This window comes from Eretmochelys imbricata, chromosome 4 (genome assembly GCF_965152235.1).
Source record: "Eretmochelys imbricata isolate rEreImb1 chromosome 4, rEreImb1.hap1, whole genome shotgun sequence".
Classification (NCBI taxonomy): domain Eukaryota; kingdom Metazoa; phylum Chordata; order Testudines; family Cheloniidae; genus Eretmochelys; species Eretmochelys imbricata.
In genome coordinates, this window is record NC_135575.1 from 20401863 (window position 1) to 20653076 (window position 251214).

The 251214-nt window shown below is 41.9% G+C and overlaps 5 protein-coding genes and 3 long non-coding RNA genes across 28 annotated transcripts; 3 read left to right on the plus strand and 5 right to left on the minus strand.

Annotated features, from left to right (window-relative positions):
* Nucleotides 1-14124: 14124 nt before the first annotated feature.
* SEC31A (SEC31 homolog A, COPII component) lies at nt 14125-83864 on the minus strand. Of its 9 annotated transcripts, none has more exons than XM_077814951.1 (29): nt 83607-83864; nt 76894-76973; nt 76232-76355; nt 72517-72715; nt 71104-71199; nt 68824-68964; nt 66490-66632; nt 65320-65419; nt 62876-63037; nt 62543-62695; nt 60048-60275; nt 59301-59375; nt 55221-55271; nt 52752-52829; nt 51409-51475; nt 50151-50329; nt 46862-46988; nt 43838-43983; nt 41404-41577; nt 40344-40517; nt 36704-36796; nt 35871-36003; nt 34032-34370; nt 29363-29401; nt 27415-27470; nt 24404-24676; nt 22627-22746; nt 15847-15918; nt 14125-14737 (listed from the first exon to the last, which is right to left on the minus strand). In XM_077814951.1, exons 2-29 carry the CDS (start codon nt 76970-76972, stop codon nt 14558-14560), a joined length of 3801 nt encoding a protein of 1266 aa, XP_077671077.1. In that variant the 5' UTR covers nt 76973; nt 83607-83864; the 3' UTR covers nt 14125-14557. The 9 variants fall into 9 exon arrangements, with proteins under 9 accessions (XP_077671077.1, XP_077671076.1, XP_077671079.1 ...); XM_077814950.1 differs by having other exon boundaries at nt 76894-76976; XM_077814953.1 differs by lacking the exon at nt 29363-29401 and having other exon boundaries at nt 34077-34370; nt 76894-76976.
* Nucleotides 83865-84596: 732 nt separating this feature from the next.
* LOC144263891 (uncharacterized) lies at nt 84597-88362 on the minus strand. Its single transcript, XR_013345866.1, has 4 exons — nt 87891-88362; nt 86600-86671; nt 85526-85592; nt 84597-84887 (listed from the first exon to the last, which is right to left on the minus strand). It is a non-coding gene; the product is annotated as an uncharacterized LOC144263891 (long non-coding RNA).
* Nucleotides 88363-88673: 311 nt separating this feature from the next.
* THAP9 (THAP domain containing 9) lies at nt 88674-116367 on the plus strand. 5 transcript variants are annotated; one of them, XR_013345867.1, is made up of 7 exons: nt 88674-88889; nt 91660-91855; nt 95379-95685; nt 96761-96911; nt 98323-103308; nt 103986-104062; nt 105743-105762. XR_013345867.1 is itself a non-coding variant. In XM_077814962.1 (6 exons), the coding sequence occupies exons 1-6, from the start codon at nt 88810-88812 to the stop codon at nt 116212-116214; spliced, it is 942 nt and encodes a 313-aa protein (XP_077671088.1). In that variant the 5' UTR covers nt 88674-88809; the 3' UTR covers nt 116215-116367. The 5 variants fall into 5 exon arrangements, 4 of the variants coding, with proteins under 4 accessions (XP_077671088.1, XP_077671089.1, XP_077671085.1 ...); XM_077814962.1 differs by lacking the exons at nt 103986-104062; nt 105743-105762 and adding an exon at nt 116123-116367 and having other exon boundaries at nt 98323-98438; XM_077814963.1 differs by lacking the exon at nt 103986-104062 and having other exon boundaries at nt 98323-98438; nt 105743-106687.
* On the minus strand, nt 107066-165769 carry LIN54 (lin-54 DREAM MuvB core complex component). 4 transcript variants are annotated; one of them, XM_077814966.1, is made up of 14 exons: nt 165487-165769; nt 140987-141717; nt 133209-133329; nt 128522-128667; nt 128242-128397; nt 119903-120119; nt 118157-118230; nt 117107-117304; nt 115588-115679; nt 114154-114225; nt 111737-111839; nt 111314-111451; nt 110917-111119; nt 107066-109695 (listed from the first exon to the last, which is right to left on the minus strand). In XM_077814966.1, exons 2-14 carry the CDS (start codon nt 141674-141676, stop codon nt 109494-109496), a joined length of 2412 nt encoding a protein of 803 aa, XP_077671092.1. In that variant the 5' UTR covers nt 141677-141717; nt 165487-165769; the 3' UTR covers nt 107066-109493. The 4 variants fall into 4 exon arrangements, with proteins under 4 accessions (XP_077671092.1, XP_077671091.1, XP_077671090.1 ...); XM_077814965.1 differs by lacking the exon at nt 165487-165769 and adding an exon at nt 142205-143666; XM_077814964.1 differs by lacking the exon at nt 165487-165769 and having other exon boundaries at nt 140987-142185.
* An 8956-nt stretch (nt 165770-174725) lies between these two features.
* Nucleotides 174726-186369, plus strand: COPS4 (COP9 signalosome subunit 4). Its single transcript, XM_077814968.1, has 10 exons — nt 174726-174885; nt 176664-176743; nt 178337-178488; nt 179808-179911; nt 180339-180492; nt 182159-182309; nt 183035-183205; nt 184654-184769; nt 185245-185329; nt 185869-186369. The coding sequence occupies exons 1-10, from the start codon at nt 174812-174814 to the stop codon at nt 186000-186002; spliced, it is 1221 nt and encodes a 406-aa protein (XP_077671094.1). The 5' UTR covers nt 174726-174811; the 3' UTR covers nt 186003-186369.
* Nucleotides 186370-186763: 394 nt separating this feature from the next.
* On the minus strand, nt 186764-211927 carry PLAC8 (placenta associated 8). Of its 5 annotated transcripts, none has more exons than XM_077814971.1 (6): nt 211840-211927; nt 199145-199349; nt 191726-191870; nt 190342-190466; nt 188029-188137; nt 186764-186922 (listed from the first exon to the last, which is right to left on the minus strand). In XM_077814971.1, the coding sequence occupies exons 3-5, from the start codon at nt 191832-191834 to the stop codon at nt 188033-188035; spliced, it is 339 nt and encodes a 112-aa protein (XP_077671097.1). In that variant the 5' UTR covers nt 191835-191870; nt 199145-199349; nt 211840-211927; the 3' UTR covers nt 186764-186922; nt 188029-188032. The 5 variants fall into 5 exon arrangements, with proteins under 5 accessions (XP_077671097.1, XP_077671096.1, XP_077671099.1 ...); XM_077814970.1 differs by lacking the exon at nt 211840-211927 and adding an exon at nt 208965-209055; XM_077814973.1 differs by lacking the exon at nt 211840-211927 and adding an exon at nt 208515-208532.
* A 153-nt stretch (nt 211928-212080) lies between these two features.
* Nucleotides 212081-228478, plus strand: LOC144263898 (uncharacterized). 2 transcript variants are annotated; one of them, XR_013345871.1, is made up of 2 exons: nt 212081-212162; nt 223280-228478. It is a non-coding gene; the product is annotated as an uncharacterized LOC144263898 (long non-coding RNA). The 2 variants fall into 2 exon arrangements; XR_013345872.1 differs by lacking the exon at nt 212081-212162 and adding an exon at nt 215857-217648.
* Nucleotides 221851-228183, minus strand: LOC144263897 (uncharacterized). The gene is made up of 3 exons (XR_013345870.1): nt 228122-228183; nt 224052-224176; nt 221851-221865 (listed from the first exon to the last, which is right to left on the minus strand). It is a non-coding gene; the product is annotated as an uncharacterized LOC144263897 (long non-coding RNA).
* Nucleotides 228479-251214: the final 22736 nt, after the last annotated feature.

The window sequence follows — 251214 nt, forward strand, 5'->3', positions numbered from 1 at the left end:
TGTCAAAGGACATATAATTTAACATCAGTTGAAAATCCCTGCTCTAAACAGGACTGAGGGCCCAATCTGGCTCCCACTGGAAAATCAGGTCCCTTAATGATAATTACTGCACATGGTAACACAGGGAGAGGGCAGTTTTTCAGTGGATTGAACTGTTGAGTGATCTATTTGCAGCCTTGCTGCTTGCTATGAATGTACAATAACCAGACGGTTAACAATGTTACAGGCAATCTGCTGATAAACGGGCCTCCACCTTTACCCTTGGTGTAAGCTCACTGTAAAAACGGTGGGAAAGTGGCTATAAGTTTGTGAGGTGTCACGATAAGCTATAACAATGCACACTGATGGGAAAAGGAGCCACAGCTGGTGTTAAGATCATGCCTGGTAAACAAGAGACGCGTGGGACCAGAAATCAGTGAACCAAAATTGGTGGTGAAAATTAGGTCTAATTGATGAACCGAATAATGAGGGAATCCACAGCTCCCCTTTGGGGTCCTCATAAAGAGACTTGAAGGGAAAGCTGGCTACCCCAATGCTAGCTGACTGACTGAAAGACGACAGAAGGGGAAGGAGTGAGCTTCACCATCATGGCTGCCACCCCCACTGTCTCCTGGGTCCCCAGCTCCCCTTCATCTTAATCTTGAGAGATGTTCTGGTCGGGCCAGATGACATCACCATCTCCACTAGCTCCAACTAAATCCCAAATACTACCTGGGATGTGAAACTGTGTTGTCCCCCCTACCCAACCCATGTGCCCTTTTCCTTCCTACCTTATTACTTTTCTTTCTTAGCCCTCTCCTTTTTCCTCCTGTCTAATAAGAGCCTGGCTTGGCCAGCCAAGACTGTATATGTAGCATCGCTATTGTAAGTGGTGACCAGAGAGGCAGCTAAATGCAATGCCCTAAACAGCCCACTGCTGGTATGAGTTTGTCAGGTCTCAGAGGTGCTGATCAGACCTTGTGCTGGGTCTGTGCTTTTTCAGCAGTAAGAATCAAAACTGGAGACAGAAGCTGCATTTTCTGTCTTTCCTGTTCTCTTTTTTCCCCACTTTGGTGTGTGTTTGTCTTCTAGGAAATAGCATCAGCAGTAACAAGAGCAGCTCTAGCCTCTCCCCGCTAACTTCTTCTCTTTTCCCCAAAAGGACAGTATGTACCATCTCTAATACCCTCTCAGAGGAGTTTCCTGCAAAAAACTCTCTCCAGCTAAATGGAAAGGGAACAAAGAATGTTGTTCAAAAGAAAAGCCTTATTTAATAGTGTGCATTTCAAATGCATTCAAATTGGCTTCTGTTTTCTTCGGCTATCTTTAATAAAAGGTTAAAGGAATTTTTAGTGGTGTCTTAGTGATGGTACCAAGCAAGCTGAGGTCTCTGTATACCAAACCCTGAACCTTGTTTAATGTCACAGGGTCATGCTAATACCTTTGACCTTTTGGCCCCATATATTCCATATAACAGCAACCAGTGATGACAGTTTCCTTTTTTTTAGTGGAGGGGGGAAGGTGTCTGTGCAAAATGTCTCCACATCGGTTTTATTGTCAGTGGGTGGAAAGTGAAATCCCTTGTTGGGAAATCCCAGTGTATGCCATCAAGTGCTGGGGCAAAGAGATGCCCCCACAGGTGGGTTTGACTGCAGCTAAAAGGAGTGAACCACAGTTGGTGGACATAAGTGTCGCTGCATTGAGGCTGCACCAGTCGCACCAGCTGATGCCCATGGCCATCTTTTCTGGGTGGGTCCTGCTCCAAAGTGCAGTGACCTACAGCAGATTTAAGTTGTTGTCCCACTCCTTCCAAAAATCCCCTCGTCTACAAGGATTGGGCTCTACGCTTCATAATTATTCACAGCTCTGCAGAGAGGCAAAACCAGACCTAGGTCTCTGTGTTGGATCATATTAAAGAAGTTCTGTATTAAAATCACAAATGAGTTTGATTCCCCATAGTTTAAATTCCAGGGTATTACTAATTAAGAGGTCTCTTGGTTTTTGGTACTGTTTCTCTCCCTCTGTGTGTGAAACTTGCAAGCTGCTAATTGCGTTAGTACATTCTAAGACAGAGTCTGTTCTCAAAGCAATTCTTTGTAATAACAACTCACACAGAGAGAGACTCAAAGCAATACTCTGTAACAACAGAAACAGCACCCAGAGACTCCCTGCCCTTTTGTTGTATTCATCTCGCTTTGTTAACAATTGTGATTAAAATAGAGATAGAGGATGTATGTGGATGGATGCTTGGTGTGGATAATAACTGAATGATCAGGGAGGTGCCAGCCTAAGAATCCAGTGTCCATCGGCTGAAGGCGGCGTCAAGTGGAAATAACCAGAGGACCCCCGGAGGGCAGACTGGAATCCACCCAACAGCCTCAAGAATGGGAGAACCAAAGAACAAGATAACATCTGGCAGCACGGAGCTGTCAGGAATGTGCCATCTGCTGATTGATTCAGCAACAGCATGATGAAGCAATTCCCATAGACTGGCATAGGAAGAAATTCCTATAAAAATGGACTCTAGAAACTGAGAACTTTGGGGTCTGATTCTGCAAACCAACTTCCAGGAGCATCAGACAAGGCCCTGCTCCCTCCTCATGTCCAGGCCACCTGGCCAGTGGCTTGGCATGAGCAACTCTAAGGCTGGTAACTATGATAGCAACCTTGCAGAATCTCTCTCTTTTTTTTTTTTTTTTTTTTTGTGTGTGTGTGTAAATATGAGATTGAATGGAATGTTATAGCTATAACTAACTGCTTACTATGATTCTTTCTGTATTCACAATAAATGTAGTATTTTGCCTTTTCCCCTTTAATAAGATTGTGCTGGTTTTTATTTTATTGGTATAACATCTGCACAGGGGTGAATTCCACCTGAAGGGCCCAAATCCTGCAGTCTTTGCTCAGGGCCATTATGCCACCTACTTCCATGGATAAGCCAGCAGGAGCAGACCAGAGGGGTAGGGAAACTCAGTGAGGTTGAGGTTATGGGCAATCCTGTAAATCGTCCCCTTGAAAGGCTTGAGGAGGGCGGGAGCGGGGTGTCCAAACGTTCTAGATCACATAGTTCTGCTGCAGTAATTGATAAGAACTATCCTGCATGGACAGCTGACCCTCCTTGTGGTCCGACTGGCTGGGTCCCCCAGCTCCAAGCTGTCATAACTCCACCCATCTGGCTTTCACCAAAGAAATCAGGCAGTTGAGTAGGGGAGGGTGCCATGAAGAGAGACCTCTTCCCTGCTCCTCCCCCAGTCACACCCCATAGGCCCTACTCAGCCACTCCCAAGGAGTACAAGGGTGGGAAGGGTGGACTAGATCTACTAGGCTTTTCCATCTCTAGCTGCTAGAAGCCTGGCTCCTCCTGCCTTAGCCCTTCTTTAGAAAGAGTGCGTACTGCACCCATTGGTGTCAGTCTCCTTAAACTTCTTTTCCTTGGTTGCCCAGGTAATTAGGATTCTTCAAGATCCTTTGGGGGGGATGTGCATCAAAAAGGGGGGTAGCTAAATCTGAGATGTAACCATAGATATTAAGGTCAGAAAGGACCATTATGATCATCTAGTCTGACCTCCTGCACAATGCAGGCCACAGAATCTCACCCATCCACTCCTGCAATAAACCTCTCACCTATGTCTGAGCTATTGAAGTCCTCAAATCATGGTTTAAAGACTTCAAGGTGCAGAGAATCCTCCAGCAAGTGACCCGTGCCCCATGCTACAGAGGAAGGCGAAAAAACCCCCAGGGCTTCTTCCAATCTGCCCTGCAGGAAAATTCCTTCCCAATCCCAAATATGACGATCAGCTGAACCCTGAGCATGTGGGCAAGATTCTTTTAACTAGTTGTCGAGAGGGAGTGTGATTTGCTTCTGGATTTCACGTTGTGCAGTAGGGATTTCTGTTTATAGGTCCCAGTTTAGCTATGTGCATGCCTCTCTTTGAGGACATCCCATTGATATGTACATATAGCCCAAATTAAGACTTGAATAAGACTTGATTTTTTTTCTCCACATTAGAGAAAATCCTCTTACGTGATTGGCTGATTTGAGGATAAGCAACACCCCTATTAGACTGTGCTCCTGTTCCATTCCTCTTCTTAGTTCTGAAAAGGGCCATGATTCAGCAAGGTATTTAAGTACCTGCCTAACTTTAAGTATGTGATTAGTCCAATTGACTTCAGCTCAGAGTCAACTACCTAAAAGAGAATTTCCTCTAGATATGGACAGAAATCAAATCTTAATGTGGATTATATCTATAAAAGCTGTGTCCCTTTCCCCTCCCAAGGGGGGGAATCTAGCAACTCCTTTTGTTAGCACCAGCCCCTAATGGTGCCCGAAAAATGCCAAGAATCTTCTCAATTCTTAGTGTCTGAGCTAGGCTTTCACTAAAGCACTTTATTAAGGCTGCTGAAGTTCTGTAAGTATCTTTGTTCTGTAAGCCAACTCCCGCCACCAAAAGTGCCTCTTGAGCATAGGCAGCAGCAGCAGACATTCTGGAATCAGCTAGTAGCATTTACTCTCCTGAAGATAACAAAGAAGCCACCGCTGTAAAAAGAGCACGAAAGGGTACGGCAGCATTCTCCAGTTTTTCCCCTCCCCAAAGCATTATTATTTCACTTCTCACATGTGCATGCATCTAATCTTCCATCCATTTCTTTGCAACTCGGCCTTGGCCTCTTGTCTCTCGCTGCAACTGTAGCCTCATTTTTGTGCACCGCAACACTTGGTGCGGGCTGCTGTTTAAAAGGCCGAACCCTGTGGTGTTCTCGATCCCAGAGCAAGATTTGTTAATACAGAGTTCACCAGTGTCCAGAGGATGACCCAGATTCACAGAGAACCGGGGAGGGGGGGTGGGGGGAGTAGGGTACTGTTAACTCGTGCATGGCTTCATACGCTGCTGGTACAGAGCAAGGGAAGACAGAAAGCCCTGACTCCTGACCAATTTATGGCATTCTGTAGCTATTTAAAAATCAAATGTCAAGATCAAGTAAAATATTTGCCTGCAACTCATTCCTTACATTCTTGAATGGTTCCCTCAATACAAATGAAAAATGTTCTCTGAGTGTGTTTGCAGCACACATTGTCTTCAGTTAATTGTTTTGAGGGGTCACTGGAATTAGTAATTTAACTTGGATTGATGGGTTATTATATTTATTCCTTCAGGGGCTCAAATATTTAGGATGTTCAAGGTCAGCCTTTAGGCTAAGTACAAGTGTACATACATAGTGTCAGTTTAATAGCAGAGACATGCTTTCTGTTTGGGTTGTACCACATCCTCAGAGGGGGACAGACTCAGTGATTTAATGAGTCTCTTCCACCTCTAAGTCCTTTGATCTGAGGCTCCACACTGGTGCACTAACACAGTAATAGTGACATGGCTGCAACCCTCTAATGTAGGTACACTCCACACACAGTGGAGTATAACGTCATCTGGTAAATTACAGAGTGAACTGCACTAGTGGAAGGTAATTTTGTGCTGATGCAGGGTAGGGTGACCAGACAGCAAATGTGAAAAATCGGGAAAAGAGGTGGTGGGGGGGGGGGGTAACAGGAGCCTACATAAGAAAAAGACCTAGAAATCAGAACTGTCCCTATAAAATCAGGACAGCGGGTCACCCTAATGCAGGGCCTCTACAACGGGGGTTTGTGCCCTGGTGACTGCACTGATGCAGTTACATTACTACAAATGTCCTTAACGCAGACAGGATCTTCTAAAAATCAACTAGGTAAGCTTTTCAGCCATCAGTAACATATGGAGGCCAGGGGTGTATCTTAATGAAAAGATCTACAGCAAAACCATTCATACAGACCTCAGTTTAGCAAGGTACTCAAGCACACGCCTAACTTTCAGCACATGACTTCAGATGGATGTCAAGTAGTCCTACTGACGTCCATCTGCTTAAGCAGATTAAAGTATATTTCTGTAGCGCGACCTACAACACTAACTCTTTAAATGCCTTCCAGCACAAAATCATATCACACATGCAAAGGGGAAATTTGGAAAGATCACCCAGCAATTTTATTCATTAAAAACGGCAATCCAGCTATCAGGCCCTCACCTCCTTGTTTGTTTGTTCTCTATTCTGTCCTCTGATTTGTTCTTCCTTATACCGCAAGGTCTTTGGAGCAGGAATTTTTACTAGTTTGTTACATTTTAGCCACTATATAAGCACCACATACATCAACTAAACATACAGGAGGACTCTGCTTGTAACAAATGCTATATTGTGATTTTGACGCATTCTTTAATCTTTAGTGGCTTTAAAACTCACTGGGCTGAAGGGGCGGGGGCCGACCTTCTGAGGATGACCACAAACTCTGAGTTTGCTTTTCTCCCAGTAAAACCTCCTAAATCGGTTAGTGCAGGAGTGAAATTGAAAGAGTGATGTCATGGCTTAGTGGCCCACAAACAGCAAGAGGGATCAGTGCCTGCTTTCAGCTGTGGAGTTCTGTGGTGGCCCGAGTGGGGGTGGGCGGGCTTGTGTCATGGGAGCACAAAGACCAGGGGTGAAATACTGGCCTCAGTGAAGTCAAGGGGCCCAGGATTCCAATCCCAGCATTTTGTCTGATTTGTTGAGGGCCGGATTCCAATACTCTGATTCTTGTTGAAGGGTACCGTAGCTCCTTAAGAGCTCCCATCGAAATAATGCAGTTAGGAGCTTCACAACACCAATAAAGGGGTCAGAATCTTTTCCACAATATCCATGGCTGTTATCTACAGCAGTATATTTTTGGGGAAAATGCAAGGGAAAGGTTTAATCTCTTAAAAAAAAATAATAATCACTCTAAATCATACCAACTGGATTTACACCAGGGGCACAGCTGGCTCTGGGCCACTGGGCTATCGGTGCCTCATTTGTAGCATCACATGCAGAAGAGGGGGAGTTCAAGACTCTGCCTCCAACACCAAAGCAATGTTTGAAGAGCACCTCTCTGTGGCCAATAGCATGCAAAGGATCATGACTAGCCTGGAGGGGAAATTCAAAGACCTGATCATGCAAACATATGAACAGAGACCTACCTTAACAAACACCCTGGAAATGATCTTTTTAAAAGTGAAGAGAAGGCAACAAATGTAAAAAAACAACAAACAAAACAGTAACCCATTGAAGTCTGACATCACAATTAGAAACCGGAGACATGATGCTCTACCTGGTGTGATGGCTAGAAAAGAGTTGCCAAATCTGATCGATTTAATGGTGACGCTCTTAGTGACTGCACGGAATTGGGACATAAGTGGATTCAATTTTTGCAGAGGAAAGCTATAGCATTCTTCCTGCAAACGAGGATAAGGAGGGATGCCAATGGGGGAAAAAAAATAATTGCAGCATTTCCTGGTCTCCAGAGCCAAGGAGCATCCTGAAAGAAAACTGAGAAGAGATTTGAAGTGCAAAGGTTTTCTCAGACAGTTACACGGTCAGACAGAGCCAGGGTATGAGCCCATCGCCTCAGGAATGATCTCATGACACCTCTGCTATCTCTAGCCTAGACTGTTTTAAGAGTTTAGTTCTAAACAAAACCAAAAACATTCAAACCTTTTAAAATTACCTTTTGGTTCAGAGGACAAAGACATTCCAATGGAAATGGGAAACGAACCATAACCAACTGGTGGGAGGGGGAGACAAGATTAATAAAAAAATCCCTTTGTGATCCCTGATCCGGCTTCAGAAACAGAGTCAGAAGATTGGTGCTATTTAAAAAATGAGTAAGGGTTAACTCAGCTCCTGTTAGACTGCCTCACTTCACTGTTGTGGCCATACTCTGTCACAGAGCATAGTTTCCAGTTTGTTTACTTTTTCAATCCAGTTCAACATGTTCACGCAAGACTACAAATATGTATGGAGTACAAATCACTTCTGCTATGCTGTGTTCAACATTATTTTCTTGTTAGTTAATATCTTTTATTAATGTATAGATCCGCCTCTTATGCCCTGATTTAGCAAGGAATTTAAGCATGCGTCTAACATTTAGCATGCAAATAAAAGGCCTTGATCCAGCAAAGCATTTAAGCATTTGATGAACGGTTAGCACATAAGTAGTTCTAGCAGCTTCGATGGAACCACTCACATGCTTAAAGTTAGGTATGTGCTTATGTGCCTTGCTGAACTGGGGTTTATCTTAGGATGCATTGACCTGTTAACAACCCAGTTAGGAGATGGATTTTGATGCAGGGCACAGAGCATTCACTTTGGGCCAAATTCCGCCATCAGCTATTCACTATCAATTCCCACTGGACTTCCTTGAGGATTGTATGTGTATATCTGATGGCAGAGAGTGGCCCATTGTGCTTCAGTATGTCTTTTACATGCAGGTTAAACAATTACAGAACATATATATGTGGTGAGGGTGACCTGTAAGTTGCCATGGATACTATTTTTGCACTATGCTATTGTTTTTGAAGGTGGAAAGTTAAAACCCAGTAAGCAACCGAATTTAAAGTAAAACTTAGGGGGCTATTCCTCGTGTTTATGTCCACAGCACTTATGCAAGGGCTTGAGTCTCACTGACATCAATGCTTAACTGTAAGCATATGCTTAAGTTCTTTCCTACTCAGCAAGTCATTTAAGCATGGTCATAAGTTCCACTGATAAACTGCCAAAGTGCCTTGCTGAATAGGAATGGAATTAAGCATGTACATGCAGTTAAGCACAAGTTTACATGTTTGGTTTAATCAGGAACTATAGGATAACACAGCCCTCTTTACCATCTGACCAACAAAAAATGTATTTGTGAACTAACTGCATTGATAGAAGAAGAAACAATATTCACTGAGTCTGTCCAGTCATCAAACATGTCATTAGATTACGTGTTCTCCATCGAAGCAAATGGGAACATTAGAGGCCGTGTGAAACATGAGCACTTCCATCTTGCTGAAAGAAGGGATGCAACAACATGGATCACGAGTGTGCGAATGAGTACCCACATTGTCAATTGCTCATGATCAACCTGATTACATGCACTATAAACAAAGCCACAAAAGAGAGAAAATGAGACCAAAAGGCACTGGGGTTTTCCAGGCCTGCTCCCATTCAAGTCAGTGGGAGTTTTGCTAGAATTGGGCCCCCGGTTTGTAACTATGCTCAAATCAAAAGCAAATGCAAGTTGGTTTCTCTCTCGGAGCAGAGCAGTAGGGCATGATCTAATTAAGAATGCACCTTGATTGCTCATTCCTACCTGCCCTGTATAATACAATGCCCCTTTGGAATAGCGATGCAAGCTTCGTATACCCCACAATGAATAGCATTGTTCTGGTGAAGCACAAAGTCTCTTCCCAGCTGAATGAACTGGGCTGAGGAATATAAAAAAAGCAACCTCCCCCAAAACAACTCAGTGTGAGGTGGGTAAACACTTTGTTTTTAATGTTCAAATGTTAGCTCAACAGAGCTTGAAAAGAGCAATTTTATGAGGTGTACTGGGGCAAAGCACATTTGCTTAGTGTGCTAATTAATTACCAACTAGAGCTCCGGAGGTAACTGAATCAGCAGAGAGTATATAATTAAACCCAGGTCTTTTATAGATGTATTTTAAATGTTCTTCTAGAATTCTCTCTCTGGAAAAATGCAAAGGAGAAGCAAGTGCATGTTAAAGGGAATGCAGGAAGGTTACAATATCCAGCCATCATGAAATCTCAGCACAGAGCTGTAAAAAATGTTACAAAGAGAATTATATTGATTTTTCTTTTCTTTTTTTAAATGTATCAGTTGTGATCCTAGCAAGTGATCTTAAAATATTGTTCAAAGACCTATGAACTCACTGAGTGACAGAGAAGGGAACGGAGACAACCAAAGGCCCTGATCCAGCAAAGCACTTAAGCATGTGATTAACTTTAATCACGTGAATAGTCCCCTTTACTTCAAATGTGTCAATGGAACCATTTATGTGCTTTCAAGTTAAGCACATGCTCAAGTGTTCTACTGGATTGGGGCCTAAATTCCCTTTGATGCACTGCATATTCTGTATAAAATTACTTTAAAATAAAAAATTAAAAAAAAATATTTTCCTTTGTTGGAAGATTACTGAAGTAGCCATGAGTTGTGTGCATTATAGCTCAGGCTGAGGATTGCTTCCATTCTGACTCCTCTGTTTCTATTGCTAACATTCTCAAGCAAATAAGTTTGGGATTGAAATTTGCTCAGAAAAGTATTTTTTTGTTTGCTTGTGAAAAGTCTGAGAGGAATTGATTTAGAGATTTTTGAATTATGGTTGCATGAAAAAAAGTCTCTGTTCTGATCAGTAATTCTGTTCAGAGATAACAGAATGAATAGGAAAACAAACGGCTTGTTTTGTAGCTTTCATGAAGATCTAACAAAATTAGTAAGTGGGAAATTTTGTGCATGAACATTGGAGTTGTGCTCTCTGGTTCTCTTAATAACCTGGTCTTGGGGTATCTCAAAGATAAGAATGGCAGAGTTAAAAAGACACCCTGTCAAATACCTAATGCTCAGAGATATCACAAGCTCTAATGGCAACTTTTATTTAACTTTTAAAAACAACATAAATGTTGTATTAGATAACACGCGCAAACATAGCTCCTGGCAGACTGGATCAGGTCAGCGGTTGATCTGGCCAGTATCCTGTCTTTGACAGTGGTCAGAACCAATGCTTCAGAGAACGGTGCAAGAAACATTGCAATAGACAGCTGCGGGATAACTAGTTCACAGTTTGTTCCTAACTCAAATAGTCAGAGAATGGCTTATGCCCTGAAGATTGAGGGTTTATACCCCGATCAAAACTCTCTTTTTTAAAACGTTTACTATTCCAAAACTGGATAGTCTTGTTATCCATATAAATGTCCAATTTTTTTTTTTTAAAAAACATCAAAAATCTGATAAACTTTTGGCATTAATGATATATTGTGGTAATGAGTTGCACAGGGTAATTGAAAGAGAAATTAGAAAAAACTAAAAGAGCATAGAGCCTTAAAACTACCTAAAAAGAGACTGGATGCACAAACCTGGGTGAGCTGAGTTAAGGTTGGAAGCTCAATCTTCATGTTGTGCGCTTACATACAGAATGTTACAGGTTAAAACTGTGCTTTGTATCATTATTTGTGAAAATAACTCAACATATAATGACAGGTTTCAGAGTAGCAGCCGTGTTAGTCTGTATTCGCAAAAAGAAAGGGAGTACTTGTGGCACCTTAGAGACTGAGAAATTTCTTTGAGCATAAGCTCAAATAAGCTGTAGCTCACGAAAGCTTATGCTCAGATAAATTTGTTAGTCTCTAAGGTGTCACAAGTACTCCTTTTCTTTTTACAACATATAATGAAAACCGACTTCACTTTAGTCCAATTCTAGGGCTTAGTACTGCCCACAAAGCCTAGTCCATCCTGAAAGCTTGTCTCTTTCACCAACACAAATGGTCCAATAAAAGATTACCTCACCCACCTTGTCTCTCTAATATCGTGGGACTGACAATGGCTACAACAACACTGCATAGTCCTGCACCAGTAAAGTTTTGTCACTGATTTCAGTGGAACCAGAATCTCACTGCTATGGAGGGAAAGCAAGAGAGATGCAGTAATCATCCTGTTTTAGCATTTAGGCTTGAATGCGATCTGCCCTTGCCTACCCTTTCTCTCTCTCTAATCGATGCTTAATGTGGTTTTGAATTGCTAATCCACATTAGATGTCTTTTCTGCAGAGTCATCCAGGACCAACATATGGTTGAGGAACAGGGAGCGGGGAAATAACTGATGTAGGAGGAACAGTTTCCCTGCTAAATTGTAAGCACAGTGCCAACCAGACTAATCAAATGGAATCATCTTACCGCTTGGGTCACCTGAGGCTCAAAGCACCTCAGGGGAGTTGAGGCTTGCTAGACACACAGTTTTAGAAGACAAATGCAGGCAAAAATCCAAGGACTTAAGCAACCATCCAACTACTAGGAGCCCCTGAGCGGAGGAGGCAAGAATCTGACTGTTCCACATTCTAGAACAGGATCAGGAGAACACCACCCCCATTTGATGGGAAAACATTAAGGATTAAATGGTTCCTCTCCCCTTTTTTCCTCCCAGGGGTCCAGTTTAGAATCTGTTCTTCTGACAGTAGGACCATTGTTACTAAGTAGCATGTAACAAAACCCACATTCCCAGTATGTATGTCAGGGAGCTCTGTTATCCCAAAAGTACTGAATTAAATATCTTATATAAACAGTCGACAGGACGGAAAAGCCATTGTGATTAAAAGATAACCCAAAACATTCCTTTGTAGGCCAGTCTTAGGAAATTCCCCAGGTAAAACACGGTAAACCTATGACAAGGATTTACAAGCAAGAAAGGTTTTTTGCTGAAGTATCCGTTATTTCTATAGTACTGTCAATAGACTCCACCTTACCTCCCGTCTGTTGCAAGGTGGTACTAGAAAATTCTATTAAAACTGCACATGCCAGTGAACTTTTCCCTCCCTATATATATGTAGATTTTGCACTGGCTAGAGAACGCTCTCTTTTCCAGGACAGGCTCCTCTTCTTACAGGACACATCCAGCTATCATAGGACAAGACTCCTCGTGCCAAAGTTTAAACGTTTTATTATTTTTCCCCACAACCTCTGGGATTTATTCTGATCTGACCAGGCTGATGTAAATCAGAAGTAACTCCAGTGATATAAATGGGGTTCCAGTGAAATCTGGTTTCAGTGAGAAACAGGCAGCGCTTCATTGGCTTCCTTACACGAAAATGACCCTTTGCGTTTTTAAACACCAGAGAGCGGTTTACTTGCTGGACATTCTTTGAAGATGGAAGCAGAAGGTGACTGATGAACTATCACCAAGTTGTTCCCAAACTGTTCTCATTGATAAAGTAGCAGATTTTTCCCATTAAATACATTTCTGTTCTATTTTTAGAAAGCTTGGGTCTCCAGCTTGGAGGACTGCTTAAGTAGAGGCAGGCTACTGACAAAGCCAGAATAGCCGTGCTGGTGATATGGTGACAGGCTAGCCGTGTAGTTTCACAATACCCACAACCGCAACTACAGCCTATGAAACAGAGCCTGTAACATGGGCTAGCCAGACTGGATCTGTGAGACTGTTCCCCACAAGAGGAAATGCCACATGATGCTGAACTGGGACACATCTAATCAGTCCATTTTCAGAGCTGATGGGAAATACTTACTCGACCATATGGTCCAAGAATCCATGGATGGATGACTGACCAGCTTATTTTTCTCCCGGAGACAAGAAAAAGGATTCCTGAGCCTCATCACTCGGTTCTGGCAGTGCTGCCATATTTCATCTGTCTGCCACTATTCAGCCAATACAATAGCCCACTACAGAAGAATAGGAGGAGGATTATGTAGGTGCCTAATTATGGATTTAGGAACCTCACTTTTGTTGTCTATATTTAAAAGTCTCAGCATCTGATGGAGTGAAACAGTTCTCTACTGCAGCTCCTCAAGAGCAGTTTTGACAGCTTCTATGGGTCTACAGTCTCACAAACACAGGCTGTTGCGGGCATTACCTTTTAATGAGAGAGTCCAGTAATGATGGAATTGTCCTTACCACACTTATTTGCCACTCATGACACGTTTTTCAAATTTTAAAAACTCAAGTACCATTTTAAACAAAGCCAAAAATGGCATCAGTAAAGAACAAACACGCAAGAAACTTACCTGACTTGGTATGGGGCCAGTGGCATGGCAGCGGTCATGTCACAGCATAGTGCACGTCAGAGCACTGCAGACGTGAAAATGGCCACCTATAACTTCTAACATCAGGGGAATGCAAGAAAAGGTTTGCCTTTGTTTATGTGCTGAATGCCCACCTCTCTCTATTAGTTGCCTTAGCAACTTGTAATGATTTCAGATCTTTCAATGCTCTGCTAAGCCCTTCCTTGACATGTGAACACCCTGATGTAAACTTGGAATAGAATTGTCTTAATCCCTCTGTACCAGGACTTCCATAATGCACTCAACACTGAGAAAACATGTCTACGTCTCCCCAAAGTGATGGATAGCTCTCCCCCTGGCTCCAGGTTCAAATCTCAAAGCTTCATGTCATACAGACATGTTTTAATAAATTAACCTTTATTGAAAAGATCACATCAACCTTTATTTTTCTTATTTGCCCCAGTGCAAAATTAAGCTATTTAACATCGAATTGGAATAAACTGAATTGAAGGTAGCTTTAAAAAATGAATGACAAAATACACTTAAAAAGAGGATCAGACACTTTAATCTGGTGGATATGGAGGAATGGCAGGGGAGGTGGAAAGAATGTGTTATAAGGTCTGTCTGATACACAACCTACCAACAGCTTTTACCACACATTTCTGGATTAAAAACCACTGTTTAGTAGTACAACATGCACTTAAAATTGACACTACGAGGTGTAATCCATTAAATATACTGTCTGTAGACAGGAATCATTAGGGATGATAAAAGATTAAAATAAAAAAGCACCCGGGCTCAAATGCCATTCTAAAATGACGCAGATCTGCAGGGATAGTGTCGTGCCATTGATCAGAGATCTACTGCAACATGCTATAAGGTCTGGTATTTGGTCCCCTTCTTGCACATGTTTTGCAGAAATGTACTACTTTGAAAAAGTGACATCACAAGCTCTGCATAGGCGAGGGAGGGGGGTAACATCAGACCCCCAGCTTATTGGCTTGGGTGAGGACGACTTTCAGCACTGGCATGAAGGCAGATGTCTCGCTGAAGTTGCTGGTGCTGACTATGTGGGTGTGGATGTTCAGTCCCTCTGTGTAGTTACGCGTTTCGATGCTCTTCGCAATGCTGTGCAAGCCGTTGATGATTGCTGGGGAGAGCTGAAATGAAGCCGAGGACACAGAAGGAAGTTCAGCAGAAGGAAAAACATCCAGTACGCCAAAGTCAGAAGACTGAATAGCCAAGGTCAAGCATCAAACCACAGTGCTGCTGTGGAACCTGGGTCATCCCTTGGAAAAGGTGCGGCAAAGAACTAAAGCATTTTGGACCTAAAATAAAGCCTAATGAACTCAATGGCCGTCTTCTCATTGACCTCAGCTGACTTTGGTCAAGCCCTTTTACACCAGTGTCTGCTGTTCAGAGTGGAAGAATATTAACTGAATCATCAAAATACCAGAATAAGAAAAAATGCCTACAGAGCTCTTCTGGAATGGGGCAGAGGCTCAAGGCAAACTTGTATTCTGGGACATACAGCCAATTCCACAGATGGCTTTACACCACTATTACACCAGCATCTCCCTGAGTTCAGAGCACCTGTGTTAGTGATGACTACGAACAAGACACATTAATGGCTTTATTGTTATTTATTTACGTACGTTAAGGTTTGTCTCCTCTTCTGGAAGCATCCCACGAGCAAGTGTCAACAACAAAAAGATTTATCACGAAAGAAAGAGGGTCTTATGGTTATGCCACTGGGGCTAGTGCTCAGCAGAACTGAGTTCGGTAGTTGGCCAAGCCACAAAACTTCCTGTGTGACCTTGGACCACTCACTCAGTCTCCATGTGCCTTAGCTCCCCATCTGTAGACTGGGATGATACTTCCTCTGTCTGATTTATCTATGTAGACGGTAAGCTCTTTGGACCAGGGACTCCTACTATTGTGTGCTTTTAGCACAGTGGGACCCTGATCTCAGTCAGGGCCTCGAGGCACTACCATAATACAAATGCCATAACTCCACCACATGCATGAAAAGTCTGCACACACTCACAGTGCCAATCATTCTAGGTAATGATTAATATGTGATAATTAAACCTATATCAATGCCATCTTTTCAAGAAAGTCTTAGAAATGCCTACAGCATAAGAACGACCTCTGCATTAGTATTCTACTGAAACGCTGTGCATCTAACCAATGATATAATATATATGAATGCAACATCATATGGAAAAAATATTCAAAGACAAAGTAATAAAAGAACAAAACTACTTACTGTCTGTTCCCTAAGTTTGTCATACAGAAACTCCAGGCGTTTGTTGGCATCATCTAACTTCCTCTTGGTTTGCTGAAGGGGAAAAAAAAGGAAGTGGAGCAGTACTAAGAACACAGTTCTGATTTTATAGTGAGAATATAATTTAGTCACAAGGGGAACTGTATAGCGAATGAACAGCAGCAACTAAGATTCCCTGATTAGCATTGTTTTCAGTAAGACTTTAAGCTTAGAATAAGGAAAAGTTATTTACTTTTCCCATAATGTAAGAACTAGGGGTCACCAAATGAAATTAATGGGCAGCAGGTTTAAAACAAATAAAAGGACGTTCTTCTTCACTCAGCACACAGTCAACCTGTGGAACTCCTTGCCTGAGGAGGTTGTGAAGGTTAGGACTATAACAGGGTTTAAAAGAGAACTGGATAAATTCATGGAGGTTAAGTCTATTAATGGCTATTAGCCAGGATGGGTAAGAAATGGTGTCCCTAGCCTCTGTTTATCAGAGGGTGGAGATGGATGGCAGGAGAGAGATCCCTTGATCATTACCTGTTAGGTTCACTCCCTCTGGGGCACCTGGCATTGGCCACTGTCGGTAGACAGGATACTGGGCTGGATGGCCCTTTGGTCTGACCCAGTATGGCCATTCTTATGTTCTGTTCTTAAGCTGTTTGCTCAGTACCTTTTGCCATTGATTGTACTACGAAAGACGAAGACTAGGTGATAGTAGAACGTAGCCAATCCCCACACCTAAGGTTCTGCCTACCTACTGTACTGCAGTAGTACAGCACATGTGTAGTTTGTGAAACATCCTCAATGTTTTGGGATTTTAAAAAGTGACATACAAATATATAGTATAAATTTTCTTTTGCAGCTAACTGGGAAAACATGATTTCTGTTAAGTAAAAATAACGCTAAGATCAAAATATCCAGCCCAAGGAATAATTTTGTCCTGAGAGTTCAAGGACTGACAGTAATAAAAGACAAAAAACAAGAAATGACATTCACTCATTTAAAACTTATTCTGACTGTATTTTAATGGCAAGGCTATTAAGAGTAAAAATAGGAACATGTGTAAACAAATTCTTATTGCAAGCAGGAAAAAACAAACAAACCCCAAGCTACAAAACATCTTTTGTGCCCATTGAGAGTTCTAATTTTGCAAAGACAGAAATTTATGGGTGCAGTGTGATCTTTTCTGCCACAAAAATGATGACATTTTTCTTAGAATAGCAAGTTTTCACCTAAGATAGATTCACGATTCCTGCCCAGGGTGTGGGGTGGAATTTCACTATGTTCCACCAAAAGTGGCACATTCATTAGTGAGATGGTGAATTTTCATCCCACATCATGTTTGTGAACAGCTGTGAATATGAAGTTTTGCACATGACTAGTCAAAGTAAAAACTGAGAGTCCTCCAGCTATAAATAGCACAGCACACATGCCGCTGCTAGTGAAACATGAATGAGGAGAGGCCAGAAGCATTGGAGACACCCTAGTTTGGTGAAGATCTTGGGATTCCTTCTTCCAATGCAGTCTCAGGACCTTCTAGAATCAATAACTTCATTTACCAGAAAGCATTTCACTGAGTTATTGTATTCAGTAAAGCACTAACAGAGAGAGAGAGAGAATTAAAAGTTATATGGCTGTATTTCAATAGAGATTTGAAGTGTGATGGATGGTTCAGATAAAGCAAGGTTATTTCAGATGGCAAAAGCTTCAAGGAGAATGTCATTACACAAGCACATTATAGAGCTAGCGTGGCATAACCCTGCGTGGTATCCAGGGATTTAAAGACAAAAATGATTTCCCAAAATGACATGACAGGGTGAGAAAAGAGCCTCTTAGCGTGACCTCCCACATATAAGATTTTGTACCATTTGCCTCAAATCACTTGACAGCCTGGGTACTATCCTCTTTTTACAGATGGAGGAATTGACGCATAGAAGGATTAAGTGATGAGAATAACACCTGTGTTCAGCAAATGGCACAAAGTCACAACACAAGTCGGCAGCAGAGCTGCAAATAGTTCTACTGACTCCCAGTTCCCTGTTTTAACCACTAGACAACATTGTCTTTCATACCAAGTCCTGTATTTGTACATAGCCTGGTAGAGACTGCCCATGTGCTAATGATATCTATTCCTCAAATATACGGAAGGACTCATGACAGCTTTTCCAGCTACTGTGTCCAGGGAATGTTTGCTCTGCCCAAGAAAATCTGAGAGATTTTTAAAGAATTAAACAAACGACTGGGCTGATGCCCCAGAAAAAGTGACCTTTTCATATGCAGAAAACAAGAAAAAGTGAAGTGGTGTCAGAACATGAACTGAATTTTCTTCAGGCCATTCTTATGTTTGCTGCCCAGAACGGAGAAAGTAGAATTATGGGAGCAAAAGGCCAGACTTCTTTATTGTATCTGACTTTTGCTCCCATCCCACTGTAGAGAAAAGCATTGGGCAATCAACTGCTACTGAATAGTCACAGGTAGTATTCTGAAAACTATCAAAAGGAAAATGAAGGGACTCTTTCCCACCTCCCATGAAGACAACCTGTACAGATCTACCAGGAAATGGTTGGGATGAGAAACAAGAGGAGGAGGAAACAGACTATGATACAAGTTGGTATCAAACCAAAACTACATCTCCAGTTTAAATTTTAGATAGCGGTTCAGTAAATATGACACAAAGCCAATTGGTGAACAGTCCACTGAATGCTTACTACAAAGCCATTATTGTATTCCAGCACCAACATGTCAATTTATATTAATAATGGAAACCTGTGTCTCTGTCACTGGTTAAACATATTCAGCATACAGGAGGCCAATAGCCACTAATCTTCCTTTCATAACCTACTTACTGTTGGCACAAGCTGAGGAGTAAATATGATTCTTTACAGCTGCAGTGTTATTGACTCAACACAAATCTCTCTCTCGGAGTCTCACCGCTATTTCCATTGCTTACTTAGAAATGTTTGTTTTCTTTGGAATTGGAGTGACAACTCAGGAAATGCACTAAAGCTGTTAAAAAGATCATGGACTGGCACTTGCAGTAAATGAGCCAGGCACAGCTGTTGTACTTTACCGTAATAAACCACAGTAAAATGTTTCTGCAAAAGTAGTAGGGCTCTAGTCTAGTCTCTGTACGTTGCCACTAGAGGGCAGCATGATTAAACACTTGAGCAGATCTGAAATTCCATCCTTTAGAGCAGGGGTTCTCCAACTATTTTTGCTGGGCCTCCCTTTGAAAGTATTTCAGGCTGTGATGACCCCCCCTTCCTCCCCCATACCATGCCATGCCACCCTTACTTTGGCGCAGCGCTGCCTTCAGAGCTGGGCGCCCAGTCAGCAGCCACCGCTGTCCAACCGCCCAGCTCTGACAGTAGTGCAGAAGTAAAGGTGGCAATATATCGACCCCCCTACAATAGGCTTACAACCCCCTTTTGAATCAGGACTCCCAGTTTGAGAAACATTGCTTTAGACCGCAGTGGTCACATGGTATGGGAGGACATTGGCACAACCATCTATTACTACAGAGACAAGAGACACTGAATAAACCCAATGATTAAATACTGGTTAGCTAACCACTTAATACTTTTCCCCCTCTCCCCTTCTTCTGAAGCCTGTTTGTTATCATGACACACACGTCACCTTGTGACATAGAGGCCCATTGATACCAATAGGTAAAGGGTTCTCTGAGCTGGGTCAGGAACTCCTAACAGGCCTGACAAACTCACTACACCTAACACATTGCTGCTGTATAGAATACCATGTGAGATCTTAAATGAAAGCCAGGATGATGCTGGCCAAGAATACCATTGTGAAGTGTGTGTACTCATTATATTTAAGAAGTTATGTCAATATACTGAAAATATGTCCTTACAAGTTTGTGTCCAGATGTTAGTCCCCAGCAAAGGTGAAAAACTGGTTTAGCCAGACAAGGGATGTATATTTGCATGACTGCTTAGGTTCATATATAGATTAAGCATGGTAAGCCAAACACAATGGGAGCTACACTTGGATTTCAAGTCAACATATGGATGTGAAATAAACAGACCTGCGGGAAGACACCTTGGAGCCAGCTCCCCAAGAAGGAAATCTCAGGGGTCTCCCCATCTTTGGGGACAAAATAATGAGTTTTGGGAAATATAAGGAAAAAACTAAAAGACTTTCTGTCATCTATTGACTGAGGAAACTGCTTAAAGGGCAGGAGGTATTCATGAAAACCAGTATCTGAGCTATGACTAAAACAGCTCTGTTAAAGACTGAATCCTTAGGAGAGAACAGATTCTTTCAAATAGGAAAAGGTGACCATCCATAAGTATAGACCTGGGATTGCATTTTATTTTTTCTTTTATTTGAAATCTATTCTTCTTCTTATCCTTGCTCGCTAGGTCTTAAAATCTTAACCTTCATTTAGAGGTCATAGAATCATAAAATATCAGGGTTGGAAGAAACCTCAGGAGGTCATCTAGTCCAACCCCCTGCTCAAAAGCAGGACCCATCCCCAATTAAATCATCCCAGCCAGGGCTTTGTCAAGCCTGACCTTAAAAACTTCTAAGGAAGGAGATTCCACCACCTCCCTAGCCAGCGCATTCCAGTGTTTCACCACCCTCCTAGTGAAAAAGTTTTTCCTAATATCCAACCTAAACCTCCCCCACTGCAACTTGAGACCATTACTCCTTGTCCTGTCCTCTTCTACCACTGAGAATAGTCTAGAACCATCCTCTCTGGAACCACCTCTCAGGTAGTTGAAAGCAGCTATCAAATCCCCCCTCATTCTTCTCTTCCAGAGACTAAACAATCCCAGTTCCCTCAGCCTCTCCTCATAACTCATGTGTTCCAGACCCCTAATCATTTTTGTTGCCCTTCGCTGGACTCTTTCCAATTTATCCACATCCTTCTTGTGGTGTGGGACCCAAAACTGGACACAGTACTCCAGATGAGGCCTCACCAATGTCGAATAGAGGGGAACGATCACGTCCCTCGATCTGCTCGCTATGCCCCTACTTATACATCCCAAAATGCCATTGGCCTTCTTGGCAACAAGGGCACACTGCTGACTCATATCCAGCTTCTCGTCCACTGTCACCCCTAGGTCCTTTTCCGCAGAACTGCTGCCTAGCCATTCGGTCCCTAGTCTGTAGCTGTGCATTGGGTTCTTCCGTCCTAAGTGCAGGACCCTGCACTTATCCTTATTGAACCTCATCAGATTTCTTTTGGCCCAATCCTCCAATTTGTCTAGGTCCCTCTGTATCCTATCCCTGCCCTCCAGCGTATCTACCACTCCTCCCAGTTTAGTATCATCCGCAAATTTGCTGAGAGTGCAATCCACACCATCCTCCAGATCATTTATGAAGATATTGAACAAAACCGGCCCCAGGACCGACCCCTGGGGCACTCCACTTGACACCGGCTGTCAACTAGACATGGAGCCATTGATCACTACCTGTTGAGCCCGACAATCTAGCCAACTTTCTACCCACCTTATAGTGCATTCATCCAGCCCGTACTTCTTTAACTTGCTGACAAGAATACTGTGGGAGACAGTGTCAGGTTCGCATTTGTTTTCACTATAAAGAGATTGCCGTGCTGCGTTGTTATAAAGGATCTGATCCTGAGTTGTTCTAGTCAAGCTGTGCGTACTCTGTGCCTTCAGGGACAGCTTAGCTTGTAATTCCTGTGCGGGCCCAGTGACAAGGGCTAGATATTACGGAGGGGGATGCTGTTAGATGGGGCTCAGGGTGTGATTGTGACTAACCCGCATAGAGGGGGTGGGGTTGTGGACACCTGGAAGTCAGTGCTTGTCTGGGGCCACAGGCTGTTGGTTTCAGGGAGCTGATCTACAGCAGGCATCAGGCAAAGCTGCTTCATGCTATGGGCAGGTGGTGATGAGGCACCTCACACCCTGAATACCCCTGGGGAGTGTCATACACTTATCAAAAATGGAGGCTTAATATGATCCTTCTGCCCGTCTCTCAGCTCGGATGCACAATAGCCTCAGCGAATACCCACCTCGGCATATGAGGTTTCTTGCTCCAGTTAAAGGAATGGGCTAAACAGACAATGGCATGCCAAATCAGATTAGCGTAGCTCCTACCTTAAGGGGGCGGGTTTAGTATGAAGAGAGGCAGAGGAATCCTTTTCTCCTAAACAGAAATAGAGCGGGGATCCCATTGCTCTCCACCCCCACAACCCAGACCAGAGCTCCAGTTCTTCCAGCCAGAAGGGAGCTCAACGATGCCACTAGTACCATGGAAGGAATTTGCCCTTGTGGACAGAAGGAATTCCTTCCTGCCTTTCTCCCAGAAGCAGTGCTCTATCTAGGCCTACTTATCCAGCGACAAGGTGACCCAGACCTGGAGCCATGTTTCCCATGTGGTGGGGCAGATCGTTAGCACTAGGTCACAGAGCTAGTAAAGATTTGAGGTGGAATCCTGCTCCTGCTGAGGTCAATGGGAGTTTTGCCATTAACATCAACGCGGCCAGGATTTCATCACCCTTGATTCTTTGTTTCCCATTTGAAATGCCTGTGGTGCTTTGCTGTGCTGCTGCTGAGCGGCTGCCACGTTCCGTCCCCAGCGTGGCTGCCTCTCCATGGTGCGCGTGGGTCTCTGTCTACAGTCTGTGTCTGCTTTATGTCTGTAAAGTGCCGAGGGATCCCTTGGGCCAGAAAGAGTTAAAACGAATGAGAGACTTATCACTGGTTAATGCAGCCACCACGGAGTACATCGAATTAAAATTATAGAGTGCTGCTCCACTAATGGATCACCAATGCAAAGACCTACTGGATCTGTGGCAGACGACAGGCATCTCTGGATCAGAGCTTCAAATGTGGTCTTCAGAATAAGGTGCTCATCAGGAATAGGCTTCTTTGTAATCTTCTCTGCTGGCAATGACTGCACATGCTAAAGAAGAGAAGATGGGGTGTTAAAGTCACTTTGGAAACTCCTCGGGAATTGTAGGTACTCTATCGTTGTTTCTTAAACTCATCACAAGTTACTAACAATCTGAGCACGCTCACTCGCTCCTCCCTTCCATGCCTGCGGAGCTGAGATCACTGAAGAGGCAACATTAGCAGTGTCTCAGTTGGGGAGTGCATCTGATGTCTCTTCTTCAGCAGCAGCTGTGAAAAGCAGGGTAGTCGCAGGGAGAAGCTAATCAGTCGATTAGCCTGACTGCCTGGCTCAGGGTAGTAGCAAGTGCAAAGCAGCAGCAACTAGGTGTTTATGGTTATAAAGTGACAACCTTGAATGAAGATGGCGGATACAAACCCCATGATGCTCTTTCAGCTGTGTAAGATCCTGCTACTCATAGTGAGATGAACACCTCCTGGCATTAGTCTTGTTCCGGTTTGGGGAAAGGGGACGAATGCTCTGAGGTTGGAGTTGGTCAATATAAACAAAGGATGGGTGGAAGAAGGACACAGGACGTGCCTGTAATAACTGATTTATAATTTATGTCCAACTGGTTGCTATTGCATTGTTTGTCATGATTACCAGGGGTTAATTCCAGCAGGAGTTCCTGGCATCTCTGCAGGAAAGGGGATGATGGCTTCAGGTTGCCCCATTCACAGATACCAAATGAGACAGGCATCACTACCTATGACCAGGTTGAGATCAACCGTCAGGAGGGGACCCAGTATGGGAGGTACTAATCTGTAAGCCAATGAAGAGGTCGTCAGGCAGGAAGCTGGAAACAAAGAACCTTCGGACTGACAAACAGAGATTCTAAAGCACGGGGAGGAAGACACAGGGATCATGGGAAGCAAAGTGAACCCCAGCCCCCAGAAGTGGGGGTGCCTGGGAGAATCTAGGTCAGACAGATATGCCTGCAGATTTGTTGTGTTAACCCTCCCGTTCCCTTGTTATGCTTGGCCGTACTATTAAAGTTACACAATACTTTGGTTTGTCAAAGCTGTACTGGGTCTCTATATTCACACTGGTCACAGCTGTGAAAGAAAGGCTGCTGGCAGCCAAATTTAGTCAGGCCTGCTCAGCCATCACGGTTGGTGCACAGGAGGCCGCAGCCCACCCTCTTGTCTAAGAGTGGGAGAATCATGAGATTCCACCCTGGAGACCTAAAGCCTTGAGGCCTAAAGTCTGAAGGGGTTGCATTCAGAGAGACCACTGAAGGGGGCAGAGGTGCAGATAGCCTTGAACCGTGAGACGGTTTAGTCGATTTTGCCTTCTCTCTCAGCCTCTCTCTGGATTTGTCTACATGAGAAAGATGTACTGGTTCAACTTAAATTGGCTTTTATACCCATTTAAACCGTGCAAACCCCCATGTGGACATTCTTACTTCAGCTTAAGAGGGGCTTATTTCAGTTTAACAGAAACTAATTCCCAATCGACTTATGCTAAACCAAAACAAGAGTGTACACACAGCCTTTTGAATCAGTTTAGTTAAACCGGTGCAACTTTCTTGTGTCGTTGAAGCCTAAGATGAACAGAGAAAGTTCTCATTCTGTGTCTGTTCCGTGCCTAGCACAATGAGTCCCCAATCCTGGATGGGGGGGTTAAGCGCTACCGGAATACAAAACAACATCAACTTAATTGCCATTACCTGTATGGTGTTGCCAATTGGAGCTCCTGGTGCCCCCTCTGTACTAGTTTTTGAGACAGCCGGAGGCACGACTGCCTGCCCCAGAGGCTGCTGAATAGGCTGGAAAGGGTTTTGTAAAATGGGCTGCCCTGATGGAAGATGCGAGGGCTGAAACGCAGCCTGGGCTGCCGGTGGCAGTGAAGCGGGCGGCTGCTGCATCTGGGATTGTGGATCCAGCAGAGGGTTCATTATTGGGGATGTGATGGGAACAGGAGGCATGAAGTGATCAGGTGTCTAAAGAAAATCAAACAAGAAGTTTACCATGCCTTCTCTGCTCATTATTTCCACAAAAAGGGCTGTATTGTACTAACCCTGTCTTTCAAACATGATGTACCTGTAATACAGAAATGTAGGAAACAATCCCTTTCTCCCATCTCCTTATACATTCTCACTTATGACATAAATTGACATAAGTTGTACAAGTGACAGATAACAAGTACATAAAAGGTTTCAGAGTAACAGCCGTGTTAGTCTATATTCGCAAAAAGAAAAGGAGTACTTGTGGCACCTTAGAGACTAACCAATTTATTTGAGCATAAGCTTTCGTGAACTACAGCTCACTTCATTGGATGCATACTGTGGAAAGTGTAGAAAATCTACTACACTAGATCTTCTACTACTGCTAGATCTTCTACACTTTCCACAGTATGCATCCGATGAGGTGAGCTGTAGCTCACGAAAGCTTATGCTCAAATAAATTGGTTAGTCTCTAAGGTGCCACAAGTACTCCTTTTCTTTTTGCAAGTACATAAAAGGTCTCTGTTCCAAAAATCTTACAATCTAAAACCCCAATCCAGCGAACACATACACACATACTTAACTTCAAGCCAAAGGGCTCATCACCAACTGGAAAAGCATGTGATTAAGTGCGTACAGGATTGGGATCTACAGGCAGTAGTGGGTACCACATAGTAGAAGACACTCTAGAACTCACAGAGTGGCATACAGTCATTACAACGTGGCGTTTTACTTTCAAGAAAACGAAAGTGTAAGTGAGAATGAATCTCAGTTAATAGCAGAAAATTAACTCCCAAATATCCAGATTATTTAATGATAGCATTACTCAGATGGGAAATAGTCTATGAATACTTCATTTCTTATTGTTTTTTAATCTGTGTTTATATTTTAAGATCTTATTTGCAAGAACAGTTTTTTATTCTCATCTGTAAAGCGCCTACCCCATAGCTGGCACTATCCGAACAATACATCTTTCAAATGAGAGTCAAGCCTCTGGTAAACAGATTGCTATTAAGCCCAATTATTAATGCAGTTCAGAACTAGTGCCTAAATGTTTGTATGTACATACGCACAAAAGGCCACAAACGTGAGAGAGAGAGTTTGGGAGAGGAAAGAACAGATGACTAAATGGGATGCTGGCTTCTGTTACAACTACAATAACGTGAAAAACAAACCACAGTTAGACTTTCCACACTTTTTAAGGGTATTAAAGGAAACAACAAGAAAGTCCAAGATGCTAAGTGTAGTTCTGGTTTAATGAAACTGTAATTATGGCTGGTTGCTTGTCATGGCAAAAGACATGTTTTGGTCACAGCAAAAAAAAAGCAAAAGTCACAGTTTTAGCTATAAAAAAGAAAATCATGGCCCTCACTGTTTTAATTAATAAATATTAAGTCATTAGTCATGGGAAATTATAAAAAAGGCTTGTTTGGGGGGAAAATGCAAAATATCCTTTATTTTATGATAAAAATTGTTTTAAAACCATTTAACAATATTTAAGTAATAGTTTAAAAACCATTAAGAAACGCATACTCTATTATACTGAAAATACACAGGAAATAAATCAGTGCGTAAATATTCATAATGGAAGCTTGGCTGGTACCAATTCGGGCAGGGTGACAAAGATCATGACTTTTTATTGAAATAACTCCCAAATCCTAAAGATCAGGTTGTGTAACAGAAGCCAGGGCTATGACCAAAACATTCCACAACAACAAATCCAATTAAAAAGACAGCATTTTCTAACCAATTTTTTTATTAATTTATCATCAGGGCGTTATCCAGACTGGTATGCTTCCTCCTCCTCTTTGAGAGTATTAACCCGCTCTAAAAGGTACCCCAGACTGACAGCTTTGGACACCAAAGCCCTGACTTTGTCATGTACAGGAACAGTGCAAGCTTCCTCAACTCCATCCTGCCAATGATGTTTGATAATCCTGACCTGCACAGACAAACTCCAGGGATTACTAGTTACTGTAGTTTTGTCTCCATGTACATTCACAACCTTATTCTGTGTGCTCAGACTGCCATGAAGAACTGGACAGATCACCACTATCTGATTTCATGTGGGCCACTACGACAGAATTTTGATCACTGCAAAATGTTCCACAATGAACCCAGAGGCTAGAATTAAAAGGCTCATTCTACCCTAATAAAAGTGTCCTGAGCTCCTCACTCCTGCCGTCTATGCTGGTCATGCTGCATTTTCCCACCCAGACTCTTTGATAAAGGTGAAGTTTTATATCATGGTCTCTCATCGTGACACTTGTCATACCATTAGTAAATACCAGGGGCCAGATCCTCAACTTGTGGACATTGTTGTAGCTAAAGAGAAGGTCAATGGAGCTATGACAACATACGCCAGCTCAGAGTCTGGCCCTAGGGAAAACATTCACAATTCACCTGCTTTTTTGCAAATAACAATGGTCCGTAGTACTTTTATCCCAAACTGTGACCACCGATTATTAACAACAATTTTCCCAAGAACTCAGCCTCCTTTGGATGCATATTTCAGGGTGTTTACGAATGTATTTCAGGAGATAATATATGCTGAAAATTTACGTCTTCCTTCCCTTTAAACACAACTTTTATTCACAATGCTATTAAATTGCTGTTTGATGATAACACTTCATTTTTTTCTTCTTCCAGCAATGGTTTTCATAACATTTAGTTAAGATACTGCTTTTTAAAATGCATCGTATGCAGTTTAGTGGGATACCAATCTCATACAATACCTTCTTCTTTGTAATTCTGTTCAAAGCAGGAGGATCATTCCAACCATTTTGAGGTCCTATAACAAAAAAAGGCAACATTAATCATTTGTTAGAATCCTAAAAGTTGGGGAATAGACCTATTTGCCACACTACACCTCCAAATTACTGCTCTAGCAACATCCAAAACTCTTAAGCAAGGCTGGCTCTGTGCCATAGTTGTAAAACTGGTGGTTATGTGACCTGATAACCAAAGTCTTGGTTCTCAGATCTGCTACTGCACCACTAATATTCATGATGGTAGAATAACACATCCCTTGTGCTAAGCAGCAAGCCCTGCAGTTCTTTACACTGAAAGCCCGTTCGCTGTATCTGCCTGAGAGAGGTTACTTTCTTTACAGCTAAGTTAGAATTTGACCTAGTCATCTTGAGCTTCCCCTCCTGTACATAATATAAATCACCTGAATGCATTAAATTAAATTCCTCGTAGACAACATAAAAAGCAAACTACCAACCATCCCAAGAGAGCAACGTTGCACTGCCAAACCTTCTGAATTTTGGCAATGTTGCAGGCAGAAACACAGTTAGGACCACACAGCCAAAGTATGTTAACATAGTCTCTGAGTTATCTATGAAGGTTTCACTATATCTGTTTGTAACAAAGCAAATTAGACCATTTGCCGGGTAATTCTGTTTGCACAACTATGTTAACATTATGATAAAAGTTAATCAACAGTGGGCACCTCAGAGCAGTTTGGAAAAAAGCAGTTCATGGGCACTGAATTCTGCTTAAGACATTTTCTGAGAGTTGCTCCTCTGCTTTTTTGTGACGGATGTTTACACAGTAACAAGATGTGTTCTCCAACAACAACAGAAGGAAAACAGAGAGGATACTCCAAGTGAAGAATAAACATCAGTAGGACTCTTAAAATCCTAGGTCACATTCATCCGTGTGCTCAGTCTAGAGATACAAGGCAGTCATAAACCAGGTTTACCCAGCCAGTTAAATAACATTTGTGGTCGTGTTGGGTCACAAAAGCAGAGTAAAGCTGCCTGAGCAGACTGGTGATTCTGGCCCCTTGCATTCAGGCCAATGTCGTAGTAACGAGGAAAGAGAAATACAGAATATAGGTTATCTGAGCAGAACTGTTTCTAATAATTTTTTCAGTGGTTTTCATGACAAATCAGCTCATTAAAAGAAAGCGTTTTCTGTGTACTTGCAAAATTTGCAGTATAAAGCTTAGATTAGTGAATTAAAAATTGTTCCAGTATTTCATTATGCACATTTAATAGGGGCCACTGTATTAAAACTCAACATTAATGCTGCTTAAACTGGGGTAATGAGGATTTATTGTTCAAAGCCACAAAAAGCCAAAAGAAAAAAATTCAATGGACTTTTTCACCACAGTGTTTTTGTCTTCGTAAACTATGAATTCATGTTCACACAGTGGACTGTGTTACTTCAGTACAGACTTAGCTGGACTCTAAATTTAACAAGCACTTGAGAGTTTTGTTAAACAAGTTCCATACCCAGCATGCCTGTAATACCTTAAAGGGGCCTATTAAACAATTACTTAAAAACCTTCTTGTTAACCAAAACTCAGTCATATCCCCTGACCAAAGAGAACATCAGGTATCATGTCCCCTACTTAGCTGGCACATCAGTTTTCGTAAGATTTCAGATATGGAGAGCCTGGCTTTTGCAGCACAGACTATGACATCAATTTGTTTTAGCATTACTAATACTGGTAATAATTTTATAGAATTCAGTTAAAATGCATCAACTCATTTCTGTGGTTAAAAATTCCAGTTCTGGTATTATTTATGTTCATTAGGATATTATAAAATTTGATTCAATTAAAATTATATTGACAAAGAGCGTTGAATTTAGTGTACTATGAGGGTCACATGCATTCCATTAATTTCATATGGTGGCTTAATTGATTTCCATGTTATACTGTAGCTAGTTCACCTTGCAGGGTAGAGGCCTGGTCTTGAGAAGACTGATTTTCTGTAGATAAAATGCAAAAATAACTAAGGCATTTTAAAAAAGTAAACATAGCCTAACCTGTAATTATTTTTCTCATTAGCTATTTCATTTCAGTAAGTGTGCAAAGCTTGAATTTTCATCACCTGACAAAAATATCTAATAGAATTAAATAGCCAGTTTAATGACAACATTAATTAGTGCTATATGCTGCCCCATCAACCCTGCAGAATGACTTTCCTCTGCCCTCCCAAAACATGAGTGACTCCTTTCCCATTTAGGATGTCATCATTTCAAGTGGCTCCTAATAACTGTTGCAGAATCCTGACTTACTTTTGTTATCAGGCCAACTGAACCAAGAGACTACTCATCAGAGACAAAATTCCCTCATCACAATGGCTTCCACTCAGGAAAGCATTTAAGTATCTGCTCAAAGGGCTAGACTTCAGTAGGACTTCAGCACATGCTTAAGTGCTTTTCTGAATCAAGACCTGTATGATTATTTTGTATTTATACTGCGTGTCAATATCACATTTGTTATGATAGGAGCGTCCCACAGAAATATAAAGCAAGTTCCCTGCCCTAACTGAGCTGACAATCCAAATAACATGACACAGCAAGATATTTTACATCACCTACAAGGAAAAAGGGGAGCACTAGACAGCTATTCTACAGTATATTTAAGATTTGTTAGGCACCCTCTGTCATTAACCCTGGTTTTTAGAGATATAATCCTTGCACAAACGTCTCACTGGACTGAGACGTGCAATATCATAACCCCAAAAAAGAAGGAATACTGTGCAACACTAAAAATCACTTCATGCTTAAGATGGATGCCACAGATAGGTTCCTTAAACATCTGCTGTTGTGAAAGTCCAGATGGTTTAAAATGACATTTGAAAGCACTTACTTTCTAATATGATCTTATTGATATTGCTTAGCCTACCAATTTTTACATTTTTCCGTAAAAAAACTAATGGAAAAAACTGCACATGGAGTTCTAGCTTTTCTACCTGCATCTTCAAATGTCGCTGGCTTACTGCATATATCCTTTAATCTTAAAGCATGAGATTTTTATTTTTATTTATTTATTTTGAATGAATAAAGTTTAAAAAGAAAAACAACCCACATCAAAATGATATTAAGATCCTGGATTTTACAACATATGAAAGCACAGAAATTCAAAGTCAAGGATCAAACCTCCATTACTAGGCATAACCATCCTGTTTGCTTAAATTAATACACTTTGGTAGACACTAAACATCATGGCTTGAATAGAGACACTGGATTTATGGTTTATTACAACAATCTATACTCCTCTAACAACCCCCCACCCAGCTGCTCCCTGCCCCCACTTCCTTTCCTCCCTATGACTGGAGGGGTGTTAACGGGCCACTTCACCTTGAATGGTCCCTTGAAATGTGCGTTAACTACTTATGCTAAACGATCTGTTCCACCTTGTATTTCGCTGTGACTCCGATAAAGGGCAGGTCTACATACGCACAACATGCTGCATCGGCGCAGCTGCGCTGCTAAAGTAAAGATGCTCCTACGCCAACTGGAGAGCTTTTCAACGCAGCACTATACACGGGGGGCGGGGCAGATGAGGTCGGTATCACTATGTCGCTTAGGGTTGTGGATATTTCAGATGCCTAAGCGACGTACTGATATAGGTCTGTAGTGCAGACTTGAAGAAGAGCTCTATGTAAACTTGTCTCTCTCACCAACAGAATTTGGCCTCATAAAAGATATTACCCCATCCACCTCGTCTCTCTGTTTGCACCTAGACATTTGGAGGTATAGCTATGACCTTCACGTTGGCTTTATGTTTTCATATACTTAATATAATGGTGACATACTGAGAGGCCTTTTTCACTATGCCATGCAGCTTCTGTGAATAATGTTGGTTGCTAAGGCACGGTAAGTACAGTCTATTTATCAAGACTACTCTGAGGGGATGGAGTTTGAACAGACTATAGATTGTACTTTCAGCATTAAAAGAGTTTTAAAAAGCAACTTTTCCCTCTCTGGTTGGTACAGTTTTCTGAGAGAAATGATCTAACAACCTGAGCAGAACAGTCTGTTGAAGGTTCCCTGAAACATCTTTTTTACAAAGTTCCCTCAATTGCAGCAATGTGGTTCCCACTCAGCAGCCCATCCCTGTGCAATAGAGCAATTCAGCACTTAAGACACAATGGGACTAAGCACGTGACTAAAGTTAAGAATGTGCTCAAATGCTCTGGTGAATAGGGATGGACTTAAACACACACTTAAAGGCTTTGGGGCACTGGGGCCTCAGTGCTGAAATCCGCTAATAATCAATTAAAAGAATTTTCAACACCCAAGTTTAAAAGTTTTAAACTTTACACCAGATCTCCCCCCTTACTAGCTACTGGGACAAATTCAGCCGATATTGCTAATGTTGACAGAACTTGATAAAAACAAGTATAGGTCACCTTTGAGCAAAAAGTGGAAACTGAAAGTGACCCATTTTACAGTGCTTGTTATTAAGGCTGGAAGCTTCTACAGTGCATAAGTGAGAGCTGTACCCTACTTTGAAAGAGCCACATGGACTATATTGCTTAAACTTTTAACACAAGAAACTTAACAGGTGACAGATCTCTCAACTGCATTCTAGTGACCCATATATAATAGTAAAATGGATTAGAGAGAAAACTGTTAAAGCGGTTTCCTGCTACTTGCATTTTTCGGAAGGTACAGGAGCAATGCTGTCTGCATTACAGTGTGCTGCTTTGCTTCTGCAAGGCTAGGAAACTTGGAAGCAACTCCCGCTCCACCCGGTACACTAATACCTCCTCCTTGTGGTGTACACCATCCTCACACAAAGATGGGGAAGGATATCCAACTGCCTCATCAAGAAAAGGAAAGGAGAAGGTATTCTGTCCGTTTGTAGAACATATGGGATATTAACAGTCTCAACAGGATGCACCCTTTGGGAAGACACATCCCTACAATGTTAAACAATGCTGCCCAGGCTGACAGGCCCCCAAAACTGACTCCACTCTTCACTGGACAGAGTGGACATTTTTCTCCTAACATGTGTGCGTTAATGTAATACTCGTGAAAGGACCTGGAGCCACAGCCCGGGAGACAGCAGTCCTGTTTATCCAGAGAACAGGCACAGTCAGGGTAGGGGCAGAACCAGCTTCAGATAAATGCAAGTAACACCCATGTGCCCCGAGCCACCCTTTCGAGCTCCTCCTGGTCAAGGGTGCCTCATTCCTGACCCAGCTTGACTGCTCAGAGGACAGATCAGCTTCCACGTCCATTCAAACCATAACATCTCTGATGAGATGGACAATAATGTGGCCAATTAGTACCAAGTGGATCTGAGCTTTTTGTGTTGGGGACACTTGTCCATTGGAATGGACCAAGACCAAATACACTTCATATCGATCAACAAACAGCGTCAGCCTTTCAGTTGCTACCAACTTGGGCTGGATTCCAGCAGGCAACCTAGAGGCTCTATAGCGCATTAACAATGCTCTGAGCAAACCATTTCCCCACCAGAAAAGACATTTAAAAGAAAGTCCAATGGTTTGGTCTCAGAGCCCATTAACAGGACACTGTCCCTTTAAACAACAGACTCCTTGCCCAAACACAGCCCTGTTTTCCATCTGCTGCATTACTCCCTTATCCCCTTTGCGTTAACAGGGTAGAACTAAAACAATGTTTAAATCAGAATTCCTCACACTCATGTATACATCAGGACCAGAAATGCTGTTTAAAAGTTATCTGAGGAACAAGTGACATTAATAAAGAGATAGGTCGAGCATCATGCAGGTCACTAAAGCAGCTCAAACTGTAAACAACAGTAAAGGATGCTTGAGTCCCTCTGTTTCTCACCACGCTGGCAGACTCTGTTATCATGCACACTCAAACATGCTCTTGAGTTCTAGCAACAGACACATGCTTTTTTTGTTTGTTTGTTTATCTTATAGAAAAAACATGCCATTGAAGTGTTTCTAAATAATTTGTGGTTCTCTTTCAGGGCATTCATAAGCACAGTAATCCCATCACAGCTGATGATTAGAAAAACAGAGCTAATGACTGCATCTCCGTGAGGCTATTCAGTAGAAAGGGCTTCTTATATTAAATCTGATCCAACACTGGGCTTGACCTTCCTTTCATTTATAGATGTGTGTGACTTGGGGATGAAACTACTGAGAAGTTATGCTAGCAAAAATGGTGCGAGTAAGAAGAAAACCAAGCTCACTGCATCCATGATATTTGCTCATTTTTAGGTACTGGTTCACCAACCACGTAGCAATTTTGGCTCTGTCCACACGATAGTTAAAATTGTGCCAGCATCAATTGCATAGGAATACTGTTCTAACATGGCTCCTCTGACTAGGGCAGACAGAGATTCTTTTTCTGTAGCACAGTGTGACTCTCAGAAGATCTCTGCACACATTGATCAGGGAATCAGAGCTATTATGCTAGCACTGTTTCAGCTGTAGTGGACAAGGCCTTACAGCTGCACTATGCACAGAAAGGATAATGCCATTTTTAGAAACACTGTGCATTAACCCTAAAATGCAGCCAAATTTTATGTTATTAATAATTCACCAGAACACACAAACTACAACAACAAAACCTCACATAAGCAAAATAACTCCTTTCAAGCGCAGACCTGTTCTTTGGGATGCAGGAAGCTCATTGGTTGCAGGCAGAGTACCTGTTGGTCCAGTAGACAGTGCATAAGCCACAGAAGTTGCTGGAGCTCCTGGTCTGCCATGCTGGAAGGATGCACCAGAAGGAGGAGTGGGGAAAGAAGAGCCAGGATTCAAGCTTGCTGGAGAGGGTTGAGGTTGTCCTGGGTATAACTGAGAGGGCACGGAATGGGGAGAAGCAGGAGGCATATAGGGAGGGTTAGCATAGGAGGTTGAAGCAGGAGGAGCAATAGGTTGTTGAGGCTGATAGAATGCTGGTCCCCCCGTTCCAAAAGAATACTGCTGTGTTGGCTGATAAGCTACATAGGGGGAGAAAAGGGAGAGGTTTTATTAGTAACATTATTAGAATAGGAGAAAGCTACTATCCTCTCCAGTTTTTATGCCCCATTCCCTCTTCCTAGCTACCAAGAATCACAACTTTCCTCCTGATTTCAGTTGAGCAGAACACTTACATTTTAGACTAGTTTGATGGCTTAATAAATATAAAAACGCCCTGTCACGTAGGACACCTAACTTGAATAGCAAGCTCAGGCCTCAGATGTTGTGGGCCTTTCTCCAAAAGCCAGCTACAGGGGAGAGTCTTGCTGCTGGTAGGTAATAAGCTAGTATCCTGCTCGTGCAGGTTAAAGGTGCCAGCTTGTCCCTCTCTGTAGTGGAGGGTCAAATTTCACATCAGCTTCCCTTAGTGGCAATGCTCACCTCCGCCCTTCCCAACCCACTTGAAACGGCTTCCTGGCTAGCCAGTTCCCACTCCCACAATGTGGTGCTTGGACTCAGAGGGCCATGTCACCTCACCCTGTTGCTGGAGCCTGGGAGGCAATGGGAATTATGTCCTTTTTCACAAAGACCTTGATTATCAGCAGCTCTCTGCTTCTCTCCCAAAACTCATAAGTGTCAGGCCATTACACAACCGATACACTCAAAATTAACAGGTGAGGAAAATTAACAGGTGGTAGAAAGACTGGGAGCCTTCTACTTCTGTGGGAGCCTTCTAGATTCGGAAAGTTAGGAGCAACATCATCCACACGATACCCGTCAGGCAGGAAAGTAGGGTCCCCACTTGACAGACAGGGAAACCCATACAGAGGAGATAAATGACATGTTCGCAGTCACAGTTAGTAGCAGAACCAAGGCCAGGACTCAGGTCTCCTCACTGCAAGGCCCCGATCTCATCACTAGATGACACAACTCAAACACTGTGCCTGGTTTAATCTTGGTGTTTGTCAATTCTCCTCTGCTGCCATAAGATCCTTTCTCCATATTCTCTCTCACTCCCCGCCTTGTTACTCTTCCACATCCCGTGTTTCTTTTGTTATTGTTTGTTTTAAACAGGCTACTGCAGTTTTCCCTTCCTCATTTATCTCCCATCTTTGTCCTTATCTATGGTCTCTTCCCTGTCCCCTTTATCTCTCTCTCTCTCACTTCGAGCCAACTCTGCAATAACTGAATTAGGTTAAGTTCCTTCTCAACAAGCAGGCATGCTGCTTGAGAAATACCTGGCTCTGGAGTACTCGTAGGGATCTTTGGCCCTCTGAGCTTTTAGGAAGGGCCAGTCTAGGCCTCAAACTAAGATTTGTTGGTAGCCACCTGCTTAACTATAATTTAGCTGTTCAATAGGCAGTGCCACATCATCACTGACAAAATACCCCTCGGTATGGCAAGTGACCGGGAATAAGTAGCAGGAGCTTTCCATGGATTGTTCTCTCACCCAAAGAGTGGGACTGGTTTCCCCATTGCTCTGAACCTCCCGAACAAACTCACTCATGCGAATGTTGTGTAAATAAGTCATTGCTACTTACTCTGTGGGTACGTCTGTCGTGTCCCCACCTGCGAATACACGTTGTAGCCGGGAGAGGCAGCCTGATGTGGCAACACATTCGGATGAGCAGCCCCTGGTGGCATAATAAAACCTGGGGGTGGAGGATTGTCTCCCTGGGACACAAGAATGCATTAAAGAGAAAGGAGATTAGATTTAATCAGTGCTGCTAACAGGTTGCCAGAGGAGGAGTTGAATGGGATTTCACAATTTCATATTTAAAGGCCTCAAATTGACATCAACAGAAAATAGCCATCACCACTGGCATAACTGTGCTGATCATTCCACCACCTCCATGAGCCAGGCTTCTTGAACAATATAAAGGTGAACCACAACCAAAGTGATGCACTATCCTTTAAACAGGAAATGAAGAAGCAGACATCTTTAGAACACAAACCCTTCGATTTGATGATGTGTAACAAGTCACAAAAACCTGACATCTTGATATTTCAACCAAGACATTTTTTAAAGGTTAAACCTGTTATTTCCAACATTAGGGGGAAAAGAGAGAGAGAGAGAGAGAGAGAGACTATTCTTGCAACACTTGCATGATTCCACTGCCAAAAGGAAGCTGTGAAAGTTCTCACTTGAACACAATTTTTTATTAAATACCAGCTAATGCTTTTTCAAGGCTAGCCGTCTGGGTAATATCTGGAAACGTAACAAGAGCTGCATGGAAACAAAAAGTCAGATTGACCTCAGCACCTGTTGCTGTCTCCCAAATGCACCGGAATGCATTAAGCACACAAACTGTATTCGGGGGTATTTATTTAAAGGGAGCACGATCCGCTCAAAGAGGAATAATGAATGTTATACCTGTGTGTCAGAGGGAGAGGCTGCAGAAGGATGGCTGGGAAGGGCAGTAGGAGTTTTGTTACTCCAGGTAGTGACAGTAGGGGCAATTCTAACCTGAATTGAACAAAGAAATACCAATCACGGAAAATAAAATGAAAAAAAATAAAAATAAAAATAAAAACACCCTAACGGGTATCACATTACCAGATGCAATGCAGCTTATAGGAACTCTGTGAACACACAAAATCAGGCATCCCAGTAGTTCAAAACAGCCATGAAATCAAGATAATAAAATAAAAATAAAGACACAGCCTAAATCATTGCACATTCAAAAGCAAACAGAGAAGACAAGAGGTGAAGAGTTTTGGTATCTAAAGGGAACCACAGCAGGAAGATGGAGCACAGAGAAGGTTCTAGCAGTTAGAAAGCAGACTGGTGTTTGAACAGCATTATACATGCCCCTAAAGCCAGGTCTGTCAGAGTGTCATAATTACAAAGCCTCCTTTTGTCACACTTTCGTAACTGCTGCAAAAATCCACCCCATGCTCAGGGCTCACACCAAGCAGCGCTTAAACAATAGCCTGTAAGTTACAAGGCTTCAATTAAATGGAGGTTGACTGCCTTCATGTAAGTGGGGTTTCCTTAATTTGGGTTCACAAGATCCTCTGAGGTGTCTTGTTAAAAAAACAGAATTTGAAATCCGGCTGTCGCACATGCACAATAAGCTTCTTCCCCAGTGTTAGTCTCTTCCCACAACTGGGTCCTCAGAGCTCCCACGGGACACCAGATATCTCCTATGCCCATGTTTTCCATACTTTCCCAAGCCCTTAGTCTGACATTGTAATCACTGTCTTCCTCACCAAGGGTGAATGAGCGGGACTCAGTTGGCTCATCTATACCACATCTTTAACTGGTGAGAGAGGGTGCTGTTGAGCAATGGGAAATACTGCCGTACACTGAATTCACAGTGCCTGCGTTGCATGTCAGAGGAAGGAGACGGGAGGGGAGCCTTAAATCTAGGGCTTTGCATAGTTAGAGTAAAAGCAACAACATGAAGTTACCACCTGGCTCAGGAATGACTTTAATACACCTATTTCTAATAACAGCAGTGGTTTGTTTAGTCTGGAGAAGAGAAGACTGAGAGGGGACAGTTTTCAAGTACATAATAGGTTGTTACAAGGAGGAGGGAGAAAAATTGTTCTTCTTAACCTCTGAGGAGAGGACAAGAAACAATGGGCTTAAATTGCAGCAAGGACGGTTTAGGTTGGACATTAGGAAAAACTTCCTAACTGTCAGAGTGGTTAAGCACTGGAATAAATTGCCTAGGGAGGTTGTGGAATCTCCAACATTGGGGATTTTAAGAGCAGGTTGAACAAACACCTGTCAGGGATGGTCTAGATAATACTTAGTCCTGCCTTGAATGCAGGGGACTGGACTAGATGACCTCTCGAGGTCCCTTCCAGTTCTATGATTCTATGTATTTTTTTATATAATGAGCCATTACAACAACAAATATGAACATTTTAATAAGTTCCTAAATATGAATGTGCATGATCTGATCAATAACCAGTTTGCAATTTTAAAAAGTTAATTAGATGCTTTTTGCCTACTGAAAAAAAGAGTATTACAATGCAACACAGACGGAGGCCCATAATTAAGCACATGCTTAAAGTTAATCACATGCTTAAGTGCTGGCCTGAACAGGAATGATGGACTTACACGTGTGTTCAAGTGCTCTCCCAAGTTGGAGCCAATGGCAATGAAACTAAAAGTGAAGGCTCAAATACTACATTTTACTTTGCTCTGTCCAATCTACACAATGTTGCATGTCTATCTGTAATACCCCGTTAATATCAAATCCCTGCAGTACCTAAATGCGGAATTGTGTTTTTAACACAAGAAAGCAAGTCAAAAATTTCTTTGCACAGTTCACTTGGAATGTACTTGTTGGTTTGTGTTTAAACCAACAACAAGTTTTGTTGTTGTTTTTTAGTAACAGTTCTCCCATCCCCTTCCTAGCATTTAACACTCTAATGGGTAGAAAACGTGAAACTTCAGTTTGAAGCATTACCAAGACCATCTCATATCTAGGAAAGCTAACATTTTCCATAACAGAATATGAAGGTTATTGCAACTACAATTCATTGGTTACAGGAAAGGAAGGAAGGTAAGAGAGACACAGAAAGGAAAAGCTGGCTTAATTATTTTTAATAATGTATCTGAAAACAGATCAAGCACAGTGATGTTTGCATCAATCTAATGAAGTCTTTTGATCACTCTGAAAGTTACCTTTTGTAAATTCTACATCCAGGAAATCACCTGGGGTTAAGTCTGCAGTAAGGCATTCAAAGCCACTGATATACAAAGGAAGACAACAATGCCAAACACCCCTGACCCTTCAGCCTTTCCTCTTCCTTCCGCCCTCAAAAAAAGCAAATAATTTCATTTCCCTGATGCGATGTGATGCAGCATAAACCCCTCCGCAGCCAGAATCCAAAAAAGCTGGGAAGATGCAACTACTTGATTTACTTGACGCATCAGATGCCTCAAGGCCGGGAAGTGCGAGCATTTCAGTAAATCCACATCTTCAGGGCCCAGGGTGTGACGGGAAACCAAAAGTGCAGACCTAGTTTCCCGTTTCCATTTTCTTCATTTAAAAACAGTTCCCATAACACTAATACACGCTTTCCGTTCTCAAGGAATTGGCTGAAAGCAGCTGGTGGCACAAAAGCCAGCCAATCAATAATGGCTTGCTAAGGGATTGGCGATCACACTTTAACTAGGAGAACAGCTGAGATGGCGTGTCTCACACCAACCCATGGCAGTAATGGCAAACCTGTTTCCCCCCCTTCTGCCATGTAGTCTGATTTGGTGCAGCCTTGAGTCCAATCTAGCACAAAGGTCCCCACCTCCTTTATATCTCATTTGCCTTCCCACCCAACAACTTCCTCCTCTACCCCAGACTCACTCACTCATTCTTTCAGCACACCTCACACTTTGGTTTTCCAGGCCTCTCTCACAGCACCTCATCCCTGCCCAGGGTGCGGATGCTCTCCTTACACAGCTCCTACTCCACCTGCCTGTTCCCCACACCACGGGGAAGAGATTTTAAGCATGAGGCTTTACTGGCCACCCAATCCTCTGGCACAGTCTTCTGTAATGTCCGTCATTTGACTCACAGCACGGGCCAGCAGAATCGGCATCACCTGCCGTGAGTTTGCTACTGCAGCTGTACAGCAATTTCTCTGGCCGATTACAGAGCAACGGGCTACAGAGTGAAAAGCCAGCCTGTCCTTAGCTAAAGAGATGGTAACTGCATGACAGGACTGCATCCCAAAGGCTGCATGTCGCAGGGGAAAACAAAAATAAAAATATCCCCGAAGATGTAGTGATTTGCACTGAAATACATTTTAAATTAAGGAAAAAAGTATCTCCAAACCCAGGCTGCTTGATCAGACATATGAGAGGTGTGTCCAAAAGCAGAGTAAAGGAGGCATCTACGCAGATGGCAAGAAAGCACAAAGGAATTGCTGTCCAAAGGGCTTTTAGGCACATCACACACGCTTCGGATTCATTGAAGGAAACAAAGTGCACAAGCCATCATCTTCAAACCCCACGCAGTGGGAGCACTGCTTCAGCTTGACTGCTGTAAGTCACTTACCTGCTGATAATACTGCTGGGCTGGGCCTTGGGGCATCTGCATTTGTCCAGCCACAGGTCCAGCTCTTCCCTTGGGCATGGGTTCTCTCTCATACGGGGACTTTGGTGCCTCCTGTCCCACTGGAAGTTCTCCCTGGGCTCTGCAAAGTCTGTCCCGCAACAGCACGATCTTTGGCTACAAATAGTAAAGCAAAGCAAACACGTAATTACACCAGGTGGAATCTCTGGCATCAAATCAACAGATGGATGGCCACTTACTGATCAAACTTCAAACGACTGTTCGAAAGAGGATGGGATATTCCACTGAACAGTATTCTGGTTGGCTGAAGCAAATCTGTTAGTCAGCCAAAAAATAGGCATTCCAGCTGGATCCGGTGCAGGTGACTCTACTGGAAGTGTGGGTTGAATCCCAAGTTTGGTACTCTCATTCCCAGGCCGGCAATGGTGGGAATGCCACAGAAATGCGGAGAGAGGGGAAAAGTGGGGCATGAGGGGTGACTGCAGCTACGACCACTGGTGACTGGCTCTGGAGGGCTCTTCTCTAATCCTCACTGGCCAGGAGAATGGCACGCCATGAGCCAAAAAGGGAGAAGAATGAAATGCAATTCTCACAGCTCAGAGAAATAAAAAGAACTTCAATACATATACAGGAATTAACTGATAGTCCAGTAGCCACCCTGGAAAACCTGTGGAATTCACACTAAATGGTCATCAGGAGAGGAATTAAACCATTCATTGTTAGAGAGCAAGCATTGTCACTTGGGGTCCACAAAGCAAAGTCTTGGCTTCACCTTGATTTATTTTCCAAAACACCCTGCAACTTTTGAGGCACCAGGACACGATTATACTGAGACCATGTTCCATTCCAGTGACTTTTCCCACCTACGCACAATAATAATCCCTGTCAATGCAGCTCTAAGTGGGAAGAAGAACTCCAAACCACATTGGAACATGACTTCAAGTGACAGTTTTGTACATGATGTGTGCCACGCATATTAATTAATTATCAATTAAAGCTTGTTCATCTAGAAGGGGGCAGAAGGAAAGTGAAGGCCACTTACCTGGTTGGTGTCCGCAGGAAGGAAAGCCAATGCAGTAGCAATGCTGCCCTGGGCAGCCAACAGATTAGCATACTGACTCATCTTCTCAGCCAGAAGAGCCCCGACAGCATCGGCGTCCATAGATCGTGTAAACTGCACAGCCTTACGCAGGATTACTACTTTCTCAATGAGGTCCTGGAGGATTATGACAGAGGGAAAAACAACAAGTTCACGGGATCAAGTGAGAGAAAATGGCCACTAACTATAGCATGTCAGTAATAAACTCGAGACCAACCTGGCATACTACACAGGTCTCATTACATTATTTTAAGCAGAGTGAAAATAAAGATTTTCCCAACGATTATTAGCTCGTGTTCTGTGTAACATTCAGAGCAAGATAACAGAACAGTAATCAGTGACCATCAATTTCAGTGCATTTTAAAACGTACTGACATTAAATAAACCAGCAGTAATCTGGTTACTCCATAAAGGAAAGCTTTTAAAAATTCTTATTTTATGAGATCTAAGGTACCTGTAGATTATCAGCAGCCATTTTTTTATTTTCATTAGTCAACAAAAAATGTTATTTACTGCCGTTACAAAAATTTCCTAAAAACATAAAGTAGAGATGGGAAAGACCTCTTAGGTCATCTAATCCATCTTCTCGCAAATGCAGGATTGTTCCCTAATGTACCATTAATAGTGTTTTGGCAACTCTAGTTTTAATCATCTTAAGCAAAGAGGATTCCACCACTCCCTCTGGGAGACTATTCCACAGTCTCATCGTTCTTACTGACAAGAAACTGTTCTTGATATTCATCATAAATTTTCCATTTCTTGATTCCATTCCATGACTCCTAGTTAAACCCACGTACCATTCAAAATCATTCTCCTCATCGCTTGCACCACCCTTTAACAACTATGCCTCTGTACATGCAGCCCAAAACTGCATTGGTCCTTTTTTTCAAAAATGTTAACTACCAAACAGCACTGCATGTTCAATGAAACGTCTATCAACCCTTGCTCTCTGTCTGAAACCTATTCCCCAGTTTCCTCCTTCCCATTGAACAGCTGTGCTTTGGATTATTTTTCCCCCAGATGTACTCATTAGTATTTTTTTTCCCAGTTGCATCTCACCTAGGGTGACCAGATGTCTTGATTTTATAGGGACAGTCCCGATATTCAGGGCTTTGTCTTATATAGGTGCCTATTGCGCCGCTCCCCCCCCGGGCCCCATTCCAATTTTTCATACTTACTATCTGATCACCCTAATCTCACCGTGTTATTTTCTGTTCACATTTCTTATCTTTCTCTTATTCCTCCATCCTCACTCGTGTTTGCAATAGCTCCCAGTTTAGTATAATTTGTTAATTTCATTCATGTGCAGTTTACCCCCTCTTCTAGACCATGAATGAAGATACAGTATTTAAAAAATCCAGACCCACACATGAATCGCAACAGTACACCACTAGTATTGTGTGTTTATTGGACTGTTCTCTAGTTCACTCTTGTTTTTTTCCAAGTAAGTGAATATCTTAATCAATCAACAAGCTTTTTTTCCACCCAGGATTAAAATAACAGTTTCTGGGATTTCCAGCTCTCCCATACCACAGTTCGCTGAGGCCTAATATTAGCTCATTTGTGTTTTTTATAGTCTGAGCTGGTGAAGCAAAACAATCAAAATGCAAATTCAAATCTAAGATATTTTTGTAAAAAAGAAATCTTGTTCAGAAGACTTAGAAGTAACTCTAGTTATTTGAAATTTAACTACAAATGCATGATAACATAAAATACAGTTCTAAAATATTTCTGTTTTCTTCAGCCTACTGCAAATATTGACCTATGGCACTGTGTGGCAGTATTACTTCTAAAATTGAAGTCCAAAGCAATTTCATAGGATGGCATCATAAAAAGAAAATATGCAAGAATTCCCTTATAGCAGGGAAATAGATATTGACTTTGCCTTAAAAGGAGCACAACACATAAATGTAAGTCCAAAAAATAAATATATCCATGTCCACCTTCAAAAACACCTGTGACTAACTATTCTGGATTTTACTTTTAGGTACTTAGTCCCCAAAGTTTCTAAACCATCTATTCCAAAAGCAAATTTCAAAAGAAATCAAGGTCTCTAATGAACTTAAATGATCTATCAACTCTTGCAAAGAAAGTATATATATTCAGAAATGCAACAGCCTTATTTTTACAAGCTGAGATAAACGTTGAACATGTTTTGCAATATAGTGTCAGCACAGGCCATTTATAACTAATCGTATTTTACTCATTAAAGTAACACATCACTTTCATGCTGAAGGATATGCAAGTATCAGAGGGTCCGTCAAAATCCTGCATAAAAATAAACTTATTTAAAAGCCAAACCCACATACTTACCAAAAGTACCACACCAAATTATTACAGCATGTCACTCAACACCTTTTTTCACAAAGACACTAACCTGAAGGGACAAGGGGCTGTTTCCATCCTGAGCTTTAGTCCAACACGCAACTAATTTCTCTACATTCCCAGCACAAATATAACACAGACAAGCCTGTGTCTGCAGGAGGTTGTCCCCTTCGTTTTCAAGTCTATTGCCCAACAGATCTAAGAATTATGAATAAAAAGCATTTGAGTCATCTCAAAAAATACTTGATAATTAAAACAAAGTACCACTCAGTATGCTTGGACTAGCTCTGGGTAAGATGAAAATTGTTGTGATACTCAAATATATGCCAAAACTCTAAATCTAGCAAAACGTAGAAGAGAAACATTAAAATTGTCATTGTTTTGTGCATTTGCACTCGGTCATTTAGGGTGCTCTTGAAAATGTTACCCATCTTGCACAGAGGGAAGGCAGGCATTGTGACACATTCCTGATGCTGCTTGCCCAATGTGGCTCAGTGTTTATCTGAAAAGTCATAGGAACCCAAAATGTGGGAACCCTCTTCCCTGACACTCATGCTGAAAATAGACTAATTGTGCAACATGTTCATGTGTCCAAAGGGGACAAATGAGGGGCGCTAGTCTGAGCTTGTCTTTCATTTTGGTGTTTTATTTGCACGTGCCTGGCAATCTGATTTGCTAGAACAATATATTTTGGCTTGCATCAATGGCAGTATCCATCATGTGAGTAATGCTAACAAAATTTAGAACATAAGGCTGGTGTAACCATGGCTAGCCATTGGTTTATTATGCTAATAAGGCGAGGTGAGACAGTGTGGTGTGCAGGAGCGAACACATGGTGTGGGTGGCTGAATTTCCTCCACATTCATCCCGGATTTCCTACTGACTTGCTGTGTGGCTTTTGTTGAGTCTCAAGGACCTGTTTCTTCATCCACTGACTTCAATAGAAGCAAGAGCAGGCCTTTAACTCCTCTCTGCCTCAGTGTGGGCATCTGTGGAAAGGAGACAGCACTTCCCTCCTCCTACTGCGGTGGGAGAATTAATTTTTACAAGGTGCTTTAACAACTTAAAGTGCTAACATGGTTGTACATAAGAACAGCTACACTCAGTCAGACCAATGGTCCATCAAGCCAGTATCCTGTCTTCTGACACTGGCCAATGCTACATTTTTCAAAGGGAATGAACAGAATGGGGCAATTATCAAGTGATCAATCTTGTCATCCAGGCCCAGCATCTGGCAGTCAGAGGTTTAGGGACACCCAGAGCATGGGGTTGCATCCTTGACCATCTTGGCTAATAGCCATTGATGGACCTGTCCTCCAGGAACTTATCTAATGCTTTTTTGAATCCTGTTATAGTTTTGGCCTTCACAACATCCCCTGGCACCGAGTTCCACAGGCTGACTGTGTGTTGTGTGAAGGTGTACTTCCTTTTGTGTGTTTTAAACCTGCTGCCTATTAATTTCATTGGATGACCCCGGCTCTTCTGTTATGTGAAGGGGTAAATAACACTTCCATTACCCCCTTTTGTCATCTCTTTTCCAAGATGAACAGTCCCAGATTTTTTAATCTCTCCTCATATGGAAGCTGTTCCATACCCCTAATCATATTTGTTGCCCTTCCCTGTACCTTTTCCAATGCTAATGTATCTTTTCTGAGATGGGGCAACCTGAACTGCATACAGTATTCAAGATGTGGGGGCACTCCATGGATTTATATAGAGGCGATATAATATTTTCTGTCTTATTATGTAACCCTTTCCTAATGGTTCCTTACACTGTTAGATTTTTTTGACTGCTGCTGCACATTGAGCAGATATTTTCAGAGAACCGTTTTCATGACGACTCCAAGAACACTTTCTTGAGTAGTAACAGCTAATACAGACCTTAACATTCTGTATGTACAGTAGGGATTACATTTTCCAAAGTGCATTACTTTGCATTTATCAACATTGAAATTCATCTGCCATTTTGTTGCCCAGTCACTCAGTTTTGAGATCCCTTTGTAATTCTTCACAGGCAGCTTTGGACTTAACTATCTTGAGTAATGTTGTATCATCTGCAAACTTTGCCACCTCAGTGTTTATCCCTTTTTCCAGATCATTTATGAATATGTTGAACTGCACTGGTATAGATCCTTGGGGGACCCTTTTATTTACCTGTCCATTGTGAAAACTGACCATTTATTCCTACCCTTTGTTTCCTCTTTTAACCAGTTACTAATCCATAAGAGGACCTTTCCGCTTGTCCCATGACTGCTTACTATGCTTAAGAGCCTTTGGTGAGGGACCCTGTCAAAGACTTTCTGAAAGCCCAACTACACAATGTACACTGGATCACCCTTGTCTATATGTTTGTGGATGCCCTCAAAGAATTCTAATAGATGTGCAAAGCATGATTTCCCTTTACAAAAGCCATGTTGCCTCTTCCCTAACATATCACGTTAATCTATCTGTCTGACAATTCTGCCTCATCTAGTCATGTATTTGAAACATTTTAATTGGCATCCCGTAAGCAAAGAATATTATATACTGTTTTCTTAGCAGACGCAGCTCTCATATTAATGGCCAGCACTGCTGGCTTATAGGAAAAGATAACAGTGGTTGTGCTTTGCTTTGGCCATGAAGAGGCATACCTGTTCTTTCCTTGTAGAAACACCTTTGAATTGTACAATGATTTAGGAATGGATCACCTTTAGGAGTTATGTTTCTTTTATTCCAAAAAATTAAAACAATGAATTTACTGCCTTATGAAAAAAAGAGTTGGACTGGCATCCCTGGAGACTGAAGAGCCGTCTGCTCACAGAACAGATGCAACAGGGGGAGCTGCATGTTGGACCAGGAACAGGGACAGATTTGGTTGGGTGGGAGATGAAAGATAATCAAATGCTGATTTCAAGTTGATTGTATTCCTTTAAAATTCCAGTGAGTTCCCATAATCCAAAATAAAGGAATTATCCAATAAAGGAACTAATCATGAATAAATTAATTCATATGAAGGAAAATAACTTTGGAGTATTTAAAAGCATAGTTTCACTTAAGTTGAGTAAAATAAATTACATCCATTCTTAAATTTTCTTACCACAGAGAGCTGCAAATTCATCTGGCCTAGCATAAGTCAACACAGCAGCCAGCGCCTCTCTCCAGTTTTGCAAATCACATGACTGAACTATCTCCTTCCAGTTCTTTGTCACAACGGCAGTGATGAGCTGGAAGGAAAGAGAAGGACCAAATGACGTCTTTGTAGAATTCCCATTCCTGACCCCATATCATTTACATCTATGCTGTGTGCCCAACCCCAGCGTATCTGGGACAGATATGTCACCATGACTCTACTCATCTGAAAGATTATGTGAATTCACATTTAGATGGGATCCAGTGAAACTTAGAAACCAGGGCAAAGGCAACACAGCACAGCAAGTATCCTTTTTATAAAATTCACACCACATGATGTGCTGATCAGGGTGCAGATGTCCCAGGGGGAAAAAGAGGGTCTGAACCACAAAGAATAAACAATGGAATCAACTGATTATATCCAATATTATACTATAAACATGTATTGAATAAGGTATTTTCTGAAATTTGGTGACACAGTGCTGATTAGCGTTATTGAGTGAGGTATGGGTAGCGTGTAAAGTGTTACATATGTGTGCTGGAAATATGCTCCTAAAATGTGTTCAGACTAAGCAATCTGAGTAGAGCAGATGAACAGGTCTGTCCTAGACCCACGAATGTGGATTCACCAGCCTGCCAGGGTCAAGCAAAGTACAACAGAAGGTACATTTGTATCTAAGGGAAATAAAGTGACCAAACTAATTAAAAAAGCAAATTGACCAGAGGGTGAAAGAAAGGGCTTGGTGTCTGCAGCCTGAAGAACAAACAGCAGGGGAGAGGAACTTCCTATGCACTTACTTTTCAAAGAATACATTTCTGGGGGTTATTGTCTATAACAAGAAAGGGAGAGAACCCCGAAGGGGCCCATCACTGAGAGGACATAGGTACAGCATGCTTTGAGCCTGTAAAAGTTGGATTCCCTAGTCTGAAAGGCTAGGAATGCTGGTAATTTGATGTACATACAAAGAACTTACGCAAAGAAAGATTAAGTTTTAGTCACTTTTATTTTATAGCAGGTTTTCTTTTGTTTTATTTGTAACCATACCTGTCTCCTTCTCTTGCTTAGTATCACTTCAATTTCTATTCTTTGTTCATAAACTTATTCTTGTTTTATTACAAAACCATCTCAGTGCTGTTGTATGGAAGTGTGAGTCTTAGCTAACCTAACATGCTGGTGTATGTATGGTCTCTCTGGAGGCAGGGAACTTAATTTCTGTGAGTGTCCAGTGAGAGGGACTGGCCTGTGCAGGGAGACATCTCTGGGGAACTTGAGAGCTGGGGTTCACTGATTGTCACCTACAAGGCAAGGTTTAGGCTGGTGGAGTCCTGAAGCATTTGCTGGCAAGGCAAACAGGCTGGTGTGTCACGGAGCTGACACATAGCTTATCAGCAGCAATGCTCTCACTCTTACTAAGGCAGAGTGGGAACATGGTGGCTCACTGCTTTGGGTGTCCTGAGCACGATGTCACACGGGTACAGTAATCAGCAAATCAGGGACCCGCAGAAGCTTTTAAAAATTATTTTACAGTACAAGGTTATCTTTGTTTGGTTAAGAATTTAGTTATAAAACTTCTGCACAACACAGGGCAAAGTGAGGGGCGTCACTGATTTTGTTCCTAAACTGCATGCCGACCAAACCTTTTAATTCCGTTTTATTAAACTCTACACCCCTGGCAGCCTACTTCACTGCAGTTAAAAAAGAATGCCCTACGCAGAGGCAACCCAGACTTGCATCAACAATACTCTGTCCACTAACTAAACAACCCTGCCCTTTGTCCTGTGAGCCAACCTGCCAGGATATTGATAGTATTCAGTTTTCCTTTCCCTGCCTCCACTCTGCCCTCCAGTTACTCATCCACTTTAGACAGAATACTGATTTACTCCACAGCTGTGTTGATATTTAGTGAACAAAGGCCTTGTAAGTAACACAGTCAGGCATCAAACAAACAGTTTGCATGACTTTAGAAGAAAACAAAGGCAAGTAACTAAAAAAAATAAAATTTGTGCAATGACAAATGTATCACTCATTTGCTAACACAACACATAGGTAAGGGATTGGTGTTCCACAGAACTGCCTCTCTCCAAAGGATGGATTGCCAAAAGAAGTATTTGAAATACCTGTACTTCTGTTCTTTAAACCTACTAAAAATATCTAGAAAAGGTCTCAGAGAGGTGGACAGATTTTCCCTCTTTACTCTTGCCCCAGACAAAAGAAATTAGAACTGCCCTTGCCCCAATCATATCATAGGGAATGGTCAGTAAAGACTCGCTTAGAGACCATGTGTTAGTGCTGATCATGCTTTGCAGCCTTAAGCCCTGAGCCAGAAAAATACTTGAGCAATCTGCTCAACTTTAAGCACAGGAGCAGTCCCATTTGAAGCCACTGCTCCCCGTTAAGCATGTGATTAAGTGCTTTGCTAATTCAGGACCTTAGCATGGGGATAAAAACCTGCTATTTTCAATGTCGCCTCCTCCTACTGCACCGTTAAATGCCGTTCCATGACAAAGGAACAGTGAGAAGCAAAAACTGAAATACGCGGTCAGTTTCAAAACGCCAACTTTGGTAACAGAATGTCTTGATGGCTGCTCCTCTTGCATGCACCTTCTGCTGACGCTCTGACGTAAGAGACCGGCAGGGGGCAAAGAACTGAAGGAGCATTGCCAACAAGGCAGAAGCTGAAGAGCAGATATAACCAGATGTCCATATCACACTGTCTCATAGATGTCATGTGATTAGATTAGTCCTGCTATTCTTAGATAACCTTTGTACACAATAGAGCAAAACATCAGCAAAAATGTCTCCTCCAACTGACTGGACAGAAAGTAACATAATAAGTGCTGCAGCTGGAGTAAGTACAGTACTTGCTAAAGATACCAGATAAGACACTGCACATACACTAAACACTGAGTTTTTAGATACTAGATATTTATCCTTGCTCATCAGCGAGGATGCTTTTTACTCAATGTGATCAACAAATGTTAGAAGGATGGGGAGAGAGAGTAGAAATAAGAGTAAAAGCTGCTCTTCATCCCAGCTGATAAGCCTGTTCTCTGCTTAACAATATACAAAACAGAAAAACACCCTTTCACTCACAGATCCAATGAATGAATTTACCCTACCTTCAATTCTCCTAGAAACAAATGTACAAAGATAGCAAGGAAAGTCGTACGTCACCAGAACATAAACAGTTTCAGGAGTCTGCTGAAAGCCTATACACACAAATTTTGTTTTAGTTTTCAGTTGAAAAGCTACATACCCTGGTAATTTTGCTCTGCATCTTAACAAAGTACTTTTTCTGCGTCCTCAACAGCAGCTCTTGTCCACCTGCTATGGCCAATATGATGGCATCAGCCATGCGATTATCATGTAAGCAGAGATCAACCGCACTTTCAAAGTTACCAGTCAGCAAAGCCTGGGTAATCAAACCATCAACATCTGCAACAGGAAGAATAATTTAGTTTTGAAACAATTTTACTGCTTCAAAATAAAATAGGCATTAAACATACAGTTATATAGGTGAGTCAAGTAGCAGTTTCTCTCACTCCATGATGCTGGGCTGTTTTCTTCTTAAAGACCTTGATTCAGGAAAAAATTAAGCACATATTTAAGTTCATTGCTATTCAAGACAACACTTTCGTATGTGCTTAAGTGCTGCCCTCAATAGGATGGATTTCCTGAATCAAGGCCAAAGAGCCTGTAGCATTATCACCTTGTACTATGATCCCAAGAAATCTCAAATCCACTTCGTCAGGCCAAACAAGAACTTGGATAAGAGATCTCCAAGAATTACGTACTTTAGTGTCATAGGAAGTACTGCTGGTATTTCACTAGGCAGTGCTCTTTCTTCTGAGTCAGTACTGAAACTATGACCCAATGTATTTTGTCGGGGATGAACATAAGAATGGCCATACTGGGTCAGACCAAAGGTCCATCCAGCCCCGTATCCTGTCTGCCGACAGTGGCCAATGCCAGGTGCCCCAGAGGGATGCTTGAAGTGTTATCTTGTGGATGAGATATACAAGGAAGGCCTTGAACTTCAGTGGTCGCTAAAGATCCCCAGGGAATGTTGGTAAGAATGAAGTGTTAACACCCATGTCCCGACCAAATCTGAACTCTGGTAACAATAGGCTGTCTACTAAACCCTTCCTCTAGTTTCAGTGTCAACTGGTACAGGATCCTTCCTAACAGTCTGTCCTAAACTGTTGTGTAGAGTTGCTATATGCAGTTAAAAAGGTGTCAAACTACCCAGAGATGGATGCATTGTAGTGATGGGGAAAGCAATCCCTGTGTAATTCCTTACTTTTCCTAACACAGGTGTTGTAGTACTTTGAGACTGTTGGGTGAAAGCTAATATAGAAGTGAAAATAATTGAAATGCGAGTAAATAACAGACTCTCTGACATTCCCTAGGCAGAAGGCTCCATATAAAGAGAATTTAGGTAATACTACAGTTGTGATAGCTCAATAAGTAAAAATATTTGCAAGTACCATGAAATCAATATAAACAGGTTTTACCTCCACTGACAGAGATGTTAAATGTTTCTTTTCCAGGTGTCAGATCTTCAGTCTCCTCTTTTGTTCTCTATTAGAGAGGAAAAGTGCAGTTTTTCAGCCTATGCAAAGATATGGCTAAATAAATCCATGTTTGAAGACATACACCTTATATTGGAGGGCATGGTATGCTTTCTTACTGCCATTCCCCAAGAGGCTACTAACTTAGAATTAAAGAGCATTGTTATGCTCTGTGTTTCTACACAATGCCATTAACTTCTCCTGGCACCTGCACAAAGCAAATCTCTGGGCACTGTGGAAAAGCCCTGAGTGTACCTAGTGATCTACCTAACAATGTAAATGCACAAACACCACTGCTGACAGATCACTGGTGAGCATTATTAAAACTAGATGCAATTAGGGGAAAAACACTTCAAAAACGTCAGGGTTCACCTCACTGGGAAGAGGCTCATTTAAGTACATTGGCAAGTATTTAGACATTGCGAGCAATTACAAGCCTTGGGATTTCCATGCATGAATGCACAGAATAATAATAATAAAAAAAACCTCCAGAAACTTTCGGTAATCAATCCTCACAGTCCCACTGTGAGGACTGCAGATGATAACATCCTCATTTTACAGAGAGGGAAACCAAAAAGTTACGTCACCTGCTCAAGGTGTCAGGGTGAGTCAATGTCCAAGCATCTAATTGCTCCAGCATGATGCATCAGGTTGGTATGTACTGCTTTTTAAATAAGCATATATTTTTTCCCCACAAAAAGGTTGCTCTGTATGTTAATGCTATCTAGCTAACATTTAACTTTACTGCACAGAGATCTGGTGCATGATCCTGCAAAGTCCTGGGCACCCTGGCTCAATCCTGCAAAGCATTTAAACACATACTTGCTCTGGGCATTGAAATGAGACCACTCACATGCTGAAAATTAAGCACATGCTTAAAAATGCTATACTGGATAAGGGCCAGAGCATTCAGCAGCCTCTACAACAGAACCCTTTATGATCTTTCACTTAAAAAAAAACCCTCAAGTATCTCAAATCCAATGTGAAAATCTATGCACGACGTGTTAATTTTTTAATTTAAAATAAAATTCATATAGAAATGTGTACTACCCAGTGTGAGTCTCCTTCGAACATGAGTTCTCAACCTTTTCATTGTGTGGACCAAACCTGAGCAGAGAAACTGTTGAATGACTACCTCCCCTCTCATTTGCCATTGTGCAAATATGCACAGGTACAATACACACACAAAGAGAACATTAGAAAGACACCAGAAAGGAAATGAGCTGTTAAGGCAGTGGGTAAGTGTGTGATAACCTAACATAGTTAATACAGAAGCCAACGCTTACCTTTCCCAAGAACGGCTCTTCAGTAGTGTGGCTATCTTCTTCATCACTTTGTACTGATTGGTCAGATTCTTTAAGAGCCTTTTGCAGAGAATGGAAGATGACATGTGGAAAAAGTTAGCAGGACGGGGAGGGGGTGAGAGAGAGAGAGAGAGAGAGAGAGAGAGAGACACTCAGCTGTGAAGAACACAGATTAAAAGGAACACGATACACAATATACAAAGCGAGTCTGCCAAGAGCAGAACTCCTTTTGCAGAAATGTAAATGTCTTCACTTCCTCGGTTTTCCCCACTAACTAGAGCCACACTTAGGCCACATCCACACTACAACAGCACAGCTACAGCGCTGCAGATTCGCCACAGTAGCTGCTGTAGGGTAGATGCTTCCTACGCCGACAGAAGGGTTTTTTCCACTGATGCAGACAATCCACCTCTCTGAGAGATGGTAGCTATGCTGATGGAAGAATTCCTTCATTTACAGTGGGGGTTAGGTCGACCTAACTACTTTGCACAGGGCACAGAGTTCTTCATAGCCCTGAGCAATGCAGCTAGGTCAATATAATTTGTAGGTGTAGACCAGGCCACAGGTTTCAAATTAGCCATCTGAACACATGTAGCCACTTTTTTTTAATTTGACACTAATTGATGGTAGCCAAAAGAGCACGTGCACTATGATGAAACGAAGAGCATTTGTAACAGACTCTGACAAAGGAGAGAGTGTGAGGGAGAGAATGTAGGGCGAGAGTATATTTCACTATCACTTTAGACCATTAAAAGAAAAAAAATATGCATATTCAATGCAAGCCATTCTTACAAGAAAGCTGTGGGAATCTCAGATTCAGTCCCACATGCTGAAAATTAAACCATTAGGCCAAATCCTTCTCTGTAATGCAGACAGGTATGCTAGGGGAGAAGTACGGCAAGGCGCTGCAGGGGAAGCCCTAATCAGCTCCTGCCACCCCAGCCCCAGTCAGGGGGAGTGGGTTGGGGCTGGGCCACTACTTAGGACTGTCCTGGAAGCTGGCCACACCTGCCAGCCTCATTAACAGGGGCTAAAAGCTTGAGAGGAAGTGAGTTGGGGGGGACGGTGGTGGAGACCAGGCGGGGAGAGTATGCACAGAAGGAGCCAGGAGCCTGTTGGGACTGAGGCCTGTGCTAAGCCAAACCTGTAAATGCTCTGTAAATAATTGGAGCTGGTTGGGGGGGACCGGACACAGGAATAAAGAGCACAGGTGTTGCACCAGCTTGAAGTGGTCCTGACTCATTGGGGAGCGGGGCCAGGAGGCTGACCCCAGCAGGGCACGGTGAGCACCACGTTACAAGAAGGGCCTAGCTTCCAGACCGACTGGTGCACCATATTCACTCTGGGAAGAGTAGGCAGCCCCCTCAATCCGTATCCAGCAATGTACAGCACACACTAGCCAGGGCCACAAACTGCTCCTCTTGACAGGAGCAAAGCATGCTGCCTGGCAGTGTATTCTCTACCTTCTCCCACCCCTACAATCCTGGACCTGGACAGCCTCTAGATTATTGTTGTGGTGAGAGCTCCCTTCCCCAGCTTCCTCATTCCATATGATAAGGGCAGGATTCTCCCTACTGTCTGTCTCCAGAGTGATGAGCACTTAAATGTCACAGATTATATTTCTCCCTGGAACTACCATTAGTGTGAATTACTACTTTAATTAGATTTAACCAGAGGTCACAGCACTTTGTTTTAGCAATTGTTTAAGGGAAGGTAGAAATTGCAATATAAGTAGTGATTGCCTACAAAAACATGACTTGCTGAGAATGTGGGGCTGCAGAGAGAAAGAGAGAAGAGGAGCTGTTTATTTCTGGGCTAGCTAAGAAGGTTATTTACTCTGTGCTTTCCAAGCCATTGTGGTTCTCCTCAGACCAGAGGAGGGAGAGGACATCACAAATATTGAAAAAGATTTCTTTTTAAATCCATTTTTTATTTTAAAATGATAAAAAACCAGGGTGGCTCTTCCCCCAACACGTTGCAATTCTTTTTGTTAATGATCCAGAGGCTGCAGAGATTGCCTGACAACAGGAAGGATATGGCACCTTTCTACACCCATAGACAACATAAACATTGTAATGGACACTACAAAAGGATTAAAAAAGCAACCAATATGGAGGAACAAAGAAACCCTACAAGACAAGTGTCAAGATTAATTTCTCTCCCTGTAGACAGAGATCCTAAAACAAACACACCATTAACTGCTAACTGGGTGATGAGAAATAAACTAACTAATGATATTCACACAATTCTAGAGCCAGAGATTTCAGGGATTTTTTTTCATATGAACTTTCGTATTTTATGTGGAAATTGTAAATTTGCAACATTCTCATAATCTGAGTCATTCATATGTTCTGGTACAACTACTGAGTTAAAAGAGAAATTATTCTTACCTGGCACATTTTTGTTATATTAATATGGCAAAAAAGATTTTTGTTGTTTTTGTTTGCTTACCTCCTCTAGTTTGCCATCTACAAGACTCTCTTTATTCAGAGCTGAAGTAATCTACAAAATAAATAAGATTTATAAGAGAAGTGGTTTTCTCTCTTACTTTAGGGTATGTAGCAAATGTTAACATCTAGCAGGTCACCATAAGTTGGAGATGAAGAGAAGGCCCTGATTGCATGAGAGTTGAAACCATGCTAGAATGTTGCCCTGATCATTGTGAAGAGGAATTTACTTTGAGACCCATGCTAACCAAACCGTGATGGAACTGACCACTTCTAAAGGTTAAAATCTTCTTGGATTTTAGCTTTCTGGGGGCAGAGACTGCGTCTTCCGTTGTGTTGCACAATAGGGCCCCAATCCTGATGGGGCTTCTGAGTTCTAGTGTAGTAATAAAATAATAATGTTATAACACAGCTCTCAGGGGGAAAAATATCCCTGTCTATAGTGATTAGGGAAACTGGGTTTTGTTAGGATTGTTTCAACCACAGCAGGACAATGTGTCAGGGTAGGATTTTCAAACAGGCGGAAGAGTTCAGACACCTACCTCTCATTGACTTTCAATGTGAAGTGGGTGTCTAACTCCTTTAGGTCCCTTTGAAAATCCCAACCTAATGTATACATAAAGAGTTAAAATACAGACTGGAAAAGCATTAGTCTAGCAGCTGGACAGGATGACTTTTCTAATACCACTAATCTCATCTGATTACTTCTAGTTCTACAGGTTGAATAGTATCCCTAAAGGCTGTTCTAGTCTGTAAATTTAGCTTAATGCACAGGGTTTTTTCTAGACTCTCATTTTTATTTACTTTACTGTAAATACAGCAATGAAAAGTGATATTCCAGAAGTTCCCTTGTGTTGGCCAGAGTGCCAGACCAAAAAATAATAAAATAAATCCGCATGCTACTAGAAGCTTATTTTGGCAAACTGACACCAATTGCTCTTTTTATATTAGGGATAAGGTAAGGAACCTAAAAATGTTAAAGAATAAATTGAGATTCACTGTTTTTTGTTGTCAAGATGTCATTAACTCTAAAATTAGTCAGTCACTCTGTATTTTTTCAACTCAATAGATAACACGGATTCAGTTTAAAGTGCAATTCTTTGCTGAAAACTAGCTATTTTTCAGACATACTTAAGTTTGGAGGTGCTACAGATTACAAAAATGAGTAAAGTGTTTGAACCAATTTAGTCAAAATTAAAGGAAAACAAACTAGAGATTTCCTAATAGATGCAACACTGTTCTACTGAAAAAGGTGAAAAACACAGCACTGCAAGATAAAGTAGATGGCTTGAAAAGTAAGCTCAGAAAAGTTCGACCAGAACACCCGGTCAAAAAGGGATCCTGGTGGCTCCGGTCAGGACAGCTGCCCGGGCCGTTGACTGTCCAGTTGGTGGTGCCAGGGCCGGCAGGCTCCCTGCTAGCCTCTGCGCTTCGTGGTTTCCGGGAAAAAGCTGGCATGTCCCCCTTCCGGCTCCTACACGCAGGTGCAGCCAGGGGGCTCCACATGCTAACCTTGCACTCCAACCCCCTGCCCCAGCCCAGAACCTCGTCCCGCACCATGAACCCCTCATTTCTGGCCCCACCCCAGAACCTGCACCCCCCAGCCCAGAGCCCGTACCTCCTCTCACACCCCAACCTCCTGCCTCTGCCCGGAGCTCCCTCCTATACTCCGAATCCCTCGGCTCCACCCCTCAGCCAGGAGCCCGCTCCTGCACCACAAACCCCTCATCACCGGCCCCACCCCAGAGCTCGCACCCCCAGCCAGAGCCCTCACCCCCTCCCACACCCCAGCCCCCTGAGCCAGCCTGGTGAAAATGAGCGACTGAGGGAGGGTGGGGAGAGCAAGCAACAGAGGGAGGGGAGGATGGAGTGAGCAAGGCCTCGGAGAAGGGGCTGGACAAGTGTGTTCAGTTTTGTGCAAGCAGAAAGTTGGCAGCCCTAACGTCAGATTTCAAGGATTCGTGTAAGCAGAGACACAGAAAATACTATGAAGATGCAGAGCATTGACACAGAAAACTCATTTTCTATTTCAAAGCACATCAATTCACCTAAAAGATCAATCAAGTCCCATACCACCACACTTACATACACCACTAAATTCCTTACCATTAACACTTATAGACATTTTTGAACTGTCACCTAATCAAAGTACAGGTCTGAGGGTCTGAAGCGTCTTGCTGTCTTCTTGATAACAGGCACCAGACACCAATTTTAAACACAAGAATGAAAAACTGTGGGTCTGTAGACTTACCCCTGTATCCTATTTAGGCGACGGTTGTTTCTGGAGACCAGATTTAACTCTGTCACTCCAAGATAAGGATGTTTTTCTTGGTTAGAAAGAGGTGAACCGTACCCAAACAGTGCAAATTGCTAGTTCAAGAGGTGGAGAAAACATCTATCTTTCTGAATGTAAATGGCTTCGATTGATGGCAGGGGGGTTATTTTTTGGGGGGGGGAGGGGAAAAAGGGGGGTTTCTGTTTCCTAAAAATTATTACCACCCAGATCCAAAAAAAGGATTAATCTTCGTATTTTATGCTAATCTAACACTGAAAAGAGGGTTCGGTTTTTTTAACTATGTACTATACATGTGTAATTGCATTGAATTGCATCTCCACATACATGAGTAATTCCTATTAACAAGGAAAAAATGATGTTCGGATTTTCAAAGCAGTCTAGAGGATAAGACACACATTTATTAAACTGAATAGATGTATCTAAATCCTCCCAACCGCTTTTAAATATTTAACCTGAGTGTCTACAACAAGAGGAGAATCTATACCTTAAAAAATATTGCTACTGCCCTAGAAAGCTCCAGACAGAAATTTCTCCATGGTCTCGTCAGGTGTTTTGTATCTAGACAAAAATTTCACAGATGCTGTGGTTTTTCTGGACCTTCTTGAACAATGAGCACACTGCTGGTGCTTAAATAATAAGTCTTCAAGTTAGCGGTATTTAAATAGCCTGAGGGTACTGTTCATAGCAGTGGTCACCGACCGATCGATCGATCGATCGTAAGCTCCGGTGGTGCAGTGTGGTTGCCGCTAAGGCAGGCTCCCCGCCGACTCTGGCCCCACCCCGCTCCCGGAAGTGGCCAGCGCGGCCCTGGAGAGGTGGGACAGGTGTCTCTCTCTGCGCACTGCTCCTGCCTGCAAACACCACTCCTGCAGCTCCCATTGGCCAGGAGTGCTGTGGGGGCAGAGCTTGCAGAGAGGGGCAGTGTGCAGAGCCACGTGCCCCCTCCACAGGGACCGCAGGGGCGTGTAGGCCTCTTCCGAGAGCACTGTGGGGCCAGGGTAGGCAGGGAGCCTGCCTTAGCCTCACTGCACCGGTTGCTGACTGGGAGCCACCAGAGGTAAGTGCTGCCCGGCAGGAGGCCACACCCAGCCCCCTCCTGGAGCCAGCGCCCCATACCCCCTCCTGCACCCCAAACCCCTGCCCCACCCCGACCTCCTTCCCAGAGCCAGCACCCTATACCTCCTCCTGCACCCAAACTCCCTCCTAGAGCTTGCATCCCCACCCCCTCCTGCACCCCAACCCCCTGCCCCAGGCTCAGCCCAGAGCCCCCTCCCACACTGCGAACCCCTCAGCCCCAGCCCAAAGCCTGCACCCCCTCCTGAACCCCAACCCCCTCCCCCAGCCTGGTGAAAGTGTGTGAGGGTGGGGGAGAGTGAGGGACGGGGGGGAGGGGGGGGGATGGAGTGAGTGGGGCAGGGCCACGGGGAAGAGGCGGTTAGGTCCTGGATTGCCCTTAGATTCAAAAAGTGATCTTGGGCATAAAAAGGTTGGAGACCACTAGTTTATAGGATAGTAATTGAATTATAGTAGTTAACATAGGATAATAACTGCATCCTGGGATAATACAGCTTTAACTGAGTTATCAGGAAGCATCCTCAAGATACTATTACTCAGAAAAATGTTCTGTCCTCTCACATGCTCTGTTTTGATACTGCCATTCCAACTCTCCATCTATATGCCAAATAATATAAGCTCCTCAAACTTCTGATCCTGTCTCTAATATTTTATATTTCCATATATTCCTCAGTATAAATACTTAATAAATACACAACTTTCAAACAGATTTACCTTTTGCCCTAGGTCTTCCTTCCTGTACCCCAAAAGTTCAAGGTATTTGCCACGAGAATCTTCTTCAAAATTCACCTTAAAAAAAAACAACAACTCATAGTCAAAAGAAGCATGTTTTGAATCCTAATTTCATTTTCCCCATTGTAATTTCAACTGACATGCGTAATCATTTATTGGGAATCATTGATTAAGCAAAATGTGTTAAAAAGGGAGAACTTAATTGTGGACTCCGAGGACCTGGGCCTCTGAGTATAGCTATGTCTAGTAACTGGACCTCTTGAATTTCCATTTAGTTCTTATTCTGAAAATACAAAATGTCATAACTAATAACAGAAAGCATATTATATTTTACCTTACCAAATACTAAAACTGAAATCTCTCAATACCTGAGCTAGTATAAAGATGTACCAAAACTAGGCCAAATGGTTAAATTGTGTCAAACCTTCCCCAGAATCTGTAGCTCTTTGCTTCTGCTAGAACAGCTTTAAGAGCAGACACTAAAGCACACCTATTTCAAAGATTCCTTGTCCTGCCATCAGTAATCTCTTTTGATCAAGTATATGGATTATTTGATACCATTTTCAGAATCTAATCTCATTCTACTGTACAAACTAGAAATTGCCTCATTATCTTTACACAGTGTCTTCTGTTTAAAATGTTTTACTATGCACTGAGAACCACTTTTAGTATTGGTTTTTAGAGGCTAGGGAATCCTTTAATAATTCAGAAACATCTGAAAAACATTACCTTTAAGAAAGACCACACATTTTTCTCAAAATCAGTCTGGGCAGCTTCTATTTTTTTCTGACAGTAGTTGAAGAAGCCTTCGGACTGCACAGCTTCTTGCAGCTGATCCGAACGGTTCAGAAACTCTTTCTCGGTGACAACTTGACTCACATACACGTGGTGCTGCTGCTGCTCAGCTCCTTGTTGATGAGACTTTATATTCTCAAATGTAACTAGCTTCCCTCCAAACTGTAATTTAATAAATAATGTACCAAATATTACATATATAACGTATTTATACAATGCACACACATTTATACACACACACACTTTATATATTACTTACACACTCATTTTCTCTCTTGATTCATTCTAATGCCCCAATCCTGCAAACACTTACACACGTGAGTAGTCCCACTGAACGCACTGAGACTACACACAAGAGTAAAGTTACTCATTTGCATAAACGTTTGTAGGATCACAGCCTCAGACTGAAAGCTCCCAGGAACACGGACAGTGTATTTGTACATCTCGCACAATGGGGCTCTAATCCTGATTGGGGCTTCTGGTGCTCCTACAACAGGGCTGGACAAACTTTTGGCCCAAGAGCCACATCTGGGCATGGAAATTGTATGGCGGGCCATGAATGCTCACAGAATTGGAGACTCAGGTAAGGGAGGGCGGGGGAGGGCTCCAGCTGGGGGTGTGGGCTCTGGGGTGGGACTGGGAATGAGGGGTTCAGGGTGCAGAGGGTGCTCTGGGCTGGGACTGAGGGCAGGAGGGGGATCAGGGCTGGGGCATGGGAGAAGGGCAGGGGTGCAGGCTCCGTGTGGCGCTTACCTCAAGCGGCTCCCAGAAGCAGTGGCATGTCCCCCCATCCAGCTCCTACACGGAGGCACGGCCAGGCAGCTCTGCGTGCTGCCCTGTCCACAGGTGCTGCCCCTGCAGCTCCCACTGGCGGCAGTTCCCGGCCAATGGGAGCTGCGGGGGCGGCGCGCGGAGCCCCCTGGCTGCCCCTACGCATAGGAGCCAGAGGAGGGACATGCCGCTGCTTCCAGGAGCCAAGCGGAGCGGGGCAAGCCCTGTACCCTACTCCCCGGTGGGAGCTCGAGGGCCGGATTAAAATGTCTGGAGGGCCAGATGTGACCCACCGGGCCGCAGTTTGCCCACCCCACTCCTTTGCTACAATATAATTGTTAAATAATTAAATTATGCATACACATATGGCATGGTAAGTGCTGCCTGAAAATATGCCTAAAAATGTGCAACTCTACCTTAGACAGCACACAACTGGCAGATTAGAGCGACAGAAATAAAAGTGGCCAAGAAAAAACCAAGATTTGGATAATAGGGAAAGAAGAAAAAAAGAAGTTAACCAATTTGGCTCTAAATGAAGCCAGTATAATATAAAACAAAAAACCCACACAAATCCAAATTTCTCAGTTAGCTAATAGAGAACTAGGATGAGATAATGGGAATCAACATCCCAAAGTACAGTTAGAAGTATATATGAATTGTTTCTAAAACAACATGAATTATACCCTACTGGAGATGTCACTTTAACTTATGAATCAGATAACACTACGCTGAGACTAGATCAGTATTTTGGCACAGATATCTATTCTGAGTCAGGGTTCACTGAGAGAACAAAAACCTGGCATATTCTAGTTCTCAGTTTAAAACCCTGTAACTTAGAAGTAAGTGAACAATGTACTTATAGAACAGATGGCTCTGCTCTCAAAGTACAGTGGAACCTTGCTAAATCTCACTTGGTTAACCTGTGACTTCGATAATCCTTAAAAAAAAAAAAAAAATCAATAAAACTTGGCATTCTCACCCTGCTTCTCAGCAAAGACTTAACAGCAGAGAGGTCTCATACACTTCAAAGGTGTTACTAAACACAGAGTGTATTTACTATGAAGGTTTCAGAGTAACAGCCGTGTTAGTCTGTATTCGCAAAAAGAAAAGGAGTACTTGTGGCACCTTAGAGACTAACCAATTTATTTGAGCATAAGCTTTCGTGAGCTACAGCTCACTTCATTGGATGCATACCGTGGAAAGTGTAGAAGATCTTCTACACTTTCCACGGTATGCATCCGATGAAGTGAGCTGTACACTTTCCACAGTATGCATCCAATGAAGTGAGCTGTAGCTCACAAAAGCTTATACTCAAATAAATTGGTTAGTCTCTAAGGTGCCAGAAGTACTCCTTTTCTTTTTACTATGAAGTGTAGTTCATAATTGAAAACTAAAGTAGACATAGCAAACTATATTAACAAAGTGTATGGTGATGCAGCACCTATAAAAATTATTCTGGAACATATTTATTCGCTTGGTTGCCAACTGCAAAACGCAGTACCCCACAGTGGACCTTCCAGTGACTATTGCAAATGAGTGAAGCTCTGTTGTAATGCAATATGGAACCCCTTCTACACTGCTTGCAGAGAATATATCAGAAATGTTATCGCAAAGTCAATTTTGCCCACTCAGTAGCCTACAAAGGGCCTCTCACTTACTGAAAACGATGCACCTACAGGCCGACGGACCCATTTGGGTGGCTTCTTTAATGGTAGAACAGTGCTCTGAGGAGTCGTCTGCTGTGGAAGCTGCAACGGAGGAAGGGGCTGTCCCGTGCCAAATGGATCAAGATTCCCAAAGGAGGATGAGAGCTTTAAAGAGAAAGAAACTGATTGCACATTTCCTGCAGTGTTCAATGTAAGATACATATTTGTACATGATCATTATTCAACAGTCTAGCATACTACTTCGACTGCCAATGCTTCCGCCATTTTCAAATTTTGTCACATGGAACTAAGTATTTTCCTCTCTAACTTCACATTTTTCAATACCTTGTCTACCTGTTTCTGCCTCAAACCATCTGTGCTCCCTCCCATGATGGAGTAAATGCTGATCCGTCCATCAAAAGAAGCAGCTGAAAGGAGAGCAGGGTTTCTGGGACACCACTGAACGTCAAAGCACCACTGGGTATTTGTGGGAAGCTCATACAACACCTGTGCCAAAACAGAGTTTGATGAAATAGTATTAACATAACAAACGACACTATAGACGCTAATGTGTCACTAAAGATCCTGTGTCCATACGATGGGCAACTACACTCTGAAACAGGATTACGGTGTCCTGTTTTAAAATCATCTCCATGGGACGAGAGAAAGGAGGGGCTAAAAACTGTGGCTAAAGGCTTTCAAGAGAAAAATGATGGTTTTGTGGTTAAGATGCTGGAATGCAACTCAGGAGATCTGGTTTCTGTGCCCACCTCTGCCACAGACATCCTGTGCAACCCTGGGCTAGTCACTTAGGGTAAATTTTTCAGAAAACCCTAAGGGATTTAGGAGCCTAAATCCCACTGGAAATTATGCTAAGTTTCTCAGCTGAGAACCCTTGGCTTCCCACTTTGATTCAACAGAACCATGGTCTGCTGCCGATCAGGGCACAGCAGAAGGCTGGTTGCTTTGGCATGAGGGCATGATTGGAAGAATGAGGTATAGCTGAACCTTCAGAGAAGCCTGTTTACTTATGCTGACTTTCACCATTGTTTTGTGCAGTTTTGGGTCTTTTTGCATTATGGCAACATCCACAGGAAGGTGTTAGGGCACATTTCAAACAGCTAAAGAAAATGTATTCATATTTTAAAACTATGTTTCCATGACTCAATGAGTTTCTCTTGTGTCATATAGGAACTATGGGAGCCCTCTGGTGGGCAAAAACCTACCACTTTACTTCCCATAGATTTTAATCAAAGATTCAAGTCTACTGAATAAAGAATCCCCACCCTTTTAAAAAGTTGTTCAGTTAAAAACCTGGAAGGACTGTAATTATTAAAGCTTCTATTAATTTTCCATCAATACAATCAGACATTAATTCTTACCACTTCTACAGCAAATACAAAATAGCGTCTGGTTGAAAATGCCTTGTAGCTTAAAAAAAAAAAAAGTGGGGGGAGGGGGAGACATATAAATTCCCATCCAACAAAGCAGTGAAACATACCTAACTTCAGTGGGACTACGCACCTGCTTAACTTTAAACATGTGATTAAGTGCTTTGCCAAATCAGAGCCATAAAGATGTAGGAACAAAAACATCTGTATTAGAGTAGGGTACTGCCATTTAAATGGTGGAGTAAGAAATGACACAATCAATTCTAATTTGATTTCTCCCCCAAATCAGAGTTCTCATGTGTAACTCTGAAGGGATGAAATCAAGTCAAAAACCCATAGCCAGGAAGCCTCAACACCTTCAAAAACGCCTTCCTTGGAGTAGGGGCAAAGAAAGCAGGACCTCTCAAATACCCTACTCTGTGGGGGCCAAAGGAGGTAGTGAGCAGGTGTGTGGTCTACAAAGGCTTTCACATGTGCAAGGGAAAGGGTTCAGGGTTCCCACATGCAGGGGTGAAAGTAGGTCGGTACAGCGTACCAGTAAGAAGTGGCTGCCTTACCGGCTCGTACACAGCTGACGTTAAAGTGCTGCCACGGCAGTGCTTTAACGTCGCTGCCCCTTTTGCGCCCCCCCAGGGCCGCTGATGGGGTGGGGGAGGGCAGCTGCCCCGGAGCCCAGCGATTTAAAAGGGGCCAGGGCTCCTGGCCGCTACCGCAGCAGCGCCCAGAGCCCTGGGCCCTTTAAATTGCTGCCACAGCCCAGTGCAGCATTGGCTGACGCCCAGCCCCGCCCCTTCCACCCAAGACTGGCCCCCGTACCGGTAAGTATTTTATCTCACTTCCACCCCTGCCCATATGTATCACCGAACTCCAGATTTTTGACTCATGATTTCTTTGGGTTGCAAAGAACAGCAGGTGTGTCAAAAAACACACCTCAAGGAAACCATGGACAAAAAACCAAGAGCCCATAGACAGGTACACTTCACAAAGCTACTTTTAGCAGAGGCAGACGAAATGAATAAAACTGAACTGACAGTGTCCCTTCAGTGAACCCTAAGAGTGAGCAGGTGACAAGTCTTGTCCTGTCCTGGTTTATAATATATATGACTGACAGTAGCAGCTAACACTCGCAGGTTTTAAAGAGGTCACCTTTGTATAAGACTGACCCAATTTTTCTCAGTTGGGTTGCGTGTACAAAATGTTTGGGATCAGAGAACATAGTTTTGGTATGAAGGGGAAAATTGTAAAACAAATATTAACGACTCTTAAAAAAATATTTTGCTCACATCACTGTGTCATCTATGTACAAAGTTGGTATGTTCTCCACGACTCTCCACAACAAATGTAATGCAAAGAATCTTTCTCTGTTTATGACCTTTAAAAATGGGTTGCATACAATACCTCCCCTGTATTAGGGTTAGAGCAGAGAATCTTAGCATCCTTTCCACAGCTGAGTAACAGCTCAGGATCTGCCATACTCCAAGCAATGGTCAAAATACCCCTGTGTGAAAAGCCACAGTAAGAAAATATTAATATAAATGCATGATGATTAACGGGGCACCCTCATTAGCACGCATCTAGATTACCTGGCCACTTCATCATTAAATGCCAAGTCCCTCGCCACCCCCATTATGTTGAGAGAATAGAGAAGGTGCTGCCAACATTTGTTTTATTGAAATAGATTTTTTCCACTTTCTGCACAAGGAGTCATGACAGTGTAGCCACAGACTTAGGGCACAATCCAGCAAAGTACCTGAAAGCCAAATACTATATCCATTGATAAAAAACATGGATATCAAAAGGTAGATTGGGGAATAAAATATCGCACTAATACCTGACTCGGAAAATTGCAGGATAAGAACTGTGAATAATACTTGTGGCAATCTTCTTTTTATTACTAAAGGGTTAACATTAGCAGAGTCAACATCGGCATTTTCAGGGAGTGCTTGCAACACAGTGTTTTGCTGCCCTCCATCCTCAGACGCAGTAAACTCCTGTCCATCATTTTCACACCACTGTACACCAGGTCAGCCAAAAGGTTTTAGGGGAGAGTTAGTGAAAGGATTCATTAGAATGCACCCCAAATTTACGCAACTCGTTTTGGATTAGAAAGCATGTATTAGTGTTTGTATGGGTGGGGGATCTTTAGATTCCCCAACCCCTCCGGCAGAAGTAGAGCCCAGCTGCTTCTTCCTTTGCACCCTTGCAATCGGTTTACATATGTTTAAGTTTTTGAGACTTTCTTCTCAAAGGAAACAGCTAGAAACGTACTGTACTTTACAAAAAAAAAAATAAAGCTAGAAACCTTCTTCACAGTTCTAGCTCCTTAAAACCAGTGTGGCCCACTGGCACAGGTTTGCTGGGCACAAAGGCTAGCCGTATCACTAAAAGTCTAGATTAAGCATTACAGTAGCTGCTAAAGCACCTGCCTTGGAGCTTAAAATTGAGATGGCATTTATACCAACTGATAGAGGGTAAAAATACAGTAATGTGTACAAACCAAGATTAGAATGAGGAAATGGCTAAACAATAAAGAAAAGTCAAGATTTACAGACGAGCCGCCGTAAATACCTTGTATGGTTTTCCAAAACACGAAGAGGAGAAGAAGCAAATCTAAGATCCCACATCTGAATTACAGGCAACCTGTCATCTTCTGAAGCCAGGACCATCTGTGTAGCCACATCAGGGTGCCATGCCAAGTCTGAGCAGTGCATCTGATAGATAAAGTAGTGTTAGACCACAAGATAATTAAGCAGAGCTATAAAAAAAAGGAACCCTCCAAAACAGAAGCACGGAGAATGCTGGCTTGAGTGTGGCCCTGTTTATTCCCATTTCGTGACTGTATTCTTCCGTAACTAGACCAGTGGCTCTCAACCTTTCCAGACAACTGTTCCCCTTTCAGGAGTCTGATTTGTCTTGCGTACCCCAAGCTTCACCTCACTTAAAAACTACTTGCTTACAAAATCAGACACAAAAATACAAAAGTATCACAGTGCACTATTACTGAAAAATTACTGACGTTCTCATTTTACCATATAACTATAAAATAAATCAATTGAAATATAAATATTGTACTTATATGTCAGTGTATCGTATATAGAGCAGTATAAACAAGTCATTGTCTATACGAAATTTTTGTTTGTACTGACTTCATTAGAGGTTTTTATGTAGACTGTTGTAAAACTAGGCAAATATCTAGACGAGTTGATGTACCCCTTAGAAGACCTCTGCGTACCCTCACGGGCACACATACTCCTGGTTAGGAATCACTGAACTAGACTATAGGCCAGGTTACACCATGATTAGATCCAAATTCTCTCCTCTATTTCAAAGCAAAGAACTGACAAATGGAATAAGCTCCCAGTCCAGCTCCCAGAACATTGATTTAATAACATCTGGAATGCTACTTGAATTTAGTGTTTCAAAGGCTATATCAAAAGGACACTCATGTGGTTTATGTCCAAAACATGTGTTTTAATACAACAAATACAGAAAAACCTTTACATAAATATTTTAATGAAATTTAGAATATATAGATTTTAATTAAAACCACTTGTTAGCATGCAACTAGTCCCTTGCAAACACTACAGCATTGTGCTGGAACTCAAAGGTGAAACAAGCTATGCTGAGAAACTGGCAAAATGCAGATTGTGAAAAGTAAATCAGATTAAGACTGGAAGTTTAAGTTATTATTAGTAACTCAAATAAGCAAGAATTTGTTTGTTAGGTATATTTTTAAACTGTTAGTTCCTCTTAGAGGTTTTAGACGCTTTAAATCATTTAACAATATAAATATTTGCAATCATTGATTAATAATTTCCTTTAATAAACTTGTTCATAAATGTAAGATGCCTAACTATAAACATGAATCTTTAACCAGATACCGCAACTGTGAACCGTATGACCGAAGAAGAGCCCTGTGGAGCTAGAAAGCTTGTCTCTCTCGCCAACAGGAATTGGTCCAATAGAAGATATTACCTCATCCCTCACCCCCTTGTTTTTCTTGTATCCTGGAACGAACATGGCGACAACCATGCTGCAAACAACCAGGGGGTGGTCAGCCTTATGTGGAATATTCACTTGTGCTACTGAGACACAGCCCGTGCATCAGGGTGAGCCCTGGAAGGAATTCTGCTTCAGGGAGCTCTCCATGGGACAAAGAGGATGTTCCCATTTCTACATCCCCAATATCATGCGCCTTCCACAGCAAGGCAGCCTGCTCTTCTGTCCAGTGCACCGGGGATGTGGGTCATTGCCCCTGACACCTCTGGAGTGTCTTGCCACGGAGCAGTCCGAGCACCTGTGCCTGGCTGCTGTACAGAAGAGTAAGGGAGCTGGAGTTCTTTGCACCCTCCATCTGAGCTGTAAGGCACAAGGTCAACCTCCAGGAGTAGCTTCACTGTGGAAGTAAAACTATTTAAACCTACTGGTAAATGCATCAGCTGCTTTATTCCCTCTCAGACACACACTGTTCCAGATGACAGGACTTCAGCCTATTTTAATAAAATCTTCCCACTGCAGCCATGAATGGGTCAATACTGAATTTATCAGCATCGTGTGCATCACTTACCCAGTGTGACTTCTCACTGCTGAGTAATACATAATGTCCCCTTCTCTTGCCTGAACCCTAAACTTCCTACCAAAATCCTTCCCTGCCAATATTAATTGAATCATTTGCAAAAATTAATTATTTAAAGTAATAATCCACCTTTGGCATATAATTATAGCCCTTTAAAAAATTAACAGATTCTACAGCAGGTAGTATAAAATGGGGACATGTTCCTGTGTCACTTAAGAGTCTAATGAGAATTTGTGCAGTCACTTGTCTTACTATGGTAAAAATACGTCTAATAGTTAATCATGATTATTAATACAGGCTCTTGATAGTTTAACATAATAAATTACCCGGTTGCTGTGGTCACTGACTTTGATGATAGGTTCATTCTTCCTCAGATCCCACACGGTAGCACGACCACTAGGACTGGCAGATGCCAAGATGTGCTGGACTTGCCTGTTCCATGCAATGCAGCTGATGTCTTCTGGAGGCTATTGAAAACAAAACACGTCCCAACATTATCTTTTTTTCCAACAGAGAACTCAATTTTTATTTTATTAGATAAGTTGGCTAAAACTACGAGTTTTCAAAGCTAATCTTCATAGCCCATGTGTTTGTTTTATCTTCCTGAATAAATAAAATTGACACGAGGAAATTTTATAACCCATGCATTTAAATATACAGTAGCTTTGTCTATGGGCTGGCTATCTGCACCCCTCCTTCCTTTCTGCCTGTGATAAATTTGATGCATTAGCCAGCTATGGAGGAATACAGAGCAAGTCTGTTGTCTCCAAGAGCTTAATAGTGACCCGTAAAAAAGTATTTAAAAATTGGACTCGTGCCCTTGATTGGTCTTTTGTGACGTATAGAAAAATGAAAGGTGGAGTTTTTTGTTTTTGTTTGGAGTGTTAATTCTTTTCTGCTTATTTTTTTTAACTTTATTAGGATTGTTAAGTCTGGTCTTCCCTGATTATGTTAGAAGATTTCTTGGGTGTCTCAGAGCATGTGCATTACAAGCTCTCACACCTTAATTCAAAGGGCACGGATCTTTAACATGTCTCCAAAATGTTCATTAGTCATTGGACTAATTTGATAACAAAAAACAAGCTAAAACCAGGGTGTTTTAAAACAGCCTGACCACAGATTGCAACTCAACTTTCATTCTCTCAATAACTATTATGTAATAACTTCACTAGGTCTCCAGTCACCATAAAGTCTTTCGTGGTAAATAAAACCTGCTTTTCTACTAACAACTATGTAAACTCACACAGAGAAAAATAAACCTTAAAATACACAACACCACAAGCACCTTTCAGGCCTTCTTTATACAACACAGAGAAGGGGAAAAAAGGACAGAAGACTAACATTTTCTTCTTTTCTCCAGGTCTTCTCTAAACAAAACACATGCTAAATAGCAGTGCTTAGATATTAAGATGATACATTCCATATGAATATCTACAACTGTCACACCTATCGCCTAATAAACTACCATCTATTAATAGCCAGGTTTAAGACCTTATTTTTTAATCTGCATCTTTCACAGCAGCATAAAGATCCTTCAGACTTAAACACACAAAAGAACATGCCAAAGTAGAATACAAAAAACAGCCTCCATGGAGCTGTGACGGATGTTTAAAGCACGCTGAAAAAACTAGAGAGACTTGGCTTTCTAACACCCATTGGTGAACTGAAATGCAACTCCGTCCATGAAAGTTAGGGACAGGTCAAAAATGACCCATCAGATTTAACTTGCTGCAAAATCTTACCTCATGAAAAGATGAGTCATTACTGGCTAATTCCACAGCTAACTCAAACTTTCATGCCTTTTCTTGTTAAAACTGCCTCTAATGTCAACCCTTTGATCTGTTTGGGAGAGGTCTCTGCAACTATTATGGTAGAAAATCTCACTTAGGAACCAAACAAAATACAGTACAAGGAATGCACAACAATAGGATTTTGCTCACTCAGACCTGAAAGTGTGACAACTGATAAGTTGTTCTGCTGACACAAGAGTTAAGTGTTGTAACCTCACTGGCAGGTTTGGGTGTGCAAAAGAATTCAGAACTGGACACAAACTGCATGTAAGCACTACAGTCACAATTAACATCATTATAAATAGAGTCATTGTTGGTTACTTGGAATGCAATTTAAGTCTCCAGTAAATTCAGAGTCAATTTTCACAAAACTGGTGTTCATTACAACCTGCCTGTAGTGCTTCATAAAGGTTGAAGCCATTAATGAATCATATTCAAAACAAAACAAAGAAATCTCCACTTTTAGCCTTAACAGTCAATAAATTTACAATCAGAAAAACAAACATCCACTGGGGGTTATTTTATTGTTCAGGAGCAAAATATATACAATATACGTAATATAATAACATACTTGTACGATTCTTATCCCCAATAGAAATCTACATAATTAGTTTAAGGAATGTATCTCACAGTAGCAGATGTTTATCCAGGGCTTAACTACATTCAAAGTAATATTTGTAATATATAAATTAAGTTTTTGAAAACAGAGATTGGTGCTTAGAACTGCTTCAATACTGTATGAGATTTCAAATAAATTAAATAATCTGCATATTTTTCAGCATTCTTCAAATCAGTTTACAAACATAACTCCAGTACCTGGGTCTTAGCTCCTGGTGTCATTGGCGTGGCAAAGTTGTTCAAGTCCCAGATATAGATTTCAGACTCATTAGCACCTGATGCTACAAGGTTTGTCTGTAATAGAAAGATGCCAATGGGCATTGAGAGTATTTCTGGCATCAGCCTTCACCTTCCCAAACGCTGTGGGCCCAATCCATGGAGCTGTGCCAACTGACATTAGCTCAGAATGTAGCCCTTGTCACAACAAGAGCACTTTAGAGAAGGTACATGAATCCTTAAGATTTCTAATACTATTTATTAGCCAAGACTCCCTATACTCTGCAGCAAGCTGGACCTAAATTCCCAGGGCAGTGTTCTTGGTTTCTGCAGTACTCTTACGCAGAAAATGGACTCACAAAGAATGGGGTTGCACAAAATGACTCCATTGTACTAATGCCCCAAACCTGTAAACAATTAAGCTTGTGCTTAACTCTATTTGTGTTACTAATCCCACTGACTTCAATGGGATCCCAAATGTGAGTGAAGATAAATGCATGAGTAAGCATTCACAGGATCAAGGCCTATAAGAACATTTCCTAGATTAAAAGAAGCATTTGAAACAGTTTTACAGGTGGAAGAGGAATGCCAAGATAATAACAATGGGATCTGAGGAGAATGAACTTGAGGGAAAATAACTATTATATCAATGCATTTTGCTCACACCCTAATGCTGGTTGCAAAACAGGTTCCAACTTCATAATAAACAAGAACAGAAACAATGCAATTTAAACACAGTTCACTGAACTAATTACTGCCTTAGTAAAAACATGTGCCAAAAGAAAAAATGCTACTTAGTAAATCGAAACAAACTGAATTCTCACAGAACAGTCATGGATGAGAAAAGATGCTGTATCTTGAGAGGTAAATCCTCCTTAGTAATGGAATTAAATTAGCTCTGTGATTAAGTCTTTATTACTTTTAAGAATTGTGTCAAGCCAATGAGTTTCAGGCCCCAACATTTTATCTTTATTTTGGAACAACATACAAAAATGGAAGGGTTACAAAACCTAAAAACTAGTATTTAGTAGTTGTTTTTTAAATTTCAGTGAAAACAGTTTTGGGGAGGAATTTCAAAACATCTGTCTGCAACCATGAAAACCCTGAGTAATGCATGAGAACTGAAAAGTGAAACTGACTAGAAAGAAAATGAAAAAATTGTATTTCAATGTCTAAACAGAAAAATACACAAAATAAATAGCCTAAATGGTGAAAAACAAATCAGATTTTTAAGATTATTTCCAGTCAAATCATGATTAGTATCAAAGATTGTTTTCTTTTTTTAAATATGCAAAAATATCTATACAACTTTCCCGCAAAAATCACAAGAGAAGAGCATTTCCTATAGTATTTTACTAATCCATGACAGTGTATATTGAACAAAAAAAATCTAACCTGGAAAATATTCACGTCCAAAGCTCTTACTGGCCCAGTGTGCTTGTCTTTCTGTGCAATTATAACTTCACTCTCTCCAGCAATAATTTTAGATGGATCATACAGAATAATATTTCCATTTTCACCACCTGCAATTAGAACTCCAGAAAGACTGCCATCTGAAGCCATTTTATGAGGTCCCCATATCAATTTATGGTACCTACAAGATAAAAAATAAAGAATTTAAGAAGATCCACTGCCGTATCATTATAAGTGCCAGAACATGATCATGTTTTCCCTGATAAAAAACACAAACATTTTATGGGAGGAAGTGCAGGCTGGTCGTAAGATCAAAAGCATGATGAGACTGAGAACTGCTAGCTTCTATTCCTAGCTCTTCCATTCTGCCAAAAATGTGACAGTGGACAGGTCACAACCTATATATGCCTCAGTTCAAGGCTCTAAAGTCAGAATACTTACTTACCTCACAGGGTTTTTTGAGATGATGTTTGCAAAGGACTGTGAGATGATCCCTGATTGAGAATTATAAGCATAGCCAACTACAAGCAATCACATAAATCTCTGATATTGATGAACAGCTGCTTATGCAAGAGGCAAACAGAGAGTGAATGAGAACGGTCTCCTTGACATAAGCCCTATTCCTCAACTGCACTCTTGCAATTAAAATGATTTTTGTACTTCATGCTTATCAAGTGGCAACACTTTTACACAAACAAGAAAGTGTGTTGCCTGGAGTGTAGTATGTTTTATTTAATGTTAAATGAGAGCTTAGAGTATATTTTTAGACTTGAAATATACCCAAGCTAGTACACTGAATCCGTAAGTATCCAGATTTCCTTTTTTTAAACAAAGTTGTTTTATAATAAAACAATATTCCTGTATGTTCAGCCATGCAAAGAGTACATTTCTTCCACATAACCACACACACCCTCTTGTGGCATTGCTCTTACAAAGTGGCCTTAATGCATTTGGAAAGCAAACTAATAAGTTTCTACAAAAAACAAAACAAACCCAAGGGCTTTTAGATAGGGCTTTTTTTTAAAAAGATAGGGCTTTTTTTTAAAATTACATCAGCTCTAACAATGCCACCATTAGTCAGTATTATATGCTGAATGCTCCAAGGAGCAAGAAGAGTATATGCAGCACAACTTACTTAAATTTTATCTCTCTAACCTGGTGTTGAGCAGTTCCCAGTTATTATCTATATTAGGATAGCAGCCCAGGTCCCTAATCAGATTCAGGGCCCCATCTTGTTAGATACTGTACAAGGAAGACATAGTTCCTGTTCTGTACAGATTGCAATTTAATCAATGTATAATTTCTAAAAGTTCAGGCAGTTGTTTTTGGTGTAAATCTTTGGAAGACAGTTTTAGACTTGTACATCATTATTTAAAAATGGACTGTGGAGAATGAAATGGAATTAACTTCCATCTACATAATAAGGTGGTGTAAAACATGATCATCATCCCTCAATGGATTTAGATTTTTATATATCTCAGTGTATCCGAGCTACAATACACTATATTTCTGTCATACATATCTTTGATAAAAATACACTAATGCTGACACTACAGCTTATTAATTGATGAACAGTTAATCTGTAAGTGTTGCACACACATCCACTGAGAGTACTATGGGTCAATGGACGGACTAATGTTTGTGCTGACATTGTATCTGGTATGAAAGATTAATGGATCTAATCCAGGTCAATGGAAAGTTTTCAGATCCGTCTCTACCTCCAAGAAGAGCACCTCTCGCTTTCATTGACATTGTTATGGCCAATTTACAATGAACAGAAGGCACTACAATGCTACTGCAAGTGTCACTAAGATGTCAATAGGATGGCTTTTGGGATTTTTAATGCTAATTATATAAGTTATAGCTAAACATACAGCATGAAGTTAGAAGTAATATGGGTCTAAATGAAGCAAAACAATCAGGAACGTTTCTTCCCAATAGCCAGGCGTAAATACTGAACTACATACAGAATGCAAAAATAAAACACACAGGTACATGAAATGAGTCCCCCGCAATACCGAAACACAATAGGATGACACAACATGTGGAAGCTGTAACTGCCCTTTCCTATTTTTAAGAGCACAGTTAACACTTTCCCTCTGCTCTCTGGAAATTCCTCAGGGCTCTGACTGTTATCTTCCTTCACAACAAAACAAATCATGTCAAACCAAACTAATATCCTTCTTTGACAAGGTAACAAGCCTTGAGGATTGGGGGAAGAAGTAGATGTGATATAACTCAACTTTAGTGAGGCTTTTGATACTGTCTCACATGACCTCATAAACAAACTAGAAAATACAGCCTAGATGAACCTGCTATAAAGTGGGTGTGCAACTGGCTGGAAAACGGTACTCAGAGAGTAGTTATCAGTGGTTCACAATCAAGCTGGAAGAGTATATTGCATGGGGCCCTGCAAGGATGAGTCCCAGGTGTAGTCCTATTTAATATCTTTATAAATGATTTAGATAATGGCATACAGAGTACACTAAAGATCATGCAAATCTTGGATTGGACTATTTAGTCACGTTGCAAACCACCTACATCATAGGCTGCAATTCGCACTGTCTCTCGCAGACGAAAGGATGCCAACAAAAGAGAGCACACTTATAAATTTTGTGGATGATACAAAGCTAGGAGGGGTTGCAAGCACTCTAGAGGACAGGATTAGAATTCACAATGATCTTGACAAACCGGAAAAATGGTCTGAATTACACAGGATGAAATTCAATAAGGACAAATGCAAAGTATTACACGTAGGAAGGAATGATCAACTGCACAAATGAAAAATGGGCAATGACTGCCTAGGAAGGAGAACTGCAGAAAAGGATTGCGGATTACAATCTAAGCATGAGTCAACAATGTAATACTGTTGCAAAAGAAGTAATCATCCTTCTAGGATGTATTAGCAGGAATACTATAAGCAAGACATGAGAAGTAATTCTTCCACTCTACTCAGAACTGATAAGGCCTCAACAGGAGTACTATGTCCAGTTCTGGGTGCCACGCTTTGGGAAACGTGAACAAATTGGAGACAGTCCAGAGAAGATCAACAAAAAAAGGTCTAGAAAACATGACCTATGGAGGAAAGATGGAAAAAAAACTGGGTTTCTTGAGTCTGAAGAAGAGAAAGCTGAGGGGAGACTTGATAACAATCTTCAAATATGTAAAAAGTTGTTATGAAGAGGAGGGTGATAAATTGTTCTCCTTAACCATTGAGGACAGGAAAAGAAGTAATGGACTAAAATTGCAGCAAGGAAGATTTAAGGTAGACATTAGAAAATAAACTTTCTAACTATAAGGGTAGTTAAGCACCAGAACAAATTACTGAAAGAGACTGTGGGGTTTTTAAGAACAGGTTAGACAAACACCTGTCAGGGATGGTCTAGATAATACCATGAGTACAGGAGACTGGGCTAGATGACCTATCAAGTTCCTTTCCAGTCCCACATTTCTATGATTCTGTCACCCAGCGGATACAAGCCGAAGATGTCTGTGACAGAACAGGAACTGAAACCAGGTCTCCAGTGTCCAAGTCTACAACTTTAACCACAAGCCCATCCTTCTTACCTTTCCTAATAACACTGACACAGAGCTAAAGCTTCATACACTGTCCTTTCAGCCCATATCATGGACTGAAGTTGCCACCAAAAATGCATTTTTATAAAGCAGACCATAAATTTGGAACCCCAATTCATACCTGTGCGAGGAGGAGAAAGTTGCACAGGATTTCATATCCAACGAAGGATCAGACAAGTCCAGTTCAAATATTTCCAGAGAAGCATTGGTACTGAAAGTTGCATCCAACTGTTGAGCCGATGTACCTACACAGAAACACACTATGGTATCAGAATGACATAACACAAAGTACGGAATTTCAAATTATGAAAGCATCAAATCATACAAAGGAAATAAAATCTTCAGTGTTTCAGAGGTACACTGAACACTCCCCTGCTGCTGTGTGAAAATCCCACACAAACAACAGAGGAAACTCAGAAAGGCAATAGTTTTGGCAGCCAAAACTACTGAGAAACTGTAAGCCATTGGTAAAGACTGGGTCATGTAATCCGATGATTTAGGAGAGAGAAGCCTTGAAATTAAGTTACCACTGCTGCCGTACATTTAGGGCAAACATGCACGTTTACAAGGTATATGTAGGCTGGGGTTTTGATTTCTAGGGAAAGATACTCCAGAGGTTGAAAAGTGATTTCAAGTGGGCACTGCACTGCATTCTCAATTACTATTTCAGCCTTCAGGACATTAATTTTCTATTATAAAGTATAAGTACAGTGAGTATATTATAATCTACGCCATATGCATAGAAAGCCCTATGGGTAGGGACCATACTCTTCAACAAGTTACCTGTAGCCAGGTAAATGGGATGTTGTTGGGCAGGACTCCATGCCTGCATAGCAGTACGATCAATCTCCTTTAACTTCATCCTGCTAAAAGAAGATAACTTTTGTAATACAGAAAATCTGGAGGAAATGGCACCAGTACAACAGAACGGAAATGGGCTGTACATGGAACTGTGGGTATGATGTGGCGTTTGTAGGGAACAGGGAAATGGTGAAATATTATTGAAGTTTACAGGAAATTAATACTTGCTAAATATGTTGAATGCATCTCAATAAACCTGGGAAACATAGCAACTGCTGTGAGATTCTGTTCTTAGACCAAATGCCTTTGCTAATAAGAGTTTACATGATATACCTGGTTATCTTGCAGCAGCGATTACATTTAAATTAAAATACAGTCCATGTTTCTAAATGCCCAAACTGACATTCATAAACGGTCATCAGAGCTGAAACTCCTGAAATTTACCACAAAGTCACTACTGAAAACCACCACACTGGTTTCTAAAATCATGTCAAAGAATTTCCTAATCCAGTTCCTTAGTGATATTTTAGGGACATAGTTAACTTGCATTCTAGCAACCTCAAGAAATTAACATAGTTTCAGGTGCAATACCTGTCCTTGAAGTGTTACTTCTAGCAATAGTTAGTACAAAAAAATTTAAAAGTATCCCTTTAGGTATGTTCCTCTTCCTATGCAGGCTGAGGAAGCATGTATATATAAAAAGATAAGTAATGCGAAATACTCATTTCAGACATCAAGTTTTTCAGTCACTATCTTCTACCCTATCACCCATGAAAAGGTTATATGGTCCTCATAATAATGACATTCTGAAGTGCCAAGAATTTTCTCATAATTGTGGCTTCCAGTTAACGGTTGGAAAGGAAGTGAAAGTTTAAGTGAAAGCCTGAAATGCTCAACAACTTTGAATCACACTATCCTCACAAGTGGATTTATGTAGCTTTTGTGCATGAACAAAAAGTTGTGTGAAGAAGTGCAAAGGTTAATTATTATTATTAGCATGTGATGCAAGATAATTCAGAAAAAAAAAAGCAACTGATAAACTGGTCTTCCAGCTAAAGGTCTGCTGAAAAACACTCAATTTTTTCATCAAATGCCTCCTAAACAGAGCCCAGCACATAATAATCTAAAAGACTTTGCAACACACAGACATTTTAAACAAAATATAATAATTCAGGCTTGCAAAAATGTACTTACTCAAGGCAGGGATGGCATGGTAATTACCAGAGCTGGTTGTTACCAAGTAAAATCATGTTTTTTACAAACCCAGGTAAAACTAGTAAGTCCCATTTTAAGGCATTTTCTATTTTAAAAATTGTTTCATTCATCCACATCGCACTGTACTAGTTTAAGTTACATATTCAAACTGTGGTTACATAAGGCAGTAGCTACACAGATTAATTTAGGATTGTACAAATAAAAAGTAAAACTGCATTGGGGTGTAATAATAATAATATAGTCATCATGATGCTGAACATGGGAATGTCTATATATTTGGGTTTGTATTTTCTCAAGTAAGTTTTATATGTCATATTTCAATATTATATAAACAAAACTCAAAACCATTTGATTATATAAAAACAACAATAATGCACAGTTGCATTAAGCAATCAGAAGCTTGAAGAGTTGCAGACTACCAGTTGTGCTATTACTACAACAGCTAAAACAACTACCTTAATCTATTTGGCCGACAACATTCTGTAGCAGAAGACCAACTTTGATGTAGTGGATAGACTGCGCCTATTCCTCAGTTTTGAATGGATGTAACCAAAGTTTGAAAAGATTTGTCTTATGCTTGCTGAAGTTGCTGGACATTGAAGCAATTTTTTTCCCCACTTTCCTGGTTTAAACCATATTTAGCAGCACTCCCTCCTAAACTAGTTTTTCCTGGAAAACTGCCAACCCTGACCAAAGGTGTATAAAGTATAACTTTTTGCAATAGCTGGACTGGTGAGTTTTGCAAGGCTGCAATGGTAATTTGAAAATTACTTCCAACAGAAAAAAAAGAGTTTGTTCAACCGTTGTAAAATGCTTATAATAATTAAGCTAATGTTACACTGACCCAAAAATATATTTTAAAATTGCAGGGCAAATTAACATTAAGGCACAACATATCTTGTCCTCTGATTTTTATTTAATGAGGAACATTTTCTTAAAGAAAGGAGTAGTGGGAACACACACAATGTAAATGTCTTTATCAGCCACACTTACTCTATGATAATGGGAAGGTTTCAATTAATTCTTTCCTGTACTTGATTTCAATCCTGACACTACAGAATTTCATTCTGACAACAGATACCTAGATAATTATACTATGAACAGGGACCATCAAATTTATGGTCCATTTCAGTCAATTTCAGTCATAGGATTTTAAAAATCGCAAATTTCATGTTTTCAGCTATTTAAATCTGAAATTTCACTGTGTTGTAATTGTAGGGGTCCTGACCCAAAAAGGAGTTGTGTGGGGATTGCAAGGTTATTGAAGCGGGGGTTACGATACTGCTTCCCTTACTTCTGCGCTGCTGGCTGGTGGCGATTGCGCTGCCTTCAAACCTGGGCAGCTGGAGAGTGGCAGCAGCTGTCTGAGAGCCCAGCTCTGAAGGCAGAGCCACTGCCAGCAGCAGCAAGGATAGCATGGTGTGGTATTGCCATCCTTACTTCTGCACTGCTGCTGCTGACAGGGTGCTGACTTCAGAGCTGGGTGCCCGGCCAACAGCCACCCCTCTCCAGCCACCCAGCTCTGAAGGCAGCACAGAAGCAAGGGTGACAATACTGCAACCCCCCCTAAAATAACCTTGTGACCCCTCTGCAGCTCCCTTTTGGGTCAGGACCCCCAATGTGAGAAGGGTTGGTCTCGCCCCATGTAATCTGTATAGTATATGGTAAATGCACACAAAAGACCAGGTTTCATGGTCCGTGATGCGTTTTTCATGGCCGTGAATTTGGTAGAGCCCTAAGTATGAACCCTTCATCTTACATCAAACATGCACATCATAATCAATATCAGGAGTTCTCAGACTGTTGATATAGAAAGGTCTTTTCAACAGAGCTCTTGATAATTTAACAAGCAACACAGTTTTTCTCACTCATCTGAATTTGGTATCCTTTAGGGAAATATTTAACAAAGTTAGTTTGTAGCTGACCTCAAAAATAATTTTAAAAATTAGATCTCTTTATATAACTGGATTTAAAACCATTCTAGTAGGGCACCTGATGCTGAAAGTACCATGTGTATCCTCGTTCTATTTTTAAAACTAAAAAGTAGTCTCAAACAGTTTACAGGTCATGCCACGTGAATCTGGAGTTAGCCGTGTGCTTGAAAACCTCGAGAACTGACCTTGTACAGTCATCCTGAACACAAGGAATACCTGTGCCAAAAATGCTTTTCCCAAACTTGAATGAGGTTTAGTTGGGAGTCTGGCTCTGAGCCAAGCAGGCGTGTGCTCCACTGGGCTGAAGAAGTCTGTTGTGTGGAAAGATCCTGACTGGACTTCAAACACTTAAGTAAAAAAGGACAAGACTGCACAATCTCTTGCTGAAACTGCTCAAGGAAAAGGTGATTACTGGGTGTCCACATCAAGTGTGCAGACACCTATGATACACCTGGGGAATCAGAGATGCATATTACTGTGTCCAGTTCAGTTTTAGATAAGGATCCTCTTGCATTTGCTCATAACAAGGCTTGCTTTTCCAGAGTTTTTTTGGGATATTAAAAGTGATTTCCTTCTATGATTGATGTACACACAAATCCTACTCTCGTTTTCACATAGCCTATACTTTTACTGTTAAAAAAAGCAATACATGCAGGGTACTTGGCTGCCCACTCTCTGCCAGGACCAACTGGGACCCCTCCCTCATAGGAGAGATCGCTGCCAGGTGGACACTGAGTGACGTATTTAATGACATTCATGAACCAAACACCCTTTTAAAAGAGAACATAACAAAAGAGGGCTCCCCTCCTCTTTATAACATAACAGTAAATTTCATCAATTCTTTAGTACCACAAGATTGGTTGGATGTCAGTCTAAGGCAGAGGTTCTCAAACTGTGCTCCATGGACCACCAGTGGTCCACGAGCTCCATTCAGGTGGTCCGTGGATAGTTCCCTCTAAGGTGCACGCCTGGGCGGCCGCACACAAGAGAATGAAGGGCCACTCACGTAATGAAGGGCCACCCACCCATGCAGGCGTGGCTCCACTTATTTGGTGGCTGGACGCTGGAGAAGATGCACATGTAAGGTGAGGAGGTGGCCTTGGGGGAAATAAGGGGTTGGTGGGAGGGGGGCAATGGGATGAGAAGAGGGGGGTGAGGTGAATTTGAGATGTGCAGGGCTGCAGCGGCCAGAGAAAGAGGTGACTTTCCCCAGCTCCAGGGCTGCGGCTGCCGGGGAGAGATGGCCCTCCTTCGCAGTCCCAGGTCAGGGGCTGCTGCAGCAGGGGAGAGAGGGCACATCCGTAGCACTAGAAAGGTAAAACTACTGATATTAAAATATGAGTTGCGTGCTTTTATTTGTAGAACAAAAAAAATGTTAATTATTATTAAAGTTTTTTTATAAAGCACTTTTATCCAAGGGGCTTTACAATAGTTAGCTAATGGTACAAACAACATTTGGAAAGATCATTAAGTGGTCCACCAAGACTCTCAGCAATTTTCAAGTGGTCTGCAAAAAAAAAAGTTTGAGAACCACTGGTCTAAAGAATACATCTGTTTGACAGTATCTGTTTTACACCATAGTAATGACATAGGTTCACTTTGAGTCACAAGGGTATTGGCAAAGGAAAATTTGTATATTGAAAGTCTTGCTGTTGCCATGTTGGCACTACAGCCCCTTCTATACTGTCCAGGAAAAACACATTATCGCACTTTTCTAGTGAACTACTCATAAATATAGTTCATTAGAGAAGTTCTAGCATGTGGCCTGATATCCTGAGTGATTCAGCACCTTTCAGGTTCATGATTTTTCCAGATATTTTCTTATACTTTTTACTTATAGCAGGGTAATGTCAGTATATTACAGTACAGAAAGGCTATAAAAGATGCATATATTTTACAAATAAAAATAAAAGCTATTATCTCACTAACAATACTAAATTCACTGACTAAAAGAGTGGAGAAACATATTTTCTTAATGCACATTTATAATTACAAGTATTTTTACAGTAACCATTAAGAACATCTGGGAGCTGCAAATCAAAGAGTCAGGATTGTATTTGGGCTAGTCACTGAAAATATTCCCAAAACTATTTTCCCATTCAGATAAGTTTTGCTACAAAACAGCTGTATGTCCCTGTAATTGTGGTAGGGTCATATTTACATACCTACTAGCTTGGATAATACAAGCAAGATTAAAATCTCAAAATGGTTATTAATATGTGATCCTCAGAGCAATTGTGCAATCTTTCTTCTTTGTCTTTCTAGAATCCCTTTTCCTTAACAGCTTTAAGGCTCCATCTACACTATGGTTTCCCTTGCGGTTGGATAATGTGTTTACAGATGGCTTATACAGAAGGTTTTTGCAAACATAATTGCAAGAGGTGTAGATGGAGCATAACATTTTTTTTAAATTAAGGTTAGGTTATAAACCCTAGAAGTACCAAATCCATATTACGAGTGTCTTGGAATAAATTCTGAGACAGAGATTAGCAAAATATATTAAAGAACCTCAGAGACTACTATGACTAAGGTATGTCTAGTTTCAGAGTAACAGCCATGTTAGTCTGTATTCGCAAAAATACAGTACTTGTGGCACCTTAGAGACTAACCAATTTATTTGAGCATAAGCTTTCGTGAGCTACAGCTCACTTCATCGGATGCATACTGTGAAAAATGTAGAAGGCTTTTATGCACACAAAGCATGAAAAAAATACCTCCCCCCACCCCACTCTCCTGCTGGTAATAGCTTATCTAAAGTGATCACTCTCCTTACAATGTGTATGATAATTAAGTTGGGGGTGAGGAAACCTGGATTTGTGCTGGAAATGGCCCAACTTGATTATCATACACATTGTAAGGAGAGTGATCACTTTAGATAAGCTATTGCCAGCAGGAGAGTGGGGTGGGGGGAGGTATTTTTTTCATGCTTTGTGTGTATAAAAGACCTTCTACACTTTCCACAGTATGCATCCGATGAAGTGAGCTGTAGCTCACGAAAGCTTGTGCTCAAATAAATTGATTAGTCTCTAAGGTGCCACAAGCTATGTCTAGTCACTCTTCCAACACCACTGGAGTCCACAGGACTCCACCACTGCTCCGGGGTAGAGAGGCTGGGGGGAGAGTTTGTCACTTGTCAGCTGACAGCAAGGCAGCTTTCTGCAGTGCTTAATTTGCAACGGAAGAGGAGCCAGGACACGAGCAATTTTTCTACTTTAATAGCTGACAAGGCAAGCCCAGCAGTGCCGGAGCTATTAAGTGCCAAGCCCAGGGGTGCCGGGGCTGAGCCCTGGCACAAATTAAGCACTGGCTTTTAGGGACTGGCCCAGTAGCAGAGAAAACGCCCGATCCCAGTCCCAGAGCAACACAACTCGAAGCAAGGGCCGGGCCCCACCAGCGAGCTGCAAGCCCCGGGGGAGCGAAGCTGCCCTGCCCAGCGCCCGAGGAGCTGGGGGGCCCTTTGGACCCCGGGCCCCAGCCGGCGGCCCCAGAGCGGGGCGACCCGGAGCGCCCGGCGGCCCGCGCGCCCGGCGGCCCGCGCGCCCTCACCTGGCGGGGCCGGGCTCTCTGCTGCGCCCCACGGCCGCCGCGGCCTCCCGCTGCCGCGCCTCAGCTGCCTGCCCCCGGCCGCAGGCTCCTCCGCGTTCCGCTTCAACGTGGCAGCCGGAGCGCCGCCCTCGTCAGCCCGGCTTCCGGCACCGAGACCCCGCCCGGCCGGCCGGCGCCTTCCGGGCCGCGCAGCTCCACGCCGGAGCCGGGAGAGGGGCCCAGTGCGTGTCCGTTGGGGCGGCACCGGGCCGCTGCAGTTCTACAACCCCGGCCACGGCAGCCCGGCTCGTTTCAATAGAGCGGTGACGTTAGAGCCGCTGGATGGCTGCCCTCCCCCCCCCGGTACAGGGTTGCGTATCAGCATTGCCCTGACCAAGAGGTGCTGCCACAGCCCCTGGCGTGAACTGGTTTCCGTCATATACAAGGAATAGGGTTTGGTTCAATGGCTCTCGGGCCCCCCCCCCAGTACAGATTGTTCTAGGCCCCCAGTCTCTGAGAAGCTTTGTCCCTTCTCCTTCCCTCACACAAGGTAAGGCTCCACCATACTGGCCACTTACAAGTCTGCAGCCTCACTTTTGTTTCTGATCTATGACCAGATTCCACCGCCAAAATGTTCTGCTACTCAGTACAAGACACTAGCATTGAAGGCAAAAGGTAAGTTACAGGCAACTGGCCCCCTTCACTGTAGTTTGCCTCCCCAAAGAAGGGTGGCCCAGGGGCCAGACAAGCCCCAGCAAGGGCAAGGCATTTTGATCACCTTTACTGGGGTGAATGACTGGGATTTGCCATTTTCATGGAAAGGTCACATTTCTTTCTCCATGTTGAGTACTATATGTGACCACTACTAGTATAATTCCCCAGGTGAAAACAGGGATGATTTCCTAACTAATAGTAGTGTTATGAAGCTTACAGCTCATTCATGTTTGAGGCACTTATTCTACAGCAGTGAGTACCAGAGAATTGATAGAAATAAAGCCAAGACACCACATATTTAAACCAAGGGCAGCATATCATGTTTATTATCAATACAAATGAAGAGGATTTTTATAACAGCCTCCAAAAGCAACCTCCCAAGATTCACAGGTTGTAGTTGAAACAAATGCTTTGAGACCGATTTCTTGCCTTCACCACTACTTTTTCCACTATAAAAAGCATTACATCAGCAACTAAATTACTTTAATCCCCTCAATGAAAAAGAGGAAGCAAATTGAACAATTTTCAAGCATCTTCGTTGAAGATGAAAAGAAATTCAGATGGAACATAGGAACTCTTCACAATTACCTGAAAAGTAAAAAAGCGTATTAGATCTTTGACAATATAGATACATGCCTAATTTAGTGCAGATTAACATCTACTTCTCAACATTCTTAGGAGTCCTTCGCTCAGTAAGCCCACAACTTCAGTAAATGTTCCTAAATTCCCCAGACCTGAAGAACAGCTCTGTGTAAGCTTGTCTCTTTCCCCAACAGTAATTGGTTGAATAAAAATTACCTCACCCATCTTGTCTACCAAGCTCAGTAACAATTCAGTAAAGCCCACCATCTATTACAACCACAATTAGGATGTCCTCCCAGTAGTGTTTAAACAATTTTTTGTATTTTTAGAAACAGACTCATGCAATTTTTATAGGTTTATTTTAGAGAGCATGCTCATTACTGCCTGGTTCAGTTTATTTTAAATTATCCCCTTGTCATCTCCAACACCTGAAGTCTGAATATACAAAATAAACACCTAACAAACATGATGGGTCTAACAAAAATAAAAAATTCAGAATCAGAAACAAGGTCAGATCCAAATTAGTTGCACTGAGGTACTGTAGTACATGCTAATATGCTGCAATACTGAGATACTTACAATACCAGGCATAAACTGAATCAGCAGACAAAGAAATTAACAAAAAAGTGTTAATGCTTACTCACATGTCAACAAGTGCAGTCAGAACAGTCTTAGTTCACCTTTCATAAGTCAAGAGTAATAATTTAATGGCTGGGGAGGGAAAGGACAAGTTCTTTTGTTATATATGCAAACCAAATGAATTCCAGAAGTGTATTATGTTTTTCTTAAATCTGCAAACTGAACTGACTCTCAATGGTTTTAAATCTAGTTTTGAATTTTTTACCCTGTGTCCTCATCCAGTCAAACACTAATCACAGTGAGTCATGATGTGAACAGCAGTGAAAAGTTTTAATCATTGGACACTAGGCAAAACAAATTAACACAATAAATTAAAAATAACTAACCATGTTCCTCTTGCAAATCTTTAAGCCTAGCTTACTATACGTGATTTGCCATTTCCCAATCAAGGTCTAAAGTTGATAAAAAATATACTTTTTTAAAGAAAAAACCAGGCTCATTATTCTCTAACCACATTTAAAATTTGGGAGGCTTTCTAAATCTATTATTTGGAGGCTTTTATTTCAATAGTTTTAAAACATTCCATTTTCACCTTTTATTCTCTTTTTTGCCCCCCAGCAGAACATGCTGAACCATGAACTAACTTTATCTGCTCAGGACAGGAAACGGGCCAGCAGTGGACATAGGCCAAGGAGGAAGATACTTTTGGGGTAGGGCACAAGGGATTCTACCACTGCAACTACTGTTATGGCGCAAAAGGAATCAAAAGATCAAAGGCCCTTTTTTCTTTGATGTTTGGTACTTGATCTATACTTAAGTTATTTTGGCAGTTGTGTCAGTCAGGGTGTGAGAAAAACCAAAACCACATCAGAGAAGAGGACTACTTACACCTAAAAATCAGTAAGTTACAGCTTCTTGCAATTCACTGCTAAGTTGCCAAACCTTCTCTTCTACAAGAAGTTTAGACTTTTATGGGAAGTGATGCCCATTCCTCAAGGATGTAGGTAAAATAAAATATTTAGTTCTCATTTTTAAATATTCATTCTTAAATTATTGTTGGATTCACCAATAGTCCTTCAAATTGGAAGTTTAATTACGGAATTCAGCTATAGTTCAAAATCACTTAATGAAACCCTCACCTGAACAATAGCTAAGCAATATGAACTTCCAGATTCCAAGCATGCCTGGCAGATCTTGTCAGTAGAACAATCCTTAAAGGAATAAGAACATACATTTAAACAGTGATTTTTCTTCCCAAAATTACAGCAGTGCAAAAAGTATCAAACATTAGCAGCAACAGTTATTTGCATTAGTAATATTTATTGGCTTTACACAGCCTTCCACTTAAATTATGTCAGCACATTATGTTGGTTTTTAAACCACATATCCTCATCCAAACAGATACTAATCACAGCACATCATGATGTGAACAGCAGTGAAAAGGTTTTAATCATTGGACATGTGTCAAGTAAATATTAAGTGAAAAGTAGCTCTTAGCCACACCTTGAACCAACACTTCACTTGGCTCTAAAAAGTAGTAGATGGCTGTCACGCGACAAAGGTTTCACTATCTGATAACTAGTTGATGGCTTAGGTCCATTTTCTAATGGGCAGTTATATACATTAAAAACCAGCACAATAAAACATTGGGTATTCTTCTAGTGTCAAGTGTGGGCAACAAGTTAATGCTCAGAGCAACTCAGTTACACTTGCACCCACAAAGGTTCCTCCAGTCAAGGCTAAGGCATGCCAATGGTGGAGTGAATCTTGCACCACTATTGTCTGCAAGGTATCTGTTCTGTGGAACTTCAAGTTGGATTAGTTCATTCACAGTTCAGTACTGAGAGCCATCAATATGGCAAGTTCTTGCTGATCTTCCATCTCTCTCCTCCTTTCATCCCCTCATACTACAGGTAGATCAATCAACGGCTACTTTAGCTTTAGAATAGGTGTCAAGGTTCCCTATTTATCACTAGAGAGTGTCTTAAATTCCCAAAAGTTTTACATTTTTATACCAGAGCATGTCAGTAATTCTGAACATGCCCTCACACCAACATTAATCCTTACGTGAGATCTGTAAAACAGCAGTGCTCACTAGCCCAACTGGCTAGTAGAGCTACAGTGAACGTATCTGGTACAGCACAGGAGAAGTTAGCCATCCATGGATTTGTTCCCGTAAAGCCCTTAAGGGTTAGTCTAATTTTGGCTGGTGCACTAATCAAGATACGTAGGGCCTCTTCCCCATAAAGTAGGCAACCTAAGAGCCTCATGCTGAAGTGCTCAGAGGCTGCCGTGCAAGGCTTGAGAGGGAAGGCGTGTCTGCAGACACAAGTACTCCTTTTCTTTTTGCAGACACAACGTGAGCCACCAGGCTCTCTGTCGAACCCAGACAAGTCAAGGCACAAGGACTAACCACGACTCAGAACTTACCCCGGGCCTGGGGGACGGGGTCTCGGCTCAGCGCTCGCAAGCCCCGGCTACACAGCACGCGAACCCAGACTCAGGTTCGAGCCGCAGGCCCCTGCCGTCCACACAGGAATGAGCCTGGCCGGGCCCGGCTCGCGAAGCCCGCCGGGGGGGGCTGGTGTTTGCCCCCCACACGCCGGCCCCCGCTCCGAGGCGCAGCCGCCGGAGGGAAGCGGCACATTTCCAACAGCTCGGCCCCCAGGCAGAGTCCGGCCCCGCCTCGGCCCCAGGCGGCGGGCGCAGAGACGCCACGTGGCGCCCCGCCTGCCTCAGGGCCGCCCCGCCTGGGGCCCACGGTGCTGGCTGGGGCCTGGTCAGCGTCCCCGCGGGCAGCTCCTTCCCCATCGGGAAGCCTAGTCCCCTGCTCCGCGCCAGCGCCGCACGCCCCACGGCAGCTAGAGACGGAAAGGAACGAGCGTGTGACCAGCAACCCGGATGCAGCCGCCCCCAGACAGAGAGCGCCGCTTCCATTGGCTCCAAGTACGCTGGGTTTGATTGGCTGCCTCCTCCTGTGCCGTTTCTGATTAGTTCAACTCTCCTTCCTCTTCCTTCCCTAGTTCCGGCTTCCGCTTTGCCATGCGGGGCGGTGTTGTAGCGAGTCCCCGGCGCCGAGGAGGTGTGGTCACAGGAACGTGGGGAGGACAGCGACCAATGAAAGGCTCTCTTCCGCAGCTCCGGGGCTAGCGAACGAAAAAAAAAAAAAAAAAAAGCGAGAACCAATCGGAAAAGGCAGAGGAGAGGCGCTCACCAATCTGAAGGCGCGTTCCATCAACGCTGGCCGGGACGGGAGCGTGGGGGCTCCTGACTTGGCTGCGCGCGATAGCGGGACGTGGCCGAGGGCGCGCGAGAGCGGGGCGGCCGGGTGCCGTGCGGCGCGCGGACCATGACCCGCAGCTGCTCCGCTCTGGGCTGCACCACGCGGGACACCGGGCTGAGCCGGAAGCGGGGCATCTCCTTCCACCAGTGAGTGGGGCGGGGGCCCCCTCAGCCGCGATGGGTAGCGCTGAGAGGGGACACCGAGGGCCTCCCCTCAGCCCCGCGCGGACGAGTCAGACCGCCACGCGTGGGCCTCACCAGGGCCGTTCCCGCGCGGTCAGATTCACGAGCCACCTCCGCCCTCACCCAAATCATGAGTAGCTTAAACATCGAGAGACGGGGGAGGGGCGCCTTCCTCCGCAGCCGCCTTAGGTGGATACCTGGAAGGTATTTTTATAATGGAAAAAGGCGAGATTTTTCTCCTCATCCCTAGACTCCAGGAGCTGGGACTTGAAAACACCAACCACGACTAGCGTTGGCGGGAGGCGACTTGCCCGCGGGCAGTATTTTGAGAACCATGGAGGTGGGAGGGAAGGCTAGAGCCTTAGGATGTGGTCTGAGCCCTGCTGGCATAGAGTGGGGGGATGTGGCCGCTCACCCACACCTGAGTTTTAAAGAGTTAAACAGCCTTGGGATCTACACCTTCCCCACAGAAATCCCTGTAAATCATTGTGACCTCACAATCGCCTTTCCCTATGTTTTTCTCTCCCCTGCGGCAAAGTGAAAGATCCCCCCCCCCCCAATATCACAGCAAATAACAATAAGCATAAATGCTGAAATTGGCTCTTAGAGCTGCCAAAAGAATTATAAAACATTCTTGTCTCTTTGGTATATTAAAAAGAAAAATTGTATCTGCTCAATCAGTGGTTGAAAAACAGGGTGATGGTGGGGAGGATATATGTTCATAAAGATTTTGCCCTGTTTTTCAAATTTTGCCATTTTAACCATTTCAGCAAGCTCTACTGACATTCGGTGTTGGAAGAGACAAAAACATTATTCTTTCTTTTATCGTAATCTTAGAGGGTACATGTATCTATAGAAGATCAAGTATTTTCAGACAGATTTTGTTTTTTAAAATTGTGAGTTGCCTTTTCAATTTTAAACTGAGATTTTATAATTTAACCCAGACGGTTGAGTAATGTTTCAGGCCCCCACAGCGGTCTCTAAAACCTCAGAACTTTCAACTACAGTTACCCACGGACACAGGATTTACCTATGAAAATTATTATGCTGAAGAGAATTAAAGGGAAATAGAGAGTCCTAGCAGGACCTGATCCTGAAAATATTGTAGCTTTGCTCAAGTGAGTAGTCCCATTTCAGTGGGACTATCATACTTAAACTTACACATGCTTAAGCATTTGCAGAATTGGAGCCATAGATCCTGAACTACTGATCCCCACAATTATCTGCCCTTACTTAAAATGAGGGCAGGATAAATCCATTATTCTTCTGAGTTTAAATAAAATTGAAATTAATTTTTATTTCAGATGTTGTGGGTGGGAGACAGGAGAGCACATGGGTCTGCTGAGAAAAAGATCTCAGGCTTTTCACTTCTTCATCATAGGCCAGTATGATTTTGAGGCCTTGATCTCACACGTTAACATTGCATTATTGTTTTTCTTATCTCGGATGCAAAAAAATTAAAGTCCCAGTTTACTAACTGTTTAGTGTCACTTACTAATCATGGGTAACAGTATACATTCACCCAGATTCTTCCCCACTTACATGCACTGAGTTGTATCTTATTCTATGAATAAATTGACCCTTACTTACATACACGTGTATGTCCATTCTGCTCCTTTAATTCCCATTGACTGCAGTGGTGCAGGATCAAACCCTGTTAGTGTGCACTTTTACACCAAAGCTTGATCCTGCAGCTACTCTATGGATGAAACCCTCATTAACTTCAGCGAGCAAGGACTCAGAGATTTTTTTTTTTTTTACATTCCCAATTGTATTTGCAAATGGTCATAGCTTTGTGAGCTTAAAAATAAAGTAATTCACCTGTAATTTGAGTTCTCTGTGGATATTGACTATGTCGATTCACATCCCAAAAATAAGGAATGTAATATTTTTCAAATCTAGCAATCGTACTTAATTCAGGACTCTTTCCATGCTTGATCCCTAACCCTGCAATTAGACGTGTGCAGGTGGACCATTCCCAAGTCTGCTTGCACCTGGCTGTAGGGAGTCCTAAATCTGAACTTCCAAAATTCAGCTTTTATGATTTATCTCCATGGGAAAAAGCACTGTTGTATTACCCCAGAACAAAGTTTTCCCAAATTTCATCCCTCTTGTTTTCCTCCACCCTTCCACCCCCACCCCCCAAAAAATTGCATTTAGGCAGTACCAAGTATATGGTCATTTCAGCCCCAATGCTGAATTTTTCAGAAAGTGAAAGTGTGTAGGTGAAAAATAGCCTCTTTTATAACTGCTATATTTTGAAAGGGTAGCATGTATGTTTGAAAGAGACCCAGTCAAAACAGACAGAGGTCAAGGTGGATAGACCAGAGAAGGGAAGATGTCTTGCAGGCCTCCTCCATGTATGGATCTCCATTTGAAGCCCTAATATTTCAGGGTAGATTAACAGTGCATTTGCAGAGTACATGCTAGGGCATCCCACAGAGTGAGATTCAGCAATTAAGCAATCCTAACTGCACAGGATTAGGTGCCTGATCTCAGAAGTGTTCTGAAGTGCTCCTTAATCAATTTAACTAGGGAATTTGTAACTGTAAAATTGTAACTTTTCAAAACGAAAGTCTTTGAATATTAAGGACACTTTTTCTGCTTTTTTACACCCTTTGTAAGTTTGGAATAGTACCATTGCCTTCAATGGAATTACTCAAGATTTACAGCAGTTTAACTGAGTAGAATTTCACTTTGACTGTATTATGAGAGAGCTCTGCTCACATTTCAGGTTTCCTATTGATGACATACAGCGTACAAAATGGATCCATGCTGTTAATCGAGCAGACCCCAAAAGCAAAAAGGTTTGGATTCCAGGACCTGGTGCCATATTGTGTTCCAGACATTTTGCAGAAGTGGACTTTGAATCATATGGCATGAGAAGAAAACTAAGGAAAGGAGCTGTACCTTCTGTTTTTCTATACAAGGTAGTTAAAAAGAACTTCAAATGCAATTACCATTTTTAATAGATTGGAAACACATTAGAAACCTTAAAGACAAATTCTAAAATTACTTGAAAAATAGAAGTTGCAACTTATGTTGTAAGGCTACAGCAACACAAGTTGAAACGTCTTAGTTTATTTTATGCTGTGTCATAAATACACTGAAAGGGGGATGGGGGAAGGAAAACTTTCTTTATAAAAGCCATTTTGAATAATTTTAAATACATTGCTGGCATTAGTGCTCTTTCAGTTTAAACTTGAATAACCCTCATCCTGCTAACAGCTCTTTTGAAACTACTGTTGCTTAGAAAGAACCTTGTCTTTTTCCGGTAAACTAACTAAATTTAAGACAATTTTATTCTGATCTATCAAATCTAGGTAACTTGATTCCTGCCATGCCCATGAAAAGTACAGTAAAAACATACAACCCTCTTGTTACTGTATATGTATATTTTTTCTCATTTATATTTAAATATTTATTCTGGTAGGCTTTCATGCCTATTGGGGTGGTCATTGTTTGAAGGATGAGGCTATAACCATGCTCAGGGGAAGGGTGATCTTTTGGCTAAAGCACAGATATTCATGAATGAAATCTCACAACGCCCCTGTATTTGGAAAGCGCTTTGAAATCCCCAGATTGAAGGCATATTATGTATATGCAAAGTGTGGTATAACAGTCTAATATCTATTTAATCGATTGTGGTAATAATATCTCTCTGCACTTAACTTGAAGCCTTTTATAACAAGCATTTCTGATCATTAATGATAGGCAGAATCTGACAGTTGAAATTTTGAATTGCATTGCACCATACCTGTTTCCTTTTCCATCACACCAGCAGTCTCTATATTTTATAGGCTTGTTACACCTTTGTTTTTCCTACATTGCAGCTATCTTCCCAAATTTTAGATCACGTCCTCTATTTTCTGAATTCTTCCCTGGTATGACTCGTGTATCTCTGCCAATTTTATTTATCCCTTTCAGAATTTGAAAAGCCTCTCTTTTATAGTATTAACAAAACTGGCTCTCTTACTCTTTCCTTGTAATTTAGTTCAATGTTTTTCAGACAAACTGAGTCCCAACTCACCAGTGGATCAGAGGAAGTTTCTAGATGGGTTGCAGGTCCCTAGGCAAACATACACTTCTTCCAGGGTGGAGCAGAAGGAAGGCCATGAGGGAAAGGGATTTGGAGAGCAAACCTGCCCTGCACTCACCCCACATCAGCAGCTCCTGTCCTGCAGAGCTGGTCCCAGATCCCTGTTCTGGGCATTGCAACCTGGCACATGCGGTCACAGTGCAACTTATGTTTGGTCTGGGCGCTCCTCCATCATAAGGGAGGGGTGGCTGGGCCAAATTTGAATGAGTGGCATTGTGGCCTGGCACATGGGATCGCAACACTGGGTCAAACCTGTGTAGCATTGTGATCCCATGTGCCACGTTGCAACGCCTGGACTGGGGAGCCGGGTTGTCATAAATATAAAGGGAAGGGTAAACACTTTTAAAATCCCTCCTGGCCAAAGGAAAAACCCTTTCACTGGTAAAGGGTTAAGAAGCTAGGATAACCTTGCTGGCACCTGACCAAAATGACCAATGAGGAGACAAGATACTTTCAAAGCTGGAGGGGGGAGAAACAAAGGTTCTCTCTCTCTCTCTGATGCTTTTGCCGGGAACAGAAAAGGAATGGAGTCTTAGAACTTAGTAAGTAATCTAGTTAGATATGCGTTAGATTCTGTTTTGTTTAAATGGCTGATAAAATAAGCTGTGCTGAATGGAACGTATATTCCTGTTTTTGTGCCTTTTTGTAACTTCAGGTTTTGCCTAGACAGATTCTCTATGTTTTCTGATAGTGATTGTCAGCCTACAGAAAAATCCTTAAAAAAAAAAACTTAACACCTTTGTCTCCAGGCAAATAGACAGAAAACCCCTCTAGTTGCTCTTAGTTAAAAAAAAAAAAAAAGAAAAAAAAAAAAACACTTCTTCAGGTCTGTGAAGACTTGTGAATTTCCCTGCAGGAGGTTATCTACCCTGCCTTTAGGTAGAGAAAACTCCAGCTCACAAAAGACAATCCCTTTTGCCTCTGCTCTGGCCCCCAAGCAGAGACAAAAAAACCCTCTAACTGCTTTCAGCTGAAAACCTGCTTTCCAGCAGCCCAACGGGAAAAAAAAATTTCCTTTTTAAAATCTGTGCTTCTTGTTCAAAAAAATCTCAAATTGATCTCAAAATGATTTCAAGTTAATCCCACGGCTCCCACCATGTCAAGGTTCCTTCCCCACTCTGAACTCTAGGGTACAGATGTTGGGACCTGCATGAAAACCCCCTAAGCTTATTTTTACCAGCTTAGGTTAAAACTTCCCCAAGGTACTAACTATTTTACCTTTTTCCCTTGGACTTTATTGCTGCCACCACCAAGCGTCTAACAAATATATAACAGGGAAAGATTCCGCTTGGAAACGTCTTTCCCCCCAAAATCCTCCTCATACCCTACACCCCCTTTCCTGGGGAAGGCTTGATAAAAATCCTCACCAATTTGCACTGGTGAACACAGACCCAACCCTTGGATCTTAAGAACAAGGAAAAAGAAATCAGGTCCTCAAAAGAAGAATTTTAATTGAAGAAAAAGTAAAAGAATCACCTCTGTAAAATCAGGATGGTACATACTTTACAGGGTAATCAGATTCAAAACATAGAGAATCTGTCTAGGCAAAAACTTAAGTTACAAAAAGGCACAAAAACAGGAATATACATTCCATTCAGTACAGCTTATTTTATCAACCGTTTAAAGAAAACAGAATCTAACGCATATCTAGCTAGATTACTTACTAAGTTCTAAGACTCCATTCCTTTTCTGTTCCCGGCAAAAGCATCACAGAGAGAGAGAGAACCTTTGTGTCTCTCCCCCTCCAGCTTTGAAAGTATCTTGTCTCCTCATTGGTCATTTTGGTCAGGTGCCAGTGAGGTTATCCTAGCTTCTTAACCCTTTACCGGTGAAAGGGTTTTTCCTTTGGCCAGGAGGGATTTTAAAGGTGTTTACCCTTCCCTTTATATTTAGGACACGCGTACAGTACAGGGGCTGCCACTACAGCGTAAATGTGGGGCAGGCTCGCTCTCTAACCACCACCCCTGCGTCCTGGGGCCTCCCCTTTGTATCCAGACAGGATCAGGGTTGACGTTCAAGGTGGAGGGTGCATGTATCCAACGATGGGTCACAGGTGGTCCCCTTAGTAAGAGTCTGGGAACCACTGATTTGATTGTTGAGATCTGATGGCATCTTTTTTGTCCTGTGTAGTTTCTTGAGACAATAATATCTTTATGCCAGAAAAACTTGTGTGGTACCCAGCATTCAATTATGAGGGGTGAAAGTCCAAAAAAGACCTTACTTAGAAATATCAACACTTCCTATTTTTCAGTTAATACAACCAAGAATCTGTCTTGCATTGTTTCACTACAGCTGTGCACTTAGTTCTAGAATTTTCCCCCATAATAAGCCCCATATTCTTTTCTGTATTGTAGGATGCTCTGAGTACATATCTTAGAAATAGAAGATCCCAGAAAGCATTAAAGCAGCCACTCTCACGTAATTCTTCTGATGAGGAGGTCATTACTGCGGATCACAACTATAGCTTAAAGAATCCTGCAACAGCTGCTGAGCAACAGACAGAAATGAAAGAAATAGTACAGTTGCCTAAAAAGAAACTTGTTGCAGCACGAAGGGGTCTCTCTTACCGAGAACGAAATGTCTTTAGCGTAATCAATGAGCTTGTAAAGAAGAAGCTACTCTCTGAAGAAGCTATGAGCCTGCTGCAGGCCCAGTTTTCAGGTATTAAGGGCCTTGGTTAGACAGTAAACTCTTCAGTGCAGAAACTGTACATTTGTTTTTCCAGTGCCTACTTCACTGGGGCCTGGATTTCAGTTGGGGCCTCTAGGCACTAATGTAATATAAAAATAAGAACCACAACCGAAGGCTTTTTCGTGAAGATACTGTATCTCAAATCGGTTACTAAAAGTTATACAATATGGGCCTGTCCTCCAAGGTATTTAAGTCCCTCAACTTGTACTGAGATGAAGATGAGTTGAGGGGTGGCCACCCCTCGTATCTGGGCCCTAGAACAGTGTGTGTGATGTGAGATACTAGGCTTTATTGAATAAACATTCAGCTTAAAGAGATTCAAGCTTGAATCTAAATTCTGTTTAAGTAAGGGAACCTTATATTCCTCTCTCACTTAGAAAGTGTTTAGAAAATTGGCTCTGTTCATTTTGATAATATGGGAGAAAAATCATTTAAATTGCTTTAATCCTAACTGAGTCATGAATAGTAATACCTAGCACTTATATAGTACTTTTCATCTGTAGATCTCAAAGCAACTTTTCCCAGCTAATTCAGGAACAGCACTGACCCTCTCTGAATGGAGCCACATTTTATCCTTCTCCATTAGAAGGATGTTGGCTGTGATGTGGGTCCTGAAAGGCAGTGAAGTGTTAAGGTATGAGGAAAATGGGGATATCTGGGTTGTTGTTAATGTTAAATATTAAGTGCCATCCCTGTCTAGAAGGCAAACAAGTCGGGATAAGACAGAATCCACTGCAACACCCAGAGGAAGAGGCTAGCATAAGTGAGAGAGTTCTGGCAGGGGCATGGAGGATTTCATTCTCTTTCTGTAGGGGAGGGAACTCAGCAATCAGGTCTGAATTTTGTTTTACTGCAACAAGAATACTTGAGAGATGGCACTTGGGCATTAGGCTTGTGCCTTGTCAAACACAACATGCTTTTTTTTTTCTTTTTTTTTTTTTGCTGTGTATCTCGTGCCCTGCCATGTAGAGGTACTTTTCATCTGAATTAAATGATCAAGCTGTTCACGCTTCTTACCAAAGCTGATCTATATTTTTAAAAACAGATTTGCAGTGGGAACCATACAGCTGGAGACAGCTGACTGAGTGCTCCACAGAAATGAGGCAGTTTGCCTGTACTCTCCACCTCTATAGTAGTAAAGGCTATGATTATGTAAGAAAGAATTGCCCCCTGCCTCATCCTTCCAGCCTGACAAAGTGAGTATTTATTCTCGTTATCTCAAGTTATATTTCCAGGTTGTCCTATAATAAGTAAGAGATGGAGTGTTCAGAGTAGAGATTTCATAAAAAACAATTCAACATGACACCTATGCTATTGTCTTACATTTTTATTATTTATAACAAAGAAGCTAAACAGAATAGGCTGCAATTGTTACAGGAATATTAACTCATGTCAGAGAATGTTGGTGGGGTGGGGTGGCGGGGCAGGGTGAGGCTGTGCAAAACAGTTGCACCATCATAAAGTAACACATCCAAAGATTAAATTTACAGTAGCAGAGGTAGTCAGAAGCACGCTGCATTCTTCCAAGTGACTGACCAGTGGGGAAAGACAGACATCAAGTGCTTGACTTTGATATCTGTATTCATTTCGGCCTATAATAAAAAGGGGGAACAAATACTGAAATGCAATGACTACTTTCATTACTATTATTTACATAGTACCATGGGTATACATGGTACTTTGCAAACACAAAGCATGACCATGTCTCTGACATGAGGAGTTTACAATCTAAGATCCATTGACTTCAGTGAGAGGATGACTGGGCCAAATACTAGATAGAGAAACTATAAAGATCAGTCCTGGGAGAGGGAGCAGACTGCACTAGAAGAGATCAGTGCCCACATTTAGAGTGCTGTGTGCAGCACTGATCACGCAGAAGATATTGAAGAGTTAGATGAGGTTCAGAGAAGGGACATGAGAATGATTACTGGCATGGGAAAAAACAACCAACTACTTTCCTGTAAGGAGAAATTGAAAAAGTTGGGATTGTTCTCCTTAGAAGGGAGAATAATAAGAGGGGACATGCTTAAAAGCATATAAAATTATAAATGTTATAGAGGAAGTAGATTAGATGTGTCATGCAACACAAAAGCAAGGGGACACACAGTACAAATTCAAAACTTATAGAAGGAAATACATTTTGTGTACAAATAGATTGTAGAACTCTTTGAGAATTTAGTAAGATTCAAAGAGCTATTGACAGGTCTGATTCAGTATAGCAATTCCTATGTTATGACGGAAGGCCAAGCAAATGTACTAAGTGTGAAGGGGAAATAAGGCAGGAGCTGTTCCAAGCATACAGGACAGCATGAAAAAACATATATATATGAAAGTAATTAGAGGCAATAGAGGAGACATTGGAGAGAATGCCAGAGAATCAGGCAAATGGAGGAGAGGATGAAAGTTGAACTGTAGGAAAGTACTGGTATGTTTCAGGTTGCAAAGTGTGTCATCCAGGTAAGCCTTATTACTTTATAAATGGATGCTATGTATATTAATTTGCATTAAAAATCTGTCAGCACTTTACTAAGTCCTAAAGTCTGTTAATAGTTTCTTTTTTCCCCCTTAGATTATAGCTCCTAATTATTTCTATCTTCTGTCTTCCAGTTGGTTGTCTAATGATGAAGGTAGTCCAGGCTTCAGCAACAGGATTTTCTTTCACCTTCAGCAGAGAGTAGAGCAAGGAGAACAGGCATACCAGTACTGCTCACTGATGATCGAAGGTATGGCTCTCAAGAAACAGCTGGAGTGGGACCCTGTGACTCGACGTCTGATTGGGTTTGTAGACGTAGGTGCAGGAGCACTTGATGCTGATGAAGCGCCACTGGCCTCAGAAGCTGTAGTCCTAATGGCAGTAGGTGTTCTTGGTCACTGGAGAGCTCCCTTGGGTTATTTCTTTGTAAATGGAACCACTGGCCATTTACTAGCTCAACTGCTTTATCAGACCATCAGCAAGCTGACCAGCATAGGTGTCAGAGTTCTCTCTGTGACGTCTGCGGCCACTGCTCACGGTGTTGAGCTGGCAAAGGCGTTGGGCATACGTATTGATGCCAACAACATGCAGTGCACTTTTCAGCATCCTCACAGTGCCACTCATCAGATCACATACTTCTTTGATGCTTGCCATATGCTCCAGTTAATAAGAAACGTGTTTCAGTGCTTTCATAGGATACAGTTCATTAATGAAACAGCACATTGGCAACACATAGTGGACCTAGTGACTCTGCAGGAGAAGGAATTACTGTATATTAGTGACCGATTGTCAGGAAGACCCAGAAATAGTGAAAGCTGTCACTTGAGGGTGAACTACGTAGCACAGCTGTTCAGTGAGAGTGTCACTGGCACGCTGGAATGTCTCCAGTTGTTGGGCCTGCCTTCTTTTCAGAACTGCAGTGGGACCATCAAATTTGTGCGCTTGATGAGCTATCTGTTTGACGTTTTTCATGGAAGAAGCTGTTATGGAACGGGATTAAAAGGGCCTTTGTCCTCTGAAAATTATGTCAAGATACATCGCCTCTTAACTGAGGCTAAAAGTGTCTTTGTTGCGTTAACTGACACTTCGGGGAGACACTTTCTGAAAGGTAAACATAAATTAGGATTTCTAGGGTTTTTGCTTAATGCCGAGAGCTTAAAATGGCTTTATACAAACTATGTCTTTCCAAAGAGCATGCCCTTCCGCTACCTCCTGACTTACACATTCAGCCTAGATCATCTGGAATTATTTCTCAGCACCCTCAGACAAGCATGTGCTAGTTGCGATAACCCTACCTGCATGATGTTCCAGACTGCTTATTCTAAACTCCTGACCAAGTATAATTTGGCACCAGGATTACATCAAAATCTTCTTTTAGGTGACATGAACACCTTAGATGTATCTATTGTTCGTAGGACAGATTTGGCCCTTGATACCATTCATTCTCAGTACGATCGGGGTTGTGGGGCAATTCCATCAATGGACTACATTTACTATACTGGCCATATTTCATTTAACTGTACACTGAGTGATGCATTGACAGATCTGTCACTATATGCAGAAAGCATCACCTATACAGCTGGCTGTGTTGCTGAGAAGTTAGCAGCTGCCATAAGATGTGAAGCCTGTGTCACTTCTCTCTTTGTGTCAGATGAAAAAATCCTAAAATGTGGTTCACTGTTGTGCATTAAAAAGATTGGGAGCTGGAGTTTGGCATCAGAGAGCGTGCGTCAGATTGTGAGCATTTCTGAGCAAATCCTAAAAACGCATGCAAGAGTGAAAGACTATAACCTAAGCCTCAAGCAACAGGATATGTATTTAGAACAGAAAATTTTATATGAGTTATCTGAACGGAGTCACCTTTTCTCGGAGTTAAACAATCACCTATTTGAAGGGGAGTTGTGTGTCACCAATCACTACACAATATTGTTAAGGAACATAGTGCAATGTTACTTAAATGTCAGAGCTGAACATGCAAAAGAATGGGGTTTGGAATACTGTTCTGGAAGGCATGGATCGAAGAAGTTGACTAGGAAACATCCATTTTCATCATCATTAAAGACTTATAAATCTATCCAAATCTTTCCTGTGCCATAATTTCTTACTAATTTGTTAAATGATCTCCCCTTGAGTAATGTTTAGATAAGGTCTGATCTATGCAACACAAGTGTCGGAGAACAGGGATGGTGTATTTCAGTTGATCTCTTGGCAATACTGCGTCCAGCGGTGGCTAATAAAGGGGAGTCCTAGGAGGATTAACTGTACTAGGTTCTAGTCATGCCTGGGGTTAGAAGTGGAAAATGAGTTTGATCTCATCCTAAATTCTCATTTATGCAGATTGCACGACCACAACCTATTTTAGAACAACTATGTCTATGAAAGGACTAGATTACGGGAGCTGCTGGAAATCCACATTGAGGTTCATTGGCAGTTATGTGGGGAAGCTTGCTGAATACCTACCTATGCTATGCCTGGCTCTGGGTAGGGCTGTTAGCCCCTGACTATGATGAATACAAAGTTTCCTCATACATGTTTAGAAAAGGGGCTGGGGGGAAAGAACTGATGGAGTACTATAGCAGCAGATAACTCCATAGAGCTGTAGAAAAAAAATTAAGCAGCAAAACAGCTTACACAAAGCTATTAAAAAAAAAAAGATTTGTACTAGAAACAACATGTTTTACTTGTACTTACTGATTATGTAATCACTCTGCCTTTCACCCTTTAATTCCACTGGCAGCGTATTAGAAAAATAAAGGATTCCAAACTGCTTCCTTTAAGTGCTTAAATCTGAACATGTATTAGGATAACTTGAAGTGACGAAAGGACCTTGATTTTGGTTACCCCAATGGGAAAAAAGTCAGTCAGGTAAGAAATAAAACTGATGGAATAGGGTCAGGTGCAGGGGATCTGTCATAGAATGGAATAGATAGAAAAAACAAGACTTGTCATGCATTTCTCTATGCAGGATTCTACAAAATACTATATACAGGGTGGGCCAGATAATCCTTGAAAATATTTAGGAAGTAATTTAATATCTGCAGATGTGCTTGTCAGTGTAGGAGGTATCCTGCCTTGGGGAGCTTGCAATCTAAAGACAGAATAACTCAGGACCCAGTAGGAGACTTAGTGCAAAGTGTTGGTGAGAAACTTTTGGTTTGCTTGTTTCCTCCTCTTAATAAAATGTGGGGAAGACAGTCAAAAATGTGTATTTGACTGACAAAGATTAGTGTTTGCAGAGCTCATCAGAGAAGTGAAGGCCCGACCTATTGTTGTTGACCATGCAGAAGGGAGGGAGAAAGAAATGAAAGTGGGTGGAAGGCTAGTATTGGTGGGTTAAGAGAGTGAGGAAGGGTAAAATGAGATCCAGGCTCATACAAGGCCTCAAGGGCAAGGAAGAGATTAACATTTGATTAGGTGGGTAAGGTGGAAAAGTCCATTTGAAAGAAGCTATACATAGCAGCCCTGGGACTTGGGGGGAAACCGAAGACTCAAGATTTGACATAACTGCAGTGTGTCGTGTAATAGCCTCCTGCTGCGAATCAGACATATGTTCTTCAGGTTGTGTGTATATTATATTAATATTGTTAACAAATACACAAAATAATAAAAGTGCAGGTTACTGTTTCTCTTTTCTTAACTTTGTTATTAATTCCTCTTTCCAGTAGCTTTCTGTATCTAGCTGTTTGACTCCCTCCATTCTGTACTGTTTTGTACTAAACAACAGTTTAAAATTCATCTGCTTATTTCCATCTACTGGGTTCTCATTTCTTCAGTATAATTTTGTTTTTTCCCTTTAAGGTTACAATTCCCCACAAAGAGGAAATTAAGTAATTTGCATTTTAATGGGCCCAATCCTGTGAGATACAGGATACTTTGTAGTCCAGTTTACTTCAGTAGTTTAGGGTGCTCAAGACTTTCCAGGAACAACCCCCACTTAATAGCATTGTAGGCTTGTGGTCCTAATCACTAGCTGGGGACAAATAGTCATGCGAAGCTTAGTTCCTGTCCATTTCTGCAGGGCTCGTTTATTTCTTTGTGAAGATAATAAACAAGGTGTAAAAGTAACACAAACACCCATTTGGGGAAGGGTAGTTACTGAGCAGGCCCTTCCCCCCATTCGGGGGGTGGGGGTGGTGAATCCACAAGGCCTGCCTACAGCTTCCTGCTCTAGGTATAAGAGTGTGTGCTCCCTAATTTCCCCCACCCTTCCATGGAGCTGGGTCCTCCTTTCTGTTGTTCAGATGAGAACATGGGCCATTCATGAAGTACTGCTCAGCTCCATCAGCTGATTCCCACCACCTGCCTGATGGGCTTCTCTCTGGAGCAGGCAGCTTTGCTTGAGCCATTAAAGAGGTCATCTTCTGTCCTCATTTTAATGAGGATTCCTCCCTCTCACATACCATGTCCTGTACCAACCTGTGGTTGTGGACAACCCAAGACAACAGCTGAAGCCTGAATTACTCCTGTAACAGATGGTGCTGTATTTGTAGCTGCTGATGTTGTTGCTATGGTAGGATCTGCTGCAGCTGCTGTTGCTCTCCCATCCACTTCATGAGAGTTTCAAAATCATGCTTCTCTCTGAGCAATGGCAAGCTATGCCTGCATTGTTCACTACATATAGGCTGGTGGTCCTGATCATCAGCTGAGGACAAATGGCCACACCCAGCTTTCCTCAGGGCTGTGCTTATTCTTCTTACAAAAAAAGAAAGAAAAATGTGCAAAAGTAACACAGACAACCATCTGGTGAAGGGTTCAGACTGGGGGCCTCTGGTAGCTACCAAACAGGCCCTGCCTACAGTCAGCTGCTCTGATTACAGAAGAATGGGGAAACCAAAGGAAGAGAGTGCCCTTTCTCAGGGAGCTGGGCCCCGCCTTTATATTGCTCAGCTGACAGCATGGGTCAATCGAGGTACTGTTCAGCTGCAGCCACTGATTCCCAACACCTGCCTGCTGGGCTTCTCTCTGGAGTAGGATCAGCTGCTCCTTGTCCCTGCCTACTCCAGTCACTAAAAGGGCAGATGGCCCTGTTATGAGCATCATGAGAGAAAACAATGGAATTCCTGTTGACTGGATGATGGAAACAGAAAACTCGAGAACTTTGTATGTTCACTAAGAAATGGGTAAGGCCTTCAAACATCATGGTGATGGGTGGTGTATGAACAGAAAGATTTCAGCTGAGGACCTCAAAATGCTTTACAAACTTTAATTATCCCTCCCAATAGCTTTGTGAAGTGAGGAAGACACAGTGATTATTTTACTCACCTCTGACATGAAAAGCTAGGGATGAACATAACTATTTAGCAGCACGTGGTAATGTGACTTACACAATAAGTTAGGGCTGGAGGTGAAGAATTCACTTCCCCTTTTAGTACTCATGAGTACCCAAACAATCCCAAAAAGTGTTGGAGAAGTCTAGATATGTAAAATACACTTACCCCAGCTAGAAGTTAGTCAGACACCAGTAAAGTGTCTCCTCTGTCTTGCCTAAAGATTCCCCTAGGTGTCTTTAATGATTGCGAGCAGGTATGACCTCCATTTTACACGTCATCCAAAATAGAGCATGGCCACTCACACAGTCGCCTTAAACTGTCCTGGGGCACTGATTTCAAGACCGAGTCTAAGAAAGAGAAACATCTACTGAATCACCAGTGTAGATTCCTGTTATAACTAAGTGTTTTTCGGAGGTTTACCCAGACAAACCAATGTAGTTTGTGAGATATGACAGGGTGACACTACAAGGCAGTGTGATTGCAGGCCAATTATTAAGTAAGGCCTGAATTAAAGTTTTGTTTTCCAGAACTCTAAAGGAAGGTGTCCAGAGTTATGTAGCTGTGACTTTACGCATGTTATTGAAAACAATAAGTTGACCTTGAGGTATAGCAATACGTTTTCCAATTCAATTTCTCCTTGCTTTATTTTAGCTGATTGTACGTTTCCTAATTCTAATGTCTTTTTTTGAGATAGAGTGACCAGAATTGCACAGTGTTCAAGGTGTGGGCATTCCATGGATTTATATAGTGGCATTATATTTTCTGTCCTATTATTTATTCCTTTCCTAATGGTTCTGATATTTTACAGAATATTTTACAGAAGGGCAACAAAAATGATTAGGGATATGGAACAGCTTCCACATGAGGAAAGATAAAAAAGACTGGGGCTTGTCAGCTTGGAAGAAGAGATGACTGAAGAGGGATATGATAGAGGTCTATACAATCATGAATGTTGTGAAGAACATGAATTAGGAAGTGTTATTTACCCCTTTTACATAATACATGAACCAGGGGATAACTAATTAAATGAATAGGCAGCAGGTTTACAAAAAACCAAAAGGAAGTACTTCTTCACACAACGCACAGTCAATCTGAACCTCATTGCCAGAGGAGGTTCAAAGGCTAAAAGCATAACTGGGTTCAAAGAAGAATTGGGTAAGTTCATGGAGGTTAGGTCTCTCATAAATATAAAGGGAAGGCTAACCACCTTTAAATCCCTCCTGGCCAGAGGAAAAACCCTTTCACCTGTAAAGGGTTAAAAAGCTAAGATAACCTCGCTGGCACCTGACCAAAATGACCAATGAGGAGACAAGATACTTTCAAAGCGGGGGGGGGGGGACGACAAAGGGTTTTCTCTCTCTGTCTGTCGCCTTTGCTGGGACCAGAGCAGGAATGCAGGTCAGAACTCCTGTAAAGGATTAATAAGCAATCTAGTTAGATATGCGTTAGATTCTGTTTTGTATAAATGGCTGATAAAATAAGTTGTGCTGAATGGAATGTATATTCCTGTTTTTGTGTCTTTTTGTAACTTCATGTTTTGCTAGAGGGATTCTCTATGTTTTGAATCTGATTACCCTGTAAGGTATTTCCCATCCTGATTTTACAGCGGTGATTCTTTTACTTCAATTAAAATTCTTCTTTTAAGAACCTGACTGCTTTTTCCTTGTTCTTAAGATCCAAGGGTTTGGGTCTGTGTTCACCTATACAAATTGGTGAGGATTTTTATCAAGCCTTCCCCAGAAAAGGGGGTGTAGGGCTTGGGGGGATTTTGGGGGGAAAGATGTTTCCAAGTGGGCTCTTTCCTGGTTATATTTTGTTAGACGCTTGGTGGCAGCAATAAAGTCCAGGGACAAAAGGTAAAATAGTTAGTACCTTGGGGAAGTTTTAACCTAAGCTGGTAAAAATAAGCTTAGGGGGTTTTTCATGCAGGTCCCCACATCTGTGGCCTAGAGTTCAGAGTGGGGAAGAAACCTTGACAAGGTCCATCAATGGCTATTAGCCAAGATGATCAGGGATGAAACCCTATGCTCTGGGTGCCCCTAAACCTCTGACTGCTAGGCACTAGGACTGGAAGACAGGTTGTGGAGCACTCCATAAATTGCCCTGTTCTGTTCATTCCCTTTGAAACATCTGGCATTGACCACTGTCAGAAGACAGGATACTGAGCTAGAGGGACCATGGCCATTCTTGTGTTCTTACCAAGTGTTATGTATGAGTGGCAGAGCTGTAGCCTAAAAATCATTGTGTATAAAACAGTTTTATAATGTACATTCTTCTACCTTAGAACAAAGAAATATCCTGTGCAGTTTAACAGCTAAGTTGAGGACAGTCTCCCTTGGATGACGTGAACAGTGCTATGGAAATTTACAAATATTTACACTGCTGAGGATACACAACTTTTCGAGACCATCAGTGAATTTTCTTGCCTTTCCAAGACTCAATACTAGATGGCAGTGCTGATGCACTTAAAACGCTGCAGGTCCCTTGAAGTACACCAGATGATGCTCCAAAAGGCCCTTTTAGCTTCCTTTGCTGGAAGGGCAAGTGGTTCTGTTGCTGCTTCTGCTGAGTGGCATAGACAGAGCACCATTGTGTTGAACTGCTTGTTAAACTCTGGTGGTCATATGGCCCTATTAAATGATCCATGCAACAGGACACTGTCTCCTCACAACTATCGCATCAGACTAATTTATCCAGCAATACAGTTCACAAAGGAGCCCATTTATTCTACAGTCGTTTTTACAAAAGTGAAGAACACCACTCATTGGCTCTGATTTCACGCCAAGAGGCAGAGTGGTTGCCTGGACTTTCCTGACTCCTCATTCAGTTACTTTGTTGCAGTGAAGCTGCCCTTGCATATGGTGCTTTATATAAAACAGTAATGCCCTGTTTAACTGCAGTTTAGTCACTTATTTTGCAAAGCAGGACGATGGTGTGTAACATGTTAACATTAATCTGTTTGCCAAAACACCTTACTACATTCAGGAGCGCAAAGAATCATTCAGCCCATTTTCTAAGGCAGGGTGCAACTCTGCTAAACAGTGATTATTCCTATGCATGACAAGGACATGGTTAGTCTTTTGTTGCAAATTTTTGCCCTTCTAATGAAGTGTTTGAGTGAGTATTTAATACCTAGAGCTCTCTTTATTAAGCAGTGGCAGAACAGAACAGTGGGATCCTGACGGGGCATGATGGTCCATTCATATGGATCTGTTTGTTGAATCAAGTACTATGTTCACTCTCCACAGGGATAGAACCTGGATTTGCTCATGCAGGAGAGTTAACTAAATACAAAAATAACACTTTGGGCCCAATTACCTGGTAGTGCATGTATCTATTTTGGCCCCATTTCAGAGTACTTAAGCACATACTTAAGTCCATCCTTACTCAGAAAAGCATACAAGCACATACATGCTTTTAGAATGTGCTCTAGTCCTATTGAAGTCAATGGGATTTAATCCCATGCTTAATGACAAGGAAGTGCTTTGCTGATTTGGGGCCTTAGTGAATGCAACTTTAGTGACAACCTGGCCCCTAATTAATAAATCAGGTACTTTAATAAAACAGTTAATGTTCTTGCCAGCTCTAAAGGAACAGAGTGCAAAAATTATGTTTACAGAATAGTATAAATGTTTATTTTTCTTTGTGATTTAGCCGACTTTTTACAGTATAGAAAAGTGTATTTTTTGAATTGGTCTAGTAAATATAAATTTAATCTTTCTACTTTCAGGTGTAAACAGAACTAGAAAATGAACCTTTGTCCCCACCCCAGATCTGTTTAAAATAACTGGATGAACTTGACTGTAAATCTTGTTCAGCAGTTCGTGGCAAATGGCTAAGGAAGTACAAAAATGATGTAGTACATACTAAGCGGGGGCGTTTGGAAACAAGCTCAATGTTTCAGAAAGCTTGTTCAAAACAAGTAGAACTAAGAGTATTTGATTGCACCTTCAAAATCTTTACAAGCAATGCCATCATACATAATCTACAAGTGTAATCCAAAATTTCACAAACATTTTCTCCACATTGTATATAAATACACATCACAAAAGGTGCAATTTGGAATAGGACATCGAATATATACAAAATTAACATGGATTTAGTTCTAGACAAAAGAAGGTGTATTGCAATCTGTTTGAAAAATAACTTGATTAGATATTACTTTATCCACTTACACTAATTTACATTTATACAAATCTTACTGGACATACTATATTGAGTTACTAAAAGTAAGATGAATGGCTGAACTATCTACATTTAAAGTTATCGCACTGATATTTTAGAAATCCAGATCCTAATTATTAAAAAAACCCAACTTTTTCATGAATAGTAGATTCCCTTTTCGCAGGTGTGTGTATGTGTATTTGCTACATATACACAAATATTGTTAAAGAATATATACACACAGTTCCACATGGAGAGAATGTAAAATCCCTTTTGGAAAATAAAAGTATCAATCTTGTTCTGATAATTACAGAGAGAATTAAGATACCTAACTAAACAAATGCCTGTGAATTTAAACATGGTTATTTCCTTTCATTAAATTTAGAGCTACTTAACCAGGTTTAACAGTTTATAAACGTGCTACACTACCAAAAATGTGATTTGGGACTGTTTGTAGTAAATACTAGAAAAAGTTCCCATCCTTAAGTGTCTTCTATGCACAACTGTATTTGACCTGATTTGATTCTTTCCCTGTTCCCCACACACAAAAAGATCAGATGCATCTATTTTTGACGGTGACCTTGAGTCCGTACCAGTGTACTTGCATGTCGTGGCTCAAACTGCAATCCTAAATAACACTATTAAAAAAATAAGCCAAATGAGTCTCCAGGATTAGAGAAGGGATATCAAAAAGGTCCACAGCTGTACGCAGAGTCTGATCTTTACACATGTTCTCTGATTAACTTGGATGCAGCTAATTTGAAATCCATCCCACATGAAAACTGTGCTAACAGGAAAACACAAGGGCTGGTTCCCTCACACCCAGTAATCTCAGTTTGTGTGTAAATGTACATAACAAATATCTCATTTTCTGCCAGTTTAAGGGCTCTATCCTATGAGGTGCTAAGGACTGCAAACCCTCTCTGGCTTCATTGAGAAGCTTGGATGCTCAGGACCTTGCAGGATTGAGCCCTAGATGCACAACAGCATCTCGCTGCTTGATGTTTATCTAATGATAAAAGTTGGATGGACAAATTGCTTTTACAGCATTGCTTTTAATTCTTTCTGAATGTATAGCCCATCGTCTGTCCTTCAACTTCCATTTTAGATTATTCAGCAAGCCAGTAATGAAATCTGTCATCATTTAAAAAAAAATTTAAATACTTTCCATTTTAAAAGTTGTGCCCTGAGGCCCAGATTCATCAAGCTTTTTAAGAACATACACAATGCTAACCATGTAAGCTGTCCAAAAAACTCAACTGCCCACATGTTTAACATTTGTGTTTAAGGACCTTGCTGAATCGGGTCTTTAACACTGATCCATTGCCTTCCAGGGTTGTAGAGTGATGTTCTAATTTGGTAGGTTGTCAGTATTGTGAAGATGCTCATTTCTATATATTTCCTTTCAGAATTAATTCCTCCACAGATATACTGTTTTCTTGGGCTACTGCCAAAAAAATTTTCTGCCAGTGTCTGATTCTTCCATATGAACAAAGTGATTCAACTCTATACATTGTAAATAATATATATTATAATAATAATTTATAAAGGCTCTCTGGACAATTTTCTTAGAGAAAGAGGGAAGGAAGAAAACATCTAACTCTTACCAAACCCAAGAAAGTTAAAAGCTGTACAACAGGAAGAAAAATTCACCTTTAGGCATCGTCATAAGTAGAAGAGAATTTAGCTAAAATTTAAAAGAATCTACTCCTAATTATAAAAGATTTTCTTGTTTCAACATTATGCAAGTCAATTTAAAACAAGCACCAAATTAACAATAAAATAGTATTAAATCCTCTGCTGTGAACCAAAGTGTCCCTGTGCCTTAAGTTTCATGTTCAGTCCAATTTACCACGGCTCCTATGCAAGAGTCAGCAGTTCATGGCACAGGGGTCACTTTTGGACTTTCCTGCCGAGTTAATGACTCTCATCAAACAACGTCCAAATTCCTCCAGGATCATGCGCTCCGCCGCTGCTTTTGACTTGCCCATCTTTTCAGCTTGCTCGGCCTGCGCAAGCAGGCACTCACAGGTCGCATCAGCCACCTCCTTGGTTACAAAGGTAAATGGCAATCTGAAATGGAAATAAAAACCTTAACTGTTGTCATCAGTAAGCTACACCACATGCACGATCTTCAAAACTCTCTCTGAAGCACTGAAAAGTCAGAAGCTGAAGGAAGCCCTCTAGACAGTCCCTATAGCAATACCTATATATACTTGGACATGTTGTCAAACAAGGAAAATGTTGCTTACCTCTCCATTTTCCCTGTACTATGGTCCATGAATCCAATTATTTAACTTTAGGATTATGCCCTTTCAAACAGAGGTAGAGCGCATTCGAAGTTTTAAATCAGGCTGATGTGACCAGAATGAATCTGCTCCACAGTTTCTGGGGTACATCTGAGGTTGCCCCAACCTGAAAATACTGAACAAGCCCTACAGCTAAGCAGGAAGATCACTCCTCAGAGGCAACGCTGACAGTTTTGTTGCTGCTTCCATCTCTGTACATTTTGAGACAGACTGCAGAATGCCATGAAGACCGATAGAGAACGCATAATTTTCCATATAATTTTTAGCTCTAGGAAAACTGCGAATTTACGGATTTAACATTAGGATTTTACCTGTATTGATGCTAAAAACTGAATTAAGAGAATGTTAAAGTTACATGGTTAGAGACACAGAAGTGTGGCAAATTCAAGTTTACACATGTAAATTTAACTCTGTCTCCTTCTCTGTATACATTTTGGTGCAGGTTTTTCATTACTGTTTCTCAAATGCTACAATGTAACACAAATCAGTTTTTCTGTACCACAGATACACGTATATATAGTCTCTTGTAATTGTTTTTTTAAATTTTATTTTACTTGCACTCATTTCAATGTCATAATGATCCAGTGTATCTTGACTGACAAACTTGTTATATAAATTCTCTTCTCTGTAAGGGACGTACACAACAGCACTTAGATGCATTCGGGGATGAGACAATTAACTATGAAATTAGCTCAACTGCAAATTTAGACGTCTTAAATATTCCAGAAAGGTTTCACTATTATTGAAGACAGAGAGTAATATGCATTTGTACAGCACCTCGCTCAAAAGAGCCCCAAGTATGATTGAAGGCTCTGAGTGCTATGGTAATACAAATATTAAATAACATTAGCCAACAAAACCTAAAGAATGAATACAAATGTCAAAGACTGAAGTAATCTTAGCTTGCGAAAATCCACCCTAGTAGAGTAGCAAGATATAAACCAGTGTTAAAGCCAAGTCAAGAAAATGGAATGTGTTCACTTACTTCCCCCCTCCACTAGTCAGTGCTGGGGTTGGCCTAGTTAACAGGTCTGAGATTTGGGAGGATAACTTTGTCTTTGCAGCTGTCTGTTGCTGGACTCTTACTTCTGCTGCATCTGCTAAGTGCATCAGAGTCTTTCGTTCTGGGCTTTCTTCAAAGTTTTTACAGCCAACACATTTACATATTGAGGAACACATGATTTTTGCCTAAAAAGGACAAAAGAAAGCATGATTGGCCTAAAATATTATTTTGTTCTCCATTGCTGGCTCATACACTTAGTATGCACTGGAGAAATTACAAATAGTTAAAAGTTTTCATTACAGACAGTGCAATGGGCAAGAGTGACATTTAGAAAGGAGAAAAGCCGATGTATTTCTTTAAGGCAAGAAACCCATCTTACCTCATAGCATTCACAATAGTTTTTGAGACAGCCTGATCGTTTGCAGTTGCAGCCTTTGCTGTGCCGCCGGTCTGATTCCCCTTCCTTTCCTTTCCCTATTTTGGGCTTGAAGGCTTCAGGGTTTCTATCAAGGCAGGCCTATCAATGCAGATCCAAAAGGTGTGTCACAGTTCATGGAGGAAGCAAGATCTAGAGCACCAGTGCAGTAAGCACAAACCCAAGACTGTGCTGGAGTAAGTAAGTCACATTCTCCTCCCAACCCAACAGGAAAAGGCGGCCTACTTTCATCCCAGCTATAGAGATGTAAAACAAGAAGCAAACTGTCCAGTTTCAATAGCAGCGTTGCGTACATTGAAATAGATAGAAAAGCATGTCACAATGTGTTTTGCAAACCTTAAAGGAGAGAAACAAAAAACCCCTTACCTTTATTGCTTTTTGCCTATCATTTTCATGGTCCAGGTTGTTATAGCAATTGGTACAGTTGCAGTTATTGCAGAATTCACCATTTGCAAAACAATCACAATACCTGAAATAGGAGATGCAGAAGGGATTTACAAACATGGTATGCAGGCATCACACTAGCTGTGGTAGTAGCCACAGTAAACATTTCTATTACAGTAACTCCTAAAAGCCCCAGTTGGGATTGGGACCCCATTGGGCCAACTACTGTATAGACATGAATGAGACCATTTCTGGCCCGGAGGACATACAGCATCAGACCCCAAACTAAGGTAAGTGAGGGGGGTATAATCTACAAGTAACATGGCCAAGGATCAGCACTGCTTTGGTAGTGGCAAGTTTTGTTGTTTTTGCTGGTTAATTTTTTTATTGGGGTAGGGTGAGAAATGGCAGGGATGGAGGCTGGAGTAAGAGTCAGGGAGTAGGAAAAGGAAGGAAGGGGGCAGTCACAGCTCATCAGCTGACTCGTCATGAGCAATAGGCAGGGTATTGCAGCTTTGCAGCAGAGGTGAGTCTAAATAGATTTGAAGGAATATGGCTGTATGCATTATATCAGGGATTTTTCCTACGCATTGGGGTGGGAGGAAGAAATCACAAAGGTGCTTAAGGGAGGAGCTGATTGGATAGCTGTGTATCTTAGGTACTTCTGTGACCTCCGTTACTGTAGTGTCTCAGTACCTCACAAACTTTACAGCATCTCTGTGAGGTAGGGAAGTGCTATATTCCCCCCATCTTTAAAATGGGGATGTGACGCCCAGAGAGAGTAAGGGTCAGCTTATTCACTGATAAATAAATTGAAACCTATGGGAATTAGGTGCCTAACCTGCCTCACAGGTGTACTGTTAGGACTACTCATGTGCAAACGGGAAAGTTTCCCTGGTGCAAATGGCAGCTTGGCCAGCTTACATTAGTGGATGACACCACACTGCACTGTCTGGGCACGGATGGCTGCACCTTGAGCAAATCATGCGGTGGACTAGACCTGAGTTAATTTCTGTACAGTGTTATATAAATGCAAAGTATAGCAGCATCTTTTCTCCCCTTTAGATTTCACAGAACATTTTGGAATCAGAAAGCTGATATCCAGGAGGAAACCTCATGTCTAGCACACATTTGGCTCTCTATAAATAACAATCATGCAGGCTGTGAGATATCTGAAGGAAAACTAAACATACATGATTAGTTCTGTTCTAGTGTGATGAAAAATTTCTAAGCTCAGAAGTATGTTCACGCCCACATTATGAACATGACATGCATTACATTGAAAATAACCTAAAATTGGCAGGTGCCAGACAGATTTCCTAATTTGGACTCAGATGGCTGTTATATCAGCTTCTCTAACAGTAGCACAATCACTCTGAATGCCCTCTTCGTCATCCAAGGATTAGGGAGCCGCAAAGTAATTTCAGTACCTCATCTTGATGTTGTACTATGTGGGAAAGTGTGGCATCATCCCAACTGAACGTTATCACATAATTACACCAGATACTGATGCAGGCATTGGAATGGAATGGCAGGAGATGGGACACTAGATGAGGAGGGCTCTGAGTTACCACAGTGAATTCTTTCCCAGGTGTCTAGCTGGTGGGCCTTGCCCACATGCTCAGGGTCTAACTGATTACCATATTTGGGGTCATAAAGGAATTTGGCAGAGGCCCTGGGGGTTTTCACCTTTCTTTGCAGAATGGGGCATGGGTCACTTGTGGGTTTAAACTAGTGTAAATGGTGAATTCTCTGCAACTTGAAGTCTTTGAACTAGGGTTTGAGGACTTCAGTAAATCAGCCAGAGGTTAGGAGTCCATTACAGGAGTGGGTAGGTGAGGTTCTGTGGCCCGCAATATACAGGAGCTCAGACTAGATGATCACAATGGTCCCTTCTGACTTTAAAGTCTATGAGACATCACACAGAATGTAAGGAGCCTCAAAGTTTCCATTGGTAAGTTTCTTTTTTCACTAAATGACATTTTAAGGCTTTGTCTACCAGACTATTGTACTTAGTCTCCCACGGATGCAACTTCAGTGGTGGTAGCAACAGTGGAAGCCTTCATGCAGACAGGGTTCAGGTGACCACTGGTACCTCTGTCATCCAGTTGAAATGCCAATGGGCAATCTACCCCAGCATTCCCATAATACTATCACCAGTGAAACCACAAGATTCAGAAACTTAGAAAATTGCTAGGATAGACAGCCTAAAGTTTGTCTCATTAAGTATCATATGCACTTATGGCAGGATGATTTGTGAATGAATTGAGAGCCTTACATTGGAATCCTTTTTATATACAGAACTCACACTTTAGAGTTACTTTAATATTTCTATTTAATTTTGGCAATATACTAAAATATTTGTTAAAGAGAAAATACTTAAAACCAAATACACTTACAATTTCAAACACAGCGATTTTGTACAATTGCATGGCTTCCTGGGGCGGTTTGCAGGTTCGGATGGCATAATTCTGAAAAAGAACCATTTTATTATTGGCTTCTCTCTTTTTTTAAGTTCAGAATGTTGATCCACTGAAATCCCATAAGCCAAACTAGACGTTTCTCCTACAATGTGAGCTTTAAAATATCTATGTCACTGATTACAAAATACAATTAGTAGGTAAAAAATCAAGGAAGAGGTAGGCGATCTGCATGCTATGCTTAAAGAAGAGAAAGAAAGGAGACAAGCTAGGAGGGGACCACATGAGAAGAAAGTGCAACTGAGCGTGCTGCAGCCATTACCCTGAATGAAGACCACTCTACACTCGGAGCAGGGTTTTGTGACGCTGTTGTGAATCTAACCAAATCCAGTACCATAGAGGAGAAATAAATGCAGACTATGTCTCTCCCTTCATCCGAGTTATGTGTGAATTAAAAATGATAATGAAATGACAAAGTGACTGTCCTAGGAAAGCAGACAGAGACCTGAGCAAAGGGCAAACAGCGTATGAACCCTGACATTTAGTTTAACATAAAGAGTATTCTGTGTCAGAGATCAGCCTTAACAACCACTGAAAGCTAGGATTTTTCAGTGATCATATCTGGCCAGCTATATTCTGACCATATGTGGTGACCTTCTGATCCTGACATACCCTCAGAAGCTGAAGACAAAGCCATTTATTGGAGGGGGAGGTGTCAGGCAGGGGTTCAGGATTAGCTCAGACAACATTTGTTTGTTTGTTTTGTATTTTTTAAATCACAGCAAACCCTTTTAATCGTAAGACTTCCAGAAAAAGGCAGGCTCAGCAGAACAGGGTAGAATTTCTAAGCCGGCGTGGGAGGAGGGGGAGGCATATCGATTTGAAGTTTCCTCTTGCAATGTGTTACCTTGGAACTAAGCCAAGATTTAAAAAAAAAAAAAAAAAAAAGCCTGAAGTTAGATTCCCAAATTCATATTCAGGCATCTGCATAAATGGCTGGGTTTTCACAAGTGCTCAGCCCTCAGCTGCTCCAATCAACTTCCAGGGAAAGTCCATGACCAGGGCTCCTATGTGCTACTGCAATACATATAATAAATAACCATGGGCCAGCTCTCTGTTCAAACTCCTACTATGGGATTTGGAAAAAAAAAAACCCAAGATTTGACTTTGACCAAGTTTAGTGATGGTAAAAGGTGCTGGATTGACAGCCAGAGAAAAAACAGATGTTCTTTATTTAGCCACAGAACAAGAATAGCACAGACAGCAGCCTTCCCACCCCACCCCACCCCACCTTGCTAATTTTTCCTAAAAAACTCTTCAAACAAGGATAGTCTGTCCCAATTAAATACATCACCTACCATATTTTGGGAAGATGTTGTGGCAAGCTTTTAAAACTATTTTCAAAATACTCACCCATTGAATGGTAGCCTTGCTTGGGTCTGGATATTAGATGTCCCAGTAAAACCAGTGTTGCTTGCTATAGATACGTATGATGACTGCTGTAGCTAACAAAACACAAAGTATAAATGTATAAAATTGTAGAAGCTACAGAACATACAACGGGCTTTGAAGTACACAGTTTTTAGTAAGCATTTCTGAAACTGCTACATGCATCATGTACTCTCCTAATCCATGTTTATGAATGCTTTCAAAGTTTCACAAACTCACAAGACCTAAGCAGTTTAAGGGGTACTCTGTATTCAGCAGAAATGTCCTGGTCTATTTTACATTATGTTTTTGTCCATTTTATCTGCAAACCTTTGCATTGCATTATTTTTAAGCTACTAACGTTATGTAATAACTTTCAGGCAGATGGATGCTAAAATGCTTTACCAATAGCTTGTATATCAGCTATCTATCTACAGGAATGCCTGCACCCACCAGGTGAAAGCTTGGAGTTACAAATGGTTCTCACCCCTTTAATCAGATCTCTTTTCTTTCTTTACAGAGTGGACCTTGGTGCCTGATCACTGCACCTGTGCTACAAGGGATGAATCAGAGCAGTCACACAAGTCACTGAAGCGACCTGAAAGGTCATAATCCATTCGGAATCAACTTGAACAAAAATAAGAAACCACGGCTGATTTGCACTCCCTTTGACTGTGGTACTGTTAAGCATTTACCTGCATACTTTCTTGTTTCATGCCACTATGAGTTTGGTGCAAGAAATATGAGTAGCAAGACCTAGGCACCCAGGACCTTCTCCTAAGAAGCACACACTACAGGAGCATTCCTCACACATCACAATCCCCTGCAGGTGGCTCATCTTTGTATTTTTTTTACTCATTGCTTTCTCAGGGTACATTTATTTTTTCTGCACTGGGCCAGATTTTCAAGAGAGCTCAGCCTCTAACCGCTCCATTTTAGGCATCTAGACGAAGTGGCCACATTTTTCCAAGTGCTCGGCAACCAACAGTTCCCCTTCTGAGAACAATATGAGCTATTTGGATGCTGAGCACTTCTGAAAATCTGGCCACTTCACTCAGATGCCAGAAAATAGGAGGAGCTCTTTTAAAAATCTGGCCCCAAATGTGAGTGCTGGACACTTCAGAAAATCTGGCCTATTGTCTTTCTTCCATTGCTTCTTTGTACCAACAATAAATATCTTGTACCGTCATTTCCCTCCTGCCATTCATGTAATACTGTGTTGTACCAGATCTTTTTTACCTACATAAAGCAGGCCACTCCAGGAAGAACTGTACAACAAGGTCTCTACCAATTATACACAGCATGCCAACAAAAATCCCAGTACACCTTAAAATCATGGATTTAATTCCCGTTCTTGTTCATTCTGATTCTTGACTATGTTTTGGCAACGGACAAGCCGAAGCCCTACGCTGAAGGAAGGGATCAAGAACATTAACACCAATGTAGGATGCCTTCTACAATTACTTCTGTAATTTCATCACTTTGCCCCGTGCAAACACCGTACCTGAGTGACGTATTGAGCTGGAAGAACTGCATAGCCTACGTTTCCTGTGCCGGGGGCTGGTGCCAGCACTGTGCCCGGCGGGAGGCTAGTGAGGTTGGGCTGTATCTGTGGCAATGGAGTAGCTGGCATAATAAGTCTCTGTTGTGGCTGACTAGTAGTAACTAGCTGTGAAGTTGGGTTGATTGGTTTGGGCACCACCTGGAAAGAGAAGAAATCTTTACGACATTGTCAACATACCTTTCTTTCAGAGTAGCAGCCGCGTTAGTCTGTAGGCACAAAAAGAAAAGGAGTACTTGTGGCGCCTTAGAGACTAACCAGTTTATTTGAGCATGAGCTTTCGTGAGCTACAGCTTACTTCATCGGATGCATACTGTGGAAACTGCAGAAGACATTATATACACACAGAGACCATGAAACAATACCTCCTCCCACCCCACTCTCCTGCTGGTAATAGCTTATCTGAAGTGATCACTCTCCTTACAATGTGTATGATAATCAAGTTGGGCCATTTGCAGCACAAATCCAGGTTTTCTCACCCTCCTCCCCCCCGCCCCCACACACAAACTCACTCTCCTGCTGGTAATAGCCCATCCAAAGTGACTGCTATTACCAGCAGGAGAGTGAGTTTGTGTGTGTGGGGCGGGGGGGGGGGGGGGAGGAGGGTGAGAAAACCTGGATTTGTGCTGGAAATGGCCCAAATTGATGATCACTTTAGATAAGCTATTACCAGCAGGAGAGTGGGGTGGGAGGAGGTATTGTTTCATGGTCTCTGTGTATATAATGTCTTCTGCAGTGTCCACAGTATGCATCCAATGAAGTGAGCTGAAGCTCACGAAAGCTCATGCTCAAATAAATTGGTTAGTCTCTAAGGTGCAACAAGTATTCCATACCTTTCTTTATCCGCTGCAGAAAACTACACTGTACATTTTAAAAAAGATAAGAATCGTGCAGAACAATTTAAATCATAATATTTTACCTCCAGAGTCAGAATTTTGACATCTGTTTGCCAGCTGAAATGAGACTACAATATGGATTTCATGTTGAACTCACCTGTTTGACAGTCTGAGCTGGTACTATTGGGACAGACATCCGCACTGGAGTTGCATTCACCACCACTGGCTTAGCTGGTTAAAAGAAACAATATCACATGTCACACTATATGTACATATTTATAAAGAGTCTCTAGAATTTAATCCTGAAGCAATTTATCACTTTCACATACATAGAATAAACACTTATTTTTGTGTGTAAGATGGTGGGGTTTATTGCCTTTTTTAAATGTATTTTGGTTATGCTTGTGACATTTTATTTGGGTTCCATCCTGTTTATTTTAGTTTTATTTACTGTTCTATGTGTTTTTACATTTTAACTTGTGCACTGAGAGTGGACTTAATTTATAAAGTGATTATTTTATTACAATTTTTTCCAGAAGCTCTTTGAAAATAGAGCTAAACCTGTTATTTGCAGGAAACATAGTACTGCAAGCAATTGCCAGCTGATTCTCTAGATCTCTCTCATTTAGGCCCCAGTCAAGTACTGACACACATGAGAAGCACCGATGAATGATGGTTACTCAAGCGCATAAAGAGAAATGTGTGTTTGGCAGGATCAGGTCCTGGGAGAATACTGGTAGGTCAAAAAAACCTAAGTTTTTTTTAAAACCAGTGTTATTGTAAGGAACAAGGGAATTTTAAAACTGGTTTAACTCTTCACTATTTATGCTGGTTGTCCAAGTGGAAAGAAAGAAATGCAAAAACTAACTGAAAACAGACTAGTCAGTTTCACTCTAATCTATTTCACTTTCAATTTACCATAGTATTAGCACTAGGCTGCAATGTCTGCACTAAAACATTACAGGATTTTATTTTCTATTGGAATTTATACAATACATGGGAACAGTCCCATGGGACCAATTCAAAATAAACGTCTGGCAACTGTTCAAAACAACTGTCTTAAAGTTTGGTCAAAGTTTGTTTTCAACAAAACCTAAATTTAGGGTCAAATTGGATCTTACATTTTCCCCTTAAACAAGACTCTCTATGCAGCCTTTTCTCCCCTAATTTTGCTCACCAACTCATTCCCCTGGCCCCTTCAATTTATGCCAACACAATGTATTTACTAAATATTCAGTACTGCCACCTAGCAAACTGCACACATTTAAGATCAACAGTTCTTATCAGTCTGTGTGCAGAGCTCCTCTTGGCATTAGTGGCAGTGGTTTGTAAATATGCGCAGGGGAGAACAGGCATGAAATCTTCTGTTTGCTACTGTCCATTCCATCACCACCATCAGAAAATGCATGGTAAAAACAAGGGGTACTTTGCAGTTCTAATCACTGTCTATCAAAGGATCTCAACAGGCCGGGCAAACATTAATTAATCCTCACAACATCCCAGTGTGGCATGTATGGTACTGCCCAGATTTCACATTTGGGCATACTGAGGCAGGGACAGGGTATCAGACTTGCAACAATCCCCCAACAAGCAGATGAGTGGCTGACATTCTTCCCTGGGAACAACAGCATATCAGGCACCCCAGGAGCCAGTCTCTAGGGAATGAGGAGTTCAACATCAGAGCACTTCCAAATGCATCCTGGAGTTGGTAATGGGATACAGAGCCTTTCAAAGCCAGGTGCCTGGTACAAAACTAGCACGTCTGGCCAGGGCCACAGATTTATATCATTGACAGTTATTTACCCTTTGTGTGTGTGTGTGTGTGTGGGGGGGGGTTATATTTGTTAGTGCTTAATAAACTAAATTAGACAAATAAAATAGGGTATGAATTGACACCACTGACCTTGCTGAAGAGGCTGTGTGTTGGTACTAGGATTCTGACTGGCTGACTGGGTTGAACTGTTGGCTGTTGTGGCCGTAACAAGTCTGACATAATGGAATTTGCTTCCAGGTACCTGAATCTGCTGAACATTGGGGGCCGTTGCCAAGGGAATTATGGTCTTAAATTGAGATGTACTCACTCCTCCCACAGTGAAGGTCTGTACTGCTGACTTCACAGCCTGTTAAACAACACAGGCAGCACAAAGTTACTTGACAGTGGTACAGAGGTGTCACCATTTCTATCCCTATATTTGCTCGTGAACAATTCATTAACCTGCCCAGTAGCTCTGTGAAGCATGTCACTATTATCAACTAAAACCTGAGGCACAGCAAGGTTAAGTCCCCAGGCCACAGAGGGAGCCGGAAGCAGGGCCAAGGGAGCTCGATCCCATTCTCAAGCCATTATACCAGACTCCCAAATAACCAGAATCATTTATATAAGCAAAACCAACTGTCCCTCAGTCAAGAGCCAATGTCAAATAAACAAAGACTCTACAGCAGACAGTTTGAGAAAGAGCTTTCCCCAAATTACTGTGAATAAAAACAAAATCAATTTTATGATTTTTCAGTCCGTGTGGAAGTGGATGTCCCACACTCGCACTGTCACTCCACCACTCAGCTCTGCATATGTAGAGCATCCCCTTCCACAGCTCAGTACAGGAAGCCTACATGTCACCCTGCAGCCTCCAAATGGAAATGGAACTGAGGCTGTGAACCTTGAGGCTTTGAAGCAGTGGGCAATTGTGTGTGGGCTGGCTAAGGACAAAAAGGAAGTAAAGGGAAGTACTGAGAACATGGTAAACAAGTTTAAATCCATGAAATCACTAGCAGAAGCCAGAGCAAAAAACATTTTAAAAAGGGGAGAGGAAGCAGGAAAGGAATTTGGTAGGCAGCATGCACGTGAAATTGCAGTCAAGGACAGCAGTACATTTAGAACATGTGAGACTTCATTATTTCAGGCTTTTCCCAATCTACACACTGAGTAGAGAGCATGTGTTTATTTTAAATATACATATTTGCTGCTCACCTGACTTCCTCAATCACTGCTTACAACTTTTCCATCCTCCCCATCTCTCAAACTCCAAACCTTGACTCCCTTATTTTCCTCCTCTCCTCGCATCCAGGCTCTTACAAAACTTGTTCCTTCTTCCTCCATAATATTTCTAAAATCTGCTTTTTCTCTTCAGTCCCACTGCCAAAATTTTGATTCATGCCATGAAACTGTCTTGTCTAGATGGGCTATTTCCATTTCTTTTCCAGCCTTGCTGCCTACTCCCTCCTCATCTTCCAACTTTCAGCAGCTACAGTTCTGAGCAGAAGCGAAGTCCAGATCTACTTATATTTCACTGAAAGCATAAACCCACTCGGTACATTTTATAAGAAAGTTGTTTCTTGGGGTATTTTTAAAATCTTTTTGTGCTGTAACCTTAATTATCAAGAGCAATGCAGAGTAAACATCATCTGTAATCATAGCTATAGCTAAGGTGTTGTTTCCATAGACAGACCAATGTGGGCAGAGAATTTCCTCTCTTCCTTTCAGAGAGGACCAGTGTCAGAGAACGACTTTGCTACTATATGAAATGTAATGTGTGTTCTTTAAAAGGACGTGATCCAAATCTCATGGAAGACAGTGGAAACCTTTCATTGTTTCCATGAACTTTGGATCAGACCCTGAATGTTATGACATTCAGGTGACTTAATTATGGTCCATTGATTGCTTGTATCCAAGCAATAACCAACAGTTCATTAAACAAAGGTTTAAAAAGGGAGCAGGATTTGATCTGAGAATGAGATCTAGGGTGTATTTAAGCCCTTAAACAACAATTCATATTATCAAATATACACATAATGGAGTGAGAAAACAGTCAAGACCAGGCTGAGTCACTGGTATTGTACAGTTTCTCAGGGAGCCCAGAACTATGGGTGACCTTGTTACCCCTCTGCCTTAGCAAAAGAGACTTGTTGGAACTAAACAAACAGACAGGGAGATAGGTTTCAGAGTGGTAGCCGTGTTAGTCTGTATCAGCAAAAACAACGAGGAGTCCTTGTGGCACCTTAGAGACTAACAAATGTATTTGGACATAAGCTTCTGTGGGCTAGAACCCATGACCAAACAGTCTCCTCCAAAGCGCTGCCAACTTTTACTATGACTATGATCGATCTATCAGGGATCAATTTATCACGTCTTGTCTAGACACGATAAATCGATCCCCAAATCGACACCTGTACTCCACCTCGGCAGAAGGAGTAAATGGAGTCAACAGGGGAGTCGCCACGGTCGACTCGCCGCCGTGAAGACGGCCAGGTAAGTGGAACTAAGATACTTCGACTAAGTTGCGTATCTTAGTTCGAACCCACCCACCCCCAGTGTAGCACAGGCCTAAGTCTAGCTGGTGACACTTTATGCACCCTAGTCGCCAAACCTCCTGAAAGAGCATTTCTCTGCAATATCCAGCCCGTCACTGGATGCTCACAGAAATTACCAAGTAGCTCACCGGAGAATTCACGCTTTAGTATTACAACACTGAGAAGAACTTACAAGTAAAACCAAGAATAAAGTTTATTGACAAAGAACAGAGAATTAAGTGATATTAAGCAAAGCTAATAGAAACAGATGTGGTTACAAATAAAACAAAAAATATAACACGCTTCTACAAGAAGAGAACTTAACTTTAGTAAGTTAATCTTACCGAAAACAGTCTCTCACCTAAAACTTTTCCTGGAGTGCTTGCTAGTATTCAGTTATACCAGGAGCCAGATTTTCAAGAGTCACCTACACCCTACAAGAGGTTTCCTCAGAATAAGGATAAACATAATGTCTTTTGCCACTCTTCTTACAAGCCAGTTCACCTTTGAAATGTATCCTTTGAAGCATAACTCCTGACAAAGTCTCTCTCCCACACTGTTTGTTCTTTGGGGTGTAGATGTCAAGCTGTCTATGTTGATCTTCAGTTAATTTGCTTTTCCTATTGCCTCAGTATGCAAATATAATCCCCACTGTCTTTGGCTAAACCTGCTTAATTTACATCAGAGACAGGGGGAGATAAATATCTTCCCCTCCTGGCTGGAAGAAAACCCGTTTTTTTCTTTGGTTACAGACTTAACTTAAAGCATAATATCAGGAAATATCCATAATTTCTCCTATAGTGTTAATACATACATTTCACTTCTAATACATTGGTCATGAATATCATTGTTTTCATATGATACCTTACATAACATTCTTTATAGATAAATGCCATGACAGTAAATGCTTTAGGTGCAGTGTGTTTTCAGGTCTGATAGGAGTTGCTGTTACATGACAATGAACCCTTTGCCAATTGACGGTAAGAGCCCCTCACTGTCTCAAGTGTATTCAGCACATAAGCTTACATATAAGGTGGAAAGCTCGTCTCCCTCACTAACAGAAGCTGGTCCAATAAAAGATATTATGTGATCCACCTTGAATCTCTTATATCCTGGGACCCACACAGCTACAACAACACTGCATGCAGCATGTTTCTGGACAGTTACAAGACACCTTGGAAAGGGATGATAGGTAGATGGCTGAATAAAGTGTGATTTCACGTCATGTTAATTGCAACAAAATTAACAGACTATAAACAAATAAAATTAACAAACCTATTACTGTTGTGAAAGGAATCTGAGTAAGGATGAGAGACTTGCCATGCTTATACCTGTTTCCATCACCTCACACTGACTCAGACATTCCAAGCTTCAAAGTGACACACAGACAGAGCGACAATCTTGGAATTTTATTGTACAGGTACCTCATTCACAGAAAGTCATTAGCGTTCAACTGTCACTCCAAAATAACATTCAATGTAGTTAATGATATGATCTTTAATAAAGTCAAGCCATTTTGTTTCCATAAGCACACAACTACAGAAGATCCATACTCTGAGGTCAGGCAATTAGAACATATGGCCATACACTAGTCCTTTTTAATAAGTAGCCCATAAACTTTGCTAGGCTGAAATACAGTGAAGGATTGCTCATGTGGGATGATCCTAAGCAGACAATTTTCTGCAAGTCAGCAACAAAGTTTACCGCTAAATGAATAACGTAACTGAGCAGAGGTGGAAGTCATCAGGTTCAGCATATATTGCCGTTTCGTATTTTAGCAACACAGACTTATTGGCAAATTTAAATACCAACAAGAAAAGGCTATTTTCAGAGTAAAGAGAAGCAAAAATGAAGACTCAGTTCTTACATACAAGGAGACCCCTTTGGAAATCTAACTGTGCTGCTTCGCTTAATGTGAAACCCATTTATTTTGCTTTAGAGCTAACCAAAAATGTTCCACTACGTGCCTAGAAGTCACATTTTTACATTGCACAGATGCATGGCTATTTTCAGAAGGGGCTGGTTTTCCTGCAATAAGAAGGTTTTTTCCGGCGATAAAAGACTAAGTTAATATTTTGACTCCTGATGAGACCCGAAGGAAGTTCCCTTCCTAGAAAGAGCCAGCATAACATCCAATATACCTAATATCACACTTCATAAGTTTTGCTGGGAATTGTGACCCACCAGACAATGCCAGAACATGCACCCTGTGGCAAAACCACAACAATCCCTCCAACATAAAAAAGCCCACGCCTACACTATACAATCAACATATAGTGTGAAACAAAGTCTTTGGAGGACAGTCTATAAACGGATGTCTTAGTCTGACACAAAAACCACAGTCCTTCCTGAAGAGAATATAGAAAAAGCACCAACGAGTCCTTGAAGAGAAAGATTTGAGCCCTTAGCTCATGCTTCAGTAACAGCTTTATTAGGCATGGTATTTGGAAGAAGCATGTAACCATAGCTATTTGTGAATATTTTGGTTCATCTTGGGCAAAGCAATCATTGCCACACTAGGTTTTCCTCTGATGAACTGTGCTATTGGAATATATAGCCACTAGGCTGCGCTGAAGAGGCTGTCTTTCTTAACCTGTTTGCAGTGTTGTTGTGGCCGTGTTGGTCCCAGAATATTAGAGAGACTAGATGGGTGAGGGAATATCTTTTACTGGACCAATTTCTGTTGACGAGAGAGACAAGCTTTCAAGCTACACAGAGTTCTTATTGGAAAAGGTACTCAATGTGTCACAACTAAATACAAGGTGGAACAGTTTGTTTAGCATAAGTAATTAACAGGGGAGCATGGATCAGCATCCATGTTGTGCTCCAAGTCAGTACCTGGTCTGGGTCTGGGCAGCTAATGATCCAACCAGCAGACCAAATTCAGTGATGAATCCTGGTCATGTGCCAGAGGAGGCACATTGCACATACTCTAAGAAGAAGTAGTTAACATATTTTAAGGGAGCATTCAAAGTGAAGTGGCCAGTTAACACCTCTGCAGTCACAGGATGGAAAAGCAGGGGTCAGTGGCTTACAGATTTACAATGATTTGTAACCCCCTAAACCACCTTTTTTGTCCTATGACTGCAGAGATGTTTATGGGCCACTTCACCTTGAATGGTTTCAGAGTAACAGCCGTGTTAGTCTGTATTCGCAAAAAGAAAAGGAGTACTTGTGGCACCTTAGAGACTAACCAATTTATTTGAGCATGAGCTTTCGTGAGCTACAGCTCACTTCATCAGATGCATACCGTGGAAACCACGGTATGCATCTGATGAAGTGAGCTGTAGCTCACGAAAGCTCATGCTCAAATAAATTGGTTAGTCTCTAAGGTGCCACAAGTACTCCTTTTCTTTTCACCTTGAATGACCTCTTAGAATGTGTTAATGACTTAAACAATTTGTTTCATCTTGTATTTAGCTGTGACAGTCTAAGTACCTTGCCCCGACCTGAAGAAGAGTTTGTGTAGCTCAAAAGCTTGTCTCTCTCACCAGCAGAACCTGGTCCAATAAAAGACTTTCTCATCCACCTTGTCTTTCTTAACCTGGTCAGACACACTGGCCACTCTTGGTAGTGAGATAACCTTGAGAGAGAACTGGTTCACCAAAAGAAACAATTTTTTTTAAGCTGAGCTAGAATGTTTATTGGGGTTGTGTTGTCCCATCTTCCTGTTTATCTTCAGCACTGCATGGTGCTTCGTACTATAAGGATAATTATGGAGTGTCTGAGATGAAATTTAAAAGGGAAAAAATGAAAGGAAGAGGAAACCACCTAACAGAGGTGTTAGTCATGTCTCGTTATACCACACTACAAGTCAACAGCCAGCTCTAAAGATAGACAATTGAGCCACCCAGTGTTCGTTCCAGACGTCCAGAAGTATAAAGTCTCTATTATGCATCAGCAAAAACAACGAGGAGTCCTTGTGGCACCTTAGAGACGAATACATTTATTTGGGCATAAGCTTTTGTGGCCTAAAACCCACCTCTTCATTTGCTGATACAGACTAACATGGCTACCACTCGGAAACCTATTATGCATCAGAAGCTTGTATTATCTCTAGCTTTTGGAGCAATCAGACAAAGAGATGCTGTTTGGAAATCCCTTATTACCATATATAGTACAACAGACTATCATCTGGCAAATGTATAGCAGTTTGGGGAGATACTCGATTCTTTTCTACAGCATACTCTGCAAGCACAAACTGTGGACAGCTTTCTCCATTTTCAGCTCTGATTCCTTTTGTGAGTGAAATATTTGTTCATCCTAAAAAGGGCATGGGACTGGATGCTGGATGAAGCAAAAAAGATTAAGAGTTTGATTTCACTAGATGTTAGATTCCAGTTCTGGTTTTAAATCAGCTTTTGCACTAGTTTCATGAGTGCCTTTGAGATCAAGGCTCCATGTCCATTGTTCCTAGGTACTCGAGGATTACAATATGTGTGGAACATAATATGCCAAAACGAGAGACCTGCTATATTTTGACCAAGTGTTCTCAGTGAAAACAGAGTAGCAGCCTTAACTCTTTCCTTACTTGTGTGTGTTTGTCCCTTATTACTTACACAAATTGATCAAGGTATTCTGCTGCTAAAATTCAATTTACTCAACCACAATCCAGGCTTCTTTCCAGTCCTTAATAAAATAAGATGCAAACCAGATAATAACATCTGCCTAATAAAGCTCAAGTAGCACAGAGAGTAACAAATATCTACAGAGATAAATAAGTGAGTTTTGGCAGAAGTGCTGTGTACTGAAGCTATAGGCTCCTGCAATACACAGCCTAAAACTTGGTATGAGTTTTAATCCTCACTATAGGCCCAATTCTGCAGGCTCTTTGGGCGCAGAACTCCCATTGATTTCTACGGGAGTTCATGCGTGAAGCAGCTGTACAATCAGGACTTGTAGTGGGGCAACTTGATAGTGTGTTAATACCAAGTAAAATAAAAGAAAAATTAAACAAGAAGATATGCAATAGGCACTGAATCAGTTTGCAAAGTTATGAGGGAAAACCTCCATTCCCCAAAAGGATCAAACGGGCTCACTCTGCATCTTCTTCAGCTGATTTTCAGCTGATTTTGAACACATTACTCCTTTTCCACTCACAACAAAATGTGGAAGAAGTGTCGGGTTTTCAAAAACAGCCTTTGCTAACACATTGTATTCAACAGCCTGAAAATCCTGAGTTCACTGTCACTGGTTTGGCCTGCTCCAAGACTTCTGTACTTGTGGAAGACACCACAGTTTGAAAGAAGAAACAATTCTGTATAAAGAAATGGAACAGCCTTACAGATTAGGGCTTGATTTGTGGAAAGCAGAGTGCCCACCATCTCCCAGGAGGTTTGCAAAACCTCTGAGATTCAAGCCCTACATTCTGAACTCTTCCTTAAACCCAAGCATCTAGTGAAGGTGCCACGTAAGTGCCTCCAGACGGAAAATGATTTGCAGCACCTCCTAGTAACTGCCGTTCTTACTTTTATTTAGCCATATTTCAGTTTCTATCATTTTGATGAGACAAAATAATGCCACATTTGTGCAGTTCTAAGAGGCAGGAAAATAGCCTAAAGCAAATGTAATGCAGTCAAACCAAAAAGAGAGAGAGGCTTTCTACAGCTAATCAGTAAAACAAGTTTAAAGTCCTATTTACATATTTATAGATTTAGCTTCTGTTCTTCTCCTATTTAAAAAGCAGCTGATGGACCATTCAATTCCCCAGCTTTGATAAGTCACTGTCTAACTGCCTGGCTTCCCTCTGCATGCTTAGTGATCTCAGATTTAATAGCATTCATTCTGGCTCTTGGGTAGTAAGACTGCTCGCTCCACAGGTGATGCTTCTGGTGTCTGGCAGTCCCCATAAACAAGAACACCCTGTGACAGCTGAGTGCTCTCAGACAGAGAGTGGAAATTGCAGCTGACTCATGGAAGATAAAACTGTACAGTACAAGGAAAGCCAATATATACCTGAGCAGTCGTATGGTTGACTATGGCCTTGCCAGGGGAAGAGGGTGCTGACTGCTGCACTGTGAGGATCTGCTGTCCTAAAGCTACATTCAGAGGAACACCCACCGTCTTCTGAGGGGAGTTCGGAGGCTGCGAGGCCACCGACACCACTGTCAACTGCCGAGCAAAATGAAGAAGCTGATTAAATTCATTCTGCAGTAAACAATTGCACACTACCAGAGCTTCTTCAGTGCACTGCATACATACACACCACACTTACGCAAAAGGCAAGGTGTTTTACCTTATTAGGGGACTTCAGCGGGGAGATAGCTATTTTATTAGGTGTCTGTTGCGTTGTAGAACTTAAAGAAGGCCCAATAACTCCACTCTCAGAGATGGTTATGGTCTTTGGTGGCGTTCCCGGAGTAGTCTGTGAAAGAACCCTACCTGTAAACAAGAGGCACAAGGTCACCCTAATTACTTGCATGTTTGTTTGTGACAGCCTCACAAGCAAAAGGTTTCTTTCCATATCATGGATGCTAACAGAATGCCGATGCACCTTGACACCACCTCAAAGGGAAAGTTACCTTGATATCATTGGAGCGACACTATATTATTTAGACCATGTTTAACAGGGAGTGACACCAATATTATTTAGATTATGTTTAATGGGCAAGGAAATAGTCAGAGGAAAACCACCTTAAAAGCAAGCACATTGCTTTTGGGAGTTTTCCAAATAAACCTCATGTCTAAATATACCTTGAAAAGTTAAATTTACATTGACATCTTCAATATGTTTCACTGATGATTCCTTACTCCCAGAGCTGAGTTTTAGCTCAATCTTCTCTGCACTACTCTGACATCATGGTGCCCTACACAAAAAGCTAGTTCTGGCAAGAGACTTACTATCACCCTGCCCCAGCCTTCTTGATAAATGCCTGCTGCGCAAACACCCAGAGACTTTCCCATTTTTCAGGAAGACCAGCATACTCAGAAGATGCTTCTGCGTATTCAGTACAACCCACTGAAAGATTAAAAAGCCAATCAGCAAAAATGAGCTACTTTAGGACGGTGAGGGGAGGTTTTGTTAGTTTATCTGTAGACATTAGTTGTAAGTTTGTTCCTTCAGGATTTGTTTCTTGTATTTTATGTATCACTGAGCAATGTAAATGTGCTATCCCCAGATCAAAGTGCAACCCGAATAAACATCTGTTCCTAGATGACAGGCAATGGTAACAAGCTTAAACAAGTGGCACCAAAATCTCATTGCTATTTCTATTAGAAAACATGGAGGGTCATAAACCCTTCCACATACAGCTCGATGCTGGCAAGTGCACTGCTGATTTAGCCCCGCTGCCCTATCAACAGGACACAAAGGATGCAACAGAGCAGAAGTGGTGGAAAGCAGGAGGTGACGCTCATATGGGACTGACTTTATATTGGTAAGAAATATTTCGTAAAATAGGGATACAAGTATCCAACCTCATTGTTAATTCTAGTGGGATTTTTTTCATTTGCATTCACTTTAGGAGGGATATAATTAAGGAGTTTAGGTCCCAAAACTGGCAGTCTGTATGAGGTCATAATCCATTTTTCTTAGATTGCTTTTAGAAAAAAAGAAAATCCAAAGTTAATAGGCCTGTTTTGACAGCTCCACAGAAAAAGTATGAGCTCCTCTGCAGGCTCTACAGCAGGACTGTGATCAAGGTCTCCCAAAGGGAGGCACCAGACTAGCTCAGGGGGTGCATAAGAACTGTGGGAGGGTGGGAAAAAAACCACACCACTCTAGATCTACACACACCTCTGTGCTTGTGATAGCTGGCTCCTTAAAAGCCTTCTCACCCTGCTCCTGCAGCAGCCCCTGGGAACAGGTCATGTGTACAAGGAGCAGCTCACGAGCCCAACCTTCTCTTCTCCTAGCAGGCAGCCCAGGCTGACACAGCGACCACTGGGCGCCCACACTGAGTAGCTTAGGGCTACTGTGGTCCAATCTCACTTCCAATGAAGTCAATGGAAACACACCCATTAATTTCAATAGGAGTTAGATCCAGCCCGGGGGCAGTGGGGGGAAATTGGTGAGAGACAGAACAAAAACTGAAATAAAACAAAATAATTAAAATGGAAATAAAAAGGCGAAACGGTGGCAATTGGAGTCAGAATGCAGAGCAAGAAACGATGACACTGGGAAAATTGGTGGGACACCAGTCCACCAGCCTATTGCAAATGGATGCTCCAACGGGAATGGGAACTACTGAGATCAACTTCTCCCCTGTGCTCACATCTTCCATGTACAATAGCATCAAATATTAAAAAGCCAAGTTACTTTCCCCTGCATTTTTGGTCAAGATGAAAGTATTTGCTCTACAGGCAAGGGACAAAGACAAGAGAAAGAATTAAACAGTAAGATGACAGACACGTCAACAGAGTTCCACAACCCCCTTGAAACAACATTATCCTAGTGAAAAATCCCCTCCCCCAGGAGGATATACACAAGACTAAAACATGATATAAGTTTAGTAAAAATGTACAATAAAAATACAACTTCATTGTTACTAATAGCCCTTAAAGAAACATGATGTTCTTACAAACATGATATAAAAACCTCACCTTCAATACTTGTCAATGTTTTCAGTTTGTTTTTCTGAAGACAGCAGCTTTCCCCTTCTCTGTCTATCCCCTGAGCATCACTCTTGTTTTTCCTTCCTTCCTAATTGGAAGGCTCACTGTTTACATTTACTTAAAACTTTAGGAAGCTAAAAGCTAGAAGTTGTAAGATCCTCCCAGTCAGCTTAAAAAATATCAGCAAGCACACGTGCCACACCCTCTCTGTGAGTGAAGGCCAAAGACTCTCTCAGCTGACAAAGCTTGGTGAACACATCTTTAAAAACACTTTTCCCCTTTTCAGAGCAGGAGTTCCACCTATCAGTGATGCTTTTCTTGCATGGACTGGGAGAAAGAAGTTCTGATTCTAGCACATTGGTTTAAAAGAAAAATGAAGTTGAAATACAAATCTTTTCAAAAAAACTAAATTAATTGTCAATTTTGTGTTTCTGTTCCAATACTGCAGTGGAAACAGACTTAGCAGAAATTATAAAATGGCATGTTCTTACATGTAAATTTCTTGCTATGGTCCTGGTCTTAGCTAATTTCCACTCTTTCATATATTATTAGTGAAAATTTAATATGGTTTTGTGCAAGGGTTTTTTTTTTTTTTTGGGGGGGGGGGGTAAGTTGTATAAATACAATTAATAAACTTCCCATCTAGAAGTTTAAGACCAAATTTTCAGAGAGCAGCGAAAGGAAAGCAGAAGCTACTTTCTTTCAGAAAAACATGGAAACTGGGAAAAGACAGAAATACTACTTAAACTGAAAATCAGGTGCAGGAGTAAGGAACAGAAAGCAAAGCCAGATAAGAAAAAGATTGTAATTCATATCACATGCAGCTTATATGGATAAAAAGTTAAAAGGAACCTTGCAGAGATAGTTGTGTCTTTTCATGGGCCACTCAAGGCCTCAATCCTGCAAAGATTTATGCATAAAGTTCAGTATGTAATCAGACTTCACAGGACTGGGGCCTACGTGGCTCTCTCAGAAGTTGAAGAACCACCTATTTCCAAGCTCTACAGACTCCTTATCTTTCATATTTGTTTTAAGAGATAATTTACAGCATCTCCTAGATCTTATTTTTATATTTATGTTGGCAATACTCAACACTGAATGTATACATTGTCTCAGTGGTTCTCAAGCTTTTTTCATTTGCAGGACCCTAGAAGATTTCAAATGGCTTTGCGGACCCCTTTGGAAATCTACTGTCTGTATTATATATAGCTGAATTCTGTTCAGTCAGTTTTCAGACTAAGTCTTTCACGGACCCCTTAGATGTGGTCTGGAGACCACAGGCTGAGAACCACTGGTCTAGAAGAGCTGAAAGTACAAAATGGAGAGGGCAAAACCAAGCTGATTATTTCCCAAAGTAGAAAATCATTTCTCATCATGTTTGTTTATATTTATAGACATTTCTATGAAAGTAAGCACCTATACATGGACACACCATGCAATTTCATTAAAGGGGCACTGTAAGCTTTAAAGTCACATTTCTGTCCGAAAATATTGTCTGCAACAAGTAATATTTACAATTACAATAAATGAAAAAGATTAGAGGAAAAAATAATTTACTTTCTTTTTTCAGTTCATTCACTTTACACATATGCTAGCACTTTCTGCATACTGAATCTGTCAGTCCATTCTGTCTGAGAGGACTTTTTCCACAGAGCATCAGGGAAAAGAAAAGCATCTTAAGAAAAAACAGAAGGTGAACTTGTACAAACATAAAAACTGGCAGGGGTACTCCAGGACAGGTGCAAAGACTTTAAGCTATTTTTTAAACTCTAAGACTTCAAGTTGATTGTGTCCCTGCAACTGCTACACAGCATAGGATTTAAAAATAAGGAAGTGTGACCCAACACACCGGCTGATGAACTACATCAGTATACATTTATTGACCTAATTCATTCCCACTGTCTCAGAGACCTCATTCCAGGCTTTAGCCAAAAAAGCCAATGTTATTAATAAGATGCAATTTCCTTCTTACACACGATTGTGTGTTTAACATAATTTCAAAGTACTTAGAGTCTTGGATAGCTTTTTTTGAATCGCATAAAAATAAATACTGTATTATCGATATCTGATCTGTTTAGTTTTTATTAGCAATTTTAAAGCTTATTAGCATGCAGATACTTTCACAGCTAGCAATCTGAATGACTGAGGTCTGATATAAAAAACAAAAACGTGCAGTTGTGGTATACCATCTTAAGCAGCTACATATTAGCTATAAGTTCTTTTAAACTCGTAAATTCTGAAATGCGATGCACTTCACGTAGCATCAAAAGCTACAGTAAATGAACAGCACGATTTGTATTCAGTATTGCCATTTCATTCCACAGCCCTTGAAAAACAGTACAGCAAAACAAGTCATAAAGAAGTACAACCTGCAATGACTGGCGACACTTGAGTTGTCTGTCCTGTAACCGCTTTGCTATTAATTGGTTTTGCAAAAATCAGCTTGGTGATTACTGGACCAGAAGTTGGTGTTCGGGTCTTCTTAGCAATCTGAAAGAGGGACATAGAGAGAGAGAGAAAAGAATTTTAAAATAACCTCATACTGTTGGGATTTGAAATACAATTTTGCAAGGTTCCTAATAAAGGGGAGGGGACAACACTCATATAGTTGAGCAGAAGTGATTCATCCATAATATTCTGCTGTTGTTTCCCTCCCATTCCAACCCCAATTTTTCCCTAGGGAGAGAATTAGGTTGTCATTAGTGCCATTTGGTCAGCCAGAGAAGTAAACAAAGGTGCAGCATAGCAAAACTATTTCTTTTCCAGATAGAGTAAATCTCTTCCAAAATATGTCTGGTCATAAAAGACCCTCGGGCAGAAGTCCTAAAATTGTTTCCACGCTCACCCAGAGTTTTATTTAAGAAGTTGAAGCATATTTGCGGATACGGAAGTGAGATTTTTAAAAAGTTATAACATTTCAAACAAGGTATTTATTCCTAGTCTGAGTCACTGAAGGAAACTGTGTTTTGGAAGTGTTGGTCCATGTATCCCAACCTGGCAGCACACTTCTACCGCACAGCTGGTGATAGAGAAACCATGTTCAGCATCTGTTGTAAGAAAACGCTATCAATCCCTGGGAACTTTTGACACTTACTTTTAAATAGCTGCAAATTTCTGGACACAGAAACAAAGGGTACTTTTTTCCTGCAGCGAACCTTCCATACCTGTGAAGACTGATTCAAGTCTTCGAAAATATGGCTTGATAAGAGACAGGTAATTTTAGTTGGTTGAGGGAGCTCAGGTCCAACCTAAGATTTATAAACAAGCCTTTCATCTCCCCATCCAATTTATGGAAATCAAAACCTGACCTCCTCAATAGAGCACTAGGTTGTGTTAGTGATCAAATCTGATACCGGTATCCAGCGGGCAAAGAGTTGTGGGTTACTGATTTAGAATTATCTTTTTCCAGTAACTAGGATATATTTTAATTTGTTGGCCACAAAAGCTCCCTGCAGCTGTCTGTTACCAGTCAGCAGGTATAAATTGAGGCCCACGGCCTCAGTATGCTAGATATGGAAGTAGGGATGGCTCTACCTTTAGCTTCTGGGCATTGTGTGGGGGCAAGGGTCAGAAGGGCCTATACTCTAAATGAATAGAAGGGGAATTGTCGGGGGGATATGAGGACCCTTTGGAGGAAGAATGGGCTGGTTGCTGGTCCCCAAATACCAACAGGCAGATTGGGTGATAGTGGGAGAGCAGACCACATCTCTGTCCAGTTGTCCCTTAAGTTACAAGGTCATGGTCTAGTTCCTCCTTAGCCTCCCGCCACCGCCCCCCTCCTCCATTTCTGCCAGTGGGATAAAAGAAGCCTACAATCTCACCTTGGGATGAGAAAACATACAAACAGGATGTTCAAAGCCCCTTGGATCTTTCAGCCCACCCCCAAATAGTCATGCAGTGGAAAGAGGCAATGAAGCTGGAGTGTGTCAGTGGTGAAACACCTTGCGGTAAGAATGCCATTTCCATCTTTAAGAATATCCCCTCCTAATTATGTGTTTTTGGAAGTGAGCCAACTTGACTGGAGAAAAATTTTGGCTCACCTACTGTGGCACTCTGACCAAAAGTCAGCCCTGACAATGACCAGTGTGGTAGATTAGAAGTTTATTTTTCCCACTCAGCACCACCAGATTTACACCAGTGTAATTCCAATGACTTGAACAGAGTTGTCACGCCATAAAACTGACAGCAGAGTAGAGAATCAGGCCCTAAACTTGGGATCAAAACCATAATTACATTTCACTCTAGAGTAACCTATGGAGAATAAAATCTGTGAACAATGCAAGAATTTGGATTTGTAACTTATGATTTTATATAGCCACAGTAAAGAGGCTGTTCAGAGGAAGTTATTGCCAAGTGGGCTAGTTTCTGTGATCTCCTATAGAAAACCCTAGTTATATTAATCACTGACTAAAAGCATTCATGATGTTTTGTTTTTAAGAAATGCTGCAGTTTTAAAATTGATCTGCCATCAGCACACCATCAGCTCAGAGACCTTCAAATAAGAACTGGCAGTTGGGTCATTTCAGATCACAGCAGTGTACTCTGTGATACGAGTTATATAGCCAGCACCACTGGAGGAGTCAGGGCTCACATCTAGTGATGGCTGTGGGAGGCATTAGGCCTGTAACTGCCTGGAGGATCATCCTAGCACGTTGGCTGCCGTCCTTTTCAAGGCATTAAGTGTTACCATCTTAACAATGAAACCTCCCTAGTAAAACAAACCATGCCTCTGTCCTCCCTCAGCTGTACTCAGCCAACAGCAGCAAACATAAGATGGATTTAAAATCAGACACAGCTAGAAAACAGATCTAATTTAACAGAAACCATGCACTCCTCTGCACTGCAGTGCAAATTATTCCAGAGAGAAAAGCTCTACCTTATACAGTCTGTGAATCAAGTCCAGCTGTGGCCTGGAGATTTATTCTCCTCATATACTGTACATACTACTCTATGCCTCGGCACTGATTTTCTCTTCAGTTTCAGAAAGTACAGAACCAAAAGATCAAAATATCTTTTAAAAATGTGGAAAGAAAATATAATAGAGTATGCATCTAAAGCCTTAAAATGGGGCAAAATTTACTATTAGCCCAAATGAAAGTTTGTTAGAACATAAGGAGACAGAAATTAGAAAACAGAAGTTTGAGAGAAAAAAATATTATTCGTACATTATATTTAATTGTTTGGAAAGAGCAGATCTCATCTACATTGCGGCGTATAATTGTGTAGCATGTAGGTTTAATGAAAGTTAAGAGTTAGCTCTAATAATAGATACTACCATGATGGGCAGATGTTTAAAATCCGAAAATACATTTGTTTTAAAGAGATATTTTTCAGTAAAATTGCTTGAACAATTTAAAAAAGTATCATAAATGCACACACACCTGTAACAATAAATATCCATCTACTAATAAACCCCCTGAAATTATCTCTGCCCTGTCAGAAATCAGTCTCACCTGCTCTGGACTATTACTGTAATTCAGTCACTGTTACTCTCTGAAGCGACAAGTGATGTCAAAAAGTCAAGCTAGATCAGCATACAATCCACATCTAGCAGGCACACCTTTGTTTGAGATGACATTCGGTATTACTAATGAATAACGATTAACCTTGTTTTAAAGCCCTGCCATATATCAGGCTGCTGCTCACGTGAAATATTTTAGGAACACTCAAACTAGAGTTTTGGTTGTTGTTGTTTTTTGCGAAGTAAGAGGTTACAAACCTGGGTGGTGAGGAGATCAGGTCAGGAGATCAGGAGAGGGGGGAACAGGAGGGGATAACTGCTGCAGAAACAGATTGCAACTAATTCTATTTATTTGTGTCTAACAAGAATGTCAATTTTACTCAGCAGCTGCCCAGAGCTCCCAGGTTCTGCAGCTCTAGAGCAGCCCTGCCATGCGGACTTCCCTGGACCAGGAATGAAAGAGCTTCCAGACTCCTGGGACAGTGGGCATCCCAAATACCCAGCTGGCCCAGCAGTCTGGAAGTCCTGGGGTCCCCAGTCTGGGGCAGCCGCGTGGGGGGCTGCCCTGGAGCTGCAGATCCTGGAACTCGGGAGCCCATTCCAGAGCTTCCATACTCCCTGAGGCGGAGCTGGGAATTGAACCCTGGTCAGAGCTGAGGCTTCCAGGGCCTCCAGCTCCACAGCAGGCAGGGAACCAGGCAGGTTTCTGACAGAACCCTGCCTCTGATTCAGCTAAAGTTAATCAAACCCAACCTGCTTTCGCAAGAAATTTCAAGTTTGATGAACTAGTATTTTCCGGTGAAGTTTCTGACCAGCCCTACTAGTTTCTTTGAATTGGAGTGTGAAGAATCTTCCCCGCAAGCAGCTCTCCCCGAAGGAAATGTAATGTTGCAATTTCACAAGAGAAATGCACACAGCCCTCCGCTCCTGAGAGAATACAAACAGGCTGCTTTGCAAGTGTCTTTATTTATAGTAAGGGTAAAATTCTGCCCTGGGATGTGCACTCACAGCTCAGTGGGAACAGCATGCATGTATCTAAAGGCAGATTTTGCCCTTATCTGTTAGATTAGAATATGCTTATACAAGAATATGCTCGATGATTCTGACCTATACATGCAAATACAACTAACCTATACACAGTATTCTCTCATATCAAATCTGGAGGCGTCAGAGAGCAAAGGTGAAGAGAGGTACCACAGCCATTTTTCAGGAAAGATGATTGAGCTTGAAGAAACAGGTTCAGGGAGCAGGGTTTGGAACAGGGACGGGGAGGAGAGAATGGTGGTTTTTAATTTGAAGAGCAGATACCCTTGAGGTGGCTTAAAAGATTTGCTTTGCCAAAATAGCCCTGGCACAGGAGCCTGAAATTTCTATTGCAATCTACTGGCTCTGCCAGTTATCATAGCAAGACAAATTCATTTAGGCTAACTTAGCAATTGGAGTGGAGATCGGTCTGGGCATAAGATTAGAAAGAGGCATAAGTAAGGCCAGATCTGCACTCAAAACTTTTGCTAGTATAGTAATGGGGGCTGGGGTGTGATTTTTTTATTATATTTTTATGCTGGCAAAAGCCCTGGTATAGATGCATTTACCAAAAGAGTCCTTTTGCTCGTACAGTTTATTTCAGCTAGAGAACTGGTATAAGTTAGATCATCAAAAGCTCTCTTTTGCCAGTATAAGTTGCTTCTACACTAGGAAGATTTGCTGGTATAGCTATACCAGCAAACCTTTCCTCACATAGTCGAGGCCCAAGTTTATAAGGCATTTTACTCTCAGTAGTATTGCAGATTCAATATAGCACTAAGAGAGGGACCTGGATTCTATAGAATGTTTTATTAAATTCCAATTAGTTTTGCCTTTTCCAAAGTAATGGGATTGTACCAGTTACTTAAGGTCCAAACTGGAAGACAATGGGGCTGTACTGGTGTAACTGAAGGTCTAACACAAGGGTGGGCAAACTTTTTGGCCCAAGGGCCACATCGGGGTGCAAAACTGGAGGACCGGGTAGGGAAGGCTGTACCTCCCCAAACAGCCTGGCCCCTGCCCCCTATCCGCTCCCTTCCACTTCCCGCCCCTGACTGCCCCCCCCCGCCCTCTATCTACACCCCCGCCCCCTGACAGGCCCCCCAGGACCCCACCCCCTATCCAACCCCCCCGCTCCCTGTCCCCAGATTGCCCCTACTCCCCCATCCACATCCCGTCCCCCTGACAGGCCCCCCGGGACTCCCACACCCTATCCAACCCCCCATGTTCCCCATCCCCTGACCCCCCCCCCAGAACTCTGCCCCACCCTGCTTCCTGTCCCCCGACTGCCCCCCGGAACTCCCTGCCCCTTATCCAACCCCCCCACTCCCCACCCCCTTGCCATGCTGCTCAGAGCAGCAGGAGCTCGCAGCCCCACCACCCGGACGGAGCCAGCTGCCTGTGCGGCTGTGTGGCTGCGGGGAACGGGGGACAGCAGGGGAGGGTCCGGGGGCTAGCCTCCCTGGCTGGGAGCTAAAGGGCCAGGCAGGACGGTCCCGTAGGCTGGATGTGGCCCGCGGAACGTAGTTTGCCCACCTCTGGTCTAACATGACCTGCAAAACTTTTAATACTGATGATGATGTATGCTAAGAACACAGTTAGATTCTCAGATCCTAGGCTAATTTTAATCAATTCACTTTTCAGAGTCAAACAGCATTTTAAATAAATAAATAAGATAAATTATGAGCTCTTCACAAAGCCTTCCATTGGAGGATCTCAAATGGTTTTACAAATCAATTAATTAAGCCTCACAAAATCCTTGAGGTAGGGGAGTAGCATCACCATTTAACACATGGGGGAACTGAGAAGTTAATCAGAGCCAGAAAGAGAACCTGGATCTCCTGACTCCCTCTGTCACCATTAATCTCCTAGATCAGGATTATCAAACTTTGTAAGTGTGGACAAGATCTTAATAGTGAGATTATCTTTCCCGCACAGAACACCTTCCCTCACATTCATGATCTCGTGGATCATGGATTTCTCTCCCATTTGCAAAGACATAACATCCCTGTGATACCTACAGGAATTTCTTACAAGGAAAAAGCAGTATTAGGGAAGTGGTTTGTTGTCTTTGTTGCAATAAGTGCTTTGTTGTTTTTAAAACAGTTAGTCACACTGCTGACTCTTGGTCTGCATTTTTTTCTCCCCAATCCCATCCATTCCCCTCCTCTATATCCCTTGCTTTCCTGTGCTTCCTTGTTTGCCACCTGGTCCTCTTCTCCTCCAGAATGCTTCCCCTATCACTGGTTCGCCTTTGACACTACTACATAAACTTCTCTGAAGAACCAGCTGAACAAAAGACCCAGCATCACATGATCAGCCCTTTTCATTGAGAAACTGATACAGTAGACCACAGTGCCCACACTAAGCAATAATCTACCCTTATGGATCTCTTACATATTAAACATGCCTGCAGATGGCATAGCTTTATGGGTGTGTGTGTTTTTTTAATCAAAAACATTAATTGTAGCTTTTGAAAAGCCAAATGCAAACAGTTTCATCTGTTTTATAAAAGAAACCAAAGGGGAAGAGCAAGTTTGTTTTGTAGAGCAGTGATTCTTAAAGCCTTGCAATCGGACATAAATCAATTAATCAGGAAAACCTTCAGGATTCCTTAAGGCAAGAAAATAGCGGAGGACAATCGGGAAGAATCACAGCCTTTCATGTCTCAGATGCCATGGGCAAGAGGAAAATCATAAATGCTACAACCTGAGAGTGCAACATAACTTATGCATTTTTTCCTTTAGCTTTTTTTTAAACTGCCAGCATCAGCCCTACAACTCAAGCCAAATGGCAGGAATTGATCCATTTTTAAATGTTCCTGTGCCGAGTCAGGAGTCACAGCCTCTTTTAAAGACATTCTGCCAACCTTAACATTAACAATGGAAGTAAAAAAGAAATCAGTAGGGAACAGTCAAACATTAAAAATCAACATTAGTCAGGAATTTGATCTTCAGCTTTGATGTGGCTACAAGCACTGAGCAATATGAGAAAAGACTGCACTGGAAAATAACACCGAGATTGAATGGTGCTTTAAAATACATAGTCTCAAATGTTCTGCATGCTATAGTTTGGGTTTGCTTCCTGTGAAATATCCATTTGGGATTTTAGCGCTCTATTTTGTTTGCTTATGGCTCCATCATTTCACAAGCACAGCAAGTATTCTGATTTTTATATAGACTGTTAGTTTTAGTCTCCCATCCCCAGCTAACGTTTGTGGGAAGATCTTTTTTCCAGATTCAGCCTGGGTGTGCTTTAGAAATTTAAACAGCAATCAGGAAGAAAGAAAAGAAATAAACTTAATATCCATGCAGAGTTCACTCTTCCTAAAGGTATATGGGATTAACTGAATCACACTCAGTGAAGAATTCTCTCCACTGCAATAAATTCTGATGGCACAGACACATACTCTGCGATAAACCTTAATCTCCCAAAAGGTAGTTGGATGTAAAGAATTTATAATTTAAATACATTCAGCTATGACTGGATACACTAGAAGAAATATTCTATATATACTCACAGTGAATTCTGAGGGTTGCGTGTGCACACACATGCAAACACATTTCTATCAACAAAAACGAACCTTCCATATGGGAACAGTTTTCGTTTTAAAACAAAAAAGGTTTATTTTTAAAAAAGTTTCATTAATACAACCCCTTTTACCTGTACTGTTTTTAACTGCTGGGTCTGTAATACAGAAGACTGGGCTGCAGTATTGATCAGCTGACTTCCTGGCGTCAAAGAGGAGACTCCAACGACAGGCTTCATCTCTGGCCTCCCTCCAATAGTAACTACTTTGATCTGCTGGGCTGGTACCTTGGAGTCTCCTGCCTGAGCCTGAATTGTGGCCTTCTGAGTCTGGGGTAGCTGGTTGTGGGGTAGCGCTAAGACAATTGGCTGGCCAGACTTTCCCAAAGTTGTCACAATTAGCTTTTGCCCTTCTTGTTTAATAGTTTGATTGCCAAGTTTAAGATCAGTGGCCTTGTTCAGAATAATCTGATTGGCTGAGATCGTGACAGGAGTCTGAGCACCAAGTTTACGGAGGCCACTTTGCAAGGCAGGTTTTACTGTTGCATTAGTGTCAGTTTTTGTAATTGTGGTATTCACTGTAACTTGACTTGAGTGATTGCTGGGCACGGTAGCTGGTTCTGTGGTGGCTGTGGTTGTAGTTGCAGAGTCACTGGCTGAGCTTATGTTCACTATTTCTTCCAGTTCGGTTTCCATAGGAATAGCCTCTCCCATAGGCGATGCCACAATAACAGCCTCAATGCTATCATCTTCCATCAGAGTTATGCCCGTGTCCATTATCTCCTCAGGGAGTAAGCTGTTCACCTCTGGTGATACCACCTCCATTGCAGATGTTCCGGCAGTAAGGCAACGACCCGGCACTGCAACTGTATTAAAAAAAAAAAGTAATAAAAGGTCAATTAGTAGGTCATAAATTATTAATCTCCATGACAACATACATTTCTGCAAAGCTTCAGGAATAGTATTACCACAGAGGAAAACATAAGTGCACAAATACTGGAGGTGGAGGAATTTTAGTGGAACTATATTTTCTTGTGAAATTTATCCTTGATTCTTTAATACATTTACTTGAATTTCCTTTTAATCCTAATTTAGATCAGACCTCCTCCAGCAGCATTGCAATACACCCACATCTCCTTGGGCCAGAGAAAGCCAGGGATTAAAATGTAAGAGTTCATGAATGGTTTTAGTGGTCACACATGCCAACATTCATTACCAAGCTGTCATTCCATGGAGTTGTCTGAAGTGGTGAATGTGCTAATAATTAGTTCACTTGTTTACGAGTATTAATTTCAGTGATCTCAGCAACAGCACATGGGAAAGCAGAGCTATTTTAGTGACAAACTTAGTTACCTATTGAACTTGATCACCAACCCATTTGAGAACCAAGCCAATAGTGCTGCTTTTCAAAGCCATGGATGATTTCATGCTTCGGTTGTCCCACGGGGTGGGGGTGGGAGGGAAAGCACAGCTCACTTGTTCTATACTTATTAGAAAAGAAAGAGCCTCAAATTGTGACTGTAATATAAAACATCCAGTGAATAAATGAACTAATCTGCAGGACACAGCAGGGTGGGCTGAATTGATTAGAAAAAAGCTAGCTTAAAAACAGAATTAGCAGTGGGTTCTATACATGGGAGTCTCAACTTGAAAAACCTTGAAGAGGGGAAAATGAAAATGGCTGAATCTCCTGTAAATATGATACGGAAGCATGAATATTGGACTTCCCATTAAAAAGGTAACATTTTATCAGTCAACAATGATCAGCATTTTAAAATACTTCCTTCACCATTTGCCTCCTTCCATTAGCTTATTTCTTTCACCTTGTAGTGGGTGGGCACACTATGTACCCTCTTATCGTTTACAACATTCACCCTGAACCTCAGGGTGTAGCAACCGTAACACCTTGCCCTCGCAAACCTGCGTTTGCACGTTGTAGAGCAAAGTTCAGTGGTGCCGTTTTTACAGCACAGCCATTCATAATTAATGGATTACTGTTGTGGATAGTTTAAAATGCATGGATTAAATGCTGAGGTTGCATTTATTGATAACAATGCCATAGTGTGTCTGAATTTGCACCATTTATGATCAACAACCACACTGACCATAGAACAGCTGTAGAGTATTCACCCAGGAAGTACAGAAGATAGGGGAAAACTGCAGTATGTTATATAATTGATATCCTGACAGGCTGATGATGAAAGCAATTACTGTAACAGGGTCAGAGGTTCCCACTAGTTTCCGTTTATTTTTGTTCATTAGAATATTGTAAGAAAACTATACAAGAAAAAGATGATTAACAAAACATTTTTATGGTGCAGTTCGGAACTTACATGTCATTAACAAAGAGTTTTGCACCAAATACACTTGAAGCATTGAGAATCTTGGGGCAGGTTTACACTACAGATTTACAGTGACTCAGCTGCACAGGTGCAGCTGCGCTGCTGTAGTGCTTCTGGTGAAGACACTCTAAACCGACAGGAGAGAGCTCTCCTGTCAGCTTAATAATTCCACCTCCGTGAGAGGTGGTAGCTATGATGGTGGGAGAAGCTCTCCCGCCGACATAGCACTGTATACACCGGCGCCTAGGTCTGTATAATTACGTCATTCAGGGGTGTGAATAATCCACACCCCTGAGCGATGTAGTTATATTGCAGTAATTTTGTAGTGTAGACCAGAGTTTGGTATTAATGACTTGAGCCAAGTTTTTTTTCCTATAATAAATATGATGGGAAATTTGGGATATTTTCATCACAATACTTAGCATTAGAAATTTATTCACAAGGCACAATGGTCACAAGAGAACGTCACTCATTTTGGGGATTATGTTGAAAGATTGATATATACATTTATGTAGCTACTTTTAGGTTTATAAAAACTAGCTGCATGTCTGAAATTAACCAACTACCTTTGGATTGATGTGAGGAAAATTATTTACTGGTGAAAATTGCATTAATAAATTAGTTTGAAATTACTTTGGTAAAGTCAAAGGAAATGGGGAAAGATCATAGATGTAATTAACTTTGGTATTTTAAAAATTTTGATTTTTTTTTTCGTTTAACTTGTGCAGTTTGTTAGAAATTCATCATATATAGAGTAGTGAATGAGGATCAGGATTTAAATTTACTGAGAGGTTTTTATAGCCACATGTAAATACAAGAAGCCAGGCCATCTCCTTGTTTTCTGCATATAAGCAAGGCTCACGGCATTTATCCTTTTTCTCCTATTCCCCTCTCTCTCTTTCTCTTAAAAAGTCATTACAGCCAAACATGGCAAGTTTGGGTACCTCCAAATATGGAAGTATATTTTATTGTATTAGGGTAGCACCTAGGGGCCCTAGTCCTGGACCAGGCCCCCATTGTGCTGGCGCTGTGGCTATAAAAACCTCTCAGTAAATTTAAATCCTGATCCTCATTCACTACTCTATATATGATGAATTTCTAACAAACTGATATAGCATTACTATAATTTGGTATATACTAACATTTTCACTGGTAAAAATGCAAACCAATAAAGGTAGACAGGATTCTTTTGATGAAAATTACAGGATCAACAGAATAAGCTAATTACCTCTGTAGCACAAGTTAAATGAAAAAAAAAAATCAAAATTTTTAAAATACCAAAGTTAATTATATCTATGATCCTTCCCCATTTCCTTTGACTTTGCCAAAGTAATTTCAAACTAATTTATTAATGGGTTTCAGAGTAACAGCCGTGTTAGTCTGTATTCGCAAAAAGAAAAGGAGTACTTGTGGCACCTTAGAGACTAACCAATTTATTTGAGCATGCTCAAATAAATTGGTTAGTCTCTAAGGTGCCACAAGTACTCCTTTTCTTTTTGTTAATTTATTAATGCAATTTTCACAAGTAAATAATTTTCCTCACATCAATCCAAAGGCAGTTGGTTAATTTCAGATGTGCAGCTAGTTTTTATAAACCTAAAAGTAGCTACATAAATGTATATATCAATCTTTCAACATAATCCCCAAAATGAGTGACATTCTCTTGTGACCAGCAGAGCCATTGCCTTGTGCCAAATAAAATGTAACAGCTTTGCCAGATACAACAGCTGGTAGACCCTTAATGCTGAAAAAAAAAAAAACCCCTACTTCAACGCAGTGTGCAAATCCTACAGAAGCACTATTTAGAACGGTCTGGGCTGAGGGAATAATGTCAGCATATTGAGCAAAGTACCAAGAAGCCCTTACAGAAGTAAGGGTTTCAGAATCCAAGCCCAAAACCAAGAAAATCTCAGCAAGACCTTTCCCTAACTAGGATATAACACTACCACAACCCCTCAAGAGTAAAAAACAAACCCAGGTGCATTGGGGCCACATCTGCTACTCATGTTCAGAGCAATACGATTCTAGGTTTTACACTAGCCATAAGCAGTGGGACAATACAATACAAGGTTAATTAGAAAAATAATCTTCTTTCAGGATGAGAAGAAAAGGTCATTAAAATCTTTCAGCTCCCAAGAGACAGAAATAGAAAATGAACTGCTCAGAAGTTCTACAACAACTCAAACATGCAGAGATCTCTGTATGTTGTTTGTGCCCTGTAAATCCAAGTCTTCCATAGCTCAATGAAGTTAATGGGAGACTTTCTGTTAACTTCAGTGGATTTAAGATGGTCTCTATTAAATTGGAAAGGAGGAGGACTATCCATGATTTCCTTCTTAGCATTTTGTTTTTTGGATTGATAGTGGACAACCTCATAGATATTGTTGTTCCCTGAAAGCCATTAAATAGCCTTTAAATAAGTCTCTGGAAAATATGTGTGTCCACTATCAATGAAAGAAATAGAGCAGTATGGAGAACTCCCCTTACAGAGAGATAATGGAAGCATGTCATCCTTTTTTGTAAATGAAAAAACAGAAGAAAAATTAAAAATACTAAAATTTCAGCAGTCTGAAAAGCCCTACCAATTATAGGCTGTGGTCCGGTTTGGGGGTTGTTTGATTTTTTTATTTTTGTAAAATTGTGCGCAATCATTTAGAGCAAACAAAAAAAGTATGTAGAACTGTAATATGGTTAGAAGCATAAAACATGTTTCTTGGTAAATAATTAGCTGAGATAACAAAACTGCAGTTAATGAATTTCTGAGAACTGAAGAGAGGCTGTAGCTCCAAAATCAGTGTTGGTGAGGTAAAACGGGAGGGAGAGGGTGAGAGGAAAAAAAAAAGGCTCCTCCATGAGTTATGGTCTGCAGGACTCTTTTTTTAAGCTACTAATTTGGGCAGTGTGTGGTACTTAAATATTGAACCGATTGTTGCTGAATAAAATCTTCTGCGGAAGCATAGACAGAGCGCTATGGTAGGTTATCTTCTTTACCAAAATAGTAAACCCATACACAAATGTAAAAATAATAAGATCCATGCAGGAAACAATAATAGCATTTACAAACTTATGTCCTGCTTTTGTTTTGAACAATATACCAACAAAAGACATAAAACAAACAAACAAAAAAAAAACCACACAAAACAAAAACGGGATTTCTTGGAGTACAATTCAAATTCTAGTCAACAGCCATCAAGGTTATAGTGGTACATCTAGAAAGGGTACGAAAGAGAAAGCAGCCTAAATTCCTAACTTGGACCTGCAAAGGAAAAAAAAGTGGAATATTATTTTTTGTTTCCTTGTTATGTATAACAGAGGTCCTAATGGAAATGATTTTCATGTGTTTAAGATTTTTTATATTAGAAATTCAGGTCTTGTATACCCAGGAAGAGTTAATAGGTGAATTGAAAACTACTAAAGTTATGACATTAGAGATACCAAGGACGTAGACTGTTTAAAACTCGATTTCTCTTAACAACTTTCTAACAAGCGATAGAAAGAAAAATCTCTCTTTGTTAAGGATACAACATATTAATCCCTTCAATTAAGGGCTGCGGAAGCTCTGACTCCACTTGAGTCAATCAAGGAATTTGTCATCAAAAACAGAGAAGACAATTTACTTGGCATTCCTGATATTTTTAAGGAAAACAAGGAGACTATACAGCAAGGTAAGGTAAGAACAAGCCTTGTTTTCAAGCCAAAAAAAAAAAAAAAAAAATGAATAAGGATGTTCAGACTCTTCTTTTACAAACCACAAAGGAACAAGTAAAAACACAAATCCTTTTTCCCCTTCACAGGGGAAAAGAAGAGGGGATTAAGGGACAATAGACCAGTGGAATTAATTGTAACAAACAAATTAAAAACATACCTGCAAGGCAGCTGGATTTTATGACCGATTCTGTTGAACGTATAATGCAAGAACAGAAAGGAACCCATTCAGATGTCACACTTTACCAAAGTTATTAAGATGGTATCACTGCTACAAGAGCCAAGTATCAAAGTTTTAGATTCTAAAATAATAATTAGGATTACAGTAAACTTCACTAAGACAAAATTTCTCAACACAAACTATATAAAAATTGCATTTATACAAAGTACTGGGAAGCACCAATAAATGAACCCAAGATACTATACTATTACACAGTTCCTGCACTGACTTAAGGATCAAAAATTCCACCTCCATTTTTTTTTTATAATTCTTGAAACTATATCAACAGTAAACAATTAGGCCCAAGACGAAAGCAATAGTCAAACTAAAGCAGCGTCTGGCCAATGACTACACAGTTGAAACTACAGCCTACTGTTTCCTCGAGGCATGGCTTGAAACCAGAGATTTTGAATATTACAATAAGCTGCATTCAAACTGAAAAATACTTCCCCAAAATCTACTCATCAGTAGCAAGTGCGAACCATCGCCTGGCAAGTATGGCTAAGGCATCAATTTCTCCCTTAATGTAAAGTTTAATTTAAAAAATGAAGTTTTTAGCCCTTCCAAGCCAGCTCCAGGGCATCTATTGCAGCTTTGTGCTTTGCAAGGCAGTAACTGAGTGAGATTAAGAAGAACTGGGAAGATTAAGAATCAGCTGCTGTGACTGAGAACCCTATGGGGCAGCAGTGACACCGTCAAGAATGATACCAATTCCTTAGTGTTGCTACTGCTGACTGGGAAAGCTCTGAGCGACGAATCCCTCCAACTCTACCCCCGTAGCACCACAGAGAAGGCTCTGTGGAAGCACGGGCCCCCTCTAAGCACAGGGGGTACTGGAGACATAGCCCTACCCTTTAGAGTAGTTACTGGGAGGGGGAAAGGGAGTTTCTTCTCCCTTCCTGTATCTAGAATGGGTGGAGCTACCTGCTAGTCAGAAACTAAAGGCAGTGGACCGGAGAAGGAGTCAGAGACAAGACCCTTGTAGAAATCTGACTACCCTCTCCCCCTGCAGCAGTTGGGAGTGGCAAAAAAGGCCAAGCACTTTGACAGGATTCAGCCAATCGATGTTTTGTAAACTGTTCATGTCCTGCTCATGACATACAACATTACAATAAGGGGACACAGCACATCTAGAACCTTGATAAAATAAAAAAAGATCAACAGGAGTGACACAAGCATGAATTCTCATCAGCCTTCCTTCCATAGCATATATCTGATTAAAGTAGGTCTATATGGAATATTCCATAGCTGATGTACCGTTCATCAAGTTCTAGATGTGCTGTGTCCCCTTCCTGTCACGTTCTAAAACAGACACAAGCTGTTCCTGCTTTGTTCTTTTCTTTCCACTCAACTCTTCATTTTTGGGAAAGGACAGCAGTAATACATTGTACAACTGTCAGCAGTCCTATGAAATGCCCAACACTTCCAGGCTACTGAACAGGTTTCTACAAAGCAGCACTCTAAAATGCATGGTTATTTAAAAGATTATAAAACATAGATTACAGGGTTAGACACTGTAACCCACATAAAAGAAAAATCTCATAATTCCCCAAGTGTGACCTCAAATAGTAAAGAACATTTGGAGGGGGCGTAACCTATGCATGGCATGGATGCAAAATATAAAGATGTATTAAATAACATTTCAAAAGAAAAACTTTGAGTTATGGGGATCTAGAGAACTAAGTTGACTCATTAGATCACCTGACCTTTTCAACAGAAAACAAAGCCCCACGGTTGTTACCTAATTCTTCTGTACTGAATGTGCATAATGAGGAGAGATGTGATTGATATATGACATAACAGCTGTGATTCTTCAAAAAAAAAAAAAAAAAAGGAGAGTACTTGGGGCACCTTAGGGACTAACAAATTTATTTGAGCATAAGCTTTCGTGAGCTACAGCTCACTTCGAAGGTGCCACAAGTACTCCTTTTCTTTTTGCGGATACAGACTAACACGGCTGCTACTCTGAAACCTGTGATTCTTCTGCATTTCAAGTCATAGCTACATTTCATCATCCTGACTTTCAAGAGTGCATATATATTTTTGTTGTAGCACCCGCCAAACTTCTCAGAGCTGACTAAATTGTTATTTATGCCTACTTTCAGCAGGAGTGCATCTGGTTCTGCTAAAAGACAGACATGGAATGAGAGAACCAATGGGAAACTCCCCTTGCTGAGTACCAGTGACTGCCCTTTAATAATACTTAACACTAAGGCTGTGTCTACACAACAGACTTTACAGCAGCACAGCTGTACTGCTTCAGCTGCGCTGCTGTCAGGTCTCCCATATAGCTGCACTAAGCTGGCGGGAGAGAGCACTCGTACCGGCATAATTAAACCACCCCCAACAAGCAGCGGTAGCTATGTCTCCTGCCTACATAGCACTGTCCAAACCAGCACTTCTGTCGGTGAAACTTGTGTCAGTCAGGGGTGCGTTTTTTTCACACTCCTGACCGACAAAAGTTTTACCAACAAAAGTGCTAGTTTAGACATAGCCATAGTTAGGGCTAAGATTTTGTCACAGATATTTTTAGTAAAAGTCACAGACAGGTCATGGGCAATAAAGAAAAATTCACGGAAGCCCGTGACTTATTCGTGACTATTACTAAAAATATGCATGATAAAGTGGGGAGCTGCAAGCTCCCCACACCACCCGGGGGGGGTTGGCTCAGAGCTCCAGGGCAACCCCCCTGCTCGTGGTGGTTCGGAGCTCCGGGGCACCCCGGCCACCGGCTCAGAGCTCCTGGGCACCCCGGCTACCTGTCACGGGTGGCGGGGAACCCTACAGCTCCCAGGCACTGGAGGCTCAAGTCACAGAGGCCATGACCTTAGTGACAAAATCATAGCCCTAGCCATATAATTACTGTTTGAAGATAGGTTTCAGAGTAGCAGCTGTGTTAGTCTGTATCCGAAAAAAGAAAAGGAGTACTTGTGGCACCTTAGAGACTAACAAATTTATTTGAGCATAAGCTTTCATGAGCTACAGCTCACTTCATCGGATGCATGCAGTGAAAAATACAGTAGGGTGATTTTATATACACAGAGAACACAAAACAATGGGTGTTACCATACACACTGTAAAGAGAGTGATCATGTAAGGTGTGCTATTACCAGCAGGAGAGAAAAAAATCACTTTTGTAGAGATAATTATGGTGGTCCATTTCCAGCAGTTGACAAGAACGTGTGAGGAACAGTGGGGGGTGGGGGGGTTTTGAATAGTTTTACTTTGTGTAATGAATATAGCTTTACAGATATAAAGTGTTGTTTACCTAGCTGGTTAATCAACATTTCATAGATCTGAAGAAGAAAAATGCCGCTCACATACATGGCTTTTGGCTGATGAATGGCATGTCCTGATTAGGAAGGCAGCAACAAGTTGTCAGTGGGCAACTTGACAAATAAGGTAACGCTGGGGTTACCAAGAAAACAGAGTTACAAATTAGCTTAAATACCCATGTTTCTTTTGTTCTCTCCCTCCCCCTTTTAATTAAAAGAAACGGTTTTAGGCTGCACGATTAAGTTAACATGTAAACCTTATAAACATTTGCCATTTATTACACAAATATTAAATATTACATTCTTCAGAAAGGAATTGGATGCATGCACCATTCACTCCAATAGAATATTTTAAGAATAGTTAGAAGGTTGGATTTTAAATTGGAAACCATATTCTAATTTCACAACAGGCTCTTGTGTAAAAGTCAAAGACTAACAGCTTTTCCTTTACCCTTCTTTTGGTTACATGACAGCTTTTGTCAATTTAATGCCATGCAGTTTCACAGAAACTGAAAAGAAGAACCAGAGATGATGGGCAATATGAATAAACACATGTTGAAAATGTCCATATAGTCAGCCTTATGCTTCTCTACACTCAAATCATCCAATCAAATACCCATTGGACTTCAAAAAAGGACTCTCACCTTAAATTTGACCCAACATTCACCATTTTTTAAATTGTGAGAACCAACAGAAATTGTTCCACAACTAAAATAACTGTGAAAACAGCTTTGAAATACACAAACATTCCCCTGCAGTGTTTGATACCCAAACATTACATCACTAAGAACCTGAAAGTAAAAACATATAGTCGTGAATCCATCTTCATTGATTTTCATTATCCAAAATGAGATAACCATAAAAAGTAAATGTAGAACACAACTGGGGTAAAGTAGATTTAAAAATTATTTAATCTTTAATTACCTCAAGGGTAACCAAGGCAAAGAAGTGTATTTGTAATATGATGCTTAAGTTTACACAGTGTCCCTTTAGTGCCAAGCCATGGAAGATTTCAGAATGGAGGACAATATCACATTAAACACACACACTTTGGAACAAGAAATACTTAAACTGTCATTCTGGGCCTGATACAGAGTGGCAGGGAGCACACACAATTCACACTGATTTTAGATGGGAGTTGCTAGACTCAGCACCTCTCAAGATCAGGCCCTCTGCCAGTAATTTCAGCAGGAGTGCATCTAAGCATTATTGTTACTGTACAAAGGTCCATTGCAATAAACAGAATACTTAAGCTACAAATTTTACTGGGACTTTATATAGCATGTTGTGTAATAATTACATCGTATGTTACTGGTGTATCTTAAGAGCACTGCTCCATAAGCAGTTAAACGACATTTTATACTTTACTTTGTAGAGTCTCACCGCAGGGAACAGAATACTTACAACACAGATTTCAATGGGGCACTGTGTTGCCAAAAACAGATAATATTGTATGGAAAAGTACCTCCTAGTAAGAAGATAATTTCCGATGTATCTTATGCAACATATTATTATTCCTTCATTAGCTGAATCCTGGTCTTAAAACCAGAGGAAACGAAACAAAAATAATGGCAACACATTCACATTTGGGGGAGGAAATCTCCAAAAGGCATAAATGGCAATTACGTACCGTAAAGGCTGTCACTTGAATTTAACTAATTTATTATATCTAGGAAACTCAGGGTCCTATCCTACTATTCCCAGATCCTCAACAGAGCTCAGGACAAACAGAAGAATCTCAGTACAACACAGGTGAGATGAAGATAAAAAACTTAGTAATTGCAGTAATTTGCAAATAAAAAGGCTCTTTTAGCTGAGGATTGCAAAATGCTCTACCAAATATGACAACATCCACAGGAGTAATGTAAATATTATACCCATTTTACAGATGGATTAAACTGACGCATGAAAAAGCTAGATAAGATGCCTACAATCACATTGCGAATCATGTGCAAAGCCAGAAGGCCTGACTCCCAAGCCCCTTCTCTAGTCACTAGGAAGAGTTGTCTCCCCTTTATCGTTCATGATGAAATAAAAACAAACTAATATGACCCACAAAGACATTAAACAGTTGGTGCCTAAATAACCTGATGACAGGAATATTACAAATACCTAAAGGATTATATTTAAGTTCCCTAACAGGTGCTTGACAAGAGTAGCAGAATCTTCCTTTAACAACCATAGGAGTATTTTTAATACACAGTACAAGGTGCCCCAAAAATTCAGTGCACTAAATAACAGCAGGTATAGGTTTAAAAACAAAATACAAGTAAGATGCCTGCCCATCTCCACATTATGTATGAAATTCATATCAGATCACATGTGAAGGCAAACAGATTATAAGAAAATAAGCGACTAATTACACTTCATTAGCAACCCACTGGCCTCATTGATTTAGATAATGTAATTTTTAAATTAACTTGATTTTAATTAGGAGTCTTCTGATCTTTTATTTTTGTCTGTAACATGTATGCATGTAAACACACACACACACACACACACGCACTTCAAGCACAACAGTATTCCAAATCTAAGAATTTTATTTCTGGGATTTTTGAATAGTGTGGAGGTCAAATTTAAGCATTTATTTAAAAAAAGTCAAGGAGCCTTCATATGTCAGAAATGGAACACCAAATACTATTTTTTTAAAAAGAATTCTCTAAGGTCAATCATACATCAGTTATCTTTCTATCATTAGCAACAAACTGCTAAGCATTTTGAAAATTCGCTTTTATCACCAAAAGAGGTGCTACTTCCATAAAGAGACAGATAATGATTACTGGATTCATAACTACTTATTGCACTGCACATCGCTCTTCTTGTTATTATGCAACTGCAAGTGGTAACACTGAAAATATGTAAAATAAGGTAAGATAACACAGGTGAGATGAAGAAAAGAACTTAATAATTGCAGCTATGTCTTCCCTTTATAATATTGTAAGACAAATGTATTAGAAGGCTCACAAGAAATTTTAATTGCTTTATTTCTTCTGGTGAAATATTTACAGCTTATGATTTTCAGCATCAGGCAAACAGCAGATATAATTTCTTAATTCCAGGAAATTTGAACCTGACTTTCAATTTCATAAGGTCCACTCCTCCTCCTTCTCCCTAGTCCTCTTGTGAAATGGACCAATACAGAAACAAAGGGACCTAAAGCTCAGGGCTACAAAGTTTTGAAGCTGCTGTAAAAATGACTTTTGTTTCCTTTTCTTTTTGGGAAACAAAAAACGAATGCAACATTTTCTAATGGTTAGACCAGGGAGCTGGGAATCAGGAGACTTGAGCTTTGTTTCCACCCAGGACTGATTCACTGTGTAACCTTGGACAAGTCACTTAGAAGGACATTGTGGGGTCCAATTTACCCTCAAATACAGGTTTTATAAAGGTGAAGACCAACAGCAAATTTTTATTCCGATGGAATTGTTTAAACAAAATACCCTTTGCAGAGCTTGTAACCCAATCCTTTGCTCTTGAATTAAAACCTAAAAGTGATGCTGACTGGAAACAAGACCAATACTGGTATGGGAGACCTGTTTATTTCCAGTGACCATACTCAGAACCAAATTATCTACGCTGTTAGATTTTTTTTTTAAATTCTCACTTCATTCTGTAAGAAGTCGTACGTCCATACTTGATACTGTCCCTTTAGATCTCTCTGTGATTCAGTTTCCTTATCTAAGATACTAGGGAAAAGTGAGCCACCTATGCAAAATGCTTTGAGATTCTCAGGACGCTGCCCTTTGCTTTTTCATCTCATTTCCATAAATTAATTTTCTAGATTTATGAGATCTGTATAGGCATTACCACAATCCAACACTTCACATGCCCAGCAGCACATTAGTAGAGTGGATGATGGCTTCTGACATGCCATTTAATACCTATTAATGTTTTACTTGTGGATTTAAAGCTAGCCTGAATTTGCAGAACAATTGCATAACCAAAAATAAAGAATTATAGTTTTGATGGACACTGATCACAGAAACTTTCTTATGGATGGACAAAGTTGTCTCTGATTGTTTTTAAATGTTATGTTTGGACCAGAACACATGGACAGATAAGCTTGCTTTGGTGGACGGTTTGCTTGTAACTGTGTTGAATGGGACAAATAAATACTGGATTTAGTACATCTTATTGTTGATTGGTTGTTGTGTGTGTGTGATAGCTTATTGACAGAACTCCTTGGTTTTAATGTCAATTATTACTAGCCCAAACTTGAGCAACTGTGACTGTTACACACCATAGCATTTTTGTCTCAGAATAAATTTTGGATGACAATGCAGGACAAAGTTGTCCGTGTGGAATACAATAGAGAGAATTCACTCTGCTCAGAGATGAAACTCTGATTATAACTGCTGTCTTTTCTAGCAGGTGGAATAAAGAGCACACTTCCAAAGGCTCAAATGGTGAGTCCACCAAACATGTCAGCACAGGGTTAAGATCTCTGACTAGAGGGGAACTGTTCACTACACCTTTCAGGAATGTTTTGATAGTGAGAGGGCTGAATGCAGAAGAACTGTCCACTGGCAGATGATACGCTGAGATGGCAGACACCTACCTTTATAAAAGACAAGGATAGGCTGAGAGATTTTATGTAGAATAGGTAGCCCAAAACAGTTTACATACACACAGAATGTGGAAATGGATTATCTACTATCCCAAGTAAAAACATTTCCACTAAAAACTCCCCTTGCACAGAGCATATGATGACAGAATTATTCCATGTCTTGTTATGCAAGCTGTGGCACAGTGCAATTCCAAACTGAAATGCAAGACAAGACTGAGTTCTTGAGACAGCAGGGCCACCGATTGTCTGGCCCACGCTGGAAGAAACTCTCTGCGCCATGGTCTAGTCTGGTTTGTTTATTTATTTATTTATTTTTAAATTGCTAACAGAATCAAATAAAACACTGATTTTCTCAGTTGAACAGAAATGCATTTGTGATCCAAGTTTGTCCTCACATGTTCTGGAACAGAACTGATGACAATTAAAATTGCTGTCTGCCATGAAGAGGTCTAGGAAAGGACAGCTCCACTACCTGAACAGCAGCTCCCCCGCTGTTTCAAGTTCTACTCAGATCATTCCTGCAGCCTGTGACTTAAGCCACTTACTAACACCAATAAAGTTTCAACAGGGAAAGGCTCACTTCTCAGAGTGGAAATTCTTACTGCTGATGAGGCCTTAGGTGCTACAGACAGGGCCCTCAATCTGTTTGACACCAATTTTTTCAGCGGGGGTCATCCCGTCTTCCCTGGCTTTGAAGGCAAAGCCAGCCCTGCTTTGTTCCTTCACAAGGGAAGCCAAGAGTTCCTTCCTTATTTGTGATCTATGCCCTCCTTCATCAGACATCCTGGTGAGGAAGGCATAGACCACGGGTCGGCAAACTTTCAGAAGTGGTGTGCCAAGTCTTCATTTATTCACTCTAATTTAAGGTTTCACGTGCCAGTAATACATTTTAATGTTTTTAGAAGGTCTCTTTCTATAAGTCTATAATATATAACTAAATTATTGTTGTACGTAAAGTAAATAAAGCTTTTAAAATGTTTAAGAAGCTTCATTTAAAATTAAATTAAAATGCAGAGCTCCCCGGACCGGTGGCCAGGACCCGGGCAGTGTGAGTGCCACTGAAAATCAGCTCGCGTGCTGCCTTTGGCACGCATGCCATAGGATGGCTACCCCTGGCATAGACCCTCTGTTGCCTATTGGTGGCAGGTGGCCAAGTGTAAAGGCACCACACAACAAAGGTGGAGGGGGGCAGGAGCACACTGCTTAAATGCATGCTTCTTATCCATTCTTCTTCAATCTTTGGAGGTCCGATCACCCATGACCAAAAAGGATGAAGGAACTTTGTCCAGACAAAGCCTAACTGCAATGGCACAAACTACCTAACGGTTTCTTACTACCTATGATACAATTTGAAAGGTGGAGTTCTTTGCCAAAAGTCCCCTAAAATACCTACAGGCACATAACTACCTGAAGAGAGCTAGGAAATGAGGTGGCTGGGGTCACACTGCACTTTTATAACCCCTGCATTGAACATTCAATGCAGCTGTCCCAATAGGCACTGCTTTCCAGAAAGTTTCCAAAGCTCAGCAATACAACCTTCAAGAGGGAATACGCAGAAGTATTACGCTCAAATAAATCTGTTTGTCTCTAAGGTGCCACAAGTACTCCTTTTCTTTTTGCGGATACAGACTAACACGGCTGCTACTCTGAAACCTGTTCCTTAAAGCAGTAGTCCTTTTAATGAATATTCTGTGTGTTGTATCGACACAAACCATTTTTCAGTAAAAATCTAGTAAATCAAAAGATGAACTTGTAACCTTGTCCTGGCCAATAGAAATAAGTGAAAAATGTAATGCCACAAAAAGTCTGCAGATTTTTTATATGTATTATCCTCATTGTTACACTTTCAGAGAAACAGATTAAAAGAAAAACATGACAGTAAAAAAAAAGTGATCATGTACAACAAATGAGAAAGGATAATTTTATTTCCACAAACCACCAACCAAATAAAAATATGAGACACTTTGTTACAAGTAGAAAAATGTTTGTATTGCCCTAAAGCAGGGGGTCTCAACCTTTTCTTTCTAAGGCCCCACCCAACAGGCTATAAAAATTCTATGGCCCACCTGTGCTACAACTGTTTTTCTGCATATGAAAGCTAGGGCCAGCATTAGGGGGTAGCAAGCAGGGTAACTGCCCAGGGCCCCATGCCACAAGGGACCCAGTGAAGCTAAGTTGCTCAGGCTTCAGCTTCAGCCCCAGGTGGCAGGGTTGGAGGCGGCAGGGCTTCAGCTTTCTGCCCTGGACCCCAGTGAGTCTATTGCTGGCCCTGCTTGGCAGACCTCCTGAAACCCCCAGAACCCCTGGCTGAGAACTGCTGTCCTAGAGGACTTTGTTCTTCACTGTGACATGAGAGAAATCATTAAGATCTATCAAATACCAATGCCAAAGCAGGCTATTTCAGGACAAAAAAAATCCCTGCCCCCTATCCTATCCAGTTGCAATACATAGTGAGCAAGGCACCAGTTTTTTTCCTTTAATTATTCCCAAGAACTACTAAACAGAAACTAAACAGATATTTTGCCAAAAGACACCCTTGCATTCTCAGACATATGTTAAACAAATGTGACCAGACAAGAATCAGAAAATTCAAAGTTATGGTTCTCTCAAGGCAACTACAACTCATCTCCCTCTCTATTATCTATTATTCTGTACTTCTCTATGTTATTAAATGTATGCCTTTATGTGTAACAAAACTCATATTCAAGTAAGGTACTGCATCTGTACAAGATGGGCAAGGTAGGCAACAGTGGGAGTCATGACAATTTCATTAGTTTTGTGCATTTAAATTATCAACTATAAAATGTCATCAATATAAGTCTCATATACTTAATTTCTAAAGATGAGAAAACTAGTAAGTCATGTCAGCATTAGTTAGGTTCATTACAGGGGGGTCAGGTGGTTCTCTTCTTCAAAAGCATGGCTTGAAAAATCAGTTTGCCCTCATACCAGTAGGAATCTTTCCCTAATCAGCTATTTCTGCAGAATTAAAGATTTCATTTAAAAAAAATTAGAGAGACACCAACTTAAAATCTTATATCTGAAAATATTTTTATCTACTACTGTTACAAGTAACACCTCTAATTACTGTAAGTGAAAGATTACATAAAAAAGTTTTTTTCAACTTGCTTACCTTGTGCATTTGACCACTTTGGCATGCTTTGTGTGTGATCAGTTTCACTACCTCCCTTGTATAATCAGTTACCCTCTTTGTGCAAGTCTTTCACACAAATGGGAAAGAAAGTGTTTTATAGTAAAATCTGATATTAAAACCATGGAGACTGGCAGTAAGAATTTAGGGAGTAGGTACGATATTGAAACTACTATAAACTCTTTTTAAAAACTGACTAGATGTCAAGCAGACCATGATTGGGTGAATCTCCATCACTTGCTAGAGGAGGAGGAGGAGGTGACTGTGGTGGGGGAACCCAATTAGCAACAGGATCCATATCTATTAGGTGAATGCTTTATTGCCTCCTGGCCAAAACTAGATATGAGCTGTTAGTCAGCTGGACCTTATAAGCAGACTTTGGGAATGATTGCAGAAAAGGCAGCACACTCTTCCAGGAAAGAACCCATTGGACCAAAATAGTTTCCTGGGGTGTGAACCCTAAGGCAAGGCCTAGAAAGAGCATAAGAGAGGCCTATGGAAAGCTGCTGGAGTTCCCAGGAAGAAGAGGCAGTAGGGGAAACCCTGCTAAACAAGAAACAACTGAGGAGGAACTCTGCATGAATGGGTTAGGCACCTGTAGGAGGGCAGCCCAAGGCAGGGCCAGTAAGAGTACTTCAGTAGAGTCTGAGTGGGTGGACGACTCACTAGTTTAGAGGTTTATTTGGATTTTCTGTAGACTTTTTTTGGTCATCCCAGAAGAGATTTAGAACTTTTATGTGACTTGCCCAGAAGGCCAAGCCACAGAAGACCTTGGGAGTCAAGGATGTGCAAAGACACATGGCCTGCAGAGAGTGTTGGAGAAAAAGCTATGGTAACAACACCCTGACTCAAGGGGGTGCATATGTGGTGAGTATGCCATATAACGCAGATGTATCCCTTTACGTTACTAGCAACGCTGGTCTTAAAACTACATTACCTTTGCATTAGAAAGTTAACCTGTATTTGGGTCAGGAAGGACTTTACCCCTGGGGTTAGACTGTCAGAGATCCTGTGGATTTTTTGCCTTACTCTGCAGCCTGGGGTATAGGTCACTTGCAGGTTTAAACTAGTGCAAATGGTGGAGTCTCTGTAACTTTAAGTCTCTTTAAACCATGATCTGAGGACTTCAATAACTCAGCCAGAGGTCAGGAATCTATTACATAGTGGGTGGGTGAGGCTCTGTGGCCTGCAATGGACAGGTCAGATTAGATCAGCAGTTCTCAAACTGTGGGTCACAACCCCATTTTAATGGGATTGTCAGGGCTGGCTAAGACTTGCTGGGGCTCAGGGCCAAAGCCCAAGGGATTGAGCCCAGGCCGTTGGGGCTCAGGCCTTCTGGCTGGGGCAGAAGTCCTTTGGCTTCAGCTTTGACCCCTTTCCCCACGACGAGCAGTGGAGCTCAGACTTTGCGTTCCCCACCCTGGGCGGTAGGACTGGGGTGGGCTCAGGCTTTGGTCTCCCCCTTCTGGGGTCAATAGTAATTTTTGCTGTCAGAAGGGGGATGTGGTGGAATCAAGTTTGAGACCCCTTGGACTAGATCATGATGGTCCCTTCTGATCTTAAAGGGTATGAGTCTATGCAGACAGACTTAATCTGTTGCTGTCGATAGCTTTAATAAGCAGCACTGTTGGATTAACAAGATTCTAGTCATTTTCACTGCTGCTATTCAGAATGCTATGCACAGCAGTGCAAACAAGAATTACATCAGTTTTACTCTGCTGATTTGGAAAACTATGAACAGAGGCAGATAAGTTTGTCACAAGAGAGGACAACCCAAAAAACTGTTAGTGGAGATCATTTTTTCTCACTTCCCTCAGGAGCTTTTGAGCAGAGGAAAGCAGCAACAAGATGTTCCTCTATGTAGGTACTCATATGGTGCCCAGCCCTGTAGAATCTGAGCTCTTCAAATATCAAACGTATCCTCCCTGAGAAGTAGGAGAGTAATATCCCATTTATTGCAGAAGAGGGAGTAGACACACATGACTAAGTGACTAGCCTGGGTTTACACATCATATCTGAAGGCAGAGCAATAAACTGAACATTTTCCTCCTGAGTCCCTTAGCCATAAGCTCATCTTTCCAGCTAGAGGGAAGGAGGAGTATCATAAGTCATCAACCATTCAGTAGTTGAAACAGAAGATGGAGCATCTAATCAGGATCTAGGCTCATTTCCATGGAAGAATTCCCAGGACCTTCTATTCCCAGCTTTATCTATCCCTGGCTATCAAGAGGAGGTGAAATATTAAAGCTCTGCTGTGAAGCATCAAGTGTTGACGCTATTAGTAGTTTGATCTGATATGGCAAACATGTTCCATGCACTAATAGGGTATTTAAGTATCTAACATCTGCCAAACAAAACAACTTAAGAGTACTGGAGTATTTGATTCTTGCATTCTAACAATCTATGTGCTCACACAACCTTAATAAGCAATGTATAAATACCCAGAAAAATTGTTCGTACGTACAAAGAGTATTTGTGAATGTGCTAGTATATTAAATTTAGCAGAAAAAAGGACTCAGCAGGTCAGTGCCCTGTGTACATTACCTATAAGCATCACAAAGGCCATCAGACTCATAGGGCACCTCTTTGTCTGGTTATTAATCTAGACAAAACTAAGTGCAGGGCCATTACCATAGGCCAGCTCTAATACCATCTTAAATCCAGGAGAGGGAAAGTCTCTAACATGAAGAGTTAGGCCATGTACTTATGTTGCTTGTGGAGGGTGTGGGGGGAACCACCCCTCTGAGCAATTGTCAGGGTTCCTTCCCCACTCTGAACTCTAGGGTACAGATGTGGGGACCTGCATGAAAGACCCCCAAGCTTATTCTTACCAGCTTAGGTTAAAACTTCCCCAAGGTACAAACTTTGCCTTGGCCTTGAACCCTATGCTACCACCACCAAGCGTTTTAAACAAAACAGGGAAAGAGACCACTTGCAGACGTCTTTCCCCAAAATATCCCCTTTCCTGGGGAAGGCTTGATGATGATCCTCACCAATTTGTACAGGTAAACACGGACCCAAACCCTTGGATCTTAAGAACAATGAAAAATCAATCAGGTTCTTAAAAGAAGAATTTTAATTAAAGAAAAGGTAAAAGAATCACCTTTTAAAATCAGAATGGTAAATACTTTACAGGGTATTCCGATTCAAAATACGGAGGATGCCCCTCTGGGCAAAACCTTAAAGTTACAGAAAACAGGAATAAATCTCCTTCTTAATACAGGGAAAATTCACATAAAACAAAAGATAAACTAATCCGCCTTGCCTCGCTTACCTATACTGGTTGCAATATTGGAGACTTGGATTAGGGTGGGTTGGAGAAGATGGATTTCTGTCTGGCCTCTCTCAGTCCCAAGAGAACAAACACCGTAACCAAAGAGCACAAACAAAGGCCTTTCCCCCTCCAAGATTTGAAAGTATCTTGTTCCCTTATTGGTCCTTTGGGTCAGGTGCCAGCCAGGTTAGCTGAGCTTCTTAACCCTTTACAGGTAACAGGATGTTGCCTCTGGCCAGGAGGGATTTTACAGCACTGTATACAGAAAGGTGGTTACCCTTCCCTTTATATTTATGACAGTAATGTAAATTTAGCTAGCAAAGTGGTAGTGTGCACACTGCTATGTTGGCAGGAGAGCTTCTGCCATGTGTGGAGGTGGTTTTATTATGTCAACGGGAGAGCTCTTTCCTGTTGGCATAGAGGGGCTACACGAGCGACCTTACAGCAGTATAGCTGTGCCGCTGTTAGCTTGCTAGTGTAGATGTGGCTTTGAAGTGATAGGGGAAGAAGCACCAAACCTCTAGCAGCTTTTCTCCTCCTCCTCTTGTGGCATTCCACTAATCTTTCATGTTTTACATTCTCTGTATGGAGCAATAGTTTCTGAAACCTAAAGTTCAGAATACCTACAGTACAATCAGTTTCAACTCCCTTCAAAGAGTTAATAAGGACAAACCCTTCTAAATAATACTATGCTGTTGCACCATGAGTGGGGAGGAGGGATGATACTTAAGTTTGAAGAAGGCTCAGAATTCAAAACAAGTCTAATTGGTCCCTTTTAACCAGTTGACCCTGCATTTCAGTGTACTGCATTCCAGATACACCTACGCGTGTGCAGATCTATCTAGAGTTCCATCTTTCAGTGGGTTTAAAAAAAACATGGTATATCCATGAACTGAGTGTGTCATGAGATTTTAGAATAAAGTACTTAACATTTCTAAACCAATGTCTCTTCAAACATGAGAGCAAACAGTTCTTTCATCCTCCCACTGGGTAGCCTTGCAAAATATGAGGGAAACTGCGGCATGGGCAAGATTCATACAAATAACAGACAATGCCCACTCTGTCACAACATGTTCCTCCCAAGGTCTGTGAGAGTGAGGGGCTGTTCTTCAGGATAGGTTGTAGATCCTTGATGATGTGCTGAAGAGGTTTTAGTTGGGGGCTGTAGGTGACTGCTAGTGGCATTCTGTTACTTTCTTTGTTGGGCCTGTCCTGTAGAAGGTGACTTCTGGGTACCCTTCTGGCTCTGTTAATCTGTTTCTTCACCACCCAAATGCAAAAAAAAAAAAAAAAAAAGCCTTTGAACCCAGGAAGGAGCACTTGGGAATTCCTTCCTGTGAGGTACCCTCAAGCCCTTTCACCCCCCTCTTGGGAAGAGCTGAGAAAGAAAATAAGAAAATTAGCTCTGGCCACCAGCTAATTAATCCTAACTGCATATAAAATGATGAGTCTAAGTGAGCTGTAGCTCATGAAAGCTTATGCTCAAATAAACTTGTTAGTCTCTAAGGTGCCACAAATACTCCTTTTCTTTTTGCGAATACAGACTAACACGGCTGCTACTCTGAAACCTGTAAATTAACTGTTGCCACTCAAGAAAGAGATCTTGGAGTCACTGTGGATAGTTCTCTGAAAACATCCACTTAATGTGCAACGACAGTCAAAAAAGCGAACTGAATGTTAGGAACCATTAGGAAAGGAATAAACAGAAAATATAACGCCACTATATAAATCTATGGTACGTACACACCTTGAATACTGTGCACAGTTCTGGTCGCCCCATCTCAAAAAAGATATATTAGAACTGGAAAAAGTACAGAGAAGGGCAACAAAAATGCTTAGGGGTATGGAACAGCTTCCATACAAGGAGAGATTAAAAAGACAGGGACTGTTTTGACTAAGGGGAGGATGTGATAGAGGTCTATAAAATCATGAATAGTGTGGAGAAAGTGAATAGGGAAGTGTTATTTACCCCTTCACATAACGTAACAAGGGGTCATCCAATAAAATTAATAAGCAGCAGGTTTGAAACAAACAGAAGGAAGTACTTCACACAATGCACGGTCAACCCATGGAACTCCTTGCTGGGGATGTTGTGAAGGCCAAAAGTATAAGTAGGCTCAAAAAAGAATGAGATAAGATCATGGAGAGTAGGTCCATCACTGGCTATTAGCCAAGCTAGTCAGAGACTCAACTAAACTTCTGGCCACCAGAATCTGGAACTGGATGACAGGGGATGGATCACAAGGGGGGAGGGATAGCTCAGGGGTTTGAGCATTGGCCTGCTAAACCCAGGGTTGTGAGTTCAATCCTTGAGGGGGGCATTTAGGGATCTGGGGCAAAAATTGGGGATTGGTCCTGCTTTGAGCAGGGGGTTGGACTAGATGATCTTCTGAGGTCGCTTCCAATCCTGATATTCTATGTCAAAGGCCCTTGGCCTCACTGAGAACAAAGTTCACAACAAGTACAGTAGAACCTCAGTTCTGAACTGACTGGTCAACCACACACCTCATTTGGAACTGGAAGTATGCAATCAGGCAGCAAGGACAAAAAGAAAGAGCTACTGTACAGTACTGTTAAATGTAAACTACTAAAATAAAAGGAAAGTTTTTTAAAAAATTGACAAAGTAAGGAAACTTCTCTGGTGGTTGTTTCATTTAAATTAAGATGGTTAAAACCAGCAATTTTCTTCAGCTTAGTAAAGTTTCAAAGCTGTATTAAATCAATGTTCAGTTGTAAACTTTTGAAAGAACAACCCTAGTATTTTGTTCGGAGTTTCGAACATTTCAGAGCAACAAACAACCTTCGTTCCTGAGCCCAAGGTTCTATTGTATGATATTTTTAAAAAATAGGATGAATTCTATTTAAATAATGCACAAAATTTTAAGCCCAAATTTTTTTTCAGAAAGTTATAGAAACAGGTAATGAAAGAGGTCTAAGGGCCTGGCTGAACTATCAAATATACTCTGTGTACTCTTATAACAAAACTCCAAACATTTTATACTACCCAGGTAGGACTGTACTCTGGGGCGTGCCCCTCATAAATTCTGAGCAATGGGAATCGTGTTCAGTACCTCTCAGGATCTCTGCTAGAGCTTGGAAGGGTGGCTCTAACCCAGCTAGGTACCACCTACAGAAGCAAAACCAAACAATGCTACAACATGATTCCTAACTCTAAATATGGCAAAGTGAACAGATCTTGAACAAAAATGCCATATGCTATCTGTATGCAGTGGGGTAGCTGTACTGGTCCTGTGATATTAGAGACAAAAAATATTATCTCACCCACCTTGTCTGTGAGTGTCTCTCTTTGCTATCTCTACAATATGGATGATATATTTTGATGTTGACCAGGAATTTCTATTGAACCTCAGCATAAACCTGTGGTGACTAAACACCAGATTATAACCCTGACAGTTACTTTGTATCATTAACCTCATTCACAACTTTAATAGATGTTATTCTTTCAGAACAGTGGTGTATCAACAAAACCACTTGTTTTTTTAAAAAACAAACAGTGAGAAATACTGATACAAACAGTATGGTGCCATAATACTATCTCACTGGCCTTTTACACCTGGTAAAGGGGATGCACATTGTGAGCAGGTGCTTGACTAGGGCTTTAAAGATCAACTGCACTATATAAATAGTATTTGATGATCACAGCAATCCAGGAGCAGCCAGACTTTATAAAAGGATTTCAGTCTTTATCACAGTCCACCCACGATGAATATCAGTGACACCCCCTTCAGAGAAAGCAATTGCTTATTATTTTTAAAGCCCTAATATCCCCACAAGTACTTTAATATACACCTCCATCCTTTATTTTTTTATATATATATATATATATATATATATAAATAAAAAAAGCTGGCACAATGAGTCATATTGCTTTCCCCACTGCTTTCTCCCTGCACGAGGCACCCTGTTGTCTCAAGGCAGGTTGTAGGGGATGACACACCGAGTCATTTGTTGGAACCCCCTTAGATACCACTGCCCAGGTCAAGCAGAAGCTCAGTCCTTGGGAGGTGGGTTAGGCCTTAGCAGCAGCTCCCAGTTCTCTCCCCCCTGCACCGCCCGAGCAGGAGTCCCTGCTCTCATTACCTTTCCGGCCAGGCCAGCCCCGTCCCCAGGGCACAAGCCCCAGCCGCTGCGTGGCGGGGGGGGGGGGGCGTCTCACCGCTCAGGCGAAGCGGCAGCAGGAAGCCAAGCTCCGGCTGGGCAGGGAGGGGTTCGGCGGCTAGTCCCGGAGCACGAGGGGCCGAGGGCGGCCGGCCGGCCTCTGGCAGCGGCAGGCGGAGGAGGGGGGAAGCCGCTGGGGCTGTTTTGCTGCCGAGGCTGGTATGTCAGCGGCCGGGATTGGATTTCGAAAGATCCGCCATTTTCACCTCGTCATCACCATCGCATCCCAGCTCGGCACCAAGCGCGGCCCCCGCCCCCGGGCCCGGCCGGGCCCGCCCCCCCCCCCCCCGGGGAGCCCCGCCCCCCGCCGTTATGCCCCGCGCCGGGCCGGGGAGCGCGGGGGGTCGCGACAGCCCGGCAGCAGGGGCCAGGACAGGGCGAGGGCGTGGGGGGTGGCAGCGCTCCTCCCACCCCATCCCCCTAGCCCCCCACCAGCCCTCCCCCCTCCTCCCAGGGAGAAAGGGGCGGAGAGTTGCTCGTGAGTGACACGGAAGTGAGTGACAGACACCAAATGGGGGAAGGGGAAGAGGTAGGAGTTTTAGAAATACAAGTTATTACAGGGATGCGACGCCTGTAACTAGCACAAGGGCAAGAACACAAGCCGCTGTACATGCTGACCGTGAGACAGCTGCATGCCTTGCTGCGTGAGTTCCTGAACAACACGCCTCACCCTGAATCTCTCCTAGCACCTGTGAATCAGAGAACCAACCTGGTGTCACCTTGGCCAACACGCATAGCTCATGACAAAAATAAAAAGATGGCAGAAAAATAGCACAGCTCAGGCAAAGATTTTGACACTTAGGGAAAGGGGAAATATTTTACTGCAGGTTACATTTGTTGGAGTTGTTTTCATTTTGAAAACTTCACAGCTGATTAAATTAAGATCCCTCCCCAAAAGTTAAAATTCTAGATGATTGTATGGAAGTACAAAGTAACAGAAAGTGACCCATTCTGAGAGTAGACTACTGTACCATGGTATCCAACTATCTGTTTTGTTTTTTCCATTCAACACTTCTAAAACATCAGGGCCATTTTATAAAATGTATCAGGAAATATCAGTCTTGTGAAAAAACATGCCTACAAAATATTATTTTAATAGGCGTATGTTTTTAGTTAGAGCACAACAAGAAGTATGAATAAAAAAAATAAATTACTCTCAGGCCAAGAATTCTAGGACTGCCCCTATTTCAGACAAGAAGTGACCAACATACAAGATCCTTCAAAGTCATAGAGTTTAAGCCCAGAGGGAACCATCAGATCACCTATTCTGACCTCCAGTATATCATAGGCTGCCCACACACTAAACCGAACAACCCAAATTAGACTAAAATATTACAGCGTACAAGAAACTAAGGGTTGGTCTGCAGTACAGTTAGGTCAACATAAGGCAGTTTACATCAACCTAACTTTGTAAGTGTCTACACTAGAACGTTGCTACTGCGAATGTATGTCACCCATTACACCGAACTATTAACTTCACCTCCATGAGCCGCGTAGAGCTTAGATCGATGCAGTTAGGGCAACACGATGTCTGCACAGACATTACATTACTGACATTGCCTGTTGGCTCTCCGCCCGGGTGGGGGCTCTAGGCCACAAAGTTATCATCAAGGATCTACAACCTATCCTGAAGGACAACCCATCACTCTCACAGATCTTGGGAGACAGGCCAGTCCTTGCTTACAGACAGCCCCCCATCCTGAAACAAATACTCACCACCAACCACACAACAGAACCACTAATCCAGGAACCTGTCCTTGCAACAAAGCCCGTTGCCAACTGTGTCCACAGATCTATTCAGGGAACACCATCATCAGGCCTAATCACATCAGCCACACTACCAGAGGCTCGTTCACCTGCACATCTACCACTGTGATACATGCCATCATGTGCCAGCAATGCCCCTCTGCCATGTACATTGGTCAAACTGGACAGTCTCTACGTAAAAGAATAAATGGACACAAAAAAACTTCAAAAACAGACTCCAACGAGAGACTGCTGAATTTGGAATTAATTTGCAAACTGGATACAATTAACTTAGGCTTGAATAGAGAGTGGGAGTGGATGGGTCATTACACAAAGTAAAACTATTTCCCCATGTTTATTTCCCCCAGCCCACCCCCCACTGTTCCTCAGATGTTCTTGTCAATGGCTGGAAATGGCCCACCTTGATTATCACTACAAAAGGTCCTGTTCCCCCCCCCCCCCACCGCACCCCCTGCTCTCCTGCTGGTAATAGCTCCTCTTAAGTGGTAACACCCATTGTTTCATGTTCTCTCTATATATAAATCTCCCCCACTGTATTTTCCACTGAATGCATCCAATGATGTGCACTGTAGCTCACGAAAGCTTATGCTCAAATAAATTTGTTTGTCTCTAAGGTGCCACAAGTACTCCTTTTCTTTTTGCAAATACAGACTAACACGGCTGCTACTCTGAAACCTAAAGTTATCAGTGGAAGCCTCCTGGTGAGGATGCACACCACTGACAGAGGGGGCATATAATGGACATGAACCATCACAGTAATTACTGCGATTGCTGTATTTTGACCTAACTTAGGTTGACTTTTTTTTGTAGTGTAGACAAGTCCTACACGTATGTAACACAGGCACAGGATAAGAGGGACTGAGGTGCGCCAATGCTCAAGGCACCTACAATAGCAGGGAACTGATTAAGTGAGATATACCCAGATAATTTGGATCAAGTGACCTGTACCCATACTGCAGCAGAAGGTGAAAAACCTGCAAGGTCACTGGCAATCTGACTTGGGAAAATTCCTTCCCAACCCAACATATGGTAGACACGGAACATGAGAAGTGACACAAGTACTGTTGCATCTGATTCCAACTGGTTTATATTTTCTTCTTTTTGAGAAGTGGGGAGGAATGTGCCAGCAGCTATAAAACTGGCACAGAACTCCTAGACAAAGTTACAACTCAAAGGAAAACTAAACAGCCAAATTATCAATACCTCAGAAATTAAGGCAAATATAATGGTACTATGGAGCAGAATACTCAACCCCAAGGCAGGAATGCTCAGCAATACTTAGAAGCTATTCCCCCCGCAAAGGGTCCCCAAACCATGCAAAAGTGAGGCTACAAAGGTGAAGGAATATTATCAGGGCTTCAACACTGAGTGAGCAGAGAACCTCCTCTCCTCTTTGAATAGGAGGGTGTTGTCAGGTACACCAGTTTCAGGCAAGTCACTGCATTTACCTATTTAATTTCCAGTTATAAATTTGACCTAATTTCAGCCATTATCTAAAAAATGTCTATAGATTCATCTTCCCATACTGTTGCCATTGTTTTTACTATTCTCAAATTAGAAAAACACTACCATAATAAAGAAGGAGCTGACAATTTGAGATGTGGCATACCATTCTGCACTTCAGAGATGCATATCTAAAATGAACTTTTGCAATGATTCATTATTTATTTCTACTCTACACTGCCCCATGTATAAACATCCTTATTTATACATTGTGGTATGCAGGGGAAGTGAAAATCCCATGTACATTTATGGATTTGATTGTTTGTTTTTTTTAAGAAGAGAGAGATTGATGTAATAAAGCCCCAAACTGTTAGTCCTGTTTTTCTCTCCTTTTGATCTTTGCTCAAAAAAACCCCATCTCACAGTGAATCTCAGTTCTTTTGAACTCTTGAATTCCTTAAAATTGTCTATGGTTAACAGAGCGACATAAAGAAAGCTACTAGTTATTCTACAAGTTACTATAAAATGCCAACATATTTGTCATAACAATTAAACAGTCACACATGTCAAATGATTTTATTTTTCACTTTCAGCACCTGCGGTGTCTCTGGAAACTGTTTATTTACAGTAACAAACGGACAACGAGTAACTAAACCCACACCACGGCACATGCCCCAGTCAGTGGTCACCGTGGCGGGCGCCAACCCGCTGCCGGGGCACAGCTCCGGCCCAGCAGCCTCCCCTGCCAGCGCAGGGGTCAGAGGCCGGCAGCCTCTCCGGGTCGTTGCGCCCCGATCCCAGCACTGAAGCCGCCCATCCAGCCCCCTGCTGCCCACGCAGGGCCGGGGGAAGAGCGGGGGGGATGCACCAGCCCCTGCCCGCCGGAGGTGCCGGGCCCGACGCGCTGAGTGCGCAGGCCGGCCAGGAGAGGCAACGCGGGGCTGCGCCGCGGCTCTGGCCGGGCCTGTGCCGCCCGCCCGGTGTGGCGGGCCGCTGACAGGGGGCGGCCCGCACAGCGCTGCCGTCCGGGGAGAGGCGCCCAGGCGGCGACAGCGGGGATCGCCCAGCGGCGCTGCGGGCGGCGGCGAGCGCCCCCCGCCCCGGCCTGTCCCTGTTGCCAAGGCGCGGGCGAGCCCCCCGCCCGGCGCCCCGCGGGGTGGGTGGCCTGGGCGGCGCTACGGAGGGCGACACGCTGGGCTCCCCCTGGCACCCCCTCCCCCTCCGGCTGGTGCGCCCTCCCTTCCTCCCCACCCCGCAGGGGCCCCCCCCGCGCTCACACTCACCGGGCTCGCGCTCCCCCCTCCCCCGGGCTCGCGCCGCGGCTGCTCCCTCCTCCCCCCCTGGGCTCGCGCTCCGCTCTCAGCAGCGGCAGCACCAGGGACAGGTTCCGTGTTTGTTCAAAATCACGCGCCCATCGCCATTCCACCGCCACATCCCATAATAATGCGCAGCGACACCCTGGCAACCGACTTCGCGTCACCAAGCAAGCGCGCGAGCGCAACTCCTCCTCCTCCTCCCCCTTGTATGCCCGGCGCTTCCTTCCTTCCTGCCTGCCGCGGCGCAAGGCGCTTCCGGATGCGTGACCGCATCGCGTCGGCTCGTGACCACATCACGTGCCGCTGCACCCCAAGGCCGGGCTAGCGACCGCGCTGCGTGGGAGGGGAAGCCGGGGGCAGGCCAGGGCCGGGCTGGGAGACTTAGGGCGGAGTTTGGCTGCCAGGTGTGCATGGCGCCGCTACGTGTGCACTGGGTTGCTACCCGCGGGGAGAGCCCTGGCAGTGGCGATGCCTTGTACTGCCTTCACACCAGTCACCTCCGCTCCTAGCACGCTCTGCTGTACGGCTGCCGTCGCTGCTGCCACAGCTAGGCAGAGGAACTGTTTAAGTCAAAACATGGTTAAAAAAAAAGATGGTAGTTCCGCAGTCTGGTTCTGCATCTATAAAATGGGATAACAGCCTTGTAAGCACTGGGTGAGCCTCTTTCGGTGAAGGGTGTTATGCAAGTGCGAGGTACTGAGGTGCTATGCCGTTTTTTCATGGGCCTACACGCTCTTGCAAAGGAAATGTACTTATTTTGTTCAGCTTCTGTATCATAGGTACTCTCCACTTATTTGTAGGGTATGGGCAAACAAGGGAATTTCCCTCTCCACTCTAAACATTGAATAACTTATAAGGCAGTGAATGCATTTTTCTCACCTCCTCTGTTTACTTCTATGTCGTTTGCATGGTGATTTGCTAAATATGCTACAGCACAATTTACCTTCATTGGCACCCTGACAGCAGGATTGTCTGGCTATGTAGACTCCCTCCTCAGGCCCCACGCTACCAGCACTCCCAGCTACCTGCGAGACACCACTGACTTCCTGAGGAAACTTCAATCCATCGGTGATCTTCCTGATAACACCATCCTGGCCACTGTGGATGTAGAAGCCCTCTACACCAACATTCCACAGAAAGATGCCAACATTTTTATGGCTGACTTAGAACAACGCTTCCTCAGCTCTCGTCCCCTAAAGCCCCTACTCTACTTGCGCTATATTGACGACATCTTCATCATCTGGACCCATGGAAAAGAAGCCCTTGAGGAATTCCACCATGATTTCAACAACTTCCATCCCACCATCAACCTCAGCCTGGTCCAGTCCACACAAGAGATCCACTTCCTGGACACTACAGTGCTAATAAACAATGGTCACATAAACACCACCCTATACTGGAAACCTACTGACCGCTATTCCTACCTACATGCCTCCAGCTTTCACCCTGACCACACCACACGATCCATCGTCTACAGCCAAGCTTTGCGATACAACCGCATTTGCTCCAACCCCTCAGACAGAGACAAACACCTACAAGATCTCTGTCAAGCTTTCTTACAACTACAATACCCACCTGCGGAAGTGAAGAAACAGATCGATAGAGCCAGAAGAGTTCCCAGAAGTTACCTACTACAGGACAGGCCTAACAAAGAAAATAACAGAACGCCACTAGCCGTCACCTTCAGCCCCCAACTAAAACCCCTCCAACGCATTATTAAGGATCTACAACCTATCCTAAAGGATGACCCAACACTCTCACAAATCTTGGGAGACAGGCCAGTCCTTGCCTACAGACAGCCCCCCAACCTGAAGCAAATACTCACCAACAACCACATACCACACAACAGAACCACTAACCCAGGAACTTATCCTTGCAACAAAGCCCGTTGCCAACTGTGCCCACATATCTATTCAGGGGACACCATCACAGGGCCTAATAACATCAGCCACACTATCAGAGGCTCGTTCACCTGCACATCCACCAATGTGATATATGCCATCATGTGCCAGCAATGCCCCTCTGCCATTTACATTGGTCAAACTGGACAGTCTCTACGTAAAAGAATAAATGGACACAAATCAGATGTCAAGAATTATAACATTCATAAACCAGTCGGAGAACACTTCAATCTCTCTGGTCACGCAATCACAGACATGAAGGTCTCTATCTTAAAACAAAAAAACTTCAAATCCAGACTCCAGCAAGAAACTGCTGAATTGGAATTCATTTGCAAATTGGATACTATTAATTTAGGCTTAAATAGAGACTGGGAGTGGCTAAGTCATTATGCAAGGTAGCCTATTTCCCCTTGTTTTTTCCTACCCCACCCCCTGCCCCCAGACGTTCTGGTTAAACTTGGATTTAAACTTGGAGAGTGGTCACTTTGGATGAGCTGTTACCAGCAGGATAGTGAGTTTGTGTGTGTGTTTTTTGGAGGGGGGTGAGGGGGTGAGAGAACCTGGATTTGTGCAGGAAATGGCCCACCTTGATTATCATGCACATTGTGTAGAGAGTTGTCACTTTGGATGGGCTATTACCAGCAGGAGAGTGAGTTTGTGTGTGGGGGGGTGGAGGGTGAGAAAACCTGGATTTGTGCTGGAAATGGCCCAACCTGATGATCACTTTAGATAAGCTATTACCAGCAGGACAGTGGGGTGGGAGGAGGTATTGTTTTATGATCTCTGTATGTATATAAAGTCTGCTGCAGTTTCCACGGTATGCATCCGATGAAGTGAGCTTGTAGCTCACGAAAGCTCATGCTCAAATAAATTGGTTAGTCTCTAAGGTGCCACAAGTACTCCTTTTCTTTTTGCGAATACAGACTAACACGGCTGTTACTCTGAAGCTTTGAGACTAATGGCTTTCCACCTCCACACCCTAGAAATTTCCACAGTAAAGCACAAGAGTGAGAAAATTGGAGTTAATTCAGAAGACTTGAACCAGGAGCAATACTTTCTCTTGCCCATTTGATCTGCATTTAACTGACAAAAGAGACCATGAAAACCATATGTACATACACACAAAGGGGAAAATGTGAAATGGCTGCTGTAGAGCATTCTTCACTGTACACCATACAAAATAAACATTAAAGTTTACGGGGGAAAGTATGATATTTTAGAAATAGCATATGACCATGTCATTAATTATTGTAGTGGAGAGAGTGAAATGGTTAAGGTTGCTTGTGCAACTTTGACATTTCCTAAGTTTTAAGTGTGTAACTGTACAAATTTAAAATGTAGTGAAATCCTAGCTGAAATGATATAACCTAATTGATATATTGTTTTTGTCTCCATTAAAACATTTCTCTGCAGTGTTTGTCACCCAAGTGTTAGTAAATGAGTAAAAATATAAACTTCTCAGTCTATTTTCTTGATCCCAGTGAAGCCCAATCCTGAAAACAACTGCCTTTGGGCAGCCCTTGGCCTACGTGTTGTCACCCATTTAAATAAATGGAGCACCCAGCACTCTACTTCTATTAAAATAAATGGAGAGGTGGGGGCTCAGCTCTTCTGACGTTGGACCTCAATTACACATTGGTAAAATAGGGAAAGTATGATTATTAGTCTCCTTTTCCATTTATCATAAACTCTATACAAAAAAAATTAGAAAAGGAAAATAAATACTGCAATGTCTGAAATCTTCTGATAATAACATCTGTATGATAGACATGCTTAGACTAGCATGAAACAGAGCTGACCAGCAAAACAGTTTGGAAGGAAACAGAGCTATAACATCAAGGAGTCCAGTGGCACCTTAAAGACTAACAGATTTATTTGGAAAAAGAAAAGGCGTACTTGTGGCACCTTAGAGACTAACCAATTTATTTGAGCATGAGCTTTCACGAGCTACAGCTCACTTCATCGGATGTATACCGTGGAAACTGCAGCAGACATTATATACACACAGAGATCATGAAACAATACCTCCTCCCACCCCACTGTCCTGCTGGTAATAGCTTATCTAAAGTGATCATCAAGTTGGGCCATTTCCAGCACAAATCCAGGTTTTCTCACCCTCACACTTTTTTCGTGTTTTTTTACCCACAGAAGTTTATGCCCAAATAAATCTGTTAGTCTTTAAGGTGCCACCAGAGTCCTTGCTGTTTGTGTGGATACAGACTAACACGGCTACCCCGATACTTGAGAGCTATAACATGTTCCACTAATCAGGCCCTGGCCCTGAGTCCTTCCTTTACTGACAGAGCGACACCATGGGAAGGAGACAACTCACCCCTTCCCCCCTCTGGTCCATATGAGTGCATTAGACAGGAGACCCTGCTTTTCCAGGCCCAGCAGCTGAACCAGGGCGTGCAACTCTTGGACTGACCCCCTCCCGCCAAGTGGGGTGGGGCCGGGAGGAAGAAATAGCTCAGAGCCAGTAGTCCTGGACCCGGAGAGGGAGAAGGGGGCTGAGGGTCCCCTCCCAAGTAGAGGCTCTGCTGCCTCCTCTCGCGTAGTCCCCCGCTCCGGGTCAGTGTGAGAACCCGACTCCAGCCTCCTCGGCACGCCGCGCGCTTGGCATCCCGCGTCCCGGAGAGGCTGCACCTGGCTGGCAGCAGGCGGCGCTCTGCAGAGGGGAAGAGGATCATGTGACCCTTCTCGCAGGGACAGGGGCCACTCTAGCCATCGCTCCTCTATGATACAAAGGGACGAGGCGGGTTCCCTCTCGTCGGTAGCTGGAGGACCGCGTCCCCTCCTTGTCTGTCGGTGCGGGGGAAGATGGCGGCCGCGGTGAGGCAGGAGCTGGCCCAGCTAATGAATTCCAGCGGCTCCCACAAGGACCTGGCGGGGAAGTGAGTGACGGCCGAGCGGCCCGGGGCTGCGGCCAAATCGCCGAGGGGCGGCGGGAGGGAAGAGGGGCTGGGGCTGAGCAGGGCAGGAGAGGGAGTGGGGTTGTGAGGAGAGGGGATCGGGAGAGGGACTGTGGGGAAGGGACATCGGGACTGGGGCGGGCGGCTGTGGGGAGAGGGGATCGGGAGAGGGGAGGAGCGAGAGAGGATGGAGAGGGGATCGGGGGGGCTGTGGGGAGAGGGGCTGGGGAGAGGGGATCAGGGGGGGAGAGGGGCTGGGGAGAGGGGATCGGGGGGGAAGAGGGGCTGGGGAGAGGGGATCGGGGGGGCTGTGGGGAGAGGGGCTGGGGAGAGGGGATCGGGGGGGCTGTGGGGAGAGGGGCTGGGGAGAGGGACGGAGCGAGAGGGGATCAGGGGGGCTGTGGGGAGAGGGGATCAGGAGAGGGGCACGGAGTAGAGGAGGCTGCACTGACATCTGAGGTGGGAGGGGAAGGAGGTATAACAGGTGCTTAAGGACAAGAAAGAGTGTATTGCTTCCCCCTTTAGCGGGGATCCCTGTACCTTACAGACTGGAGAAGCCCCTGATCTACCTTGTGCATTTTTGGCCACACTTTGTGCACAGTCAGTTTCACCCCTGCTCAGTCACTCACTTTCCATGTTGTTCATCTGGGTCTAAAGTTACAGTAACGTGAATATTAAACCACGATAATCTGTAAGGAGGATTAAGGGGCAGGTAAGAACCTGGAAATACTTTTATCTCCCTTTGTAAAATGGACAAAAAAGGTGCTGCCAAGACTTCCTGGGTCAGTGCAGACAAGATCTCTGCTCTGTGTTAAAGATCTTTTAAATGTTAGAGCTTTGGGCTCATTCAAATTTCAAGCACTGTATGTGAGACTGGTTTGGTGTTTCAGGCAACTAAATTCCTGATCTGTCATTGATTTTTGAATTTGACTTGGAAAACATTTGATTTGACTGTGCAGAAACTTTATTTAGTAAAAATATGTGATTTTAAACTACTGCTACGTGAGTGACAGTGCAAAGTGAAAACTGATAGTGAGACTAGGCAAAAATATTCTAGTGCTAAATATTCTAGTACAGTTTATTTTTGGTTGCTGACATGTCAAATCATTAATCCCATAAGTTTAAATCAATCTCTCTCATAATTTAGTTCCCACAATATCTGTTCTTCCCAACTGTATCTAAACTGTATGGGTTTGTGTTGATTTACATTGTCAAATTAGCTAATTTCAGGAAACTGTTTAAAAAAAAAGTTTTCTGATAGTCTTAGACTTTAAATTCAAAAGGAACAATATGATCATCTAGTCTGACCTGAATAACATAGGCCATCGAATTTCACTACGTAATTCCTGTGTGACGCTCATAGCTTTCTGTTGAACTAGACCATATGTATCAAAAAGGCATCCAATCTTGATTTAAGAATTTCCTTATGACAATACTAAGGCAATAGGCCTGTTTATCAGATTTAAGGAGAGGTGCTCTAACATGTACACAACTAAATATATTATAGTATGTAAATATAAATCTTGGAGAATTTAGCCCGGGGTTTTCAAAAGAACCAGGCGCTGAACTCCCACTAAATTTCACTGGGCTTTGGGCACCTATCCTTTAGGCTCTCTTGAAAACCCCAGCCTAAAGAAATATAGCAACTTTAATAGAGAGTATAAAAAACAATCTAAACTACAAAGTAAGGACCAAAATAGACTGAACAAATGAAAGGATATTAATTGTGGTGATCTTTTTGGTTTTAAATCTATGGACAGATATCGTCAGATACTGGAAAAAGCAATTCAGCTGTCAGGGGTGGAACAACTAGAAGCCTTGAAAGCTTTTGTAGAAGCAAGTAAGTAGGTGTGGAATAGTACTTGTTTTGTTTATGCATTTTTGACTGAAGACCTGTTGGATTACACATTCAGATAAATATAACTTAGGCTATGTGAATGTTTGATGCTCTGTGCATATTCAGTCTTGCATCCGAGTCTGCTTGGAGCACCAATCAATACATTAAAACATTATTAGAAAACAGACTTTAAAATGATTGATTGTAACCTTGTTTTGTAAACTAGATTTCTCCCCCGCCCCCTAGCAAACCTGTCAGTGGTACAGCTCTTGAATACACTCATGGACGCTACATAAAAACCTAAAATAGCCGATCTTTGCTGAGGACTAAAGTGATGATTAGTTCCCCCCCCAAAAAAATTAAGCTTTTAAGTTAATGTAAAAAGTATCAGAAAAAAAATGCTCAAGACCTTTATTTTGTCATATTTGGATATCTTAGAACTGTCAAATAATTTTACTAAAATTTCCCCTTATCAATTGTCCAGACTAAGAACAGGCATGATAAAATTTAGCGTGCAGTCTTAATTTGTCCAAGATGTTATAAACTAAGGCTACGTTTTAGTCACAGGTATTTTTAGTAAAAGTCACAGACAGGACATGGGCAGTAAACAAAAATTCACGGCCTGTGACCTGTCTGTGACTTTTACTAAAAATAACTGTGACTAAAACTTGGCGGGGGGGGGGATGCCTGGGGGCCCCGCAGGTGCTGGGGGGGGGGGCAGCGCAGGAGGCGGCATGCAGCCCAGGACTCCCACTGTTGCTGGGGGGGGTGGGGGGGCAGGTTGGCAGGGCCAGTAGGCTCCCTACCTGGCTCCGCACCTCCCCGCCCCCCAGCAGCAGCAGCGTTTTGGGTGTGGGAGGGGGTTGGGGCACGGGACAGGGTGAGGTGGGCGGTGCTTACCTGGGGGGCTCCCCAGAAGTGGCGACATCCCCCCTTGCTCAGCTGCTGGGCGGAGGCGGACCTGCGAAGCCAGCGCTCTGGGCGGAGGCAGCGCACGGAGCTGCCTGGCCATGCCTCCACCTAGGAGCTGAGCGAGGGGGATGTCATCACTTCCGGGGAGCCCCCCCAAGGTAAGCGCTGCCCAGAGCCCACCTCACCCCATCTGGTGCCCCAACCCCCTGCCCCCTCCCACACCCAAACTGCTGTTTGGGGAGGCGGTGGCCCAAGCCTGCCCCAGCAGCGGCCGGTGGGACTGGCACAGAGGCTACCTGAACTGCCCCTGAGCCAGGCACACCAGCCACTACATAAGTCATGGAGGTCACAGAATCCATGACCAACTCGCAGCCTTAGTTATAACGTACACACCTGAAAATAGCAGTTTAGAATGAAAGTTCTTTCTAAACCATAGGAAGACATCATGTGTTACTTAGCCTTTGTCATACCTGAGAACTGTTCTGAGCTATGCAGCAAACAGTGTAGGTTTCTTAGAGAGTAGAATCTAGTTTTCTTAAAATTAAGATTGTTGTTAATGACTTAAAAACCAGGAATAATCAAAATTAGCATTAAAGCTGCTGATTAACTATGGATTGGTGATATCGAAAGCATTGACCTATATTCCTTCTCTTATTTCCTCCTCCTCTTGTGTCTTTGAACTAGTGGTAAATGAGAACGTCAGTCTAGTGATCTCACGTCAATTGCTGACAGATTTCTGTACGCATCTCCCAAATCTTCCCGATAGCACGGCCAAAGAAATCTATCACTTTACCTTGGAAAAGATACAGCCTAGAGTCATTTCATTTGAAGAACAGGTAAGAGAGAATTGAGTGGGTGAGATTCTGTGTCCTGCAATATGCGGGAGGTCAGATTAAATTATCATAATGATCCCTTCTGGTCTTAAAGTCAATAAGATTAATGACGATCATATTTATCTTAAAAAGCTCAAAACAGAGTTTTGAATCCTAAATATTATATTTTCATGTTTTTCAGTAAAAAATGGACACTCATACTCATGATCCAATTTTACATTCTTGTGTACCCAAAACTCCTGTTGAATTCAATGAAGATTTTGGGTGTGCAAAGAATTCCATGTTTGTCCCTTAATCAGGATGTTAAGTAGTTCCTGCACTACTAAAAATGGCTTCCCAGAGCAAGACAATAATCTGGCTATTGGAGAAACCACTGAGATGCAACTTGGAACTCATTGTGCTGCATTTTAGAACAGTAACACAGTGGGCAGGGTATGCGAGGGAAGAGAATTTTTTTTTTAAGTTCGTTTTATTAAAAAATGTTCTCTAAATAAGTTAAGAACTCAAAATTTGTTTATTGGGGAAAATGTTTCCTTGAAATACCAGCTCATCAGGCAGCTAAAGAGTTTAGTTCAATATGTGTCGTCAAGCCTGCTCATTTCTTTCTTTCTAGATACCTTGCAGTATTAGCTGGTAGTATTTGTGTATCGGGAAAAGAAGTTTTTTTTTAAATATTATAAAATCTAATATTTGAATTGGAAAACCAGACAATCACTTGCTTTGCTTTACATTTCCATCTGTTTCCATTTTATTATTTTAATCAGCTTTCATCTCAATGCTTATCAAAACAAGCTTACCCATGTTACAATGGTTGTACATGGATTAAGCCTATCACACCAAGCAAATGGATCAATTAATTGTCACAATTCCTCTGTGAGGCCTTGATCCCACATTGTAAATCTCAAGATTGGGAATGAAGTTATACGAGTGCATTCCTACCTCATGGGGGTGATGTGAAGGTTCATTTTTTAGGCCCAGACCTTCAGAAATGGCTAGTAATTTTGGGCGCCTCAATTTTGGAGGGAGTAACTTAGCACCTGTAAAAGGGTATGATTATTCAGAGGATGGATTCTTAGCCCTTTCCAAAAATCAGTCCCTTTTCAGTGCCTCAATTTGGGAATGCCAAAATTGAAGCACTCAAAACCATTAGTCATTTTTTAAAACTTTGGTCTATGTTTGATAAAGATTTTTAGGTGGAAGGAGTATGCTGTATCATGTGTCCGGTAGCTGGAAAAATACTGTTGATAAATGAGAAGAAGCAGATGGTATGATTGCTAATGGAATATGGATCAGTTTTATAATATGCTTTTGTTTTTTTCCAGGTTGCTTCTATAAGGCAGCATCTTGCATCAATTTATGAGAAAGAAGAAGACTGGAGAAATGCAGCACAAGTGTTGGTGGGGATTCCCTTGGAAACAGGACAAAAGTAAACACTGTGGTTAGACACAATTTTGTCCTGCTGAGTATCCTTCTGTGTTTTTTAAATGCTTCCCTAGAGTAAAGTGTGTCTGGTTTTTCTCCACTTATTTCCCTGAATCTTCAGTAGTGTGGCATGGTGACAATTGTGTAGGTAAATTCAGAATCATCTCCACAGTATCAAAATACTGCTTGGCTCTCAAAGCGCTGACATATATGGAATACCTAGTCATTAGCATCCTTCAAGCAAATGTGATTAATAAAGCTTCACTTCAAAAAACACACAACCCCTTTTCCCTGTTCATCCCTTTCCGCCTCCATGTACACATAAGGAGTTGCTATAGGCTTTGCCCAGATTGATGTCCTCTTGTGATTGCAAGGTTGAAATGCTCACACAACTGGATTTCTACATTATATATGTTTCTGCTCCTTCACAGACAATACAATGTGGATTATAAATTGGAGACTTACCTGAAAATTGCCAGACTGTACCTGGAAGATGATGACCCAGTTCAGGCGGAGGCTTATATTAACCGAGCTTCGCTGCTTCAGAATGAATCAACCAATGAACAGCTACAGATCCATTATAAGGTGGTATAACTTATTTTAGTTTTTCCTTCTAAGAGGGAAAGAATACCACATTGAATTATAGTAGGGTTTTTTGTGGTTTGGTGTTGTTTTTTTTTTTTTGTAGCTTTACATAAGCCTTTGATAAATAGATTTAGGATAGATTGATAAAAAGATTTTTCAAAATGGACTTGTCTCATTGAAAGTCAATGGGAGCCTAAGCTCCTACATGTCTAAGTCACTTTAGATTTCTAAGTTACATAACATTTCCAAAACTGCTTATCCCTAGCTTACATCTGAAGAATCAAGATAACAGAAAGGACGAAGAATAACTCGCTTGAATAAGCATCAGGAAAAAATAAATTCACCATAATCACTGACACCAAACAACAAGGAATAAAATGAATTATTTTAAAAAAATCATATACTCCTAGAGCAATTTGTCCTCTAGCAAATGTTAGTCTCCTAAATATTACTCCACTGTGGGGTAAAAGCATTGGGGTCAGACTGACCGTATCAAATAGGTGCAGAAAAGCATAGAGTTCTAGAGCATTAAACAACCGGAGCATTACAAGTACAATTTTTTTTAATATGCTAGGCTTGAACTACACAGTCAGCTATGAAATTACAGAGTGAGTATAAGCATTATAAGAGAAATTGGAGGAGAGGGAAGACTGAAAAGCAAAGAAATGCTAAACTCTGAAGAAGAGACACCAAGGAAAAATTAGTTTCTGTACAGCTCTTTGAATTATATAGTGCATCCTGTAAGTGCAAAGTGTACAAAGGGAGACTTGGGTTATGAAACACGTGTACTACATTTTATGTACTACTGTTTTATATTCCTCTTCATTCTTAATAGTTGGGCACTAGCACAATGCTGCAATGTTTGAGATCCAAACACTGAAGGGAAATGTTTCTCTCTTTGTAAACTGATCCCAGGCACAAAGAAGCTTTATATAAAAATATTTAATAGGTTTTGCAAAACCTATTGCTTGAGTTTATACTGTCTAACAGTTTAAATTAATGAACTGACAGTATTCACATATTAGCTGCTGGTACTCTTTTGGATGAAATATAAAACCAGGGTCCTGACCACTTGTGACGCATTAAAGGTACATGATACTTAACAGAGTTAGTGTTGTTATTCTGATGTCCTGGACAAATTACAAGCTGGATAATTACTTGGATCTGTCTAAATCTCTGATGCATCTTTTATTGGATATATATTAATCTTCACTTCCTGTCTGTACTGTTGTGTGATATTGTATTGCCCTGTAACAATTGAAATTTTGTTTTAGAATTAGCTGCACCTCTACTGTGAGGCAGGTATTAGTATATATAATTCCATATTTGTTTAAATTGGTAAAGCACTGTGGAATCCTATGATATGAACATTTATGTAAATAATTATGCTCAGTAATAACTCATGAATTTCACATTCAGATTAAGATTCTGCAGTTTCTGTAGAAATCTCACAACAGTCTTTGGAGGACGGATTGCCAGAATATCAAGTCTCTAACTGCAGACTTTATTTAAGCTCTTGCAGAACTTTCCCGAGATGATGGTGTTTTTCTCAGCAGGCTTAAGTGATGCTTATGGAGCCATGCTCTCACTTTGTAATACAGTATCTCCACTGTACAGTCACTTTCCTATTTAGCTTTTTTCTTACTGAAACATATTCTCTTTTCAGGTGTGCTACGCTCGTGTTCTTGATTACAGAAGGAAGTTCATTGAAGCTGCCCAAAGGTACAATGAGCTCTCTTACAAGAGCATAGTCCATGAAAGTGAGAGACTAGAGGCATTGAAGCATGCTTTGCATTGTACTATCCTAGCATCAGCAGGTAAAATGAATGTCACAGATTTCTGTGTATTTCTGGCCTTTTATATTCCATATAAAAAAAGGATTGTTAATCTTTAGTTGATCTCAGCATAACCTTTTGTATAGCTCTCATCATTGTAAGATGTAGTAGCGAGGAATCTAGAAGTATGAAAACAGGTAAGAAGTTGAGGGTTTGATAGCAGGCCAATAACTAGGAGTTTTGAGTATCTTTCTCTCTGCATGCCTAAGTTACAATAATCTTACTTGGATGCACAAAAGAACGAGTAAGTGGGAAAAGCTTAGGCTGTTTTAAAAAAAACACTTTGGAAAAGGTTGCAGTAGGTATTATTATCTAAGGAAATTTTTTCAGTCACTGATCATAAAGTATACCTGGAGACAAACTAAGGGGGAAATGCAGGAAGGATTTTTCAGAAATGAGCCAATGGTTCCTTTTTCTAAGGCCTTTATTTAAAGTAGGCATGTATTCTCCATGAGCAGACCTACCCATCCTTTAATTGCAATGAAATACTAGATGTCTAGACACCATGAGGATGGGCACAGTAGAGGCCTTGACAGTTTTCTATTATAGATATTTTCTATATGATACACTCCTACCCTTGGAAATGGTATAGGAGTGAACATGACAGCTTCAAAGCATTGTTCTCTCATGAGCACTGTTTTAGTAAAGTGATATTTACAGAATTTATTAAGGAGGTCATTTTGTGGGATTCTTGTTATTTCTCCTAGGACAGCAGCGCTCTCGCATGTTAGCCACTCTTTTCAAGGATGAAAGGTGTCAGCAGCTTGCAGCCTACGGGATCTTGGAGAAAATGTATCTAGACAGGATTATCCGAGGGAATCAGCTGCAAGAGTTTGCTGCCATGCTCATGCCACATCAGAAGGCAACGACAGCTGATGGTACAGACTTCTTTAAAGCACAGTAATACTTATCCAGTATAGATTTGCCTAGTATATGCATAGAAATGTATATATACTCCAAGTGGCTGCCTTTAGAACTCTACCCTCCTTAATGTATTTTAGTGCTCAGTCTTAGATTCAATTTCTGTCTCTGTTTTAACCAGTTGATCTCTTAAAAGAGCTTTGTAGAATCCAGCTTCTCCATCCATCATTAGATTATACACCTCAGTAAATTTCTATTTTAATCTTTTTTCTAAAGAATATAAAACTCATTTTTCTAATCTTGCTTCATTTTCTGAGACCTTCTCCTCTCAGCTTTTCCAGTTTTTCAGTATATTTGTAAAATGATGCCCATCATTTTTTTACAGTATGATCTATTTTCTACAGACTTATACAAATCTCTTGTTTTGTGAGTTTGATAGGTCTCAGTGTTTGTTTTCCTAGCTGCTGCCAGATAACATGGATCTAAAAACTAAAAATCATCAGCCACTTACCTCCCAAACCGTTCTCTGATCAGTGCTGTGCAGCTTTTGGTAACACAGTTCAGGCTAGAATTTACTAAATGATGTTACATAAACTAAATGACATCAGTGGAGCCTTAAATTCAAATTAGTGTGTTCTCTAGATTAGAGTGGTTAAGTGCAAAGTCCATGAAGAGTATGAAACACTTCATGTGCCAGGCAGGCCTTACCTTTATGGACACCTCTTGCTCTACAGCAAGAGAGAAATACTTTGAAAAAAATCAAACTGAAAAAAAGTTAGAAAATGTTTCTCTTACCAGAGCTGTATGCATCTTTTGAACCCAAAACTCCTTTTTGGCTACATTCTATGCTTATGCTGTCTGGTCCAAAACTGAAAAACATCCTGTTAATTAATATGTCCGTTTAACTGTTGCAGTCTCTCCCTCTCTGGATCATAGCTAATTCTGTCACCTATTTGTATTGTGGTAGAGTAAGATCAGGTGCTAGGTACTGCACAAACAGGAAGAGGCAGTCCCTACCCTAAAGAGTTAAAATGTGGAGACAAAAGGCAGAAGAAAGGAGAGCAGCAGTATCCCCGTTTCTCAGATGGGGAGAACTGAGGCACAGATTAACTCATTTTTAAGGTCATACATGAAACCTGTATCAGAGTCAGAAAATGAACACAGAGCTCCAGAGTCCTAGTCCAATACCTTAACCACAATTCTACCTCCACTTGAATGTCCTAGAACTGAGCAAGAGAGACTAAAGCCATTCTTCTAAGTTGCTTTCTTTGAACAGATATGTAAACGGTTAGGGTCTTACTACTCATTTACTTTTGTATGGAGTAATAGTGCTGTAAGGAAACCAGATATGTTTCAATGCTCTGTACATATAAATTTTTACCAAAGTATTTTTCTTACTCACAGTGCAAGAAAAAGTCCCTTGAAAATTCTTAACAATGATGTGTCATTTTATTCCATCTCTAAGGGTCCAGTATCTTAGACAGAGCTGTTATTGAACACAACTTATTATCTGCAAGCAAACTATATAACAATATTACCTTTGAAGAACTTGGAGCACTATTAGAGATCCCTGCAGCCAAGGTATCTTCTTTGTTTCCTGTGTGATAATTTTTGAATACAAGAAATGAATTCCATTGGCAAAGTGATATTAACAAGTACTTTTGGTTATAACTTTAAGAAGTTCAGCTTTTCAAGTTTCAGTGCTTAAGTACTCTGCACTGCCTCTAGTCTTTCAATCACAGGGCCAACATGTTCAGAATGCAAAACATTTTACCCATTTTGAGGAATGGGGAGAGAGGGAGAGTACTTAATTTCGCTCAGCAGCAACAAGAAGAAGTGGATTAAGCAGTAGCATTGATTGGTGCCAAAGGGAGTCCACCAGTTCTCTTTGGGCCAGAGGTTGGGCGGCAATAATGCGTAGTCTTAAACAATAAAGTAGAGGGGGATGATGTGTAAAGGTCAGGCATTATTTTGCAGCTTCATAAATATGTTGGAAACAAAATGAATATCATTCTCAGATCTCTCTCTCTCTCTCTCTCTAATTCCTATTTTGCAGGCAGAAAAGATAGCTTCTCAGATGATAACTGAGGGTCGCATGAATGGATTTATCGATCAGATTGATGGAATAGTTCATTTTGAAAGTAAGGGTTTCCTTCTTTTTCATGGTGCAATTCAAAATACATTGGTTGAGCTGTTCTCTACAACATGAGGAAGTTATATTTTTTTAAATGAGGATCTACTACAAGCAAGTGTGCTCGGACTTGCTATTGCCAGCAGATGGCAGTGTCTGTATTGTAGGTAGCAGTTCAGCTATGTCTGCTTGTTACTTACAAAGTCATATTTTACTCTTTTTTTCTAATATTTAAGAGAATGTGTGATTGACTCTATATAAAAGCTATATCAGACTGCAAAATTTAGTCTTGTAAATACATGGTGAGTAGGAAATTCTCCACTTTTACTTTGTGGTGCAATACCTAATTATGTAACGTACAACTCCCAATCATTTAATCTTTTAAATTTAGAAATAACTATACTGTAGACGTGGTAAATAGACGACAATACTTTTTTTTGTCACATCATTAAGTGAAATAACAATAAAAATGCTTTTAGTCAAAGTACAGCAGAATTGCAAAGAATCAGTCTGTTTTTGCAAATTATTATTTTATTTTATTTTTTTTAGCGCGTGAAGCTCTGCCAACATGGGACAAACAGATTCAGTCACTATGTTTCCAAGTTAACAACCTTCTGGAGAAGATTAGTCAGACAGTACCGGAATGGACAGCACAAGCAATGGAAGCTCAGATGGCTCAGTAAACCTACACTTAGTCTTTTGACTATAATTAATCTCCTTCTGTGCTGTACAGATGAAATCTACTAGGACTATGAAATGACCACCTGAAAATTGTAGTAGTATACAGTCTTATATAAAACTCCTGACATTTTGTCAGAATATGCAACATGGTATCACTGCATGAGAAATATGCTTTGCTGTTTTGAAAGTTGTGGTTTAAAAGTACAGAAAGAAGTAAAATCTTAAGATAGATTTGTACTGCACATACTGTTTACTAAATTGTGGACTCATCACTTTCCATTGCTGGTTGTGAAAATGTAAGTGCCATGTTCCTGTGAATTATGGTTATTCCAATAAAGGGAGGAATGAGCCCCTTAGATTCCATTAGAACCCATTAGCCTATCCTGTGATGCCTGTGTTTTAACAATCACTTGTATTTCACTCACTAGCAGTTTGAGTATGAAAATGCAACATCATTGTAACCTTCCAAGTTTCCTGTATTGGATTTGCAATTTAGATATCTACTACATCCAGGAAAAGAAACACCCTTCTCTTACAATTCAGAGAGCAGGAAAATAAGTTAACAATCAGAGTTTATTCTCTCTTATGTTCTGGCAGGATGGAAGCAGAACCCGTGAAATGATCATACCAAGGACAAACTAGCATGAGCTAGTTATTGGGAACAGGAGAATACTCTTTCCAAGACAGCTTAGTACATACAATAAAACTTAACTTTCGCAACTGCTTCTCCACACACATGCACAATAAGAGAGACAAAGACAAATTTGAGGTTGTTACTTTACTTTATTTCAGATAAGTAGTGCTTTCCAACAATCAAATTAAAATGCATACAGCACTTTCTTGAACAGTAAGTACAGCAGGAAATGAGAAGACTCTTGCTTATGGAAATTATAGGACTCACAACCAATGAATACAGGAACATCTAAAATAGGGGAGAAAAGAGTTACATTCATGGCTGAGATTAATAATACCATTAGTTTTGTTAATACACTACCTTGAAATTTACTTACGCAATATAAGACTCATTATTGCTTATATATAGTGCATAGCTGTGTATTTTAATTAATCTGCCTCAAATCAAGGAACATGGAGTGGTATGAGGACAGGATTTGACTCTGAGTATTAATGGAAAAAAGATTTAGGTCAGCACGGGGTGCTTTTGAAAATGCCACCCAGGAACTACACTTTCTCCATAATCGACACTATTTAGCTTTGTGCAAACACAAGAATCGCAATCATGTAAAGTTCTGCTACATGGTAATATCCCACAAAGATACATCAAAAGCCTAATCCTGAACAAGTCAGTAAAGTCCTAGCAAACAAATCCCTTTTACAGCTGTGAGACTACACAGTGAAGATGAAGGAATGGCTATTCACCCCCACCTATTGCAATGCAAGGGCACTGCTAAAGCAGGTCTAGCTGCCTAATTCTTGGAAGGGAAACTAGCTTCCTGCCACAGTCCACTCAACGGTTGAGCCATGTTGGTCCCCTGTAGCACACACCCCCCTCTTCCGATTTGTGTTTGACATATTCTGTTTGTTTTGCGTTCCTGTGTGGAATTCCACTACACGATTGCAAGTGCCACCTAGTGTGGAATGCCTGCCACCTGTGGCGTACTAACAAGGCTCTACCCCAGTACTAGATGGTTCTTGCTGCCTGTGGTCTTGCATTCCCAGCCAGGCACTTTGCCCATTGTAAATGATTATACATTTCCTTTTAAATTGGCTTGGTAACTCTCACTCCACTTCTTACTGTGGCTCCTCTTAATACAGAGTCAAGTAAAAGGCTTATATGCTGCTTAGATAAAGCCATATTATAGATGGCCAGCTGGGGCCCAAGAAGACTTCATTTAGATACAGAAAGGGTGGGTAGAGCAGGACTCCGCTCTATATTGGATAGAAATCTGTTCACTGATTGCATATCATTTTGGTTCTACACTAACTTTTCCGTCACCACTACCATTTGTCCTAGAACTAATTGAAACATTGCATCAGAGAAGCCTCTTGATTTATCAAACACTTACAAACCTTACTAGAATATCCCCATTTCCTTCCTTCTGTTAATATCTCTCTTTATTTGACAAAGAGCACACACAGGACACCACAGGATAGTGCAGAAATCAGAGCAGATGGATCCCTGTTGAAACAGAAAAAATAATAAAGGCTGTAACTTTAAGAAGTACATCTAACTTTTTGTTGACTTACACACATTGGACTTAAAGTCAGACTAGCATATGGGCTTTCTGTGCTGCCTTTGAGTGGGATGACAGGGCCATTATGGGGAAAATACATTTTAAACATCCTTTCCTTTTCTTGTTACTAAAGTACTATTTGGCCTAAATTCATAGAAACTAGAAGATACCAAACCCTACTTTGTTATCCATAGCCCTGCTTTTTACTGCAGTGAGCAAAAAAAAAGAAAAATGTTCCCAGTTGCCTTCTGTAGGAGGCAGAGAGACTGGGTGCTGGTAGCTCTTAAAAGGGCTGCTTTAGGCACCAAAGAAGTTAATTAGGAAGCAGAGTTATCTAATGGGTGGGGTTTACCCAATAACAACCAGGCTTTAGCAGATGGAAACCAGACTGAGATTAGACTGGAAGCTCCGCTAGATCAAGTCAGCCCACCTCCCTACCTGTGCAGGATTGTTCCTTATAGAGTAACCTCTGGGATTCTGGCCAGTTTCCATTTTTAAATGTTTCCAGTAGTGGGATTTTTCAACCGGTAAACTGGGAGTCTGGTGTCCAGTTGATTTGCATTTAGGGCTGGGATGTATTGTCTGATATTCAGCCAAACTCTTCCTTTTCTTAACTTCATCCTTTTGCTAGTCCTCGCGCCACTCCTTAACACACTGCTATATTCCTTTCAGATCTTTGCAGTTTTAGCCCCCACTATTATTAACTGTCAAAAACTATACATATTTAGCTCTGAATTTTCCTTAACGGTCAATGCCTCCATGCTCCAAATTTCCTTCCAATTCCTTCCAAATTTCCTTCCTACCTGCATCCTGCATTGAAGATCCAGCAGGGAAAAATATGTTCTAGATAGAGAAACTTTTGCCTTCCTGCTCTGACATAGCTCCAAATTTTTAAAAGATCTTAGCTCCTATATTTTGGCTCCAAAGTGAAGCGGCCAGATTTTGAAGATACTGTTGAGCCCTTTAGAAAATCTGGACAATTCATTTAAGCGCCTAAATAGAAGCTGAGGTTTGTTTGTTTTTTTAATTAGCTTATAATATTTCTTCATAGCTCTCCTAAACCTCCTTGGCTTTGTGTTATTACTGCTCTATTGAATGTGTAATCATACGTGTAATTTCGTGACCAGTATCACCCTGAAGCATTTCAGTGACATGCCTGTCCATGTCTTTCCACCCACAGAACATGTACACATTTGCAATTTTTTCCCCCCTGGGGACATTAGGCTGAATCTCGTTTTATAATTTCATGGCTATAGTTCTAACCTTCCTCAGTCCCTTCATATTATTCCTCTCTTGTGTTTGTAACACATCCCAATTCAGTGTGATCTATTCATTTAACTTTCATATGTTATCTAATCTTGTTTTTTCATTTCTTAGGCTTTTCTGTTATTTGTGCTTTGGCACAGAAGGAGTTAACTCCAGAAACTACAATATTGTAGCTTGAAAAAACACATACACAACCGCCTTGTTGATTGAACCACACATTTAGAATTCTGTCTACATTCTGCAACACCTTTTCAGCTCATCAGGAGAACCCTTGGTGAAGAGATTCATGCTGAGGGAGTAAGAGCCAAGATTTAGATCAGTAGTTTGGTCTAAATGGCGGTTGATTATCAGGTTAGTATTATGTACAATGTCTGCATTAGAAATTATCCAATATACATTTAATTTAGATGGATATTTAAATGTAACCAATGCCTCATCAGAGGGGGTTCTCTATCTCAGGTACGTAGCAAATCTCTGCTTTAAAGGGGCATCAATTAATAACGGATAATTGCACTTCTACTTTTCATGAAATTATCTCAAAGTGCTTTACAACAGTACCAAAGGAATGATCTATTTTACAGATGGGGAGAACAAAGGAAGAAGAGCTAAGGGACTTGTGCAAGGTTACACAGTGAGTCGGTGGCAGTTGCAAGTAGAACCGAAGTCTTCAAATGACCAATCCTCCGCTAATTTCTAGACCACAGTGCCCTCAAATCATAAGGGAAGACTCCTAGCAGCCGTGTTCAGATGGGGAGGAATCACACTGGGTGGAAGCTGGCTAATGAAAATGTAGCCAACTGATCTGCTTAGATCAATGACATGTTGCTTTAAGGGCTGTTCTTTGAGCATGAGCAAAACAAAATATTATTGAATAGTAACTAACAGGGATTCCGTATCTTATCCGGTAGAGAGTCCTCATGGCAACGCTTCCGCCACAACAGCAGCATTCATTCATGTCACTTGCTACTTGACATCCAAGACAATAGAAGCAGAATGCTCCACATAGGCCTGGATAAAGACAAACAAATGAGGCTCACTCAATGTTCTCCCCTTCATTCATGCAGACAGTTAATTTTCACCACCACTTTTAGGAGAGATGTAGAAATCGCTACAAAATCGGAAGGAGAAAGTTAGGGATGTGCCAATGGGCCAGAGCTAGTGCAAAGGAGGCCAAGATCTTTGAAAGACTTTTGAAGGAATAGTGATGTCATATGAATGGCAGCTTGCCCCCCATAATGACTTAAGGCCATTTCTTCACTGCCAAAAATAGTGTGTGTTTACAGTGGGATAACACACATGTTTCAGCTGTCTCAGTGGAGGCGAGGTATTATAGTTTTTACCATGATGTAACTAAGCGAGGTGAACCACAGGTGCGGGAGATAGGGTCGCACTTGCATAGCTACATTGCTAAAAGCTATATGAGCACTTTGCCTCCAGCAAGATAGCTAACCCATGTTAGTTATTCTGCTGTAAACACACTCCTTTTTTGGTCTGTGACCACGTATTAGAGCAGATGCTTACAAGTTCACTGACCGGTACATGAACTTGGCAAAGTTGTTGCTAGTGCACTAGGCGCTAGATATTTACATAAATATATTCCAGCTACTACAGATACATCCCAATCGAGTACAAGATAATGAATAGGGATGTTTTGCCCAAGATATCAGGAACAAGGGGAAGTAACAAACAGAGGTCATGAAACACGTAGGCTGGAATGTAAGTTGTTTATCCCAGTTGTTTGTCTCAGTCTATAAATGGCAGGGGACGGCAGAAATTCCCACTGCTGACTGAGCTGCTCCTTGCCACTGGGCACTTGTGTTAATGTATCTGTAGCTCCTATGGGATGCTAGTATTGTGACCAGACGGCAATAAACCTGGCCGAGTGCCTTTGTCCCCAAACCAAGCCCGTGGTCTTTCTTTTTGAGTAACATCGCGGCCTGCTGAATTAGCAGGCTGCACTGCGAGTATGGCTCTCCCAGGACAGAAGCACTGAGCAACCTTACCCAGGCACTGACATTCCAGCCTTCTACACTTAGCAACACCTTGCTTTGTGTGTGAGTGGGTGATGTAGCCACCTAGTCACTGGCTCTCAGAGTGGATATGGGAAATCCAACTACAAGCCACTCCTATAAATAAATATAAAACAGACAAATTGGATTCTCCCAATTTAAAGTCAAACCCACTAAAAGACTGAAGATATAATATTAAGCCAAACATCAAGACACCTCAAACCCAAACAAAAATACAATATTTGACTATCCACTTACAGACTCCACAGTCACTGCAGCAATCCATCAACCCGGTCTGCCAGACATTACTTTGTGCAGTAGCCACAGAAAACTGGGGCTGTACAAAGATGACAGGTTGAGAATTCATTTTTAGTTTCACAAGATGAGTTCAGAAGTTTAATTTCTGAAAGGAAAACAATAAAAGGAATGGTTTGAAATAGTCTGTTAGGGACTAGCTGTGTCACAAATAGTCAGGGTGTCTAATGTCATTGTGGTGATGTAATTAGAGGAATGTTACCCATATCTCTTTGTGAAATGGCATGTTTCTCACTTCATTGGAAGCAATGCTATCCACTGGATAACTGGCCAAATTGTTGTCGACAGAGATAGACCACGAATTAATTTGGCCCAGTTTCTTCTGTCCAGATTATGAATAGGTGTACATTTTCATCCACAAAGCCCATCTCTCCCTAACATCACATTGGGGCATAGTTCATTCCTGATTCAAAGGAAAGGGTGCCACTAACTAATGGCCAACGTATCTTCCAGCAACACCTAACGGTTCCCTGGTCATCACCCATGTGAGTCCTGGCCTACTCTGGTCATCCGTTCCGTGTGATCCGAGACCATCACAACACAAATACTATGGAGGTTATTGCAGAAATGGAACTCTCGCTCTTCCTGCTGTTCGCAAAGAGGCAGATTAGCTCCAAGAACCAGGATTTTCCTGCTGCAGCCAACAAAATTCTGAGATGTCATTTACTCAGGCAAACTTCTTTTGAGTTCAGTGGTGGTCTGACTAAAATCAGGAATTACTCTGGCACCAACAAACAGCTTTCAGACATTTTGAAACAACAGCGTACATTAGTACATATTGAAAATATAGCTGTCAAAGGCACCCATCAACTTAAAAAAAAATCACTGAAGTCTGAAAATGTTTCAGCTACTATTGTTATATGTAACATCTAAGATGATTATCAGTGAAAGATTAAAGAAAACATTTTTCTGATTTCTCAATTTGTTTACTTTGTACATTTAACTGCAGCCAGTTTTACTGTTTCCCCTGTACAATCACTCACTCACTTTCCCTTGTTATTTTCTGAATTTTTCACTCCGCAACAGGGGAGAGAAGCACATAAGAATGGATATATGGGGTCAGACCAAAGGTCTGTCTAGCCCAGTATTCTGTCCTCCAACAGTGGCCAATGCCAGGCGCCCCAGAAGGAATGAACAGAACAGGTAATCATCACGTGGTCCTTCTCCTGTTGCCCATTCCCAGCTTCTGGCAAACAGAGGCTAGGGACACCATTCCTGCCCATCCTGGCTAATAGCCATGAATTTATCTAGTTCTTTTTTTTAACTCTGTTAGTCTTGGTCTTCACAACATCCTCTGGCAAAGAATTCTACAGGTTGACTGTGCGTTGCGGTGAAGAAATGCTTCCTTTTGTTAGTTTTAAAACTGCTGCCTATTAATTTCATTTGGTGACCCCCGAGTTCTTGTGCTATGAGAAGGCGTAAGTAACACTTCCTTATTTACTTTCTCCACACCAGTCATGATTTTATAGACCTCCATCATATCCCCCCTTAGTCATCTCCTTTCCAAGCTGAAAAGTCCCAGTCTTATTAATCTCTCTTCATATGGAAGCTATTCCATACCCCTAATAATTTTTGTTGCCCTTTTCTGAACCTGTTCCAATTCCAATATATCTTTTTTGAGACAGGGTGATCACATCTGCTCACAGAATTCCAGTGTAGATGTACCCTGAGGATCCTGGTACTGATGTGATACAAATATATTAAATAACAACAGGATTGGGATGAAGGTACATTTATATTATTCTGTTTTCATTTTTTCCTTGTTCCACATGTGGCAGCACTCTTAGTTCTCCAAAGACAGGACTTTGCCCTTACTTGCACAACTGTAATTTGCTTGGCAACACCCCTTGCCCCTTGGTAACATGATTCCTGGTGTTTGAACCTACATCAGCATCTGGTGTCCTATGCACTAGGTGAAATTTCCTTCAGTAAAGGGCTATCTTATTTCCATAATGTTTTATTAGAGAAGTATCTTAATTATACCACAATAAAAGATGTGATATGAGAACAGGGCGATAAATTGTGTTCAAGATCCATTTTCGGTAAGCAGCAGATATATGACTGTGAAACCCTCATTTAGCCAATCATCTTTTTATATGTTGTATGATTCACAGGTATTGGGGACATTGAAATGTCAACAGAAACTCATTACTGATTGCCTCACTAATCTGCAACTGCTAACAGTTAAAAGCAAGCCTGTGTGTGTCTTGTTTCTAAAATAAATAGTTATCAAGCTGTAAAAATAAAACCTCACTTTCTTCCTGATAATTGAATAATAGGTCTTTGAAGAACAAAGGGCCTCCAGTCTGACTATGATTTTAATAACATTGCTTCCTTCTTGCAGATCAGAAACATGACAGACCACTTCCAGTGAAAACACTGTGGGCAAAATTCTGACCTATTGTTCACATATTAACTGGTGTTAACGTGACTGCATGGGTAGAAAATAATAAAAGTATCAAACACACACCATAAACATAAAATCAGGCCTTCATTATGCTGACTCTTACAAGATGCGTATACTGCCCCATATACAGTTTCCATGTCACTTAAGCTACAGGTCCATTCACATGCCTTCTCCTCTCTTCACTAAGAGGTATTGCAAAGTTGGCACTCTGCCATTACTGGTACTTTACACATCTCGGTGACCGAACAAGATTGCGGGTGAAGAGATCATTGCATCTTTCAAGAGGGCAGAAAATAGGTGAAGGAGGATAGAGCATGCTGAAAACAGCAAGCGACATATGGCTTCTCTTAAAACATGGATAATAATATCAAAGCACATAGGATAGAAAGAACCTTGAATCTTTCTGAAAAATGTTTCACAACCCCAATACCATTAGTAAGATGTATTTTGTCTCCATTGGTCATTTTGAAATATAGGTAGTCAAATTTAAACTGTAGCAAAGTTCATTTTTCCGTAAAATCAGCCTCCAACTGTCTGAGAAATATCGACTTTGATGCATTCATACAGTCTGAACGGTGGCAGGCAAAAAAACAAACAAAAATGACTTTCTGCTACCCACCCTGGGTGCATAATTTTGTCAAATACCTGTTATTAGGATTTACAGCATATTTCATTTTGCCTTAATTGGTTTGTTGAGCAGAAAACAAAACATTCTCATTTTTTACTAACTTCCCTTCCCAGAAATAGCCATCTAAGTAGCTGATAGCTCTTGAAAGTTTTAATATACTGAGCTTTGCCAAACTCAAAGAAATATGCACATACCAGTTGCAGAGCAGTCTTGAAGAGAGAAAGCGTTCCCTTTTCCTGGTTGAACTTCAGCCAAGTCACTTGTATATATTCCATGCGCTACACAAATTGGCAATCTAAACTGATCATGCGGCTTTCCAAGACTGCCGTCATTGGCTACTTGTAATCAAGCAATTTGAGTACAGGATATCTTTTACCATATTTTTAAAGAACTGTCAGCTGTTTTTCCATCATAAAATGATGTACATTAAATACGAAATAAATCTGTTATGCAACACCAAGGATGAAATTTTAATCTTAAAAAATTAAAAGGCATAGTTGAAGTGGAAGAGGGGCCGATGTAAGAGGAAATTTGTTGAAAATGGGGGAGGTCTGTGGCTCAGGAGTACTTTAGGTATATGGGTGATGGGCCACTGTTTTCCGCAGTTTGTCAGGTCTGTCATCTATTGCCTTGTATTATTGACCACCGTAAAGTATCTATGGTTACAGCGTGTGTAAAAGTGTTATACAAGGAGAGGAAAATTAATTCTTCAGGGCCCCATCCATGTGATGGTAAAAGAAAGAAACAAACAAACAATGTGGTTGTTGCTTTGCAGGTACCGCTACAGAACATCACCAAGTATGTAATCCTCCTAATGCTTCTGTTAATGTTAGTTATTTACTCTTTCTGAGGCCCTCCTGAAAAATTATTAGAAAGTTAGGCAAACCAATGGGGGGAAATAACGCTTCATAAAACTGTGGAGGGTTTGTTTGACAAACTCTCGGCCATGCGAAAGCATGAGAGCTCACAAAGAACGGACACAAAGCTGTTTCACTAAAATTAAGATTTATCAGTTGTCAAAGTTTTCACTAAAATTCAGCCCAGCTCTCTTATTTCTATGCCCTGTTTTTTCACATTAAACGTTGAAAAGTTTATGACAGTTTATTTTTTAAAACCTTGTTTGATGTTGTCATAAATATAAAGGGAAGGGTAAATCCCTTTGAAATCCCTCCTGGCCAGGGGAAAGCTCCTCTCACCTGTAAAGGGTTAAGAAGCTAAAGGTAACCTCGCTGGCACCTGACCAAAATGACCAATGAGGAGATAAGATACTTTCAAAAGCTGGGAGGAGGGAGAGAAACAAAGGGTCTGTGGGTCTGTCTATATGCTGTGGTTTTTCTGCCGGGGATAGACCAGGAATGGAGTCTTAGAACTTTTAGTAAGTAATCTAGCTAGGTATGTGTTAGATTATGATTTCTTTAAATGGCTGAGAAAAGAATTGTGCTGAATAGAATAACTATTTCTGTCTGTGTATCATTTTTGTAACTTAAGGTTTTGCCTAGAGGGGTTCTCTATGTTTTTGAATCTAATTACCCTGTAAGATATCTACCATCCTGATTTTACAGGGGGGATTTCTTTATTTCTATTTACTTCTATTTTCATTAAAAGTCTTCTTGTAAAAAACTGAATGCTTTTTCATTGTTCTCAGATCCAAGGGTTTGGGTCTGTGGTCACCTATGCAAATTGGTGAGGCTTTTTATCCAACATTTCCCAGGAAAGGGGGGGTGCAAGTGTTGGGAGGATTGTTCATTGTTCTTAAGATCCAAGGGTCTGGGTCTGTAGTCACCTAGGCAAATTGGTGAGGCTTTTTACCAAACCTTGTCCAGGAAGTGGGGTGCAAGGTTTTGGGAAGTATTTTGGGGGGAAAGACGCGTCCAAACAGCTCTTCCCCAGTAACCAGTATTAGTTTGGTGGTGGTAGCGGCCAATCCAAGGACGACGGGTGGAATATTTTGTACCTTGGGGAAGTTTTGACCTAAGCTGGTAAAGATAAGCTTAGGAGGTTTTTCATGCAGGTCCCCACATCTGTACCCTAGAGTTCAGAGTGGGGGAGGAACCTTGACAGATGTCCTTTCTTATGTCACTGGATCTTTGATTAAAAGTGGTCTGTTCATCAGTAGGATGTGGAGAAGATGGCAGTTTTAGAAAAACAACTCAGGAAAAGAGGGGAGGGGTATATGGAGTGGATGTAAGAGTTCATCCCTCTTCAGATAACAGTGCTGGGCCCAACAGCTTCGCTCTCTACATGAAGCTACAAAACTATGGCTTCTCTGTTAAATTTTTTTTTTTTTGTAAAATGTCTCTGTAAATGAGGGGTTTTATATTGCACTCTCGTATCTGAAACGTTCTTTAAAATCTTCAGATGATGAGCCTACTACACAGTTTTGGCCTATCTTTGTAAATTGCATTTAGAGAAGTTTTTCTTGATTCGTGTTTTTTGCATGCTGGGCGATTTATTTAGACAAAGCTCTAAAAATAAGCTAACCTTTTTTCTTTTCTTTTTTTTTAAAGTTGGGATAACAATAGCTCTTTGAAACATTGTCCAGCAATTTTTATTCACAAGACCTCTTTGGTTAAGACAATATTAAAAATTTTTGGGGGGTGGGGGGGGTGTTAGATGTTACAGTTTTAAAGGCACTATACACTGTAAAGTTTTATATAAACTGCAGAAAAATTAATTCTCTGGGACCTCTTCAATTGGATGATAAATAAAATGGAAAAAATAATTATTTTGCAGACCACTCTATAAACTATTGCTACAAATGTAAGGATGTTGATGCATTTTGATTCTCACATGACATTTTTAGCCATTGAAAAAAATGTCTGGGCTTGCAGTTTTGGACTGGAGTAGCTATATAATGCTGTCATTGGCTTGCACCTTACCATTCTTGTAGGTTTCGTGTTTAATTACTGCTGTTCTTTTAGGGGCCAACTTATGCCTTAGGTTACTACGAAACAACAGTTGTTGCTTTTGACGTACTTCTCTAAAATACCACTAAGCATATAAAGAGAAGCATTTTTGTTGTATTACAAGGTTTTTCATCTTAGTCAGAAATGACCCATCTCACCATTTGGCTCTGGTATGTATGCTAAATCCTCCTGATGCCTTTGTAGGTGTTACTTACTTACGATTTCTGACACCTCACCCCTCTGAGAAACTGAGTAGACAGTTGGAAAAACAAAGGGGCATCAGAGGAATATGTTGCCTCAGGTTTGGGAGAGCTGTCTGTTTACCCATGCTAAACAGACAACTACCAAAGATTCCTCTCAAATCCAGACCAAATCTCTAATCTGCATTGTCTTGTTTTTTCATGTTTCAGAGTAGCAGCTGTGTTAATCTGTATTCGCAAAAATGAATCCGATGAAGTGAGCTGTAGCTCACGAAAGCTTATGCTCAAATAAATTGGTTCGTCTCTAAGGTGCCACAAGTACTCCTTTTCTTTTTGTTTTTTCATGTTTCCTTTAAAAGTTACTCTGGGTTACTCTGTGTGGATTTGTGTGTGTAAATGTGTTGGATTATTTTTAATTTCTTTTTTCTATTCATTCAATGGGCAAAAAATAGTTGTTAATGCAAAATATTTACCACTAAAGCACATTAGATATATTGAGTCTTAAGAACATTTTGTTTGTATCTACTGCCTCCCAAATACTAAAAATACAGGTTCCCTTACTACTTCATTGCTGTTTTAATTTTATTTGTTAAAGCCAAGTTTAATAATTTTAATAAATTACATTCCATCTATACCTTAAATGCTGAAACCTTACAGTTTTACTTGAACAAAAAGGACATTGTTTGTTGAAACAGATGTAAAATGTTAAAGATTCTTTTATATAGAATGTTTTAAACTAGGCTTGCATTTTGTCTCCTGCTTGTGTGTATTATCCATTACCCCATTAGATTTCCTTTAGGTTAGGCTGTGTGTGCACGCATTTGTGTTTTACATAATTTAATACTGAAAAACAGATATGAATGTGTTTGTGTGGGTGATTTATCTACAAAATAATATAAAACTAGTCTGAATGTATGTTCTGGATGGTTTGTCTTTTAAACAGTATACAATTTGGTTTGAATGTATGCTTAATTGTTCTGGGAAGGAGGAGAAGGAAGGGGATGGATACATATGTACGTAATACGTGTGTGACTGTGTGTGTATATGAGAGAGCTCTTGCAAGTCTTGCATGCACAGCCTTGCTATGTGTCCTTTAGAACAGAATTAATACCTTTTTCTGTATTTTATACAAATTATTTATCTGTGTTACCTAGTGTCATAACTGACATAGCTACCCTGAAGAGTTCAGGAAACAAACCAACAAAAACAACAGTTACTTACCTCTCCAGTAACTGCTGTTCTTCAGGATGTATTGTGGACACATATATTCCACTGCAGGTGTCTATGCGCCCAGTGCACTTGAGTAGGAGAATTTTGACAGGGCGGGGCATGCACCTGCCATGTCTTTGTCCTTGTAGCTGAGGGCATAAAGGGCAGGGCTGCTCCGACTCCCTCTCATTTCCTTTGCACCAGGAAGATGACGACACTTCCAAAGTAGAGAAGAAAGCGAGGTCATAGGAATGTTTATGTACACAACATCTCAAAATACAACAGTTACTGTAAAGGCAATTAACCATTTTTTCTCCTACTAGTGATTGTGCAAATATACATTTTACTGTAGGCGGCTCACTAGTGGATTTCTTGCAGGAGGTGGGAACAGGGAATGAAGTACAGACTTGCTGAAGTCCACATTGGCTGGTTGTAGTGGTCCCTCACTCTCGAGTAGGGAGGGAAGCCACTCTGCCTCACTACTGGCAGACCGCAAATAACAGTCTTTTAGGGGAGAGCTCCAGCCCCCTGGATGGGGTGAAGCATGACAGTCTTTAGACCACAGCCACCAGGCTGGGGCAGACAGTAATTAACAGCCTATAACTAGCAGTCTATCAGGGAGCTCTGTCCCTCTGGGCAGGGCAGAGCCACAAACAGTCTTTAGCCGACAGCCACCTGGCTGGGGCAGACAGTAATTAACAGCCTATAATCAGCAGTCCAGCAGGGAGCTCTGTCCCTCTGGGCAGGGCAGAGCCACAAACAGTCTTTAGCCAACAGCCACCTGGCTGGGGCAGACAGCTACAAACAGTCTGTAGATGGGCTCTGGCTCCCTCTGGATGAGGCAGAGGCACAAACAGTTAGGGGTCTGGCCTGTTTCAAGGCAGAGATGTAGCACTCTAAGCCCAGGCACCCAACCAGGGTTGGGTGGCAAACAGTTAGGGCTCTTGCAGGGGTGAGCACCGAAGCAGTCTAGGGGCTCAGGCAGGGAGTAAGCACCAATACAGACTTCCTGGCCTATGGTGGGGAGGTTGCTACCCCAGGGGTGAGATGGCAGGGGATAGGGGGATGCAGGCCCGCCTGACTCCACCATGTCCCAGCCAAGGCCTTAACAGTGGCAAAGTGATCTGTCACTGGGTCAGCAGGGAATCCATCTGCAACATGCTGACTCACACTCTGGTAGCAGAACCTAGGGTTACCATATTTGAACATTCAAAAAAGAGGACACTCCACCGGGGCGGGGGGGGATTTGCTCGTGCCCCCTGGCCCTGACCCCGCCCGAACTCCATCCCTTCCCCGCCCCCATTCCAACCCCTTCCCCAAATCCCCACCCCGGCCCCGCCTCCTCCCCTGAGCGCGCCGCATTCCCCCTCCCTCCCCCCCTTCCCAGCCCCACAAAACAGCTGTTTTGCAGCACAAGTGCTGGGAGCTAGGGAGAAAAAGCAGGCACTCTCTCAAGTGATCAATATTCATTATCCAATGCAATAATCTCGATACTGAGAATGGTCACCCATTTAGTTTTTCTGGGATGGCCACACAAGGTCTAGGAGAGACTCTAAATGGTTTGGTTCTATGGATATAGAAAGGGTGTAAACTCTCCTCACCTGTGTTAGCATGAAGCTAAAAAACAAACAAACAAAAACAGCAGCAAATGAACAGTGTGGTTCACATGAAAGTCTGAAATTACTTTTGACATAAATTTGGCATATGGCCTCAAAGAGATTTTATCCTTGTGAAAAATAGCAAATGGACGTTCTGCCAATAGCGTTTGCATCCCAGACACTCTCGTGGCTGATGTAATAGCCACTAAAAATGCTAAAAGAAAAGGAGTACTTGTGGCACCTTAGAGACTAACAAATTTATTAGAGCATAAGCTTTCATGAGCTACAGCTCACTTCATCGGATGCATACAGTGGAAAATATAGTGGGGAGATTTTATATACACAGAGAACATGAAACAATGGATGTTACCGTACAGACTGTAACAAGAGTGATCAGGAAAGGTGAGCTATTACCAGCAGGAAAGCGGGGTGGGGGGAGGGGGCAAGAGAGAACCTTTTGTAATGATAATCAAGGTGGGCCATTTCCAGCAGTTTACAAGGACAGTAGGAGGGGAAAGTAAAACTATTTTGCTGTCATAGCATTATCCTCCATAATGGCAACTATGGCATCATCTATCTTCCCAATTTGGTGTTTGATAGGCTTTATCAACTTTCCCATCGTGTGGCACTCAGTGGTTTCAGTGTCAGAGAGGATGTTCCCAGATGTTGCTTCAAAATTTGCCATTGATGAGTTGATGCAGAGAAAAATACATAGATGCTTTGAATTACATTAAAAAATTCAGCAGCCTCAGTAGAAGCTGATGCTGCATCACTGATCACCAAGTTCAGTGAATGAGAACTGCATGGGACAAAAAGACCTCGAGGGTTTAACTCTCGGATCCGTGTCTGCACTCCTCCGTTCTTTCCTCTCATGTTGGCACCGTTATCGTAGCCCTGACCTCTCATGTCAGCTGTCACAGTTCCCGTATCTTCCAGCTTTTTAAGAAGCACATTTGTCATACCAGCTCCTGTAGTATCATCAATGTCAACAAATTCTAGAAAATGCTCTCTGAAAGTCACCATTGCAGGGACATTTTCACTGGGTTCTGTTGTGGTTACAAAACACACCATTAAAGTCATTTGTTCCATATGGCAGATGTCAGGTGTGCAGTCCAGAATAACAGAGTAATATCTTGCTGACTTCAGATCTGCCACAATCTTCTGTTTGACTTTTGTTGCCAGTAACTGTATGATCTCATTTTGAATTGTTTTTCCACGGTAGTGGTGTGTGTACATTTCTTGCGTGGTCACTCTTCTTAGATGCTCCTGGAGTACAGTATCAAACTCAGCCATCAGCTCCACAATTTTAAGGAAGTTTCCATTGTTTGGCACATACAGCTGATCTAAAGTGCCACGCAGTGCTAGGTTGGGGGTAGCAAGCATTCTCACCATGGCAACAAGCCTTTTTCAGAACATTTTGCCAGTAATGAGGCTCTGATGCAATCTTCTCTTGATGCTGATTGTCTGTGGTGGCCTTTAACCTTAGTCTCATCTCAAGCTCTTTCCACCTATGGAATGCTCTCTCGTGATTTGCTGCCATCTCATGGCATGCCAGATTTCTAGCCAGATTTTTCCAGTCCTTTGTTCCTGTAGAACCCAATGTGGCTGGAACATTAGACTGGAAGAGTTTGCAACAAAAACAGTATGCAGCATTCTGGGTTTTTGAGTACATAAGCCATGGCTTCTCCACTTTGTCACCACTGGGGATTTCACGCCAGTAATGTGTTGTATGGAAACTTCTATTTTCATTGTCTTTGGGGAACATGAAGTTTTTCACTTGCTGTGGCCCATGCAGTACAAGGAAGTCCCTCGGGCTACTGCTCAAGTGGGTCCACAGTCCTGGATCATCTAGACTTAAGGAACTAAACTCAGCAGAACTGTTTCTTATGCCTCCACCACACTCTTCTCTGATCTACAGTTTTCTTCAGGAATGTGCATGGTTAAATCCCTCTGAGATGGAGATATGGATGCTGCAGTAGCTGCCAGGTCACCTGCACTCTGGCTAACTGGAAGATCAGGCATCTCCTCGCCACTCACATCCTCACTGGGGCCGGAAGGCTCACCGTGAACATTGGTGTCTATGTATCTCAGGAGAGCTCCTTCCTGCTTAGATAGAAAAGCTTCCTTTGCTTTCTTTCTTTTTCTGAATGCTGCCCCAGAGGGGCGTTTTCTTCTTTCACTCATGACTGCTGTTCTGTGCCAGTTGTAGTGACTCTCAGCACTCAGTTGAAGGGAACAAATAAGCAGGCTGGTAGCAGGGCCTGAGTGAGGGAAGATATCAGCATCTTAAGGGCCTAACTGGCTCCTACTACTTCAGTGGACTGCCTGTTCTCCTCAAGTGGGTCCAGGGAAGCAGCAGGAAACAGGAAGCTCCCTGAGAAGCTGGTGTTAATCAGTCCAGGCTCCTGGGGGTGCTAGAGAGGTACATAAGAGGCTCCTCCTCCTCTCTCTCCCTGCGGTTCCTGCTGCTTTCTGTTGTTTCCTCTCACCTTTTCTCCTGCCTGCCTGCTATGTGTCTTGTGCCCTCCTTCCTCCAGCACAGCACTCCACCATCTCTGTGCATCTAGAGCAGAGAGAATACATATGCACCAGCAGCAGTCACACTTTTCTACACTCTGGGTCCTAGTGGCGCCCCCCCACACACAGTCTGGCAACTGAGGTGGCCGCCTCAGTTTGCCTCATGGTAAGGCCAGCCCTGAGTCTACCTGACCAAGAAAGGGAAGTGCATCTTTGCTCACTGACTTGCCAATCTAGTGAGGAGAGCTTTATACTAGGTTCAAAGGGGACAGGTGACAAAAGCCCCCAGGTAACCATAAAAAAAAAAAAGGGTGACCTTAACAGAAGGCCTTGGGGAGGGGACATGGCAAATTACAGTAGGGTCATAGGAGCAACACGAGGGAAATCAGTGCGAGAATCTGCTTAATATCTTAGATGTTGATACATAAATGCAAGGAGTATGTGGAATAAATGGGAAGAACTGAATGTATGAGTACATAAGCTAAATTATGAGTTAACTGGTGTCACAGAGACTTCATGGGATAAGTCTCGTGACTGGAATATTGGTATAGAGGGGCATAGGTTGTTCAGGAAGGCCAGGCAGAATAGAAAAGGAGGAGTTGTTGCATTATACATCAAGAATAGATACACTTGTTCTGAGGTCCAGAAGGAGTTGAGAGGCAGACCAGTTGAAAGTCTCTGGGTAAAGATAAAAGGGGTTAAAATATATGGGGACATCTGGGTAGGAGTCTACTATAAACCACAAAGTCAGGAAGAGGAGTTGGATGAGTCAGTTCTAAAACAAACAAATACCTTAACCACAAGACCAGATAGTAATGGGGGACTTTAACTACCCAGACATCTGTTGGGAAAGTAATATGGCAAAACATGAAATTTCCAAGAAGTTCTTGAAATGTATTGGGGACAACTTTTTATTTCTGAAAAAGGAAGAAGAAACCAACAGAACAGACATTTTAGACTTGATTCTGACCAATAGGGAGGAATTAGCAGCGACTCTGAAGGTGGAAGGCAATTTGAGTAAAAGTGATCATGGAACGATAGATTGCACTATTCTAAGTAAAGGAAGGAGTGAGAGCAGCAGAATAAGGACAATGGACATCAGAAAAGCAGACTTTAACAAATTCGAAGAACTGGTGGGTATGGTCCCATGGGAAAAAGTTGTTCAGGAGAGCTGGCAGTTTCTCAAGGAGACAATGTTAAAAGGCACAACTGCAAACTATCCTGATGAGAAGAAAAGACAAGAAAGATAATAAGAGGCAAATATGGCTCCATCAGGAGCTCTTTAATGAACTGAAAATCAAAAAGGAATCTTACAAAAAGTGGAAATGCGCACACTTCTAAGGAGGAGTACAAAGGAATAACAAAGCATGTAGGGACAAAATCAGAAAGGCTATAGCACAAAATGAATTACACCTATCAAGGAATATAAAAGGCAATAGGAAGAGCTTTTATAAATATATTAGGAGCAAAAGAAAGACGAAGGAAAGTATAGGTCCGCTACTTAGCAGAGGAAAGCTAATAACGTAGGAGAGGTGTTTAATGCCTATTTTGCTTCAGTCTTCACTAAAAAGATTAACGGTGACCAGATACTCAACACAATTAATATTAACAACAAGAGGGAATGGCTGCAAGGCAAAGTAGGGAAAGAAGAGGTTAAAAATATTTAGACAAGTTAGATGTACTCAAATGGGCAGGGCCTGATGAAAGTCATCCTAGGGTACTTAAAGAACTAGCTGAAGCAATCTCAGAAGTGCTACCAATCATCCTTGAGAACTCATGGAGGATGGGTGAGGTCCCAGAGGACTGAAGAAGGGAAGACTACGTACCTATCTTCAAAAAGGGGAACAAAGAAGAGCTGGGGAATTATAGACCAGTCAGTCTAACTTTGATACCTGCAAAGATACTGAACTAATTATTAAACAATCACTTTGTAAGCACCCAGAGGATAACAGGGTTATAAGGACCAGCCAGCACAGGTTTGTCAAGAACAAATCATGCCAGACCAACCTAATTTCCTTCTTTGACTGTGTTTCTGGCCTGGTGGATGGGGGGAGCTATAGATGGGATATATCTTGATTTTAGCTAAGCTTTTGACACAGCTCCACATAATATTCCCACAAGCAAATGAGGAAAAAGCAGTCTAGATGAAATTACTATAAGGTGGGTGCACAACTGGGTGAAAGACTACACTCAAAGTTATCAATGGTTTGCTGTGAGACTTGAAGAGCATATCTAGTAGGGCAGTGGCACGAAGCCTTTCCAGACTACTGTACCCCTTTCGGGAGTCTGATTTGTCTTGTGTAGCCCCAAGTTTCACCTTACTTAAAAAACTACTTGCTTACAAAATCAGACATAAAAATACAGAAGAGTCACAACACACTATTACTGAAAAATTGGGTACTTTCTCATTTTTACCATATAATAAAATAAATCAATTGGAATATAAATATAAATATTATACTTACATTTCAGTGTATAGTATATAGAGCAGTATAAACAAGTCACTGTCTGATGACTCGTACTTTTTTTGTAGCCTGTTGTAAAACTAGGTAAATATCTGGATGTGTTGATGTATCTCCTAGAAGACCTCTACTTACCCCTGGGGGCATGCATACTCCTGGTTGAGAGCCACTGTAGTAGGGTCCTGGGTCCGGTACTATTCAATGATCAAGACAATGGAATGGAGCACACATTTATAAATTTGCAGATGGCACCAAGCTGGGAGGAGAGGATTATAATTGAAAATGACTGTGACAAACTGGAGAATTGGTCTGAAATCAACAAGATGAAATTTCATAAAGATAAGTGCAAAGTACTTCACTTAGGAAGGAAAAAACAAATGCACAACTACAAAATGGAGAATAACTGGCCAGGTGGTAGTACTTCTGAAAACGATCTAGGGGTCTGTGGTGGGATGGTCACCCCATCATGCCTCAGAGGGCTTGAAACAGCCCTAAGAGAGGGCTATAGCCAGAGGAAAGCTAGGCTGATTGGGGGAAGTAGCCACTGGTGGGGCCATGCCCCAGTCAGGCCACAGCTGGCCCTTTTAGAGGGCTGTTAGCCAGGAGCTGAGACAGACACTCTCTCTAGCTACCTGGAGAGAGGAGAACCTGGCTGCCTGGGAAGCTGAGGAGGGTACCTAGGGCAGAGCAGTGCTGGGGAAGGGCAGAGGGAGCTGGGGAGCTCCAGCCTAGCAGAGCCCCAGGCTGCAGGCCGAGGCAAAGGCCCTGAAAGGGTACTAAGACTGCAGAGGAGCAGCCCAGACCTAGACAGAGGCAGCTGGTCTGACCCCGCCCTTGCCAGTGAGGACTGGTACAGACTGCAGTCTGCCCCAGGGAGCGGGGGCTAGATGATGACTGACAGTAGCCACTGAGGCAAGGGAGGTGTTGCCGGCACCCAGGGCCGAGAGGCTAAACAACAGCTGGAGTTGGTTCGCTACCCGGTGTGCTACACCCAATAATCACAATGGGGTGGAGAAGCAGAAAAGTTTATTTGCAGCTGCAAAAAGGTACAGGGAGAATAAAATCTCAAATCCTGCACACAGAGCAGGAAGTTACACAGGCTTTTATACATCCTTTTTCCCAGCATACTTATCCAATAGCAAGCTGCCCTAAGTATCCATATAGCCAGCCAATCCAGTTCCAAGCTAGTTCCCTTGTTCTCTGTATCATTTCTTAAACCATACATAAAGCTGCTTTATTCAGCATTGTTCTTCCATATCTGCCCTGTTTGGCCTTGCTTAGTTTCAGGCAGCCTGACTCTGCAGCATATTGTTGCAGATCCTCAGCATAACTGCTGCGAGTGCCTCCAGGCGGGGGGCCAAGGACACTTGGGCCTAGTACGCAGAGCTGCTGCGAATGCCTCCAGGCGGGAGCGGGGGCCAAGGCCACTTGGGCCTAGTGCGAGGGGGCTTCATCGACGCTCGTGGTCTTCCATCCCCTCGAGTTACCTAGTGGCCATGCCCCAGTGTCCCTAACAGAGGGATAGGGGGTTGGGGGTTCCCCGGGGAGGGGAGACCCTGATTCGGGGTTACAGGTAGAACCCTGATCTAGAATGGCACCGGGGTCCAGGAGGGACACGGGGGGCCAGTGGCAGGTGAGACACCTGCCTGAAGAGGGCGCTCCAGACTGGAAAGAGCTAATTCCCTGGATGACCGACAGGAGGCGCCACACCGGTGAGTCGTTGCCCTGTCACAGGGTCATAGTGGATCACAAATAAAATACTGTATTTGCGAGAGCTTCAAAATGAACCCAGGACAAAGGTCCATTCCTGCCTATGACTTCTAGATTATGTGGCTTCATGAATGTACGTGAGCCCACATGGCTGCCTTTATCTCAGGTGCTTGCAGGTCTGGTTCCACTCTGTAACATCCAAGCAGGCACTCTCTGGACATGCTGATTTGTGAACCTCAGTGAGTGCTTTCTTCCCTGGATTGGTGGGTGGACCCAGACAATGTCTGTGCCTGAGTTCTCTTCTGCAATCCAGAATCAACAACAATGACTCTTATCACAGATGCCACCACCATGAGTGCTCTTTGAAGACCGAAATACTGAACTTCATATTTCAGAAATGGGGTACACCTATCATACATCTTTTTGGTCGAAGGGTCTTCTCTACACCTTTACTCCAATTCTCTTGATCTCAAGGTTGATCAGAAAGCTAAAACAGGACCAGGCAACATTAATACTGATAGTCTCAGCTTGGCCAAGATTCTGTTGGTATACAGATCTCCAAGACCTCTTGATACAACTTCCAATAACCAGGCCATTGATCAAGGGATTATTGTCCCAGAATCAGGGACACATTCTACATCCCAATCTGTAGAGTCTTCATAGAATTATAGACATATAGGGCTGGAAGGGACCTCAAGAAGCCATCAAGTCCAGCTTTCTACACTGAGGCAGGACAAAGTAGACATAGACAATCCCTGAGAGGTTTTTGTCCAACCTGTTCTTAAAAACCTCCAGTGATGAGGATTCCACAGCCTCCTTTGGAAGCCTGTTCCAGAGCTTCAGTACCTTTATAGTTGGAAAGTTTTTCCTAATATCTTACCTAAATCTTCCTTGCTGAATATTAAACCCATTATTTGTTGTCCTACCTTCAGTGGACATAGTGAACAACTGATTACAGCCCTCTTTATAACTGCTCTTAACATATGTGAAGATTGTCCCCCCTCAGTCTTCTTTTCTCAAGATAAAACATGCCGATTTTTTTTAACTTTCTGTAGCCTTGCATGTAGTTATGGGTCACTTTAACTAATTACCCACCTCAAGGCGAGGGTCTTCATGACAGTAACTCCTCACTTAAAGTCGTCCCAATTAACGTTGTTTTGTTGTTATGTTGCTGATCAATTAGGGAACATGCTTGTTTAAAGTTGTGCAATGCTCCCTTATAACACTGTTTGGCAGCTGCCTGCTTTGTCCACTCCTTGCCGGAAGAGCAGCCCATTGCAGCTAGCTGGTGGGGGCTTGGAACCTGGAACCAGGGTGGACCAACAGCCCCCCATCAGCTCCCCTCTCCCCTAAATTCCCTGTGCAGCAGCTGCCCAGCAGGCTATCAACTGCCAGTTCTGCTGTCCCTCCCCCCACTGCTATGTGCTGTCCCTCCTACCCTCCGCCTTGGAGCTGTTCCCGGGAGCCTCCTGCTTGCTGTGTGTGGGGGAGAGTGGGGCTAATGTCAGGGTGTCCCCCTCCCCCCTGATCCTGCACCCCACATACCCCATCTCCATGGTGCGGGGGACACACGACAGGGCTCAGGACGGAGGGAGCTTCCTGGCAGCAGCAGCAGCTGCTGTCTCAACTTGCTGATCTACTTAAAAAGGCAAATTACTTAGAGTGGAGTCAGTGTACTTAAAGGGGCAATGCACATCTCTCTCTCTCTCACACAGTGTGTGTCTCTGTTTCTGTCTGCCATGCTGTCTCCCCTCCCTCCATTTGTGCTGCCTTGTGGAGTGTGAGGCTACATTAACAATAATGTGTTAACCCTTGAGGGCTCAGCCGAGTGCTAGTTCATCATGCTTCCGTCGACGTCCACGGCCTGAAATTGTGGAAAAGCAGCATCACTTGCCCCATAACCTCAGCCGTGCGGAACACAATGCCATCCACAGCCTCAGAAACAACTCTGACACCATAATCAAAAAGGCTGACAAAGGGGGTGCAGTCATCATCCTGAATAAGTTGGAATATGAACAAGAGGCTGCTAAGCAGCTCTCTAACTTCACATTCTACAAGCCATTACCCTCTGATCCCACTGAAGGTTACCAACAGAAACTACACCATCTGCTCAAGAAACTCCCTGAAAAAGCACAGGAACAGATCTGTGCAGACACATGCCTAGAACCCTCACCAGGGGTATTCTATCTGCTACCCAAGATCCATAAACCTGGAAATCCTGGACGCCCCATCATCTCAGGCATTGGCACCCTGACAGCAGGATTGTCTGGCTATGTAGACTCCCTCTTCAGGCCCGACACTACCAGCAATCCCAGCTATCTTCGAAACACCACTGACTTCCTGAGGAAACTACAATCCATTGGTGATCTTCCAGAAAATACCCTCCTGGCCACTATGGACGTAGAAGCCCTCTACACCAACATTCCACACAAAGATGGACTACAAGCCATCAGGAACAGTATCCCCGATACTGTCACGGCAAACCTGGTGGCTGAACTTTGTGACTTTGTCCTCACCCATAACTATTTCACATTCGGGGACAATGTATACCTTCAAGTCAGCGGCACTTCTATGGGTACCCACACGGTCCCACAGTATGCCAACATTTTTATGGCTGACTTAGAACAACGCTTCCTTAGCTCTCGTCTCCTAACGCCCCAACTCTACTTGCGCTACATTGGTGACATCTTCATCATCTGGAAAAGAAGCCCTTGAGGAATTCCACCATGATTTCAACAATTTCCATCCCACCATCAACCTCAGCCTAGACCAATCCACACAAGCGGTCTATTTCCTGGATACTACTGTGCCTGGAAACCTACCGACTGCTATACTTACCTACATGCCTCCAGAAAGAAAAGGAGTACTTGTGGCACCTTAGAGACTAACAAACTTACCTACATGCCTCCAGCTTCCATCCAGGACACACCACAAGATCAATTGTCTACAGCCAAGCTCTAAGATACAACTGCATTTGCTCCAATCCCTCAGACAGAGACAAACACCTACAAGATCTTTGTCAAGCATTCTTAAAACTACAATACCCACCTGCGGAAGTGAAAGAACAGATTGACAGAGCCAGAAGAGTACCCAGAAGCCACCTACTACAGGACAGGCCCAACAAAGAAAATAACAGAACGCCACTAGCTGTCACCTTCAGCCCCCAACTAAAACCTCTCCAGCTCATCATCAAAGATTTACAACCTATCCTGAAAAATGATCCCTCACTTTCACAGATCTTGGGAGACAGGCCAGTCCTCGCTTACAGACAGCCCCCCAACCTGAAGCGAATACTCACCAGCAACCACACAACAAAAACACTAACCCAGGAACCTATCCTTGTAACAAAGCCCAATGCCAACTCTGTCCACATATTTATTCAAGTGACACCATCATAGGACCTAATCACATTAGCCACACCATCAGGGGCTCATTCACCTGCACATCTACCAATGTGATATATGCCATCATGTGCCAGCAATGCTCCTCTGCCATGTACATTGGCCAAACCGGACAGTCTCTACGCAAAAGAATAAATGGACACAAATCTGACATCAGGAATCATAACATTCAAAAACTGGTAGGAGAACACTTCAACCTCTCTGGCCACTCAGTAAAAGATTTAAGGTGGCAATTTTGCAAAAGAAAAGCTTCAAAAACAGACTCCAAGGAGAAACTGCTGAGCTTGAATTAATATGCAATCTAGATACCATTAACTTGGGTTTGAATAGAGACTCTGAGTGGCTGGGTCATTACACATATTGAATCTATTTCCTTAAGTTAAGTATCCTCACACTTTCTTGTCAACTGTCTAAATGGGCCATCTTGATTATCACTACAAAAGTTTTTTTTCTCCTGATGATAATAGCTCATCTTAACTAATTAGCCTCTCACAGTTAGTATGGTAACTTCCAACTTATCTGTGTGTGTGTGTGTGTGTGTGTAATATATATATATACACACACATACACATCTCTTACTATATGTTCCATTCTATGCATCCGATGAAGTGGGCTGTAGCCCACGAAAGCTTACGCTCTAATAAATTTGTTAGTCTCTAAGGTGCCACAAGTACTCCTGTTCATTTAGCAGTACGGCATTCCCTGGGAAATATCCTACCCTCTTCCACCCTCTGACTTCACCACCTCAACCAAGCTTCACAATCATCAGAGCTATGTACTGTATTAAATTGTTTGTTTAAAACTTATACTGTGTGTATATACACCTCTACCCCGATATAATGCAGTCTGATATAACGCGAATTCAGATATAATGTGGTAAAGCAGAGCTCCGGGGAGCGGGGCTGCTTTACCTCGTATATCCGAATTCGTGTTACCGCAAGTGGTTCCTCTGCGCCCGCCCTGACATGCTGAGCCCCCCCCCCCCGACACACGTGGTCCTTGGGAGCCAAAAATCTTACCTTCTTATAGGTGAGACCACGTTATATCGGGGTCGGGAGAGGAACAACTTCCCACCCCAGCTCACCTCTGCTCTGCCTCCACCTCCTCCCCTGAACGCGCCACCGCCGCTCCGCTTCCCCCACCCCTTCCCTCCCTCCCTTCCTTCCAGGCTTCCCGTGCCAAATAGCTGATTGACGCGGCAAGCCTGGAAGGGCGGGGGCGGGGAGAAGTGGAGCGGCAGCAGCACACTCAGGGGAGGAGGTGGAGGCAGAGCAGAGGTGAGCTGGGGTGGGAAGTTGTTCCTCTCCCGACCCCGATATAACGTGGTCTCATCTATAAGAAGGTAAGATTTTTTGGCTCCCAAGGACCATGTTATATCAGGGTGGGGGGGGGGGTGTACACACACACAGGGTGTGTATGTATATATATAATATAGTCTTGTCTGGTGAAAAAAATTTCCCTAGAACCTAATCCCCCCATTTACATTAATTCTGATGCGGAAATTGGATTCGCTTAAAGTCACATTTTTCAGGAACATAACTGCAACGTTAAGAGAGGAGTTACTGTATTGGCAATGGCCAGAAACCTGTCCTGAGATCAGTAAGCAGTCACTGTGGCAGCACTGAGGACTGCTCCCATCAAGTTGATCTTTTGAACTGGACTAAAGTAGACTTTTCTGCATATATTTTGAGTACCAGATGAATGAACAGTGACTGGATTCGAAGAATGCTGTGCTTTACTTACTCCTTTGACTGGCCTCGGACCACCCAGTCATCCAGACAAGGAAAGACCTGGATACCCTAATAGTGGAGAAGGGAAGCTACCACTACATACGTTTGGTAAAAACTCTCTGTGCCAGTGAAGTGCCAAAGAGGAGTACCCTGCATTGGTAGTGAGAGTCTGACCATTAATTTCAGATACTTCCTGTGGCCACATGGAAATCAACATCCTGTGAATCAAGGGCAGAGAACCAGTCTCCGAAGTCCAGGGAGAGCATAACGGGAATAAAGTGAAAGCATCCTGAACTTTAGCTTCCTGGTTAATTTCGTTAGCTTTCTCAAGTCCTGCATGGGTGTTAGCCAACCCTCTTCCCCTCTTGTGAAAGAAGGTAGAATTAGCAGGAATAAATTCTTTTGCCTTCATATTGTGGAGATACTTTCTCTATGGCTCCCAAATTCGTGAGGCTGCACAATTTTCCAAAAAAGGCTCCAGAGGCGATCCTGGCAATTACAAGGTGGTAAGCCTAACTTCCATAGCAGGCAAATTGGTTGAAACTATAGCAAAGAATAGAATTAGACACATAGATGAACACAATATATTGGGGAAGAGTCAACAGGACTTTTCTAAAGGGAATTCACCAATATATTAGAATTCTTTGTGGGGGGTCAATGAACATGCGGACAAGAGTGATCCAGTGGATATAGTGTACTTGGACTTTCAGAAAGCCTTTGGCAAGGTCCCGCACCAAAGGCTATTAAGCAGAGTAAGCAGTCATGGGATAAGAGGGAAGGTCCTCTTATAGACAGAAAACAAAGGGTAGGAATAAATTATCAGTTTTTGCAATGGGGAGAGGTAAATAGCAGGGGCCCCCACAGATCTGTACTGCAATCAGTGCTATTCAACATATTCATAAAGGATCTGGGAAAAGGGGTAAACAGTGAGGTGGCAGAGTCTGTAGACGATACAAAATTACTCAAGATAACTAAGTCCAAAGCAGACCGCAAAGAGTTACAAAGGGATCTCACAAAACTGGGTGACTGGGCAACAAAATGGCAGATGAAATTCAAATTGTTGATAAATGCAAAGTAATGCACATTGGAAAATGTAATTCCAATCACACATGCAAAAAGATGTTGTCTGAATTAGCTATTACCATTCAAGAAAGATCTTGGAGTCATCGTGGATAGTTCTCTCTCTCTGCTCAATGTGCGGTGGCAGTCAAAAAAGCCAACAGAATGTTAGGAACCATTTGGTAAGGGATAGATAATAAGACAGAAAATATCATAATGCCACTTATATATTTACAGTACACCCACACCTGGAATACGGGTGCAGTTCAGATCACTCCATCTCAGAAAAGATATATTACATATATATAAAATATACATACACATAATATATAAAAAGCTATATTAGCTATATCTGATCTATTGCATACAGATTTTTACAAATCTCTTGTTTTATGATCTTGCTAGATAGATCTCAGTCTTTATTTTCCTAGCTGCTGCTACATAACATGGATCTGAAAACATCAGCTTCCTATCTCCCAAATCCATTCTCTGATCAGTGCAGTGCAGCTTTTGGTCACATACAGTTAAGGCTAGAATTTATAAAATGAACTTCTGTAAACTAACTGATAAGAGTAGAGCCTTCAAGTCAAATGTGTGTAGTCTTGAGATTAGCTTGCTTATGTTCAGAATCCATGAAGAATATGAAAGGTTTCGGATACCAGGCATGCCTTATCTTTATGGACATTCCTGCCATACAGTAAGAAAGAAATGCATTAAAAAAAAGATCAAAAAGAAAAAAAGTCAGAAAATGTTCTTCTTACCAAATAAACTGTATCCATCTTTTGAAGCCCAATGACCTACTTGGTACAATCTATGTTGTCTGGTCCAAAACTGACAAAAATAAAAATAAAAAGCTTGTTAATTAGTATGTGCTTTTAACTGTTGCAGCCTTTCTCCCTCTCTGGCTAATAGCTATCACCTATTTGTATTACAGTAGTGCTCAGAGACTCTAAGGTCAGAGCTCCATGTGCTGGGCACTGCATGTACAAACATAGTAAGAAGCAGTCCCTACCCTGAAGGGCTAAAAAATAATGAGACAAAAGGCAGGAGAGTAGCAGTATCACCATTTCTCAGATGGCGAGAACTAAGGCACAGATTAACTCTCTTTTCTAAGGTCATACATGAAACCTGTAGCAGAGTCAGAAAATTAACTCCGATCTAGTACAGTACCTTAACCACAAGACCATCTCTGCTTGGATGTCTTAGAAGGGAATTGGAGAGACTGAAGACTTTCTTCTAGGTTGTCTACTTTGAAGAGTTATCTATATTGAGTCAGTTTCTTAGTGCTAGGTCTCTTCTATAAGGACTAATAGTGCTGTAAGGAAACCAGATATGGTTAACTGCTCTGCACATATACAATTTTAACAAAGTATTTTTCTTACTCACTGTGCAAGCAAAAGTCTATTGAAAACTCTTAACTATGAAGTGTCATTTTATTCCATCTCTATCTTGATACTCCAGTATCTTGGCCAGAGCTGTTATTAACCACAACTTGCCATCTGCAAGCAAACTATACAACAATATTGCCTTTGAAGAGTTTGGAGCACTATTAGAGAGAGATCCCTGCAGCCATTATTTGTTTCCTGTGGGATAATTTTTGAATGGGAAAAACAAATTCCATTGGGAAACAGTGATATTAACAAATATTTTTGACTATAACTTGAAGCAGTTCAGCTCTTCATGTTTCAGTGCTTGAGCAAGAGTGATACAGGGTATTTAATTGGCACTATTGGACAATTATTTAATACATTAGAACCTCAGAGTTACGAACACCTTAGGCATGGAAGTTGTTTGTAATGCTGAAATATTTGTAATGCTGAGCAAAACATTATGGTTGGTCTTTCAAATGTTTACAAATGAACTTTGACTTAATACAGCTTTGAAACTTTACTATGCAGAAGAAAAATATTGCTTTCCCTTTATTTTTTTAGTAGTTTACTTTTAACACAGTCCTGTACTGTATTTGCTTTTTAATCTTGCTGCTGCCTGATTGTGTACTTCCAGTTCCCAATGAGATGTGTGGTTGACTGGTCAGTTCAGAACTCTGGTGTTCGTAACTCACTCCGAGGTTCTATTACATCAGTTGTTTCATACTATAGCACAGTTTTCAAAGACTAGAGGTTCCTGTTCAAGGTTCTGTACTGCAAGTAAGGTGTCTGTAGGAGACTGAAAGACTATCACGAGGTCAACATGTTCAGAAGGCAAAACATTGAGCCCATTTTGAGGGGTGGGGAGGGAGGGAGAGCACTTATCTTCGCTCAGCAGCAGCAACAAGAAGTGGATTACGCAGTAGCATCAACTGATGCCAAAGGGAGTCCATCTGGTTATCTTTGACCGAGAGCTTTGGTGGCAGTGATGCAGATTCTTAAACAGTAAATTGTGGGGGAGGTGTGTAAGGGTTGGGGATACTTTAACAGCTTCATAAATATATTGAAAACAAAATGACTATAATTTCTCAGATCTGTCTCTTTAATTCCTGATTTGCAGACAGACCACATAGCTTCTCAGATAATAAATGAGGGTCACATGAATGGATTTATCGATCCAATTGATGGAACGGTGCATTTAGAAAATAAGGTTGTCCCTCATTTTTTCATAGTGCAATTCAAAATTAATTGGTTGAGCTGTTCTCTACAGCATAATCAAATTATATTTTAAAATGAGGATCTACTACTGGGGAGCGTTAAGGAACCAGCAGGCTCGGTGACCTTAAAGCAACTCTTAAGGACGTATCAACAGGATACCGAAATGGCAAATAGGGCCATTCCTAGGGTTGCCAGGTGACCGTTTTTTGTTAGACGTCCAGTCGTCAGCCCAGCAGGGACCCAGAGTTAAGGCAGGCTCCCTGCCTGCCCTAGCTCTGTGTGGCTCCTGGAAGTGGCTGCCAGGTCCTTGTGAGACTCCACACACTGCCCCGTCCCAGTACCAGCTCTGCAACTCCCATTGTCCAGGAACGAAGACCAATGGGAGCTGTGGGGGGTGGAGCCATCCATTCACCTAGGGGCTGCAGAGACCTGGTGGCTGCTTCCTGGGAGCCACGATAAAGCGCCATCGGGACCCCACAGCCCGAAACTCCTCCTGCACCCCAAACCCCCGCCCCAGCTTGTAGCCCCTCCCAAACCCAAATTCCCTCCTGGAGCCTGCACCCCCCCAACACCTCAACCCCCTGTCCTGACCCCCTCCTTCACCCGAAACCCCTCATCCCAGCCCCATCCCAGAGCCAACACCCCCAGCCAGAGCCCACACCCCCTCCTGCACTCCAGACTCTGCCCCAGCCAAATGAAAGTGAGTGATGGAGGGGGAAGAGGTGGGGCCTCAGAGAAGGGGTGGGGCCTTGAGACATGGGCGGGGCAGGGATGTTTGGTTTTGTGCCATTAGAAAGTTGGCAACCCTACCCATTCCTTGTAGATAGTTATCGAAGCCATGTTAAATAGACTTGAATCTTTAACATGTTTGCCTGTATTGTTAGAGAATTAAGAATAAATGTTAAGTGAATTTGTCTGTGTTTACACATATCTTGTTAGAAGTTTAACAGTGTGATCTAATTAACCTGTAGATACTAAAATTCTGTTCCTGTCTCATAACGCTTCATTACTGTAGTCTACTGAGATGAGGTTTGTGGTATAATAATATTATTGTCCTCATTTCTCTTTGAAACTTGTAATGCCACATAGTGAACTACCTGTGCACTATTTTAGTAATTTGAATGGTTATTGTTTAATGTATTGTTTGAGAAAGGACCCATTGAATGGAGATCAAATGGTCAGCTTGCTTTCATCAAAGCCCATGTGGTGGAATTACCTGTCACCACCTCACCTGCTTCAACTTTAAAGGAAGCTTTGGTCCTGATCCTTTTCATCTCAGATCTGCTTAAACTCTGATAGGGAAAGTCTAAAGCCACAAGACTGAGGTCTCCAGATTTACTCTGGATTTACCCTGGAATTCTCATGGAAGAATGTGAACAAACTCTGCACCTGGACTATCTATTGGACTGTAACCTTTTAAATTGATTCCAGAAAGGAGGATTATACACACATTTGTATGTATATTGAGCTTTTAACTCTTTTTTTCTTAATAGATCTTAGATTTAATTAATAAGGAGTGGCTGTAAGCGTGTATTTTGGTGAGCTCTGAAGTATTCATTGATCTGATGGGCAATGGGTCTGGTCCTTTGGGATTGGTAGAACTATAAGTATGGTGAATACAGTTTTCAATAACCCCTCACTGGATTGCCTAAACGGGACTGTATTTGTCTTCTGGTTAACCAGCGTGGTATTAGAGGAGTTGTTTTGTTACTGGCTTGGGGAATCTAATTATAGAATAAATCACCAATCTTGGGGATTGTCTGTCCCAGTTCTTGCAGTCTGCCCTGCGCTGGCATTCTCAGCATGGCCCAATGGGACACCAGTCACAACTACATAAACCAAATAATGATTTGATTAATCAGTCACTTGTCAGAATATTCGGCATGGTATCACTGCTTTGCTGTTTTGAAAGTTGTGGTTTAAAAGTACAGGAAGAAGTAAAACCTGCTAACAAGATAGATTTTTGCTGCACATCCTGTTTACTAAACTGCTTTGTGGACTTGTCACTTTCCACTGGTTGTTGTGAAAATGTTCCATGTTCCTACGAGTTGTAATTATTCCAATTAAAAAAAAAAAAAAGAATGAGCCAATTAGATTCAATCCTATGATGCCTTTGTTTAAGCGATCACTTGTAGTACTTCACTTGCTAGCAGTTTGAGTTTCAGTGTATGTAAACTGCAGTATAATTCTAATCTTCCAAGTTTCCTGCATTGGATTTACAGTTTAGACATCTACTACATCCTGGAAGAAAAACACCATTGTCTGACGATTCAAGGAACAGAAAAATAAGTTAACAATCGGCATTTATTCTGTCTTGTGTTCTCAGAGGATGGCAGCAGAAATAGCGATGAGAGAATACAATAGGCCTAGAGTATACGAGCATTAGCACGGTATTAAGAACAGGAGAATACTCTTTTCAAGTTTCAGAGTAGCAGCCGTGTTAGTCTGTATTCGCAAAAAGAAAAGGAGTACTTGTGGCACCTGAGAGACTAACCAATTTATTTGAGCGTAAGCTTTCATGAGCTACAGCTCACTTCATCGGATGCATAAAAGTGGAAAATGCAGTGAGGATGTTTTTATACACACAGACCATGAAAAAATGGGTGTTTATCACTTCAAAAGGTTTTCTCCCCCCACCCCACTCTTCTGCTGGTAATAGCTTATCTAAAGTGATCAACCTCCTTACAATGTGTATGATAATCAAGGCAAGACAGCTTAGTACATATAGTGATACTTGAGAACCAGTAGTGAAAGTTAACACACATACATGCAAAGACAAAATTGAGGATGTTTCTTTCCTTTGACTTTTTTCAGCTAAGTTGTGCTTTGCAACAATCAAATTAAAATGCATACAGCACTTTCTTGAACTGTAAGTACAGCAGCTGGTGGAAAGACACTTGTATATGGAGGCTGTACGACACATAATCAAGAAGTACAGGAACACCTGAAATAGCGGAGAGAAGAGTTTCACTCAAAGCTGAGATTAATAATACCATTGGTTTTGTTAACACACTCTCCTGAAATTTAATTAAGTCTTACGCTGCTTGATTGCTTATCATTGCTTGTAGTGCAGACCTGTGTATTTTAATGAATCTGCCTCAAATGAAGGAGGCTGGAGAGTTATGAGGACAGGATTTGGCTCTGAGTATTAATGGAAAAAAGAACAAATCAAACAGAAGAACTAAGCCTTTTCCTTTTGTTTTCCACTGTCTCTCTGAAATTCAGACTTCCTTCATGTGTTTTCTTTTTCCAGTAAAAGGTGAACAAGTATTTGCCTACAGTTTGGGAGCACTTTTTAAAAGCTCCCAGCATTGGCTTAATTCCTTTCACTGAAGTCAAGGGGAATTTTTCCCCTGACACTAATGAGAGACGATTTAGCTCAGCACTAGGTGCTTTTGAAAATGCCACCCAGGAACTACACTTTCTCCATAGTCGACACGATTTAGCTTTGTGCAAACACAAGAATCACAATCATGTAAAGTTCTGCTACATGGTAATATCCCACAAAGATACACCAAAAGCCTAATCCTGAACAAGTCAGCAAAGTCCTAGCAAACAAATCCCTTTTACAGGTGTGAGACTACACAGAGGAGATGACGGAATGGCTATTCACCCCACCTATTGCAATGCAACTGCAAGGGCACTGCTAAAGCAGGTCTAGCTGTCTAATTCTTGGAAGGGAGACTAGGGGATGTGGCAGTTGCTTTCCTATGCAGCTCACTCAACAGTAGAGCCATGTGGGTTCCCTGCAGCAAACACCCCCTGGCCCCATTCCTGTTTGCATTTGACATGCTCTGTTCCTTTTGCCAGAGCCAGCCTTATGGGTGGGTGACATGGGTGACTGCCCGGAACGCCATGGTCGGGGGGTGGTGTGGTCAAGAGGCAAGTAGCGGGGCAGGCCTGGGGCGAGAGACCGTGGAAGGGAGCTTGAGGCAATGGGGCATTTGCACTACAGCATCCCGCAATTGCGGGGGTGGGGAGGGGAGCAGCTTATTGAGCACATGCCAAACATTCTGTCTTCCTGGATGCACTCTGTTCCAGAGGCCATGCTGATTGACAATCTCATTGTCCAATCAGTGCTCATCCCCACCCTAAAGTGGTAAAATGCACTTCTAGTGGCTGATCCAGGGGTGAAGGGGAGGGAGGAGGTAGCAGGGGCCAGGAGAGATGGGGGTATGGTGGGGGGTCCAGAAGTGACGCGGGGGTGGGGAGCCCGGGGAGCAGAGGAGATGGGTGTGGCACCCGGGAAGGCAGTGGGGGCTAGTGGCACCATAATACAAGTTTGCCCAGGATGCCATTTCCCCTGAGGCCAGCCCTGCCCTTCACATTTCTGTCCCACTGCAGAATTGCAAGTGCCATCTAATGTGGAATGCCCACCTGCTACCTGTGGTTTACCAACAGGGCTCTCCCCCACTAGCAGATGGTCTTTGCTGCTTTCTGGCCTTGCATTCCCTGTCAGGCACTTTGCCCATACTCGTGATGATACTTTTCCTTTTAAATTGGCTTGTGTCACTCAGGTAACTCTCACTCGTTATTACTAGAGCCCTATCAAATTCACTGCCATGAAAAACACGTCATGGACCGTGAAATCTGGTCTTTTGTGTGCTTTTACCCAATACTAGACCTATTGCACTGGGAGGCCAGCATTTCTCAAATGGGTGGTCCTGACCAAAAAGGGAATTTCGGGGGTGTTCACAAGGTTATTTTTGGGGGGAGGGGGGTGGTCATGGTATTGCCACCCTTACTTCTGCACTGCCTTCAGAGCTGGACAGCCAGAGAGCGGCAGCTGTTGGCCATGCGCCCAGCTCTGAAGGCAATGCCCTGCCAGCAGCAATGCAAAAGTAAGGGTGGCCATACCATACCAGGCCTCCCTTACTTCTGTGCTGCTGCCTTCAGAGCTGGGCGGCCGGAGAGTGGCGGCTGCTCACTGAGGGCCCGGTTCTGCAGGAAGCAGCACAGAAGAAAGGGTGGCAATACCATACCATGCCACCCTCACTGCTGCGCGGCTGCTGGCAGCAGTGCTGCCTTCCGAGCTGGGCTCCCCGCCGGCAGCCACCACTCTCCATTTGCCCAGGTTTGAAGACAGCGCCACCACCAGCACAGAAGCAAGGGAAGGAGTACCACAAACTCCCTACAATAACCTTGGGACCACTTCTTTGGGTGAGGATAACACAGTGACATTTCAGATTTAAATAGCTGAAATCATAAAATTTTATGATTTTTAAAATCTTATACCCATGAAATTGTCCAAAATGGACCGTGAATTTGGTAGAGCCCTACTTACTGCTGTGGTTCTCTAACACAGAGTCAAGTAAAAGGCTTATCTGCTGCTTCCCTAAATGAATATTATAGATGGCCAACTTGGGGGCCCAAGACAGCTTCAGTTAGTAACATAAAGGGTGGGTAAAGCAGGATCTCCCTTCTATATTAGATACAAATCTGTTCATTGATTGCATTTTCCATCACCTCTACCATTTGTCCTAGAACTAATTGATACATCACATCAGAGAAGCCTCTTGATTTATCAAACACTTACAAATATGTATTAAATAAGTGACAAACCTTATTAGAATAGCCTTAATTTTTTCCTTTTGTTAATATCTCTCTTTATTTGACAAACAGAACACACAGGGCACCACAGGATAGTGCAGAAATCAGAGCAGATGGATCCCTGTTTAAAAAGAAAACATATTAAAGTCTGTCAACTTAAGATGTACATCTAACTTTTCATTGACTTTATCATATTGAATGGATTTAAACTCAGACTAGAATATAGGCTTTCAGTGCTGCCTTTGACTGGGATGACAGGGCCATTATGGGGAAAGGGGGATGGGGAGATACATTTTAGTTAAACTTCTTTTATCAAAGGATTTTTATCCCAGATTCATAGAAATTAAAAGATATCAAACCCTATTTGTTTATCTAGTCCATAGCCCTGCTTTTTACCCCAGTAAGCCCCTCCCTTTCCACACACACACCCCCAACAAAAAAGTATGTCCAATTACTTGCTGTAGGAGGCAGAGAGGCAGGTTACCTCCTAAGACACCAAAGACTTTATTTACAAATTAGGAAGCAGAGTTATCTAATGGGTGGTGTTTACCCAATAACAACCATGCTTTAGCAGATGGAAACCAGACTGAGACTAGAGATTGGAAGCTCTGCTAGATCAAGTCCGCCTACCTGTGTAGGATTGTTCCTTATAGAGTAACCTCTGGGGTTCTGTCCAGTTTCCATTTTAAATGTTTCCAGTGGTGGAATTTTTCAACGGGTAAACAGTTTTTTGCATTTAGGGTTAGGATGTATTTTCTGATATTCAGCCAAACTATTCCTTTTCTTAACTTCATCCTTTTGCTAGTCCTCACACCACTCCTTAACACACTGCTCTATACCTTTCAGGTCTTTGCAGTTATAGCCCCCACTGACTGTCAAAAACTGTACATATTTAGCTCTGAATTTTCCTTAACGGTCAATGCCTCCATGCTCCAAATTAGTTTCACTGCTCTTCTCTAATTTCCTTCCAATTCACCTGCATCCTTCAGGTATTGAAGATCTAGCAAGGAAAAAAATATGTTCTAGATAGAGAAACTATTGCCTTCCTGCTCTGACATAGCTCCAAATTTTTAAAAGATCTTAGCTCCAAAGTGAAGTGACCAGGTTTTGAAGCTACTGTTGAGCCCTTTGGAAAATCATTTAGGTGCCTAAATAGAAGCTGAGGTTTGATTTGTTTGTTTTTAAGTAGCCTATAACATTTCTGTAGAGATCCCCCAAACCTCCTTGGCTTTGTGTTATTATTGATCTATTGAATGTGTAATCATACATGTAATTTCGTGACCAGTATCACCCTGAAGCATTTCAGTGACATTCCTTTCCATGCCTTTCCACCCACAGAACATGTACACGTTTGCAATTTTTTTTTCCCCTAGGGACATTAGGCTGAATCTCATTTTATAATTTCATGGCCATAGTTCTAACCTTCCTCAGTCCCTTCATATTATTCCTCTCTTGTGTTTGTAACACATCCCAATTCAGTGTGATCTATTCATTTAACTTTCATGTTATCTAATCTTGTTTTTTTCATTTCTTAGGCTTTTCTGTTATTTGTGCTTTGGCACAGAAGGAGTTAACTCCAGAAACTACAATATTGTAGCTTGAAAAAACACATACACAACCGCCTTGTTGATTGAACCACACATTTAGAATTCTGTCTACATTCTGCAACACCTTTTCAGCTCATCAGGAGAACCCTTGGTGAAGAGATTCATGCTGAGGGAGTAAGAGCCAAGATTTAGATCAGTAGTTTGGTCTAAATGGCGGTTGATTATCAGGTTAGTATTATGTACAATGTCTGCATTAGAAATTATCCAATATACATTTAATTTAGATGGATATTTAAATGTAACCAATGCCTCATCAGAGGGGGTTCTCTATCTCAGGTACGTAGCAAATCTCTGCTTTAAAGGGGCATCAATTAATAACGGATAATTGCACTTCTACTTTTCGTGAAATTATCTCAAAGTGCTTTACAACAGTACCAAAGGAATGATCTATTTTACAGATGGGGAGAACAAAGGAAGAAGAGCTAAGGGACTTGTGCAAGGTTACACAGTGAGTCGGTGGCAGTTGCAAGTAGAACCGAAGTCTTCAAATGACCAATCCTCCACTAATTTCTAGAGCACAGTGCCCTCAAATCATAAGGGAAGACTCCTAGCAGCCATGTTCAGATGGGGAGGAATCACACTGGGTGGAAGCTGGCTAATGAAAATGTAGCCAACTGATCTGCTTAGATCAATGACATGTTGCTTTAAGGGCTGTTCTTTGAGCATGAGCAAAACAAAATATTATTGAATAGTAACTAACAGGGATTCCGTATCTTGTCCGGTAGAGAGTCCTCATGGCAACGCTTCCGCCACAACAGCAGCATTCATTCATGTCACTTGCTACTTGACATTCAAGACAACAGAAACAGAATGCTCCACATAGGCCTGGATAAAGACAAACAAATGAGGCTCACTCAATGTTCTCCCCTTCATTCATGCAGACAGTTAACTTTCACCACCACTTTTAGGAGAGATGTAGAAATGGCTAGAAAAATCGGAAGGAGAAAGTTAGGGACATGCCAATGGGCCAGAGCTAGTGCGAAGGAGGGGAAGGCCATTGAAAGACCTATATAGCGATGTCTTGTGAGGCTTTAATAGGCAACTCTTCTCTCCCTCCCCCTCATAATGAATGAAGGCCATTTTTTCACTGCCAAAAAAGGTGTGTTTTTATAGTAAATTTGCACACACACGCTTTAGTTGTCTCACTGTAAAATTCTAGTGGAGGCGAGGCATTGTAGTTTTTACCATGATGTAACTAAGCGAGGTGAACCGCAGGTGGGGGAGATAGAGTTGAACTTGTGCAGATACACCACTAAAAGCTACATGAGCACGTTGCCTCCACTAGGATTTTACAGCAAGATGGCTAACCCATGTCAGTTATCCGGCTGTAAACACACTCCTTTCTGGAGCTATGACCCTCAGCAGATCCGAATTAACTTTCTTTACGTGGGACTGGAGTACAAGTAGTTGCTTTGTGTGAGAACGAGTGGGTGATGTAGCCATCTAGTCACTGGCTCTCAGAGTGGATATGGGAAATACAACTACAAGCCACTCCTTTAAATCAATATAAAATAGACAAACGGGATTCCTCCATCCCCCATTTAAAGTCAGACCCAGTAAAAGACTGGAGATATAATATTAAGCCAAACATCAAGACACCTGAATCCAAAACAAAAATACAATATTTGACTATCCACTTACAGATTCCACAGTCACTGCAGCAATCCATCAACCCGGTCTGCCACAAGCTACTTGGTGCATTAGCCACAGTAAGTTGGGGCTGTACAACGATGACTTGGGGAGAGGCCATGTCTAGTTTCACCAGCTGAGTTCAGAAGTTTACATTCTCAAAGGAGAACAAGAAAAAGGAACGGTTTTGCAAGTTGGTTAGGAATGTTACTCACATTTCTTTGTGAAATGGCACCATGTTTCTCACTTCATTGGAAGAAATGCTGTCCATATGATAACTGGATAATTTTGGTGGACACAGGAGGCCAAATTGTTGTCAATGGAGTTGGACCAGGGATGAATTTAGCCCATTTTCTTAAGTCCAGGTTATGAGAGGGTGTAAATTTTCATTCAAAAGCACATTTCTCCTTAACATCACATTGGGGCATAGTTCATTCCTGATTCAAAGGAAAGAGTGCCACTAACGGGATGGCAACAACATATCTTCCAGCAACACCTAATGGTTCCTTGGCCCTCTCCCAGGTGAGTTCTGACCTACTCTGAGCCTACTTAGTTTGTGTGATCTCAGAACATCACAACACAACACACTATGGATGTTATCGCAGAAATGGAAATCTCTCTGTTGCTGCTGTTCTCCAAGAGACCACCCTGAGACCAGAGATTAGCCCCCAAATAAGGATTTTCCTTCTGCAGCTAACCCTCAGCCCAATTCTGAGATCTCACTCAGTCCTTCCCTCAGGCAAACTTCCTTTGACTTCACTGATGATTTGTCAAAGTCAAGAATTATTCTGGCAGCAGTAAACAGCTTGTCAGACATTTTCAGAGAACATTGGGCAAGATTCATGAGGGGGACTTTGGTGCTGCAACACTCATTGTTGAAATACTTAATGTTCAGGCATCCTGCTGCCTTGGGGAATTCACAGCCCAGGCACCCAGATCCTATTTAGGCTAACAGATGTATTGGAGCATAAGCTTTTGTGGGTGAATACATGATCCACCTGATCCACCCTAAGGATTGACTTCAATGCAACTTAAGCAAGTGTTTAAAGTTAAGCATGGGCTTAGGGCCAGATTTTAAAGGTATTTTGGCCCTTAAAGATATAGATAGGCGCCTAATGCCCAACTCCCACTGAGGTTATTTGCAATTCTGCACTTGGCACTTTTGAAAATCCCACTGGGCACCTATCTCATCTTCAGGTGCCTAAACACTTTTAAAATCTGACCTTAAGTGCTTCTTTGAATCAGCGCCTATCAGTCTTCATTCATAGGGAAAGGAAACTAATAATGATCAATATGTGCTGTTTAAACTTAAGAACTCTATCGTGACCCCTTGCTTTTATTTCCAGATGAGCCACTATCAATTATTATAATGTCCCCTTTCTTTGATAATGAAAGAATGATTTCAGTAAATCAACAACAAGTCAACTCAACATTCATTGGTGTCAAAACAATAGTGTCCAAAATCTTGACACATTGGAACAGTTATTGTGAGGCTAGAACAGATTGGATTGCGCATCTGCATTTTGCAAGTGACACTTTTGCACTCTTAACACAAGACGCTCCCAACCGTGGAATCTTCCATAATAGAGATTTGTATTTTTAGTTTTCTGTGCTCCCTACCAAAACTGAAATGAAAGAAAAAACCCCAAATTATTTGATTTATTGGCTATTAATTATCTTATCTTAAATTATAGTTGGATATAAAAGAAGAAAGACATTGATGATATCTATTAATATCTATTAGCTATATGTAACTTCTGACAAAGTGGGTATTCACCCATGAAAGCTTATGCTCCAATCCGTCTGTTAGTCTAAGGTACCACAGGACTCTTTGCCACTTAAAAACTACTTGCTTACAAAATCAGACACAAAAAATGCAGAAGTGTCACAGTGCACTATGACTGAAACATGGCTGACTTTCTCATTTTTACCATATCATTATAAAATACGTCAATGTGTGTATAAATATTGTACTTACATTTCAGTGTGATACTTCAGCCTGTCTTTCACTTGTGAGCCTTGTCTGAAGCCCAAGGTCCCAGGCAGTGGGGCTGAAGCATGTAACTTAGCTTCCTGGGGCCCCCTGTGTCATGGAACCCTGGGCAATTCCCTGCTTGCCACCCCTTTATGCCGGCCCTCCACTTGCGACCCCCCTAAACCTATCCCTTGACACCCCTCTCGGCGGTGCAACCCCCAGGTTGAGAAACACTGATCTAGATGATTTGAGTACTCACTGGAAGACCTCTGAGTACCCCCAGGGGTACATGTACTTCTGGTTGAGAACCACTGCTCTAACCAATGGGCTAAAAGTTCCTGAGGGGGCACTGCCAACTCCATTTCTTATCAGAAATGGGTTAGGCACCTAGTTCCAAAAGATGGTTCATGGCTGTGAATCCAGAACAAATGGAACGGTCTCTGTCTAGCCTGGACTTAAGCCCCACTCTTCAAAGGGATCTAAGAGCCTAGGCCACCCCACTCTTCTAAGTATTTCCCATTACCTAGATTAGGCAGCTCCCCACTCAGCATTCTGGCTTTCGTAGATCCCATTCTTAGGTGCCTAACGCTCCCTATGCATTGTATAGGGAGCCTAGCATCTAATGCAGGGCAGTGGATTCCACTGGGTGGCTAGGTGCCTAAAGGTAAGTCATTGCAAGGCTCAATGTTGCAATGCCTGAATCCCTTTAGTACATTTCTAAAAAAGGGCATTAAATAACCATCAAATGTATTAAGAATGGAGGAACAAAGACGAGTTATCTATGTCTTATCCTACATTTCCCTCATTTTAAGAAGGAAATATACTTGATATGCAGTTAACACACTTCTAAAGTCTGTTAAACAAATGTACAAAGTATTAATGACAGAGGAATAAAGGAGAAGTGTTATTAGATTTCCATAGCAATCATGCATTTCCTCATTTTTAGAGAAAATTAGGTTTTATGCAGGTAGTACATTTCTAAATAAAGGCTATTAAAGAACTGCACAAAGGCTGCTAACTATTAGTGATAAAGAGAGAAAATATAACCTTAAATTACTTATATTTTGCAAGGAAGGTGCTGGTGTATAGCCATCTTTCAGGGATCTCTAAGAAAGTTTTTTTAAAAGCACAGAAAGTAAAAAAGAGCAGAGCAAAAAGATTCTTACCACAAAGCATCACCATATCAGCCAAGTGGCAAAAACCTCTCTTCTGGGAGCTTAAGATAAAGCAAGCCACATCACCTGAACCAATCAGAAGGTATTCTTTGACTATGTGACCTTTTGCAGACGCATATCTCACATATTAAATTACAGATGTTTTCCTTTTCCAATCTGAAGGTTTTTCTAACCGCATGGTCTTTTATGGAATTATTCATTGTTGCATGTTAGAACGTAGATTAAAGATAAAATAATTAAAAGGAACAAGCATGTGATTTCTTTCTCAGACTCCTTTTTTCTTTTTAGCATTAGCTTTCTTTGTTTTTTAATTCTGGACCACAAATAAAGTTTCCTCTTTACACACAACTCCTTCAGTAATTGCCTTTTAAAACTCCTAATAAACACTGTTTGAGTTATATGCCTAACCTTTATTATAATTTCCCGTATTGTATTATTTAAAAGTAACCTATTTACATGGTTTGGTTTTATGAATATAGAAAAACAGGGCCCTATACACATCCCTGGAGTGCAGTCTCCTCTCACCTTGGTTACAATGAGGCTTTGGAAAAAAAGCTGCAAATGAACAGCTTGTTTCAAATGAAATTACTTTTGACATAAATTTGGGATATGGCAGAGCATGGGTGAAGTGGGGAGTAGGGCCTCGAGGCAGGTGCCAGGGCCCCTTCTCAGTGTGGGCCCAGCGCCACTGCACCATTGTAAACCCGGTACTGTCTGTAACCTGTAAGACATTAATTTAATCAGTTAGCATAGTTAGCATAAGGCTTGAGGCCTTTGAACAGAAACTTTAAACAAACAAACAGCCCAGTGGAAAACTTCAAGTGTTGGGGAGTTAAAAATAGTGTGTTCAAGAGTAAATTCTAGGAACATGAGTCCAACCACAAGAGTGTCATGGCAACGAATTTACGTACATAAGAGGTGCATGGGTTACATCCGCAGAGCCTTAACCACAAGAGGGCCATGGCAAAACATTGATATACTAACCTATAGGACAGGTATTTTCAAACTGGGGGTCATGACCCTTCAGGGGGGTCATGAGGTTATCACATGGGGGGGTCACGAGTACATGCACAAAAGACAGCAACTGCTATAAGAGGAACCCATCCAAATTCACGGTTCATTTTGGTCAATTTCACAGTCATAGGTTTCAGAGGGGTAGCCGTGTTAGTCTGTATCAGCAAAAACAACAAGGAGTCCTTGTGGCACTTTAGAGACTAACAAATTTATTTGGGCATAAGCTTTTGTGGACTAGAACACACTTCATCAGATTCATCTGATGTCAAGTCTCACAGTGTTGAACCAGAAAAGGGACATGTCTTGACAGGCACTCAGCAACAATACAAAATCCTCAGAGGAGACCCAAGCCAAAAACCGGCTCTCAGCACCACGTAGATGAAAGCTTTATTCTTCTTCTGTAGCAATCTTGATGTCTTGACAGTTGGTTCGGGAGTAGGGTGACCAGATAGCAAGTATGAAAAATTGGGACAGAGTGTGGGTGGTAATAGGCACCTATATAAGAAAAAGCCTCGAATATCAGGACTGTCCCTATAAAATCAGGACATCTGGTCACCCTGTTCAGGAGGCACCAGGCTAATTAAATGCAGACTCACAAGCTCCAGTGTTTGTATCATGTGAAGGAAGCTAAGAAAACAGATTTTGGTGTAAAGCTCCAAGTGGTGAACTCTAACACTGCAGTAACTATGGTCTGGAGCCAATGGCAGCAACCCACTGCAAGGGCACCTTGTGGTACACTGGTATCATCTTCAAAGCAATATGATCTCATCCCCAGATGGCAGTACACACAATCTGAGGAAGATTAATAATTAAAACATGGACAGTATTGAGTTTAATGCATGAACTGATATATAACTGACTAGAAACACTAGAAAACAATATATATCTAAAAGAAGCATATGTTAAGGGCATACCAGGTGTAAGTACAACACTTCGCTATGAGCTAGTGGCTGTAACCATGTCACCTTTAGTAACCTGGGAAAAGGTCTGTCCTCTAATCAATAGCTCCAGAGTAGCCACATCTATTCCAGGAGTAGCAATGGTTACAGTATGGCATAAGTTAGTCCTGCATACAGTATATACATATAGCACCATCCTATAACGTTAGAATTGGGAAAGGTCTCACATTTAATCAAGGATTAGCAGTAGCAAAATTGTATTGGTAAATACTGTTTTTAAAATATGGAACAGGAAAAGACACTTGTTTTAATTCTTGTCAAGTACCACCACTGAGAGCAGTTCAGGTACAGGGTCTGTGACACTCCACCCAAATTAAGACTCTTATTTAACTAAGATTACATCACTGCAAAACCTTGTGTGTCCCGGACACAGCCTCTTTGGTAGCTTGTGTGCAAATGTGGAGGGTTTGTAAAAGGGTATGAGGTGGCTGTTATATTTTACAAATGTGGTATTCTGTCAGGGAAGTGATCTCAGGGTTTGAGGGTAGGGCAAATGCAGATAGCACCTGTCCATTACAGTGAAAAGGCAGAGTGAGGGTATGCATGTTATGGGCAAGCTGGGGCATTTTTCAAAGAGGGCGGAGTTAAGGCTTCATGGGCATTTACCTTAAATCTCTGTTTCCTGGTATGAAAGGGGTCAACTTGCCATTGGAGCATCCCCTCATGGCCAGGCATGGTGTAGCGGCTCTATCCCCATCTGGTGCCCTCCCGCTGACATCTGCTCTGGTTTTACAGTGGTCTGCCTTTTTCCATGGCCCAGCTCTCCAGCCAGGTCATGATTTAAGTCCGTCCTTCTGGGGCAACAAAGTGCAATAGAAAACAGCCTAGTGTCCTCACCAAAGGGTCTTCAACCACACCTCTGGACCCCGTGGCCCTCACAGCCTTCTCTCTGGGCTTCCCACTCTCTTCATCCCCTGAATCTTCTTAAAAAAATCCCAAAATAAAAGTATACAAACTCCCCAATTTCTACCCTCTTTGGGCTTGACCACTTATCCCTCTCCTGCTGTGTTCCTACACTGAGCACCTCCCAGAACTTTCTCCCTAGCTGTTCAAATCCTGCCCTTTTATCAGGGCTTACTTCTGGAGGCTGTTCCATGCCCAGTGGTTGCTTTGTCTCTCTGCTGGCCTCTTGCCAGACTTCCCCACTCCGGAGAGGTTACCAGATCCAACTCTCTCCCTGGGCTTTCTCCTCCCGACCTCTGTAGTCTCAGAGAGCCTGCGGAGTTCCTCCCTCTCTACCTGCAGCCCTTTCCTTTGTCTTTCTTTCTTTTTTTTTTGGCACAGCAGCAGCAGCATCGTACAAAGCTACAGCTGCCAACTTCTTCATTCATTTGCTTTTAGATAGCCAAGCTTTCTCCCTCTCTCTCTCTCCTCCCACCCACCCCCCCTTAAGGAAACTCAAACAGGCTTTTTTTGCACATTCCATTCCCCCTAGTCCATTTAGGAGAAAATCTTCTATTCCAAGTGTGGTGTTTAGATGTTGCTTGTAATTATTAGAATTGGGAGCACTGGCTGTTGGGGGGTCTGAAAGGACAGGAAACAGGAAGGAGAGGAGAGGAGTTGAAGAGGCTGAGGGAGAGCTACTGAGGGTGCAGCAGCAGCTTGGAAAAGAGGTTTCCACTTTAAAAAATAAAGTCCTGTTGAAGTTTGTTAGTACCTTGCCTGGCTACTACAACACCAAGCCAACTCACTTTTTCAAAATAAACTTTCTTTCCGTAAAACATTGCCCACAATGCCATAGAACACGAACAGCAGTTGCTTTGGTTTTGCACACCTTACACAACCTAGCTGTATGGCATGTCTTTCTATCAAGTTTAACTACCATTTAAGGCACAAGTCCATTTTCCAAAGTCCCTGTTCTTATCATCATAATGCCTGACAAGGAATCAGATAAAATTACAGCGGCAGCCAGTCCCACGTCTCTTATCCAGGTTAGTGCCAACATTATCCCCATGAGTTCAGCCCTCAGAACATCATTTTATAGCCTTTTAGATTTCTGGATTCCAAGACTAGGAACACAGAAGGCTGTTCCCACTCTCCCATGTTGTCGTCTTTTGATCCATCTGTGTAGACTTGGCAAAGCTGGCCCCATTTTTCATAAATAAATTCAGAAATTTCATTGATCATAATATGTCACTTTTCCTTCCCTAATTTATTTCATACAATTCCAAAAATGGGGGAATACCTGTCTAGCTGTAATTTGATTTCCCATGGAGTTCTCTCCATTTTTATTTTTTTATATACCTCCTTTTTCATATACCCATTTATTTACCCTGATAGTCAGAGGAAGTCCGTGGCAATCCATACCACTTGGTCCGCTAAGCCCCCGGAAATCCCTATCAATCCGTTGTGTACTTCTGCCCGAAAGGTTAGATGTAACCATTTCATCATTAAATTTATAGGTGCTTCTCTGGTGGCTATTTGCAACACACATGCTGATGTTATTGCACCACATGCTGATCGCAGAGCTTGGGCCTGGAGGAGTTCCAAATTTCTAAGAGTTGTTTTTCCAACCTGAACCAACAGCTTGGCATCTGCATCCTAAAACTGTTCTTATCAATGTTCTCTACATTGTAGCCTAATGGATGAATTGGTGTATTGATTACTGATTAATTACTTAGACCACAATGGTCGATAAAGGTCTGGTCTCCTAAACAGCTAAAGCCTCAGGAAGATTACTACCAATGTTATCAGAATGACAGACCTAGGGAGCACAGGAGATAAACTGCAATTTATCACAAGTTCCTCTATTAATAAATCCACTCAGCAGATAAACAATCCCACAAACACTGAAATACCACCACAGATAGAGAGATAATACAAAGTGTTCAGCACTATGACTGGCATTACTCACATCTCCTGCTGTGGACCCCCGAGTGTCGGTCAGATCTTCCTCATCACCATCCTCATCGTAGTCATCACCACCAGTAGGTGGCATCCTGGCTTTTCCATCTGCCTCAGTCCCAGCCTGCAGCCAGGTCCCTCTCCAAATTTTCTCAGCCAAACTCCCAGCAACCAGCCCCCTGCGCTCAACTTTCTCCCATTATAATCGCACCCCAGCTTCTCCCCAGCCAGGCTTCATCTCTAATTAAGCCACATACTCTCACCTCCTCCCCCCACAGGGGTGTCTCCAAGGAATATAATTGGCCTCTCAGACCATCATTAACCCTTTCAGAGCCTGTGTGGGGTACTCCCCTCCAAATAACACCCTATTTTCAGAAGTTAGAGTTTTGCTGAACTCAGCGTTCCAGAAGGGAACAAGCTATTACCGGGCATCCTTCACTTTGTGTTAATTAAGTTTTTTGCCATTTAATTTCCTAGTTTTTTAAACAGAGAGAGAAATGTCTGTTGATAGGAGTAAGTGGTAATTTAGACACTTGTAGTTCTCACTTAGGTTTACAGTGGATACTCTACTGTGGATTGGTAATAAACAAAAGACCTAGCTTTTATATAGTGCGTGTCATCAGTCGATCTCAAATAACTCGATATCATTACCCTCATTTTACAGATGGAAAACTGAGGCACACAAAGAGGTGAAATGACTTGCCCAATGTCACCCAGCAGGCCAGTGGCAGAGTGAGGAATGATCCTAGGCCACATGGTTGCAGTGTGATTTCTTACTGCTCCTCCTGCATCTTGTACAATGTGTTATAGTGGAATGGGGATAATGGTCAAGCTTTGAAATCTTTGCAATGTGCAACTGGTAATAGGGTAGGTGAGAGAAATGGCACATGGTAATACCACAGTATAAAATATATAGGAATGATAGAATCAGTTGTGCTGGTGGGGGAGTGGCACTATATGTGAGAGAAAGCTTGGAGTCAAATACAGTAAAAATCTTAAATGAATCAAACTGTACAATGGAATTCCTATGGATAGAAATGCCATGTTTGATTAATAAGAGTATAGCAGTATGAATATATTCCTGGCCACCTAATCAGGATTGTGACAGTGAAATGCTCAACATAATTAGAGAGGCTACAAAAATAGGAAACTCATTAATAAGGGGTGAATTTCAACTATCTCCATATTGACTGGGTATATGTCACCTCAGGATGGGATAAAAAGAGAAAATTTCTAGACACCATTAACGACTGCTTCTTGAAACAGCTAGTCTTGAAACCCACAAGGAGAGAGGTAATTCTTGATTTAGTCCTAAGTGGCGCACAGGATCTGGTCCAAGAGGTGAATATAGCTGAACTGCTCAGTCTAGCGAGTCTAACGCTGCTTGATGGACCCCCTGAAACTTGTTCCTGGGGGCCCCTGGATGAAAACCACTGTGCTACATGAACCAAATAAAACTTTCAAAGTGACTGTGCTTGGTCTTGCTATAGCCAGTAGATGGCAGAGTCTGTACTGTAAGTAGCAATTTAGCAGGTTTACTTGTTACTTACAAAACTGTGTTTAACAGCTTTTTAAATTTTAAGAGAACTCGTGTGATTGACACTACACAAAATACCTGTGTTGCCTTTTTTTAAACAGTCACTTGTAATACTTCACTCTGACAGTCTGAGCTTCAACGTATGAGAACTGTAATATAATTGTAACCTTCCAAGTTTCCTGTGTTGGATTTGCAATTTAAATATCTAGAACATCCAGGAAAAGAAACAGCCTTTTCTTACAAGTCAGGTAGCAGGAAAATAAGTTAACTATCAGAACTTATTCTGCCTTATGTACTTGTAGGATGGGAGCAGAAATTGTGGGGAGAGTATTCAATAGACCTAGAGTAGGCTAGTATTAGCAAGATATTGGGATCAGGATGCTCTTTCCAAGACAGTTTTGTATGGTAAAACACGAGAAGCTGTAGTAATGATAAAATTAGCACACATCTTTTCACAATAAGTGAAGCAAAGACAAATTTTGAGGTTGTTTCCTTTATTGATGTTTTCTTACAAATATTACTTTGTAGCAATTACATTAAAATGCCTACAACAGCGCTTTGGTGAACAGTACATACAGCAGGAGATGGGAAGACTTTTGCATATGGAACTCTAGGACACAAATGAATACAGGAACACCTGAAATGGGTGAGAAAAGAGTTATACACAAGGATGAGATTTATAATATTATTGGTGTTGTTAAGTAAATTACAGGGTAGTGGATTAAGTTTTGCTTGAATGCTTACTGTATACCTGCCTCAAAGCAAGGATGCTGCAGGGGTGTGAGAGAACAGGATGTGACTTATTGGATATTATTGAAAAAATGAATAAATACAAGAGCTTGGCCTTTTCCTCGGTTTATACGAAGATCTTCAATGTGCCTGAAAATCAGACCCTCTGCTTTTGTTTTTTCAATGCAAGGTGAACAAATATTTGTCTACATTTTGGGTGAGGTCTTTAAAAGCTCTCAGCATTTGCTCAACTTTTCACTGAAGTTAATGAGTTTTCCCATTGACATTCAGGAGGAGCAGACTTAGCTCAGTGCTGAGAGATTTGAAAATCCCACCTGTGAGCTACATCTTGACTAGAAGGTGAATAGAACACTCACATTATTGACATGACTGTGATTCTTGTTTTACATAGAGCTGAAGTTCTGATAGATGGTAAAATTACTCGGGGCTAATCCTGAACAAGTGAGTGAAGTCCTACTAAACAAACCACTTTTACTTGCGGACAACACTGCAATGGAGTGGAGCTGAGGGAATGGCTGCTCACTCTACACATTGCTATGCAAGGGCACTGCTCGAGCAGGTGTGTCTGCCTCTTGGAATGAAGCACAGTAGAAACGTGGCAATTGCTTCCTTCTGCAACACACTCAACAGTTGAGCTACGTAGGCTCTCAGTAGAACACACCCACAGGCCCCATTCTTCTTTGTGTTTGACATGCTCTATTCCTTTGTGGAGTCCCACGGCAGATGTCACCTAGTTGTGGACACTCTGCACCTTTGGTTTACCACCAAGACTCTCCCCAAGTAATAGATGGCTCTTGCTGCCTCATGGCCTTGCATTCCCCTGCCCGGCATTTTGTTCATAAAAACCAATACACTTTTCCTTTCAAATTGGCTTGAGACACTAAGGTAACACTCAATCCTTGTTGCTGTGGTGTCTCTAACACATGTCAAGTACCTGCTGATTTCCAAAAGCCATATTACAGATGGGTGGCCATCTTGGGCCCAGGAAGACTTCGGTTAAATATACATATATAAATATATATATATAATATATATATAATATAAATATAAATATAGGGTGAGCAAAAGAGAATATTCCCCCTCTATCCTAATCAGACCTGTTCACTAATTGCATATCATTTTAATTGTACACTAACTTTTCTAACGCATGAACCATTTGTTCTTCAACTAACTTTAAATGAGACATTGCATTAGAGAAGCCTCTTGATTTATCAAACATGCTCACAAATATAAATAAGTGACAAACCTTGCTAGAATATCCCCATCTCTTTCCTTATGTTAATATCTCTCTTCAGTTGACAAAGAGAACATGGAGCACAACACACAGCAGTGCAGCAATCACAGAGGAGGGTTCCCTAGTTAAAAAGAATTAAAATATTACCAGCTGTAGACTTCAGAAGATGTACATCTAACTTTTCAGTCTCTTTAATACATTGAATGGACCTAAAATCAGGTCCGCATGGGCTTTCATTGCTGCCTTTGAGTGATGGGGACATTATGGGGGGAAAAAAATTAAACAACTTTTACCAAAGGATTTTTGTCACAATCACAGATAATAAAAGAGGCCAAGCCTTCCTTGGTTATCTAGTCCATGTCCCTTCTATTACAAGCAGAAAAAAAGAAGTGTGCCCACAGCTGGCAAGCAGTTGCCTGCTGTAGAAGGAAAAGAGATTGGGCTGCTGGTACCAAGTTGCCTCTTAAAAGGGCTGGTTTAGGCACTAAACAAGCTATTTACTCACATTCAGAAGCAGATTTAAATACCGGGTGAGCTTTCCCCAATAACACACACACTTTAGCAGCTAGATATCAAATGAGACTAAAGAGAGGAACCCTGCTAGGTCAAGATAGTCCACATCCCTACCTGTGCAGGATTGTGCCTTATAGAATGTTCTCTGGGGGGTTGTCAGTTTCCATGGTAATGTCTCCAGTAATGGGTTTTCAGCCCTTAAATTGGGACACTTCTCTACAGCCTACTTTCTTTTCACATTAGGAAGTATTTTCAGACACTCACCCTATGTTTTCCTTCTCTTACCTTCATCCTATTAATATTTCTTATACCACACCTTAAAATATTGCTCTACACCTTTCAGACTTTGCAGTTATAATCCCCTGTATTATTGCGTGGCCAAATTATATATATTAGCTCTTAATTTTTCTTAAAAGTCAGTGCCACTAGGCTCCTAATTATTTTCACTGCTGTTCTCGGATTTCCTTCCAGTGTATCTACATTCTTCTGGTATTGAAGATCCCACCAGGAAACAAAATATTGTAGGTGTGGGCTCGCTAGGATCACACAAAAGGACTCTGGCCTTCCTGCTTTGTGACAAAGGGACAGGTTTTAAAAAGATCTTGGCTCCTAAGTAAAATGGCTACATTATGAATAGTGCTCATCACCCAGAAGCTAGTGTGAGCACCTCTGAAAATCTGGATAATTCATTTAAATGCCTAAATAGGAGCTGGGCTTTTTTGAAAAATCCAACCTACTATCTGTACAGATTCCAAAAAAAATTTCATTGGCCTTTTGTTGTTGCTATCTTACGTTTGTGAGCTTATATCTAATTTGCTGACCAGTTTCACCCCCAAAGTCCATTTCAGTGTTATTCCTTTCCATGTGTTTCCACCAACAGAGTATCTGAGTTTTGGATTATTCTTCCCTAGGGACATTAAGCTGAATCTCATTTTTCAATATCCTTTAAAAACATGATTAATTTTAAGTGTCTTTGGGGGGTCTACTGTATTACAAATGCAAAGTTTAGGTATTATTGTATTTTACGTCTTAGGGGAAAGAGATGACCAGTGTAAACTTTGGGAAGTGCTGGAAGCTTCAGAAGACTAGACTGAACAATGTGCCAAGCAAGAAAGAACTTTTCGTACAGAGTTAAGTGGGTTTCTTGGGGAATACATGAGGGGAGGTGAATGTAAATTCCCACCTCTGGTTAGGCAAAGATCCGACCTGTTGAAGCTACAGAGAGGACCATGGTCTGCTGACGACCTGTTCCCGGAGTCTGAAGCTGTATAAAGGAAAGTCTGAACTATTCATGGTTTGTGCTAGTTCTGAGCTTAGGCTGTTATGAACTTGTGATCACAGGAAAGCCCCTTTGTGGGGTTTGAAAGACTGGCCTTTGTTAGAGTGGGGGTGATCTCTGGTAAGCTTATTAGCTTGCTCGTATGCTCTTCTGTTTTAATAAGGTAAAATCATTACAGAGAAAACCTAAGAATAAGTATGCTTGCTTAGAAGAAGCTGTGTAGTAACTTACAACTGTGGGCAATTACTGCTGTTCATAGTCCCTAGAGAGAAAGCAAAGTGCAGATGCAGACCAATTAGGCAGTCTGCATTGCTGGGGATGTCACAATCTAGGCAGGGAACTGTGCGGCCTGGAAATACCCCAGTCAGGAAGGAGAGAGACATGTGTCTCCGCCTAAGAGAGATGACAGCTGGGGAGTGGGAAGCTTAAGAGTGGGTGCCCTTGATGGCCACAGAGGGGGAACACAGGTGCAGTTGCCATGAACTGTAACACTAATGTCATGGCCATAATTCTATCCTTCCCAGGTCCCTTCATGTCATTCCTCCCCTCACCGGTGTTCATCACACATTCTTTTGAGCACGGGATAAACAAAGGATTAGATAGGAACTAACAGGGATTCTGTATCTTGTCCGGTAGAGAGTCCTCATGGCAACGCTTGTGCCACAACAGCAGCATTCACCCATATCTTTTGCAACTTTACATCCCAGACAACAGAAACCGAATGTTCCACACGCGCCTGCATAAAGACAAAACAAATGGATATTTTCCCCACCGCTTACGCAGTCAGTTAACTTTCACCACCACTTGGAGGAGAGACATAGAAGTGCCTAGACAAAGAGAAGGAGAAAGTTAGGCATGCGCCAATGGGCCAGAGCCTGCGGAAAGGAAGGTGGGGTCTTTGAAAGACCTCAGCAATGATGTCACATAAAGCTGTTACCTCAGCTGCAGCTCTCTCCCCCACAACAAATTAAGTAGCAGGTGGCAGCCGTACATGACATCACGACTCAGGGCCCCCAAAGAATAGAAAGAGGGGATCTAATAATCTGATATCTCATAACGAACTTTAGAGAGGAAAACAAATAGCCGATATTTGAGTTTCACACCCTTATGTTTGATTGGAACACTGGCTGGTTTCGTTAGTATATAGAGAAGACTGGGTTTGTGTTTCGTTCATGTAGATCTTTGGTAAATATTTTGATTCTACAATAAACCACGATCTGTGTGTAGGACTGTTCCTCAGAAGAACAAAAGAATAATTGCAGAATAGTGGTAGCAAGTAAATTTAACCATAAATAAAAAAAATATAGATGTCGTGTCATCCGAGGGCTGAAGGTGTAGTGTGAAGGTTTCTCTTTAAAACAAGAATACCTGGTGTGGAGTTCTCCTTTAACATAAGTAGTAGAGATCTATAGTTTGGAACTGAAAGACCAAAGCTTTAGCTCCGCCTGTGTGTTTTATATGGAGCAGTTGTTTCCGTTATCGGCGCACTATAGATTCATAACCCACTGGTACCAGCCCATTAGACCTGTGGCCCCCGGTTTTCTGACTGGGGCAGAAGTACCAGTATTTGCTCTGTGTGCGCGAATGAATGGGTGAGTGTCTCGCCATCTAGTGGGCGGCTTGCAGTATGCATGTGGGACCATTCACTACAAGCCTGTTTTGTTTTTGTTTTTTTAATTTAAATAATAGACAACTATTCCCCCACCAACTATTTAAAAGCCCCTCCCATTCAGGAACAGAGATAGAACATTAATCCAAAAAACAAGACACCACAAGCCAAAACAAAAATCAGATATTCACTTACAGACTTTACAGTCACTGCAGCAGTCGAATGTATCAGTTTGCCAGGAATTACGTGCAACAGAAGCAATACCAAACTGGGGCTGTCTCGTAACAACATGGGACGAGGCCATTTTTAGTTTCACTAAATCAGTTTAGAAGTTTACAGCCTGGAAGAAAAAAATAAAAGGAACATGTTAAAAAGCTCTGTTAATGATAGCAGAGCTGCACAGTCAGGGTATCTCATTCATTGTGGGGGTGCAATGAGGGGAATGTTACTCACATTGCTTTGTGAAATGGCACCATGTTTCTCACTTCATTAGAAGCAATGCTATAAAGCCTGGATAGTTTTGGTGGACATCTTAGGCCAAATTGTAGCCAATGGGGTTAGCCCAGGGACAGCCCAGTTTCTTCAGACCAGGTTATGAATGGGTAAAGTTTCAATCTAAAAGCATATTTTCCCCTAACATCACATTGGGGAGTAGTTAATTCCTTATTCAAAGGAAAGGGTGCCCCTATCTAAATGGCCAACGTATTTTCCAGCAGCATCTCACAGCTGCTTGGCCATCTCCAGGTGACTTCAGACCTACACTGACCCTACTTGGCATGTGTGATCTGAGACCATCACAAGGCAAAATACTACAGACACCGTGGCAGAAACAGGAATCTCTCCTGCTGCTGTTCTCAAAGACAGGGATTAGCCCTCAAATCAGGGTTTTCTTGCTGCTGCTGACACTTAGCCAAACACTCAGATTTCACGCAGTCCTTTACTCTGGCAAATTCCCTTTGCCTTCCATGGTGGTTTGCCCTAAATCAGGAATGATTCTGGCAACCATAAACAGTTTTTCATACATTTTTAGACAACAGCGTATAGTATTGCACATATGTAGAATATATTGTACCCATTATAAATGTACATAGGAAAGGCACACCAACAAATCACCTAAGTCTGAAAACGTTGCATGATGACAGTTACTCAGCTACTATTGTTACACATAACACCTAAGATTACTATCAATGAAAGATTAAACAAAACATTTTTCTCATATTTTAGTTTGCTTACTTTGTACATTTAATTGTAGTTGGTTTAACTGTTCCCCTGTACAGTCAGACACTCATTTCCCCTTGGTTTTTCTGTGTGTCTTTCACTCAGTAATATAGGGGAGGAGCGCACGTTTAAGCAATAAGAAAAAGCGATTGATTGTAAAACAACAGAAAGTAGCGAGGGCTCCGAAACAAGCACTGGTTCAGAAACTACGTTCAATTAATTTTGTAAATCAATTAGTTTTATAGTTAGTGTCCCTTTAGTACATCTGGATTTTATTTGACACCATATCAAAATACATATTTTCTTAGTATGTTTTAATGGCATTTATTACTGGGTTTTCACAAAGGAAAAAATGGTCACTCTCCTTCTCATAACTGCTGTTCTTCAAGAGGTGTTGCATATGTCCATTACACCATAGGTGTGTGCACTGGTGATGGAGAGTTTTCCCTGCTCGTACCCATAGAGGAGGTCCCACCCACAGCCAAGCTCCCTCCCGGTACTTCAAAGTCAGGGTATAAAGGGGAGAGCCACTCCGCCTCCTCCTCTTCCCCCAGTTCCTTTGCACCAGAAGCCAGTGGTAGACTCCGGTGCCAGGGAAGGAGGATGGGTCGTGTAATGGACACATGCAACACAACTCTTGTTCTTTGAAATATGAGAAGGCGAGTAACCATTTTTTCTTCTTTGAGTGCTTGCATGTGTCCGTTATACCAGGTGACTCCCCAAGTATTACCCCAGGACGTGGGGCACGGAGTCTCAACAAAAGAGGAACTGCAGGACCGCCTTTGTGTGTTTGTGTCCTCTCTTGATGCAGCAGACAGTGCATGACGGCTGGTGAAAGTATGAATGGAAGTATTGCTGCTTTACAGAGGTCCATAACTGAGACATGTGCCAGTAATGCTGCTGAGGTCAAATGAGCACTGATCGAGTGCACTCTGAGTTTTGCAGGCAGTGCTACTCCTTTGGCATCACAGAAGATTGTAATGCAGCTGGTGATCCATCTCTAGAGCCTCTGAATGGTAACCCGGTGGTCTCTCATATGTTCGGCATGAGAAACAAGAGCTCAGAATGACAGGTTTCAGAGTAACAGCCGTGTTAGTCTGTATTCGCAAAAAGAAAAGGAGTACTTGTGGCACCTTAGAGACTAACCAATTTATTTGAGCATGAGCTTTCGTGAGCTACAGCTCACTTCATCAGATACATACCGTGGAAACTGCAGCAGACTTTATATATACACAGAGAATATGAAACAATACCTCCTCCCACCCCACTGTCCTGCTGGTAATAGCTTATCTAAAGTAATCGTCAGGTTAGGCCATTTCCAGCACAAATCCAGGTTTTCTCACCCTCCACCCCCCCACACAAATTCACTCTCCTGCTGGTGATAGCCCATCCAAGGTGACAACTCTTTACACAATGTGCATGATAATGAAGTTAGGCCATTTCCTGCACAAATCCAGGTTCTCTCACTCCCTCACCCCCCTCCAGAAACCCACCCCCAGACACACACAGACTCACTCTCCTGCTGGTAATAGCTCGTCCAAACTGACCACTCTCCAAGTTTAAATCCAAGAGCTCAGAAGTAACCTGAAAAGACTTTGTTCTATCTAGGTAAAATGTCCAAGCTTGCTAAACGTTCAAGGTGTGGAGCCTCTGTTTGTCCTTGTGCATACACAGCTTCAGAAAGAAAATTGGCAAGTAGATAGACTGATTCAAGTGGAAATCAGACACCACCATCAAGAGGACCCTGCCGTGTTGTCTCACTTAAGCCTTGTCTTTGTAGAACACATCAACGTGTTCACTTCTCCCACCCTCAAGGTGGTGGTGATGGCCACTAGGAAGTTTATCTTTGCTGACAGGTATAGAAATCAGCACAAGGTTAAGAGTTTGAAAGGAGGGCCCATTAGCACAGACAACAGTAGATTCAAATCCCAGGAAGGCATTGGTCTCTGATAGATGATTTCGGCCGATCAGAAACCTGGTCATGACTGAGTGATTGAAAACAGTCTTACCATCTACACAAAGGTGAAATGCCAAGATGGCTGCCAGATGTACCAAACAGAACTGCAGGCTAGACCGGACTCCTTAAGGACAGTCGAGAATTGATCGAATCTTTGTCCGAGTTGGGGATGCATTGTGGGAAGCTGCCCACATGGAAAAACATTTCCAGTTTTACTAAGCTAAGTACCTCACACAGATGGCTTCCTGATATTAAGGAGCACATTCTGGACTGCTGCAGAGCAATGTGCCTCCTCTATATTCAACCACTCATGAACCATGCCATAAGGTGCAGTGCGTGCAGATTCAGGTGCAGCACCTGGCCATGATTCTGTATCAGTAGGGCTCTGGTTACTGGTAATCGTAAAGACTCGTGAGTGGACAGTTTGCAAAGGTCCGAATGTGACCCAAGCTGAATAGCATGTCTGTCTCGGCCAGGCTGGAGCTATAAGGAACATTCTATCCTGAGCTTGCTTGAGCTTGAAAAGGACCCTAGGAATCAGGGACACTGGTGGGTGTGTAGATAGAAGCTCTTTGTTCCATTGAAACAGGACAGCGTCTGATATTGATCGTGGGCTGTGACTTGCCTTGGAACAGAAACAGGGACCCTTCTTGTTCTGTCATGTCAAACAGATCTACAGACGGGAACCATCCCCCCTAGATCATTCATGTTGAGAGACCACTTATAGACCAAACTGAAAGACTTGCTCTGACGATCTGCCAGGCCATTTTGAAGTCCCAGCAGGTGTGATGGCTTGAGAGTGACTGAGCTCCAAATGCACCCATTGCACAGCTTGACATTCTCCTGTCCAACCTGGCACCCCACTGTTTGTTCACATAAACCAGGGCTGTGGGACTGGCGGTGAGCACCTGGATAGCCTTGCCCTGAACGTGAGGCAAGAAAATATTTCACATAATTCAAGGACATTTATGTGCGATATGGCCTCATGGGTTGTCCACTGTCCTTGAGCCTGAAGATCGCCAGATGTACTCCCCACCCCATAGCTGAGGCATCCATTTACCAGTCATGGTAGGAAGAGGGGGAGAAAGTGGGACTCCCCTGCACAGGTGTTCTTGTCTTACCCACCACGTCAGAGATGACAGTACCCTGTCCCGGATATGCACCAGCTTGTCTAGGTGATAAATATGAGGGTGATAAACTGACTTGAGCCATAGCTGCAAAGCTCTGACGTTCAGCCTGGCATGAGGATTGACACATGTACATGCTGTCATATGACCTAAGTCTGAGAGACTCCTCATAGTGGTCTGGGAATGGCTCATGAGCGGGGATGCACAGAAATCTCCTAGTATGTGAAATCTGGAAAGATGCGGGGAAGCCCTGGCCAAGGTTGAATCCAGGATTGTCCCCAATTAATTCCATTCCCTGCAGAGCCATTAAGGTCGATTTTTCTTTGTTCTGTTTCAGGTCCCGAAAGTTGAACAGACAGCGTTTGGTGTACAGTGGCCCATACCTGGTGTACGTAGTGACTACGAACCAACCAGTCGTCCAGGTGAGGATACATGTGGATATATCCTTTGTGAAGGTAGGCTGCCGCTATTGCCATGCACTTGGTAAAAACTGTAGATGCTGATGACAGACTGAAGGGCAGAACGGTGAATGGTTGTCTCCTATGATGTACCTCAGAAACCTCCTGTGGCCAGGATGGATCACTACATCGATATAGGTATCCTGTAAGTCAAGGGCAGCATACCAGTCTCCCAGATCCAGGAAAGGGATCATCATAGTCAGGGATATCACATGGAACTTTATCTTCTTGGTGTATTTGTTCAGGTTCCAAACATCCAGTATGGGCCTGAGCGCTCCTCTGGCTTTGAGTATTAAGAAATATCAGGAATAAACTCCCCAACACTGATGACAAAGGGGCACCTCTTCTATCACTTCCAAAGAACGTAGAGCCTGCAATTCTTGCCTTGGCATGGGCTCATGAGAGGGGTCTCTGAAGCACAGTTGCCAACTTTCACGTGGTAAATAAGCACCCTAACTTTCACAATAAGCCAAAAATCAAGCTAATCCCATTTCAAAACAAGGCCAAAACAAACCAATCCCTAAGAACCCCAACGCCCTATGTGACCAGATCCCCACAGTGTGCAGTCTGGGACTCTGGTGGGCCCGTTGTGCATCTCTGACTCTCTCCCCACTTGCCTCTGCTTGCCCCCCCTTACCCCTACTTGCCAGGAACTGATTAAAAAAAGAAGCAACAAGCTACAAGCCAAAAACTAGCCAACAAGCAACTCCAAGCCAATTAAGCCAAAAAGAAGCCCAATTTCTGCATTTTTTTCACAGGTTTGGCATGTCTGCCCTGAAGAGGGATTGGGTAGGAGCATGGAGGTGGGCTAGAGAGCAGTCTGGAGAGTGTATCCCAATTCTACCATGACTAGCACCCACTTGTCCAATGTAGGAAATGGGACAATCTGTCCCGGAAAGGTGGAAAGGGCCAGTTGAGATCTGGGTCGGACAGTGCGATGTCCTCAACATCAGAGTCAAAATGACTGCTTTGAGGTCTGTAGCTTCTGGAATGAAGAAGATGAGGAAGTAGAAGGAAGTGAGGAAGTGGCTTCCTCCTGATCGGCCTTTACCACCTCTTGGACAGGTCAGGCTGGCAGAAGGGGTAGCATTGCTACCTGGACTAATATGGAAGGTGATGTTTTGTCCTCTTCATTGCTGGCGTATAAAGGCTTAGAGACTTCGACACCACTCTTGAATCTTTTAGCATGTGTAACGCCTCCTCTGTTTTAAATGCAACTAGAGCACATGCCTCAAAAGGGAGGTCCTCAGTTGTTGTACAGATCATCCTGGGTACAGTCCTCTGGGATTCCTGGGGCAGTGCATCGTCACTGCCATCGTCATGGCCCCGGCTGCAGAATCTGCCAGGTCTAAACAAGCCTACAGAGAGGATTGAGACGTGAGGCATCCCGCAGAGACTAGAGACAAGAAGTGCTCTCCAGAGTCCTCTGGAAGCTTGCCAGCAACGGAGCTACTTCCTCCAGGCCCAGACTTAGGGAAAATGGCGCCCTAGGCAAATGTGTATTTGGGTGGTCTTTCTTTGAGTTTAAGTACAGATACGCAGTTCTGTCACACACCTTGAGTTTACTGGAGAAGCTTTTCAGTTACACTAGGGACTCGGTGCACCTACAGCAGAAACCAAGGGGGCGGGGAGGGGGGGGAAGCAGCCTGTATGCTCAGCTCTGGCTTTTTTTGTAGCACCTGAGCCTCTGGCACTCTGCCATCACTAATACGACATACATCTTTGTGACCGAACAAGATTGCGGGTGAAGAGATCACTGCATCTTTCAAGAGGGCAGAAAATAGGTGAAAGGAGGATAGAGCATCCTGAAAACTGCAAGCAACTTATGCCTTCTCTTAAAACATGGATAATTCCAACACACATAGGATAGAAGTTTCCTTGAATTCTTCTGAAATCTGTTTCACAACCACAATACCATTAGTAAGATGTACTTGGTCTCCACTGATCATTTTGAAATATAGGCAGCCAAATTTAAACTGTAGCGAAGTTCATTTTTCAGTAAAATCAGCCTCAAACTTTCTGGGAAATATCAATTTCAATATATTTTTACAATCTGAACAGTGCCAGGCAAAAAGAACCAAACAAAAAAGACTTTCTGCTTTTCAGCTTAGGTGCATAATTTTGTCAAATACCCACTAACAGGATTTACAGCATATTTCATTTTACCTTACTTGGTTTGCTGAGCAGAAAACTAAACATTTACACTTTTTAATAACTTCCCTTCCCAGAAATAATCAACTCAGCAGCTAACAGCTTTTGCAAGTTTTAATACATTGAACTTTGCCAAATTCTCTCTCAAACTAAACAAAGACATATGCACATACCACTTGCAGAGCAGTCTTGGAGAGAGAGATCAAGAGATCGGTTTTCTTGGTCCAACTTCAACCAAGTCCCTTATATATATATATATTCCATATCCTACACAAATTGCAACATGTAAATTAACCAGGCGGCTTTCCAAAATTGCTATTGGCTACTTGTCATCAAGGAATTTAATTATAGGATATCACAAATTGACCTGAAAAGATATTTTGTAAGAACAGTCACCTGTTTTTTCCATCACAAAATGACGTTTGTTAAATACAAAAGAAATTATGCAATACCAAGGGTAAGCTTTAATCTTGCAAAACTCAGAATTGAAATCTTTGTTCACATAGTAACTCAAGTCCCTTGTTACATTTTGAATACAAGGAGTACTTGTGGCACCTTAGAGACTAACCAATTTATTTGAGCATAAGCTTTCGTGAGCTACAGGTTAGTCTCCAAGGTGCCACAAGTACTCCTTTTCTTTTTGCAAATACAAACTAACACGGCTGCTACTCTGAAACCTGTCATTTTGAATACAGATTGTCAATTTTGCATATATACACAAGAAATGTGGTTGAGTTACAGTTATTATAGAAAACGAAACTTAAAATGTCCTGAGTTTGGTGTGATTAAAACCACTGTGAAAATTGGCTTTTTAATTAAAAAAAAGTAAGCAAGGGGTTAAAAAAAAAGTTCCAACGGAGAAAGAACGAAAGAAAATGAATGGGAGAAAGAAAGGGAGAACAGAAGAAATGAGTGCGTAAACATAAAATGATAATCGGTAAAAATTTTGACACAAGTGGACTGATTCTTTATACCATCAGTTTTACACTGGTTTGACTCTACAGCCTGCAGTATTACTCCCAATTTACACTAGTGTAAGTCAATTGAGAACTGGGGCCATAACACTTACATTAAGCGCACATTTGTGATTAAAACAAAAATTAAAATTTCTGGAATAATTGTTACAGTCCAAAAAATAAAGACCAGTGCATTTCAAAATGTTTGTTTACCGTTTTAACACGTCTAGCTCCAGAGCTGCAACACTGTGTAAGTTGAAATTCTGCTGTGGAAGACCAAGATTTGGATTTTCCAATGCTCCTACATGACTTTCACGAGCACCAGTCCAACTGAAAGTCAAGTCAATGGAACTTGTGCTCCTAAATCCTCTAGATAGTTTTGAAAATCCCAACCCAAGTAACCTGATTGTATCCGCAGAACTCCATGGGGGCGTTTACAAAGGAGATGGAATTCATCTTCCATCTCAGAAAGAGGCTGTGGGGCAGCTGTGGGGCATTAATTCAGCCCCTTGGGAAGATTTCTGCACCGCTACATACACAATCACAGATCCAGTATTCCTAATCCTTGAATACCTTATATGTTAGCCTACTCAGACCTAAGACATCTACAATCTCTGGCTGTACAAGGTTTACGTGGTCTAGGGGGGCCTTCAAGCCTCCATACCAAGGATGAATTTCAGACAGTTCAGCACACTGGCACTCTTTATACCAGGGTATCTACATATATACCTGCAGGGTCATCATCTGGGAGATCAAGGAGATTTGTAGAAGTAAAACCATGAACTTCAAGGAGCTTGAGATCCTGCTCCCTCCCCCCGCCACACCCACACCCACCATTACATAGAGAATAGATGGGGACAGAATAGTTGAAGCTGACCTTTAGGGTAACTGGGATCTGGTTTGCAAAAATGTATACATATGTTCTCTTACATACTTTTCATTAACTTCCCCTGACCCCCAAACCTTCTCCCTTTGAAGACTGCTTTGAAAATGTTAAGTCTACTTAAAATTTTAAATCAATCAGCAGGGCTGAGAGCTCTCACATTTTCCCTAGAGATCACTGGTTATCCATGCCAGTACTGGCCTTTCAGGTTTGTAAGGCCACTCACACACCATGGTACCTTAACTACCTAAGCTGCATCTCTCATTACTGTCAAAAGGTACAGGATTAAAATCATGCAGTAACGTCAAGTTCTCATACCAAGTATAGCTGAAGATACTCCTTCAGCACTCCAATCTGGGGGTGGGGATTATACGTACCACCGGGAGAAGTTAATACACAAAAATCCAATTTTAGGAAAAGAGGGAACATTTTGGATGGATGTATCCACTTAAAAAACCCCACCCAGCTGGTTTGAAGCTGCAATTTCAAGGATCTTGACATGAACACCTTCAAGCCACCCATCCAGAGTAGACTGCTGTAGTTAAAACAATCCTGAGAGTACATGGACATTGTCAAAGACTTCATTTTGGGTTTGCCTACCATTCTTCATATGTGACAGGGTGTGGTCTGTCTTCTTAAGGCGCTAGTCAGATTTGATTTTGTTTTCCTTAAGGATTTAGGTCACTCTCCTGTTCGGAGTTTCCTTGTTCAGCGTGGCATTGGTGTGAGTGAAATGGATTGGAATGAGGTGCAACAGGTAGAGGCTTCTTTTGTTTCTTCCTTCTATTAGCTGCAGCAGCAACATGTCCTTTTCTTCTCACAGAGCCAACACAAGTCGAATAGGACATGCACCAACGGACAAGTTATACTGATAATTACTAATGATTTGGAGACTGAGATGCAACACGTTAATAACGGAGAATCTGGAACTTGGGGAAACTATTTTTAAAAGGCCAGAATCCTCAATAAAATAGAGGCTACCAGAAAGCACTGGTCTAGATTTGGCTAGTAAGCCAAAAGTTTAAACTGGTACTGATAAATAAACAGGGGTTATGTATTTTGTTTTGTCCTTTTCCCCAAGATGAGGATGACAAATGAAATTCTCCATCCGCCTCCAGAATACCAGGGGGGTTTTGTTTGTATTTTAAGGAAAGAACAAACCAACTGAGCCACTCGAACTGTGCTATTACCTTAACGATATTATTTCAATAGTTTTTTCCTCCACCCCCCCCCCCTTTTTTTTTTGACATGATGGGCGCAAGAGGGAACCAATAGTTCTAAGGAAGCTAAAAGTTAACATAGCTTTCTCTCTCTCCTTATTGGTGACCCAGGATCACCAATGACAACACCACAGCTCTGAGTAGATAGCTTAAAAACCTAAAACCGCAGCTACCCTTTTATAGATGCACACAATACCTTAATTAGCAACAGTTAATTTAAAGGCAGATCTAAAGTCTCAAAGTCCCTGATATCTAGAGCACACACCACTTAATATTTTAAAAAACACAGAACAAACAGAGGACAAGATAGAATTTACCTATCTTTAGAAAAAATTTTGCCCAAACAACTAAAAGCCACCAGGAAAAACAAAACTGTCATGAGTTGCTAAAATATACTGAAATACTTGGAGACATGTTATGTATGACTTGATTGAAAAATGCATCCTTAGTGAATAAGATTCTTAATTTGTTTACCTTTTGCTTAAAATATTTTGTTTGTTCAAAGAGTAAGAGAAAATTACTTTGTTTTGAGGAAAAAATAATTAACAAAAGATTGATAAAAGTAAGATGGAAAACTTATAAAAACAACAGTCAGGCCTAAGCCTGCAATGAACTCAGTGCAAACAGATCCGTGGACCAATGGGCTAGTGGTTTCAATGGGACTCTATGTGGGGGCAGTGGTTTGCCCACAAGAACTTGGTTGAGCATGTGGTGCCTTACTTACAAGAACTGTCAGAGCTCATTACTTCCGGAAACTACACCTGCCTCATCTAAAAGAAATGCCAGGGAAGTGACTCAGCCATTTTCCTGTAATAGGTGTGTCTGCTGTTCCTTATATACAAACTAACTCCAGAAGTTACACAGTACATTCTCTTTAGATAGTTTAATTACTGAGGGAATGACAGGCTGGCTGAGCAGCTTCACTTGTAAATCACGCACTACTGAAAGTCACAATCAATGAACTTACTCCTGTGAGAGGCTGACCACCCTCAACCCTTTGACTTCAACAGAATATTAACGCACCCAGAACCTTGCAGGATACAGCCCTGAATTAAGAGCCAATAAAAGAACTGTTAGACCACCCACTAAATGATGTAATTCATAGTAGAAACAAATAAAAATACTAAGTAGTTCTCACCTACATATTTGTCATCCCATTATTACTTTTACTGTGCCCAAAAGCATGTTAGAGGCTTTACAGAACACAGGGAAAGACAAGTCCTTCCTCTGGAAATCTTACAATCTTCAAGAGTAATAAACACAAAGGTGTGAAAGTAAGACACAATTAGATTTGTAACATCAAACAACTTGAATGGCAATGTATGCTTTTTAATAGTTCTGGGCTATTTTGGGTTTGTTTTTATATACAGCCCAT

Coding starts and splice junctions, on each gene's coding strand:
- SEC31A (XM_077814951.1), bottom strand. CDS start 76,972: ATGAAGTTAAAGGAGATTGATCGTACTGCTATGCAGGCATGGAGTCCT. Junction 65,420..66,489: donor GTTTTGGAAAACCATACAAG/GTATTTACGGCG, acceptor CTTTTCACACAG/GGGTATTTTGACCATTGCTT. Junction 43,984..46,861: donor TGAATTTGCAGCTCTCTGTG/GTAAGAAAATTT, acceptor CATAATTCTTAG/ATCTGTTGGGCAATAGACTT.
- THAP9 (XM_077814959.1), top strand. CDS start 88,810: ATGACCCGCAGCTGCTCCGCTCTGGGCTGCACCACGCGGGACACCGGG. Junction 88,890..91,659: donor CGGGGCATCTCCTTCCACCA/GTGAGTGGGGCG, acceptor CTCACATTTCAG/GTTTCCTATTGATGACATAC. Junction 96,912..98,322: donor CATCCTTCCAGCCTGACAAA/GTGAGTATTTAT, acceptor TCTGTCTTCCAG/TTGGTTGTCTAATGATGAAG.
- LIN54 (XM_077814964.1), bottom strand. CDS start 141,787: ATGTTGTCATGGAGATTAATAATTTATGACCTACTAATTGACCTTTTA. Junction 117,305..118,156: donor CAGCTCAGACTGTCAAACAG/GTGAGTTCAACA, acceptor TTCTCTTTCCAG/GTGGTGCCCAAACCAATCAA. Junction 111,840..114,153: donor AAATCGCTGTGTTTGAAATT/GTAAGTGTATTT, acceptor CTCCTATTTCAG/GTATTGTGATTGTTTTGCAA.
- COPS4 (XM_077814968.1), top strand. CDS start 174,812: ATGGCGGCCGCGGTGAGGCAGGAGCTGGCCCAGCTAATGAATTCCAGC. Junction 184,770..185,244: donor TAGAGATCCCTGCAGCCAAG/GTATCTTCTTTG, acceptor CCTATTTTGCAG/GCAGAAAAGATAGCTTCTCA. Junction 185,330..185,868: donor TGGAATAGTTCATTTTGAAA/GTAAGGGTTTCC, acceptor TATTTTTTTTAG/CGCGTGAAGCTCTGCCAACA.
- PLAC8 (XM_077814971.1), bottom strand. CDS start 191,834: ATGAATTCTCAACCTGTCATCTTTGTACAGCCCCAGTTTTCTGTGGCT. Junction 190,467..191,725: donor CTGCAGTGACTGTGGAGTCT/GTAAGTGGATAG, acceptor GTCTTTATCCAG/GCCTATGTGGAGCATTCTGC. Junction 188,138..190,341: donor GGATAAGATACGGAATCCCT/GTTAGTTACTAT, acceptor CTGTTTCAACAG/GGATCCATCTGCTCTGATTT.